The sequence below is a fragment of the Mustela nigripes genome, chromosome 1, assembly GCF_022355385.1.
Source record: "Mustela nigripes isolate SB6536 chromosome 1, MUSNIG.SB6536, whole genome shotgun sequence".
In the NCBI taxonomy this organism is placed as follows: Eukaryota; Metazoa; Chordata; class Mammalia; order Carnivora; family Mustelidae; genus Mustela; species Mustela nigripes.
Window position 1 is genome coordinate 223,910,609 of NC_081557.1, and position 288,358 is coordinate 224,198,966.

Sequence of the window (288,358 nt, forward strand, 5' to 3'; positions counted from 1 at the left end):
TCCCTGAACCCAGTGAGTATGTGACCTTACATGACAAAAGACACTTTGTTACAAGGGTCCTTTGTCATGTAAGTGGGGGAAGGCAGGAGTGTCAGAGTCAGGGAAGGATTGAAGGATGTGCTACTGGCTTTGAAAATGGAGGAAGAAATGCAGGTCATTTCAGTGGCTGGAGAAGGCAAGGTAACAGATTCTCCCCAACAGCTTTGGGAGGAACCCAGCCCTGCTAACACCTCGGTTTTAGGACTTCTGACCTCCAGAACTATAAGATCGTAATTTTGTGTTGTTTGAAGCCACTAAGTGCGATTTGTTGCAGCAAGAACAGGAAATCAATCCACCTCCTCTCAGATAAATTAGATTTATTGTATCAGCTCTGACATACGATAGTAAGTTCACATTGTTTCAATTCTCTTACCTATAATATAGGTGCTTCTACCTGTCCAGGGTCTCTCATGGGGTTTTTATAATGATCAAATAAGATAAAATGTGTAGAAGTATTTTGAAGACAACTTTTGGCTCTGGTACTGACAGGGAAAAGACCCCACAAAGCAGGGTTATTTTAAGACAAGTGTAACAGAGGAAGAGATGTGTTGGGGGAAATGTATTGCCAAGTCTTAACATTTCCTTCGGTGCAGTTGTTGTTCACTGGTGTAATGTTCCTCACTCCCTCCTCCCGTGGCCAGGAGTAGATTATATTATTGATGAAGTTGGGATCAGTGAGTGGGCATATAAAGCCAACTCCTTTCTCTGTTTCTCTTGGGATCCAACAACCCAAAGCAAGCATATATTCTGTACTGCTCCACTACACCCTGGCTTTAGAAAATCTGGAACCCACCGTATGGCAGGGGAGGTGGCTGTTCAGCGCATCACTGAGCGCATACGTTTTGAAAAACCTGTCCTTGCTGCAAAATTAAGTCACACTTCCTGAGATTAACTTTATCAGCAAGAAAGATGATATATCATCTTCATAAGCTTTCATTTGCTTAGTTTTTAATTTTATCTCTCAAGTACTCGGAACTTGGGCAGGAAGACAGGTGCTGTTCATTGGACCTCCAAGCCTTATTCACGTGGATAAGAAAGTTAAGGGTTGCAAGGAAGAAACTGTAATGATAGGTCATGGGATGTAAGCTAGAAAAGAAGAGAGATGAAGGATAACTAGGGGTTGATGATAGATACAGATAAAGAGGGGTGGGAGGATTAAAGGTAAATACAAAAAAAGAGAAAGCATTTTTGAAGGAAGGGTACTTCAGCAAGTAATTTGGGATGATGTTTGTAACCAGAATGGGATATTTGCATTTGAAATTTTGAACTTGATACCATTTTTGTTGATGCCAAGATCGAAGGCATGGTGGATAGCAGACATGGAATAGAGGAAACCATCATTGAAAATATGAGGAAGTCAAGAAACCAAGAGTCTGTGGTGTGTTGGATGAATCATCATATAAATATTGAAGTCACCAAAGAGGATGACAGAAGTAGGGGAGAAGAAGAAAACAGACTTGCAAGTTACTTTTTCTGAGAATCAGAAGGAAAGACTCCGAAGCTACTAGTTAGTAACTGTAACTTGGAGGAGGAAGAGTGGTGTGACCAGATGGTAGGAGCCTCAAAGGAGCAGAAGGAGTTTGCAAGAGGGAAGGGGGAGTAAAACTCAAATTGACATTGCCAAGTAAGCCTGGTGCTGAATCACTCTGAATGTAAGAGAAAAGAAATAATCCATTTGAGAGAAAGCAGCAAAGAAACCGTGTCCCCAAGATACAGCCTGCTTTTAGTTAAGTGAAAAGGTGAAGAGAACTTTCAGAGAAGAGGTTGGAAAATAGTTCATTCACCTCACATTGTGACTTGGAAATTCCAAGAGACAAAGGGAAACGCTTTCCCAGGGAGGGAAATAAAAAGTGGGGTGGGAATTAGGTCCAATAAAGGGAAAGTTTAGATAACTGATGACTTGAGAAGCTTGGAATTCTGATGGAGAGTGGGGTAATTAGGGATATGTGGATGGGCTGGTCCTCTCACAAGTGACTAAGCCACCAGTTTGACCACTGTGGTCCAGACCATTTCTCCTTGGTGGGGCAGCTGCTCCCTGTGGCAACCTAAGGTTGTCCTGTGCTACTTACAGTCAGCTGCCTTTGCAGACAGCAGTTGTGGTTGTCTCTGAGAGAGCACTGCACTAGTGTGGTGTCTTAGCTTTTTTTTCTTTTTTTTCCCCACCCAGTGAATTTCATTCTTCTCCCCTCTTTTGGCTTTTGCCTATTCATTGTTTCAACTCAGAGACTATTTTCTTTGCTTAGACAAAAGGATCCCTCCTTTATAAATGAAATCACTGCAAAGTATTCATGAAATATAGAAAGCAGCAAATTATCTTTAGTACACAACTTAATTTGCACCCATAGCATGTACGGTGATGAACTGACTCAGAGACAGAGAGAATGAATGAAGGAATCAATGAATGGGGATTAGAACGCCAATTGTAAGACTCTATAGGGAAAAACATGCAGGTTTTTCTCTTTTTCTCACCTTTCAAAGGACTGTGTGCCTAACCTTCAAAAGGGGCACACAATTTTTTGTGTTGTGCAACCTCCCCTAGTGTAGGAGAAAAGTGGCTGAATGATTATTTCATGTATGAGAGCCTAAAGCAAATAAGAAGGCTTGAATACATATATGGAAAGAAACATTTGGATCAGTGGACAGGCTGATAGAACCCCAACTCTGTCAGAGGTCTGATATTGCCAGGCTGGTAGCAAAGTACAAAAATAACACGTCAGTGTATGAGGAACAGGAACTTCCCTGGACAGAAGGCCAACCCTAGACTTCAGCCCCAGGATAAGGTCAGTGGACTCATCTGCTGAGTAGGAACAACTCCCTGCCTTTAAGGAATCACCAGACAACAGACATCTATTCCATGTGATGGAGATTGTTGGAAGAGACAGGAAGAGTTCCTGTACCTGTGCCAGGGAACTATGCATCTTAGTAACTCCTGTGCTAGACACAGAGGGAATAGTCAACACTTTGAAAGCAAATATTTTCACAATATCCTATATTTTTGTATATACTCTATTAACCCAGCTCCAACATTTGCTAGCTCTGCAACCTTGGCAAAATTACCTAACCTTTAAAAGCCTTAATTTTTTCATCTATAAAATGCCAGTCAGTGCCAAATAGGGCATACAGTATAAATTCCCGCTAAACACTGTTTTAGCTGCATTCCAAAAATTTCCAGATACTGTATTTTAATTTAGTTCAAATACTGTCTAATTTCTCTCTTTGATTTATTCTTTATTCATGGGTTAGTTTCAAATAGTACAAGTTTCCTATAGTTATCTTTGCTATTGATTTCTACCATAATTCCACTGTCATTGAGAATATACTTTATATGACTGGAGTTCTTTGAAATCTGTGGTGACTTGTTACCTGGCCGATAATATATTCTGTATTCATAAGAGTGCTTGAAATGAATGTGTATTTTGCTGTCTTTGGAGAAACTGTAAGACACATCAGTTAAAATCAGTGGTAAAGAGAAAAATCTAAAAAGCCCAAGAAATCCCATTCTGTGCAGAACAACAAAGTTAAGGATGGCTGTATATTACTGCTGGAAATGTGCCAAATAGAAGAGTGTGAACCAACATCTTTAAAATGCTGCAGAAAACATATTGTCAATCTAGAATTCTTTACCCAGTGAAAATATCTCTCAAAAATGAATGGGAAATGGACTCTTTTTTCACACATTGAAAAGTTGTAAATACTCTTCACCAAGTAGACATGCCTTAAAAGAAGCGGTAAAGGGAGTCTTCAAACAAGAAAAATGACACCAGAAGGAATGAAGAGCCCCAGAAATAATAATTATGTGAATAAACACAAGAACTTTTTTCTTGGGGTGCCTGGGTGGCTCAGTTGGTTAAGTGTCTGTCTTTGGCTCAGGTCATGATCCCAGAGTCCTGGAATCGAGCCTTGTATTGGGCTCCTTGCTGAGTGGGGAGCCTGCTTCTCCATCTCCCTCTACTGCTCCCCTAGCTTGTGTGCTCTTTCCCTCTCTCTCTATGTCAAATAAACAAATAAAATCTTTTTAAAAAACCTTTTTTCTTAGTATTTAAATTCATTTTAAAAATAAACCATATAGGGGCACCTGGCTGGTTCAGTTGGAAGAGCTCACGACTCTTGAACTCAGGGTCATGAGTTCAAGCCCCAGGTTGGGTGTAGAGATTAAGTAAGTCAATACATCAATAAATAAACTATAAAAAAATAAATCATGTAAAGCAAAAATAATAATAAATCTTGAGGTTTATATAGAAGTAGAAGTAAATATGTGACAATGTAGCACAACAGCAAGTAGGGTAGAAATGTGAATATACATATGTTGTAAGTTTCTGTACATGAGTGGCATGAAAACACCTTCACTTGAAGGTACACTGTGATAAGTTAAAGACTTATATAAAAACTCCTAAAGCAACCACTAGAATAAAACCACCAAGGTATAATTAATAAGCTAAAGGAGATAAGATGGAATTATAAAAACATGCAGTTCAAAAGAAGGCAGAAAAGGAAACAAAATACAGATGGAGAAAACAGAAAATAACAAAATGCTCAACCATATCAATAATTACATTAAATGTAAGATTTAAATGCAAATGTTTCAGTTAAAAAGTAGAGATTCACATATTGGATAAAAATAAACCCAATACCTAACTACATGGTCCTTATTATAAACCCATTTTAATATGAAAATATAATTAGATTAAAAGCAAAAGAATGAAAAAAATATATAGTCTGCTATCACCAATCAAAAGTAAGCTGGAGTGTCTGTATTAATATCAGACAAATAGGATTTCAGAGCAAAGATCATCACCAGGAGAAAAGATGAAGTCATCAAGAAGACATAGCAGTCCCAAACATTTATGCGCACAACAGAGTTTCTGAAGCAAAATTGATAATGCTAAGAAAAACAGACAAATCTAGGGATGCCTGGGTGGGTCAGTTGATTAAGCATCTGCCTTATGCTCAGGTCATGATCCCAGGGTCCTGGGATGGAGCTCCCTGCTCAGGAGTGATTTGCCTCTCCCTCTGTGCTCTCCCTCTCTCTCTAAGTAAATAAATAAAATCTTTTAAAAAATAATAAATGCCTTAAAAAAAGAAAAATAGACAAATCTAAAATTATAGTCAGAGATTTCAACACTCCTCTACCAATTATTTACAGAAAAAGTGGGCAGAAAATCAGTAAGGATATAAAAGAACAATGTTGTTAACCAACTTTAATCACATTTCTAGAACATTTTACCCAACAACAGCAAAATGAATTTCATTTCAAGTGCACACAGAACTCTTAGGAATACAGAATATATCTTGGGCCAGCTAACAAGTCCCCACAGATTTAAAAGGACTCCAGCGGTATAGTGTGTTCTCTGATGACAATGGAATTTTTTTTTTTTTAAAGATTTCATTTATTTCTTCGACAGAGAGAAATCACAAGTACACTGAGAGGCAGGCAGAGAGAGAGAGAAGGAAGCAGGCTCCCTGCTGAGCAGAGAGCCCGATGCGGGACTCGATCCCAGGACCCTGAGATCATGACCTGAACCGAAGGCAGCAGCTTAACCCACTGAGCCACCCAGGCGCCCCTGATGACAATGGAATTATAGTAGAAATCAATAGCACAGATATCTAGAGAAAACTTGAACTATTTGAAAACTAACACATTGCTTAAAAACCCATGAATCAAAGACTAAATCAAAGAGGGAAATTAGACATACTTGAACTAAATGAAAACACAGTATCTGGAAATTTTTAGAATGCAGATAAAACTGTGTTTGATGGGAAATACTATAGAAGTCTATATTAGAAAACTAGATTCCAAATCAAGGATCTTAGCTTCCATTAAAAAACTAGGGAAAAAAATAACAGTATTCAACCAAAAGTAGGTAGAAAAGGGGAAATAATAAAGATCACAGCAGGAATCAATGAAATAGGGAAAAAAATAGAGAAAATCAATAGAACAAAAAAGCTGCTTTGGGGGCAAGATCAATAAAATTGATAAGCCTCTATCCCAATTGATTAGGAGGAAAAGAAAGAAGTAAAAAATTACCAGAATCAAAATTGAGTGACATGCTCTAACTATAGGAAATATTATGAAAAACCTATGCCCATAAATGTGATGTCAAGCAGTTTTAGCCCTCCAACTGTTCTTTCTCAAAATTTTGACTGTTCTGGTATGTTTGCATCTTTTATTGAGGAGTTGCTCCTGGCCAAAAACCCATGCATAATTTTTTTCATAGGCAACTGCTAAGGCTTCACCTGGTAGGCCCCATGAGGGATAGCTGCCCCCCACATACCAGACTTGGTGCACAGCCAACACAGAGCAGCTTCTAAAATACATTGCATCATGGACTGGGCTCCCCTGCCTGGCCATGGTCTTCAATATAGTCTGCATTCCTAGCCCAGCTGCCTTCTCATGGAAGCCCCTTTATCAGAGGTCTTCTACAGGGACCCTCTTCAGGGGCTCTGCCAAAATCTTTTCAGGGTGCTGGGAGTAAGGAGGACCTGAAGACATTTTCTTTGCCTCTGCCTCAATACTTGGTACTCTTCCACTTCCAGCTCTTCCCTCTCTTTCCCCTCCGGGTCCCCTTCAGGAACCTTTTCTTTGGGGCTCCCTGAGCATTAACACAATAACCCACACCTCTGCCAATATACCTCACCTTCAATAGGAGTTGTTTCATGGGGACAAAATGGAAGAGGAAGGTGATCCTTTTGCCAGTTTAGCCTCTTGGTTATACTCCTGAAGTAAAAGGCTTAGTTTACACTTTCATTTTGGCTTGTTGCCTTAATCAGCTACTCTGGCACCTGGGAGTTCAGGGCACTCTCAACTCAACCCAGCTCAGTCCTTGACACCGTTGAATTATAGTTTGCCAGTTTCTACAAAAAAGGCTTCTGGGATTTTGATTGAGATTTTGTGGAATCCAAAGATCAATTTGGGTAGAATTAATATCTTAACAATATTTCTTCCATTTCATGAACATGGTATATGTCCATTTTTATAGTTCTTTTTGTTGTCAATGTATAAGTCTTACACAGCCTTTGTCCGAGCTTTCTCTAAGTTTCACATTTTGGTGCTATTATAAGCACTTTTAATTTCAATTTTTGATTGTTGCTAGCATATAAATATAATTGATTTTTATAGACTGAAACCTTGCTAAACTCATCACTAGTCCTACTGCTTTTTGTAAATTCCCTATAATTTTCCACATAAATGATAATATCTATGAATAAGAACAGTTTTACTTCTTCCTTTCCAGTGAGGATATCTTTTATTTCTTTCTCTGGCCTATGTGCAGTAGCTAAAACTACAGATAAAATGTTGAGTAGAAGTTGTGAGAGTGGACATTCCCCCCCCCCCCCCCCCCCCCACCGTTCCTAACTTTAGGAAGAAAGTATTCATTATTTCTCCATTAAGTATGGTGTTACAGAGGCGCCTGGGTGGCTCAGCGGGTTAAAGCCTCTGCCTTTGGCTTGGGTCATGATCCCAGGATCCTGGGATTGAGCCCCACATGGGGGTCTCTGCTTGGCAGGGAGCCTGCTTCCTCCTCTCTCTCTACCTGCCTCTCTGCCTACTTGTGATCTCTGTCTGTCAAATAAATAAATAAAATCTTAAAAAAAAAAAAGTATGGTGTTACAGTACGTGATTTTTTTTTTAAGATTTATTTATTTACCTGAGAGAGAGAGTGGGGTGGGGGATGTGTAGGGGGAGAGGGAGAGAGAAACTCAAGCAGACTCCACACTGAGCACAGAGCTCAATGTGGGCTCGATCCCATGATCCTAAGACCAGACCTGAGTCAAAACCAAGAGTCTGATGCTTAATCGACTTTGCCACCCAGGAGGCCCTACAGTTAAGCTTTTTAATAGATCCCTTTTGTCAGGTTGAGAAGTTACCTTCTCATCCAAGTCTACAGACAGTTTTTATTAGAAATTAATGCTGAATTTTGTAAAAATTCCTTTTTTGTATCTACTGACTTAATCATATGGTTTTGTTCTCTTAGTGTGTTAATATGGTGAATTTTGTTTAAATAATTTGACACTGTACATGTAGGCTAGCCCAGATAATTCTTGATTCTTTCTTTTTATCATTTATCAAGGCCATGGGTTGTTTCTGGATTATTCTTCAAAGTGGTCAGTTGTTTTTTAAAAATCATTATGAACATAATAGATTTAAATGTGATATCTTATGGGTTTCAATCCATTAAAATTTTTGTCATGACTGAAGCTCAAATTGCTTCATCTTTGGTCAGTGAAAGACCCTTCAAAGGGCTCCTACATCCTTCCAGCACGACTGTAGTCCTCACTGAAAGCTAGTTTGCTGCCTGTTATGACAAAGTGTTCCAGGTTCATCTGGTGCATCTTTCACCACAAACCTGAAAACAGCCAATTCTTCAGGAAGTTCTGGCATCTTTTAGTGGAACCCAATATTTCAAAGCCACAACCTGGTTGCTAGGGCCATTCATTGCTACTAGGTTAATCATCATTATCAGGTTTTTTTCAAGTGTTCAGAGGACATTTCCAATTCAAATACAGACTACAGTGTTTTTATTTTAGCTCTTCTATATTACATCTCTATCTCCTTTCTTCAACATTGATAATCATGATTCTCAAGGACACAAGAATGATAAAATATCTATAATCACTTATTTATTTTATCCAACAATTCATATTCCATAGTCTCAAAACAACAGAACTATCGCCTCAATGCAAAAGGGCTTTTAAATATCTTTGTCATGGGGCGCCTGGGTGGCTCAGTGGGTTAAGCCGCTGCCTTCGGCTCAGGTCATGATCTCAGGGTCCTGGGATCGAGTCCCACATCGGGCTCTCTGCTCAGCAGGGAGCCTGCTTCCCGCTCTCTCTCTCTCTCTCTCTGCCAGTCTCTCTACCTACCTGTGATCTCTCTCTGTCAAATAAATAAATAAATAAAATCTTTAAAAAAAAAAAAAGATTCTCTCTCTCCTTTAAAAAAAAAAATATATCTTTGTCATATATTCTCCTCATTCTAATACTATTATTTGTAGTTGCACCAAATCTACCTTGTCAGCACATGGTCAGAACATACTATACCTCTCTTCCATATAACCCATATTTAGTCTTGGCTCTACAAGCAACTATACTGAATACTCACCATCAGTACTTATGCTAGTGTCTTCCTAATCATTTTAGCTGTCTGAAGCCTTCAATTTCTAGTAGATTTCTCAAGGACTCATGGGATAATAATCCCCAAAGTCTACATGGTGATTATAGCTTGTATGCATCCTTTTTTACTTGAAAGTAAGTTTGGCTGGATATAAAATTCTTGGCTCCCATTTTATTTCCTTGAATATCATAAATATGTTACTCTCTTTTCTTCTGCCCCAAAATAAAATGATTATCTAAATCTTTTTACCTTATAAGTCACTTGCTGGTTTTGCCTCCATTTTCTAAAGGTTTTTTCTCTTTCTTTAAAGCCAAGTAATTAAATATGCCTTGATGTTGGTGGTTTTGTGTGGGTCTTCTGAGGTTCGTGTTGTGCTGTTTCAAATCTTTTGAAATATGTAATTTCAAATTTTTTTTTTAAGATTTTATTTACTTGAGAGAGAGAGTGAGGGAGAGAGCAGCAAAGCAGAGTGAGGGGCCAAGGGAGAAGCAGACTCCTCACTGAGCAGGGAGCCTGATGTGGGGCTCCATCCCAGGACCCTGGGATCATGACCTGAGTCAAAGGCAGATGCTTAACCGACCAACCCACTCAGGTTCCTTTCAAATTATTATTATTATTATTATTATTATTTCAAAAAAGCTTTCTTGAAATATAATTTTTAGTGTTCATTGTGTTTCCTTGTTTGGGTTTTTTCCTACAGGAAACCCTAGGACAGTAGGTCACCTGATATCTTGACATAGCTGTATTAAATAGGCCTTCCCATCCCCATTTTTCAACTAAGGAAAATGATGATCAGAAAAATACTTAAGTTATTCAAGTTTCCACAGCTGGTAGGGGGAGAGCTAGAACTCTAGTCTATTTATTTCTGGATCCTGAGGGCTTTCTCCCACACTACCCAGCTAGCTGCCCAGATCCTGATATCACAAAGTTGGATCTCCTCTGTCTTTATTTTACTACCTTCTTTCCAGTGGTCACTCTCCCATGTCTTAAAAACTTGCTTCTCAAAAGAAAGGTCCTTGGGCCAGCAGCATTAACATCTAATGAGCTTTGGAGCTCATTAGAACTGAGGAATATCCTTTTCTTCAGTTCTACTGAGATTTTACAAGATCTCCTGGGAATTTCTGTGCACATTAAATTTTGAGAAACAGTGGTTTAGGAGGAAAATCTGAAGGTACTGTAGGCAGTGTTTCTCAAACTTTACTGAATGTTAGAATAACTACAGAATTGGGGCGCCCGGGGGGGTCTCAGTCTTTTAAGCCTCCGCCTTTGGCTCAGGCCCCGGGATGGAGTCCCACGTCCTGCCACTCGCTCAGTCAGGAGCCTGCTTCTCCCTCTACCCTCCCCGCTCCATGCCCATGCCTGCTCTCGCTGTCTCTCTCAAGTAAATAAATAAAATCTTTAATAAAATAAAATAAAAATTAAATTCCCCAGAAGTACATGCGGGTTTGGGAACCCGAGCTTCAGGCAGTTCTCGTCAGGCTTTATGTTCCTCAGAATCACCCGGGAGCATGAAGTGACAGATGCTGACTCAGTAGGTAAAGCGAGAGCGAGTCCCAGGTGACAGATGCGGCTGGTCCCAGGAGCGTCTGGTGTAAAATGCAGGTACCTGGGAGGTTTCCTCCACCAAGCCCCGTCAGGAGGAGCAGCAGCACAGGATCCAAGTCGGCTCCTGTAAGGCCCAGTCCTGGCCGGCTTACCGCCGCGGCACCGGAAACAAGGAACTCTGGGAGAAGGGGGGCTGCCGCAGGCTCCTCCAGGTTACCGGACACCTGGCGCAGGGCTGAGCGGCCGCACGGAGCGCACGGGCCGGGCCGAGGCCTCCTGCGGCCTCAGAAGGCGGCTGGGGGCCCTGGGGGGGGGGGGGGCAGGCGCTCGGGCAAGCTCACCCCTCTCTCGGGCTGCCCGCGCCTTCACCGGCTTTCCCCGCTCTGTCCTTCCCTCCCTCCGCCCCGGGGGTCTTCCCTGGGGCACCTGCTGCGTCCCACGCATGCGCCCTTGGCCTCCGCACCAAGTCCAGACTGCAGACGCCGAGGCCGGAGCCCCCAGGCACGCGCGCGGGAGAGGGAGCGCCTGAGGCACAGCAGGACCGGACTTGACTCGGCTTCCCGCCCGGCCCGGCTCAGGATGTGCAAGATTTGGTCTGAGGACTGCAGTTTGGCGGGATTTAACACGTTCTCGCTCCAGTTTATAATCTACCTGCTTTTCTCCCCTGGCAAGAGCCCAGCTCCTGGCGGCAGCCCGCGGCGTGGGAGTCGCCGCGCGCGAGGCAGCCCCGGGTTGGGGACGCGGCGGCCCAGAATTCTGACTGGAATCCGCTCGCCTGCCGCGGAGCGGAGCGGTTGCTCGAGAAGCGAGGGCTGAGGAAGCGCTTCCCTCTGGAGGCCGGGAGGTTGAGGACTCCCCCGCCAGCTTTCACTGGCCGGGCTCCTGAGGTGGCAGAGCACCTGCCTGCAATCCCGGCGGCCAGAGCGAGCCTCGAATACCGCGCAAACTGACTCACTTTCCTCTAGGTTTGACAGAAAGAAAAGCACGATGGGGTTGGGGAGGGAAAACACGGAGACCTTAGGGTGCCCATTGCAAAGGCAGCCAAGTCAGAGATTATCTAAATGTCAGCGTCTACACTGAGATCATCCTGCGTGTTTTACTGAGGAGTCGTATGTTCACTGACATTTTTCTGAGCACTACCTACAAGGCCTTTTCCACAGGCCAGATAAAGCTAGTCATCAGGACACAACGTGTTGACCCTGTGGAATAGCTCTGTTTTATACTCCAGACTCTAGAGACTCTATTTCATTTCTTGCCAGTTTCTAAGGATTCAGAGAAAGCCACTCTGGGACCTAGAAGAGTTAATGTAGCTCAAAGGCTGAGCAGATTTTCCTCTCTGCTAGTAGCGTAATTAATCCTTACTGTTCCCGAAAAGCTGGCCAAGGGAACACTTCATTCCTCAGATGAGGTTCAAACAATCTCCCCAAAACCCTTGTCCCAGCTAGTACCCAAGGCCAGGTATCCAGCTGCAATCTGGGTTGGACCCAACCCCTCGGGATTGGCATCTGGTCTCCCATGACTAGTCTAAGTAGACATAAGCCCCTGTCTTCGCTTCCCTAACCCTAATAAACCCCCTTGGGAGCACTATTTAAATAGAGCTGTTTTGAGAGCTACAATAAAAGAAGAAATTTCCTGTTCCACAAGTAATTGACCTAATGAAATCTCACCTGTGGGGGTGGTGGCTAATTAACCGAGACAGCAGAGGAGAAAGCAGATCTCCAGAGGAGATCACCTGACAAGCAGGGAAATGTCCCAGGGTGTGGAGGTGGCTGTCTCTAGGACTGGAAGTTTTAGGGTGACCACTAAAGCCCTCTGGCAGCCTTACGCATCCAGTGAATTAGAGGAGCTCCCTAAGGGCTCTAAGACCCAGGCCTGGAACCATCTGCCCCCAAAAGTCCCAGAGTTAAGTTTCTGCTCTCACCCTGCTGGTTCTCAGTATGGTTGCTGGGAAAGAGCCTCAGCATTGCCTGGGAACTTGTTAGAAACGCACATTCTCAGACACCATTCTGGATCTACTGAGTCTGAATCCCTGCTGGTGGGATCCAGCAACCTGTGTCTGAGCAAGCCCTCTGGGGACTGCAGTGCAGGCTCAAGTTCTCGGATCAGTGCTTCTGTGAAAAACATCATTGTTTGCTTAGCCCCTTCTACATCTGGATCACCCAGAGGGACGGGGTATTTTCAGATCCATCTGCATGGTTCGGAAGATGAGCCCTGCCCCCACCTAGTCCTGTGACCTTGTACATCCTGCTTTCAGCTCTAGGATGGAGGGATTCATGCCTCTTCCTTGGGAAGTCACGAGTGTCTGTGTCTTCCCTCCGGCAATCCATCAAATAGGAAATTTACAAAACCAGACCCACCACCCCTAGAGTGAAAATCTGTGAGACAAGGAATGACCACACATGTCCAAGATGCTAAGGTTAATACATTTTTAATTAACATTTTTAAACGGCTCTAGGTTTACAAGAGTTCAGTTCAGCCTTTGAGTCCTGAGGATGAAGAATTGTTTTTAGCAGAATTATGTTTCCCCAGGCTGACTTTCATCCAAATATTTTCAAAGATTAGATTAAAACTTTCCTAAAAAGTGAAACTTAACTTCACTTATGCCTCCTCTTTTTTTCTTACGAAGAGAGGGAAAAGAACAGATCATGTGAGGCTTGATTTTCATATTTTGTATATACATAATTCAGGATTAGGTAAAGTTAAAACTGATCAAAACGATTTGAGTCTTTTCCTTCTCTCTTAGGGCAGAACGCTTTTGGCTCTATGTTGTATACTACATTGCTTTTTGTGTACATATAAAAAAGCATATCTTTAGAGCAGGAATTTTAGAAAATACAGAGAAATATGAAGAAGAAAACATGCATATCCTGCAGCTCCCAGATGATCACTGTTAATGTTTCAGTATATTTCTCTGTGTTGTTTTTCCTGCTAACAAGTATGAGTATTACTATGTGTATGTACATAAAAACTTTTTAATGGCATCGTATCCTATTGCGATCACCCTGCAGAAGGGGGATGGACTCATCCCACCCAAAATTTGGTTCCGATGTCAAAACTAGCGATGCAACACGCATACACCAAGAGGTTAGGATAAGATTTATTACTCACATTATGAGGCTTTCTGGGGGAAGGAGAGGAGTGCAGAGCAGGCTTCTAAAGAGGTCCATGAATGGCTCAAGAGAGATTGGAAAGGCAAATGGCATTGGTTTTTCTTGTGGGTAGGAGGAGAGGCTGGGATGACCAGGCCTTGGGTGGTTTGCTCCTCCCACTGGTGTAGACGGAATGGTGTCCCTGCGCTTTCTTATCAGGTTGTCCAGATGTGGGGCACAAAAGGAAAGCGGAGAGGTGAGCTCAGTAGCTGTCACCAGCAAAACACCAAAACTGCAATTGTGCATCTTTGTCCTAAATATACTATCATATGTTCTAGGCGGAGGGGTGACCAAAAGCTTCATTGTCAAACTAAATATCTTTTGACGTTGGCATCTTGTAGCAATGCCAGTTTCCCTGTAACTGATCATTTTATTCACTCATATTCCAGAGAGACTTATGGATTAAAAACAACATTGACTCTTTTCTTATAAAACAAACAAAAAAAGAGCATAGAAGAATAAAACATAGCATATATCTTGAAAGCATTGCATCACTAAGTTTCCCTTGAAAATAAATACAGCTTGCTCAGGGAAAAGAATACAGATCGTTTTCTTGTTTGTGAGTATATTTGCATTTGTAATGATCACACATATCTCTCGCTATTCTGCAAAATATGACTGCAGAATGTGTGAGTCACGTATCTAATCTGCTTTTAAATATTGGTTCTAAAGAATGTATGTACTTCTAATCCTACAGTTGGAGTCCACACCTTGTAACAACAAAAGACAACTCAAGTCAGCTTTGCAAACAGGAATCATAACTAAGCACGAGGCTATTTTTTCCCTCTGTAATAAAGAATGTTCCAACATCTTTAATGACCGAAGATAATCCTCTGTCGTCATCTGGTGCATCTAGGTTATAAAAATATATACACTGCTTTGAAGAAAGGTTCTGGTCCACTGATGTCGAGTGAAGGTCAGATTATGGAAAACTGGCATTGTTACAGTAAGAAATGAGGCCTGCTTATGTTTTCTCTTAGTATTTTGAATAAAGAGTCTCACTACATAGTTTCCAACTTGAAGATTTAATTAAGAACTTGAGGAGTGATTGATTCTAGATGCTGGTCACTGATGATGACTTGCATGTATTAGAGAAACACCTTCTATTGAAACGGATGCAGGGAACAATCTGGTTTCAGACTGAAGGCCTCCTAAAGAACATTTTGAATAGACCAGGAAGATCAGAACAAATTGGAACATCTTCTTCCAAGATAAAAAAGCACTTAAAAACAGGCAATTTGGTAGAGACATTAACCAATCCTATTTTTCCCCTTGAATGCGAAAGAACTTGTCATCTCTGAGAAATAAAGTGGGTATGCTTTTTGAACTGAAGTGTAAAGATTGGCAATACAATGTCAAAATAGTAGCTATTTGAGAGAGACATAAGACAGGAGGATGGAGGCAGGGTGAATAAATTGAGAAAGAATGTTCTCCCACAGTTTTTAATTTAGAAAAATGGGTGCTCCTCATACTTCCCCTAAGAGGTATGGCTCAGTCCATGTCAGAAATACTCCTGGAGCATACCTTCTGGTGATTGCCATCCCCAGGAAGCTTCCCGAAGCTTGTGTACCCAGTCATCTGCAAGCCAGATCAGAGCTAATCTCACACTCCTACCTCCCCGGAGCCCTGTATGTTAACCATATTGAAATGTTTAGCCACTAGGTTGGCTACTAGCCACTAGCTTTCGTTCTAAACTGCCTCTCCTGTTTTCCACCCCTAGGGAGAACTCCTTCAGTATCTTCACCAGGGATAGAAAAAAACCTGCATGAACTTGTTCACACCACCCTGGGGCTAGGGGCACTGGCCCTCTTCCCTCTCCATTGCCCAGGCTGTAACGAAGGCTTCGGTGACTGGCAGCAACAGGGCAGGAATCCCACAGTCCTTTAACCACAAGTGGTTCTCTCAGTAAAGCAGCCTAGAGGCTGTGTCTTTGTGAGCACTTTTGTGCTCCGTAGACCCAGTACAGAAAAGGCAGGGAGATTTCAGACTGTAGTATAAGCTTCTTATCTCCCAGGATCAAAATTGTCTAGTGACTGCCCAAGGCACTTGGCAGGAGCCCAGGAGCCCAGCCTGGAGCTGGCCTCACCACCCTCTTACTTCTGCAGGCTACTAGCAAAATGCCTGGGGCAGTGAATGGGCAAACCACCCAAATGCAACTTAAAGCACAAGCGAAATCTTTGTGATGGACATTCTCAAAGTTGGTCTTCTGATATACCAAGAAACATTCCCAGGGGTGCTCTGTCTGCCTCTGATTCCCCCCACCTGCAGAGCTTCTAAGGCCTCCAACTCCTGCCAAGCAAGAGTTCTGTGCGGTCATGTTAAGTCTTGACCCAGAACAGGAATTTTTGTGGTGACTCCAATCAAAAATGAGTCCCATGAATCTTCTGAAGACATAAAAGATCTTAACTCTTGATCAAAATAACATGTTTGAGTATCCTTAAATCTCTTGCATGGCAAGTTCATACTCTTTTTTTTTTTTCCCCTTCTTCTTTATTTTAAGTAGGCTCCATACTCAGCATAAAGCCCAATGCGGGGCTTGGGCTCACCACCCTGAAATCAAGACTTGACCTGAAATCACGAGTTGGCTGTTTAATGGACTGAGTGCCCCCCACGCCGGCACCCTAGCAAGTTCATGTTCTAATACTGAGCACTTTTTGAATTTGTGAAGGGAGAAGTAGTTCTCTTCCTCCAGGAACATTGGCTAGCTATTTGTAGAGAGTTAAAAACTACCTTGATATAAATTCAGGCTAAACCTCAGATTTTATTTCTCTCTGATATTAATGGGTAAGTATTGATCATGAAAATAATAATGGCCACACTTTATTAAACACCAACTTTGGGTCACAGGCCATGCTAAGTAAGCACTGTGCCTACACTTAAGAACACCTCAACACCCATTTTATCATCCCCACTTCACATATGTTAAAACTGAGGCTCTGAGGGGTGAGGGAACTTGCCCAAGGTCACACAGCCTTTAGAGGCACTTTCACACCCAGTCTGTCTTTTCTCTCTGTACCCCCTGTAGTTATTATTTTGACTTTGTATTGGTGATCTTTACAATTTGGGTAAAAAAGTTTGTGTTTCGGGGATGATACGTTCTTTTGCAGTAGAGGAGGAAAATATTTCTTCTGAATCTCTTTCTCTCTCTCTCACTCTGTTTAAAAAACTTTCACAATAAGTTCAACTTCGCCAAATTATGCATGTTGGGACTGAAGAAAACCAAAATGGCCCCTGAGAACAGTAAAAGCACCTACTTCATAGGATTGCTTGGGTTGGATTCCAATAATACAGGTGGAGCTGTCAACATGATGCCTGTCACACAGTCAGCACTGAAAATGTTGCCTCTCACCATGATAATGATGATGAGGACATGGTTATTGCCCTCGCCAAGTTCCCAGTCTAGTGGAGGAAGGCTTCAGGTAAACACGTGATCATGCTACAGTGCAGTGTGACTAATGCATGAAGGGGAACCAGGACCAGGGAGAGGAGAGCTCAAGCCAGCTCAAGGGAGGGGGCGTAACTGAGGCAGCATTCAGTCAACTCACAGACACATGGTGCCTATGTGCATGGATGACTAGAAGTGACTTAAAATGACTGACTGTGTATTCATCTGTCTGTGTAAACAGGAACACAGTTAGGTTCAGACAACTGCTACTTTATCATTTCCTTTTCCTTGTGCTACGAAGGACCAGGATCTCTAGGAGCTTTTAAAAATATCACCTTGCATGCCACTGAAGAGTATTTTGGATTCGTAGTCCAGTTACCAGAGATCTCATTATAATATAAAGGGGTAGGCGAGATGGAAAGCAAAAGAATTATGGTTATCTATGAAACTGAACATTACATTTCCTGGGATTATAGTCTCAAAGCAGAAGTTCCATGCTCACTGCAGACTTTTGTTTTTTTGTTTTTTTGTTTTTTTTTTACAGAAGTGTTTACCTGTCAAAAGATTTTGGAAAGAGTATAAACTAGGGTTCTTCTGGGTTCATGGACACTCTGGCTCAGGACTCCAGCAAGAGCCCATTTTTGTCTCTTGACCTTTCATGAATGGCTTTCCTTGACCCCGGTCACCTGAAGACACAGCCTCCTGGCTCCTGGTCATCTGGGAACATGGCTATTCTCAGCTGCCCATAAAACCAGAGTAAACGTTCAATCATTAGGCAGTTGTCAGTAAGTATCCAGTCTGCCCAAAGTGCTATGGGAGACTTTATGAGGGGCACCTGGCCTTAGCGTTAGTTAATAAGATAAAGTCTACAGTAAAAGAGAAGAAGTACCACACTGGGTTGCCATAGGAGGGGTTCAGATACTGGGTGCCACAGGACTTTGGAAGAGGGAAAGAGCTGCTTTGCTCCTTGTAGGTATTTGAGGAAGAACAAAGTACAGGTCAGTTGGTTGGATGGATGGTGGCGGGGCTGGGGGGAGGGATGGATAGATGAACACATGCATAGGTACATAAGAACAACAGTGTAACAGTGGTTTTGAAGCCAGTTGGACAAGAGCTGCTGTTCTATCACTTACTAGCTGAATGACCTCAGGAGATTCAATTAACCCCGTCAAACCCAGTTCCCTCACCTATAAAATAGAGATGATAAGACTTGCCTTGCAAACTGATTGAGGGAATCGAATGTGATAAGGTTTGTGAAGCAACTGGCACGTGGCGGGTGCTCAGCAAAGAGCCACCATGTTTATTTCCTGTGGTAATGGTCTAGAAAAGTTTTCAGGTGGACACCGAATTAAAAGCAGACCTAAGAAAAGACAGATTGAGGTGGACAGAAAGGGGAAAGGAGACAATCTGTTGGAAGAACAGCATAATGAGAACGTGTACCTAGAAAAGATGGAGGCACAGGCAGTGTCCCTCGGGGAAGCTAACTAGAGCCACAGGTTCACAGGGTCAGAAAGTCAATCTGAGAGGCCTTGAAACACCAAGGGATTCTGGCTTTTCCCTGGAGGTCCGTGAGGAATACTGAAGGTTCAAAGGGAAACAGAAAGGCTCCCTCTGGACCCGCTTTCTTCCTTTTCCTCAGTCCGACCTTGGCCACATCCGGACTTCCTTTGAACTTGGAGGCTCTCATTTTTTATAGTATTTATAGTTCGCTTTACCTCTGACAAGTAGCCTCTGGACTTCCTGTGCTCAGGACAGCTGCGGGGCAGTAACAACCAGCTCCCCCCTCCATCCCCACGGGAAGCGCGGGAAGGCTGCTGTGTCCCCAAACCCTCCCTTGACAGTTAAGAAGCAAATGATGTTTAAAGATGAGCTGGCACAAAGGGAAACGAGGCCCCTAAAGGTCTTCTGATGGGGAAAGGCTGCCCGTGAATCAGAGCAGTCAGCCGTGACTCACGCTTTCACAGGGCTGCGTGCAGAAGGCCCTCTGCCAGCAGATCTGTGGGTGCGGTTCCAGCAACCTGCCGCCCCGGGGTTGTGGGGACCTCGACAGGCTGTGCTTCACGCCACCAACCCGACCACAGGGAGGCTGACATGGGAACCTGGAAGGTGCCTGCCAGGTTTCCTTCCACAGGAGGCAGCAGAGGCAAGGCGAGCGGTTCTTGGGTCCTTCGTTTCAAGAAAGAAGGAACACTGGAGCTCGAGACAGCCCAGAGTCCAGCGCATCTGAATCATTCGTTCAGGAATCCCCTTCAGGAAGTCTATAAAGTCTGCAAAATTCGGTGGATATGTACATTTTGCGAGGAGAGGACCCATTGTTTCCATCAGCTCCTTTGGGTTCTAAGATCTCCTGCAGGTCTTGATCACGAGTAACCTCATTCTGCCCAAGGAGCACCATGGACTCCCCGCAGGTCCCTCCAAGGGTGGAGAGCAGGGAAGAGAGGAAGTAGTCTCAGAGCCCTTTCGCTGCCCTGGCCCCACGACAGAGCCTACGATAAGGGGACATTCTGTGTTGTCCTGAACATGGTCTCCAGGGACAGAAGTTAGCTGTGTCAGAAGAGTCTACTGCGGAAGTCTTTGCGCCCTCTGCCCCCTAGCACCTCTGGTCCTTCGGGTGCGCCCCTCCCCTACTGGGCCAACTTCCTGTGAGGAAGCCGCCACCCTCCCCAGGCAGCCACGTGCTACTCCTGAGGCTCCCTCACTGGTGGGGAAGTGCCTTGCTGAGGTTTTGGCCCTCTTGGCCGAATGCTCCAGGGAAGCAGCAGGTGGAGAGTGAGCAGGAAAATGGGAGACAGTCTGGGGTCTGGGAGACACTGTTGCTTCTGTTGCTGTTGTTCGTCCTTGTCCGCTGAGCAGCTGTGTCTTTGAGCTGACCTCTGCGGAAGGTCATCCTACTTGCAGTGATAAAGAGCCGCACTCCGGAGGCCAACGACGTGGGCTTGAGCTCTGGCTCCAGCACTTGTTAATGGTAGAACTTAGGGCAAGTTTCTGGACATTCTAGACCTTGGTTTTCCCCTGTGGAGGATAGCATCATCGTGTCCACCTTTGGCAGACTGGTATGTGCCAGCAATTCCCCTACAGCCAGATGGTTCTGCCCAGCTCAGCCTCCCTTGCCCTTGGGTCTGCTGTGTGATTGAATTCTCTATCAAATGGAATATTCGGGGGTGTGGGGAGCCCTGATTGTGGGCCTGGCTCCTCCACATTTTGTCTTATCCCATTGGCTGGGTGCCTGACGGGACTCAGAAGCCCTGTGGGATGATGGAGTCATCAAATGGAAGGTGTCTGGGTCCCTGAATCACCAAGTGGAAGGCCACTTGGCCAAATATAAACCCTGGACTATTACTTGAGTGAAAACAGCTTGTATTTGTTAAGATATTGAGAATCTATGATGGGTTTCTATAACAGTAGGTCTACTTCATAAAGTCTTTGCAAGAATTGAATGAATTAACATATACCTAGTTCCTGACAGTGCCTGGAACATATATAAATGTGCTATAAACATAATTGCCTTATCATGATGTTTGGATGGATGGATAGATAGTTGACAGATAGTGAGCTAGAGAAAGGGAGAGGCAGAATTATCTTTAAGGATTGCAAAGATCCTTGGCCAGAGTCTTCCGCTCCCCCCCCCACCAGTTTTATTGAGATACAGCACCGAATAGTTTAAAGACGTGCAGCATAGTGGTTTGACTTGCATATATTGTGAAGGGATCACCACAATAAGTTTAGTTAATATTCATCATTTCATACAGATACCCAAAAAAGGGGGGGGGACATCTTTTTCTTTCTTTGCAATGAGAACTCTGGGCACTGCTCTCTTAACATCTTCCAAATATATTATACAACAGAGTTCACTGTAGTCGCCATGCTGTACTTATTTATTTTAAAACTGGAAGTTTGTACTTCTTGATCACCTTCATCCAATTCCCCCTCTCCCCACTCCTACTCCTGGTAACCACAAATCCGATCTCTTTTTCTATGAGTGGTTTTTTCTTTGGTCGGTTTTATTATTGTTGCTGTTGGGGCTTTTTTAGATTCCACATATAAGTGAGGTCATACAGCATTTTCCTTTGTCTGTCTGATTTCTTCCGCTGAGTTCAGAGTTTTATTTCTTAGATTATTATTGAGATAATATTAAAAATACATTTTTACTATACGGCTGTAGAGTTTGTATTTGAGGGGCAAAAAGGGCACCGTAGAAAAATAAACCGAGGCCTTGATTAGTACATTTCTATGTTTCTTGCAGAAAAATAAAAGACAGTTGCTTTTTTCAAAGACATACTGTCTGGATGAAATCGGGGTATTTTTAGCCAAATATGGTATTTATGCATAAATTATATATTCTCTTTCCCAGTCACATCATCATTGAGAGAATTTGCTCCTACGAGGAGTTGCTATTCCTCATAGAATAGGAAGGAAGGAAGGAAGGAATTGAAGAAGGAAGGAGTGAGGGAGGGAAGGGGGGAAGGAAGAAGGAGGAAGAAGGTTGGGTGGGCGGGAGGAAGGAAGGAAGGATCCTAACTGAGCTGGCCTCGGTAGTAACCACCTCTGAGATGTTGATATTTCTCTTGCAGTCTGTCCCAGTCACAAAGACTTTACCCCCAACATCAGCATTAGTTCTCTTTCATTTTTACTCTTACAAAAACCTCCTACTAGCCCACCTGCTCCCCGTTTGCTGCTCATGCCTTCCTGCCCACTCCCAAATCCATCTAGCACAGTGTCCTCAAGATCATTGCCTCAAAATCCTTGTTCCCCTATCTCTTCTCCTCCAAACCCTACGCAGCCCTTGGTTGTTTCTCACGTAGAACCTCAAATGTGTTAGAGAAGAGCTATAATGGTAGAGAACAAACTGGTGTCATGTATTCTTTAATCATTGATTGAATTCACTCAAATAAGGTTTCTTTAAAAAATTTATTTATTTATTTAGAGAGCATATGTGAGTGGGGGTAGGGGCAAATGGAGAAAAAGAATTTCAAAGAGACTTCACACTAAGCATGGAGCCTGAGGCAGGCAGGGCTCGATCTCATGACCCCGAGATCATGACAAGAGCTAGAATCAAAAGTCGGACGTTTAACCAACTGAGCCACCAGGCATCCCTCAAATAACATTTGTAATCACCTGCTGTCAATCAGGAGATACAACAGTTAACAAAACAGACCAAAAAATCTCTGCCCTCATGGAGCTTACTCTAGAGTGTAGGAAGATAGAGAATAAATGAATAAATATGATAAATCATGGTGCATTAAATGGTGATAAACAGGAAAGAATTAATTATGGGGGAATAATAATACATATTGGGAGTGGGGTGAGGATGGCATTTTAAATAAGGTGATCAGGGAAGCACTCATGAAAAGTGGTATTTAAGCAAAGATCTAGAAAGTGAGGGAGCAAGCTATGTACAGAGCTGAGAAAGAACATTCCAGAGAACAAATTTTGGACCAAGAGGGTTGGTCCATCTTGTCTGTTTGAGGGGCAGCACAGAGTCCAGTGTGGCTGGCATGCAGTGAGTAGAAGAATCCAGATTGAATGAAGGCCAGAGGACAATCAGGGAGTTTGGCTTTTACCCTGCGTGAACTGGGAAGCCATTGGAAGATTCCAAGCAAAGACAAGTATTGAAATGATTGCTCTGGTTGCTGGGTGGCAAATGGCCTAGAGTGGGCATAGATAGAAGCCAGGAGACCAGCTAGGAGCCTAAGATAGTAAGTAATATGAGCAAGAGATGATGGATGATGGAAACTTAGACCGGGATGGTACCAGTGGAAACTCTGGCTGTAGTTTGAACATAGATCCCAGATCGTTTTCTGATTGATTAGATGTAGAGTATTAGTGTGAAAGAGTAAAAGAATCTATAATTTGAAGGCTAAAAATATAAAAGATGAGAGAGAAACTGGTTTATTGTAGAAAGATTAGGAGTTTCCTTTCTGGGTATGTTAAGTCAGATGCATATTAGACTTCCAACTGGGGATGTCAAGTATGTCATAGGAATTCAGGGGAAAGGTTCAGGCTGGGGACATAAATTTAGAAGTTGTCAGCATATAGATGGCATTTAAAGCTGTCGCTGAGATTACCACTCAGAACATGTAGAGAGTGAAGACATCAAAGGGGCAAGACCACAGGGCCCATATTCTAAGTGGTCCTGGAAATGAGAACAAGAAGCAAAAGAAACTGAAAAGGCGTGCCCACTCTTAGAGACAAGATTAGCAGAAAGTAGGTCCTAGAAGCCAAGTGAAGAGTGTTTCCAGGACAGGCTGAAAAACATCAGATTCTGCATTAGTCATATAAGCTGAAGGCAGATCATTGGATTTAGCAATTGGATTTAGCCACACGGAAGCTACTGGAGACTTGAGCAAAGAGCAAAATAGGAGCAGAATATGATAAGGCCACCCCATCAGGAAAGACTAGGAGGAAGAGAAGTAGAGGCAATAAATGTGCACACTCTTTGAATGAGTTTACCTATACAGGAAGTCAAATGAAAGGGCCACAGCTAGAGGAGAATACAGGGTCTGGGGTGGGTTTTCCTTAAGGTGGAGCAATTACATCAAAATTGTATGTTGCCAGGATTCAAGAGTTCATTGGCCTAAGGAGTCTGCCCTAAGCATAAGATTTCTTTGAAATCTTCAAGATTCACATAACTTTCTCCTTTTACTCTGACCAGTATCTGTCTTAATGTACAAGTATCTATCCTCTCTGCCTATGGTGATTTGCACTAAGAAATATATATATTTTTGTCTTTGTCCCCATTTTTGGCACAAAACTCCTGAAACCCTTGGAATATCCTAAGTGATGAGAGCAATAAAGGTGGCTTTTGGAAAGTCCCTAGGTAATCAAAGGATGAGGGCTGGTTATCAGGGGCCCCACGCATGTGCGTAGAGGGTTGGACCTTTCAGCCCTACCCCCTGCAGTGTCTATCAGGTTTCCTCCTATGGTGTGTGACAGAAGCCCAATTCAAACTTACTAAAGAAATGTGGAATTTACTCACTCACATAACATAACTGGAATGTTAGAAGAGGACAAATCTTTCTTTCTTTCTTTTTTTTTTAAGATTTTATTTATTCATTTGAAAGAGAGAGAGAGAGAGCTGGAGCAGAGGGAGTTGGGCAGAGGGAGAGGGAGAAGTAGTTTTCTGGCTGAGCAGGGAGCCGGACATAGGGCTCAATCCCAGGCCCAGGACCCTGGGATCATGACCTTAGCTAAAGGCAGATGTTTAACCAACTAAGCCACCCAGGCACCTTTTAACAGCCATTTCTAATAAAAACTTCAGGCAAAAGAGGTATGGAAACCAAGAACAAACATTCATATTGAATCATATGAAATCACCAATCTCCAGCTCTTTTGGACCTATAAAACACCAATTTTATGTAGCTTAACCTAATATTAACCTAAATGACAAATGCTAGAACCATATCCACTAAAATCAGAAACTGGAATAGAAAGCCATAATCATTACTATTATTTAACATTGTCTTGAGATTCCAAATGCATTGGGACAGGAATATGAAAGAACTGACATAAATGTAGGAAGTGTCTAAACTAACTGTTGATATGGTTATATACCTGGAAAATCCAAGATAATCTTATAAAATATTATTAGAATTAATAAAAGAAGTGAATGTTCTGTCTTCTGACAGTAAGCACTTGAAAAAAAAATGGGAAAAGTGTTTCATTCACAGTAAACTAAAAATTTTTCTAGAAATAAATTTAATAAGTAAGGACATTTAAATCAAACTATAACATCTTGTCAAAGTTTCTAAACCCAAATCTTAACAAATGGAAAAAATCCTCCACAGTCTTGGTTGAGAAGACAACATAATGTAAAAGTTCATTCTCCCAAAATTAAGATATAAATTTAATACGATTACAATTACAAGGCCAGTAGCATTGAGAAAGTGAGAATCGGATAAACTTGTATACAAAAGGATAAACGCCTGAAGATAGCTAAGAGAAAATTTTGAATAGGCAAAAAATTAATATAAGTTAAGGGGGAAAAATATTCAGTGAAAACTTTCCTCCTGTCTTTGTCCCACATCTGCCCAGGTTCATCTAACCCCCCACCATATGATATCCTTCCAGAATTTAGATAGATAGAAATAAATAGAAAATCTGGGTTTTTTCCACATTTTCTACACAAAGGGTATCATAGCATACCCTCCAAATCATGTTTTTTACTTACTAAATCTCCAAGATATTTGTAATACAAAAAGAGCTTATCTGTTCCTATTATTTAGATGCTTTACCTTCCATTGTATTGATATATGGTAATTTATTTCACTAGTTCCCTATTATTGGTTGTTCGGGTTATTTCTAATGTTTTGTTACGATAAGCACTGTTACAATGTGAGTATGTTTGTGTGTGTGTGTATCTCCACGTCTTTTCTCCTAAATATATCTTTAGAATAATTTCCCAAAAGTACCATTGCCAGAAATATGCATGTGAAATATTGCCAAATTGCCTTACATAGGGGTTATGCCGAAGGGTTATGCTTTTACCAGAAATGCATGAGAATATATTTGCCCATAACCTCACCAATGTGGTGTGTTACAAGCTTTTGAATTATTGCCAACTTAAAAGGGGAAAAATGGTATCTCAGCATAATTTTCGTCTGTACTTGTTTTTTCCTTCTAATTAGGAGTGAGATTGAGGCTCTTTAAAGAGCATTTGTATTTCCTTTTCAAAAACTCTTCATATTCTTTGCTCTTATTTCTAGTGTGTTGAAGGATAAACAAATGAATCAATGGAACAAAGCAGACAGTCCTAACCATATATTTATAGTTTCAAGTAGGACAAAAGTGATTCTTCTTGTCTAGAAAAGGCAAATTTATAGCTGTAGAAAACAGATCTGTGGTTGCCTAGGCTAGAGAGTAAACAGATACAAGAAAACTTTTTGGGGTGATGGAAATGTTCTAAAACTAGATTGTGATGGTTCTAAAACTCTATTGACTTACTCAAATTACTTAATGATGAATGGATTTTACAGTGTGTAAATTATACTTCAACAAAATTTTTTTAAGTTTTAAAAGTTTAATTCCAGTATAGTTAACATACAGTGTTATATGAGTTTCAGGTGTACAATGTAGTGATTCAACAATTTTATGCATTACTCAGTCTTCATCATGATAATGGACTCTTTAATCCCCATCACCTATTTCAACCAGACCTCCAACCATCTCCCCTCTGATAACTGAGGGTTACCATGGTTCAGAGTTCTGTAAGGTTAAGAGTCTGTTTTTTGGTTAGTTTCTCTCTCTCTCTTTTTTTTTTTTTATTTGTTCATTTATTTTGTTTCTTAAATTCCACATATCTGTGAAATCAGATAGTATGTCTATCTCTGACTTACTTGGTTTAGCATTTCATTATGCTCTCTAGCTCTATCCATGTTGTTGAAAATCAATAAAGCTGTTTTTAAAAAGTGATTTTTTCAATCCAGTGGGGAAGGATTGGGTATTAAATAAAGATGAGGAGCACCTGGGTGGCTCAGTTGATTAAGCCTCTGGCTCTTGTTTTCAGCTCAGGTCATGATCTCAGGGTCCTGGGACCAAGTCCCGCCTTGGCTCCTCTCTTACCCCATACACAAAATAAATTCTAAGTAGATTGAAGATCTAAATGTAAAAATTGAAACAACAATAATACTGGATCACCACATGTAAAATATAGGGTGGATGAGAGCTTTTTAATCAATGTTGGAAATTCAGAAGCTATAAAGTACATACATACATACTTGATGAGATAAAAATGAGAAGCCATGGCTTGGAAAAGCCACCATAAACCAAGTCAATAGATAAACACTAGCCTGGGGAGCAACCCAGAGATCAGGGGGTGAACAGCTATAATATACAAAGAACTCTTACAAAACAAGTAAGTCAGGGATAAACAGCATAACAGAAAACTGAGCCGAAGATGTGAATAGGTAATTCACAGAAAAGCAATTCCAGGTGACCAGCACATGCATGAAAAGAGGCTCAAATTCAGGGGCAATCAGGGAGATAGGAAGTAAAGTCACAACGAGACAGCAACTTCCACTGATCAGATGGGAAAATGGGGGACCAATAATCCCTATTGCTAAAGAGGATGTGTGGACTCTAGAACATTTCTGGTTGGAAGTATGTATTAATGCAATCTTTCTTGAAAGAAATGTGGCAACATCTTTTATGATTAAAAATACATACATGTCTGACTCAGAATCTGCACTCCCAGGAATCTATCCCTTAGGAGTGAAAGCTTTAAGACCTAAGGATGTATTTTCACAGGAATGCACTCCATTGTAAATGGTGATTAAACAAGCAAACAAAAAACTGAACACAAAGTAAATATTCTCTGTAGGAGAACGGTTAAAGAAACTGTAGTTCTGCTCCACTTTGTGGCTGTTCAGAAAGATAACTTAGAGCTAGCCTGAGTGAATTAAGAGGGATTCCATTAGGTGCTACAGGAAACAAACAAACAAAAAGCAAGATACAGAAAAATATAAAAAGAAGGAAACAATGATAAACATATATGTATTTATACAGATGTTCTTTGATGGTTATGGATGATGATATGAACATGGAGGAAAAGTGGCGGAAGGATAATGTCTACGTCTCCTCCAGCTGCTATAACTGAATCTCACAGACTGGTTTTCATCCACAGACATTTATTTCCGACAGTTCTGGAGGCCGACGTCCCAGTTCAAGGTGTCAGTAGATCTCGTTCTCGGTAAGGGCCCTTTTCGTGTCTTGCAGATGGCCGCCTTGATCTTCACGGGACCAGGAGAGGACATTCCCAGGTCTCTTCCTCTTCTTAGAAAGCCACTAATCCCACCATGGGGGCTCTACCCTCAGTACCTCCCAGAGGCCCCGCCTCCCTATCCCAGCACTCTGGGAGGTAGGACCTCAACATATGAATTTGGGGAAACCTAAATATCCGGTCCATAACAGATAAATAGTAGGTTGTCTACACAGGTTGCCTGGGGCACCCACCAAGGAGGCATTGAGGATGCTCCAGACCAACCAAAAAGGAAAAGGTGGGGGGGGGGGGAGAAGAAAATAAACAGGATTCATCTGTTAAAATCAAGATGTATCTTTTAGTAGCCGATTTCAGTGCACCTGACAAACACCTATTGCCTGGGAGATCTCTGTTTTCAAGTCAGAGACACCGTGGCTCAGAAAGGATTCAGCCAGCGCCCCACCCCCACCCCCACCCCCACCCCCACCCCCACCCCCACCCCAGCAAGGCAATTACTCAGCCTGAAATACCACCCAAGCCTCCTGACTTTCCCGTGGCTTGAACCGGAGGTGAGGTTATTCCCAGCTAAGTGTAAGCCGCGGGCATGGAATAGAGGAGCGAGTGTATAGATGGTAAAGGCTTGGCTTCCTGGGCGGGGGGGTTGGACGTGGCCCTGCCACCAGAGAGCTGCCCGGTGTCACCTGGCTGGGTGGAGGGAGGGCGGCTGCTTCTCTGCGTTTCCGGAAGAAGCAGAAGGGAGGGCGGCTGCAGCCGCGCGCATCAGCGCCAGGGCGAGCTCGGCGTCTGCAGCGGGTTTGTGGCCAGCAGTGCCTTTGGGGGGGGATGAACAGGGAGTAGGAGTGGACGACCAGATGCAGCAGATGAGACAGGAAATCTGTTCCTGGGTGGCTCTTGGCAAGCCGGTGGAGTTCTGGCAGAACCAGGGGGACAGACAGGGTGGCGAGGGGAGGGGCGTGATGTCTCTTTCTCCCTGTTTGATTTTGCAGGGCCTTCTGAGCGAGAATCTTCACTGCTGCGTGTCTTTGGGAAACGGCGGCTAAATTACAAAGGGAAGAGGGGGCGCGGTTGAAGTAGGAAAAGTGGACTTTTCTGGAATTCCGTGGATTAAAATTACTTCAGATGGAAGTCAGTGGTCACTTACTTTCTCATTCTGTCGACTTGTCTCTGGGGGCCCGGGGATCTAACTCCTAAAAAAGAAAACAAACAGCATTTTTTTCATCATTAAAAAGTCTGCAACTTGTGATCCCTGACGGTAGATCGTGAGCATTTACCTCCGTATCTGGGAATCTGTCTGGGGCGTGACTCCCTCCAGAGCTGATCTCCGGGGGTGCAACTCAGCCAAATGCAAGGGTTGCAAATGAGCCTGGTAGCAAGCTTGCTTGCTGCGGGGGTGGGGGTGGGGGTGGGGGTTGGAGGGGATCGGCGGGGTGTGTGTGGGGGGGGGGGAGACAGTGTCTGTCCTTCCCTGTCTGACTTTTTTTCACTGAGTCTCATGCCCTCAAGGTCCATCCATGTTGCAGAACCTTCTCCTTCCTTGACCACAGGCATCCTCTGTTTGCCTGGGCCCCACTTCACCGACACTCAGCAGGATAAACGGAGCTCTTAAATAAACGGGAAGCAAGTGGACACAGTCCAGAGGGCGAGATTTATTTTTATTTAGAAAGGTTGAAGAGGAAAAATTTAAATCCGCTTTAAATATTTACTCAAAGAGGAGATCCACAGGCGGTTGCAACATTCTAAGTCAGACTCGGGACAAGAAGCTGGACACCGCTTTTCTGAAGTAAGCCCCAGGCACCGGAGAAAGGCCTTGGTTGAAAGAAAGAGGCCTGAAGATTCAAGAGATTCATGAAATGCACTCAAGATCGAGGCGCCCAGCTCCCCGTCCCCCAGCCGCTCGAATGAATTTGCTGGGAGACAAGGGCAAGTGACTGAGATGCTCTCAGCCTTCTGGTTCTCATCTGTGATGGAGGGAGGGGAGAAAGGATCTCATGGAATTCTTATGAGATTTTAAAAAAACAAGGACTGAAAAGTGTTGGCCCAGAGGAAGTGCTTAAGGAAAGCAAGTTTGACTCTGGAAGGACAGTAGGCCTCCTAGCCCTGCAGACTCCTGGACGCTCTTCCATCAGGACTCAGCGCGTTTGAGATAAAGCCCAGGAGTCTGTATTTCCAACATGCCCCCCCGCCCCCCAAGTTTTCTACAGGACCTCTAGGTTTGGGAACCAGGTTCCCCGGAACTACATGACTGTGGCCTGGGAAGGCCCCATTCTGATTCAGTCCCTTGGCTTCAGATGCCAACAAATGCCTAACACACATGTTAAACCCAGGCAACTACTCCTGCCCGACCTCATCAGCCTCACCTCCTCACGGCATGCTCACCCCCAGATGCTCAGGCTGTGAGCTGGGATTTCTCGACCCCCTCCCCTTCACATCCATCACCAGTCCTGTCAACAGCAAGCCAAACCCAGCCCTTCCTCCTGACCTCTGCTCTGAGCTGAGCCATCGGCCCCTCCTGCTCTGCTGTGGACCGTTTTCCAGCAACAGCCCAAGAGACTCTTAAAAAGACTAAGTCTGGCCCCAGGGCCCCTCGGTCTAAGCTCACCTGGCTTCTCAGGCAGTTAGTTCTTTGTGAGGCGGCCGCCTCCTCCCTCCCTCTCACACATGCTAAGCTTGTGCCTGACTCACGGCCTTGGCGCTGGCTCTTCCCTCTGCTTGGAACATTTGCTCGCCCCATCTGCCCTCCAGCCTTCCCAGAGCTCCCGTTTTCTCCTCCAACAGTCTCTGCCTCCATGCCAGCTCCTCAGGGAGGTGTGCCCTGGCTTCCAGAACCAAGGGAGCGAGCTCTGACCTACAGCTTTTTGGGGAGCTCAGTTTCCCCATCTCTAAAACAGAGAGAATAGTAGTATTCACCTCCTGGGCCTTCTAGGAGGGTGATATGAGTTTGAATGCACCTTTTTAAAAAATTTTTTTCAAAATTTTACACTTTTTCTGGTTTTATTGAGATATAATTGACATATAACATTATATTAGTCTAAGATGTACACTGTAATGATTTATGTGTATACTGCAAAATGATAGCCACAATAAGTATAGTTAACATCCATCCCCTCACATAGTTGCAAATTTTTTTCTTATGATTGCAATTTTTAAGATCTATTCCTAGCAACTTTCAAATATACAATCCAGTGTTCTCAACTGTGGTCACCATGCTGTATGTTACTTCCCCAGGACTTGCTTCTCTGACAACTGGAAGTTTTGACCCCCTCCCCCTCCTTCCCCCATCCCCAAACCCCTGCCTCTGAAAACCACAAATTTGTTCTCTGTATTTCTGAATTCTTTTTTTTTTTTTTTTTTAAGATTCCACAAATAAGTGAGGTCATACAGTGTCTGTCCTTCCCTGACTTTTTTTCACTGAGTCTCATGCCCTCAAGGTCTATCCATGTTGCCACGAATGGCAGGATTTCCTTTTTTTTTTTTTTTTCTGGCTGAATAATGTTTCCTGTCATATAAATCCCACATTTTCTTTAGCCATGTATTCACTGATTGATAGAAAATGTATATTGTGGTAGGCCCTTAGTAAGTGCTCAATAAATGTGAAGCATTAGCTCGCATTCAGGGCAGGGCAGCCCGATCATTTGCTTCTGTGTCTACCTCTTCTGTAGACTGTGACATCGTGGGGGAACTTACTCGTCTCTATATCCAGGCTCACTGGCGGGGTATCTGGCATAAAGAAGACACCTGAACTGGGTTGAATAGTGTCTCCCCAAATTCAAAGGCACAGAGAACCTCAGAATGAGCTCTTATTTGGATGTAGAGCCTCTGCAGATGCCACTAGGGAAGACAAGATCATACTGGATTAAGACAGGCTGTAAATCTGATGACTGGCATCCTCTTAAGAGGCCACATGAAGAGACAGGACACAGAGGGAAGGAGGCTATGGGGTGACAGAGGCAGTGCTGGCACAGACACTTCACAGACATGACCCAGGGGATGCAAAGGTTGCTGGCAAGTACCCCAAGCCGGGAGAGGCAACCGAGGGTTGAACCCTAGAACTTCCGGGGAGCGCGTGGCCCTGCTGACCCCTTGCCTTTGGGCGTCCAGAACTGTGGCAGAATAAATCCCTGTTCTTCAAGCCTGGGTAGGGCAGCCCTGGGAGCTAACACAACACCCAGTGACTGGTGGGTGGGTGGGTGAGTGAGTGAATAATTCAGACACCTCCTTCCCCTAAACTCTGACTTCCACAAGAAGGCAAAAGCTTCCCTTTTTTCGCTAAAACATCGCAGGAGTTTCTTAGCGGCTTCAGCTGACAAGCCCTCCCTTGGGAAGCACAGCAGGGATACAGAGTCCTTCCCCCTCTCGAGGTAGAGGTGAAGAGCCGGGTAACCGCCCAGCCTCAGCCAAGGTCAGACCAACACAGAGGAGCCACCACTGTCTTCAAGACAATGGTCTCTGTCCAGAAAGGAGGAAGCCGTTCAGATCCCTGGGCTGGTTGGATAATCCTGAGGAGGGGCCACCCCGTGGAGGTGCGGGGCTGACTCGGAGCTCCTACCACCGCGGCTCTGCCCTCTCTTGGGAAACCTCTCACTTCCTCTCTCACATCCTGGCTATTTTTATATATGGAGCTGCCTCATTTTCCCAAGGGGGTCATTTGGGAAAGATAAAAATGCCTCAGGGAAACCACAGACCAAAATACGTTTCTGATGAGACCCGCCCACCCCTCAATGTGCCGCTCGCTTGGCGGGTGCAGACGCTTCCACCCAGAGGGAACGGCGGTCGTTTGTCCTGGCGCCTGTGGGTCCTGGACTCCCGGCATTCCCAGGTCCACCCCTACACTTTCTAGGACGGGTCATGGGTCAGAGACATCCTCACGGCTGATCTTCCTGGTGGGTTACTCTGCACCAGGCACCCTGAGCTTTGCTTAATGTCCCTTACACATCTAGGGGCAAGGATATTATTGACCCTACTTTGCGGGGGTGGGGAAACTGAGGCACTAGGAACTTGGATAACTCATCTAAAGTTACACAGTGAATAAAGGATCAATGACCAGCCGAAGCGGGATGGTGGCCATCTGGATCCGGAGCCCAGGCCCCCAGCCTGCCAACAGTGCAGCTCAAGGACGCGTCCCTGCAAGAGAAGGATCATGCGTGTGTCACGGGGGACCCCAAAATCATTCCTTACCCTCTTTGTCGTGTTTCAAAAAATATTGATTTTCTTAGCCATCATCCACTGGAAACCTTTACTGAAGCACAGAAGAATATGGAATTTGGAGTCAGTGGGACACAGATTGCATTCCTGGCTCTGCCCTACTGTGTAACCTTGAACAAGTGACTCAGCCTCTCTGGGCTCTGGTTTCTCCATCTGTAAAGTGACAGCATTTACAAATTGTCTGGCACCCAGTAGGCATTCAGCAAGTTTAGTTCTGTCGGCCTCCCTCTGCCCAAGTAGATTTTCCATGAAGTTCCACAGTTTAAGAGAGATAATGTACCCTCCTGCCTTAGACCATCTGGGCCACCATAACAAAATGCCATCGATCAGGTGCAACAGAAATGTATTGCACACAGTTCTCGAGTCTGGGGAGTCCAAGATCAAGGTGCTGACAGATTCCAGGTCTGGTGAGAGCCCCCTTCCTAGGTCACGGATGCCTGTCTACTCCCTGTGTCCTTGCATGGTGAAAGGGAAAACTCTGGTCTCTGCAGCCCCTTAGAAGGGCACTAATCCCACCCTTGAGGGCTCCACCCTCATGACCTAACCACCTCATAATAATACCACACTGGAGGTTAGGATTTCAACACATGAATTTGGTGGGTGGAGGGCACACACAGACCATCTGTAGCACCACCGAGGTCACGTCTAATTTAGGTCAGATTGTTATCAAACCAAGAAAGTTGACGCTAACTGGGACCTTCAGAAATTGAGAAGTTTGGTTACTGACTGAGTACCAGCTAAGCAATTACAAAGATGTATGGCAAACACTCAGAGTGCGGTCCTTGCTGAGCACTGACGACCTTGACTCCTGGAAGGACATAGTGTACTGGAGCAAATGCTGGACTTTGAAGCTAAAGATAAGATTTGGGCTCCTGGATCAATAGGGAATGAACACTAACACCTGCTCTGCCCAGCCGACCTGGTTGTTTTGAGGCAAAAGAAGTATGGGGTCGGGGTGCCTGGGTGTCTCAGTGGGTTAAAGCCTCTGCCTTCGGCTCAGGTCGTGATCTCAAGGTCCTGGGATTGAACCCCACATCAGGCTCTCTGCTCAGCAGGGAGCCTGCTTCCCCCTCTCTCTGCCTGCCTCTCTGCCTACTTGTGACCTCTTGTCTGTCAAATAAATAAATAAAATCTTTTAAAAAGAAGAAGAAGAAGTATGGGGTCAATGAAAAGTAATTTAGATACTGTATTATATTACAAGGAGTTCACAAGTATAAGGTGGGGTCAGATAAAGCCGCATTTGCCATGAAAGGAGTTCTTTGGCAGCAGAAATACCAATCGGAATAGTGCAGGTTAAAGGCTGCACCTCTCTCCTGGCGGGAGACAGGAGTTGGGTCTTCTTGATTTGCTCTCCCTGCTCTGTGCCCTGGGAGAAGCTTCTCTTGGGAAGCATCACATCACTGGAGATCCCCGTCCTCGGGCTGGGGCCCGGGCAAGAGAAGGAATGTGATGCTTTTGCCCTCAGCTTGTTGTCTGGCAAGTTGTCCCTGGGCAGGGCTACAGTTTTCTCCATAAGATCACACTCCTGATCACACACTCTTTTCCTCCATTCTATCTCTCACCATCTCCCACCGAGAAGGTTAACTGGATGAAATAGGGCCAGTTAGGGGCGCGGGGAAGTGGGCCGGGAAAGCGAAAGCGGCCAATCCAGGGGACATCCATGGTGCTTATGGTGAACATTGGGCTCAGACCTCTGGAAAACGATGTTGTAGAACAAGCCTCAGGGCTGTCCCGCCCGAGGGGTGAGGAGGCAGTGGTTCCCCCTTCAGCCCTCGGAGTGCTGGGACTCCTGGCCACTTACCTCTCCTCGTGGCTGCCACGCCTGCCCACACCTCCTCAAGTCTGCCTTCCCCCGACAGCTCTCTTCTCTTCCCCCTTGTGTGAGCCATCCATCTCCTGCCCTGACTGCCAGAACTGCCATGCATGTCCAGATTATTCCATCTGGATAACCAGACGTACGTAGGACACAAACCATCTACACCGGTGGCTTCCTCCTCAAGCGCCTCTCTGGTTCTCGCAGGTCCTCTCTGACTGAAGGCGCCCATGGCCCCTCATGCAGGGCAGGCCACAGTGTTGGGGTGCAGAAGCCCCTGAGAACCACCTTTGAACAAAGACTGACGGGAGCCCCAGTCACTTGCCCATCAAGTGAAATGACTCTAAAACTCATTCTACAGCTTTTCAGAGGCATGAGCAGAGACACTCACAGCGACAACGTGCTTGTCCACGCTCCCTGTGGTGGCCACCTTCCCTTCCCGCTTCCCCACACCCCTAGAGTTCTTAGGATCACCTCGCAATTAACCTGCTTGCACTTGAATCTTTGTTTCAGAATCTGCTTCTGTGGGAACTCAGCCTGAGATGCCAGATGATCATACCTTGATCTGTGACTTCACCGGATGCCTCATCCCTCCAGGCCACTCAGATGCCACCAGGGACTAACCTAAATCCCATAGCAGGGTTGCCAAGACCTTTCAGCATCAGGCCGCTGCTCACCGTCCAACCTCACCTCTCCTGCCTGACCTCCGCATACCAGTTATGCTCGGTGACCTGCAGTTCTTGGAATACAGTTCGATCCTCAGGCCTCTGGTGTCGTGCCATGCTCTCCTGTGCCAGCAACAGCCTTCCCCTCCATTCACTGGTCTATTTCCCACCTGCCTGTGAGGCTTCAGTCTTCCTCTACCGCCCCCCACAAGCAGGCACCGCAGCTGGGCAGCCTGTCCCTCTTGCATGCTCCCAGACTCCTCTGTTCTCCTATTGCCCACCTTTTCCCACTGGACTGTAAGCTCTGTGACGCACGAACCTTTTCTCACTTGTCTTCAAAGTCTGAAGCCAAGCACCCTAGCTACACGGAGGCGATTTTGAATAAATGCTTGATGAATTAATGGGAAAAAAGTAGTAAGTGGACAAAGCTTTTAATTTCGGAAATGGAATAAGACAATTAATTCCTCCAACAAAAGTAAAATAGGGTGAGCATCATGGGAAAGTGATAGCTGGGCAATGGACTTGGGAGGTTGAGGAGCAGGGAGAGGAGGCGTTCCAGAACATAATATCCTGAGGCAGGACATGTCTGAGTCAGCCTGGGAAATGAGAAATGATCTGGGCCAGCAGAGGCCGGGTACCTAGAAGAGTGTTGGGGGGCAGCAGGGAAGGCGCAGATGGGGGTGCTTCCTCTGACCACGTAGACACGGTCCCAAGGCATGTGACTTTGCTTATTGTTTGCTCTGCCGCCCCTCCCCCAGCACTGCCATCTTTCCTTCCTTCCTCGGCTTCCTCTGTTCATGGGTGAGGCTTCCTGTTAAGTCGTTCTGAGAACTGTGTCTTTCAGAGCTTCAGAGACCAGGAATGCCTGCCAACAAAGTTACCACTGAAGATCGCTATGGAGTTCCGTGAAACCATTCCTCGTGCTGCTAATGTGGGCATTCCAGAGCACGCCAAGAATCCAAGAGGATAGAGTGGGGGTGATGTTCTCTTCACTGTCAGGGTCCCATCCAGGACATAGTACCCAGTGCCACTCAGGAGAAGTAGTGTGTCACTCCACTTTTTTGTCGACAAAGCCAAATTGTAAGGAGCAGGGTGCTTGCTATTTAAAGCTGAATTCTGCCGTGAATCATTTCCAGGCCAGAGACTCTTTCGCAAAAGGGATCACCATGTTCTTTTATTTTTAAATTAATATTTTTTTTAAAAGCCTATATGAGGTAAACTTGCATTTTTTTAATCCCGAAAAATACATACACATAATAAGCTAGCGAAAGAAAGACAATCAGCATTCATAATAATGACAATAAAATGCTACAAAATCCTAGGGTGCTTGCCGAACATTAAACTACTGGCAATAATCCCTTGTCCACAATTCCAAAATTCATTTGGTAGCAAAAACTAACCTGGGCTAAGGAAAAGTTATTTATACTCATTTATCTCACTTAGAGCAAATAGTCATGCCTTTTGCTGCAAGCATATGAATGTGTTTGATGACAGGCGGTGCCCTAGTTTCTGTTTGGGGGCATTATATAATATATAGTTTATGTCACTATGATCTGTCTAGAATACAAAATATTTTGAATCCCAGAATGCATCTGACCCAAAGAGCTTCAGGTAAGGGATAATGGGCCTAAGCCTGTATAAATTCTATTCAACATTATTTTAGAGTAAGCGTTTTTTAGGGTATTCCTTTATGGAGTTGGAGTGCTGGCTATTCCCTTTTCATTGCGGGCCTTCTTCCTGTCCCCTCCTAAATCCACACTCCACCATCCTGCCCTCTGCCCAGGGAGGCCACTTAAGCAGATGAGCTCATTCTGGCTGACTCACTTGATGGCTGGTGCAAGAACAGGCTGGAGAACTGAAGGCTGCGGGAGGCTGGAGTGTTTCTTCCCACTGCCTCTGGCTTTAGTGTCCATCATTGGGCCCTTCCTGCCCAGCAGCCCAGTTCACATCCGCAGCTCCAATGCTGTGCACTGAGGAAGACTATCCCCTCTGCTTCTCCTTCAGCTCCCCAGTTCTGCAGACATCTGAATGCTCCCACTTCATGCTGTGCTCTGCACCTTGCCCACACCTTATAAGGAACCCTTTCATTAGAGTCTCTTCATTTCAACCATCCGGAGTGAACACTTGCTTCCTGCTGCACACCGGACCAATGCAGTGACAGATCAGAGTCTTCATAATGCTCTAGGATATGTCCTGATCTGAACTCAAGAGGCCCTGGTTCATGGATTGGCTAATTTGGGACCCTCTCTTCCTTCACTTTTCTGGTCCTTGGTTTTTTCCATCTGCAAAAAAGGGCTGATAATGCCTATTTTAGGGTGTGCTGTGATAATAAAATCAGTCACTGTATGTGAAAATGTCTAGGCAGCTGTAAAGAAATATAGAGTTCCAGAACTCTTAAGATACTAGAATATTCAGTTATTCCGAAAATTCTACCTAACCCCTCCCCCAACTCTTCTGGATAGAAGAGTGTTTGCTTTGTGCCTCAGCTCAGATTGTTATAACAAAAATATCACAGACTGGGTGGCTTAAACAACATTTACTTCTCCCAGTTCTAGAGGCTGGAAAGTTCCAGAGCAAAGTGTCGTCAGCAAATTCGGTATCTGGTGAGGGCCCTCTTCTTGGTTAGCAGATGACCCTCATCTTCTCCTTGCATTTTCACATCACAGAGAGAGAGCCTGTGTCTCCTCCTCTTTGTATAAAGGCTTTAGTCCTGGGGTGCCTGGGTGGCTCAGTGGGTTAAAGCCTTTGGCTCAGGTCATGATCCCAGGGTCCTGGGATCAATCTCCGCATCAGGTTCTCCGCTCAGTGGGGAACCTGCTTCCTCCTCTCTCTGCCTGCCTCTCTGCCTATTTGTGATCTCTGTCTGTCAAATAAGTAAAGTCTTTTAAAAATAAAAATAAAAATAAAAAAAATAAAGGTTTTAGTCCCATCAAGAGGGCCCCACCTTCATGACCTCATCTAACCTAAGTCCCTCCCACAAAGGCCCCCTCACCTACTATCATCCCATTGGGGTTAGGCTTTGAAAATAAGAATTTGGAGTGGGGGGAGGACAGATATGCAATCTGTAACGATTTGTTTAGAGCAAAGGATACCTATGCTCTGTGACACCAGAAGTGGCCGCAGGAGACTTGAAAGAGGAGAGCCTTTCTTCTTCTCCCTCTCTTCTTCCTAGATGTCCATTTCAGGACTCAGCGGTTCTTTGTTGCCTGAGCTTAATTTCTATCATCCACTTCAGTGAGTGTCTTGGGCAGAAGAAGTTCATGTGCTTTAGTCTTACACCAATCAATCCACTTTTCCTTTTCTATCTTCTGCTATTTTGTAATTATTTGGGGTTTCATTTTTATATTCTTCCAAGTCTTCAATATCCTATCCAGTTTTGGAGCTGCACTGTCTGCTTTAAGTCTCATGCTTCCCTAGAGTATAAAGTAATAATCTTTAGTAAGAACTCTATCGGTCATGAAAATTCTTTTTTGTCTCTAAGATTTTATCTCTACACCAAGCATGGGGTTCAAACTCAGAACCCCGAGATCAAGAGTCAACATGCTCTACTAACTGACCCTGACAGGTGCCCTAATACTCTCTTTGCCTACTTTGCCTACTTTCTTTGACTACTCTCTTGTGCCTACTTATCCCAACACTATGTCAAGCAAGAATCTTCTATAGATGGCTTTTACCAATAAAAAATTGTTGCTTTGACTTTAGAAATAATCTAGATTTGTGTGTGTGTGTGTGTGTGTGTGTGTGTGTGTGTGTGTTTAGACAAAATTCACCAGAAAGATACATAACTCTCTAATCATATAGGCTGGGCCTGATCTTTTCCTGGAGCTGGTCTTTCCAGCACTGCATGGCATGGGTGTTCCCTATAAAAGGGAACAATCAACAAGATTAAGTTACTTTGAGTTCTTAATTGATTTTCCAGAACTTCCTCTTCCTATCACAAAACAGAGCCTTCTGAGCAACACACTCAATTTAGCTTAATCTTGCCTGGAGCTCTAGTAAACAAGACTCATTCTGGAAATAAAAGTGACTTCACATGTAAATGACTAATTGATACTTTCAACCTCCCATTAACCCTTATTATTTATCTTTACTGAATCTAGTGCCAAAACAGATTCTGTCTTCATGCTACACACTTTAAAAAAAAAAAAAAAAAGACTTATTTATTTATTGAAAGAGAGAGAGAGAGAGCATGGGGTAGGGGGAGGGGCAGAGGGAGTGAAAGAATCTCAGGCAGACTCCCTGCTGAGCACGGAACCTGACTCAGGGCTCCATTTCCTGACCCTGAGATCATGACCTGCGTGTAAATCTAGAGTCTGTCACTGAACCCACTGAACCACCCAGGGGCCGCTTATGTTACACATTTTGAAAGCGGTTCAAATTCTTTTAATCCCTCGAGTTCTGTTGTACCAATGATTTGCTAGAAATAAAGAGGACATTCTTATATGATTTGGCGATACTTTGACATGCAAAGATTTGGGTCAGGCTAATCATAGTAATTGTAATTAATCACTATATCTTGGTGTAATTTTCTTTCTTGATAATATACAGTTATACTTTAAAAGAAAAATAGAGTTAATTTCTTTTAAGTAAGACATGACATGACATCTCCGTAGTATGTATGGTAACCCAAGTGCAGAAGCCTTATTATACCTTACCAGGTTCGGGGCAGGAACACCCATTACTTGCTGTAACCCACCCCTCAGGGCTTTATAGAGCAGATGAGTGCTCCCTACCTATGAGTTAAACAGAACTGAGGTTCAATTCAAAGGAGGCCTCCCCCTTTTATCAGGGGTCAGCAAATATTTTCTCTAAGGACCATGTAGTAAATACACTGGGCTTTTCAAGCCACGTAGTCTCTGATACAGTCTCTCAGTTCTGCCATTGTGGTGTGAAAGTAGTCGTAGATAATAGGGAAGCAGTTGGGCATGGCTATGTTCCAATAAAACTTTACAAAACTGGTGTTGGGCTAGCTTTTACCCAGGGTCTTATAGCTTGCCATCCCGTGCTACATTGTACTGTAATTATCTCTAACTTTTTTTCTCCATAAACCCATGCACTCTTCTACTGAAGATTCTCACTGTTAAAATATTCAAAAATAAAGTTCAGCCATGGGCAACCATCATAATAATAATGCAGGCAAGAATCCTCAATGGCTTTTGAAGCAAATGAGAGGTCTGATGAGAAATGAGATACTTCCATAGTCTCCAAATGTCTCCCTACAATCTACTTATTAAATAAAGAAGGAAAATAGCGAGTTCACAGGGGAGAAACCTGGCAGAAACCCCCCTCCATCAAGTGATCAAAGTTAATATACCTGCTCCTGGGATAAATCAACACCATATGCCTCACTTTTGTGGGATTCCTGCCAAAGACAATTAACCTGAATCTAATTGTGCGAAAACATCAGATAAACCCATGCTGAGGGACATTCTACGTAATGTTTGGCCTATTCTCTTCACAAATACTAGCCTCACAAAAGACAAAGACTGAGGAACTGGTCCAGATGAAGGAATACAAAAGAAACATGACAAGTGAATGCAAAGCATGATCTGGGATTTTCTCTTTTGCAAAAGACTTGATTGGGAAGATTGGCAAAATCTGAAAACTTTGTCATCTGTAGATTGAAGAGGCTTTTGTATCAAAGTTCATTTCCAGATTTTTTTTTAACCATACAATAGTTAGTTATGTCCTTGTTTGTAGTACATACACCCTGAGGTATTGACAGATAAGTGGGCATCATGGCTGTAGCTAGGGTGACCAGTTGTCTCAGTTTGCCTGGAGCCAAAGGAGGCAGGACTTTCCATGTAAAATCAGGAAGGTCCTGGGCAAAATGGAAGGAGTTGGTCATGTTTGCTGCAAAAGACTCTCAAAAAGTTCAGGTAAGAAATGTGTGTGGGGTATAAAACAAATGTAGTCGATGTTAACATTTGGGGGATATGTGTGACAAATCTTTGTCATATTCTCACAACTTTTCTGTGTCTGAAATTATAGCAAAATAAAACGTTGAAAGGGAAAAAGCCCAACATGGTTTGAAGAAACATCCTCCAAAGCAGATTCAGATGAGTCCCGTGGGTCCCAGCAGTGAGTGCTGTGGCCCAGTGTGGAAGCCACACTGATCAGAGTCTCTGGCTTGTCAAGTGTTCTTCAGATGATAGCTCCCAGGGAGCCTGCTGCTGGAAGCAAGGGCAAAACAAATCCCCAACAACTAACTGGTTCCTAAAACAAGAGTAGCTGGAATTTTTTTCTTTCCTGTTTGTGAGCACCTTGCTCTGACCTTGGGCGTCTGTCTCCTCTCTCAGGACAGAGGCCCATGAGGGTTCTGGGGACCAGGGATGGTTTGTGGACAGCAAGATAGCTAGGATGAAATCCCTATTATCGGGGATGACTGAAAAGTGTGCCCATTCTTCTGAGGTCCTAAAGCACCTGTCCTGACTCTGTTTTGCTTCTGTGCACCCTGAACAGAGTGGAGAATGGTGGAGTGAGGAGGGAAGCATCTACACAGACAAAAAAGGTAAGAACTGAACGTCTAACCAGATCCAGCCTCTTCAGTCCTCCGTATCTGCATCCCACACTCACACTGGTCCAAGCTGCCCGTGTTTCTCACCACGCTGACTGCAGTAGCAGCCCCCAGTCATGCTATAGCGACAGCAGATGCTATGATGAACCCACTTCTGTGCTTGTCACCTTCAGTCTGTGCCAGCACGGTAGCCAGGTCATCTTGTTAATATCTAAATCAGGCCATGCCACACTGTTGCCTCCAACGGCTCCCCATCTCACTCAGAATAAAGTCTAACCCCCTAACGATGGCTCGGGAGACCCAGCCTGGTGCAGTTCTCAGGCCGCTCTCCAACCTTATCCAATGCTAGTCCCAGCCTCGATGATGCTTCTGTTACTGTGCTGGTTTCTTGCTCTTTCTCAGGCTGCCCAAACATTTCAAGCCTCTGGGCACCTGTACTTGCCTTCCCCTCTGCCAGGAATGCTTTTCCCTCACATAGCAGCCCGACTTTCTTTCTCACCAATTTCAATGCTCTGTTCAAATGACACCTTCTCCATGAAGTCCTTTCGTGCCGCTATGTTTAAAACTGCAAACTTCATACGTGTTCTCTGCTTTACCCTTCTCCTTACCACTTACCCCCACCTCACAAACTATACATTTAACTTATTTGGTGATAGTCCTTGGCCCCATTAGACCGAAAGTTCTATCAGTACAGAGATTTATTTGTTTTTGTGGCTGAATTCTTGGTCCCCAGAACACCTCCTGTAATATCCTAGGCATGAAAATATCTGTTGACTAGTTACTAAATGAGTGGGAATGTGTCTACTCAGGTTTGTGCATGCCCTGAGCCCCAAACTGTTGCGTTTGGTGTAGGAATGCGTGGGCTCTAATATGATTCACAGCCGAGAGCACCTTTGGACTTAAGCACCGCATGTGCATAGGCACTCAGCAGGTTCCAGACTGTTTGAAGGGCCTTCAAGTACAAACTCTCTTTTCTCTTAAAGGTCCCACCTTCCATCCTAGCAGATAGAGTTAAATGCACCTATCTTCCTTTTAAACATAATTTTGACTGAGAATTTTTTAGAACACTATTGCATTTTTGCTTTTGAAATCATATGGTAATGAAGCGCTCAGTGAATTTGCAATTGGCTCTGAGTTTCATCAGGTCATCGTGTCCACTCAGAAGTTCTTTCGAAGTGAAATCAAATCTAACCTTAAAATGGTTTTCCAATGCAATGACGTTTTTATGACTAATCAATTCAACATTTAATGAAATCCGGATAATTCTGTGCTCTGTGGGCATTTACGTGAGCACGGCTGAATTCAGATTTTGAAATGCTCTTTATAAATGTGAGAGATGGTAATTGTTTCTTTGAGGGGACTCAGCCATGATTATGGAATCTCACAGTACCCCAGTCTGTGAGACCAAGAAAATCCAACAGATAAAATGGTCTTGGCAAGAATCCGGGAATCGAAAAAGGAAGTTTCCCTTCACTGCCTGAGACTCTAGGTCTTTGAGGAGCGAGGAGCGGTCCACGCGCTGCGATGGGCGTGGCTGGGAGCCCGGAAGCCAGGGCTGGGCACCCAGTGCTTGTGTTGGAGTGTCTGTCCCCATCTGCCGTTGTGCCCCAGGCTCCAGAGGAGCCATCCTTCACATGGGCGGGCCTCTGGTACACCCACTTCCCTTCCCTTGGTGACCCCCTCTCTCCACTTCCATCATCTCCTGGGCCCTGGTAGCAGACATGTTTTCAGTGCCATTTTATGACCCTTTAGCAGAATTCCGTTGACTCATGAGAGAGAAGATGGGGGATTTTCGTGCAGCAGCTGCCACGTGGGAAAACAGATCAGTGAGTCACATCATATGCCCAGCCCTGCTGTTGTCTGCGCAGAGCATTTTTTAATCGTGTAACCTTCAAAGCTGTCCCTCATTTGCAATGACATTAGCCTTGGTGATTTTTTTTTTTTCTCGCTCTCTCTTAAGCCGTCAGTTGCTGAGGTCTTCTTGTTGCTTTCTCTGGCAGAGGCACATTTATTTATCACAGGAGAGGTTGCTTCTGAAAGGATTCGTGCAAACTTTCTTCTGGAGATGAAAACATGTCATTCCACTCCTGTGCCATCTTCCGAAAACCCTTCAAAACCCAAAGCTAGTGACTGTCCTGGTGGACAGATGTCATCCCAAGCAGGCAGGGATCATTGTGTTTGTTTTTCTCGCTAACCCTGCACGACTTTGAACCCACTCTGTAAATAAAAGAGACAGGAGCACAAAACTCTTTACACTTCCTGCCTTCCTCCCAGTGTGCTGACATTTCAAAGCCCCATATGTTTCCCTCAACAAAATTTCATGAAAATACATGTTAAAAATAAAAACAAGTTTTCGGTTATTTCAACCCAAGAGAAGAAAGGTTTCCCAGGGCTGTGAAGGGCAGTTTACAGGATGATGTAATTTTCTCTCCCCCTTTAAATGACAGTAGGCACATCTGAAAAACTTAAAATGGAGATATGCCTGAAGATTTGCAACCAACGTATGCTTCTTCATTTAGCCAAGTATGTTAGAAATATTCTGCGTGAAGCCACAAGCAGGATATAGTTTTAATAAATATTTCCAATTCAAAAATGAACAACTAGGTAGAGTTTAAAACAGTTCAGACTCCTAAGGAGTTGGAGTCTGGAGCCCGGACTCCCCAGCATGGATTCTTCCCCTCCCCACCCTTTGATTTTCCTTGGGGATACACCGTTCTTCCGTTCTCGGGGTCAAGATGGCATTGACCTGGCCCCCATCTCCAGGAATGGACTATAATTGGCTCAAGCCAACCATGCATCCCATTCCTTAGGCCACGCAGACTGGTCAGGAATGAGCTTGTGATCCAATTTGGGCCAATGATTCATAGCGCTGAACACTTACATTAGGGAAAAAGAGAAAGCTCAAATAAATGACCTAACTTTACACCTCAAGGAACTAGAAGAACAAATGAAGACCAAAGTTAGCAGAAGGAAGGAAATAACGAAGGTCAGAATGGAAATTATAAATGAGATAGAGTTTTAAAAGACAATAGGGGAAAAAAAATGAGTGAAGCTACGAGCTGCTTTTTTGAAAGAATAAACAAAATCGACATACCTTTATCTGGATATACCAAGAAAAAAAGAAGGGACTCAAAGAAATAAAATCAGAAATGAAACAGGAGACATTACAAATAATACCACAGAAATACAAAGGATCATAAGAGACTAAACAATTGTATGCCAGCAAATTGGACAATCTTGAAGAAACGGACCAACACCTAAAAGCATACAGCCGACCAAGACTGAATCATGAAGAAACAGAAAATCTGAACAGATCTATTACTAGTAAAGAGATTGAATTAGTAATCAAAAACTTAAAACAAAGAAAAGTCTAGGATAAGGAGGCTTCACTGGTGAATTCTACCAAACATTGGAAGAATTAATACCCAGCCTTTTTACCTACTCTTCTAATTTGGACCAGTGACAGAAGTGACAATCACCTGACCTGTATAGAAAAATGCTACAGTTTCTCTGTCCCTGGATCATGCTGAGGGCGGTGTGAGGATGTGAGGTATGGACCGGCTGCAGCAATTTGCTCCCCTGGGGAGAGAAAGCCCAGAGTTGCCGGGAGCCTTTGTGTGGAATCTGGAGGTAAAACTGCTACCACTTTGAAAACTGGAGAGACTGTCAGAGCCAGACCCTCGGGTGGCTTAGACTTAGCTGAAGCCAGCTAGCTCTACCTCTGGATTTCTCAATTATGTAAGTCAATAGATTCTCTGTCTTTGTTAAGCCCTGTCTAATTGGATTCTCTGTCATGTGCAAACACAAGAGACCTAAATGATTCAAGGCTGCTAACTCTATTCCTGCCCACGCACCACCAGCATCTAAAGAAACTGAAATCTCGTCGTGAATGTGTTTTTGTTTTTTTGTTATTGTGGTTTCAGTTCACCAGCATCCTGCACACTCTTCCTTTTCTACGTGGAACTCCACCGTGTCTTAGAGAACCACCCTTCCCTAACTCTCACTCCCTGCCACCCTCGCTGACCCCACCTCCTGGCTCCAGCAGTGGACATGTGACCGGGGCATAACCAATCAGGGCATTCCATTCACGGTAGTGTTTGATTGGATCAAGGATAAAAAAAACTGTCCCAAAATGGCCAATGAAAATAAGATCAAGGACTTTTATTTTAACTCTTATGAAAAAGGCAGTTGAAGAATTTGCAGGGGGAAGAGAATAGAAACATTTTGGGCATATTTGCACCATCGTATTTGCAATGTGGAAGTTTATGGAGGGAGCATTCCTGAAAATGAAGCAATTTAAAAAAGAGAGAGAGAGTAAGTAAGTTTAAGAGATCCCAAGAGAAGGACCAAGTCCTGACAATTTTATCTGGGGGCTGGATTGAGCCATGCCTGAAACATGAAAAGCAGTAACATCCTTCTTGTCAAGGCAGTTTGAGCTGGGTTTTCTGTTGCTTATAGTTTACAATCTTGTATCATATGGGCCAGAATTTTTTTTCACACTGAAATAAATATTTATTTCCATTTATTATAAGATTCCTATTTTCCCCCAGTATGGAAGTACAGAAGTACTTAATGCAGAAAGTCTGAAAAACATAAAAAAATTAAAGCAAAATTCGCTTTTAGTACTACAATTCTGAAATTATGATTGTTAACCTGTAGTGTATGTTCTTTGACTCTTTTCATATGCATGTTTATGGACTTCTGTAACATAATATCCAAATCATGCAGGTGCTTTTTTTTTTTTTTAAGATTTTTATTTATTTATTTGACAGACAGAAATCACAAGTAGGCAGAGAGGCAGGTAGAGAGAGAGGAAGGGAAGCAGGCTCCCCGATGAGCAGAGAGCCCGACGCCGGGCTCGATCCCAGGACCGTGGGATCATGACCTGGGCCGAAGAAGGCAGAGGCTTAACCCACTGAGCCACCCAGGTGCCCCATGCAGGTGCTTTATAATTCATTTAATTCCTTTTTAACAGGAATCATTTTTTTCTTTCTTCTTTTTTAAAAATTTACTATTTACTATCATGAACATCTATGTTGATCATCTATGTTGATAAATCTTTGCACACATCCATGGTAATTTCCTCAGGATAAATTTACATGGTCATATGTATAATAAATTCCTTATTAGGTAGTTTCCAAATTTTTATTATAAATAATATTTATTTATTTTTTTTTTTTAAGATTTTATTTATTTATTTGACAGAGAGAAATCACAAGTGGGCAGAGAGGCAGAGAGAGAGAGGAGGAAGCAGGCTCCCTGCTGAGCAGAGAGAGCCCGATGCGGGACTCGATCCCAGGACCCCGAGATCATGACCTGAGCCGAAGGCAGCGGCTTAACCCACTGAGCCACCCAGGCGCCCCTATAAATAATATTTAAATGAACACATTTATGCATTTCTTTATATGAAATAAACTCCTAGAAGTGGAATTACTGGGTAGGAGATGTGCTTGCTTGAGGCTTTTGCTACAAGTCACCAAACTGCCCTGCAGAGGCTGTTTGAATCTGTTCCTCTGCTGTCCCACCACATGATCACATGCACTGGAAATTACTATTGTCCTAATTACACAATCAAAGTGAACATTTTTTTCCTATGTTGGTTGGCCTCTGCCTTCGGCTCAGGTCATGATCCCAGAGTCCTGGAATCGAGCCCCGCATCGGGGTCTCTGCTCAGCGGGGAGCCTGCATCCCCCTCTCTCTCTGCCTGTCTCTCTGCCTACTTGTGATCTCTGTCTGTCAAATAAATAAATAAATAACATCTTTAAAAAAAAAAGTTCTTTATATATTTTTTATATTAACCCCTTAATGGATATCATTTGCAAATATGTATCAATATATCCTATATTTTCTTGATTTACCTCTTACCATCTTAAGGTTTGGAATTGTTTTTCTTTTCTTTCAGGAGTAACTGGATAGATAAGGTAATGCCTCATTATCAGACATTCAGTTATTTTTCCAATGACATTTTCTATATGTGCAAAAAATAAAAAAATAAAAACCCTCCAGGCCCTAGTGAACGCATTTTGGTTGGAAACACCCATTGCCCATTGCTTTGAATTTTTTCTGACAATTTTCTGTATCATTGAACCGCCATGAATTAAGCAGAATGACTTGAGAGGTATTATTGTGTAGTTATACTACTTAATTAAAATGGGTTTACAGCCAGACTTTCTGGGGTCAAAACCCAGTCTTATCACTTAACAGTTGTATGACATTGGATAAACTGCTGAAAATCTCTGTGCATTTTTCTCATCTGTAAAATGGAGATAATAGTACCTATTTAATAGGGGTTTTACAGTATCATTAAGATAAGATGAGTAAAGCACTTGTAACAGGACTTCCTCATACAAGGTAAATCCTCAATAAACATTAACGGTTAGTAACGGGATATAATAATAGCTAAGCCATACAGAATGTTTACTGAGTTCTAAAGGATATAAACAACCCATTTGATCTTCATCAACTCTCTAAAGCAACTTCTTTTGTTATGTCCATTTTATAAATGAAGAAACTCAGATGCAAAGAGATTAAATAAATCAGCTACAGTGTCCTTGCTGGTGTACGGAGCTGGCACTCACACCTGTCTATATTGCCTCTGAGAGAATATAGAGGACAAATTCTTGACATTTTTAAAAAGATTTTTCATTTGAAGACCATATTTCTGTCATAAAAGGAAAATGTCATTCCTATTGTTGGTAGAACTTCACATTCTAAAAGAATCAAAGACATTTAAAGCTTGTGCTTTAAGGTTTGATTGAAGCTTTGATTCTAAAAGAATCAAAAGAAGCACTTAAAGCTTATGTCAGAGCAATTTTGTCCAACAACCTAAAACGTAGGTAACGATGACAGCCATGATGAAAAGCAAGGTATTTAAAACAAGTTGAAGCTTATACATACTAGTGCCCTTACTGTCTGCTTATAGTGCTTAAAGCTTATTTAGAAAAAAAACAACAACAACAACACATGAATGGCACTACTGCTGTGTTTTTAATTCTAGATCAGAAGACTGTTAGGATAACAGGGCTGCTACAATCCTAAATACTTCTTAATGCTCTTCAATACAGCTTAAAAAATACTCACTTTGGAAGTCATTGTTACAGTGGATGTCTACATGGATTTGTCAGGTACGCTTCATCTGGATATTCAACCACCATGACAACAAAATCCAGTAAGGCGTGGCATACTGATGTTTCAAGGTTTATAAACCTGTTGGTAGGCAGAAAAGACATTGCTGTTTCTACTTACTGAAGATTAGTGCCCGGCGTTGGGGACATGTTTATAATGGCTCTAGGTGTGGGTGGTGACGTAGATGGAGATCACAGAGTGGAGAAAGCAGCTCAGAGAGAAATGATATTAACAATAAAAGATAAGCCCTTTGGAGAACTAATAATAGTTATGAAATAGGAATGAACCTCCCAGTGGTGCAGTTCAGCCCCCTCTGGAGAAGGGGGGGTGAGGAAGTCTCCCCTTTCAAATGGGTTACATAATATTTTTTTTTCCCCCGTAGAAGATTTCACAACCTCTTTTATAAACTGTTAATGTGCTTATTCAACTGTATCGTAGGGAACAGTAACTAATTTTTAACTTTAACCAGGATAGCTTGACCTTCCCATCGTAACTCTGGTCAATCAAGACAGACAATCGCTCATAAGCACTCTCTCCACCACAAGTTCTGTCACAATAAATCACGAACAGAAAAACTGAAAATACTTTATTTGCATTTGATTAAAATAGCTTTTTTTTTTTAAAAGATTTTATTTATTTGACACAGAGAAAGAGGGAGAGCACAAGCAGGGTGAGCGGCAGGCAGAGGGAGAAGCAGGCTCCCCACTCAGCAGAGAGCCCCATGCTGGACTCCATCCCAGGACCCAGGATCCTGACTCGAGTGGAAGGCAGATGCTTAACCAACTTAATCACCCGGGTGCCCCTAAAATACTCAGCTTTAAATGTATTACTATTCAAAAGATCTCTCATCTTAGTGACTAGATCCACCATTTGGGTCAAAAACATGAGGTGGGCACCCACCTACTCACCACTACCTCCAAGCACATATTTTTGAGGATCAGACAATGCCCCTGGGCTTGGTGATGGAAAGAGGCCACTTGACATATCTGCAGGATTGCTAAAAGAAAGAACTTGTATACAATTCCTCTGAGACCTGATTTGGCAGCCAGTCTGATGTCTGTGGGTTTATGGGGTAAGATGGAAACTGCCCCATGCTACAAGTCGGAGTTCTTCAGTCCTGGTTCTTAAGAGGCAGGTGGCACCCAGGAGAATTACCATGCACTCCAAGGCTCGGGTTCCTCTTCCAGAAACGGGGCAAAGAAAATCAGCGGTCTATGTGTGTGAATGCAAGGAGTGCCCATTATGATCACTGCTCCCAAATCAACTTAATATACACCAACCAGAGATACTAATGTTGGCTTCCTAAGTGGTAGCCTCATCTGCCTTAAATGGAGGTAGTTTTATTTGTGAACTCTGGCTTGGTCTAAAGTAGACACTTCTGGCAGTTTCTCCAGAAATGCACTATGGGATGAAAAGAAACCACAGAAACACCTGCGGCGGTTCCACACAATTTTGTGGCTGTTGCTTTTTGGCTGAAATCATTGGAATCAAATGGAAACCATTTTGTCATCCCAAATCATCACTGTATTAGCCTTGGCTTAGACGGCGAACTACTTGATGGAACGACATTTTAAAAACTCCTCTTATAGAACATTGCTTCTCGAACATACAATGCCCCAGTATAAAGCATTACGGTCAAGTAATTCAAAGTGTGGATCCTGGAGCCTGACCACCTTCAGATCCTGCTTTTGCCACTTATTAGCAGAGTGACCTTGGCCAAGTTCCTTATTCTGTGTGCTTCAGTTTCCTTGTTGGTAAATAAGACAAGAAAAGTACCCACTTTACAGGATTTAGGGAGAATTTGCTTAATTAACAAATGGAAAGGACTTAGAATATTTTAAGTGCTGTGTTTAGCGTTAGCCCTTGGAACAGCATTTGGCAATTAGGCACTGAGCAAACATTAGCTTTTACATTACTGTTTTAAAGATTTTACTTATTTGAGAGAATGCATGAGGGAGCACAAGATGGGGAGAGGGGGATATGGAGAAGCAGAGAAGCAGACTCCCCGCTGAGCGGGGGGCTCCATGCAGGGCTCAATCCCAGGACCTGGAGATTGTGACCTGAGCTGAAGGGGGACACTTAACTGACTGAGCCACCCAGGTGCCCCTATGTTACCGTTTTAAATGGTATAGGCTGTGATGCAGAGGAGTGGGAAGAAAGAACAGGACAGGGAGGGAGAATAGACAAATCCATGTAGTTTATATTCCTTTGGTCATTTATACCTACAACATTTATCAAACTGATTATCTTTCTGGAGAGCTCCAGACTTGGCCTGGGCATCCACAGATGCCCAGAACTCAAGATTGGAAGGAAACGCAAAACTCAAATAACAAGTAATTAGAAGGAGCTCATTTTGAAAAATATGTTTGCTTTTTAATGGAGCTTTAAATGAGCTCCTGGGAAGGTTATTATGAAGTACATGCCCACACCAAATGCCTTAATGGGAAAAGCCTTATTGCAATTCAGTTGTTTAAACTACACAGGCCATATCTCTCCTGGGACTCTGTTCCTGCTGTGGGAGTTAAAGTTCTTTTGAATGTCCCAAGGTATTCCCAAACTTCACACAATCACATTTTAGAGCAGGAAGTTTCTTTAAAAATCATCCCCTCCTAAGTGATCTTTTTATGGCTGAAGAAACAAGCCCAAGAGGGGTTAAAGGATTTGCCTGAGGCCACTCAGCAACTGGGGAGGTAAAACCAACACCCACTTTCTTAACTCCTAGCCCAGTTCCTTTCAGGTAACACATCTGCAGTCTCACAGAGAGAGGAATATGGGGGGCGGGGGGTGCTATTTGCAGTTGGGAAATTCTCCAATTTTCCCTTCCCTTTCACAGGAGAAAGGATAAACTGATCATTTACCTGCAGAGACAATTCTCATTTAGCAGAGAAATTATCAAGGCTCAGCAGTGACTCACCAAATGTTCAAGATAAAGATTTATTAGAGACAGGTATTATTTTCTGTTTATTTTTACGTCATCAGGACTAAAACCTGTTGCTATGTTGGATCCAGGCGTCACTTGGTGATGCCCGTGGACAAAGAACGTGGCTGATTACCGGGTAGGTGGGGTTTTGCACTCCGGGAATTAATCTAGGAAGCAAGGTAGTCTTGAAAGACCCGCGGATCCCCTTACCCAAGAATTCAACTCTGCCACAGGATGCAAACAGCAAGAGGTTCTTTATTGTATCGCAGGCTCTGACATAGGGCCAGCCCAGAGTTTTCCCCTGGGACAGGATCTCAGCATGCCTATCAAGAGCTTTTGGTGATTCCTTCTGCACTCCTTCCACACTCATCAACACTGCAGGAAGCATTCACGAGCTGACTTCGAGGAACAGGGCTTCTGTGATTTGGGCCATTTCATCCAGTAATGGTTTCCCATCCCCATCCCTACCCCTAGCGTAGCCATGGTCCACAAAAGAGATTTTGGTAAGAAGTTGACCCCTAAGAGTAACACTTAATCTCACATTTGAATTTGGAGGGAAGATTTACATAACTGTTTATTCCACTTGGCAAGTGCTTGCAAATCCCCCTGCTCTGTTCCACCTATGAATAAATAATACTTACAAGGAAATGATAAACACCCGTGTTTGGCCAGCCCTTTTGAGCGTGGTGGGTCAGTGTGCCAGCGGACACTTGGCCGGAGAGTTCTCGGCTCCTGTCTTTAACTTGGCCTGGTTATCCTGTAGTCACTTGAGTTATAGGAAGAGCACATGACATCTGCCTGGGCAGAACAGATGTTTCTGTAAAACTAACTTCCACTCTACATTTGTCTAGTGTGTAGACAAAACTGAGAGATAAGAGAGAGGTCCTTGCAATGAAGTGTGGGGCCCTCATGGAACTCTCTGAGCTGTGCAGTGTTTGCATATTCCCAGGACGTTTATCCCCTCTGACCTCGGCATTTGTGTTCTATTCCTGGAGATCCCCTAACCACCAGATGACAGCTTCTGCAATTCAGACATTGCCTCAAGTTTTTGTTTGTATCTGTGACCACACAGAACCAGGACACGGATCTGCATCTGTAGCCTAAACACCCTTTAAGACCTCAGTTTTGAAAAACACAGTGACTGCCTCTGAGGTGAGATATTTCACATCTGCTGGGATCACCCTGAACCCCTGCACAGTCCCCTTCTCAAAGTGGCTGGTGCCCGGAGTTCCATCTGTGGAGACTCATCCTACCATAAAGTAATTCACCTGGACGGTCCAAGGAGGCTTCAGACCCCTGTGAACTCTTGAAATTATACCCAAAGTTTGTGTATATGTGCATCTGTCCATTTCTCACTGTGAAGAAAGGATCTTTAGATGTTTATTGGTACCCCCAAAATGTCAACAACCCCACAAAAGTGTAGGAGTGATTGCTTTTTCTGATAAGATGTTGGAAGTTACCATTAGAGGTGCATGAAAACACATAGACATATGAGCATAAATTTTATATTTCACAAAGAAGGTCAACTGCCTAAGAAGTTTTTGAGGAGAAAAAAAAAAAAAACCAAACCAATAATTTAATTAACTTTTTTCCTAGTTTTCATTCAAAAAGAAAATACCTCTACTAGTGAGAGAGATTATCACAACACATTCTGCCTTTCCATTCTTAGCTTCAAAAATAACGTCTGAGCACAGGACAGATGACGATTCTGAAACTGGTTCTGGAAATGTTGCCTCTTAGAGTAGGAGTGGTCAAACTTTTGTAAAGGGTCAAGTAATAAATATTTTTGGCTTTTCAGGCCACGTGGTCTCTGCCAAACTACACAACTCTGCTTTTGTGTGGAAAGCAGCCATAGACAATATGTAAACAAATGGGAATGGTGGTGTTTCAATAAAACTTTATTGACAAAAACAGGTGGTGGGCCAGATTTGGCCATGGCAGCAGGTTGCTCTTGCCTGTCTTTAAGTTTCAAGATGCTATGGAATAAAAATGATAAGGCTCACATATCCCAGGTATATAATGTATACCAACTTCAAGCTACTTAGCAAAAACAAAGTGTCTAATCCTGTTATTCTGTTGGTCATTTTATTGGAATGAAAGTAATTTCAACAAGTATTTCTACATGCTGGGCAATCCACGGGTGATGTTAAACACCTAGCAGTTAAAAATCAAGAATTCCACGTGTCAGATTTTTCCAGGGCATAAGACAAAAATAAAACTGGATTATTTAAAATGTGATTTGTCTTTCTGTGTAACTCAAGGAAATCAGATTTTTGGCAAATGACTACGGTAAAATAATCCTTTCACCCTAGGGCCTCACTCTGGGTGGGAAATTTCTCTCTGATCCTCCAAAGGTAGCCTTCTGTTTTTTTCTAGAAACCTGATACTTTTAGAATCACAGGCTTCTGACATTGCAAACACACACTGGCAGTCCCTTCCAGGCTTCAGGCTGCTGCTTGTCCAGCTAGGGAGAATGCTCCAGAAATCTGCGATTGCCTTCATTTCCCAGCCAAAATGGTGGAAATGCTGGTCCTCTTTTTACTTTCCACATTTGAAGCAATTAGACATTTTATCTTCTTGTTTGATACCTAGTTTCGCATGCCGCCTGATTAGAACCTTTCGTATCTGTACAGTAGCACATAGGGAGGCTTAAACAAATGGAATAAGAGAAGAGGAAAAGGCGGGATGGGCACCAGAGAAGCTAGAGGGAAGGCAGTCCAAAGGCTATGGATGAGTCCATCAAAACTGAAATCACTTCTCTGGCTTGAAATATGCTCCCCGAAGATTAGCGAGTGGTGAGTTACCTGCAGGAAAAACAATCGAAATATAATTACGGAAGTTCTGCCCATCATCCTCAAGGAGCTGAATCATGGTTGCAGACACACAGAGACAAGCAAGGAGAGATTTTCCTTGCTGGCAAACAGATTATTTTCTCCAATTTTTTAAAAATTTAATTTTTTTAATTTAAATTCAATTAATTTACAGTAGATTATCAGCTTCAGAGGTAAAGTTCAGTGATTCATCAGTTGCATGTAATAGCCGGTGTTCATCACATCACTTGCCTTCCTTAATGCCCATCACGCAGTTGCCCCATCACTTCATTCCCTCCCCTCCAGCAACCCCCAGTTTATGTCCTATTTGTATATGGCTTTTGTGATATTGAGGTACGTCCCTCAATATCACAAAAGCCATATATAAAAAGCCGACAGCGAATACCATTCTCAACAGGGAAAAACTGAGACGTTTTCCCCTAAGGTCGGGAACACGACAGGGATATCCACTAGCACCATTCTAGTTCAACATAGTACTAGAAGTCCTAACCTCAGCAGTCAGACAACCAAAAGAAATAAAAGCCATCCAGATCATGAAAGAAGAATTCAAACTCTCACTCTTCGCAGATGACTTGATACTCCACATGGAAAACCCAAAAGACTCCACCCCCCACATTGCTAGAACTCATAAAGGAATCCGCAAAGTGTCAGGATATAAAATCAATTCACAGACATCAGTTGCATTTCTCTACACTCACAATGAGACAGAAAAAAGAGAAATTAAGGAACAGATGGATTTAAATTGTCACCAGTAATCAATAAGGGTTTCTGAGTGGCTCCGTTGTTTAAGCGGATTTTGGCTCAGGTCATGATCTCAGGGTCGTGAGCTCAAGCCCTGCATTGGACTCTGTGCTGGGCATAGAGCCTGCTTAGGATTCTTTCTCCCTCCCCAAAAAGAAAAAAAGAAAGAAAAAATTGACACCAGTAATCAGACTTCCCAAATGCCAAGGTAGGAGGTGGCACAACCGAGAAATCAGGAAAGCAGTGCCCATGCAAGATTCAGGAGGGAGGAAAGATACTCTCTTTTCTTTTACAGTCAGGCTTTTGAAACAATTTATAAGCAGAAAAATCTCCTTTGTCAGTGCCAGTTTCTGTGAGTTCTGACCCATCCAGTGCTATGAAACCATCACCACAAAAAACTCCCTGGTGCCCCTTTTCTAGGCCACCTCTGTGGCCACTCCCAGCCCCTGGCAACTAACAATCTGCTTTCTGTCCCTCTAGTTTTGCCTTCTTCGGAATGGCAGATAAGTGAAATCACACAGTGGGTGGCAGGAAAAAAAATGAGATTTCTCAAGAAAGAGGAGCTTTTTTGGAGATCAAATGTCTCTAAAGCACTTTGAGAACAGATGGGGCAGTTGGTAAAGGGAGCTGGTGCCGTGACAGCTTCTGTGGACCATGGGACTTCTGCTTATAGGTTATTTCCACACAACTCTCCTTAAAGAATACCTGATCGTGTCACATCCTTACTGGAAACGTCCAGTAGTTTCTCATTGCTGGCAGGATAAAGTCCAAACCCTCTGATGTGGCTTTCCAGGCCTTGCAGGATGTGACACCCATTGCCTCCTCCAGCCCCGTCTCTCCCCATCACCCTCTATTTGTCCACTCACAGTCTGTGTGCTGGCTGCTCTGTGCACACTCTGGTTCTCCCCCCTGACCTGCCCTGTCTCACCACCAGGACTTCATACATGCCTTTCCATCTAGAGCATTTTCCCCTGACCCCAACCTCTTTGGCTTCTCACTTTGGCTTCCTCTGGAAGCACTCCCTGGCCCTCCCAGTTTGGTTTAAACATCCTTCTTGTGGGCTCTGACTCTTGTACCCCTCGTCTTGGTGCTTAGCAATCTACATTGTAATTGCCTATTTCACTGTCTGTCTCTCGAGCTATACTGTAGACTCCATGAAGCCCCAGGGGAATGGAAGTCAAGTTTGTGTTACTCACGGTTGTAATTTCAGCACCTAGCCTAGTGCCTGGGACACAGTGGTTCCTCAAAGAATATACTTTCAACTGAGCCAAAGAGACCAATACAATTTGGACCAGGACAAGTGAGAGGTTTCTTTTAGCTGGGGAGGGGTGAGAAGCCAGGGAAGAGGAGAAAAGAGAAAAGTCCAGAACGTCTTTGGGAAACACTTGGCATCAGAATTGGGCCCTTGTTCACCAGGTACTCACTTGTTGCCTCACTGTCCCACCTGCCCTGCTGTATTGTGCTCTGGAGAGGCAGGGTCAGGTGTCTGAAAATGAGATTTCCCAGACTCTCTTGCCGTCTGGGCACAGAGGGAAATCCACAGGCACCGAAGAGTCCTGCTTGGGCTCCGGGAGTGAGGAGGTGGGTTTCTGGAGTTGCAGCAGTGTGGGGTGGGAGCGGGATGAGGGGGTGGGGGATTCCAGCAGAGTGGGCCCCAGCAGAACGTCCCATTTCAGCTGCCACAGCCCGGTCCAGGCGGCAACCCTCTGGCCCATCCAGAACAGACAAGTAGCACAAGCAGCGGGTGTGGATTCAGGGCTTTTAGCCTGAGTGTGCTTAGCTGTGGCTTCTTTTATGCTCCTTCAGCATAAAAGCCCCCTTCCTCTTCCCTTTTGCTCTTCCAGCCCTTCTAGCATCTTTGAAACCGATTCCCTGCACGGAATTCCCTGTATTTGAAACTCTTAGAGTAGCCTCCTTCTCCTTCTTCTTCTTCTTTTTTTTTTTTTTTTTAAACTTGTATCCATTATTTGAGAGAGAGACACAGCACGAGTGAGAGGGAGGCAAGCAAACTCCTTGCTGAGCATGGAGTGTGACATAGGGCTTGATCCCAGGACCCCGAGATCATGACCCAAGCTGAAGCTGAAGTCAGATGCTTAACCGACCAAGCCTCCCAGGTGCTCCCCTAAAGCGGCTTCTATTCTCCTGTCCAAACGCAGACCAATTTTGCCTTGAAATCAAGAAAAGGGGTAAAGACAGAAAGGCATTCTGAAAAGGAGAACTGCCATGAGGAGAAACCCAGAGGTGAGAGAGTTTGCAGGGATATTTGAGAAATCGTCCAGTTTGTCTGGGGCAGGGTGATCAAACAGGAGAGGGGTGAGAAGAAAAGCCACGGAGGCATAGTAGGTGTATGTCATGGAAGAGCTCAAAGACTGGGTAGAAGAGTCTGCTCTGGTTTTGATTAACAGAGGAGAGTCACTGAGGCCTGCGACCAGGTGCTGGGACTAGAGCTGTGCTCCAGGAGGCTGTTCTGTTTAGTGGCGGGTGTGATGAGTAGGAAGGAGCGGAAGGATCCAAACCCTCGTAAAAATGTAGTATTTAGAGGGTTGTGGACTGGGTTGGATGAGATGAATGAGAAGGGAGAAATCAACGGTCACACCACAATTGTCCTCGTTTCGCTGAGAGAAAGGTAGGGGTATGAGGAGAAGTGGGGGAGACAGAATTAAAGTCACTTGGAAGCTGTGGCAGGTAGAGAAGAATCAGCCTCTATAGCACTATGAATCTTCACCTGTCATCTCGTTTGATTTCAATTCCAATTTTCTAGCTCTTTCCTCTACACTGCTCATTGGCATTGGTCTACAACTTGGCAAAGAATCTAGGTTTATATAACATGATTTGATAGTCATCTGCATAGAAGAGAGAACCAAAAACATAATACTGGATGAGATAACCAAGGGTGAGAGTAAGGGAAGCCAGGCCCACAAGGATGCCTGTGGGCAGGTGCGTAGGAGGACAAAGTGTTGGAGGTGAGAGAGAGAGAGAGGAGGCAGAAACGTAGCAGGCAAGTAGGTAGCAGGGGGACCAGGAGAGTTCTGAGCCTTCATGAAGACTTTGTGAAAAATGGGACTTGCCACAATAGTCACCTCCTGCAAGGTGTTAAGGAGAATAAATGTTGAAGAAAATTCCATGGGATTTGCAGACCTCAATTTCAATGATACAGTAGGGAAGAATCTAGGTTCCTAATGGCTAAAGAGTAGTTGAAGAATGAGGAAATAAGAAGGTAAGAATGACCTATTTTTCCGTCCTTTTGGCCCTGTGGGCATCCATTTCTTGTGCCTACCGCAGAACCCCTCCCTTCCCACCCCGCCAGTGATGTGTCCATGAGCTCCCCATCCCTCTTCATCCAAGTCTAGGACAGACCAGTTGTTGGGGTCGTGTGTATAGAGCTGGCCTCCTGACTGACCTGCAAGCCTGCACTTCATGTAGACCGTATCAGCCTCTTGTGCAGGCTCAAGTTACCTATCAGCGTCGGGGAGTGACGCTTAAATTTGTAGATTAACGGGGTTTACAGTTGGGCTAGGGCTTTTCCTTAACAATGTCAGCAATTATTAAATCAAGGTTAGTCGCCTTCCATAGCTTCACTAGAAACAGACAGAAGAATTATACAATCCCCCCCCTTGTTCTTCTTATTATTTTTAATAAGTATATCCTTTCTCATGTACTTGACATTCATTCAAAGTCACCAAATCACATCCATGCACACGAGGAAGTGTTGAGAACTGCATCTCTCACAAGCCCCCGGTGAACTTTGTAGACCACACTCGGCGTCATTGGCAAGAGTAAGCCACGGAGAGAGCAGGCAGGCTTCCTGTGCTCTGACGGGCTCACAGAAGCCATGGTGAAAATCTGATGACTTTGCAAGGGTTCCAAACCTTGACCTAAATCGCCTCACAGAAATCCTTTAACAAATCATTAGAGGGCACCTCTCACAGCACCAAGCAAGAGGTACTCAGCTTTCAAAATTCCGGTAAGTTCTGCTTTGGGGATAAGGTATACTTGACCAACTTAGACATTTCATAAAATACGGAACCCGCTTGGTCTAAGCCTAACTATGTTCCCGATAAAATATCAGCCTTCTCAATTACATTCTGTATGAACAAACACGCCTGTGAAACATCCAAACAACGGGGCAGTAGGTGGAAACAGATGTCATCATTTATTTTAAGATTAGTTTATTCAACAATTGAAAGGAGGAATGTTGCTTATTCTGCACAACAGCTTAGGATGTGAACAGTTTACTTGTTATTTAAAAAAATATAGGGCTGTCAAATAGTTTTCTCGATTTCTAAAGGAGCGCCTAAATGTGTAATTCGGTGTTTTTCTGCCGTACAAACAGAACAGGTTTTTCCTGAAACTTGCTGTAAAAAATTGTTTCCCTAAGATAGAATATTCTAAGGAAGCTTAAAAAATAAAACAAAAAAGGGGTGCCAGGGTGGCTCAGTCAGTTAACTGACTGACCCGGTCAGGTGGTGATCTCAAGAGCCTGGGATTCCGCCCCACCTCGGGCTCCCTGCTCTGCGGGGAGCCGGCTTCTCCCTCTCCTTCTGCTGCTCCCCCTGCTTGTGCTCCCTTGCTCTCTCAAATAAATAAATAAAATCTTTTAAAAAATAAAATAAAATAAATCCCTCTGAATTAGTCTGCAACAGCCCAGTTTTGTTTTTCCTAACCCCCAATGCCGACAGCAATAAATACTCATAATTGGGATCTTTGAGTATGATGTGCTAACAGGGGACACTAAAATCCCAGTTAATTTCCACTGCTGGACTTGAACTTTTTTTTTTTTTTTTCTAGAATGTAAAATTTTAAGCAGAGATCTTCCTCCAAGTCATGTTGCTTTACTTCTCTCTTCAGTTATAAAGCACGTGGGCAGGAGGATGCGGGAGGAACACGGATGGCGAGGTGGGTTTGAACTGCTTTTCCATCACCCTCCTTTAGGACAAAATAAATCTGAGAAAAACGAGCCTCTCCCCTCGCCGGCTGCACTTCATCACCTCCCATTCACGTCCCAGCCCACTGCCATCTGGCTTCCCTTCCACCGCTTCATTCAGACTGCTCCGATTCAGAGGTTACAGTGTTTCCCTACTTGCCGAATCCAGTGACCTATTTTTAGGCCCCTTGCCCTTGCCCTTTCTGTGGCATTGGACACAGCAGGGCAGACCCGGGTTTCTCGACTGTGTGCCTACAGTAATGGGTAAAACTGGGTCTGGTGCGGCCCTATCACGAGTGGGGGACGGGGGTGGAGATGGGGGTGGGGCATGTGCCCCTTCTAGGGGACCAGCGGCTGCTCATCTCTGGCTCCATTTTGGCCACGGAAACCTATAGACCCAGCATGGTTGAAATCTCTCGATTTGTTTTTGTTTTTTTTAAAGCTTCGTTTTTGTGAGAATGTTTCCAATTTTTAGATATTGCCTCCGATGTCCAAGATGCTTGTGGGACCAGTAAATGTCTCTGCAGATCTGCCTCCTAGTAGAAGATTCTCTAGTTCTGCTAGTTTCTGGGCCTACCTCTCTCTCTCTCCCACCTGTTCATCTCTGCCTTGCATTTGCTCCCCCCACCCACCCACCCACACACATTTCTCACGTTGGGGCTCCCTAGTCTTCCTCCTTGGCCTTCTTCTGTCTTCTCAGCCTCTTGGGGGATGTCGTGAGGCTACGGCTGGCTCCATGGGTTTGCAAGCCATGCGGTTGCCCAGGAGCCCACGCTCAGAAAGCCTCCGTGCTTGGGTTTTAATGCTGTGCAGCTGCTGTCTTGAAGTTCTCAAAATATCTTTTGAGTGTGTGTCTTGTGGGTAAAGTCTGATGGGACAACGGAGCACATCCCAGAGGCTTGGCATCTCAGTTCTGTACAATCTCTCCTTCCTCTGCCTCCCTGGGAAGGGTTCTTCGTCTCCTTCCCTTCGACCTTTTACACCCCTGGGTCCTGCCTTCTCCCTCCCCCACCCCCACCGTGCCTCCCCTACCCCTGCCCAGACTGCTTCTCTTCACCTGACCTGGATCTGAGCGAAGGTGTGAGGAGAGTTGAGGTTAACCTGTGGCACCTCGGGGAGAGGCCCAACAGTGGTGGCCGCTCTCCCTACCCACCCCCCACCAGTGTTGCCAACAGCACTACTCCTTCAGTGGACCAGTTGGATAAGGCCAGCTCCTCACCACCCTTGATCCAAATACCTAGCCCATGCTGGCACAAAGGTTGAGATACCCTTGGGGTTGCCAATCTGCTGTGGGTTGGGACAGCTGGCCTGTAGAAAGGGGAGATGCCTGATTTGACTTCCTGGCTCCCGTCTGAGGTGCGGTACAGTGGCCTGGGCACTAGTGACAGGGGGAACATAGCAGCAGTTCGGTCCAACTGCAGGATGATTTGCCAGTCCCGGGCTGGAAGCCCTGGCACCTGCTCGGCACTGAAGGCGCCCTGCAAGTATCCCCAAATCCTTTGGGACCAGACTGTGCTGCAGGGGAAACTCTTCTTCCTCCTTCTAACTTCTCTGGATCTGGCTTGTGTTCATTTCTTTTGACCAGCTTGCGTCACCTTCCAGGGTGACTCAATTTCAAGCCAAGAAATTACGTTGTGCAATTGTAGTGATTCCAAGTTAAATGTTCTGATGTTTACATTGAGAACTGGCATTGCACACTATAAAGACTCATGGCAAAATTCATTCCAACAAATTTAAATTTTTATTTATTTAGAACAACGTTGAACAGCAAGTAAAAACCTCCATGACATGTTGAGAGACTATAGATGAAAGGGAAACTCTTGCATTTTAATGCCTTCAGTATATTCCGTGACTTTCATGGAATGCTTTTCCTGCTGTTTGAACAATGGGCCCACATTTTAATTTTTCATCGGGCACCATAAATTGTGTGTCTGGGGATGTCCAGGCCCTCTCATGCTGATGGCTCCTACCCCTGTCGGCAGCCTGGACCTGCTCCTCCTCTCACCAGGCATATTTCTGAGGGTACGACAGGCCAGGGAGCTGGAGGCCATGTAGGACACTGGCAGGCAATGTGTTCACATCTGATCTCATTCCCCAAATCAGCTTCTCCCCTTCTGCTTTCCTTTTCACCTCATGAAATTTCATCTCGTCACTCTCTTGTCACAGAGTAGGTGCTAAACTGAATGAATGAATGAAATTTTGGAAACAGTTTCAATTCTCTCCCTTCCCTCAATTTCCCATATCCAATTGGTCACCAAATTCCACCTGTTCTACCAAGCATTCCAGGCCCTCCCCTCTCTCCATGCCTGCATAGGGTATGTGCTACCTGAACTACCTGTTTCCTACCTGTTCAAAACCCAGATTATATATTACTCCCTCCAAGAAGCCTTTTTGTGATTGGCCAGGCAGAATTAGTCACTCTTTCTCCTGTGATGCAACAGCCTGTTTTTACAATATTTATTATGCTGTGTTGTAATTATTTGCTTCTATGTCTGTTTTCTCCCCCCTAGGGTGTGAGCAAATCAAAGATAGAGTATATTTATTTATCTGCACGTTTTTATGCCTAACATAGTATGTTGGAGACTCTCAGTAAATGAATAAATGGTACAGGAAAAATAAGAAAGAATTTACAGGTACCAGAAAAGGCAGCTTCTTACAGAGGGTAACCCTATTTTCTAGGGATACCCGAGGCCGGGGGGGCAGAAAATGAAGGTAGACCCCCATATCTGGGTATTTAGATGTTCATTTCAATCACAGACTTGCCATAAAGAAGAAAAAGGGGGAAAGGAGAAGAAGCAGGAAAAAAAATCTTTGACACTGGCAGACACATGATGTGATAGAAATCACTGAGTTATAAAATAATTTCTCGTACTAAAAAAAATTTTTTTGGTAAGTGTTCACATGACGCTTTTCATTTTTAAAAATGTTTTAACATACACATAGCTATCCATGATTATTAGTACATATACCTAGATGGGCTTGGAAATAAGTATATACCCATGAAATCATCACCATCATTTATGCCATAAACTTATCTATCACTTCCAAAAGTTTGCTCCTGCCCTTTTATGACGCTGCTACTGCTGCTGCTGATGTGATAAAAAGGCTTAACAAAAGGTCTACCTTCTTAGCAAAGTCTTTGGTATATGACACAGTATTGTTAACCACCGCCACTATGCTGTGCAGGAGATCTCTAGGACTTACTCATCTTGCATAACTGAAACTTCATATCCTTTGACTAATAACTCCCTGCCTACCCCTCCCCCAGCCCCTGGCAACCCCCATTCTACTCTACTCTCTTATTCTAAGAGTTTGACTATTTTATGCTCACCATGTAAGTGGTATCATGACACTATTTAAAGCTTCATGCTTGGGGCGCCTGGGTGGCTCAGTGGATTAAGCCGCTGCCTTCGGCTCAGGTCATGATCTCAGGGTCCTGGGATCGAGCCCCGCATCGGGCTCTTTGCTCAGCGGGAGCCTGCTTCTCTCTCTCTCTCTCTGCCTGACTCTCCGCCTACTTGTGATCTCTCTCTCTGTCAAATAAATAAATAAATAAAATCTTTTAAAAAAAAAATAAAATAAAGCTTCATGCTTATTTAAAAAAAATACCAATGCCATGTCCAAGTAGATTCCTGTCTCCCCAAATGTTTTAGTCATGCCATACATTTGGTTGAAACTCCCCTATACTCATTATATGTTTTTCCCAGTGTCTTACGAATAACCCACCCTTCACCAAGGTTTCAGATGTAGGATTAGATACCTTGAGGAGTCAGAGAAAGGAGGGAGGTGTGGTGCCGAAGCACTCTGGTGGAAAAAAACAAAAAAGGAAAAATGTACTGACATGAGAGACCATTAATAACATAGATTACGTTGTTATCAACATTAAATATGAAATCTGGGATAAGGTCGATTGTTAACCCAAACTTTAAATATTAGTAATAGTAGAGCAGGACTTCTTTAAGGTTAAAAATGGAATCACAAAAATCCACTAAAATCAGGGTAGATATGGTCCACAACTCCCTTGAAAATGCAGGAGGTTGTTTTACATAGGTTAGTACTCTCTTTCAATTTAAGAAGTGAGGCTACCTACCCTTTTTTTTTTTTTTTTTTTTTAAGATTTTGTTTATTTATTTGACAGAGAAAGAGAGAGAGAGAGAGCACAAGCAGGGGGAGCCAAAGACAGAAGGAGAGGGAGAAGCAGCCTCCCTGCTGAGCAGGGAGCCCACACTGGGGCTCCATCCCAGGACCCTGGGATCACGATCTGAACAGAAGACAGATGCTTAACCAACTGAGCCACCCAGGAGCCTTGAGGCTATCTGCCTCTTTTTGGGCCAAGTAACAAACTTTGATAGGATCTGAGCTGGAGGCTTGGTAAAATAGAGATCGCTTTAGAAATTCCTAAATTAAGTCTTTATAGCTTGATTGCACTGTTTCGGAATGTCTGGATCAAATCATCTGGGGTGTCTATTAAAAATGCCACTAGTTAAGCCCCATTCCAGACCCACTAAATTAGACTCTTTGGAGGAAAGGCTGAGGAAACTACACTTTTAACAAGCCCTCCCTCCCATCCCAAGGGATCAGTAGGTACTCCAGATTTTAGGAAAACCCAATTTGCAATATAAATACAATAATTTTAGATGGTCAAATAAAACTTTTCATCTCTTTTTAACAACATTGGGAAAATAAGTTCTATCTAAGTGAGTTTTCTGGAAGAATTTCACATCGGTATACCCATATAAGTCCTGGAGCTTTTAATGTTTTAAACATTTTAATGAAAATCCTTCTAAACTGTGTTATATAATGCACCATCCTCTCAAAGAGAATACATTACACAAATAGGACATCATTATTGGTGACTCAGGATCATTATTACAGATATCCGTTATTATAAGAATAACTTAAAAAGTTCTGAAGCCTATTATAAAACTGTCTGATCCTCCTCTAAATGGTCCAGCTGGCTGTGTTTTTATGGTACTGCAATAGGTTTTTCATGTTCTGTTTAAATATTTTTTCTGTTTTCCTCCTTGCTGTCAGGTAGCTTTTATTAATTGTACCATTACTTTTTTTTTTTTTTTTTTAACTTTCTGCGTCTGTCTTTAATGAGCTTTGGGAAAGCATGAGGAACTCTTTATGAGTGAACTTTTTGTGTAGGTGCAAGGATCAGTTGGGATGCTTTCAGGTGTGATAAAAAGCCACAGTTCAGACTGATTTAAACAATAAGGGAATTCATTATCTCTCATAAAAAAAAGCATGCTTGTTTCACAAAGTTGAAATCAAACTGTATATACAAGTTTTATCCTGCGTTTTAAACTTATTATATCAAGCCCCTTCCTATGTCATGAAACTCTTCCTAAATACTCTTACACAAAACATTTCACCATATTAATTAACGCCACCACTACCGGTGCGGTGTTTTTCTCTATACCAAGCACAGGAAGGTGATGGAGATGAAGTGGGGAGCGGGCTGGGACACAGTGTCTGGGAGCTTTCATTCTAGCAGAAGTTTGCTGTCATTTATGTAACCATTATTCTGTTTCCGAGAAGTTCTTTTGTAATGACAAATAACATTCTGATAAACATATTGCTTAATTTGGGGTTTATTTCCACAAGAGTAATTTCTTATTTATATATTTATTTAGAACATGAACAGGGGGAGAGGCAGAGGCAGAGGAAGAAAGAAAATCTCGGGCAGACTCCCCAGGGAGCAAGGAGCCCAGTGAAGGGCTTGATCCCATCAACCTGAGATCAGGCCAAATCAAGAGTTGGATGCCCAACCAAGTGAGCCACCCAGGCACCCTGCCACAAGAGTAATTTCTAAAAGTGAATTATTGGGTCACCGTTAGGCTTTTGTTATATATATATATATTTGAGGGTTTCTATGTGGTAAGATACACATAAATTAAATCTACCAGTTTGAACTCTTTTGAAGTTTATAATTCAGTGGTATTAGATGCATTCACAATGTTGTGTAAACATCATCACTAACTATCTCCAGAGCTCTTCATCATCCCACATGGAATTTTTACCTACGAAACAGTAACTTCCCACTTCCCCATCTCCAGACCCTGGCGACTACCATTCTACTTTCTTTCTCTATGAATTTGATTTTTCTAGATACATCATCTAAATTGATTACCCAGTATTTGTCCTCTTGTTTCACATAGCAAAATGTTTTACAGTTTCACCATGTTGTAGCATGTGTCAAATTTCATTCCTTTTTAAAGCTGAATAATATTCTTTTTATGTACATACAGCATTTTTTTAAATCTCTTCATCTGTTAATGGACATTTGGAATGTTTCCATGTTTGGCTCATTGTGACTTATTCTATTTTAATTTTTGTAATTTATTTTTTATTTTACTTATTTTTCAAGATTTTATTTATTTATTTGAGAGAGAGGGAGAGCAAGCACACAGAGGAAGAGAGAGAGAGAGGGAGAAGCTGACTTCACCCTGAGCAGAGTCTTACTTGGGGCTCAATCCCAGGACCCCAAGATCATGACCCGAGCCTAAGGCAGACACTTAACTGACTTAGGCACTCAGGCACTCCATATTTTTTTTTAAAAAGATTTTATATACTTATTTTAGGGAGAGAGAGTGGTAGAAGGGAGTAGCGGAGGGAGAGGGTCAAATGGACTCTGCACTGAGTGCATAGCCTGATGCGGGACTCAATCTCATGACCCTGATATCAAGGTCATGAGAAATCATGAGTTGGTCGCTTAACAAGCTAAGCCACACAGTCACCCCTTATTCCATTTCTAAAATGGACTATACCTGGTTAGGCCTACTGGCAGTATTAAATAATTCTTTTTCACAGTTTACTTAACATCATTATATTTTCAAACTGTGTTAATAGTTGGAAAATATCTCAGCATTGTTTTAACTGGTATTTCTCTATTTATTAGACATGTATACCATTTCCAACTGTTTATATTTCCATTTTTATGAAATGTCTATTCATATTTTCACCCTTTTATATATTAGAATCTGAAGATTTTTCTTACAGTATGAGTTTGTTTTTTTTTTTTTAAATACAAGGTGATTTTCCTATTGTCAAATTTCTTGCACATGTTTTTCCCACTTTATTTTAGCCTCTTCATTTTGGTTTGGCTTCTTTTTGTATCTAAAGAACATTTTACATTTTAATGGAGTCAAATTTATCAATATGTTTGTAAATTATATCATTTATTTTAGGTTTAGAAAATTCTTTCCTCTTAAGAGCGTATTTCTCCACTGATGTTTTGCATTCAACAATTTGTCTGGAGTTAGGTATATGGTGTAAGATGACTGGCAATTTGTTTCCTTCTAAATAGCTAAACAATATTTATAGACACTTTTATAATTGCTAGTCTTATTCACTTTTCTGCGATGTTTGACATTGCTAATCATTCCTTTTGAAAGTTCGTCTATCTTTCTGTTGCTCACTCTCTCCTGGTTCTTCTTGTATGTTTTTGTTCTCGGTTTTCAGGCCCCTTCATTGTACTACCTCTTTCTCTACCTGTTCGTGAGACTGATTTCAACTTTTTATTCTCTTCATGTTGCACATTCTCTCTAAGTAATCCACCTCTTGGATCTATATGCAAATGATACCCTGCCATTTAAAAAAAAAAAAAAAATCTTTGGCAATAAACTCCTACCTGGATTCTAGATCTCTGTATTCATTCATTATTCACCAAATAGTAACTGAAAAGTAATTGAATTGAATTGAAAAGATAAAAATGCCCACTCTCATGGAACGTACATAGTTGTGGGTAAGACTGACAATACGGCAAGTACATACAATATCTATTTCTTTTTAGGTAACATAAGAGCGATGAGGCAAATGGATGCAGGCAAGGAAGTTAAAAACTGTCTGTAGGCAGATGTGGGGGTTGTAGTTTTAAACTGAGTGGCCAGGGAAAGCCCCACTGAAAAGGGGACCTTTATGCAAAGAGCTGAAGGAGACAGATGGAGCAAACGTGGTTATCTGTTGGAAGAACATTTCAGAAGGAGAAGCAAATGCAAAAGCCTTGAGGCGACGGTGTATCTGGTTTGTTCCAGGAGGAGGGAGACCCTGGGACTCTCCAGAATAAAGAAGAAAGAGAGCAATAAGATATGAGGTCAGAAATGTAACTGGAGTCAGATAACACAGGACTCTGTCGCCATTTTATGGCTTTTACTCCAAGAAAGATGGGCTGTTTGAGAAATACCATGGTCTCTGGCAGATGTGTTGAGAATAGATTTTGGAGGACATGGGCAGAATAGGGAAGCAAGTCAAGAGGCAACAGCAGTAACCCAGACAAATCAACTTGCTTGGCCCACAGCAGTAGATGTACAGGTAGTGAAAAGTGGTCAGATTATTTTTCTATTTCAAAGGTCACGAGGATTTGCTCGGGGACTAGATGTGGGGATGAGAGGAAAGGTCTCAGTCATTGACTGAGATGGGGACTATAAAGAGAAACTGGTTTTGGAGAATATATCAGAAGGATAGTTTCTGAACATGTGAATTTGAGATGTTAATTAGATATTCAAGTGGAGATGTCAATATGAGTCCAGAGTTTACAAAATAGCTCTGAGCTGGAGAAATGAGTTTGGGAGTCATCAAAAGATGATGGCATTGAAAACCATGAGAGGCATGCCTGAGTTGCTCAGTGGGTTTAGCCTCTGCCTGCGGCTTGGGTCATGGTCTCAGGGTCCTGGAATTGAGCCCCGCAACGGGCTCTCTGCTCGGGGGGAGCCTGCTTCCCCCTCTCTTTCTGCCTGCCTCTCTGCCTACTTGTGCTCTCTCTCTCTCTCTCTCTGTCAAATAAATAAATTAAAAGAAAAAAAAAAAAAAAGAAAGCCATGAGAGCAGATGAAAGTACCAGAGAGTCAGTGTAGGTAGAGGAGAGGTCTACATCCTGTGCTCTGGGAGCTCTGTCATAGATTGAAATTATTACTATATTTTTGCACCTGCATGTATCAAGGACATTTCAAGCTAACTCTCTCTCAAATTCAATTGTCTCTCCCCTTTCATTCTCTAGTTCTATGTAGAGAACCACCATTTTGATAGAACAGAGGAATTTGAAAAAGGAAAGGAGAATAAGCTGTTATATAGGTTTAAGTTCCCATATGATTATTAAAGTCACACAGCCAATTTCACTTTGAGCTTCCTGGCAACCAAAGAATTAACAGCACTTCTCAAATTCTCAGAAGCCTTGTTGCCATTGTTACTTCTTTCTCTTACTTAAAAATAATATGCTGCTAGCTTTTCTAAAGATCCCTTGCCACCCGTTTTTGCTCCTGTGTGTGTACATCACTACGTCTTTTTTCTATCCATCCAAGCACAGTGCTCATTAGGTAGAAATCTGCTTTTAGGTTTAAATCTTTCAAATTATAATAGGGTATACTCAGAGCTTTTGAAGTGGTTTGATGTTAAAATGTACAAACACACACACACACACACACACAATATAAGTCTGAGGCCATACAATGCCATGGTCTATTATTCAATTATTTATATGCTTTTGTTGAGCAAAATATAGTTATTCTTCAAAGACTGCACATTTACTCTTGTTTAAGATTTTACTTCATCCATTTAGTAAGAGTTCAGATGATATTATTTCGATTATAATTTCTCTTCCTCTTTGTCTAGTCTCTTTTTAAAAAGGTCATTTATTTATCTATTTGAGAGAGAGCACATTAGCTGGGGGAGGGGCAGAGGGAGAAACCAGCTTTCTGCTGAGCAGGGAGCCTGAAAGGGAGCTCAATCCCAGGACCCTGAGGTCATTATTGAGCCAAAGGCAGACGTTTAACTGACTGAGCCACCCAGGTGCCCCTCTAGTTAGTCTTAGATTTGGTAACAGCTTATTGTCCTTGTAACCCATCTCAATTATTATTCCTATAAGGAGTCTTCCCCAGCTCCCTGGCAGGCTGTACTTAAGGAACATTTTATTTTCACCAGTATCATCATATTTTTCTTTAAATCTTTATTCATATGTCTCCATTATTAGAAGAAAAGCTGCTTGGGAGCAGGTATTCTCCGTTTTTTAACCTCTGATGCCCTGCAGGTAGCACAGTGTCCAGCATTAATAATCAATTAATAACCGTGATTGATCAGTTGATTGATTAGTAATCACTTAGTAATTGCATTATTAGTAACACAAAGTGCTTTACTAATTAATGTCCTTTGCAAATGAAAGAGCTTTAATTAGCACACAGAAAAATTAAGATTCATTTTTGTTGGGTGGACTTTTGAATCTGTATCATGTCAACTTTAAGACCTAACTCATTTTCCAGATCTTAGGATCACCTAACACATTTTTATCTGCAACTTTTGGTTAGCTCTGAGGGTAAGTGACATTTTCATTATTTTTATAACCAATTCATGTCTGGTATCATGTTAACAGAAGGTTCTTTTAGGGATTATACTTAGATCACTATTGCTTTTTATGCCATATTTTCTGCTACTTTACATTTGGTTGCCTATCAGGTGCCAGAACTATCTCAGATATTGTATTTACTCATTTAAACTTCAAGAGAACCTTGAAATTTAGCTTTGTTATTTTAATAGGCCTTTTTATGGGCTGAAATTGTGTCCCTCCCCTTCATAAATTGAAGTCCTAACCCCCAGTTCTCCAGAATGTGATCTTATTTGGAGATAGGGTTTTTACAGAGATAATCAAGTTAAAGTGAGGTTGTTAAATTTGACTGGTGTCCTTAAAAAATGGTGACATTTTTGGAGACAGACATGCATAAGAGGGAAGACAGGGAGAAGATATCCATCTATGAGCCGAGGGGAACAGAGCCTTCTTTCACAGGCCTCAGAAAAAACCAACCCTACTTGACACCTTGACCTTGGACTTCTAGCTTCAGAATTGCATGTCAAATTTTTGTTGTTTAAGCCACCTGGTCTGTGGTACTTCGTTATGGCAGCCCTAGCAAACCAATATAGGCATATTTGTTTTTTTCAAAGGCAAAAAATGTAGACCAATACCAGGGTTGGTGGGTTTCAAAGACTTTTTTGTTTCTTTTTTGAAGTACACTCTGACATCTCAAACTTTGGGTGAGGAGTGCAAAGTGTGTAAACCTGAACTACTGAATTCCCCTTAATAAACTCATTTCGGATCACTTGATCATCAGTTGAACTACATTCCTTCTTTGGAATTGTTTAAATATTTATTTTGTTCTACTTCTATGGGTAGTGAAGTCTATATATTTGTTCCTTGCTGTGGTAAGTACTATTCCTTTTATTTGCACCTGTTTCGTGCATGAAGAACAATAGAGGAAGGATACATTTAGAGAACATGTGAATTATCCTGTGGCATTAAATCCAATCTATACATTGGTGGCTCCTAAACTGAAGTCTCCAGCGTAGGTTTTTCCTCCGGACTCCAGGATCGTATACCATACTGCTCACTGATATTTTCCCAGATGCCTAATGGCATCTCCAGTTGAACCTACCCTGAAATGAGCTTCTAAACCTCTCTCACCACTACTACCTGCCTCCAACACAGTCTCCTCCATGGGAGGTAACTCCATTCTTCCAGTTGCTTCTGGCAAAAATTTCAGCCTTATCCTTCATTTTGCTCTCCACATTGTACAATACAACATTGTATTTTGTTGGCCTATGAAGCCTGTTGATTCTACCTTTAAGGTTTACCAAGGATTCGGGGTGCCTGGGTGGCTCAGTGGGTTATGCCTCTGTCTTCGGCTCAGGTCATGATCCCAGGGTCCTGGGATCGAGCCCCGAATCTGGCTCTCTGCTTGGTGGGGAGCCTGCTTTCTCCTCTCTCTTTGCCTGCCTCTCTACCTACTTCTGATCTCTTTCTCTCTCTGTCAAATAAATAAAATCTTAAAAAAAAATTTACCAAGAATTTCAACCTCTTTAAACCATCACTTCTTTCACTCTTCTGACCCAAACTTCCATCTGTTGCAGGAGGTTCCTAACTCTTGTTCCTGTTCCCACTATGAAGCAGCTAGAGTGATGCTATATAACAAAATATGCCCATGGATGTGGGTGGGGGATGGGCTAAATAGGTGGTGGGATTAAGGAGGGCACTTTTGATGAGCACTGAATGTTGCATGGAAGCGTTGTACACCTGAAACTAATATTACACTGTATGGGAACTACCTGGAATTTAAATAAGAAGTTAAAAAAAAAAAAAGAGCAGAAAAAGAATGTCTGAAGACATTAACACTATCCAAAAGCTTCCACTGGTTTCTGAACTCATTCTGAGGAAAAAGCTAAAGTTCTTACCATGACCTGTAACACCCTCCATTTTTTGGTCCCCATGACTTCTCTTATAGCTTCTATTATTCTCTCCCTTGGTCTACTCTGGCAATGCTTACCTTCATCCTATTCCTGGAACAAGTCACACACATCATTTCCCTAAAACCTTTCTGCTTGCAGGGATCCTCTCTCCCCAGATAACCATAGAACTATTTCATTTTGTTCAAATCTTTACTCAAAAGTCACCTCCACCCTCTTTGTCTTCTTAACCCCTTTAACATTTATCAGTATTTTACACGTAACATATTTTACTTATTTATCTCACATATCATTCATCAATTTCCTCAGTAAGAAAGTAATACCATGGGACGTGTTTTCTTTTCTTTTAAATTGTGGCAGATAGTAAAGAGCCCATCAATTGGCTAAATAACACAAATTTGTTTCAGTTAGATAGACAGCTTTAAACTCTCATCATCATCTTCCTTCTGAGAACATGCCCCTCCATAGTGTGGACCTCCACATTTCCAAGCTTTCTGCTTTCCTCCCTTTCCATGTCAGAAGACTTGTCCCCACAAACTCCTGTAATTATTCCACTTCTTCACGGCAAACACATTTTGGAGCATGTTCGTGTAAATATTAAAATATTTACCAGTTCCTGGCAGGTAAATTATGGGAAGTATAAAATTATTCATAAAGTTACTTGATATTAATGTTTTGAGGCAAGAACTTTTTTTTAAAGGATTTAAAAATTTTTAAGTAATCTCTACACCCAATATGGGGCTCCAACTCAAAACCCTGAGATCAAGAGCCACCCATTGTACTGACTCAGCCAGCCAGGTATCCGAGGCAATAATTTCTTGAAACAAACCTGTTTTCTTAATGATTTAACCATATAGAGGTTGTAGAAACCGCATTTGTTGGTGACAGAAATTATTAAATAACAAAGAATGAATAAATGAATGAAATAAAGGAGTACCTTTTTATTACTGTGGTGTGACCATGAGCTCCTCAGGTCTTGGACAGAAGGTTATTTTATTTATCTTTCATCATAACACCTATTATAGTATCTGACCCCTAAAATGCCTTTAATATTTGGAAGCATGAAGGGCTTCTCTTACTTCACAGTGCCTTTTATGCCTCGGGTCTCTCATGTTTCTGCCATTATCACTCTATTGAACCCTGTTTATGTGCCTCCTTGGATTTGCTTTGCATAGTTTTCTGTTGAAAGCTACGATTACCATCTAGAACATTACTGCACTGCAACAGAATTGTCCTAGATTGCAGAAGGAATATTTCAATCTTCACTGAAGGGAGGCTTATTGAACTTGGCAGCAGCCTTGGTTGTAGTGGCCTTGATGTTGTGAGGCTGTTTGCTCCAGGTCACTCACACTGCTTTGGGATATGACTTAATAAAGTCTCACTTAATGCGGTGAATCCCCATTTTTTTTTTTTTTTTGTCGGGGCAGGGGAGTGGTGGTGCAGCGGGGAAGGGAGCTTCCCTGTAGCTCCAGAAGTGGTAGACACTGCTGAGCTGCAGGTGCACAGTTGGGAAGCACTACTGGCTCCCATTCACTTGCTAGCTCAGCTCATGCATGGATAACGCTAGTGCTGTTGAGGGATCTGGCTTTCCTGGCAGCTGCCTAGAGTAGCAGGAGGCAGGATTCAAAAGTATGGGGGTGGTGGGGTGGGGGTGGTTCATATCTCCTGCAATAACCTTTGACTGATGGGGAATAGGAAACTTTGTTCTTCCTTTTTCTGTTCCAAAACACTATGGTCCCCCAAGTCCTCTATCGAGACATCAGCTGAGATGGAACAGCCAGCATTTTCCCTTGTATAGCTGTGACCAGCTCAGTGTTTCTCATCTTCTGGGTTTTTTACTATCTCCTTCCCTACTTCTTTTCCCTTTTCCCCCTCACTCTTGCTTCCCTGGGGTTATACTCTCTAAAGAACTGCTGTCATATAAAACTTTACCTTGGGTCCTGCTTTCTTGGAAACCTGGATTAAAATATCATCACTGACTGCCCCTTCCCCAGAAATATGGTGCTGTAAAAATTTTTATGTGCCTAGTTTTATGTGCTTTTGTGGTTTTTAAAAAAGATTTTATTTATTTGACAGAGATCACAGGTAGGCAGAGAGGCAGGCAGGGGAGGGGGGGGTGGAAGCAGGCTCTCTGCTGAGCATTAAGCCCATTCAGGGCTTGATCCCAGGACCCTGAGATCATGACTGGAACCAGAGGCACAGGCTTAACCCACTGAGCCATCCAGGTGCTCTGCTTTTGTATTTTTTTATGTGTTCTTTCCACTTTCCTCTTTTGCACAATAAAACTGAAAACAAGGTCTGTCCTTAACACCCTCAAGAGTTCAGATAATAATATCTGTGTACCAGGTACCCTTACAACTGTTTTTACCTCCCAACAGCCCTGTGTGGGTATCATTATTATTGCCTTTTTACAGAAGGGGAAACTATGGCTAAGACATTCAGTAGCTTGGCCAAAGTCACACAATTGGTAAATGGTTGTGTGTACCAGACTCTTCTTTTTTTTTGGGGGGGGGGTGCAGAGGGAGAGAGAATCCCAAGCAGGCTCCATCTCATGAAACCTGATGTGGGGCCAGATCCCAAAAACCTGAGATCATGACCTGAGCTGAAATCAAGAGTTGGATGCTTAACTGACTGAGCCACCCAGATGGGCCTCCACCACACCCCACTTCCCTGCTCCTCCGACAATCAGTATTCTTAAAGACACCATAACTCAAATGTCTCCAGTAAGGACATGGCTTTCCTGGAACCAAGATACAGGAGCTCCTCCTCCCCTCACAAAAGGTTTAAATTCCAAATGGCTGTACTTATGGCCATGTTTATATATATTCAAACTTAATAAGAAGATTAATCCACAGTATCAGGATGAACTTTTCACAAAAGAGTGAGATAGGTAACACTTTACAACTTTAAAATAAATCTATTTTTCTCTTCCTTGCTCTTGTATGTTTGTTCCATGGCATCTTTTCCAAAAATGGACATGTTTTGTACACTTTGAAATTGAGGGTAGGTAATTCCCTCTTAGATAATCTCTTCAACTGTTTTAAGAACTCTTTAGCAACTTCATGCCTCATAACTCACAGATGTTATAAATATTTGGTTGGTGCTGTGGACCCATGGAACCACACTTTGCCCGAAACACATATTTTACCATTCTAAGCTTTAGTTCTAGAACACTTGGTCTTATGTGACTTAAGATTAGGTAAGTAGGCATCTGACTTAGAAGCATAGTCTCTTGCATCATACTCCAAGGTTTTTCCATTCCATCAATCACTTTTCCAGTCTCTTGCTGTCAAAAGTGTAGGCATATCATGTTTTACCTGTTGCACAATTTGCCTTCCACCTTCAGAATTAATACTATCCAAGGACTCATCTGCGTGCAAATGAGGCAGTGCTCATTTTCTCATCATTTTCCGTTATGAACCTCTCTACCTTTGTCTTCATCACAATTCGACTTCTCTTTTTAAGGGAGCATTTATCACTCCCAATGCTTTAGCACTTGTGAGATACTATATGATCAATAGTATTCGGGACACCTGGGTGGCTCAGTTGGTTAAGCAGCTGCCTTCGGCTCAGGTCATGATCCCAGCGTCCTGGGATCGAGTCCCACATCGGGCTCCTTGTTCGGCGGGGAGCCTGCTTCTCCCTCTGCCTCTGCCTGCCATTCTGTCTGCCTGTGCTCGCTCTCTCCCCCCCTCTCTCTCTGATGGATGAATAAAATCTTTTAAAAAAAATAAAAAAAATAGGGTGGCTCAGTGGGTTAAGCCGCTGCCTTCGGCTCAGGTCATGATCTCAGGGTCCTGGGATTGAGTCCTGCATCGGGCTCTCTGCTCAGCAGGGATCCTGCTTCCCTCTCTCTCTCTCTCTGCCAGCCTCTCCATCTACTTATGATTTCTGTCAAATAAATAAAATCTTAAAAAAAAATAGTATTCATGAAACACCTCAAATTAAGCAGTAATAGAGCAAACATCCTTTTAAATAATACCCCAGAAGCCTACTGATTAGTTGTGGTGGGCAAAACTTACTTGCTTTTGCTCTGTTGGATGGCTTTTAAAAAACTATGTTAATATTATGTTAATTGGTTTTGTACCCTGGATGCTGGATACCCTTTAAAAGACTTCCTTCTTCAAAGCAAGAATGCAATGACAAAGCTTACCACCTTCTCCAAACTAGCTGAGGAATATTCCCTGCCTTATTGGCTTTAAGGAGAAAGAATCTTGCTAATGAGTGATTTCCACTGTGTCACTTTTTCTTCTTAGCGCTTCAATCAACAATTTGAGGACCATATTAATTTGCAGAGGCTTCACAGTTCGAATTCTGGGGCCATCATAACATAGTATCACTTTAGAGATGTTTCTAAAGTTCTCAGGACCTCATTTCCCTTGCGAGCCTGGGTGGGGAGTTAGTGGGAAAACAGAAGGTGCTCGGCAACAGGACTTCCACCTACGGGAGCTCTTTGCATTTCTCGAAGGGGCTTCACCGTAATGAGCAGAAGCGGGGTTACGAGTGACTCCCCGTCAGGCGCCCAGGCGCCGGGATTCTGTGAAGCTCCTGTATCTTGGTTCCGGGAGAGCCATGTCCTTACTGGAGGCTTATTTGAGGTACGGTGTCTTTAACTCTTTGTTATGTTACTCTTTCATGGTAACTTTGACTCTTTTCAGACTCAAAGCCATGAAAACTGGCACATCCCTCTGTAGGCGAAACGCGGGCCAGAGAAGCTGGGTTGGCGGGCGGGACACAGGAGGAAGCCCCCCTCTCAGTTAACCGCGGACCGGAATTCCCCACCTCAGCTCCGGCTCCACGCCCACCCAAAGCCTGCCGCGCCCGCCCGCGCGGCGACGTCATCCCGCGGCAGCCGGTCGCCCGGACGCACCGCCCACGGAGTGGGAGCCGGAAGCCAGGCTAACTGCGGCGCGCGGCGTCCCGGAACCGCGGGAGCCTGAGAGCTCGCGCACCTGGGGAAAAGGCGGTGGGAGACAACGGGCATGCGCGAGGTTGCCTGGTGGCGCAGGCGCGCTGTTGGCTTCGCTCCCGGGATGAGATCCGGTTCTCCGGGTTGCGGCGGGTTGGCAGTCGTGGGCTGTCTTGGCTCCCCGGGAAAAGGGGGAGAAGAAGATGGGGACCGAGCCCGACGCTTGGGAAGGGCTGGTTTGCTTCTGGGATGGGAGGGGCCGGGTGGACGGATCTTGCGTCTGTGCTGGGCGCGCCCTACGGAGTTAGGGAATTTTTTGTCGGAAGATGAACTCAAGCGACCACGCAGGCAAAGAGCGATGAGCTCTCCCTAAATTAGGAACACGCTCAGAACACACGCCCGGAACCTGGGGCCAGTTTTCCCTGAGGGATGAAAACGTACCTGTGTGCCAGGCAGCGTGCAAAGTCAGAACCTGTTGTTATATTACTCTGTTGCAGCCACCAGCAACCCTGTGGGGCGGGCATTGTTACGTGGTCCCTAATTCTCCCCTCCGGAAACCCAAGACAGAGTACTTTTCTTACGGGTTACACAGCTGAAAAATGATGGGAGTTGCAGTTTCCACCAGGTTTCTCTCATTCTAAAGCTTAGTGATCCCCATCAAATGCTTGAAGTAGCGAATGGGTGAAAAGCAGACAATAAGGACATTCTGTAAATTAATGGATAAGGTTTGGACGTTAAGAACTAGGCTGTAGGAAGGCAGGCGGCCAGGAAGGGGCTTAACGTAGATTCTAAGGGAATTTGGCAAGAGAAAAGAAAGTTTTTTGGAAGCTAGGAAAGGGAAGGCAAAAGCTTGGAGGTGGGACAGGAAGTCAAAAGAAAGGAAGGCGATTACTCTAACGGGCACCTGGTGTTTGTTTTCGGCTTGTAAATGGAAGCCTCTGTAATTCTATAGAACCTCTTGCCTTCCAAAGCACCGGACTTTGTCTTTTCTGGATTTAGGTTTATGCTAGATGCACAGTGGTGCTATGCCTCTCTACAACAAGAGGATGCATTCTGGCCACTCTAATAGAAACATTGGCACCCACGACAGAGATGATACGAGATGAAGGATTTAGGGCTGAACTCTGACATGCTTGTGACAGGTCTCCTCAGTGTTCCCAGGTACCTCCCTATCTCCTTCTGGCTCCAGCAGTGAGAGGCATAAACAGTTAATCATAACCCCAAGTCCAGTGCGCTCTAATTGCCAACATCCTTATCTTTCAAAGAGGAGAGGTGCCTTGCTGGCTCAGTCAGTGGAGCATGGTACTCTTCATCTCAGGTAATGAGTTCAAGCCTCAGATCGGGTGTGGAGCCTATTTAAAATAAAAGGGGGGGGGGATCCTATATAATCTTTGTCTAAAGAAGTTTGGCCTCAGTGATTTGATAATTTGTTTGTGTTTTATACTGCAGTTATTGCTATAGCAATACAGCCTGCTGTACCCAATTTAGCAACTAATTAGCTACTACTTTGTTTTTGCCACTAATTATTTAATGAGTGTAAATTTTATCTCCTAAACAAGATCCTCAGATTCCCCAGGCAGGGACTGTGTGGTCTCTCATATCCCTGAGTTCTGACTTGACTTTTTTGTCTCTTATTCCTCTCGAATTCCCACTACTCATTACCCTCCCGAGTACATACTAGGCACTCAGTAAATATTGCGTGTATGACATGTTGAAGAGCAGAAAACAAGCCTGTTATTTATATTTTACTGGTCTTCTAGCAAAGTTCTCTCCTTTTGGTAGATGCTCAGCAAATGTGTGACTTCATTGCTGTGCCTTTCAGCAGGGGAAATATAATTTCCCTGTCGTCCTATTAAGAATTGCCACCTAGGAGCACCTGGGTGGCTCAGCGGGTTAAAGCCTCTGCCTTTGGCTCAGGTCGTGGTCCTACGGTTCTGGGATCAAGCCCCACATCGGGCTCTCTGCTCGGCAGGGAGCCTGCTTCCCCTTCTCTATCTGCCTGCCTCTCTGCCTACTTGTGATTTCTGCCTGTCAAATAAATACATAAAATCTTAAAAAAAAAAAAAAAAAGAATTGCCATCTAAAGCACTGTCCCCAAGAAGTCTGTCAAGAAATAATTGTTGGTCTGGGGGCCTGGGTGGCTCAGTGGGTTAAAGCCTCAGCCTTCAGCTCAGGTCATGATCCCAGGGTCCTGCAATTGAGTCCCATTCCCCCCCCAACCCTCATCAGGCTCTCTGCTCAGCAGGGAGCCTGCTTCCTCCTCTCTCTCTCTCTCTCTGCCTGCCTGTCTGCCTACTTGTGATCTGTCAAATAAATAAATAAAATCTTTAAAAAAAAAAGAGAAATAATTGTTGACAGATTGATTAGCTTCAAAGAAATTCTCAATTCTTTCCTCCCGTGCATCCACTCTTCCACAGTAAATGAGTCATGGTTATGTTGGCCAGATGGGACTGCGAAATTCTTTGGGAGACTGTGTAATTTGAGTAGCTTCTTGACTTGAGAAAACCCGCCAATACAAACTAAAATCAAACCCTGACCCAACAACAAAAAACTAATACCAAACAGGATCTTTATGCTCAGGAACCCTATCTGCAAATCTTAACTTTGTGCTCCTGGAAGAGAGAATGTCTCTGCGTGTGCTGCGTGTGCAGGGCGCTGGTGCATTGTGCTTCATTCCCTGTAGGTAAAGCCAAATCTGAACCACCATTCTGTAAACTTAAACGGACAGCAAAAAATTTTTATGCTGGGGTGGTAGCGAGGTGATGAGTTCAGGTAATGCTTGAACATAGGAAAGTTAAGATGGCAAAGCAAATCCATTTCAAATATTTGCATCCAATGGTCCTAAATCTGTCCCTGTCTCTAATTAGCTGTGGGGCCTAGAGGCAAGTTACCTACCATCTCTGCGCCTTAATTTGCTCATTTGTAAAGTGGGGTTGATAAGCGATACCAATACCTAACATTTAGAATTACAATGTGTAAATCTGCAAAGGCTTTAGAGCACCTGACGCGTGGGCTTGTACCAAGCGCTTTAAGTAAATAAAATACTGCTCTCTGCTAACCTCTACTTCCACTTTGCAGGCATCTTGTAAGCCGCACCTATATTGAAATTCTAGAGACGCCGCTGTTTTTGATTACAAGGTTTTCCTGACCCATGCAATTATTTTTGTTGTCGTCTACACGCCTATAACTTGCCCAAACAATTTGGGAAGTCTGTACTCCTTTGTCCCGCCTCTTTGGTACCCCCACCCTCCAGCTGTCTGGGCGGGTCCGTGAATGGGGGAGGGGGACATGCCGGTCTTCCTCCCCGCCTTCCAACTCCGTAGCTCCAGGAGAGCGTTAGCAGCTACCCCACGGGACTCCAGTCTTCCCGGGAACGCCCTCGGGGGCGGGGCTGTGGGGCCACGCAGGCGCAGTGCAGCAGGGCCGCGCTTGCGCCGTGGAGAGGCTGAAGGAGGCGGGGGATTGGTATGCTGCGTGCGAGTGTGTGAGGGGAGGAGGCATCGGGGCCGAGCGTGGTACTACGACGGGCGCGGGCCGAAGGGGGCGGGGGGATGCGCCGCGGCGGCGGTGGCGCGGGCGCTGGGGCTGGTGTTCAGAGGCGCCAGAGCAGCGGATCCCGGTCTCGCCGCCGCAGGAGCGCGGGTGTCGCGCGCGGCCTGAAGACGCCGTACCTTTCTGCCCCTCACCTTTTTTTTTTTTTTTTTTTTTTTTTAAATAACCGGAACCAATGAACGCAGCCGGGACCCGAGCTCCAGAGGCCGCCGGTGCGGAGGGGACCAGGCTGGCGCCCAGCAGGAGCTCGAGTCCGAGGCGGCGAGGGCGGCCCGAGAAGTCGCCCGCAGCGGCAACGGCTGCAGCGCCTGGCGGAGCGGACGAGCGGCCGGCGGCTGGGGCGCCGCCGCGCTTTCCCTTCGCTCCTCCTCCGCGCCCTCATCCCGCCGCGGCGTCCGGCCCGGCCTCGGGCTGGCTGCTGCGGCGGCGGTGGTGCTGGGCTGCGCTGCTGGTGTTCGGACTGCTGGTGGCCGGAGCGGCGGACGGATGCGAGCTGGTGTCCCGGCACCTCCGCGGGCGGCGGGCCTCAGGCTCTGCCGCGGCAGCCGTCTCCTCTCACGCTGCGGCGGCTGGCGACAGTCCGGCGCTCATGACAGGTGAGGGCCCGGGGGGCGGCGGGCGGGGCAAGGCCGGCTGCTGCGGGACTCCCATCCCCGGGAGGGGCCCGTACCCATGCTGGGTGCCCGCTAGACGACTGCCACGGACGGTGTGCGGTGCGGAGCGGGGCGCCCAGACGCCAGCGCCTTGGCCGCTGCTTGGTCGCGGTCCCCTACAGTCGGGACGCCTTTCTCCTCCCACCCCCACCCCCGACACCCCGCCCTCGACAGAGCCTCTCGACGGCACTCGCTTCTCCGCCCTACAGTCGGGCTCCCCAGTGTTCCTCGCTGAGCAATGCGGTGGTTTCTCTTCGGTGCTGCAGAAGAGCCAGCAGGGTGTGCAGGGTACTGGGCTGATTTTTTTTTTTTTTTTTTTTTTTAAAGCTGCTACAAAAAGTCAGCGCAGCACTGCGGTATTTAGTCTGCTTGTGGCGCTCCTTTTGCAAAGGCAGCTGGCAGCGAGTCTCACAGGTTCAAAGCCTCGCTGAGCACAATGTCCCAGGGGAGGCTGCTAAAGAGGATTCTTTGAGAGCCGTAATACCTAATGGTATTAGTGGTTCCGTATTAGTATGCGGAAACCTCTAAACCTAACGTGTATTTTTGGAGGGTTGGGAGGAAGGTTTTAAAGGATGGGAAGTATTTGCTGCTGGGAGCATCACTGGGGGATTAAAGGGTGCAGAAAGCTCTTCAGGTAACCAGAAATGTACCTATAATTTGTTAGGCTCAGGATATTCGTTTCGGGGCTTGTATTTGAGCAGCACAGTTCTGCTACAGCGCACCAGCACCTTTGTAGTATAGAACGTTCTCGAAATTATTTAAAACTTGCGAACATGTTTAGTAAGTTTAGAAAGAAAATTGAATCTCTTTAAAGCCTTCCAGTGTCACGTACAACTGATACGTGTGGTTTAAGTAATGATGTAGGGATCTTGAAACGATTTCTTTTGGAAAAGTAGTGGAGCCAAAGCTTATTTTTAAAATTTTTGTACTGTATTTTTAAAGGTCATCAGTAGGTTTTCTACACTGATTGCAAGACTAAAAAGAAAAAGCAAAGTGGAACAAGATGACCCATCATTGATTTAACCAAAGTGATAGTCCAGCAGGCCCCTGAAAGTTACTAACAGCTGCTCTGAGAAGTGCCCAGGAGCTGTACTCTTGGAGCAAAGCAGCTCTTCTCTGGGTTCTGTGACAGGGTGTTTACTAGTTCAGAGAGGAGGGTGTTGGTAAACTTTGTCAGGCTCTTTCAAAGTTGTGTAGAACATAATGATCAGAATCTTTACTTTACTCTGAAACATATCAAGCTCTTTTAAATGAAACTTGAAACATCAAACCTATCACTGGTTAATTTGGATAATATGATTACAGAATGATGAGTATTAGCATAGTATACTTTGAAAGGATAGGTGGAATAACTTTAAGCTTTAATAGTCTTTATTGTCCAAATACAACTGTGGCAGATAAAATGAAGAATAGTGATTATTAGGAAATTAGTAAGAAAACCAATTGCAAAGGTTAAGGAAAGTAGCAAGATAAAACTGATTCAGAAGGTTTAATGCCTCATGCAGGAAGGGAGGGAACAAATATTTGGGCTTCTAGAACATATAGGAGCATGACTCTTGGTTTCTTGAGCAGAAGGGTTCGATTAACAAATAATTGGCTAATGTTTTATCAGTAATTGGTAGGAGGGCATGCGATTTAGAAAATTCAGTACTTCCTAACTGATAACAGTACAATGTATAGTATATAGATTATAGCAAGGAAATTACTTCAGGTGGAATTTTAACTAGCTGTTTATAATCCTTTTTGAAGATTTAAATTTCTCTTATGGCATCATGGAAAAGGAAAGGTGATTGTTATTAGATAAGAAGTGTGATCACACAAAGTGAGTTTGTACTATAGTGATTTAAAATATGTTTACAAAAATAATATTAACTCTGGAATTTATTTTGAATGTTCTTATTCTTTCCCTTTGTTGGAACACTAATTTTTAACAAGTTAAACATTTCCATTTCAAATTTAAGATAATCTGACTATACAATGTGCAAGTTAAATTGTCATTTTACTAAGTTTATGTAAATACAGTCAGTAGCACTGATACTTGGGAAGTGGTAGATTGAAGTCTGTAATAAAGTTGGAGCATATTGAAAATTTCTTTGAGCTCTATATATGCTCTTCACTATAGGGCTCTTTCCCATTCTTCTGATTGTGTGAATAGTGCTTTCTTTAATGGTTTCTACTTGTATTAGGCCAAACCCCAAACATAATAAATTATGGCTATTGTACACTTCAGGAAGTAGAACCATAAACTGTACTTAAAAAATACTGCTTTATCATATTCTGGGAAGCATTAATGGAGAGAAGTGGGGTAGAGAGCATTAGTAATAAAACTAAGATACATGTGAATTTTGAAAGTGGAAAATTCTTGACAGAATTCTGAGAGAAGAATTGTATTCTGGCTCTGTATTAAAGTTGTCATTTAACTGTGAGTATTCTTAATAGCTCTGAAAGTGAGAGCCAAAATCAAATCTTTTCTTTTCCTCTACAGATTGGTATTTTTAATACTTCAGCAACATCATAAAGAGTTTGCCTCTTACAAATAAAATGTTGAAAGCATTCTTTTCCACTGGATTTTGTCTTCCAAGAGTTTTACTTTTGAGGTTTAGTGTAGTTTAAGACTAAATTGCTTTTAAGTCATCTGTCTCATGCTTAGTTTTAAGTAAGCAAGTGTTCTTACAAAGAGAGACTGAGAAATCATCAAAAGAAACAGACTCACCATTATAATGAATATTGGTTTATATTTTCCTTTTTTATATTACGTTTCCAGGATTGAGTGTGCAAATGTTTTGATAAAGTGAAACCAGTATTTATAATACTGTGTAGTAAAGGCTTAAATTACATATACATGTATATATCTTTAGGGCTCTTGCTTTGAAAGTGATTGAAATTTAAAGCAAATTAGGGCTTGGTGATGAAGTTTGTTGATTACTATCTAAGGCAGTGTTTTAATAATTCAAGCATTATTATTATTATTTGTCTGACAGATTTAGAATCTGTGAATTGATCCCAGTGAAGAGTGATTGATCTAATCCAGATATGGTCTCGAGAAATAGTTTATGAGAGGGCAGGGGAAGGTCAAAGAATACACATATGCAAATATGTCATTTGTGTATATGAATATATCACAGTTCTTTATTCTGGCAAAGTGTGCACAATACAGTTGATCATTGAACAATGGGGTCAGGAGTGCTGACCTGTGCAGTTAAAAATCTGAGTATAACTTTTGACTCCTTCAAACTTAACTACGAATAACCTACTAGTGACTAGAAGCCTAAATAGTTGATAGACATATATTTCATATTTGTATTATATACTATATTCTTAAAGTAAGTTAGAGTAAAGAAAGTGTTATTAAGAAAGTCATAAGGGAGAGAAAATATATTTACAGTACTGTACTGTATGGAAAAAATATGTATATAAGTGAACCCACAAAGTTTAAATCCATAGAGTTCAAACAAAGTTCAAGGGTCAACTGTAACTGAAACATTTAAAACATGTTTTCTTGTAGAAGTTGTTTCAGAATTTTTTTTTAAAGATTTTATTTATTTATTTGACAGAGGGAGATCACAGAGAAGCAGGCAGAGAGTGGAGGAAGCAGGCTCCCTGCTGAGCAGAGAGCCTGATGCTGGGCTCCATCCCAGGACCCTGGGATCATGACCTGAGCCGAAGGCAGAGGCTCTAACCCACTGAGCCACCCAGGCGCCCCTGTTTCAGAATTTTTTAAAACAAATTTTAGCTTCAGAAATATTTGGTTCTATCTTTTCTTAAAAATGAATTAATGCAGCCTTCTTTAGTGCCTCTGTTAAGGTTTACTATAATACTTATCATTAGTATGATATTAGAAATATAAAACTTTTTTTTTTTAAAGATTTTATTTATTTATTGGACAGACAGAGATCACAAGTAGGCAGAGAGGTAGGCAGAGAGAGGAAGGGAAGCAGGCTTCCTGCCGAGCAGAGAGCTAGATTCAGGGCTTGATCCCAGGACCCTGCCATCTTGACCTGAGCAGAAGGCAGAGGCTTTAACCTACTGAGCCACTCAGGTGCCCCTGCAATATAAAACATTTTAAGACATGTCTTTTGGAAGTATTAAAATTTCAGTGAAAACTTAAAATATTCTTAATGTGAAGTTATACCATTTAGAAAGAGCCACTCATTAGTGTTAAACACATGTATGTGATGGGGGTTTTGTTAATTTAGATGAAAATACTTCACATGAACATGATTATCACTGTAAAAAATCTCAAGGTTCATTTTTAAGCATTTTACCTTGCATACCTAACATTTACCTAGCAAATGTCACTTTTTAAAAAAATTAGTATTGGCTTGAGTGTAGTTACATATATGTTGCTTTGATGAGTATTTTACAGTGAATTTATAGTGTTGATGTTTACATTGTGACAATAGGTAAACTTATAGTGTAGTTCACATAGTATTAGAAACCATTGTTTCTCTTTTTGTGAAATTGCTCTTTCTGAGTTTAGCTTCTGATTTCCTGAAGCCACGTTTTGATGGATAGGTCTTGTGCTGTGTTCTCTTTTGGCTTCCCAGGTTAACTAGTACTGGTCCTTTTCTTCATCATTCTTTGGCCATTGTGATAAGGGGTTTTTCTTTTTCTTTCCTCTTCTTTCTTTCTTTTTTTTTTTTTTTTTGTTTTTTGTTTGTTTGTTTTGTCTTGTTCTCTTGCTAACTACAGGATTAAGTATCTACTTATATCTGTTTTGATCTAGTCTGTTTTGAACATTTCAGAATTATCTTACTGGTCTGGAGACATTGCTTTTCTTGAGAATACCATGATAGAACTGATTGGTGTCTGTTGGGAATCCCCTTACATAGGAATAACTTAGAGGGCCAGTTGGTAAAATGGGTTACGGATTTGGCTTAACTTTAGCAATAGGAGGATCCATACCAGAATTCTTTACTTTGCTTAGGGCTTGCTTTTTGGTTGGATACATGCTTATGTTTTTAGATTAATTTTGACTTCTGTGTGACTGTGTGTTTTTGGATTTTGGCTTACTCACTGATAATAATGCAGTGTAGAATACTTGTAAGATGATGCTTGAGATCTGTATCTATGTGTATGGTAGCCAAAGTATGAACTGGTTGAGCTAATGTTAAGATACACAGTTAGTAATATGAGTAGCAAGCCATTATTGATATTCACTAGAATTATGACCTTATCTTATTAAGAACTATCAGATTTTATTATCAAACCATTATTATTTTTTTTAAAGATTTATTTATTTGAGAGAGAAGGAGAGTAGTAAGACTCCCCACTCAGTGTGAAGCCCGGCACGGGACTCAATTTCATGAGCCTGAGATCATGACCTCAGCCGAAATCAAGAGTTGGACCCTTAAGTGACTGAGCCACCCAGTTCCCCTCAGCCAAACGATTATGAAACCTATGCAGAATACTATATGTACAGTAGGAATTGGAAAGAATACAAAAAGGAGTGAGACAATGAGTGTGCCTGTTGGGAATAGTATGTATATTTATTAAACTATTACTAGCTGTCAGTATTGTGCTAAGTGCCGTATATACATCACTGTTTTATTTCTGAGATTAACACTGTTGGCGATAACCCTACTGTAATCTTCTTTTAAAAGAGGAGGAAAGCCATAGAGGATGATCTTAAGTAACTCGCCCAAGGTTATACTTAGTAATTATAGTCAGAGATTGACTTGAGTTTTTCTGCTTACAAAGCTTTGATTCTTAACTTGTATGTTGTATGCATCTTAGACACAACTAAACATAATGAGACAGACTGACTAGTACCAATAAAAGACTGCAAAATATTGGGGAAGGGAAGACTATTAGGGAATAGGAGGAAGTTAGGGTTTGAGTGGGAGCTTGATGTATAAATAGGGACTTCTTGTGGAGATGAGTGAAAGAGCTTTCTGGGAGAAGGCATAATATACAAGAATAAGCGGTAAATTAATAGTTCTTTTTAGAGTTAAGTATAGGGTGTATATAAAGTAGTGGGAAATGCAAGGAGAAAGAAGATTCCATCCAAATTATCTAGAACTTTAATATTCCTTAGTTTATATGCTTTGTTTTGAAATGTCAACACATCTAACACTGGGGTACCCAGCCATGTGCATGGGAGTATGGGAATTATGATACATTTTCTTGGCGTATCCATTTTACTAACTGCGAAACAAACAAGTATTTAATCCATAGTAGTTTAAAACATTTAACAGTACTGAACTTGCATGTGTTATGGAGAATGTAAATTTACTTTTATTGTTAAGGTAAAACAAAAGCCTTAAGGAGGTATTTTGATCTTTAGTAAACTCTGTTTTCCTGCTGGGTTGGGAAAGCACTGTGTTTTTTTTTTTTTTAAAGATTTTATTTATTTATTTGACAGAGAGAGATTACAAGTAGGCAGAGAGAGAGAGAGGAGGAAGCAGGCTCCCTGCTGAGCAGAGAGCCCGATGCGGGACTCGATCCCAGGACCCTGGGATCATGACCTGAGCCGAAGGCAGTGGCTTAACCCACTGAGCCACCCAGGCGCCCAGCACTGTGGTTTTTGAACATTGAAGTGACATGAGCTCTTTGTTTAAGAAAGCACAGTCTGGGTGGATGGAAATGAGGAGATGTGAGATAAATGAAGAGGCCAGTTAGGAAGCTGTATAGAAGTAAAGGCCTTGACAGTTTTAATCATGAAATTATGGAGATGAAAATGTTTAGAGGAAATTTTATAAAATTTGCTTTATTGTTAGAAAGGAATCTAGAGGAAGTCTAAGAAGCAATAATTATTGTTTAATTTTAAACATGTAACCTTTGTAGCGTGACTTAGATTGGTGAAAGTCCTTGAAAATATCAAGAGGAAATGTATTTTTAGTATCATTATTTTATTTTGATTTAATCTTTTAAAAGATTTTATCCTTTATTTAGAGAGCACGAGTGCATGTGAGCGAGAGTGAACATGCAAGTTGGGGGAGAGGCAGAGGGGGAGAGAGAGAGAGAGAGAGAGAGAGTCTCAAGCAGACTTAGCAGAGAGTGCTGAGCTGGACACAAGGCTGGATCCCAGGACCCTGAGACCTTGACTTGAGCTGAAATCAAGAGCTAGATGCTCAACCAACTAAGCCACCCAGGTGCCCCTAGTATTCCGTATTTTTTTTTTTTTTAAAGATTTTATTTATTTATTCGACAGAGAGAGATCACAAGTAGGCAGAGAGGCAGGCAGAGAGAGAGAGAGAGAGGAGGAAGCAGGCTCCCTGCTGAGCAGAGAGCCCGATGTGGGGCTCGATCCCAGGACCCTGGGATCATGACCTAGCGGAAGGCAGCGGCTTAACCCACTGAGCCACCCAGGCGTCCCTCCGTATTTTAAAGTACAAATTTATTCCTTAACAAAGGATAACTTTCCAGGTTGACTTAATACTATATTGCATCAAAGTTGAACTTTCCCCACCCCCACCCCTTCCTTGACTGGCAGTGTCTTAGAATACTGGCATATTATTTGTTTCAAAATTAACTTCTGAATTTCACATATGAATTTCAAGCTTGATCCTTAGCTGATGATTTCAAATGACAAATCTAAATGATTTGTTCATTTCCTTATCCTTCCAGAACTTTATATTAGTAGGTATTAGATATTTAGTTCTTCTTGAATTATCTAATCCTGTCTTCAGTAACTGTTTTCCTTGACTGGTTTTATTTTTGCTAATTTTAAGGGTTGTTCTCTCCTGTCTCTGTCCTCAGTCTTGTGTTCCTCTAGCCTAGCTGAACATTTCCTCCTCACAGAACTTCATTACTAGGAAAGTTCTAAATTGGGGATAGGGAACCCCAAGCCAATGATTGATTTGACTTTTGGCTTTATTTCATTTGGCCCTTGAGGTGATACTGCACAACTATCATGGCTGCGGACCTGAGAGTAATTTTCCTTCTGCTAGGCTGCCTCAGTCATGCAGTGTAAAGTGAAACAACTTTAGGATGAAGACTAAAATTAGTTGTAGAATGTTAAATAGTGGCTATTCAGTGTTTTCTTTAGATGTTGGTAATTGGCCTTACCCCCAGAACCACAGAGTAATACCAGAACAGTTATTTGGACTAATATTCATCTCAGACCCCACGCACCTATATCTTGTCCCAGTGTTTCTTGCAAAATAAATTTGTCTTTCTTTGTGCTTATGGATCTTGGCCTCTGTTTAACTTACTTTTACCTCTACTTGTTCTCTCTTTCTCTACCTCTCTCTCTCTCTCTTTTTTTAAGATTTTATTTATTTATTTGACAGACAGAGATCACAAGTAGGCAGAGAGGCAGGCTTTCTCTACCTCTCTTTTGGCCTTCTAAACTTGCCAGTATACAGAACTTTCACACTTCAAAAATGATTTTACTGAGTTAAAAACTAGGTTTTTGACTTAAAAAATAATTGAAGTGAATATGATTTATGTGATTTAAAAATACTAAACAATCTTATCACAAACCCCTGGAGTAACAAAAATGATTTGTAGTTGTTTGTTAAATGATTCTCAGTAAGTAAAAAAGGTTTTTTTAAAACCCTTACTTGCTGGGGCGCCTGGGTGGCTCAGTGGGCTAAGCCCCTGCCTTCAGCTCAGGTCATGATCCCAGGGTTCTGGGATCCAGCCCCACATGGGGCTCTCTGCTCAGCAGGGAGCCTGCTTCCTTCTCTCTCTCTCTGTGCCTCTCTGTGCCTGCCTTTCTGCCTACTTGTGATCTGTCTGTCAAATAAATAAATAAAAATCTTAAAGAAAAAAAAACCCTTACTTGCAATTTTTATCTGCTGTTTAACATATTGGACATTTCACAGGTCCATGTTATTGTGCTTATTTTTTTTTCCTTTTTACAAATATCTGATGTTGAGTAAATAGATGATGTTAATCCTTCTTCTCTATTCCTATTTTCCAGCAAGAAACCTCTAACTTTTTTGTTAATGATAAGTATATAATTTCTCCTGTTTCCTTACTTTCATCTTTAGCAATTCTTTCTACTTTGTTACACACATTCAAACTGTGTTAATCCTTGATATTTCTTCTGTGTTTCTGGATACCAAAATTAAAAAAAAAAATCTACTTTGAATCTTTGTTCAACTGGGGGTATAGATACTCTGCTATGTTTTGAGTTTGCTTTTTAAAATAGACCTTGTGATGTGCATCCAGTGTTTGGTTCTAGGTCTGTTGAAATAGATCCTAAAAAGAAGGGTGGAGGGTAAAAGTCAGAAAGTCACACTTGGTGAGTGTGTGTGTGTGTGTCTGTACATAAAGCTTTAAACATTATTAAGGGATTGTTTAGTGCCAGATATGATGCAAGGAACTGGGGATATAAAGATGCTGAAATTTCATTGTTGCAAGAACAATATAGACTTGAAAATAATCTGAGAGTGAATTGCATAATCCAAAAAAAAAAGTAATAATATTGTATTTGTTTTTTAAAAGAAATCTACTGTGGGAGCTTATTTCGTAGCATTTCTGCATTTCTAAAAATACCTATTAGAAGTTCCTGGTTATATATTTGCAATATTGAAAACGAGCCCCCTTCCCCTTCTTTGGAACAAGTTGTGGTATTAATAAATACAATACTTTTTTGTTTACTTTATGGTATTACTTTTAGTCTTCATTAACAGGCAGACAAGCAAATAAACAAAACACTTAAGTGACTGTATGTGCCAGTCACCAAGTTAGGTGTTTGGAATTTTAAGATTAATAAGATACTGATCTTGCTTTTTATTCTAGGAGGAGATACTGACTTTTAAATGGTGATGCTACATTGTGATAGGAGGGGGGGCATAAGGGCTGTATTTAATAGAATTGCATTTTGATGTGGGGAGGTGGGGTATTTAAAACACGTTTTTTAAAAATTTCATTTTAAGTAATTTCTACACCCAACGTAGGGCTCTAACTCACAACTCTGAGGTCAAGAGTTGCATGCTCCACAAGTGAGCCAGTCACGTGCCCAACATGGGCTTTTTTTCCCTACAGAAGTATTCACTGAGAATGCATGGGAGTTTGTCACATAGGGGGGGTTGCCTAAGTGGCTTAGTTGGTTAAGTGTCTGACTCTTGGTTTTGGCTCAGGTCATGATCTCAGGACGTAGCAGAGGGAGAGGGACAAGCCCACTCCAGGCTGGGTGCTCAGCCTGGAGTCTGCTTGTCCCTCTCCCTCTGCTATGTCCCTGCCATGCCTGTCTATGCTCACTCTGTCTTTCTCTCTCACAAATAAATAAACTCCTTAAAAAAATGTTATAAAGAGTTTGTCACATGGGGCAAGGTATAGCACTGTGAGAGAAGGAAGCTGAGTGGGGAATGACATCATAGACATTGCCATTTGAGAATGCCTAGTGAAGGTTGTGAATTACTGGTGTTGCAGAGTCAATGGTCAGCCTGTTTGTAGTGTATCAACATCCGTGTCGGCATGTGGGATTCAAATTTATGCCAGGCATTTGTATGTTTTATCTTATTTAATCCTTTAGAGTCCTGCTGAGGTTATTGTCATATCTGTAGATTACTATGTATGATGGAGATTTAGGATTGGTCTCAAATAGTTTATAACCTTAAAAATCCTCCTGGGTGGTACCTGTGTGGCTCAGTCAGTTAAGTGTTTAGAGCTCTGGTCATGATCCCAGGACCCTGGGATTGAGGCCTGCATCAGGCTCCTGCTAAGCAGGGGTCTACTTTTCCCTCTCCCTCTGTGGTAGTGTGTTCTCTCTCTCTCAAGTAAATAAATAAAATCTTTAAAAAAAATCCACCAATGTGGAAATTTTTATGATAAATTAAAATTTAAAAAATTAAATTGGTAACCTCAGTAAGTGGGTAATTCCTGTTTGTGATTTGTTTTCATGAATATTCCTTAAGAATGTCAGTTTTAAGAAGCATAACATTTTACATCTTGAACTTTTTTCTGGACCGTAAGTCTGGTCCCACTTTTTGTACAGTGTGATCAGGAGCATAGCCTCTAGATTTGAGTGGAATTGCTTGAGCTTGAGTCCCAGTCTGATAGTGGTTCTGTAATCAGGGGTAGGTGATTTAATTTATTCATGTTTAAAAAGTGTTTCTGGCCCCAATTCCAGTCTGTGCGGGGGAGACTTGCCCATACCAGCAAGCAGTTCTCCGACTCCAGCGGAGAGTCTGAGAATTCAGCCCGATTCTGATGTTTTCTACCTGAGATAGAATCAGATCCCACATGTAGAGTGCTCAGTCCCACAAGACTACCTTCCATTTCAGAAGCCAGTCACAAGCCCTGGTTGTTACCTGTGCTTCTGACTGATCCTCTGTAAATCATAGGTTCCCATGAATCCCCCACCTTGGGTTTGATTAATTTGCTAGAGTGGCTCACAGAACTAAGGAAAACTCATTTACTACCAGTTTATTACAAAGGATATTAAAAGATACAGGTCAGCAGCCAGATGAAAAGTTATATCGGGCAAAATCCCAAACAGAGGAGCTTCTATCCTCCTGGAGTTTGGGGCTCTGCGTAATGGCACATGAAGCTTTCTGGTTCCCCAAGATGGAAGCTCTCTGAATTGCCCTCTTTTTGTTTTTTTATGGAGACATTGGGTTTTCATTATGTAGGCAGGACTGATGAACTCATTGGCCTTGGTGAATAATTCAACCTCTAGCCCCTCTATCCTCCCGAGAAATCAGGGTGAGACTGAAAGTTCCAGCCCTAGAGTCAAGGTTGGTTTCCCTGGCAACCAGCCCCTATCCCTTAGGTGCTTTGTAAGTCACCTTCATTAACATAAGCCTAGTTGTGGTAGAAAGGGTTTGTTATGGATAATAAGACACTCATTTCACTTTCGTGGCTCTGAAACTTTTTCAGGAATTGAGTATTAGAGCTCAAATACAACAAAGATGCTCCCTTTGCTCTTAACTCTCAGGAAATTCCGCGGATTTTGGGAGCTGTGAGCCAGGAACTGTGGGTGAAGACCAACGATAAATGAAGTTTTTATTTTGCTCTTTTCCGTGACCAAATACATGCATTTCTTATAAATTACAATGTTGTAGTACCTTAATTTCCTTAACTCTAAACTGAGTTTGAAGAATATATGACTTAATCTGTGTAAAGTGCTGAGTACAGAGTCTGGCAAATACAAGTATTCAGTTGTCGACTTTTTTTTTAAAATCTGGAGATAAAGATGTAGAATAGTTGTAGAAATGATCTGTGATGTATTGAGTATCATTGTTTAGATGTTTTACGTTGCCTTTAAAAAAAGTGTGAAGACGTAGTTTGAGTCACTTCCATGATTCAAATAATCATTAATGGTCTAAGATTAGTAAAAACTTTGTAGAAATATGAAACTAAGTGAGGAGATTGAGAGTGAGGAGTGTTACTGAATTTTTAAAAAGTTATATCATTAGCTTAAGTGATTTTATACCTTTATTATTTTATATGATTAAAAGATTTAAAACATTTTGCAATTGAGATATCAGACTTTAAGTTCCCCATGGAGCTTGCATTTCAGTTGAGAGAATAGGAAAAATAAATTGTTTTTAACTTGTGAGAAATACTATCAAGGAACAAAAGAGAGATAGAAGATAGAAAATAATATGACTTGTATGGGGACACCTAATTTAGGCTGGTTAAGAAAGGTTTCTGAGAAGGTAACATTTAGCGGAAAATCTAAAGGATCAGGAGCCAAATCTCTGAAGAGTTGGTAATAACATTCCATATCATGGTAGCAGCATGGGCGAAAGACCATGAGGCAAGAGAGAATTTGAATTATTTGAAGAAGTGAAAGTATCATTTTGACTGAGCATCTTGAGGAAGAGGGAGAACAACGTTTGATCTGGCTGTGCAAGAGGGAAGGGTCAGACAGTACATAGCCTCATAGACCCTGTTTGGGGTTTATTCAATGGGTGATAGGAAGCAATTGAAGCATTTTAAGGAGGGTAGTTACATGATTCCTTTTTTGGGGGTGGGGTTTGGTCTAGTGTTTTGGCTTGCTTCCCCCCCCCCTAAATTACTATGGAAAGAACATGTAACACAAAATTTTGTTACATTTTTTAAGTGTACTATTCAGCAGTGTTAATTATATTCATGTTGTTGTGAAACAGATTTCCAGAACGTTTTCATTTCACAAAACTAAAACTCCATTTTCCAATCAGGTAAAGAAAGGAGGCAAACTGAACAAGAAACAAAGGTGGCCTTTTATTTGGGGTCTCAGAATTGTCAATTCAGGGAATGCTGGTATTAGTAGCAACCAGGAAGGTGTCCCACTAATGTGGGGAAAGCAAGAGGTTTTTATGAGTGAGAAGAGGGTGACTTAGATAAGAGAAGAGGGGGAAGAATGTTCATTGGTGCTAACTTGTTGAGCTCCTTTTGATTATTTTCTCATCAACTACTTTATTGGTGCTACCAAACAAAACAGTTCTTGGTATGCATTAGTTAATTGTTCTGTCTTCATAAACTTCCTACCGACAGTTTTATGGTCCGAATATCAGTTGTTCTGTTGCGTTTTACTAGCACCTGCTTGTCAAACAGTTGCCCATTCTGGGTCAGCTTAAGAATTCATTACTTAAAAAGGAAAATGGAGCTTCAAAATGGAGCCTCTCACTTCAAGCCATTTAACAGCAGCTCCCTGCAGCCCCTGGGGATCTTCTGCTTTTTGTTTCCATGGATTTAACTACTTTAGATATGTCACTGTAAGTGGACTCATACAGTATTTGTTTTACTGTGGCTAGCTTCTTTGACTTAGCATAATGTCCTCAGTGTTCATTCCTCCGTGTTGTAGCATATGACAGGATTTCCTTTATTCTTAAGACTGAGTAATATTCCATTGCATGTATATACCACATTTTTTATATCCCTTTATCTGCCAATGTTGGTTCTATCTTTTGGCTATTGTGAATAGTGCTACTATAAACATGGGTGTGCAAATATCTTTTGAGACTCTGCTTTCAGTTCTTTTGTATATATATATTCAGTGGGATTGCTGGATCATATGGTAGTTCTATTTTTAATTTTTTGAAGAACCTCGTATTGTTTTCCAGGATGGTTGCCCCCTTTAATTGCCCCACCATCAGAGCACAAGGGTTTCAATTGCTCCATGATTTACATTCAAAAAATATCTTTGGCTGTTGTTCAGGGAATGAATTGTTGAGGCCAAGAGTCACCACAGGGAGATTGCACTGGAAAGTAGTTGTTAGTAGTCTCATTTAAAATTAATGGCTTGGACAGGATGATAGGAGGAGGAAGGGTTAACAAGATATTTTGGAATTAGAGTTGATTTGGTTTGCTGATGGATTGGGAAATAGCAGTGAAAGAAAGGGAAGAGTCAAGGACAGCTCTTAGATTGTTAACTTCAAGGTCCCTGATGAACTCCACAATGCTAATACAGGTAGAAAGGTCTTTCCTTGAAGCCCTTAACATATTTCTTCTCATCTCATGGGTCAGGTCTGGGTTGTTGAACAATGATTTCCGTTTTTAGAACAGTTGTGTTTCATTCTCATAGGACTGGCAGAGTGGCCCACCTTCCTGAGCACATTGCTACCCTGTTTGAACAAAATGGAGGTTCTTTTAGGAAAGAAGAGGTGTAATGAGAGATTAATAAGCTTTGTCAGCTTTGGGGGAAGTATCTTGACTTCTTTTGCTTCATTTGTAAAATGGGAGCATAACTACCTCACAGGGTTGTTATAAAGATTAAAATAATGCATTTGAAGTGCTTAGCAAGGAATAAATGCTCAATAAATAGCATTTTCTTTACCTGATTCCCTCTCCCCTTTGACTCTGTATTTCTTTTAGTGGCACCATTGTTTTTTGAATCAATTGAACACAAATTCTTTTTATTTTTTTTAAGATTTTTTTATTTTTATTTTTTATTTATTTGACAGAGAGAGAGAGATCACAAGTAGACAGAGAAACAGGCAGAGATAGAGGGGGAAGCAGGCTCCCCGTCAGAGCAGAGAGCCCGATGCGGGGCTCGATCCCAGGACCCTGGGACCATGACCTGAGCTGAAGGCAGAGGCTTAACCCACTGAGCCACCCAGGCATCCCCGAACACAAATTCTTGAAGTTAAATTTGAGTGTTTTGCCATTCTTTCTGTTTTTACTGCTACCACAATGCTTCTAAACTAAATTATTTGGGCTAGGGGAGGCAATAATCTTGTAACTCACATTGTACTCTGTTATATACTACTTTTATTAGTAAAGCTGTTACTATTTTTTATTAATACCAAATTAAATTTAAACTTGTTTTGAAGTTCATAGTGGACTCAAACTCCTGATGGTCTTCTGTATATCATAACTATATTCTAGCAAAATTAGGATACTTCTTGTTCTTTGAACATACTTTATTTTCTTCTTTATTCTGTTGCTTGCATATTTCCCTCATACTAGCATGTCCTCCCAGTCTCTCAAGACCCATTCCAAATATTTGTTCAGTCAGTAAATATTTATTGAGACTATTCTATTTCAGTGCACAGTTGTATGAGTTGGAGATACAGTGGTGGGAAGAAATTGACATGGGTCCTGCTCTCCTTGTTTCTTTTGTCATAAGGTCTTTCCAAAGTTATCTTCAGTAAGACATGATTTCTTCCACCTTGGGACTTTCTTAGGAAATTGTTTATACTCATCTTATTGCAATTCTTACTGGCAGTATCTATCTACTTATGTTGTATCACAGTGGTTGTTCTTTCTTTTTGCCCATTTGCGGTATCTATTATGATATCTTTCTCATAAGGGTTGTTCCATTAGCCTTGTAAATACTTTTCAACATGAAGGTTTGTTTTTTATTGTAATCTGTTGTAGTTGATGTTGCTTATATCTGTGGAGCGATTAATGGTTGACAAGTAGAACTTTGTGTCCACTGTGTCCAGCACCTTAAAACATGTGGGTCATCTGTAATATAGTATGATTTAACTGTTGGTGACTGTTCTCACCTAAGATGTTTTGTTGCTATTGAAAAATTTTATGAGTTAAATGTTTTTGGAAAAAACTGTAGCACATCTTTATTTGTGACTGTTAATAATTTCTAGTGGAAAATGTTACAGGATAACTTTCAGTTTTTCACTTATATAAACTGAGTAATTATGATGAATGCATTACTCAGTTGGTTTGAGTCATGAACTCCTTAGTTGATTATTTCACATCCTTTTGAAAGAGTTTAGAGAAATTAAAATGATTGTGATTTTTATTTTTATTTTTTATTTTTTTAAAGATTTTATTTATTTATTTGACAGAGAGAAATCACAAGTAGATGGAGAGGCAGGCAGAGAGAGAGAGAGGGAAGCAGGCTCTCTGCTGAGCAGAGAGCCCGATGCGGGACTCGATCCCAGGACTCTGAGATCATGACCTGAGTCGAAGGCAGCGGCTTAACCCACTGAGCCACCCAGGCGCCCCAAAATGATTGTGATTTTTAAAGTGATTATTAAAAAGGCTGGAATTTTATTCAGTTTTTAATCTTATGGACATTACAAAAATTTAAAAAGTACTGGTTCATGTGAAATTAGGAGTAGTAAAGTCAGCAGTAGGCATAGTCTGTGAGATTGCATTGTGCTTCTTAGTTGGGGAGTACATTTATTTAACACATGTTTGAATGCCTACTACTAGACACTTTTTAGGTGCTGGAGAAATAGTAGAAACTAAACAAATGAAGTCTCTGCTCTTACGATTTCACTTTTAATGTTCCAGTTATTTGTCCTGCAGTAATAATTTTGGTATATGTAATATGTGATATTTGAACAAATTGGCAGCTTCCTCATTTTGTGTTGCTGCTGATCCCAGTATTCACTGGTTTCCAGATGCCTTTGTAATTGAAGCTGAGAGCCACACTGGTTTTAGCTATTAATATTTTTACTCGCTCATAAATGAGTAAAAAACCTTTTTTACTTATTAGTTCTACAAGTCATGATAAATCTCTGTAAGTCTTATACAAATCATACTTAAATATGTGTATTTTAAAATAAACTTTAGTGCAGTGTGATAGGCCTAGAACTAGAACCCAGATTTATTAACTCAGAGTCCTGGGTTGTTTTTGTTATAGGCTCTATAATATTTCTTTATGGGATTTATTTTAAAAATGTTATAGAAACATGCAAATGTGTTGGTCCTCTGAATGTAGTCAAATTCAAGAAAATTCATAATGAGTTGTTTAAACTTGTTTATAAAATTATCTTTTATAATGTACTAAAAATTTAGTCTGACGTTTTGAAATCTTAAACTTTTTTTCACATAGCTAGCTGGTAATCATGATATATTTATCATAAACCTTGAGTATTGAACTGTTAATAGGTAGGACTTTTTTTTCATATTGAGGCTAGTAAAAGAGTAAAAAATGGTTATATTCTAAGGCCTCTGATTTAAAATGAAATAACATAAGAATAGACTCTTCTTTGAAATTAAAAGATAATAAGTCAGTTTTTTTGTTTTTTGTCTTTGGTCAGTTTTTTAAGATTAGATAAACAGCAGATGTTTTTAGTTAAGTACAAATCCAAAGCAAGACATGGTATGTTTATAGATAATTTCTTCTAATCATGATAATGATGTTTCTGAAAAGTCTTACCGTAGCAGAATTCAAAGTTGAAGAACTAAGATCTTACGGAGAAAATAGGCTTTCCAGTGAGGGATCAGTAGGAGCGCCTGGTTGGCTCAGTCAGTTAAGTGTCTGACTCTTGATTTTGGCTCAGTCATGATCTCACGGTTGTGAGATTGAGCCCTGTATCAGGCTCCATGCTGAGTGGAACCTGCCTAAGAGTCTTTCCCTTGCTCCCTCGCCCCCCATAAGAACATACCTGTGTGCATGCTTTTGTGTGCTTGCACATGTGTACTCACTCTCTCTCTCTCTCTTACGAAGGAAAAAAAAGGGATCAATAACTGTATGACAGTCTTTATTAATATTTATATTTGCTAAAAGAAAATGCCATAGTAAAGGATCATTTGCCTGTTATGAATTATAATTTAGAAAAGTTAATTTCTATTTATCATCTTTTTATTATAATGAAGCATTCAGAATTTCCACTTGTAGTTTGTGAGCTGCTTGAAAACCCATTTCAGATTGTAGTAGGCAGTATGTGCACTAAGGAGCATTATTCATATGCTACTCAGTGTTTAGTCCATTGGCAAGTTAGATAGCCTTTTGCTGTTACTTGGAATTGTGTCCACTGTATCCACTTGTGTCCAGTGTGGTTCCAGACATGCTGATTAGCTTTGATGAAAAATGGGAAAAACTTTGAGTAAATTTATTTAATGATTCTTTGAATATTCTTACTGCTGTGGCTCAGACATCTTCAATAATTCATTAGGGTATTAGTAAAATTTGAATTCTTCCTGTAGGAACCTTTTATCAGGAGACATGAGTATATTCTGACTTGCCTCTCTTTCCCCACTGTTTAAGTGTGTCTTCGGACCTCAGCACTTTCCCCGCTTTGAGACAACAGAAGGATACTCTAGAGGTAAGGTCACTTTACCTAGGTCTCCTTAACTCAAGATTGCATTTTAAAAGTCTCAACTCTGGCTCTTCTCTGCTTTATGCTTATCATTCTCTAGACCCCCCCCTCCCTAGTCATCTGTAATAAAGATTCTCATGGTAGTGAACATGATAAACCATAATTAAATTTGTAAAAGAGGGATGCCTGGCTGACTCAGATGGTGGTGTGCAGACTCTTGTCCTGGAGCCCCACAAGGTTGGGTGGAGAGATTATTTAAAATTCTCAAAAATAAATAAATAAATAAATAAATTTGTAAAAGAATTCTCACAAAGTGAAATTATCATCCCAGAGGATTTACTAAACTCATACACAATAACTGTTTTACAGCTCATAACTGAATGCTTTTATTTAATGTACTTGTTGAAAAAAAATTTTTCTTTTTTTTTTTTTTTTTTTTGGTCAGAGGGATATATTCTAAATACCTGTATTTGGTGGCTGTTGGAAGGAAACTATAATATATGTTTATTTGATTATACTTTATAATTTAGGTCTTTTTGTCCTTTTACCACCTTTTCTTCTGTTTGATCTGTTCCTGTAGTTCTTTTAATGTGGAGATGGAAATAATAGGTTATTGTATTTTTATAGATAATAGAGAGTATTTTACAGTATCTGCTAAATACATACTTTCAGTAGTTAATTGTTTCAGGCTTTATCTTTTGTTTAAACCCTTTGCTTTAACTTGTTTGATTTAAGGTAATGAGAACTTCACAATTTTAAGAGTTTTCAGAACTTCTTGGATCTGTAGTTTGTTGTCTTCCAGTAATTTTGGATAATCTCAACCATTACTTTTTTGGATGATTCTTTTGTCCTATTTTTCTTCCTTCTCTCTTTCCTTCTCTCTCCCCAATTAAGTATATGTTAGACCATTTGATACCGTCCCACAGTTGTTGGGTCTCCCCCACCCTTTTTTTTAAAACCCTTTTTTATCCTTTTTATTTCAGCTTGGATAAGCCATTGGTCTGTTTTAAGTGCACTGATAATCCTGTCAAAGGAATTTTCCAACTTCAAAATTATTTATTTATTTATTTATTTTTAGTTTTAGTGTTACCATTTGGTTCTCTTTTAGAATTTTCTTATCTATTGAGATTCCCCAGCTGTTTATACATATTGTCCAGATCCTTTAACATATTAATCCTTTCCTCAAGATCTTTTAACATTAATCATAATTATTTTAGCCACTGTGGTAGTTCTAACATCTCGGTTATCCTTTGTTTGGTTCTGTTGTTTGCTTTATCTATTGACAATGAAGCTTTTTTTCTTTTTTTCCTTTTCAAAATGTGACTTAATTTTTTTTTTAATGGCTCATTATTTCTGATTAAATGATAGCACAGTTGAGACTGAGGTAAATATTGCCTGTTTCCTTTAATGGATGTGCTGCTTCTGTCACACTATTACTGTGGTAGGTTGAGTCAGTTTTGTTAATGGTTGAGGTGGGTATGGTTTATGCTGTTACTATCATCACTTTCAGAGCACCATAGACCAGAAATTTCCCCAGCAGTGGTTTGCTGTTACTTAGTGTTTTGTGTTGCAGAGGTAGTGTTCCTTTTGCTTTGGCAGCTATCAGCAGCATGCCTGCACTGTGGAGAGGCTCTCTTTGTATACTAGGTTTGTGATGGGAGTGGAGGAGTTCTTGGTTTTGATCTACTCTAAGTTTTAGGTAGGGCTTGTGAGCTTGGGCCTTGGGAGTTGAGCCTTTTCACTCTTCTTCCTCTTTCCCCAGCAGCAGGCAAATTCTGCCTAGTATTGCGGGGTTGGGGGGGGTCGGCGGGGGGGTGAGGGGTGGGAGAAGTACTTAGGGGAGAGTTTCCTGTTCTTGCCCAGTGGTAGCCTGTTTTGTTTGGCATCCTGGACCAAGAGGGGTTCTTGTCCCTCTCCTGAAGTGGTGGGCTCTTACTTCTACCTCTTCCCTTGGAGCAATGGATCTTTGCCTGAGCCCTGGGGCGGGAGAGTTTCCTGATGATCTCCTTGTTTCTCTTGGTCTGTGCTTGTTCCTCAAATTGACTGATCATAGTTTTTGGTATATGTCTCTTTGCCAGTGATTTCATTCCAGGCTGTGGATTATGTTCTCTTAATGCTTTTACTTGTATTTCCTATCTAGCTCTTGTGTTCCTATTGATAATTCTTTGCTCCTAGACTTCCATGGTCTAACCAAATTTAGTCTTGAGCTCCCTTTGCATTGCTAGGAGGTTGAGTCATCAACCTTACTTATCAAGGTACTTAATGAAAGATCAATACGCTTTTTGATTATTTTGTGATTCAGAAGTTACCAATTATTCTAATTTATCTACATGACTCTGTGTAATACTGAGCCCTCTAGATTTTGGGTTGTTGTGTAATTTATGTCTGAAAGTTCACGGATTTCATAGTTCTTCTTAGTTGATTTCACAATCTTAACGGTTCTTAAGTTTTCAGTCTTCATTGCTCACCTGTGGTGAAGAGTGTATGCTTTTATAAAGATTGAGTCAGATGACCTGGGTATAAATTCCTGCTTCATCATTTCTTTTATCTGCCTATTTATCCATAAAACATTTGTTGACTGCCTTTTCTATTCTGGTATTGGAGTCATTATTATGACTTCTGGCAGCTTTCATATATAGAGCACAAAGTGTTTCTCATAGGTTCACATTTAATGCCCCCTGCAACTCTTTGAGCGTTGTAGGTATTATTTATAGTAATTATTTGAGGGATTATTGAGTAATTATTTTAGGAAACTGGAGCCTGGGTACTTAGTATCATATCCATTACCCCATAGATGGTAAGAGATGCAAACCTTCAATAAACATTAGTGATGTTCCATCTGATGGATACTTCATAATATATTTAACTGTGCCTTAGTACTGGAAGCACACTTTAAGTTTTAGTTTTGTAACGATTCATTCAGACTTCTAGGAGCTATACTTGATTGTTCTGGGTCTTTATCTCCCACATCCTGACCATCTGTCATAAATGCTGTGGGTTCTAACCACCCCCATATATTTTAAGTTTCTCTACTTTTCTGTTTTCATTGCTATCATTATAGTCCAGGCCAGTGTTACCCCTCACTGGGATTCCTGCAGTGGCTTCCTAACTTCTTGTTAATTCTCTCAACCTTCTATAGTCTGTTTTCTCAGAAGCCCCATAAAAATACACATAAGATCATTTCCTTCCCCCTTCAGTGGCTTCCCTTTTTAATTACAATAAAACAGACATTTCTCCTGGCCTGCAAATCCCTCCATGGTCCGGTCCCTGCCTACCTCTCCAGGTTTACCTCTTTTACCATTTTCCCTTACACTGAGTTCTTTGCTGCTGCTAGAATATGCCAAACTCTTTCCTTGTTTCTGAATTCTGGCACTTAATTTTTTTTTTTTTTTTAAAGATTCTATCCATTTATTTGACAGACAGAGATCACAATTAGAGAAGTAGGCAGAGAGAGAGGAGGAAGCAGGCCCCCCACTGAGCAGAGACTGGGATGCAGGGCTAGATCCCAGGACCCTGAGATCATGCATGACCTGAGCCGAACGAAGGCAGAGGCTTCAACCCACTGAGCCACCCAGGTGCCCTTGTTTCTTATGTTTTGACTGTTCCCCTGTTCCTTTATGCCTGGCTGACTTTAGTTTTTGGTTTTGTATCTTTCCCAGAAAGACTTATTTTGGTGACCACCTTTAGGAGCAGTCTCCTTCTTGTCTCTTCCCAAGAAACAGATAAAACACTTTTAACACTTATATATACCTAAAACTAGAAGTTATATTTTAGTAGATCTGTTAACTTGCTATCTGTACTTACCCATAGAAATCTAAGCTCTGTAAGAATTGGCCCTGTCTTTCTTGCTCGTATGTTACCTAGATAGTGTCTAGTATGTTATAAAATTAAGGTAAGCCATAAACCTTTTTGGATAGTAAATGTCTTCATTTATGCTTTTTGTGCATAAACCTTTTTCAGTATTTTGGTGTTTTTTTCCCCCGAGAGTAAAAAGTCAATTAAGCTAAGGGAAATGTCTAATGTATTTCTTAACCATTTATGCTAATTTGAACATTTCAGAAATGATCCCATTCCTCCCTGCATTTTTTAGATCTTGTGATACTTAAAATGGATGTTGTTCCTTCTTAATTTTCATTCTTCTTTTATATAAATGGTTCTTATTATGAACTTTGAATATACAGACACATGTAGCAAAGAGAATAGAATAAATTTCACTCCTCAGAACTGCTTTGGTATTGTTCTTTATATCCAGTAAGAATTATTTTATTTAGTTTCAGTTCTCTTTGATGCAGTTTTGCATCTTGCTTTTTAAAAATCTACATATTCTGAGCTTTTTCTTAACTATTAAATGAAATAGAAGATAGAAAATGAAATAGAAGGTAGTAAATGAAATAGAAGAAATTATTTACTTGTTCTTACTGTTGGAAAGATTCCCGTTGTTGAACAGATGTTTTCAGTTTTTGTATTAAAAATATTGTTACAAATATTTATGCACAGAAACCTTTCCTTCATTCTGGATTTTAAGGGTACATTCCTAAGAGCGTAGTATTAGAGTAAAAGGTATGAATATTTTAAGGTTAAAAAATAATATATTACTGGCAATATTAATAATTGCATCCTGAAAGGATTATGTTTTTGAATGCCCATTGGTGTTTTTTTTTTAAACATTTTATTTATTTATTTGACACAGAGAGAGATCACAAGTAGGCAGAGAGGCAGGCAGAGAGAGAGGGGGAAGCAGGCTCCCCGCCAGAGCAGAAAGCCCGATGCAGGGCTCAATCCCAGGACTCTGAGATCATGACCTGAGCCGAAGGCAGAGGCCCAACCCACTGAGCTACCCAGGCACCCCTGGTGTTTGTTTTTTGTTTTTTGTTTTTTTTTTTTTAAAGATTTTATTTATTTATTTGACAGACAGAGATCACAAGTGGGCAGAGAAGCAGGCAGAGAGAGAGGAAGGGAAGCAGGCCCCCTGCTGAGCAGAGAGTCCGATGTGGGACTCGATCCCAGGATCCTGAGATCATGACCTGAGCCAAGGCAGCGGCTCAACCCACTGAGCCACCCAGGCGCCACTGGTGTTTTAATTGTAAAAGAATCTTTGCTATTTTGGGTGAAATACCAAGTTTCATTTCCTTACTTATTAGAGTTTGGATGTTTTGCCCTTTGTGTATTCAGCATATTGTCCTTGTGTTCAAAGGTTGGAATGGTCCTGATGGCAGATATCTTCTTTCAAACTAATGAGAGGATCAAAACTGATTTTTTTCTTGATATTCCATTGTGGTGACTCTTATAAAAATGTGGTATCATTGAAAGGGTCGAGCTTTCTAGTAGGTAAATAGTGATTTCTTTTTCTCAATTTTCTTAATTCTGGTTTAGTTCAGAAGCCTTGTTTCTTGAATTTGTTAATTTGACTGACAACTCAGGTTTCTGAGGAGTAAGTTACCGTGAATATTAAAGATGTTGGTTGCCTTTATTTTCTATTGCAAGATTTTCTGGAATATTGACCCTTTTCTGTAAATGGTGAGGTCTGTGATAGATCCCTGATTTAGTGGATATAAAGTGTGTGTCATCTGTCACTTTAAGGCTAGTACTGTATATCCATGTGTCTCTTCCACTATGGGGACTGGTGACCAGAGAAAACTACAGAGTGAGAAAGAGTAGATTCAGAAGGAGAAGAGAGCATGGAATAGAGGAAAACGAGACGAGGTAACATAAACATGCATTTTAATTGTATACCGTTTACTAACTCCAAATTTCTGTGGCTCCCTTTCTCCCTTAGAGGAAAAGGAGCTAATAAGCTCTCTTAGGTCATAGTAGGGATTAAATTATACACGCATACACACACACACACACACACACACACACACCCATGCTAAGTAGTATATTATTTGGGGTTCAATAAATTAAGAAATTAGGGAATTGTGTTTTTTCCCTAGGGAAATTTAAAAAAAAAAAAGATTGTTGCAGTGTCTGGGAATACCATATTGTTAAACACAGGTGTGAGTAGTAATAGTATAAGCTGGGACATTGCGTAAGGTACTGAATGTGTATAATAAGTTCCATTGTGGGACGCCTGGGTGGCTCAGTTGGTTAAGCAGCTGCCTTCGGCTCAGGTCATGATCCCAGCGTCCTGGGATCGAGTCCCACATTGGGCTCCTTGCTCCACAGGGAGCCTGCTTCTCCCTCTGACTCTTCCTTCCACTCTGTCTACCTGTGCTCGCTCTCACTCACTCTCTCTCTGACAAATAAATAAATAAAATCTTTAAAAAAAAAAAGATAAGTTCCATTGTGGTGGCAAAGCAGTTCAACAGATTCATTCCTTGTGACCAAGCTGTAGTGGAAGTAGTATTATTTAATTAATTAATATGAAGTATTGAAGGTTAATTTAAAATGAAACTTCCTATTACATTTACTAATTTCTTTGAAGTAGACTTAATGATATCAAATGGTGCTCCTTTTGAAATGGAAGACAAAAGCAGCAAGTTCAGATATTGAAGTGTTTTTGTAGTTATGAGTGAGTTATGCAGATCTGCAAGATTGTGTCTTTTGATAGGACATTGTTAAGTTAATTTCCTGTTAAATGCCCATTAAAGGGATTCTCAGCATTTATCTTATTCTTGGAAAAGTTACTGTTAACAACAGGATTATCAGATTATCACTGGATTAACACCTGGCAAATAGATGAATCTTAGCAAACCAAGAAAATTATCTCAAGTGGGACTGAAATAATGGAATTAGATGCTTGAGTTCTTTATGTTCTTCTGAAGAGAAGGTACTTTCTCTCCAACTCACTCAAATGCATTTGGGCTTAAGATTTATTAATTCCCATCTTTATAATGAATTAGTCCATGGCGACCATTCCTGAGTCCCTTCTCTTTGCCACCTCTGAGAATGGGGAGTTGTAGCATCTGTAATCTAATGAGGAAGAGCAGCTATAACTACAAAACATTACAATAAGAATATATAAATAGTTGTGAGAGAATAAGGTAAAGGAAATCAGTGAACTAAAATGAGCTCAGAAGTAAGATGGACCTAGGCTGTTTTAGTTAGAGTGAACAATATACCTATTTAATAGGGTTGTTGCGAACAGTAATGGTGAATATAGGAAAATGTTTAGTGCAATGTTTGCTGCATAGTAACTTTTACAAAGGGTTGGCTGTTAGTATTTAATATTCCTATAGTTTTTCCATGGTGATGCAGTTCTCTAAATGGTTATTTATTTACTCTTTAAAACATTCAGCACAAAGAATTGAGGAAGAACCAGAGTGGGACTGAAGTGTGATTTATTTTTTTATTTTATTTTTTCAAAAGGTTTCCTTCTTTCATTCATTCATTCATTCATTCATTCAGAGTGTGTGCCGAGCAGAGGGGAGGGACAGAGGGAGAGAGAGAAAGAATATGAAGCAGACTCCACAGGGAGTGTGGAGCCTGACATGGGGCTTGATCTCACAACCCTGAGATCATGACCTGAGGTGAAATCAAGAGTCAGCGACTTAACTGATTGAGCGACTCAGGCGTCCTTGGTCTGTGATTTATTGCTACTTCAGCAACTACTTTGGGAAATTAAAATTGAAGAAAGCTAGTGGTTTGTGATCCTGCTTTGTAGAAAAAGTACAGTACAGTGCCCATCTGTCAGTTGGTTATGGTTGTTTATTTAGCATCACTGGGAGATTAAATATGCCACGTGAATGAAGAGCCAACATTGTTGAACTCTTACTATGTGTCAGGTGCTGTTCTTATGCTTTACATAAGATGACTCACTTTGTACTCACAACAGGCTTATGAGGAGGTGGGGTCGCAGAGGGCCAAAGTTATTAATTAAGTTCATGGACCTGACTAGTGATAGACACAGGATGCTCTGGACAGGATTTACATCCCTAACAAGTGTTCTTTGAACTCTTGAGTGATTTCAGCTTAATCCTTTGAATTGTGAACTCGTTTTATTTCAAACTTATTGGAAGCACTTTTTTTTTTTTTTTTTAACATTTTGTTACTTCCCTGACTGGTATTGAGCGCAATTTAACAGGCACAGTGATACTATTAGTGTGCAGGTGTGCTTCAGGGCTATTGGTTTGTGTAGAGCTCTTTGTCCTTATGCTTCATGGCCTTGAACTGCTGTAATAATTATTTCTTTATCAGCTTTTAAAGTATGATAGTACAGAGAAGGGCGCCAAGTCAGTAGATGGCATATCTTTTTCACAAAGCGAATCCTTACATATTACCAGCACCCAAATCAAGAAACATAACATCTTTACCCCTAAGGTTCCTCATGCCCTCTTATAATCACTGCCTGTTTCTGCCAGGGTTAACCACTGTCCTTACTTCAATGTCATAGAAGAGCTTTCCTGGTTTTTTTTTTTTTTAATAAGGATTTATTTATTTATTTGACAGTACACAAGCAGATGGAGCAGCAGGCAGAGAGAGAGGGAGAAGCAGGCTCTCTGCTAAGTTTAGAGCCCGATGTGGGGCTCAGTCCCAGGACCCTGGGATCATGACCTGAGCCAAAGCAGACACTTAACTGACTGAGCCACCCAGGCACCCCTAGCTTTCCTGTTTTTGAATGTAATGTAAATGTGGAGTCATTAACATATATAATTATATCACAGTTTATTGGTTGGACATCTGTAGTTTAAAAATATTTTTTGGTATCGGGGCGCCTGTGTGGCTCATTCAGTTGGACATTTTCCTTCAGCTCAGGTTATGATCCCTGCGTCCTGGGACTGAGCCCCATATTGGGCTTCCTGCTCAGTGGGGGGTCTGCTTCTCCCTCTGCCCTCACCCTACATGTGCTGTCTCTCTCTCAAAATAAAAAAATAAAATGTTAAAAAAAATTTTTTTTTTTGGGGATCTGCTATGGCTGGAAAATGGTACCAAAGCTTGAGTTGTTCTAACTCTTGGTAGTGTGAAGGATCCTCCTTTGAGTAAAGCATGTAGTGTTTTAGTGTGTGATATTTGTGATACCTTTTTCATTTCTGAGGGTTTTTTTAATTTTTTTTTTTTAGGTTTACTGTGTTTTGCTTAGGTCAAGTTAGAAGGAGCATTCAGATAAACTATTTCCTGTGCTTATCAGATTAAAGAGTTTAGGGGCAGAAAAACTTAAAATGTAAGGTCTAGTGTTATTTGCATTAGGAGAATGAAGCTAAACTTAGCCCCTTAGGCTATAGATAGGGTATACAAGCATGTAATTTATATATGCGTATACATTGTTGATTTATCCTGAGTATTGAGAAACCTCCTTATGGCTTATTGAAAAATTTATACTTAACTTTGCTTCAAATCTGATTTTTAAATCCTAGATTTTTAGAAGCTGATTACCTTGGGCTAGTTCCTCTTATTTGACAAATAAAGGAAGTTGGGATTGGAGACTCGTAATTTGTGTTTAAGTGGAAAAGAAGAAAAATAGGACAGTTAGAACATTCACTTTTATGTTTATTGCAAAACTAAATCAGGGAGTAGAGGAACTAGGAAAGTTGATCAGTTTTCATACTTAAAGCTTTTGCTGTTTAATAGCATATTCACATAATTGAGAGGATTGAAATTTGACCTTAAGGCTAAGTATTATTAGTTCAACGTGTATTTACTGAACACTTACAGTGAGTGCTCTAGGAACTGGGGAAGTGAATAAAACAATGCAGAACAACAAGCCTACATTTAAATGAGTAAGACAGGTAAACAAACAGACAAGGGGCACCTGGATGGCTCATATGGTTAAGTGTCCCAACTCTTGATTTGAGCTCAGGGCCTCAGGTCATGATCTCATTAGATGGAACTCAATGTGGGGCTCTGCACTGAGTGTGGAGCCTGCTTAAGATTCTCTCCCTCTCCTTTGCCCCTCCCCCCACCAAGCTCATCTGTGTGCATGAACTCTCTGTATCTCTCGCTCTCCCCCGCAAAACAAAACAAAACCCCTAAACAAGTAGACAAATATGTAATACGTCAGGAGGTATTTAGTACTATGAAAGAAAATTATATGGCTGAGGGCAATAGAGAATGTCAGGGCATAGTGTGTATCCACATTTGCTATTTTGTATACAGTGGTCAGAGAAAGGATAGGTGACATATGAGAAGAGGGAGGGAGGTGACAGAATGATGTGGTACCCCTTAGGTTGAGGGAACCTGGGCTGGGGGCATCATGTACAGCATCACGATAGGGAGCATGCTTGGATTTTGGAGAAACTTAAGGAGACTACTGGGTTGGTATGGAGTAAGCAGTAGAGAGGGGAATACTGGATTAAGTCAGAGAGGTAGCCACAGCCAGAATGTCCAGGGTCTCATAGACTGATGTAAGGACATTGACATTTCTCTGAGTGAGATGTGGAGCCACTGCAGGATTTTGAGAAAGTTGTGACATCATCTGACTTGTGTTTTCAAAGGTCAAGTTAGTTATTTCATTAAGATTGGATTGTGGAAGGGCTGGTCTCAGGAAGGGCATACAAGTTAGGAGGCTTTGTCCATGGAGGGGGAGAGTGATAGGGCTCTGGTATTCTCTGTGGAGATGGTGGGAGGTGGCATAGGTGATTATATACAGAGATAACCAAACACAATGAAAGGCTTTCTGTTCTGTTGTCCTGAAAGTTAGGTTTATTGTGATATAAACTTCCCTGTGATGTAAAAACAGGTTTATTGTGATATAAACTTCCCTGTGATGTAAAAACACAAGAGCTTATGCTATATAATTTAAGGAGTTAAAACATTGGAACAAATTTATTGTAGTTTTCAAATGCTGGGTGTTATGGGTGGCATAAATATCATGCCAAATAGTTAAACCTTGTTTGCTTTTCTCCATGTCCCTAGTCCCTTTAAAGCATAGAGTTTATTTTAATTTTTTCTTTTTTCTTACTTTTGGTTGATATTGCCTTCATTTTTCTTAACTTTCCCTTGTTTTTGTTTTTGATTTTTAGCCTTCCTCTTATGTGCTGATGTAATCACAAATACCTGATCTTGTTTTTGGCCATACTTTGAATTAATTTTCCTTTAGTATTTTATTAGGTTTTTTACTTTTTCCCCTGATTTTCTGTAATCTGTTATATAATTCTCAAAGTTACATCACTGTCACTTAACTTCAAGGCATTTTGCTTTATTACATAATAAGAGCTTATTTCATTTTGCAGAGTCAGTAGAGAGAGTAAATTATTATCAGCATCTAGCAAATAAATACTTAGCAAATGCTTAATTTTTTTGCTTTATTCACTTGTATTAATTTCTTGTTACTGTATTCACTTATCTGTTGTAAATTATATTTATTATGTCATGTATGCATTAAAAAATTCATACATATGCACATCTCAAGTATTATAGTCTGGTAAGTAGCCCAGCTTTGCAATCAGACCCATGTGAGTTATCATCTTGGTTCTGCTGCTTATTAGATTGGTGGGACATTCTAGGCCTCTGTTAGCTTCCTCTAAAGTGGAAAACACAGTGCCTGGCTTTCCAGGTTGTGAAGTGCCTAGTGCAGTATCTGGCAGTAGTAGTACTTGTCCCTCAAATGGTGTTTTTCATTTTTCCCTTACAAGTATTTCTGAAGGGTCTGAACTGTTAGTAGTTCTGCCTGATTTAGGTTGTTGTAGCTTTCTATTGACTTTAATCACAAGACATGGTAGTACTGAGAGTCACTGTAAGAGGTCTACTGTATTTTAGACTTACATTGTGTAATGGCAGTTCAGTCTCTTGATAATTGGGTCCAATTGCATGAGTAAGTAAAGTACCTCCCTTTGTTTCCCATTGGCACAGAGGGAGGAGGAATACAGAGTGGCCGGATGGCAGATTGAATTTGCAGTTTGATGGAATTATTGTGTCTCCCAGTGGAAGCATTCCTCTCTTTGGAAGTAAGACCTCTAGACTACCAGGGTATAAGGTCATGGGGGTAGGAAGCAAGCATTTTGCTATTGAGTTACTAGGGGAATTTTCACCCTTTGATTTCAGGATTTGTGAATTCTAACTAGGGAAGAGACAACACTATTTCTTGAATGCTGATTTAGAATATATATAGTCTCCTGGAGAACATTGCCTTAGCCCTGCAAGGTCTTGCCATCTTAACTAGCACTGTAAGTGAGTCTTCAAAAGGCCATCCCACTAATCTGTGGGCCTGTTCTTTCAGGATGATGGAGAACATAGTAAGACCACTGAATTCTATGAGCATGCATCTGTGGCCACACTTCATGTGCTGTGAAGTGAGTTCCTTGATTAGAGGCAATGCTGTGTAGAATATCATGATGGTGGATGAGCATTCTGTAAGTTAACAGATGGAGATTTGGCAGGAATATTGGATGCAGTGAAGGGTTCTGGATACTAATCTATATCTAGAAAGTCTGTCCATTAAGAACAAAACTTTTTTCCCTCTGTGATGGAAGCGTTCCAGTGTAATCAGCTTGCTGCCACATGGTTAGCTGATCACTCTGAGTAATGGTGCCCTATTGGGACCTCTGTTGATTTCCACTGCTGGCATATTGGGCACTCAGCAGTGGCTGTAGCCAGGTCAGCCAGAATGGGTAGAAATCCATGGTGCTGAGCCCATGCATAACCTTCCTCCCTCCAGTGACCACTTTGTTCAGGAGCCTATTGGGCAGTGATAGGAGTGGCTGGGGAAAGAGATTGGCATATACAGAACCAGTCATCCTGTCCACTTGATTATTAAAATTCTCTACTGAGGTGACCCTTTGGTGAACATTGACATGGGACACTGTTTTCACATTTTTTTTGTCCACTAAGGTATTTCCATATTTTTTAATCCTTTTTTTTTTGGTCTGTCTGCATATCTCTTCAGACTACCTTATAACCAGTTTCTCAGTTATGTCCTTCCAAGTTCCTGACCACCTAGAATAAACCACTGGCTACATCCTAATGCAGTGGCACCTCTGGCCATCACTTCTTCCATGCAAAATGAACAACCAGGTACACTGTTCAAAGTTCTGTCCTCTGGAAGGATTTCCGTTACTCTGTGCTGCCACCACCCACTTATGGGTGGAACCTGCATATGTAGAGAATCATTTGTAAACGAGGCCCAGCATTTCTCTTTTGCATTCAGCTGGTGGTAGGAAACTTCCCATGTGGTTGTGAGTGTGGGATGGGAGAGCGAAGATAATGTTACAGGAATGAAGGCCATGGGCATTTGGGCACTTCTTCATGTATCTTACTTGTGCCTTCAGGATCTGTGCCATCTCTATCTTGTTTGTACACCTTCCATTTCATGATAGAGTACTGGTGTGCACGTCCGCATTTATGACTTAGTGGGTCAGACAACGGAGGTCATGACAGGCAGCTCAGTTCACATGGTAACTTGGTAGTCCATCATTAAGCATCAGTCTCTACTAAGTCCTAGTAGCAAGCCAAAATCTGTTTTTTAAGAAGAGAGTATTCACTGCAGAGGATGACTGGCTTTGCTTCAAAATTCAAAGGGTCTGTACTGTGATTAACCAACTTGGGCATGCCATAGGCCCCAAGCAGCATCTCTCTCTCTGCTGACACTTCAAGTACCACTGGATATGCTGGGTCGTATGGCCCAAGTGGCAGAGCAACTTGCTTGGCAGCCTGACTAGATGTAGAGCTTTCTTTTCTTCTGGGTCATCCTAAAAACTAGTAGTTTTTTTGGATCATTTGGTGTGATGGGTAAGTTCTGTGTGTCACCTTGGCTAGGGTGTACTGCCCAGTGGTTTGGTCAAACACTAGTGTAGACCTTGGTGTGAAGGTAACTTGTAACTTGTACCTCCCTAAAGGAGATTATTATGGATAACGTGGGTGGGCCTCAAGCCAATCTTTTGAAGGCCTTAACAGCAAAAACATTTTCCAGAAGGATTGCTCTGCCCCAAGACTGTATGTTAGAAATCTTGCTGGAGTTTCAAGCATGCTGTCCTGTACTACAGATTTTGGAGTCACGACTCCAGCATTCATTTCTGACTGAGTTTCCTGCCCAAGTGGCCCGAACTGCAGATTTCAGACTTGTCAGCCTGTACAGTTGCACGAGCCAGCTCCTTATAATAAATCTCTTGCTATGTATTTCTCTGTCTCTTTTCCTGCCCCATGTGCATTTATCTATCTGTGAGTGTGTGTATTGGGGAATAGCACACCCAAATGGGGGATTGTTGCCTGTAAAATCTAAAGAGGCCCACTAGGTATTGTCTCTTTCTTGTTTGTGGGAGGGGCTAGATGCAACAACTTATCCTTTGCCTTAGAAAGGCCACCTTGACATTCCCCACACCACTGTACCCCTGGAAATTTCAGTTAGGTGAAAGGCCTCTGAATAGTTGTCCGGTTTCTTTCCTACCCTCTGACATGCAGTAGTAGCAGTAGTTGCTACTTCTTGCTGACCACATCCAGTTAGTATAATGTCATAAATGTAATGAACCAGTGTGATATCTTGTACATGGGGACAGGTATCAGGAAGTCCTGCAAATTAAATTATGCCTGGGACCATAATGTTGGAGAGTTGATAACGCCTCTGAGGTGGGATAGTGAACATATATTGCTGGACTTACCAGCTGAAAACAAGCTCCTTCTGGTAGTTTTATTAATAGATATTGTGAAAAAAAGCATTTGCAAGATCTTCATCTTCATCCGAAGTATTGTTAACGATGTGTTAATTTATTCAAGTGGTGAAACCACATCTGGTACAGCAGAGCAGTCTCATTTGGAGGCCATCACCCAGTTAAGTTTGTGATAATCTACTGTTCTCCAGAATCTATCTGTTCTCTGCACGGGTTAGATAGGTGAGTTGAATGGTGATGTGGTGGGAATCACCAACCCTGCTCTCCTTATAAGTCCTTGATGGTGGCACTGATCTGTATTTCCTCCATGAATGCACTATTGCTTTTGGCTTACTCTTTTCCTATATAGTGGCAGTTCTAATGGCCCCCCAGATGGCCTTTCTTGTCCTAATAGCCCTTACTCCACAGGTCTGGGAACCAATGTGGGGATTCTGTCAGTTGCTGAGTATGTCTGTTCCAATTACAGATTCTGGAACTGGGAAAATAAACCATAGGATGGATTTAGGGGATGCAGTGGACCCATCGTGATATGTACCTGAGCTAAAACTCCACTGATTACCTGACATTCATAAGCCCCTACTTTGACACATGGACTGCAGTGACATTTTGGGTCTTCTGAAATTAGTGTTAGTTCAGAACCAGTGTCCAATAATTCCTCAAAAGTCGAATTATTTCCTTTTCTCAGTGCATTCATCATGGTAAAAGTCTGTAGATATTTGGGGAAGTCTGGGGGAAAGATTAAATCTATGAATTTTTTGCTGTATCATAGGGTCCTTCCTCAAGGGGACCCATCTTCCCCTCTATTTCCAGGGGTTATGAGTCTATAAATTGGCTCAAGTTTGGGAAGTTTTGAGGAGCCTTAATTCAGCCTTAATTCAGGTTCACTGGACCTAGAACTGTTTCATCTACTAGAACAAGTGAGAATTTAGTAGACAACCCACCTTTTTCACTTCTAGAGGCACTGTGATCATCTAGTGTATGTCATAGGCTTCTGAGTTAGGACCATTCTGATTTTCGTTTTCATTCTGTTATCCATTGTGGTAACCATGTCTACTATGTATTTGGTGATTAAATACTGCCACATGGTTCCTGACTTCCTAGGATTCAGTTACCCCCATTGCATTTAAGGATCTCACTTCAGTGGTAACAGTTCCCACTGTAATTTCTGACCTGCAGAGTAGAGCAATGACAGAGTTCTTCAGCAAAGCTGAGACTCACCACATATATTTATATATTTATATATCACATCTCCTCTGGACCCTCGTGGGGTTGGGGAGCAGGTTTTACATCAGAAAACCATTTTAACATTCCATTCTAATTTCTCTAAACCTATGGATACTTTCTTCTTTGTTATACCAAGGCAGTTCTGGCATTTCAGCTTCATGAAATGCAGGCCACCTTTTGGTCCATGTTTGAGCTGACCAACCAACCAAAGAGATAGAGCTACAACCTCCTGAGCTACAGCATTGAATCTAGAATCTCTGTTTAGTGGGCTTACATTAATAAATTGGGCTTCATTCAATTTTTATTTTTTCATAATTACCCCACATCCTTAATATCAAATCTGACTCATATTCTCCAGGTTTCCTGTCTATATAATATAGAGTGCAAACATTTTCAGTTATAGTTTATCTTCTGGAGGATAACACTTTATACCACACTTTTTGGGACCAGCTGAGTCTTGAATCTAAATACAGGTCTAGAAGCAAAGGGTGAGAGTATAGGTACTGAGGAGAATCAGCTGTGTGTGGCAAGGTAAGTATCTCAGGTGAAGCTATTTCAGAGTCTTAATGCAAAGCAAGTTCATCTTAGTTAAGTGTTAGAAGGTCTGATTCTACTAGCAGAGAAGACCCTGCAGAATTTAGAGGTCCAGTGTCCCCTGCATCATTGAGATCTGCCCACATGTTTCCATTCCGATTTTCAGGATCTCGTTTCTTCCTAGCCAGTACCCTTTCTTTAATGGACAGTATTGCATGAAGTTGCGAATTCAATTTGTGTTTTAATTTGGCCACGCACAGGATGACACTCTGGGTTTGATTTTCAGAAATCTCAGCCCTGAGGGTTTAGTAGATAAAGATTTCAGGGCAGAAAGAGACAGGAGCTTTTAGGTCATTTATGTAGAATTTGAAGCTCTGAGCTTTATCTTTTTATTTCCCAATTTATCTAACACAGTTAGTAGTCACTACTAATGTCATTTTTGGGTAAATGTTCCAAAGTATCAGTTGCAAGTTCATCCAGAACCTTGCTTTTTAAAAGTATTTGCTTAGGAGTTACCCAGTGGTTATATTTTATGTATCTTTAGTACTGTATCCTCCCATGTTCCACCAGTGTTTTCTTTATCTTGTTACTGGAAATAGAGTCATTAGTGCCTTTTAATCTAATCAGATTAGAGACCAAATTACAGAAACCCCAGAACCAATTCAGAAAACTAATCAAGATTCTGATCCTCTAGAACTATTCTTGGTTTTTAAATCATTGTTAGGGTTTTTAAGAGAAACAGAACAAGTACGTATGTGTACACACACACACACACACCACAATTTCTTTTAAGAAATTGCTTTAATGAGATTGTAGGAACTAGCAAGTCTAAAATTTGTAGGGCAGGCTAAAAGGTCACCTTGATCCACCTTCAGGTCAAGAAATAGAAATCCACCAATATTCATAGAGACTTCCTTCTCCCATAATTCTAAATTACCACCTCTCCTCCTGCCAAAGGTAACATTAAATCTTCTGTGGTAAAGATTTTCTTTCTTTTTGCTTTTACCATTTGTGTATGTATGCTTAAACACTATCATTTATTTTTGTCTCGAACTGTATATTAGGCTCATTGTACTTTTTGTCTCTTGCTTTCACTCAGGAAAAGTGGGAGTTTTGTTCATTTTGTTGTATGTAGCTGCAGTTCGTTCACTTTACAATAATATTCCAGTTTTAAATACTCCACAGTTTAATCAGTTTTTCTGATGGACGTTTTGTTTGTTTCCAGTTTTGGCCTTTTATGAACAATGCTTCTGTGAATGTCCTAGCATTACACATCTGTGTGAGTTTCTCAAGGGTATATAACCAAGGAGGTTGCTGGGTCAGATGGTATCAACTTTACTTAGCAATGCCTAATTATTTGCCAAAGGAGATGTATCAGTTTACTTTCCCAGTATCACCAGCATTGGTATTTGTATACTTAAAAAAAAAATTCTACAGTAGGTATATAGTGGTATCTTCTTGGGAGTTTAATTTGCTCATTACTATTGAAATTGAGCATCATTTCATATTATTGGTCATTTGGATTTCTTCTTTTGGAGATTGTTTATTAAAGTTTTCTGTCCATTTTTGCATGGGGTTAGTCCTTTTTTTTCTTACAGTGTTATGGAATTCTTTATATTTCTATTCTTTGGTTACAAAATATTTTTGGAATTCTTTGTTTTTCTCCTGTGTTTATAATTGCAATATCTCACCTCAGTTTGGCTTGAGTTTTTATTTACTTTATAGTGTGTTAATGAACAGAAGTTCTTAATGCTAGTATCAAATTAATGAGGCTTTTCCTTTGTAATTAAATACTTTTTATATCTTAGTTAAATTTTTCCCCATCCTCATGATCTTATCCTACATTATTTTCTCAACACCGTATGGTTTGTATTTCAAATTTAAGTTTTTCATTTGATAGGACCTGAATTTTGTGTGTTTTGTAAGAATCAAGTCTGATTTCCATATTTTTCCTTAAATGTAGATACTCAGCCAATTCCAGAACCATTTATTTTAACAACTTACAATTTTCCCACCAATTTGCATTGCTAATTCTGTTGTATAGCCAATGTGTGTATATGTTTGGATCTGTTACTGAGCTCTTTATTTCTTCTACTTATTTCTCTGTTGCTTTGACAATACTCACAAAGTTTTTAAGTTACAGTTGTCTTCTAAGTCTTGGTATTTGGTATAGTAGGTTTTCTTGCTATCTTCTTCTCAAAACTGTCTGGCTATTTTTTCCCCTTTGTGTATTCATATACATTTTGCAGTCAGTTTGCCCCGCTCTAGGTGAAAAAGCCTATTGGGAATTTGACTGGAATCGCATAGGTTCTTTGATACTGAGTTGGAGACAGTTGACATCTTTATAACATAATCTTCCAATCTACAAACTTGGTAAAAATCTCTATTTGTTTAAGTGTCTTTCAATGGCTCTTATAAAGTTTTAATATTTTTTTCCCTAGAATTCATACATACTGTTGTATTTATTTCTAGGCACTTTATGTTTTGGTCCCCTCTTTAAAAAAATTCAATCATATTTTTAAAATGGGATTGTGTTCTCACTCTTCAGGATAGCAAGTATTTTCATAGATTCATAACTGAGTTTTTTTGTACCTCAGGAAGCGTGAACTTGTAAAAATTCCCTTCCTTTCCCTGCAGATTTTTAAGGCAAGTGTTTTGAAAACCCAGTGGTAAGGAGAAATGTGAAAAAACAGAATTTGACTTTAACCAGATCTCATTAATTTTGTCTTTATCTTGCCCTGTCATTAATGAGGGCCAAACAATCCCCAAACCATGGCAGTCTTCAGATAGTTTGTTCTTTTGAAACTTTCAGCCAGAATACGAGGGGCTAAGGTTTAGAAAAATTTTGAATAAGTAGTAGAATCTATTTTTAGTTTTATTTATTACCCCAGAGTACTTCTCTTTGTAAGCATATTTAAGAAATAATCATCAAACTCAGTGTATTAGATATCTGTATTACTACATGGTAAATTATTACAGACTCAGCTGCTTAAAATAATGTATACTTATTATCTTAAGGTTTTTGTTGGTCAGGTGTCTTGGCATGGCCTAACTGGGTTTTCTGCATGGTCTCATAAGACTGAAATCAAGGTGTTGGTTGGGGTGCATTCTCATTTGGAGCCTGGAGTGTTCTTCCAAGTTCATTCAGATTATATAACTGTCTGATTTTCACTTAGCATAATGACCTTAACATCCATTCAGATTGTTGAGTGTATCAGTAGTTTGTTCCTTTTTTACTGTTGAGTAGTATTCTATTGCATGGATGCACCGCAGTTTGTTTAGACATTCACCCATGGAAGGACATTTGGATGGTTTGCATTGGGCCAACTACAGATACCATTCAGGATTTTGTTTGAACATTTTAACAATTTCTGTAGAATTAATGCCATGGAACACAATTGATGGACCATATAGTGAGTTAGGGTACATTTAACTTTCTAAGAAACTGCCAGTCTCACTTCCCAGCGGGACTGTACCATTTTACATTCTCACCAGCAAAGTATGAGATGTGGTTTCTCTTCATCCTTGCCAGTGTTTGGCTGTGTTGGTATTTTTTTCTTTTGCCCGTTTTAATAGATAATGTGGTGATATCTCGTTATTTTAATTTGCATTTTCATAATGGTTAGCAATGTTGAACATCTTTTTATATATTTATCTTCTTCTCTCTGTCTTCTCACATCTTTGCCCATTCTTGAATTGAATTTTGATTGGTTTTTATGTGGATGTTTGCAAATAAATATAAAAGCTTAGTAGCCTAATGAACCCCTATTATGGAGCTTCAGCTGCATATTTAGCCCTTTTTTCTTTTGAATATTTCAAAGCAAATCAGATACCTAGATTTCATGATGTTTTATTTATAAATACTTAATTTGTATAAGAGAAGCATTTCTCTTACAAGGATTTTTGTAAACTATAACTACCAGGACAGTATTATACTTAGTTTAACAATAATTCCTTAATATCTACTATTAATAACTGGTAGTATTAGCATGTATTTAATAGATAGCAATAACGATATATATTAGTAACTAGTCCATACTAAATATATATTAGTAATGGATAATAGATACCTAATGTCTAATAGTCCATATTTGCATTTTTTGTTTCAAAAATGTATTTTTAAAAATGATATGTTGGAATTAGAATTCAAATAAGATCATTTATATACTCTTTTATTTGACAATATTCGCTCCTTTTTTTTCCCTCAGTTGATTTGCTGGAGAAATTGGGTCGTCTTCTAGAGTAATTTGGATTTGGCTGACTCCTTTTTCTTTGTATCATTTAACTTGTTCTTTTTTCTTTTTTTTTTTTTTTTTACATTTTATTTATTTATTTGACATAGAGAGACACAGTGAGAGAGGGAACATAGGCAGGAGGAGTGGGAGAGGGAGAAGCAAGGAGTCCGATGCGGGGCTCGATCCCAGGACCTAAGCCAAAGGCAGACACTTGATGACTGAGCCACCCAGGTGTCCCCATTTAACTTGTTCTATCCCCTTGTTTTATTTCCTAAACTGATAGGTTTAGTGTGTTGGTTAGATTAGTGTTCAGATTTTTAGAACAGAATCTTCACAGGGGTACCTTGTACTCTTTTGCATTGCATAATGTTTGATTGTTCCACTTTTCAGACTACAAGTGAGATCAGTTATTTCAGATATTGTCAGTCCTATCCCTACATTAAAAATTCTCCATTCATTTTTTTTTACCTAATGGTTATGGCTTCCATTGATGTTTGTTGCCTAGATTCAAATTTTATTTGGGGTTGTAGAATGGTGATTTCTTAGTTATTTACTCTTACATTTATTTGCTAGACTTTCTTTCTTTTATTTGCTGAACTTTTAAGAACATTTATCACCATTTTGGTTTTCATGAAATGCACTCATAAAGGAAAAGCAGGAAAAATGCGCAATTCAGCACCACCCCTTACCTCTTTATCAGTTCTCAGAGCAGTGACTTGGTGCCCAAGCAATCTACAGAAAACACCAGTGAGATGTTTTGTCCTCCATCATTTTCTCTTTGAATTTTGAATTTCTCATTTTGAATTTGTGGATTTTTAAAAAAGGTATTTAATGCTTTTCAATGACATTTTCTTTAAAACTTCACTTTCTGTTTGTAGGTGTTTAGAAATACAACTGAATTTTGTACACTGATCTTTTTAGTCCAGCAATCATGCTAAATTCTTGTTCATTTAAATTTATTTTTAGATTTTATCATCTGCAGATGGCAGTTTTTTTATTCTGCTTTTTAAATCTTTATACCTTTTGTTTCTTTTTCTTTCCTTACTGTAATAGTATAGTTCTCCAGTACAATTTTAATAGAAGTGGGATAATGCAGCCCCCTTCCTGCCCATTACCTTAGAGGCAACAACACCTCAGTATCTCACTATTAAGAATGTAGTTTGCTACATTCTTATGTAGGTTCTTTATCAGATTAAAGATGGTTCCTTATATCATTATACATTTTATCATGCATTAATGTCTCATTTTATGGACAGCTATTCTGTATCTCTTCCCATGATGATGTGAGTTTTCTACCTTTAATCTGTTAATATGAATTATATTAATTGATTTTTTTTTAATGTTAAACCAGTCTTCCATTACTGGAATAAATTCATCTTTATCTTGATGTATTACAATCCTTTTTGTAGGTTATGGAATTTAATTTGCTAATTGTGATTTTTACATTTTGTTCACAAGTGAGGCTGGCTTTATAATTTTCATTTCTAGTACTATGTTCTTGGTTTTGGTTCTAGTGTTAAACTGTCCTAATAAAACAAGTTTCGGAGACAAATTTCTTTCTACCCTCTGTTAAGAGTTTAAGAGTGGAATTCCTTTTCCTTGATTATTTCTAGAACTTACTCGTAAACCATCTGGGCTGGGAATTTTCTTTGTGGGGAAAGTTCTCAGGTGGTTTAGTTTTTAGTTCTTTGAAGAATGGTGAGGTAGAAATAATATATTCCTGTGGTAACAGGCTAGTAGTTAAAAGTGAAAAATTCATTTGCTGATTAATATTTTTTTACTATTTTGAGTTAAACTGTTTTGTCTTCAGTTTTTGAGGTATAGCCTGTATACTTTTTGTTTGTAAATAATTACATTTATTTTGAATATTATTACATTTTGAAAAATATGTTATTTCCTCTCTTTCTTTCCTTAATACAGTTTAGATTTGTGTTTTAAACTTCTTAAGTTTATAAGAATCCTGAATAACAAATCATTGAGGGCTCTTTATAGGACTTTCAGCCGGATACCTAAGTTCAGCTTCTGGCTCTGCCAGTTACTATCTTGTGTATATCTCTTACTTTCTGGACCTCATATCCCTCATTTGTAAAACAAATAGATACTTCACATAGTTTTCATGAGGATAAACTGAGAAGTGCTTTATAAACCATAAGCTGTAAAAATGAAAGGTTTTGAAGATAGTGAATATAAGTGAAGTGTTCAAACAAAGAGAGTTGGAGGAAACTTTGAGATCTGTTTAAGGCCCTCCATTTTATAGGAAGTAGAAGTGACAAGTGTATGTTCAGAGCTGAGTGCGGAGTTCAGACTTCCTGTTTCCCAAATCACTGAGCTTTTTCTATTTTTTCTTCCTGCAAATTGAAGTACGTACTTGAGAGAAACTTTTGATTTCTTTAGGTACACAGTTGAGTGTATCATTCCTAAGAGGCTAGGGGGAAAAGTACATGTGTCATTAGGGAGAAAAAGGAATTTTAAGACTTTAGTTTCTTAAGTTATCCGTAATTAAAAGTGCTGTCAAAATAGTTATTGATTTTTTTTTCCCCCTCAGAATTTAGACAAAGAGAGCCTTGTTATACTTCTCAGGGATTAAAATTCATCTAATACAGTAAGAAGTAAGGCCCTGTGTGGTTGCCACATAACTTTGTACTTGAAATTCAGTTGAAATTTTTGCTTTAAAAACTGTTTCTTCAGTATAATTTTAGTAAAATCTTACCTTAAATTTAATGTGAAAACTTTCAAACTAACTGTGTTTGCAAAAGGTGTTTCCTTGAAGTCTAACTTGTCTCCTTGATTCCTTATTCTCTCTATAGGCTTAAAAAAATAGTTTACTTCAAAGTCTTAAGTTAATACTAATAATGAGGAGGTTTGTTATTATTTGAGTTTTGAAAATTCGATATATTATGTAGTATTTATAGTGTCTAATACCCAGGAGAGACCCTCTTTCCTCCTTTATTCTCACTGTGGCAGTGTATTGGAGATAGCAGACTGTACCAAACACCTCCCCTCCTGAGCCCTCCATAAGGTGACCTTACCTCTATTTCTGCTGTCTGCTCTCATTGAAGAATTTTCTCTTTTCTTCCCTTCTTACCGTTCCTCTTCCAGAAATTCGCTTCCCTGGAAACTAGTGAGACACTAGGGACATATTGAAGGGAGGATCCCAGGTTTGATGAGGGACTTCTACAATCCGAAACATCTTTGTAGAAAATATGTGTCCCATACTTTCACTGAGTTTTTAAATATTTTATGTAAGTCATTTTGATCACATTTGTGTTTTTTTTTTTAGAGGTAATACCATCAAATGCGAGATTTGTCAGTAGTTATTTGGAATATTTGAATATTTGAATTGAAACTGTGGTTTTGGTTTTTTTTTAAGATTTTATTTATTTATTTGACAGATCACAAGTAGGCAGAGAGACAGGCAGAGAGAGAGAGGAGGAAGCAAGCTCCCTGTTGAGCAGAGAGCCCGATGTAGGGCTCCATCCCAGGACCCTGGGATCATAGCCTGAGCTAAAGGCAGAGGCTTTAACCCACAGAACGACCCAGGCGCCCTGGCTGTGTTCTTTTTGTTTAAATACTAATTTCTGTGAGATTCACTATGCATTTATGTAAAACTAATTATAATTTTGTTGTCTTAAAAGTTGGAGGTCAGATTTAATGTTAGGTTAGTTATTACAGGCTTGACTTTTTTCCCCCTGAAAAACAGGACGTTTTCTTTAAATAAAACTTGTTACCTATATCCTATATCCTATAGGGACATATTCCTATATCCTATATCCTATATAGGATATTCCTATATCCTATATAGGTTATTCCTATATCCTATATCACAAAGGTAGAACTGATACCTGACATTGAGGAGGTTTAGTTCCTTTATATAATAAATTTCTTTTTTAGGTTTAATAGATGTTGTTAGCTGCACTATGATTCTACAGGTTTTCTAGGACTGTATCATTCTTTATATTTTTTCATTGCTAGTGAGTGAGGGTGAATATTTTATGCTAATTTTGCAGCTGAGTTAGCACAGAATTGAAGATGTTAAGGGGTTTACTAAAGATTATGTAGTTAATAAGTAGTGGAATCGCGATTTGAGTTCAGGTCTGACTAGAGTTGGTGGTGGTGTGATTATTTAGGGAGAATGCTGGTTGATAGGTAGAGTTACTTGCTGCTGTAATAGTTATGCATAAACTACTGTAGGAGTGGAGAATTGGAAATATCTGTTAGGAAGGTCAGGAAGGCTTTACAGAGAGGGTGAATCCCTGGTGAAGTGATTCTTCAGAGATCAGATTGTGTCTTGTGTTTCGTGCTGTGGAGACTGGGCTTTATTCTTTGGGGGATTGGGAGGTCCTGAAGGATTTCAGCAGGAGGGGTGATGTGACCAGTGCACATTCTAAAAAGATATGGTGGCTGTAAAACAGGGCACCTCTGTAGTGTGGTGGTCCTAGAAGTAGAGGCACCATTAGAAGAAGGCTGTGGGGGGGTGATGACGTTATCTCCGATGGCAGTGGCATAGAGATGGACAATGGACTGGACAGGGCAACCAGGATTTGAACTTTTAATAGCCAGACAATATACAGATGTTGTTCTCACTCATTTCTCTTCTCTGTCAAAAATAATGAGTGAAAAGTCTGTGTTTAGAAGATCAACCCAATACTGGTTTGCAAAGGACTTTGCTCTTGTTAAGATCATTGCCATATTTCGGATAGAAATCATATCTTTTAGTGACAAAATTGTTTCCTTAGATGGAATCTAAATTTATGCCTGGATTATGGTAATAATGTAAAACTTTGCAGTATAGGAACTACACTGTGACATCATTTCAGGAAGCAAAGCTAGTATTACTTAAAATGATCAGCACCATTTTATGAATGACTTCTTTCATTGCATTCTAGATCTCTAAATCATTTCTTAGAAATATCTGATTTAGTTCTGTATGCAGAAAGAATGCAGTGATTGTCTGTCTTTTTGACAACATGTCCTTATTGGCCAATTTCTACCTATTTGATGCCACCCTGCCTCGTGTTTTTTCCTCATACCCTGAGGTGGAAGGGAGCTGTTGCAGTGTTCCAGACTGTCATGTGGTAGGTGGAGTTTTCTTGGATTATCTATAAGAACAGTCTTCCTGTTGTTATTGAGGCCAATAAATAAATAAACTAAAAGAGCTTATAATATGAGTTTAGTTTTCAATACTTAATCATTTAGAAATGTATGTATCTGGATATCTCTTTCTCTAAAATTACAAAATACAAAGAAAAAGATCATATAGCTACCTTTATGCTTGATAATGAATAAGATCTTTTCCTGTTGATGACATTTCTATTTAATGGAGGCTGCATATTGTGGTGGAAACAGTGGAGAGTTTTAGAAATTAGTAAAATTCACTTTGTAATATTTATGCAATCTGCCACATTCTCTCTCACCTTATTAGTACAGCCTTACAGTTTAGACCTCATTGCTTGAGATAAAATTACTTGATTCCCTGCCTCCAATCTGCTGTTCTTAAAACCACATTCTGTAGCTACTGCATATTCTGTACAAAACACAAATCTGACACTGTCCCAGCCATGACTCCCAGTCTCTTATTGCTAATGAGTTCTGCTAAATGAGTTGTGACATAAATATAGTGGCTCCTTGAACATTTACTTTCCATGAGCTTTTGCTAGCTCAGTATTTTACACAGATACACCCCTCACCCCAACACATAGGTGTTTGGTTTTTGTAAAATATTTCAACGAGTTTATTTCTTAATATGCTTCAAGTACCATTTTACTTTAATTACCTATAATTAGTATTTGTTAAAATACCTGATATAGATAGATGTTAATTGAGATAGGGATATAAAATTATGAAAAGATAGGACATAAGACATATAAGTGATAGTAAATGAGAGTGTTACAGATCTCTGTCAACTGTGTTCATAATTTTGAGGGCCAGATTTCGCTGAGGCTTGTAGAGAGTGCTAAGAAATAATAAAAGGCATTTTGGAATGTTATGTTCAGAAAAATAAACAAGGCAGTGATTATTTCTGATCCTTTAATGGTAACAATAGAAAGTCAAACTCTTCACCACCTGTTGGAGTCTCTCTTTTGTTAGGCAAATAATTGATTGAAAATGGTAGATAAAAGTTATTAACAGAGAGTAGAATAAGAAAGGAACTAATTGTTCTCAGTGGCCAGGATATTTTCATTCTAAGGGTTAAAAACAACTAATTATCTTATTTTCATGATGTCTGAGCTGTCACAACTGTCACCACAGTCCAAGTAACCATATAACCATAATCCCCCACAGTTTCCTCATACCCTTTGAAAGAGAAAACTGAGAGGCAGCAGTGAGTGAGGAGGAAAACAAGGATATTATGTTGTCCTGGAAACTGAAGAAAGAAGAGAATGTGATCAGCTGTGGCAGATGATCACTGATAGGCCAAGAAACAGGAGCAATGAATTGACCATTGGATTTAGTAAGGTAGAGATTACTGGTGATTTTGACCAGGGGAGTCGTGGTGGAGTGGTGAGTGCTCAAGTCTGATGGGAGTGTATTTTAAGACAGAAAGGGAGGAGAGAGATTGGAGATGGTAAGTCAGGGAGTTTTTCTGCAAAGGGGATCAATAAATGGAGTAGTAATGCAGTGGAGTTGAGAATGTTTTGCCCCCCACCTTCTTTTTAAAGAATGGGGGAGGAAAACAAAACTGTTTATATTCTGATGATAGTGATTCATTGAGAGAAAATACTAAGTGTGAATTTCTGGAGTAGTGCTCTTGAGGGGCCAAATGGGAGGAGATTTAGTACATCAATGTAGGGATTGGTATTATGTAGAAACTTGGATAATTCATCTGTGGCTACAGGCAAGAGGCCCAGTTTGAGGTATAGGTATTCGGAGGTGGTTCAGTGTGTGATGTGAGTTTACGAAGTTCTCTTCTGAATGATATTTCTTTTTCCTTTTCTTTTTCAGAGTCTTTGCTCTGAATGAGGGTGAGGGGAATGTATTGAGGGTGAGGATCAAGAAGGTGTGAAATAGAGCAGGAGTGTGAATTGACCTGGAAGTTAGAGTGTGATTGTCTGGTCAAGTTAGCGGTGCAGTTGAGACCTGTGGTTATGGGTATAAGGCATCATGCTCAGTCATGTTTAGATGCATGGGTGTAGGGACAGAGTATGTGGAGAACTAGATTTTTACCATGGTTATTGCTTTGCCAACCAAGTGTAATAGAGGAGAAATGGGCCAGGGACTTGCGTGTGTTTGCAGGGGAGCAATTATAATAAGTGACCGTGGATTTCACTGTGAAAGGAGGGGAGAGAAGACATTAAAGGATGAGAAACAGTAGTCTCCACAAGAGATGATGGTGTCTCTGAATGGGGCAGAGTCCGGATAATGTTTCCAAGGTAGAACCAACAGATTTTCTGTGGTTGGATATTATGTGTGTGAAGGTTGTAGTCAAGAATGACTTTAGGGATGTCTGAGTGACTCAGTTGGTTAAGCGTTGAACCTTGATTTTGGCCCAAGTCATGATCTCCTGGTGGTGAGATTGAGCCCTGCATCAGGCTGGGCGCTCAGCAGGGAGTCTGCTTGAGATTCTTTCCCTCTGCCCTCCCCATACTTGTGCGCTCTGGCACGCAAGTGCACACACACACTCTCTCTCGAATAAATAGATAAATCTTTAAAAAAAAAATAACGACCTTAGACTTTTTGTTTTGAGCGGTTATAAGAATGTCATTATTGCCAGCTGAAGTGCTTGGTACTTTGTCACATTCAGTGGTTTGATTATTTTTTGTTGATTATTCTATATAAAAAGGAAAATTTTTTAGTGTAATTAAGCTAAATATAATAAATATAAATAAACTTAATCTACAATCACTCATTTAGTTTCTATGTTGATTCACTCATTCAGTAAATACTTGAGTATTTGCTGTTGTTCCCAGGTGGTATTCTAGATGATGGGAATATGAACAATAAATCAGTTGCTTATACTGGTTTTTAGTTAAAATTGAGAAATGAAAATTTGGAAACTTTATGAAATAAAAGGAATTACCATATCTTAATAAGTGAAAATTTATATTATCCTCGTACTGAATTGTTAAATATCTCAGTTGACTATATTTAGGCCAGTTTTTTTCATCTTTTAATACTGTTCCTCAAGGAACTTACATTATCATGCAATTATTTTTTAGGTCACAATTATTTAAAATAATTTAAGGTATTAATGACGTATTCCAAAAAATATAAAGTAGAAGTAAGTTTGAGGGTTAATGAATTGAAATTTGACCATATGAAAAAATCTTTTTCTTTAATGGCACCTGATACATTGTTTGGAGCAGAAATGACATTCTTCTATTTGACTGAGCAGTTTCCAAAGTTTAAATCTACAGTAACTGGAAGAAAAAGTATGCCATTTTAAAGAATATGCAGAAAACACTGCACATTGTTTGGGGCTAATTCTTTTAGTTGAGTCATGAGTGCCTTGAATTTTGGGCAGTGGCAGTGTTGTTGGAAAAAGTATATATACTTTCCTAAGGGAGAAATCTCAGAATAGGAAGGTCAGTATTAATTTGTGTGCATATATATTGATATATTGATTAAATAATTTAATTACTTTCATTGTTATCTTCAGTAAACTCTGGTGTTGAGAGAGAACCTCTGAAAGTTGATTTGTTGAGGACAACACATCATTACTACTAGGGAGCTGAAGTAAACACTTTTAGAGAACAGAGGTTCCCCTGGGAGGTATTTATGTCTGCCATACTGGTTAGGAACAGTGTTGGGGTACATGTGAGGAATCTCCAGTAACTTCTGTAATTCTGAACTCACTGATTTCTACTTAACATATTTTTTCTCTTTTCTTTTTTAAAAAATTTATTTATTTGAGAGGGAGAAAGAGAGTATGAGAAGGGGGCAGGGCCAGACGAAGAAGCAAACTACCTGAGCTGGAGAAGGGACTCTATCCTGGGACTTCAGGATCATCCCCTGAGCCACAGACAGTCGCTTAACCAACTGAGCCACACAGGCTCCCCCACTTACATATTTCAAAGTGGAAATAGGTGTTAGAATTATATGGTAAGAAAAAAGAAAAAGCATGTGTAAAGGTAGATAGAAAAGACTGTATTGGAGCCTGGCATTAATTAATGATCTTTAGAATTAGCTGCTGGTTTGCTCATAAACTAATAAACAGATGCTTTGCCTGATTCTGCTTTTTGCATGAGGCCCTTTTACAAGCTCCTTAACAAATGCTCACATTTCCAGTTTCTCTCTGCTGCTTTTGGATGTCTTTGGGGGAGGGAGGAAGCTTTGAATGTCTTAAAGAGGCTCTTTTGCCTGTGAATATCTTAGCATTAGAAAAAATCAGTGGAATTCTTAGGGTATACAAAAGCAGTGAGTGAAATGGAAGGTATGGGTTATGGGCATCTGACCTGAAGGAGGAACAAAAGACACAAGCGTGGATAGAAACAAGAACAATTTTTCTGATAAAATTGATATCCCTTGATGTTGGCCTTTATTTATTTTTATCTTCTAAAAGATTTTATTTGGGATAGAGTGAGAGCAGGTGAGAGACAGAGAAAGGGACATGAGCGAGGATGGGGGAGGACCAGAAGGAGAGGGAGAGGCAAGCTCTCCACTGAGCAGGGAGCCCTCGGTGGGGCTCCATCTCAGGACCCGGGGGGTTCACAATCCCAACTTAGAAATATTTGATTTACAAATATCCTTATTATCAAGTCTCTGGTTGTGGCCTCATTTATCTCCTGTGACTGCCATCGCAAGTGCACTTCCCGTCAGGTGCTCACCTCTTTCATTGAGTGAAATATAACTTTGTAAGTCTTTCTTCCATTATTATGGAACGGTACATGGAAGGGGAATTACCCATTTTTATTGCTGAGACCAAATTGGTGGGACAATGAATTCTCCTTCCCAGTTGGAAGTGTGAATTTATTTTCACTTGGAAACAGTAAGAACTTTCTAAAATAATTGTTCGAACAAACACACTAATCCTGTAAGTACAGAGTAAAACTTATACCTAAATGAGTGTTTTTCTTTTTCAATGTAGTAATCTTTGGACATTTTATACTTACAGTAAGTACTGCTTTTAGTGGACCTGCTTTTAGAATTCTTGTTTTGGAGTTTACTTTCAGAATATTCTTTTGGGGTATTTTTAGAAATAGGGAGTCTTTTTCTTTTGACATATTATGGGAGATGGGGAGAAATAAAGTTCTTTTGAATTTCAACAAAATAGTTAACCCAGCTCTTTGACTTTGGGCATATTGCTTTGCATATGAGAATTTGGTTTGTTCATCATGGAAAGAAGCAGCATGATCCCAACATGGCAGGGTTGTAGAGAAGTTGAATTAGATAACCAAGTAAAGCACCTGGCATATGTTACCCAGTAAATGCTCTATTCCCTCTTTATCTTTTCTTCTTGCCTTTTAGGGTCTATTTGATTTTAGAATCAACTAAAAGATATTTAGAGTAAGTTTAATTTAGAAAAAATGATGTTTTTGATATATGTTAAGATAATAGTAATATAGAAAGACTAGACTTATATAGCAGGAGACTTGGTGTTGTGCTGTTGATTAGCAAAGGCCCTCACCTTTCTGGATAATAGTACTAGGTATCTGCTGAGTGTTGTCTGCTGAGTTCCATATGTGTGCCACACACTGTGTTAGGTATTTTATCTATAGATGTCTCATTTAATTCTAACATCAGCTTGGCAAAAGTTGCTCTTTGTTATTCCCATTCTATAGATCAGGGAGTTAAGGCAAAGAAGTTAAGTGACTTTGCTAAGATTGTGCAGTAATTGGCAGGATTCAAATGAATTTCCTGGGGCCTGGTTGGTGAAGTCGTTTGAAAGCTTCTGACTCTTGGTTTCTCCTCAGGTTGAATCTCTGTTTCCTGGGTTCAAGCCTTGTGTTGGGTTCTGTGCTCAGCGCCGAGTCTGCTTGAGTTCCTCACCAACTCCCTTTTCTATCTCTCTCAAACAAATCTCTAAAAAAAAAAAAAAAAGTTCTTTTCCTTTTACATACTCCTCAACCTTTCTTTCTGTAAAATTGGGGTAGTAATTTTATTTTTTGTGGTTGTTTTTAAGTTCTTCCTCTGTGAGAGAAGTGAAGCTGTGTAAGACAGTATTAATGATCTTTGCTCTCTATACCTTGTGCTTGGCTGTACCTTTTTTCTTTATTGTGTAAAATATACATGTGACATAATGTGTGACCATTTTAAGTACACAATTCAGCGTCATTAGGTACATTCACAGTGTTCTGTTTGTCACTTTGAATTACCACATTCCGTCCAAAACAATACAAAATAAATCAAAGTAAGCAAAGTTATTGCACTATTCTGTTCACATAATGCTGCTAATTCAGATGTTAGTGATTGTGGTATCCTGGGAGTAAATCAGGGCACTTGTTTACTTTTTTTTTTCTTTTTGTGCCTAGTCAACATTATTTTCCCACATATGATAGATGTAGCTAATATTATAAACAGATACATTACTGCTTTCTATGAACTTATAGAGCACAGTGGAAATAGGCAGCAGTCAATGAATGCAGAGAGATATACAGCTGCATAAGTATTACTTATTTAAATACATTGAAGGAACATATTGTTTAACCATGAATATAAATATAGATTTTTTTTGGACGAGGGATGTGTTGGTAAGTGAATTTTGTATTAAGATAGTTTCAAGGCAGAGGCATTCTCTTTTGTCTTCTACTTTTAGAGAGGCTCTTTGAGATTAGCATGGACTGTTTGAGGAGGCAAGGACAAGATGCTTTTTGTGGGTGGGGAGTAAGTGGAAGTGAAGTAGTTAGAAGATGGTAAATTGACAAATGTTCCTGGAAAGTGCGAAGGACCTCAGTGAGTGAGTTCGTATGGGATGGTCTATTTAAAACATTTGGAGGGGGTAGTTGAATAAGGCACTTTTTTATGGGACATTTTTAGCTAACAATCAGGGGAAACTTCTTTCTTTTTATAAGAGTAGAGACTAATTAATATATACTTTTTATACAAAGTCAGTGATTAAAGAGATTCAGAGCTCCAAGAGGCAGTCATCAGTCAGGAGGGGTTTAAAGTAAAGACCCTTTATTTTCTGTTCAGTGTAACACTTATGGCATAATTAGGTACATCTGCAGTGGTTTCTCAACCCTCTATTGGTAAGGTTTGTTTAACTGGTGAACTTTAATTGTAGGAGTAAATATCAGAGATTCTAGAGTCTTCCACCTGCATTTTTATAGTGTCCTGGTATAGCATTGTGTAACCAGTTACAACTTTTTCTTTCTCATTTGTTTTTCTGGCATGTAATATGCTTTTAATAAAGAGCATATTTTGAATATCTACTTTGAATATCTAGCATATTTTGAATACTATATACAAAATAATATAATAGATGATGGGTTCCAACTAACTTCTTTCTAAAAATGTATTCAGTGACCTTTATTATTTATTAGATTTTTGGAGAAACATCCATTAATCTTACTATATGCTAGGTGTTGGTGGTACGTTAGACACTGGAAATAGAAGGGGCACGAGAGACTTATCCTAAAGAGGATATCAGAAGAGAGAACACATTATTTGTTTTTATTTTGAGTTTGAATCATGTCTTTAGTTTATCGAAAAATGATACTAAGGAATTATCTCTGAAGATCTTAGAGAACATTTATTCTCAAAATATTTAGATTGGAGTATTTAATTTGATAAATGCTTGAACTATTAATGGAAGTACTAAGTACAGACAATATTATTTAAAGAATTTCTCTCAGTGGTGATAATTAAGAAAATCTTAATCACGAGATGCATAAATAGTTGCCCGTATGGTAAGCCAAGTTCTTGGCAGTATATGATATTGCACATTGTTAACAGGCTACAGTCATTGGATTGTGATTAAGAGTCGGCTGGCTCCCCTTCTTAGTTCTTTTCTGCATGAAATTTGCTGACCTTAAGGGCATTATGGGAGGGAAGCTAGCTCTAAAGACTGGATTTACTTCTTCAGCTTCAGTTATTTCTGAAGCTCTTGCTTTCTGAGGTTTCCAAACCGTATTCCCTGCATGTATCGATTGAATGAGATGTCTCCTTTGACTGCATTCGGTTGTCACTTCAGTATGACCTTTTCTTTCTGTCTTCACTGCCATGACTTATATTCTGGTTTATATTCTGTTACTTCCTGCCTGGACTGTTGGAACAGACACTCATTGGGAACAAGCATGTAAACCATAGCTGCAGTTTCTTCTCTGGATTAAAATAAAATCGACTGTATGGGAAAGCATATTTTGAACTTGAAAGCATTACACAAAATATAAGTTGTAATTTCTTTCTGTTACATTTGTCATTATGTCACAGTCCTACTTAAAAATCACTGGTTGCGGGGCGCCTGGGTGGCTCAGTGGGTTAAGCCGCTGCCTTCCGCTAGGTCATGATCCCAGGGTCCTGGGATCGAGCCCCACATCGGGCTCTCTGCTCAGCAGGGAGCCTGCTTCCTCCTCTCTCTCTGCCTGCCTCTCTGCCTGCTTGTGATCTCTCTCTGTCAAATAAATAAATAAAATCTTAAAAAAAAAAATCACTGGTTGCTTCTTTTAGGTGCCTCTTTCAGAGATTCATTGTCCTTCAATGCTGACAGCTCCAGGCTCTCTTTCCGGATTCATATCCTTCATATCCTGCTGCTTTTCCTTCCAGCAATTGCTAGTGTTCTCTTCCTTTCTTTGGGGGACTGCTGGCCTAGCTGAGGACAAGGCTGTTCTCTGCTGTGTGGGACTGAACTGAGCTTTCTAGTTGCTTGATTCTTGGGCTCCACACTCCTCTCCTGCATGTCCATAGCAGCAGTGTGGAGAGAGGTGAGTGTGAGGGGGATGGGCAGAACACTGAGTGGTACTCTCATGGAGAACCAGTCAGTTAGCCAAACTACTTTGTTGGTCCCAGAGCTCATGTTAGTTCCTGTTTGAGTTCTTGCTTTTTTTTTTTTTTTTTTCTAATCCCACTTACTAAAATCCAATTCTCTTTCCTAATGCCACCCAAAATGTAATTGCTTGCACGTAAAATTCAGGCATCATTTGTATAGCAGTGATATATCACTGCTATATATATATATATTTACCAATATATATATTGGTAATAATATATAGTAATGAAACTGGCTTAATCTTTGGTTTTGAGTAGAGGAAGACAAGTTGGAATTTAATAGTGGTGTTGGTTGCTGGCTTTAGTTAAGTTTTATTCTGTTTCAGCTGATTTCTTCTCAGTAGAAAGTTCTGTTCTTGATTTAGGAAAAAGAAAGGAATGCTCAGTATATAATGCTAAAAAGATTTATCACATCATATTGCATTTAATACAAAGTGAGGGCACCCAGCGGAGGGAATTTGTCTTAATTGTCATGTGAATGTCCAGCACCAAGCACAGGGTCTGACATATTACAGGCACCCTATATCCTATTTACTTGAACAAATGAATTCTGTTTAGATATCTGAGAAACATGTTTCTGGCTATGGAATACATGATACGTACTGGTGCATTTTGGATAGCTAAAGTAGATGTCAATGAGATGTTGGCAAAGGAGAACCATTTTGTCATTTTAGCAGTTGTCTTTGGAACCTTTACACCAGATTCATTATATGCACAGATCTTTTGTAACAGTTTGTGTATTTGAAAAGAAATTTAGGTCAGCTATTGTGAGTTAAAATGATCATTTGAGCTGAATTAACCTGGAAGGGAAACAGTTGAGAAAGAAATGAAAAAGACATTGGAACAGGTATTGGGGTTCAGAATTCTCAGTTATTCTGAGATTTCTAGTCCTTAAGTCACTGTACCAAAAAGAGATAAAATTTTATGTGGAGAAATGGATCACTCTTGCCATATCCTCAGCTCCTGTTTTTCCTTTTCTGCTGCTCCAGCTTGGCAAAACACCAAATCCCACAGCAATGTTCATCATTTCCCTCCTCCATTCCTTGGACCCATGGAGTATTGCAAGCCTATAGGATTACAGTAGCACTTCCTGACAGCTGTGCCTCTCAGCCTTGCCTCTATTCTATTTTCCTCTGTCACCAGAGTGATCTTTCTGTAATGGATCTGATTGTGTTGGGCTTCTCCTTGAAAATCCCCTATTGTTTTCAGGATAAAAATCCAAATTCCTTAGTTGGGAAAAACGACTCTTAGAGATCTGGCCCCTTCTTTCCAGTTTCTTATCTGATCTCTCTTCTTTTCTCCATTTTTTCCTCTGTATTCCAGACATATTAACTAGTGGCATTTCTCTGAATGTTCGTTTTCTTTTCATGCCACTGAACTTACGACGTTTCTTTCCTTCTTTCTTTTTTTTAAAATATTTTATTTATTTATTTGACAGAGATCACAAGTAGGCAGAGAGGCAAGCAGAGAAAGGGTGGGGGGGGAGCAGGCCCCCTGCTGAGCAGAGGAGCCCGATGCCAGGCTCAGTCCCAGGACCCTGGGATCATGACCTGAGCTGAAGGCAGAGGCTTTAACCCACTGAGCAACCCAGGCACCCCATTATAATGTTTCTTTTTCCAGGCATGCGTTTCTCTCCCTCCCTATAGTCATCAACTATAGGTCATTTAAAACTTCCCAAGGTTACCTCTAGAAAACGTTTGGCTTTTCCTTCCCAGTCTATATTGGTTCCCTTCCTCCATGCTCTCCTCGTGCCCTACAAATAGTGTTTTCAGTGGTCCCTAACCTAATGTAGTAGTCCACATGCTTCCCTTCTCACTAGACTGTGAACTTTCTTCAAATACAAGATACTCTTATAAGCTCTTTAATTCCTCATCTCTGTCACTGGTTTGCACAGTATAGAAGCCTAGAAGTTTATGGTTTAGTTAGTATATGAAGTAACAATTTATCAGAGACACAAAATTGCCTGGCTAAGTCCTGGGTATTATGATTGTGAGAAGTAGAACATGGTTCTAGCCTTGTACATAAACTTATTTGTGTGGGCAAAATGACCCATGAAACAGAGATTAATGAAGTACAACATCAAATGAGGACTTAGGTTGAATAATTTGAGAATAAAATATAATCAGATTTCAAATTCTTTGGCATTTCATATCTGTTCTTTATTTTTCTACTTAATACTTACCACTGCTAACATGCTCTGCCTTTTACTTATTTATCATGTTACACTTGCCTTCCCCAGTATGCTGCAAGTTTCATGAGGAATTTTTTTATAATTTTTTATTTTTTATTAACATAGGATGTATTATTAGCCCCAGGGGTACAGGTCTGTGAATCGCCAGGTTTACACACTTCACAGCACTCATGAGGAATTTTTATTTCTTTTTTCACTATGGTATTTCCATGCCTGACACATGGTAGATACTCAATAGAAGTTTGGTGAATGGATGGAATAGTGTTCAGGAAAGGAACTGATCCCTGAAAGATAGTACAGATACAATACAGAAACATTTCCTAGAGATGTTACAACCTGAAACAGACCTTGAAAGGTAGTGTTTTATTAAATTAGTTAATTTAATTGAAAAAATTCCAATTTTGTTTTTACATGAATTTTTTTTCAGATTGTATGTTTCTCCTAATTTTTTTTCTTTTTTTTTTTTTTAATTTTTATTTATTTGACAGGCAGAGATCACAATTAGGCAGAGAGGCAGGCAGAGAGAGAGGAAGGGAAGCAGGCTCTCTGCTCAGCAGAGAGCCCGATGCGGGGCTTGATCCCAGGAACCTGGGATCATGACCTGAGCCGAAAGCAGAGGCTTTAACCCACTGAGCCACCCAGGGGCCCCCTCCTAATTTTCTTTTAAGGCTTTATGAGTTTTTTAGAGCCCCCATCATTCACTTTACTTTTAGAATTTGACTGGATTAACAACAAAGCCTGTTTAATCAGTGACTGATGATAACTAACCCTTGTGTACTCCTTGCAATAACACTTTCACTCCATATATTTATTAGCAAAATGCGTAAAAACACAGGTTTGCTGGAGGCAATAACACATTCCATATGTTAGGATACATGTTTGTTTATCTTTTACTTCACCTCCATTCAGAATAAGTACAAATGAGTTTGAACTTCTAGGCATGTCAGGGTTCTGGTTGTTTTGTGATGTAAGAATCATAATTGACCATTGTGCCTGCAGGTTCTTTGATTTTATTAAATCTTGATTAGGGTTTTAAATACACACACATACACACGTGTCACATAACTTAGGATTGCGTTGTCTGTTGTTATAGTTTTAAACTTTTCTGTTTGCTTCTCTTCCAAGACTAAAGAAATTAAAATTAGATTTTGACTTCAAACTATTAAAAGTGTTAACTCCTCCAAACGAGTTACAACTGGAACATGCATGTAATCCAGATTTGCATTGTTCTGTTACCAAAAGAAAAAAAATTATTAATTGGTTTCCAGAAGTGGCTTCTTGACATTGTTTTCCCTAAGCACAGAATTAGATGATTTCTTAGGCCATTGTAGCTGCAGTAGATCTTAGTAAACATCTAGACTATTTTACAGGTGGGGTAACTAAGACACAAGGACAAGTGATTTGTACAGAATCGGACAGTTTATAACAGAGGAAGAATGATAAACTAGATTTTTTTTTAATTTTTTATAAACATATATTTTTATCCCCAGCGGTACAGGTATGTGAATCACCAGGTTTACACACTTCACAGCACTCACCAAAGCACATACCCTCCCCAGTGAACATAACCCCACCCCCTTCTCCCAAACCCCCTCCCCCCTGCAACCCTCAGTTTGTTTTGTAAGAGTCACTTATGGTTTGTCTCCCTCCCAATCCCATTTTGTTTCATTGATTCTTCTCCTACCCACTTAAGCCCCCATGTTGCATCACCACTTCTTCATATCAGGGAGATCATATGATAGTTGTCTTTCTCTGCTTGACTTATTTCGCTAAGCATGATACGCTCTATTCCATCCATGTTGTCGCAAATGGCAAGATTTCATTTCTTTTGATGGCTGCATAGTATTCCATTGTGTATATATACCACATCTTCTTGATCCATTCATCTGTTGATGGACATCTAGGTTCTTTCCATAGTTTGGCTATTGTGGACATTGCTGCTATAAACATTCGGGTGCACGTGCCCCTTTGGATCACTACGTTTGTATCTTTAGAGTAAATACCCAGTAGTGCAATTGCTGGGTCATAGGGCAGTTCTATTTTCAACATTTTGAGGAACCTCCATGCTGTTTTCCAGAGTGGCTGCACCAGCTTGCATTCCCACCAACAGTGTAGGAGGGTTCCCCTTTCTCCGCATCCTCGCCAGCATCTGTCATTTCCTGACTTGTTGATTTTAGCCATTCTAACTGGTGTGAGGTGATACCTCATTGTGGTTTTGATTTGTATTTCCCTGATGCCGAGTGATATGGAGCACTTTTTCATGTGTCTGGCCATCTGGATGTCTTCTTTGCAGAAATGTCTGTTCATGTCCTCTGCCCATTTCTTGATTGGATTATTTGTTCTTTGGGTGTTGAGTTTGCTAAGTTCTTTACAGATTCTGGACATTAGCTCTTTATCTGATATGTCGTTTGCAAATATCTTCTCCCATTCTGTCAGTTGTCTTTTGATTTTGTTAACTGTTTCCTTTGCTGTGCAAAAGCTTTTGATCTTGATGAAATCCCAATAGTTCATTTTTGCCCTTGCTTCCCTTGCCTTTGGTGATGTTCCTAGGAAGATGTTGCTGCGGCTGAGGTCCAAGAGGTTGCCGCCTGTGTTCTCCTCAAGGATTTTGATGGATTCCTTTTGCACATTGATGTCCTTCATCCATTTTGAGTCTATTTCCATGTGTGGTGTAAGGAAATGGTCCAATTTCATTTTTCTGCATGTGGCTGTCCAATTTTCCCAACACCATTTATTGAAGAGGCTGTCTTTTTTCCATTGGACATTCTTTCCTGCTTTGTCGAAGATTAGTTGACCATAGAGTTGAGGGTCTATTTCTGGGCTCTCTATTCTGTTCCATTGATCTATGTGTCTGTTTTTGTGCCAGTACCATGCTGTCTTGATGATGACAGCTTTGTAATAGAGCTTGAAATCCGGAATTGTGATGCCACCAACTTTGGCTTTCTTTTTCAATATCCCTTTGGCTATTCGAGGTCTTTTCTGGTTCCATATAAATTTTAGAATTATTTGTTCCATTTCTTTGAAAAAGATGGATGGTACTTTGATAGGAATTGCATTAAATGTGTAGATTGCTTTAGGTAGCATAGACATTTTCACAATATTTATTCTTCCAATCCAGGAGCATGGAACATTTTTCCATTTCTTTGTGTCTTCCTCAATTTCTTTCATGAGTACTTTATAGTTTTCTGAGTATAGATTCTGTGCCTCTTTGGTTAGGTTTATTCCTAGGTATCTTATGGTTTGGGGTGCAGTTGTAAATGGGATTGACTCCTTAATTTCTCTTTCTTCTGTCTTGTTGTTGGTGTAGAGAAATGCAACTGATTTCTGTGCATTGATTTTATATCCTGACACTTTACTGAATTCCTGTACAAGTTCTAGCAGTTTTGGAGTGGAGTCTTTTGGGTTTTCCACATACAGTATATCATCTGCGAAGAGTGATAATTTGACTTCTTCTTTGCCAGTTTGGATGCCTTTAATTTCTTTTTGTTGTCTGCTTGCTACGGCTAGGACTTCTAGTACTATGTTGAATAGCAGTGGTGATAATGGACATCCCTGCTTTGTTCCTGACCTTAGCCGAAAAGCTTTCAGTTTTTCTCCATTGAGAATGATATTTGTGGTGGGTTTTTCATAGATTGCTTTGATGATATTGAGGTATGTGCCCTCTATCCCTACACTTTGAAGAGTTTTGATCAGGAAGGGATGCTGTACTTTGTCAAATGCTTTTTCAGCATCTATTGAGAGTGTCATATGGATAAACTAGATTTTTAACTGTTGTTGAGAAGACCAAACTATGGCTAAGCCTTCTATTATTCTAGTAAATACTTTAAACTTCTAGGCCATTTCTAATTCTAGAAATACATGTGGAACTGATGGTGTTTTAAAAGGGTAATTTAGTGGGCACCTGGGTGGCTCAGTGGGTTAAGCCGCTGCCTTCGGCTCAGGTCATGATCTCAGGGTCCTGGGATCGAGCCCCGCATCGGGCTCTCTGCTCAGCGGGGAGCCTGCTTCCTCCTCTCTCTCTCTCTGTCTGCCTCTCTGTCTACTTGTGATCTCTCTCTGTCAAATAAATAAATAAAATCTTTAAAAAAAAAAAAAAAGGGTAATTTAGTGACCTGGCAGTATAATAGAAGTAAGTTCTTAGAGTTTGTCAAATTGCCAGTCAGCTGGATTGGGTGTAATTGAAGTTTTGGCAGTACATTTTCATTTTAGTGTGTAGGCTGTTTACTGTTTGAGTCAACAAGTAACTTTTACTAATCTGATTTTAAGCTTTGAAAAGCCTTAAATTATCTCTAAATTGTTAGATTAAATTTACACATTTTCCATAGGAAGAGGTTTAACCAATAAATGTATATTAAAGAAAACATGAGGAATAAGATTTTTAAAAGTTCAGTCTTTTTTTTCCCCCGTGTTTCCTTGTTAAATTTAAGAAGTGATGTATTTTAAAAGGTATTAATATGGGTGAGCCCTCATTGTTAAATAGAAACGTGAAAAAAAACCCTTTCTAAGTATCATGTAACTCTTCTGTGTATCCTTTTCTTATATTCTCTGCTGTATTTACTTGGATTCACATTTTAATTAAACTGGATTCTTCAAAAATATCACCTTGTATTCTGTGATTTTTAGGTTATTTTTTCTTTTTTTAAGGAAGGCATTCTGTTTTGGGGGGAATGATTAGTAAATATAATGTTGAATAAGAAAAAAATAGTTCAAGATGTGGAAGAATATAGAAAACCTGATGTCACTACTAGAGTTACTTCTGGTGGTAGTTGCCTAAGATCCATTAAATTGAGTTATTTATTTTTAATGAGTTGTGTCCATTTATTACACTTTCGATGACTCTGCTAGACTTTTAGAAACCCATTGGTTTGACTTAGTCTGAAATTTAATGTTTTTAAACATTGAACATGAAATGTTTTAAAATTTAGTGTTGTTTTTCTTTTCCATTGTATTCTCTTAACTTTATAGCCTATGTTTTGGTGTGGCAAGTTAGTGATTCCCTTCATTCTCTTTCAGATCCCTGCCTATCACTGAGTCCACCATGCTTCACAGAAGAAGACAGATACAGTCTGGAAGCTCTTCAGACAATACATAAACAGATGGATGATGACAAAGATGGTGGAATTGAAGTAGATGAAAGCGATGAAGTAGGTGGAAAGCTTTTCCTGTTATTCTCTTAAATTTTCCCATTATTCATCATATGTGACTCAGGTTCATCTTCATTATCTTTAGTTTTTCTCTTTGCATTCTAATTTTACCCTTTGTATTTGTACACCTTTCCTTTTTTCTTTTTTCCTTATGCATATACAAGTCTTCTAGTTTTATAATAATCCCCAGTCTCATGTTCTTGCTTTCCTCAAACATATGTCCTCTTCTGACTATATCAGTTATTATCTATTGCTGCTTTATTAATCACCACAAAGCTTAGTGGTTTAGGACACCAGTTTATCATTTCTCCTGATCCTGTGGATTGACCGGGCTCAGCTAGGTATGTTTTCTGTTCCCTTTGGTATAGTCTGAGGTCACTGTGATGCTGTGTGGTTGCATTCCGCTGGGAGCTCTGCTGGGGCTGAAATGATGACTTCTTAGTTTTCGCAGTCTTTCTTCACGTGGTCTCCCATCATGCATAATCTAGCTCAGGCTTCCTTACAGCATGGCAGCTGGCTTCCAGGGAACAGTGTTCCAAGAAAACAAGTTTCCGCATAAAAGTACTTATCATCCCTTGCTTGCCTTGCCAGTGCCTGTTAATATCAAATTGGCTTAAAGCAAGTGATCTGGTTAAGCTCACAGTCTGTGGGAGAGGATTATACAAGGGCATGAATACCAGGAGATGTGGTGTATTGGGGGGTCATTGATGTAATGATCTACTGCACCCGCTGTACAAATAAATCATGTTTTATTTCTTGAGCATTATCATCTTCCTCCTGACATCCCTCTGGCGTCCCTTTTAGTTTCTCCATAGAAGTTGTTTTCTTTGGTTGGAATCTTACTCTAGCCAAGTCCCCTGGTTGTTTTTCAGGCCTCTTCAATCTCTTATATTTGTCATAGTTGAGATGCTTCTCTTTTAGTTTATATGATACTAAATTATGTTTTTTCTACATTATAATCTAATGTTATATAACAGTCATATTCTCTAGTCACATTGTTACCTAATAATTATAGTCTCTAAAGATTAATTCTTGACTTGCTCTGCAACACTTTACCTTGTGAATGCTCATCCTTTTGTAGGCTACACTTGGTTCCTCCATCTCTAAGCCAGTGTAGATTCCTGACCTACATATGTCGCTTTCTGCCTGACATCTTTTGAGGGCTCTTACTTTTTCTTTCAAGTTAGTTTGTCTAAAACAATATCTCAGCTCTCTTCTTTGAAATCTATGACTATTCAGCGGCCCTTCTGGATCTACTTCTCCTTAGTTTAAAATTTTCCAGATCAGGTGTTGGCCGACTTTTTTTTTAAAGGCCCAAGTTATGGGTTGAAATGTGTCCCCACAAAAATACATATTTTGAAGTCTTAAATTCTAGTACCTCAGGGTGTGGCCTTATTTGGAAGTAGGGTAATTTCAGATGTAATTAGTTAAGGTAATATACTGGAGTAGTGTTGGCCCTTAGTTCAGTATGACTAGTATCTGTGTAAGAGAGGAGAACACCACGTGGTAACACAGACACTGGGGAAAAGCTGACCCTGATTGAAGTTATGGAGCCATAAGTCAAGGAATGACAGGGATTGCTGGTGACTCTAGAAGCTAAGAGAAAGGTATGGAACAGATTTCTCTGTTTTTATAGAGCTCAGTTTCCTCAGTGGTCAGAAGTGAAAGTCTTATTGCTCTAATCGCCCGGTCTTTCTGCTGACCAGTCCCATCCCAGGGTGATCTAGAGGCACCATTCTGAGTACTCTCTTAGTATGAACTCAGAGTGTGATCAGAAGGGGCAAAATACACTCTTCTGACTCAGGAAATTCAAGGGTTTTAAGAGCTCTCTGCCAGGAACCAAGGACAAAGACCAAATATATTTCTTATCCTACAATTACAGAAATATTTAAATCTGAAAAGAATAGCAAAAATTCACATTTTTTCAATCATTAAAAGTACCCTCCAAGGAAAGATCTGTTAAACTTGCATGTAATATATAGACAGGGAGGGATTAAGTAAGCTTATGCAGGTATTTGACAGCCTATTTAAATGTATCTGATTGCATAATAGTTCCTCGAATTACAAGTTATTTTAATCTTTTTAACCTCATCATCAGATATTAAATGCTCAGATGTGTGAAGTGTTATCATTTATCACTGTGCCAAACAAAGTAAACAGGCATGGCTGTATAATTTATACTTATTTGGATTCATCTTGAATTTTTAAAATTTCAGTGAAATTCCAAATATTTTATAATAGAGGTTAGAAGTAAAAACTTTATGTTAAAATGTAAAGCTTATTTAAAAAAAACTTAGAACTCTGTGAGTATGATTGGTGAGCTTTAATATTTAAAAACAGGAGATGTTATTCTTGGTATTTCTTCTGATATTAATATTCAAGAGCAAATAAGGTATGCCTCTATATTTTATTAGTACCTTACAGAGTCTAGAAATCTACTGTCCAGTATGGTAGCTACTAAGATATGTTTGGCTACTGGGCATCTAAAATTGAGATGTGTTACAAATGTAAAATGCACTTCAACTTTTGAATATGAGAAAAATAATGTAAAATACTTAAACTTTAAAATATTCATTAACTGTTGGAAATGATAATGTTATGGGCATACCAGATTACATAAAATATGATATGAAACTAATCCCGTGTGTTTCTTTTTACTTTTTATTGTGACTTCTAGAAAACTTAACATCACATATATAGATCAAATTAATTTGTATTGGAAGCACTGATGGTGTGTTGTAGGCTTTAAGGAAAGAGTTGTTAATTCTGTGGTTCTTCGACTATTTTGGTGCTTTCTGATCTGCAAAACTACATCTTGATTTATATTTCTTGGTTAAGTGTTTCTTTTTTAAAGAAGTGAATTGTAATATCATTCTGCGTTTCTAGCAGTCATCATTAGGAAACTTCATGAGTTTAATAAGAAACCTTAGTCAAAAAAATTAAAGTACTTAATTTCTTGTGATTTTGGTTTAGAATGTTAACTTTTTTAAAATTTAGAAAAATATTTAGCAATTGAAATGCTACTTGAAAACTTAATTTTTTTCTCTTTAGTGCTTCTGCTTTTGTTTTTTGTTTTTGGTCATATGAGAAAGCATTTACTCTTTTAATTTATTCATGCATTTAATATTGAGCTAATATTTGAAGGTCTGTTTACACCAGATACTCAGATCTTGGAATATATCCGGGACAGAACAGAATCTCACATTAATCTTCAAACCCTAAAGTGGACATTTTGTTGGATGCTTGTAAAAAGGTAGACTAAACAAAAAAAAAAACCAAAATAAGCAGGAAAAAGGGGGATGAGAGCAGGTAAATGGTGGGTAGCTGTAATTTTAAATAGGGTGCTTTCGGCAGGCCTCACTGGGAAGGTAACATTTAAAGAGTGTACTGTATGGAATACTGGGACAAGTAAGAGAGTAAGTATCTGGCAGTTTTTCAAAGCTGTTCTCAAATTGAAAATAGAGGACAAGAGTGTTTTAGATTAAGAACGGGCTATAAAGCTTTTGCTTTCCAGGTCATTGTCTTCTGACCCAAGATCAAAAAGATTAGATGTCAGTGTATGCTCAATCTGTGACCTGTTTAAATTGAGGTTTTGATTACAGTCAAGTTTGTCTATTCTGCCAATATTGGAGGTATTTTGGAAAGTGTAGGTACTTGATTAAGAAATACTTTTTTTAAATAAGAGAAATGAATGGTTTTGTTGATTTGAACATAGCATAGGAGGCAGTGACAATTGACATTGTTATTGTCTGCTTTGTGGACTAAACACTTTAGTATAGTTTCTAGTGTGCATGAACTTTGTTTTTACTTTTCCTCTTTTTAAAAAAAATGTAAAAATCCTTTTTTCCCTATTTTTTCTTCCTTTATATATCCATGCTTACCTTTTAGTGATAACATTTGGAATAAATAATTTTAGAGTTTATGTTATCAGTTTTTGATATTTATAATTAACTGTAAACCAATTTATGTAAAAAAAAACTGGTTGTACCTGATATTTCAGTTTTTTTTAGATTTAGCTAATCTACCTGAATAACACCTCTGTCATCTTTTATCGGTATACTTCTTAGAAAACTTAGTTAATAGCACAGATGTATGAGTGTCTGAAACAAGGAGAGTCACTATGAAAGTATGCAAAAATAGGGTTAGGAAAACCTACTAGAAAATACATTTTAAAATAGGATCAGTGAGTTTTGAATTACGTGGAGTACTGTTTCCAAAGGAATAAATGCATGTATATATTTACTGAAAATTTTAAGTTAAAATTTTAACTTATGTAAACATATCTTTTGCTATGTAACAAATTACCCCTCCCCCGGCTCCCAAATTTGGCAGCTTACAACAGTGTATGTTCATCATCTCACAGTTTGTTTGGGTCTGAAATCTAGGTGTAGCTTAGGTGGGTCTTCTGATTGTGGGTCTTTCAATAAGCTGCTATTAAAATGTCAGCTGGTATTGTGGTCTTCTCAAAGCTGGATACATGGTGGATCCACTTCAAGGCCTAATCATGTGGCTTCATGGTTGTTGGTCTTCACAGGTCTTCACTGGTTGTTGGTTGGGGATAACAGTTAACTGCCACATGGCTCTGTCCATGGGGCAGCTCTTAACATGTCAGTGAGCTTCCCTTAGAGAGCGTGGGAGGGAGCTCAGAGAGCAAGAGAAGGTCAACAACCTGGGAGTTAAAGTCTTTTTGTAAGCTAATCTTGGAATTGGAATCCCTTTACTCTTGCCAAATTTTGTTTGTTAGAAGGGAGTCACTAGGTCCAGCTGATACTCAAGGGGAGACTGTTTGACAAGGTATGGGTGTGAGAATGTTGGGGTCATTGGGAGCCATTTTAGAGACTGATTAGCACAGTTTGTTTCTATACTCTGCTCAACTACAGATATTTGATGGGAAATTCTCAAGCCATGGAATTATAAAATATAAGAACAATAAAGTTACACAACTTCCTTCAGAAGGCTTTGTGTTGGAGGAGACCCACAATAAGACTTTTCATGTTGATCTTGGTAATAGAATATGTCTAGAATTTTAAAGCATTGATACACCCGATTAAAATGATCTATTAAGTACTATTTTGCTGTTAGTAATTATGTGTAATTATATGCATAAATGGACCAGTACAACTTATTTGACCAAAGGATCACTTGGCATTCAACTGAAAGGACAAACAGAGCAAAGGTAAGGTGAGGAGAGATTAGGTGCTAAAGAGTCCTTGCCGTCTGTTAAGTTATAATTATTGAGGCATTTCCCTGCATATTGGAATTTTTATAGTTTCATAGTTCAGTTAATGTGTTATCATAAAAACAGGCTTTAAATCTTTCTGGGAAATAGTAGCAATAAGCATATAAATAGAGTAGCAGAGACTGTTAACGGGTTAACAGTTTCAGTTAAAAAAAAAAAGAAAAAAGAGTTAAATGGCCAAAATTGGGAAAATTAAGGGAATGATCTTTTAATTTTGTTACTATAGGAATTATTGAACTTACGTTTATGGATTTATATGCTAAAGTAAGAGAAAATACTGAGTGTTTACCATTTGTTTCACTCTATAAGCACTTCACATGGACTGTGGTATGGGCTCCTCATAGAAGCCCTATGAGCTACGAGTATACTCTCCATCTTATTTGCAGATGGGGAAATAGGCTTAGGGAAGTGAAACAGTCTGCACATTGCCACCAGCTTGTGGGGTGGTATGGGTGGAGTTTGAGTCCAGACTGAAGACATGTTCTTTTTATTTTATTTTATTTTATTTTATTTTATTTTATTTGTTTATTTGAGAGAGAGAGAGAGCGAGCATGAGAATAGAGAGGTCAGCAGGAGACCTGATGTGGGACTCTGTCCAGGGACTCCAGGATCATGACCTGAGGCAAAGGCAGTTGCTTAGCCAACTGAGCCACCCAGGCACCCTGAATCCATGTTCTTGATTTCCAGCGTGTGTTCCTTTCTCATGTTAATGTTTATCATCAATCTCCATTGTTATGCCCTTCCTAATATAATTTACAAATAAATAGCTATGTGTACATGGTGTACAGATATAGTAGATATACCTGTATCTATATATACATACTATTATATTAGACATATTTGATACATACATACTATTATATTGTTATGCTTTTTAAAAAATATTCACATAAATGAAAACTGAGATAAAATTAAATATAATAGAAGTTCTCGTGTTCTCTCCCTCATGAGTGGATTAGATTCTATATCTCTGTGGGGTCTGGGCAACTGAAATTGGAGATGACTACGCTAATGAATTATAAAGCAAGATCTGTTATAAGTCACATAGACTTCATTCCAGTTTTATAAGAACAGGTAACTGAGAATTTTTTAAAAATGCAAGTTCCACAGGCAGCCGGGTGGCTCATTGAGTTAGACATCTACCTTCAGCTCAGACCATGGTTCCAAGGTCTTAAGATCAAGCCCCGCATTGGGCTCTCTACTCAGTGGGGAGCCTGCTGTCCCCCGTTTGTGTTCTCTCTCTCTGTCAAATAAATAAGATATTAAAAATAAAGGCAAGTTCCAGAGACACTGCTAATGTTAATATTCTTTAATGTTCACTGTTCGCTGTATATGGGTCTCTTAACAATATAGCACATCAATTTCTGATATACTTAGGGTGACCACTCTGCTTTTCAAGATTGAAATTAGTTCTGCTGCCTCTGATACCTGGAATAAATGGTACTGTAAGAATGAAACAAAACTTACACATTTATACTAATAAAGAAAAAAAGGCAGGGGATGATTGAGGCAGAACATTTAGATATCATTTTGATAATGGAAGGCATGGTTAAAATCTACATTTTATTTCCTTTGTTTCAAAAATACTTCTATAAATTTGTCACTATAACCATTGTAGCTACAAATTTTAATTTTTATTTGAAGTGTATCTATTGATATGTAGAGATCCTAGAAGAGAAGTAGTGATTACAAACACCTATAAATAGGAGTCTATGGAAGAAATATTCTTCTGTTACCTGCGAAGAAGTCATCTCTTAGAATATGTGTACAGTTTTTTGATATTCTGCAATGCACCAAAATCTTTTAAGCATCAAATTTTGTTTTGCTGTTTCACTTACCTTTTCTCTTTTAACATTTTTTTTAATTGCAGTTTTGGCAATTCAAAATAATATGGAGGCTCTGTATGTGTTTGGAAGCAAGGTAGAAAAAAGGTTGAGACCCTTTTTGCATAAAGCTTAGAGTGAAGAAGGAAAGGCAATAAATCCTGAAGACAAAGGGGGTCAGTGCACCCAAATCTTTGGCCCTTAAGGGACAGAAGTGGATGAAAAGGAGTTGGCATAGTTCCTGAAGGTTGCTCTAAAAACCAATCAAAGTGTGTTCCCTGGACAAAGCAGCAATGTGTGGAAATGCAAATTTTCAGGACCCATCCCAGACCTACTGAATCAGAAATGTGGGAGGGGGGCCCAGAAATCTGTATTTTAACAAGTCCTTTGGTAATTCTGATGCCCGTGTTATCCTTTAATAAAATCTTATGGTTGTTTTTCTAATATATACTTTTGTAACAGTTTTTATAATCTTGGGCACAGTATTTGTATTTGGCTACTATGATGGTCTTGCAGAAGATACTGTTTCCTGACCCTGTATTTTGTGATTTTACTTTTCCCAAGTTCTACTTAAAATTTTCTTAATATGTTCTACTGGAAGTCATAAACATGTGTAACACAGTAATTATTATAGTAATATATTAATTGTTACTGGAAATCAGGGTGTGCTTGTATATTGCTGGGGAGAGAATTCTTTGCTTTTGTTAAAGTAAGATTGTTCTGTAACCTAGAATGGTTAAGAACCATTGTATAAATTATTGAAACAGGTCTTAAGAAAGTATCTTTATTATTTCATAGTTGTACTTAGGATATTTCTTAAGTTCTAAGTTTGCTGTCTTGCCTCAGCAATTTTTAGTTGAGTACCCAGGCTTTTTATGTCTTGTCATGACAATTGTAGTTGCTCTTTACTGGGCTTCCTTCTCTATCTCTTGCTTTTCCAGTTAATTTACCAGTTGCTGTTATCTTTCTTTTTATGATATTTAGTAAGAATGAATGCTCCCAGACCATTTATTTTTATTTTTTATTTAAAAAAATTTTTTTAAGTTGATTCCACGCTCAGTGTGGAGCCCAGCGTGGGGCCTGAGCTCACAACCCTGAGATTAAGACCTGAGCTGAGATCAGCCTAACCAACTGAGCCATCCAGGCACCCCTCTCCTAGACTATTTCTGTTCATGTGTCTTCTTATCCCTCAGAGCAACTACCATAGAACTTCAGAAGACTTTTTCTTACCCTACCATTGCTTGCCATCCAGAGATGGGATGTAGTGTAATGGTTACCCTCTTTTTTATGTCCTTAGTTGCCTGTCATTTGAGAAACACCATTGGTACTATCTAGTTAATATATACAGATTAAGTGGGCTTTTGTGCTGCAAAATATCAGGTACCTAAGTATCATAACAGTTTTTGTGGAAAAATGTTTTTCTTTTTCTTTTCTTTAATTTAATTTATTTATTTGACAGAGAGATCACAAGTAGGCAGAGAGGCAGGCAGGAAGCAGGCTCCCTGCTGAGCAGAGAGTCTGATGTGGGGCTCGATCCCAGGACCCTGAGACCATGACCTGAGCTGAAGGCAGAGGCTTTAACCCACTGAGCCACCCAGACATCCCAAGGAAAGATGTTTTTCAAATGGCAAATACACTCTTAAATACAACCAGTGTGTAAACTGGGAATGAATGGTCTATGGTATGAGATCTGTCTATAAGAGCCAAAAATTTCTGAAATTATTTGTGGCCTTGAGACATTTAACCCACTACCTTTGGCCTCTTTCTAGGAAGTTACCACAACCCCTGCTTCAACTAGTAAATCTTTTAGCCCCTTTTCTCAAATGATTTCCATTTTCTTTAGACAGAATATCTGGAAATTACCTGTTTTCATTAAAGAAATCTTCCCCAGGGCATCTGGGTGGCTCAGTTGGTTAAGTGGCTGCCTTTGGCTCAGGTCATAATCCCAGGGTCTTGGGGTCGAGCCCCACGTCGGGCTCCTTGCTCATGGAGGAGGCTGCTTCTTCCTCTCCCTCTGTCTGCCACTCTGCCTACTTGTGCTCTCTCTCTATCTCTCTGGCAAATAAATAAATAAAATCTTTAAAGAAAAAAAAATAAAAAAAAGAAATCTTCCCCATTCCTGTGCCATTAGTCTTTCATTTCCCTTAACACGACTTTCGTATTAAATACTGTTATACACTAGAAGGGGGCAGAGCAGCAGGGGTGTGAATCAGGATCTGTCTCTGTACTGCTTTAGTTCAGCCTGACTATATAGCCAGTCCTGCTCTTCTCCCTCCTCCCCCAGGCATTTTCAGGATCATGGCATGGCAATGCATTTATGTAATATATTTTTTGTGAGTTTAGCACACTTCGCATATCTGGCTTCTAAAACATCTGAGTTTCGGTGTACAAAACCTATTCCTGTTTCACAAGTGAATATTGTACATTTACAGTAACATTAACTCTATCGACCTTATAATTTCTGTTGTTATGGATATGGTGACATATAATTCATCATCCATACTGGAATACTTTTCAGAGTAAAAGACGGTACTATTAATAATTACACCAGGGCGACAGGTGCACATGAGGATTGTCCTAGGCAAACGGGGCCATATAATTAACTCACTATATGTCTTTCCACAGTCAGCTTTCCTCTGTAATTTCCTTTGTCTGTGTCTTGCTCACTTTACTAAGTTGTTATTAAATTGATTCAAGTATTGTGCCAAGGTTTGTGCTGTTAGCAAAGGTTGGATCTGTTTCAATTCAGTTTATCATACTGTCTTTATGCATGGGCCCCTTGTTTTCCAGTAACATGACAGAGACTTTGACATAATTCTAGTTTTTCCTAGAGCTAAGTGATTTTTTTTGTCTTTTTATTCTCTGGAAATAAAACAATGTAACAGTATTTTCCATATTAACTTAAAACTTATTGACCCTTTCTTTGATTTCTAGAATTTATTTATTTTTAAGATTTATTTATTTAGAGAGAGACATGAGTGGGGAGAGGGGCAGAGAGAGAGGGGAGGGAGAGAATCTCAAGTGGACTCCACACTGAGCACAGAGCCTGGTATAGGGCTCGGTCCCACAACCCTGAGATCATGATCTGAGCACAAGTCAAGAGTTGGAGGTTAACTGACTGAGCCACCCAGATCCTGCTACTTTTTTTTTCCTTTTGCTGTAAATTTCTGGCTTTCCCGATAATTCATCTGAAGAATTGTGTATAGTAGTCTAAATTTTCCTATTCACATACCCAGTGTTTGGCCTTACTTCTCCCAGAAGTAAGTGCTGCAGTCACTAACCCCATGGTCTTCAGAAGACTGTTTTGCTCTGGAAAGCTGATCTTGTGGCCTTAAGGTGATAAGGTGCTATGCTACATCAGGAAGCTATAAGGTAAATTGTTCTTATCCTCCTGATAACCCCACCATCTATTGATTATAACATCATGGCTCATAAAGCATTTATGGTTTCCTCACCTTATCTTCAGCAGTCTTGTTTTGGGATAGGCAAGATAGGTGGTATCCCTGTTTTAAGGCTGGGACTGCGGCTCTGATTATGTTACTTAGGTCACACAGCATAGGGGACTGGGCTGGAGCCCAACCATCTCAAGTCCCGTTCACTCTTGAACATGTTTAGGCACAATGCCAATTGTTGTTTCTTGAACTTGTGTTCAATTTTGAGCCCTGGACTCTGAAAGAACATCCCTTGCTTACATTCCTGAACTGTGTTTCTATTAATGACTTCAGTTTTAGTTGCAAACCTTTAGGCATTGATGTCAGCTCTTTCACCTGGACCGTATACCTGCTTGTTCCCTGTATTTGGTCTAAATCATATTGACTTGTGTCTTGAGTGTTACCTTAAGCATGGCTAAAGAATCTCCTTATGTCACCCTAAAGACTACTTTTCACACCACTTTTCACCCCTGTATTTCCTTTAGACTTTCTGTCTTGGCCTTGCTGGGTCTGGCCTGGCTTGACTTTGCTTATGGCCTTGACGAAGTACTGGTATTACCAAATGTTGATGACTTGCTTTTTATTACCACCCCCCCCCACCCGTGCTGACCTTTTAATAGGATTATTAGGCCCAGAAGGCTAAAACTATAAGGCTGTTGAATTCAGTTGATAAAGAGAACCTTTTTAAGATGAAGGAGTATTTTGCCTTGATCCTGAAAATGTTTCAAAAATTTGATAAAAAATATTTGAGAGCCTTTCACTTTAATTGCTAATCCTTGCCCACTGACTTTTATTTTTTGTATCTCCCAAGTTCCTAAAATTTCTTTGAAATCTTTATTAGGGAAGTATAGGAATTTTTTTGGAATTTAAAAGCCCCCCCCCTTTTTTAAATTAACTAGTTGTGTTTTTTGTTTTTATTTTCCTTTTATTTTCTTTTACTTTGTTCCTTTAAGGGCTTGGGAAATACGCCTAGGCTCCTGGCTAAGGGTGTTTTTGAGCATTCATTTAAAAAAAAAATGTTTTTAAGTTCCTATTTATATATACAACACTGTACTGAATATGGAGCAGAATGAAAAAACAAGCATAGACTTCCATATGCTTACCATCTGGTAGGGCATATGAGGCTCTATCTGTCTAATACAAGGCATGTCATGGCATAGTATGTACTAGGAATACATATGAATCATGGAAGTGCTCTTGTGTCTCAGAAGAGTGTACATTCATTTGAGGAGCATCTAGAAAAGTGTGAAGTAGGAGTCCTTGAGATGGGCCTTTGGAAGTTGGCATGGTTTTACAGTTGTAGATGATTAGGTGGATCACTTCAAGAGGAATGGTCAGGGGGCAGAAAAAAAAAAGCAAGAATATAAGGTACTAATTTATGCAGTAGCTGGTAATTCAGTCTGACTGGAGTATGGTGAGATGGGGGATAGCATTGAAAAGAACTTCCTTGGTTTTTTCTCTTTCTGCTTCTGGTTACTTCTCCTTTATTCTTCATTGTTCTTACTTTTCTTGCACCCTAAAGTGTATGTATTGTATAAGATTAAAAAAAGTTTTTTTTAAAGCAGTTTGGTTTACAAGATTGAGAAGGCAGAGAGATTTCCTATATACCCCTTACCCCCACACATGATGTATACTCTCTCTTAATGTTAGCATTACCTACCAGACTGGTTCATTTTTTACCTGCTAAAGACTAACCTACACTGACATGTCATAATCACCCAAAGTCCATAGTTGTCATTAGGGTTTGGTCTTGCAGTTGTACACTCTCTGGGTTTGGATGAATGTATAATGACATGCACTCAACATTATAATATCACAGGGTATCTTCACTGCCCTAGACCTTCTCAGTCTTTATTGTTTCAGGCATTTCTTCTGTTCCTTTCTCTGTTTCTTCTCCTGGTACTCCCATTACATGTATGTTATACCTTTTGGAGTTGTCTCACAGTCCTTGGGTACTCTGCTCTGATTGTTTTTTCAGTCCTCTCCTTGCTTTTTGGTTTTCCAGATTTCTACAGATACATCTGTCCTCTGGGGTAGAGAGGTTTTTCTCAGCAGTGCAGTCTACTAACAGGCCCATCAACGGAGTTCTTAAAGCGCTAGAACTAGTGCTCTTGATCTGTAGCATCTCTTTCTGGTTCTTTCTTTGGATATCCATCTCTTCTTACTGCTTATCTGTTCTTACTTCTGATCTGCTTTATCCACTAAAATCCTCAGGGTATCCTCTTGATTGTTTTAAATCCTTCATCAGATCAGTCCCTACTGTGTGTGTGTGTGTCTGGTTCTGATGCTTGTTCTGTCTCTTCAGATGTTGTTTTTTTGCCTTCTGGTATGCCTTGTCATTTTTTCTGGAGAGCTAAACATGGTGTATGGGATAAAAGAAATGCTGCAAATAGGCTTGTAGTAATATGATGGTGAGGTGTGGGGAGAGGGGAGGTGGTTTGTAGACCCATGATTAGGTCCCAGTCTTTTCATGAACCAGTGATTCTGGACGGTGGCCTTCACAACTGTTTCTCAGTTTTAGGTTTTTTTTTTCCCCTTTGATGGGATAAGATGGTTAGAGTGAGTTGGAGTTGGGTATTTCTCTTCTCCCACTGGAAAGCTAGAGAGCCTGGTAGAGTTGAATTGGTCCTGGTCAGTTAGGCTCTGATAATACCCCTGCAGGATAGGCTCCAGTTAACTAGTTGCCCCTGAGGGTAGACCTGATTGAGACAAACAGTGCTCTGGAGTACACATCTTTTTCTCAACTTATAATGGGATTATATCCCAATAAACTCATCATAAGTTGAAAATATTGTAAGTCAAACACACATTTAACAGACTTTAACCTACTTTAAATGTGTTAAGAACACTGACATTAGAGTTGATCACACTTGAGAACCCACCACTGTAGTCTACCATATATAGCCTAGACTTCTTAATTTGGCATTGAAAATATTTTATTGTCTGGTCATAATCTGTCCTTCTAGCCATTATCATTTACTCTGCAACTTCTTGATGCACTCTTTATTTTCCCCAAAGTGAACTGCTGAAAGACTGCTCTTTGGACATATCTGTATTCTCATGATTGGAGAGGCCTTTCACTCATCATTTCTCTCATTCTCTTCCTGTTCCATTTTGCATGTGGTTGTCTTGGGTGTCAGACTAACATTCCATAGACGGGGTGGTTTTTATATTCTATAACACAGAACATCCTAAATGGCAGTTTGCAGTCAGTCCTGCATTTAATACATCTTGAACATTTTAAATTACTTCTGTTTCTGTGTTGCTTTTGGTAAATTGTTTCCTCAAGAAAACCATTCCTTGACCTTGGCTCTCCCTGTCAGAATTTTGTACACTCTGTAATATCTTTAGTTGTAGTTGTCCAGTTTTCCTAGTAACTTTGTTAATGTGTTGTGACAGATTAAAATTTGAGTATATAGTGTATATGATACTAAATTGTGAATTAGTGGGACTTAATTGTGTAACATTGTACAACATTTGACAATAATAGTACTTGATATCCTGTCAAGGAAAATTTATCCCCAGATTTTAAGCTGGAAAATCACTGGAATAACTGCTTAGAAAAGAGTCACAAGTACATGACTATTGAGGTTTTGGTTACATACATGAAGAGTTATGTACAAATTGAAATGTCTTTGTGCTAATTCTTAGAACAGCCAATCAAATCTCAATTATGACAAAGCAAGCAAAAACCATAAAGAAATGGGTTATAGTTACAACCCTGAGTCTCACTGATGGAAGTACTTTAAACTCTTCTACCCTGAAAAACCAAAATATAATAAAAAGACTTTCACAAAGTTTAATGTATGGGAAGTTAATGTAATCTCTTAGAGTTTGGCTTAATGATTATCAGAGATGAGTAGTACATTTAGAATAAATAATATTTTTTTTAATGAATGAAATTGTGCCCATAAAAGATAATGAGTTTCTTGAAATTCTTGATGATTTAAATATTTGGGGTATATCTTACATTCAATTCAGTGCAGAATTTTGGCTATATACAGTTTCATGAATTTTGACAAATGTATATACCCATGTATCTACCACCCCAATTGTGGTATAGAACATTTTGATCCTCAGATTTTGAAACTGTTACATTCTTTTGTGGAAGACAGTGAAGAGAAATCTTTATGTTGCTATTAAAATCTATTATGTATAATTCATCAGTAATTTTCCTTTACCTTTCCATTGTCTGTTTATTTCCCATACTTTGTGGTGTGTTTAAAATCTTATCCCAGGGCCACCTGGGTAGTTCAGTGGGTTAAAGCCTCTGCCTTCAGCTCAGGTCATGATCTCAGGGTCCTGGGATCGAACCCCGCATTGGGCTCTCTGCTCAGCAGGGAGCCTGCTTCCTCCCTCTCTCTCTGTGTGCCTCTCTGCCTACTTGTGATTTCTTTCTGTCAAATAAGTAAATAAAATGTTAAAAAATAAATAAATAAAATATTATCCCAATGATGATCTTAGGATTGGGATAGGGAAGTTTTTCCTCTCTCCTTTTCAGAGGCCATATTAGGCCACTGGAGTTGCTCATCCACCTTCATTTATGGCTATAAACTATATATTCTCTCCTATTATTGTCGATTCACTGTGCCCCTTGCAAAAGTGAATTACTTCGACCTGAGCACTCCATCTCATCTCTTGTCTCCCCTTGGCAACTGCAGGACAATGCTTCAACAATTTTCCATTTTCTACTGGATCTTTCCCATCTGATGCAAATCTGCTTTTGTTTTCTCACAACAGCATAAAAACTTCTGCTGATTCTGTTTCTCCCTTTGGTTATTGCCCAATTCCTTTGTCCTTCTTTCCAACGAGTTTCCTCAAAAGGATTTGTGTACTATTTTCCTCATCTCGTTCTTTCTTGAACTCACTTAAGCTTTTGTCTCTGTTATTCCTTTAAAACTGTTCTTACTAAGCTTAGATTTCCATCTGGTATTAGTTTCCTTCTGCTTACAGGGCTTTTAAAAACATTTCTGGCAGTACAGGACTTCCTGTGATAAACTCTTAGTGTTAGTATGTACGAAAAAGTTTTTATTTTGCCTTCATTTTTAGAAGATGTTTTTGCTGGGTAAGAATTGTAGGTTAAAAGTTTTTCTTTCATACTTTAAATATGCTTCCTAAGCAGTCTCTGGATTTTTTTTTTTTTGAATCTGACAAAAATTGTGCTATCCTTCTTATCTCTGTTCCTCTGTACCTATTGTGTCTTTTTTTAAATCTCCTTTTCCCTACCCAGTTGCTTTTAGATTACCCTCTTTATCCTTGGTTTTAAGCTATTTGATTGTGATGTTTATTGGTGTAGTTTTCTTCTGGGACTCTGGGTTTATAGTTTTAATAAAATTTGAAAAAATTTTGGCCATTATATTTTCAAGTGTCTTTTTTTGTCACTCCCTCTTGGCTCCTTACGGACTCCAATTACACTTATGTTAGGCTGCTTGAAGTTGTCCCACAGCTCAGTCTCTGGTTTGGATAGTTCCTCATGCTTACTGTATTTAAGTTTGCTGATATTTTAGTCTGTCATGTTTATTATTAATTTCATTTAGTGTCTTTTTCATCTCAGTCTTTGTGGTTTTAATTTTTAGAATTTTGATTTGGGTCTGAAAAAACACTTCAATTTTACATGTCTCCATTAACATGTTCAGTATTTACTCTGGCTTTTTGAATAGAATATAGCTATAATAACTGTTTTAATGTCTTTGTTTATAGTTCTCTCATCTTTGCTCTTTTTGGATTTGTTTGACTTTTCTCCCAGTTGTGGGTTGTTTTTCTATCTTGAAGTACTTGGTAGTTTTTCTTTGGATGTCAGACATTGTGGATTTTACCTTGTTGGAAACTGAGTATTTTGTATACATAGAAGTATTCTTGAGCTTTATTCTAGGGCAGGGTTAAGTTATGGAAATAGTTTAATCCCCTTGGCTTGTATTTATAAACTTTTGAGGGGGGCAGTATCAATGTAGAGTTTAGTTGGGGGTTAGTATTTCTCAGTACTAGGGCAAAACCTTTCTTAGTCTTCCACCTGATGACCTACAGATTAGGAGATTTTCCATTCTGTCTTGTGGGAACAAGCACTATTCCCTGTCCTATGAAATCTTCAAAGGCTATTTCTTCCAAATTTTTGGTGTGTCTTTTTTCCTTGGCTTGCATGCATGGGGTGATCAGTAGTCACGAAAGACTCAAGGTACTCTTTCTAGGTAACCCAGGCTTCTCTCTCTGTGGCTCACTCTTCTCTGTTACTAAGTACTTAATCTGTACCCTCTTTAGTTCTCTGCCAGTTCTGTCTTTTCAACTCAGAGGACTGTCCTCTCTGCCTGGGTTCCCTCTTCCTGTGCTTTGTCTGGAGTTCTCTTCAGGAATTAATTTAGGGCAGTCCCAGGGCTTTCTTTGTTTTTGGTCTCCAGGGATCACTGTACTTTGTTGTCTTGATGTTCAGTGTCTTAAAAACCATCGTTTCCTATATTTTATCCAGTTTCTTATTTGTTTTGGGAGAGGGTGATAAATCTTGTGTCTGTAACCTCTTCTTAGCTGGAAATACAAATTCTGACTTAGCTCATTTTAGCCAGTAGAAAAGAGGAGATTTTTTGTTACATCTTGAAAGTTTACTTAAAGTAAAATTCACATACTGATGTTAAATCTAAATGGCTTACCTTATGTGTTACTGTTGTTACGCTTGATGGATATTTTTTGATTTATGTGATCACACACAAGTTCATGGATGGCAGAAGACATTTAAGTAGATATGTGTGTGTTCGGATTTCTGGAAACTGAAATCAAAGCCTAATGGTAGACTTTGGCCAGAAACTAGAGCCAAAACTAGACTTTGGTATATCTCTAACTTGCTACAAGAACTACTTATTTTTAATAATAATAATAAAAAATAGGGGCACCTGGGTGGTTCAGTGGGTTAAGCTGCTGCCTTCCGCTCAGGTCATGATCTCAGGGTCCTGGGGTCGAGCCCCACATCGGGCTCTCTGCTCAGCGGGGAGCCTTCTTCTTTTCCTCTCTCTCTGCCTGCCTCTCTGCCTACTTGTGATCTCTATCTCTGCCAAATAAATAAATAAAATCTTAAAAAAAATAAATAATAAATAATAGTAGTAGTAAATAAAAACAATAAATTTTCCCCATATATTTGTAAATCTGTGCTCTCTTTTTTTATATTTATAATCTAAAAAATATTTTTATCTTTTGTTTTCCAAATGAGAACACAGAAGATGAATCATTTGCTTCTGCCTTTGGACTTTTATTTTGGTGTTCTTAAGGACAGCATAATACTTTATTTATTTATTTATTTATATTTCTTTATTTTCAATTGGATTGATTGATGGAATCATCAGTAATTTTGTTAGAGATTTTGGGATTATAAAGAACAGTAATCTTGAAGACTAGTCATGATATAGGTCATGTATTGGTTCATGTAAAACAAATGACTGGCATACTTAAGCTCATAAATATGTTGTGTTTTACAGGTCTTTGTAAACTCTTTGTTTGATTGTCATCTGTCATCTCTATTAACCGATCATTTATTTGAATTAGTGTAATAAATAATGGTTAAGGTCTCCACCTAGCTCATAAAAGGCTATAGTCTAGCTTAAATGGTGTTGACAGTCATTGTGAGGCCAGTTGAATGCTGAGCTGTTCTGAGAACAGAACAGAATCCTAAGGAGGTCATTGGCGCATTTATTGTGGGTAAACTGGGGATTGACTGATGGGATTTTGTTGTTGGAAGTTTAGGGAGTGGAATTAAGGGCTGATAACATACTGTAACACTTGGGCAAAAGTGTAAAGTTATGCTTGTATTAAGGTGTAGAAACTGTCCAAATCAGCTAGAAGTTTTTTTTAGTATAGAATTTTAATGTTTAAAAAAAAATATTTGAAGTTAGGATCTCAAAAGTTTTTTCTCAGATATTAAGTGATTTACCTTTTTCATTCTTAATTCCATGAAAACATATTCCAGTTTGCCTGCGTTCTCTTATGTTTTTGTATAGATGTCATCATCCATCTTAGATGATAAGGTCAAAGTTACTAAGACAAATTTTAGCACTAGCCTGCATCTCTGCATTGTGAACAGCATTTTGTGTGGCGGGTATCAACCACGATTTGATATTACTACACTTACATCAGTGATTATCAGTAGAGTTATCGTCTGCCACTTCAAGAAATGATACAGAGTGTGCCTATCAAGGCAAAGATTTAACTCGTTATTTTATTTTATTTATTTATTTATTTATTTATTTTTTAAATGATTTTTATTTATTTATTTGACAGACAGAGATCACAAGTAGGCAGAGAGGCAGGCAGAGAGAGGAAGGGAAGCAGGCCTCCCGCCGAGCAGAGAGCCCATCCCAGGACCCTGGGATCATGACCTGAGCCCAAGGCAGAGGCTTTAACCCACTGAGCCACTCAGGTGCCCCTAACTCGTTATTTTGAAAAATAAATGATTTTGACATTGTTGAGTGGTTACTCTATACCAAACAGTTTTTTAATACTTCATGTGAAATAAGTCACTTTTGATATATGACTATAATTACATTTTGCTACTGAGAAAACTGAAGCGAAGGGAGGAAAGTAGCTTACTAATGTCATATAGCAAATAGTACATTTGAGATATTCAAGGTGTGAAGATTGAGTCTGTGCTTTCCACCACTATGCTTAGTTTTGGGATGAGGAAACATGGGCAATTCATGCAAAATTAGTATGGTATCTTTTCTAAAAATTGAGAATCAGTAAATTTTTCAGAATATCCAGGTTAGGATAGTGGTGTAAATAGTGGTGAAGGACTTAAACTTTGGAATTCTTTAAAATTCACTTCCAGTATTTGATTATCTTAAATAGCTCTATCAAGTCAAATAAATTGTCAACCCTCCCTTAGCTCTGCCTTTTTCCATCTGTACAAGCACAGATAATAGTAGTCCTTTCTGGTTATGTATTGTTTCCCCTGAGACATTATACTGAGCTATTTTAGTATTATTTTCAAGACAGGAAGACCCTGCAGTTTTTTTCCAGGAACCCATTTGCTTTAACTGACTCACGTATCAGACCTTGGACACTGTTGTTTTTTAAAGATTTTATTTATTTATTTGACAGACAGAGAGATCACAAGTAAGCAGAGAGACAGGCAGAGAGAGAGGGGGAAGCAGGCTCCCCACTGAGCAGAGAGCCTGATGTGGGTCTTGATCCCAGGACCCTGAGATCATGACCTGAGCTGAAGGCAGTGGCTTAACCCACTGAGCCACCCAGGTGCCCCTGGACACTGTTGTTTTGATGACAAGTGTCCTTTGGGAAAACCTCTTACATTGTCAATGAAAAGTTTGTGGTTTTCCTGTTCATTTCTGTGTTATGTATTTTGTTTCAGAATGGCTGAAATGGTAGTTTTAAGAGTATTTGGAAATTGTAGCTTTATAAATGTCTGATATTTTCTAAGATGTATATTAAGCTACCAGTGTAGTCAAGGTGAAACTAATTTATTCAGGCTTTAAAGCTCAACAGCAATAACAACTCAAATTGTTTTTATTGTTTAACACTTTTATATTCTAAGTATGAATTTTTAATTTACTCTTTCCATAACCATACGTGGTGGGTGATTTAATTTCCTCACTATACAAAGGAGAAATATGAGGCTAAAAAAATGCAAGCAGTGGAGTCAGATTTTGAGTGTATCTGTCACCCTAGAGTCTGGGTGCTTAACTGTGATGATAAATCACCTCTCCTTGGGTATTGAGATCTTAAAATTGTATGTTTAAAAATAAAAGGGGAAATACCTATGTATCATTCTTATGTCGTGGAAATCAGGACAAGAATTATATACCCCAGGCCTCCTGGGGAACTGAAACAGGAAGTCCTCAAGAATTGAGGCAGTTCCTGGCGCCATTTCTTTCTCTGTTCTCTTTCATTAGTTTCTGTCTCTACATTTTGGCTTCCTTTGTACGTGTGGTTCATGTGTCCATTCATAAAATGGTACCTTCAACACCAGTTTCTTTAAAATCCAGAACCATCACCAAATAACCTAGCCTTTTATGGTCTGAATTGCATTTACTTGTGAAATAGAATCCTTTCATCCTGTTCATACTCTGGATTGTTTTCTTCTGGGTCAAGTGTCCATCCTTTAGTCACACAGCTGTGCCAATGAGTGATAGGTTGAGGAGGGATGACTGAACACATTCAGAGATATACACTTATCTTGGTAGGGAAGGAGGTATGTATTGGCTGAAAAGAGCCCTCAATTGTGTCTGTACTAGCATGTATCAGATTTTATTAAGCACTGTCATAGAAATAACACAAATACAAAACACAAATATAAGTGCAGTTGGAATAAAAAGAAAAATATAGCATCAAAAATATGAAGTATAAATACAAAATACAAATAATATGTATGTTAGAGATACAAGGAACTGATACCAGTTTATCATCTAGAAGCTAAGTTCCTGAAACTGGCTATGTAAATTCCATAATGGTTTAGAAGAATGTATTTTAAAGAATCCTCTGCATAAATATTTTTGAGAAGAAATTTGAGTACTTTTGTATTTGTATTATCAATTCACCCTTTCTTATAGTAGGTATAATTAGGCACATAATTGGACATGCTTACCACTTTTTATTTGCAGTACATTATTTAAAGATTTACCTCATAGAATTTCAGATTCTATTTTCTGATTTAATTCCCAGATTTCAACAGATAAAAATTTGTCATTTTCTCATGCATTTTCAATTATTGGTGACTGCTTTTAAAATTTCTCTAGTTAGCCTGCCTCATTTCTATGATTTACAGTTTTCTGTGAAGTTTTAGAAAATTCTGAACAAACTGATTCTGTAGGAAACATACTGGAGAGGGTTAATGGAAACTGATGAGTTTTAGTGTACTTGGTTTAGTTAACATTTTTCCACCTTAGTTTCAACACAAAGTAATTCTAGTGCTTTCTACTCATATTTCTAGTGCTTTCTGCTCACATTTGTGATCAAAATGTTGAAGATGTATGAGATATAAAATACACTTCAATATTGTTTGTTATGAATTGTGTTGTCTTGGGATCATGTTTTAAAAGGGAAGTATAGGGGCGCCTGGGTGGCTCAGCGGGTTAAAGCCTCTGCCTTCGGCCCAGGTCATGATCCCAGGGTCCTGGGATAGAGCCCCGCATCGGGCTCTCTGCTCAGTGCAGAGCCTGCTTCTCTCTCTCTCTGCCTACTTGTATTCTCTATCAAATAAATAAATAAAATCTTTAAAAAAAAATAAAAGGGAAGTATATATTAATTTTTAAATGATAATTTCAGGGAAAATACAATTCTGTGCATTTATTCAGTTTTGACCCAACATTTTTGGGAGCCAAATAGTTCTTTTACATTAACTACACTATAGATAATCTTCCTGAGCTTTTTAAAAAAATTGCCTTTTTTTGATATCTTAATTCTTTTATTTTGTTAATCACATGTTTTGGCAGGTATCTATACACTCATCCTAGGCTTACTAAAATAGTTCAGTGACTAGAATGCCTCATCTTTTCTATATGGAGATTAGCTTTATTTTCTGAAGTACATTGATCCTAAAGCCACAGAACTCTACTTTTAGGTTCTTTGTGTTCATGTGGTAAAGAGAATTTCTTAGGACTTTTTCCCCCCCCTATGTATCACAGATATGAAACAGTTGCCATTTATTCCAACTGACTGGAAAATTTCCAAGGCAGGCTTCCTCCCTGCTTTTTTCATCCCCATGCTTTTCTTTCTAGAATTTCTCTCTCTCTCTCTTTTTTTTTTTTAAAGATTTATTTATTTGACAGGCAGAGATTACAAGTAGGCAGAGAAGCAGGCAGAGAGAGAGAGAGGAGGAAGCAGGCTCCCTGCTGAGCAGAGAGCCCAATGCGGGGCTCTATCCCAGGATTCTGGGACCATGACCTGAGCCGAAGGCAGAGGCTTTAACCAACTGAGCCACCCAGGCACCCCTCTCTCTAGCTCTTGAACCTTTCCCAAGCTAGGTGCAGTTTCTGAACATCTCAGTGACAGTGATTTTTCCGGGTATATCTACTGGATTCTACAAATATCAGGAAGAACAAAGAGGAATGGGCAGAAAATAGGAAATTAGAAAAATATGAAATAGAAGGAGTTGGAGCAATGAGGCAGGCCCCTTTAACTTTTTAAAAGGGTATTTGGAAAACAAAGTGAGGCACTAGTTAGAACAGCAAAATATATAAGCACTAGAATAGACCTGGGTTATTGCTTTTCAAAGTTATCTATGGTTGAAGGACCAGATTTTTCATGTCCAGTTCATTTTAAATGGGGCCTACATGGTAAGTACATTTACCACATGCTTGGGTCTTAGTCTTTGAAAATGTCTGTTACTGTGTAGGTTTCTAAATGGCTTCTTTCTGTTTCTGTACATACTGTAGACAGGTATCAGTTCCCTGACCAAAATCAGTCTCCTGACATGTTGAGTAGTGTTGATCGTAAAATGTTGTTTCTTCATTTTGTAGCTGAGGTTACTAAATCTCAGGAAAGTGAAATGATTTCTGAATATTATACAGCTATTAAAAATTTGTTTTTTTAGTTTTAGTGGAAGATGACATAAAAGCAAAATTTGGCCTTTGTCTGAAAATGTTCATTGCCAGTATATAAAAGTCAGAAAAATATGCCTCTGCGGCTGGGAGTTATTCACTTTGGGGGATATTGGTTGGGGATATTCACTTTCTGCATTATGGGTTTCTTAAATAATCTTTTGTGTGATCTTATATTTTTGAAATCAGAAAAAAATCAATAAAGATATCAATTAAAATAATACCAGAACAGGAAAAATGAGAAATGAGAGAAAAAGCTTAATAATTTAAAATATTTCTTTTATATTATTAGAGTAATGAGTTTATATGAGGATAGTGTCAAGAGATCAGGCTGAAAAGATTGTCAGGAATAGGATTGGAAAATGGTATGCAAGCCATAAAAGGTGTTTGCTTCTTCTCTTTCTCCCAAATAAAAAGCAAATGACTTTTTAACTACAGCAGGGAGCAACTGATGGATTTTCTATAATGAATACAGAGCAGGTTGGTTTTTAGCAAAGAAAATTTTAGTGCATTTTCTTTATCTATTTTAATGTAAGATTAATAGAGATCTACTTCAGCTTTATAAAATATAGTTCTGAACACTGCAGTCAAATGCCTCTCAACTATAAATAATAGCTTCACTGGTAGGAGAACACAAAAATATGAGGTAGTAATTGAGATTAGCATTTATGGTGTTTTGAAACACCCTTGTCACTACATATCTGGTAAAAATGCATGTATAAATGCATGTATATACACACACATACACACATACACACATACATACACACATGTACTGGCCATAATATAGAATATATTATACTGTTGAGCACAGTATACTTAGCTTTGCTGTTTGTTATTTTTTCAATCTTGGACAAATTATTTTATTTCTTTGGGTCTTGGTTTTCTCATCTACAAAATGAAGATACATAATATAGAATTATTATGAAGTTAAATGAGTGTGTGTGTGTGTGTGTGTGTGTGTATGTGTATGTAGAGACACAATGTAAGATAGTACCTGGGAAATAATGAGCATTAAATAAGTACTTTTATTGTTGTTATGATCAGTAGAAGACATTTTATTAAATAAATTTTATAAACATGTAAGAATAAGGTGACTATAAAATACCAAAAATGCCCCGGTTGTTATCTGAAAATTGCCACCTCTGGATTTAAAAATTTTGTTTCTGAGTCTACAGAGATTATAAAATAGTGAATTTAAGGTTACTTAGTGTTTTCTCTCTTACAGTTTATTAGAGAAGATATGAAATATAAAGATGCTACTAATAAACACAGCCATCTGCACAGAGAAGATAAGCATATAACTGTTGAGGATTTATGGAAACGGTGGAAAACTTCAGAAGGTAAGACTGTTTTAGTGAACTGAATCTGCTCTTCTGCCCTGCTTAGCCATTGTTAATTCACTAATTGCAAATGATTTTATGAAAAAAATAAAAATAACATTTCTGTGAGGGTATTTATATTTTAGTAAATAATTTTTCCATTTTTGATTTTGAAAAATGCTCTTTTATCTTATGATTAAGGGTCAGCCCGTTTTCAGCCCGTTTTACCTTATGCTAGAATAAATACGATAATGCATGTTTGAGAGCTTAAAGTTGTGGAGTATTGCTTCACTTGTTAAGTGACATCATTATAAAAGGTTTATCTAGTAAATATGAGTCCCAAAGTTTTTTGTTATTGCGAGCAGTTCCTAAAGTCTTCAGAAGACACAGAACTTTTAAGCTTTTACTGAAATAAATTTTTTATGAAGTCTTCTAAGACTTGCATGATAAAGTTCTGTGATTTATATTTTACTACTTCTCTGGTTTTAGATCCTCCAGCCATCTCATGGACAGTAATTGTTTAAGGCAGGAAAGGTGTATGACCTAAAACCTCAACTTGATTTCCTAATACTAGAAAGCTCCAAAAATTTAAAAAAAAAAAAAAAAAAAGAAAGAAAGAAAGTCCATCAAACTTACTCTTCTTCTTACTTTTATTTTATTTGAGTGACAGTGAACCAAAATGTTGTTTTCCTAATGTTTTTATGTTTCTATTCTTTTACCAAAACATTTATGATATATATATTTTCCTCTCTAAGTTTGAATAATAAAAGGAAAGGAGGAGAAAGATGGGACAGACTACTGCACAGTAGGATAAAGACACTTTATTATAAATTTACTAGACTGGTTGTGGTAACATTTGGAAATGGAAAAATTTTCTTAGAAAACTATCCCATCAATGCTCAGTATTTTTTATTAATGTACAAGGAGGTTTATAGCTTGCTTACATTTTTGTTTTCACTTTTTAAAGGAGGCATTTGTTAAAATACACTGAGAAGAAGAAAAAGAAGGAAAAAAATATCACTAACTTGATTGAAAAATACATACACTTAAAAATCTGTCTTTCCATTTCCCTGCCCCATACCATTTTTAAGTAATAGGAATTTGGGTAGTATTGCGAATGAAAGAATGTACATTTCATGGGGGAGAAAGTGCTAGAATGGTGGAAAACTCAGAAAAACTTACTCTGCTTACAGGTATGCCTTAGAGATACTGTACACACCACCATAATAAACCAAATATTGTAGTAAAGCCAGTCAAATGAGTTTTTTTGTTTTGTAGTGTGTTTAAAAGTTATGTTTATACTATACTGTATTCTGTGAAGTATGGGATAACATTATGTATAGAAAAATGTACATACCTTATTTGTAAAATACTTTATTGCTAAAAAGTGCTAATCATCCTCTGAGCTTTCAGCAAGTTTTAATTTTTCTGTTGGTGGAGGTCTTGCCTCAGTGTTGGTGGCTTCTGGCTGAACAGTATGCTGCTTGCTGAAGGGTGGTGTGGCTATGGCAAGTTCTTAACATAGGACAACAATGAGGTTTGCCACATTGATTGACTCTTCATTTCATGAACAGTTTCTCTGTAGCATACAGTACTGTTCGGTAGCATTTTACACAAAGGAGAACTTTTTTCATAATTGCAAAACCCTGCCCCTCTTTATTAAACAGGTTTATGTAATAGTCTAAATCCTTTGTTGTCATTTCAACAGTCTTTGCAGCATTTTTACCAGGAGTAGATTCCATCTCAGGAAACCTCTTTCATTTGGTCATCCACAAGAGGTGACTCCTCATCTGTTCAAATTTTATCATAAGATTGAAGCAATTCAGTCCCATCCTCATGCTCCTCATCTCATTCTAGTTCTCTTGCTGTTTCCACCCCATCTGCAGTCGCTTCCTCCACTGAAGCCTCAATGTCATCTATGAGGGTTGGAATCACCTTCTTCTACACTCCTGTTAATGTTGATATCTTGCCCTCTTCCCATGAATCATGAATTTTATTTTTTTTAAGATTTCATTTATTTATTTGACAGAGAGAGAGAGAGATCACAAGTAGGCAGAGAGGCAGGCAGAGAGAGACGGGGAAGTAGGCTCCCCGCTGAGCAGAAAGCCCGATGCGGGGCTCGATCCAAGGACCCTGAGATCATGACCTGAGCCGAAGGCAAAGGCTCAACCCACTGAGCCACCCAGGTGCCTGAATCATGAATATTCTTAATGGCATTTAGATTAGTGAATCGTTTCCATCCATCAGAGGAATCACTATCTATGGCAGCTATAGCTTTATAAAATATATTTCTTAAATAATAAAACTTGGAAGTAGAATTACTCTTGATTCATGGGCTGTTGAATGGATGTTGTGTTATCAGGCATGAAAACCGTTATCTCATTGTACATCTCCGTCAGAGCTCTTGGGTGACCAGGTACATTGCTAGTGAGCAGTAATATTTTGAAAGTCTTTCTTTTTTCTGAGCATCAGGCCTCAACAGTGGGCTTAAAATATTCAGTAAACTATGTTGTAAATAGACGTGTTGTCATCAAGGCTTTGTTTTTCCCTTTATAGAGCACATGCAGAGTAGATCTAGCATCATTCTTCAGGGCCCTAGGATTTTTCATAATGGTAAGTGAACTTTGCCTTCAACTTAAAGTCACAAGCGTCTTTAGCCCCTAACAAAAGAATCAGCCTGTTCTTTGGAGCTTTGAAGGTCACAGGCATTGATTTCTCTTTAACTGCGGAAGTCCCAGATGGCATCTTCCAATATAAGGCTGTTTCCTCTGCAGAGTATCTGTTGTTTAGTGTAGCTACCTTTGTTACTTATCTTTTGGAGAACAGCTTCTACATCAGCACTTGCTGCTTCCCCTTGCACCTTTCTTATGGAGATGGCTTCTTTTCTTAAACCTCCTGAACCAACCTCTGGTTGCACTTCTGTTAGCTTCACCTTCCTTGGGCAACTTCCTCACCTCTCAGTCTTCACAGTATTGAAGAGAGTTAGGGTTTTAATTCTAGATAAGGCTTTGGCTTAAGGGGACATGGTCGCTGGTTTGTTTTTCTATCCAGACCACTAAAACTTTCTCTGTATCAATAGGAAGACTATTCACTTTCTTACTATTTGTGTGTTAACTGGAGTAGTACTTTTAATTTCTTTCAAGAACTTTCCTTTCCGTAGACAACTTGGCTAACTGGCACAAGAAACCTAGATTTCAGCCTGTTTTGGCTTTGACATGTCTTCCTCTCTAGGCTCAGTCATTTCCAGGTTTTGATTTAAAGTGAGAGACATGTGATTCTTCCTTTCACTTGAACACTTAGAGGCTATATTGTAGGTTTATTAATTGGCCTAATTTCAGTATTGCGTCTCAGGGAATCGGCCCCGGGGACGGGTGTGGGGGATAGCCAGTTGATGGAGCCATCAGAAAACACACAACAATTTATCAATTAAGTTTGCTGTCTTAAAAAAATTAGCAGTTTCCAGGGCCTAGGGTAGAGAGAAGGATGAATAGACAGAGCACAGAGGATTTTTAGGGCAATGAAACTATTCTGTCTGAAACTATTATGGTGGATCCATGTCATTATATATTTGTCCAAACCGTAAAATAGACAAGACCAAGTGAACCCTAATGTAAACTCTGGACTTTGGATGATAACAATGTGTCAACATGGGTCCATCACCTATAAATAATGTACCACTCTGGTGTGGGATGTTGATAATTAAGGATGTCATATATGTGTGGGGTAAGGGGTGTGTGGGAAATCTCTGTACTTTCCATTCTGTTTTGCTGTGAACTTAAAACTGCTCTCAAAAACATAATCTAATAAAAAATATTTTAAAATCATAAATTAAAAGTAAAAAAATTAAGTTTGCCATCTTATACGGGTGCTGTTTGTGGAACCCCCAAATAGTGACAATAATAACATAAAGATCAGTGATCACAGATCATCATAACAAATATAATAATCATGAAAAAGTTTGAAACATTGTGAGAAGTATGCAAATGTGACACAGAGACATGAAGTGAACAAATGCTATTGGAAAAATGGCGCTAATCGACTTACTTGATGCAGGGCTGCCACAAACCTTCGATTTTTGTGGGCAGTGTCTGTGCAGTATCTGTGAAGTGCAGTGAATAGAAGTGTGGTCAAACAAGGCATGCCTGTGTATGAAATCTCTCTGCAGTATGGAGGCAACATTCAATTCTAATAAAGAATTAGAGACCCATTATAACATCTGTTGCTATGAGTATAGTTTAGATTTTGGATATGCGATAGATAAGTTAAGTGGAGCTCACTTAAATGTGCTTGAATGAGGGAAAAAGGATTTGACCACTTGTTACCACCCACAGTGCTTCCCCCCTGGTTCAGCTCCCACCTCTTGCCTGGGTAACTGCAGCAGCTGCCACAGGGGTCTCCTATAGTGTCTTTGTGCTCTGCTGCATTCTGGACTTCACTTAGCAGAGTAATCTGTTTAAAACCTAAATTAGATTTGCTCAGAGGAAAAGCTGAAGTCTTAACAAAGACCTGTATGCCTCTCCATGATCTGTTCTCCCCTCTTTCTTCTTCTCTTCCCTGTCGTGTGTAGCTGGCCTGCCTCACTCCTGGTGCTCTATCCCAGGACTGGAGATGTCCTCATGGACCCTCAGGGAGGCCCACCCTCACTATTTTAAGATCACAGATCACACTCCTCTCTCCCCACTTTTACTTTTTTTTTTTTTTGCACTCCTCTCTCTTAGCTTCACATTTTCTTTTTCCCGTATCATGTGTCATCTTCTAAGACCTCATGTAATTGACTTATACGTTATGTTGGTGTCCTTTCTTTCTCCTGCCTCTGAGAATGTCTGCCTCAGAGAACAGGGCTTCTTTGTTTATTTTGTTTATTAAATGTATCCCAAATGTATTGGGACTCTATCCTTAAACCTGGTTTTGGTTTCTGACCCTAGGGAGTTTGGTGAGATCTTTTGTGATCTGTGAGCTGTTTTGTTTTGGTTTTGTTTTGTTTTGGCTTAGGGCCTTTCCAAGTTGGGTTCTCTTTAATCTCTTTTTTTCCTTGGGTTTCACCTTAATTTCTACCCGCTAAGATTTTGCCATTATCATGGTAAGATTTCCCTGAGGCACCAAAGAGGTGGCCTAAATTATAAACCATATGGTTCTCACATCACCTTCTAGGGGAATATTATGTTTGAGGAGTAGTCTTAAGGCTCCTATTAACACAGCTGCATGGGAGGAGAGAGAATGAGCCTTGGGCCTTGAATTAAACCTCCTCTACATGCTTTAGAGTGACCTAATTGATTTTCTCAATACATATGAGACATTTATTAACGGTCATGTAAAGACAGGGTATTGTTGCTAGATGGTTTTTACATCATAGCTTGACAAACCCCAGGTATCCTGGAGATCGCTCAGGGACAGGGCATGTTGAATGTGCAGGATTCTGCTTTTATCTGGATGTCGTGTTTCTGATTAAGATTTTTCTTAGGAAACAAAAGGTGAGTCCTCTGAAAAGGTTTGGAAACTGCTGGTATAGACATGAGTATGTACTTCTAGGGATTACCTGTAAGTCATGGTTGTTAGGTGAATCTAATACACACAAGTACTGGCATCCATGCATGCCTGCTTACACGTACAAACGCTGTTGTACTGTGCCCGTTTTCATTGTGTCTCCAGTGCCTTATATACTTTGATATTCAATAAATATTTGTTGAATAAATGAATGTATCATCCCTGATGAGCACTGGCTACTCAATGACTCAGTTCATCCAATACTTTTGAGTATGGGCATTTCTGTTACAGTGAGATGTATGCATTCTTGAGAAGGTTATGTTTTGTAAACTTATGAACTGAAAAATTCCAGAGTTTATGAGAAAAATGGGTTAGAGCAGGCTACTCAAAACCTATGCAACTTTGTAACCAGTGCACTAATAGTGCTAGTAAAAATACTAGCACAAGTTTAAAAGATATGTTAAATTCCTAATCAGTTAATACAGTAGTGAGTATGGGCCTTTACCTTAAACAGATAGGTCAAGATAACTTCATGGAAGGAGGTGTTAGGATTGAGGTTGCTAAATTAGGCAGACAAAAGCAGAGCTCATGAATTTGAGAAGTGATCTACAAGCCTTGCTGAGACAGGCGGTGGCCAAATGGGACTGAGAGGAAGGAGTGTGAGCAGACGGTATGTGCACAGCCTGCTGTTTTGCCATTTTGGATACTTTGTATCCATTTGTTGTTACTTGGCAGTATAAAATGCTAACATGTGAGGAAAAGTCACTCTTGAAATGATAGACTTTTATATTTTATTGACATGATCCTTGTTTACCAGTTGCATGCAAGCTAACTCATGACGCAGAAGCACCTGGAGTAGAACAGGTTGTGTCTGTGATGTGCTCACTAGGCATTGGATGCCAGGTATTGATGATGAAGGAAATGTATCTCTGGGCTATGACGTATAAGTAGCTGAGTAGGAAAGACAAATAACTGCAATAAATGGGGATGTGTATCATAATAGGAGTAAGTGTAGGATATGGAGGCAGCTCACTGGAAGGAGTAATTCACTCTGGTAGTATTAGACATGGAAGATGGTGTTTGCGATAAGCTGTGAGGGTTGACCAAGAGTTCTGGGAAGGGATGAGGAGGCGGACCATAAATGGTGGCCCCCCACCATGGGTCTTGCAGGTACCTGAAATTTGCTAGAAGTGGAAGTGGCATGGTCTAGGAAGTATGTGGGCTTTTGAACTATACAAATTTAAATCCTAGTCCTTTTACTTAATGAGCATTAAGGCATAGGATACATTTTAAACTTCTCTTATAAAATAGAGTTTTTATGTGATTTAAATGAGTACTGTAACAAAAGTGCTTGGCATAATTTCCAGCATCATCTGGTAGGTACTTAGAAAATGTTGACTTGTCCTTGTAATGCTGAGTAAACTAAAATGTTACACTGTACTGAAAGTTTTCTCAGGTTTTTGATTCACTCTCATAATATTCATAAATAAAATAAAAAGATATACTAGGCTAAATACTTACCATTGTAGTATACAGTTTTCTGAAGGGTGAAACAGATCTAAGGTCTTTATGGAGATGTCAACTAGGGAAAAGTAAAATTGTGTTATGCAGAAATTGATCCTGATCTTACATAGAAAAATTACAGGTCATGTGACTATACTTTTTTTGCTTGTGTGGTGAATGCTTGGTCAGTTTGCACATGCCAGCAGTGCAGTGCAAATGAAAGCCATTTTAAAAACTAGTGTTGGATTTCAGATAGATTTTGATAAATTGGATAAGTTGTTAGAATTACTAAATGCGGTTAAAAAGTAGTCAGATACCTGATGAAGGGAAATGTATGTAGAAAATTATTAGTTGTATATAAGTTTTAAGCACCATAATAGATACAAACTGATTAAGTAATGTACTGTTTTTAAAAATGGTAGTTCATTGGATTAAATAGTTATTATAACATGTGACAACCATGACGTAATCTTTCTATCCTGTTTGTTTAGCATGGGTCTTATCTTACCTAAGGTCACTGTGTAATTTTGGGCTTTACAAATTGAATAGACATTTGGAAATTTAATTTTTTTATTAGAAATTTAAAGGAACTGAAATTGAGAGAAGAGAGATGTAGGCATTTAAATAATGGTTGTTTTCAAGTGTATTTAAATCCTAGCTAGAGAGAGATGATCAAGAGTATTTTCTTTCTGTTTAGGAAAGCAGAAATGTAAATAGAACATAAAAGGTTTTATTTATTTATTAAAAATATTTTATTTATTTATTTGGCAGAGAGAGAGAGAGATAGTGAGAGAGGGAATACAAGCAGGGGAAGTGGGAGAGAAGCAGGCTTCCCGGTAAGTAGAGAGCCCAGTGCCCATGCCAGGCCTGGCATCGTGACCTGAGCCAAAGGCAGATGCTTAACAACTGAGCCACCCAGGCGCCCCCCTAAAAAGATTTATAAAGGAAAAAATTCCTTATCATGGATGTTAAAGTTCTAAAAGTAAAGAGGACTATAAATATTTCCTTTATATGGAAACTTGACATTTATAAGGGTATTCTTCTGCGTATGGAAATATGAGTGGATTTCTACATGCTGATAAAAATCAACTAGTTTTTTAGGTGTATGCTGTTGGTTACAGTGAGATTGGAATGAAAAACAAAACAAAACAAAACAAAACACAAAGGTAACTGTGCATAATTGTTAAACATTACCAGAAGAGTAACTAAAGATGTAGACCTTGCACATAAAGTGTCATTATCTTTGTGGCATCCATTTACACAGTATTTATTTGTATATTTACAGTATGCATAGGAGTCACTATGGTAGAGCACCAAGTGTAAGAGAAGGCCTTTCTCCTCAAGGGGCTTTTGGTATTGTTACATGTGCACACATGAAATATTAAATAACAATTTAAGAAGTTGTGATTAAATACTAGGTAAGTCGTACTATTTTAAGAGTTTAAGGAAATGGACAGATTTGTTATGAGTAAGTCTTCATTAGGGAGATGACTCTAAAGCAGGATTTCAAAAGACAAAAATGTTCTTAGAAATGGTAAAGAAGGGGTGCCTGAGTGGCGCAATGGGTTAAGCCTCTGCCTTCAACTCAGGTCATGATCCCAGGGTCCTGGGATCGAGCCCCATATCGGGCTCTCTGATCAGCAGGGAGCCTGCTTTCCCGCCGCCCCCACCCCAACTCTGCCTGCTTCTCAGCCTACTTGTGATCTCTCTCTCTCTCTGTGAAATAAATAAATAAATAAATAAATCTTTAAAAAAAAAAGAGAGAAATGGTAAAGATAGCAGTATACAAGTTAGCACATTAAAATGAGTAAATGAATATGTATAATTCCAGACTGAAATTCTAAATCCTTCAAATAAGCACAATTTATAAATTAGAACTACAGTAATTTTTTAGTCTGTGAGAGATAAGAATAATCACTGTTTTAATATTTGTCTTTTGCTCTTAAATGCAATACTTAACTTTTTGTTTCTTCGTTTTGTCATCTGCTAAATGGTGATAAAAATTGTGTATTGCATCAGATTGTTGAGGATGAAATGAATTTGTACATCGAAAGTGCTTAGAACAGTGCCTAGCACATAGCAAGTGCTTAATGACCATCCCTTGTTACCACTAATTTTATAAGATGGATGTGAACATGATGGATGTGAACATGGTGCATGTGGGGATTTGGAGCCTGATGGAGTTGAACAGGCATCTGAGTTGGGAATAGTAGAAAATAGGTCAGTTAGAGGGAGACCAGACTGGTGAGTCTTGATGTTTAAGCCTGATGAACTGCTCCAGGGGTGGTAAGTAAGATTCCACTCATAAATCAGTGCTTACCAGTTGGTGGTGGTGCCTTTAGCAGTGTATTAAGGAAGCTTGATTTGTGTTTGGTCTCAGTAGCAAAGAAGGATGTTATTGTAGAAATTAGTGGTTAGTAACATTAACTGCGTCTGTGGGAGGTGGTAGTGTATTTTAGTGTTTTTTATCATTTACCGTTTATCACACTAAATATTAGGAGCTGTTACAGTGTCTTGTTTTGGAAAGCTTTAGAATATAGAGCAGTTAAGGAAGATAAATTCACTTAGGAAGACTAGCTTTGATTTTAATATAATGTGTAATTCTGAGATGTTTTAAAGGAACACTTGAATCAACTTTTTCCTTTTGTTCAGAATGAATTCCATTTTCTTTTTCTTCCATGTCATTTTAGAACCCATTGGGTTTGAGCAGAATCATTTAATGGGTTCGTACAGTGCACATATTTTAGTAAATGTATTTATTATGAGCAAGGCATTGTCCTAGTTATGGAAGATACAGAGATAAAGCATATGTTTTCTCTCCTCCGCCTGTCTATAGTGTGTTATTGGAGAAAGGTCTGTTAACACATGATTAAAGCATGTGATATGATCTAGCATCAAGGTATGTAGTAGGCAATGTGGGATAAGAGAATAAGAAGTATGTTCTACCAGAGAGTTGGTGAGGCCAGAGGAGTTACTTGCATGAAGGGACATTTATTTACCTTTCATCTCTTGCCACCCCTTCACTGGGAGGCACTCTGCTGGAGTAATTGCTTTCAAGATATTTGTGGTTAATACTGCACATTTTAAAAACACAGGGCTCTTAATATGCCTCAAATGCTTGTGATATTTTATTAATTCAGGTTTTTAACACTATATAACCTTCATAATGATATTTTTGGTTTCAGAAGCTGTTGTTAGCCGTCTATAGAGGTACTTAGGGTTTTCCTTGTCTATAGAAAGCAGTTTATACAAGGGAAGGCCTGTTCTTGAGGTAGAGTCTAGTTTCAAAATGACAAATGTCATTATTTGTACTACTAACAAAGACCTTTTGTAGTCATAGTTTCTTGTATGTGGAGAATAGGCAACACGAACATATTGTTCATTTACTCTGTCAGCCAAATTTTAAGTGTGCTTAACATGAATTTTTGTTAGAGGAGTAACGTGAATATTATTTGATCAGTTTGCAAAACACTGTTCTGTGTTAGTCAGAATTGATTTTTGTACTTTGCATAAATTGTATTCTTTTAAAAATAATCAAAAAGTTTTCTTTTTTGATAAAATTATCTATGTGAATTCAGAGCACTCACAATAAGTTTCTGATCTTATTTAATCATTATTTTATGTCAGCATTTCAGTTTCCCTCTTTCCTTCATTTCATATCTATTTATTGGGGCTACTTTGGTTTTTATTATTTTCATTTTCTTATTTCCTGTTTCTCTTTCTCTTTTACTCTTGGCCCTTTTCCTCTTTTACTTCAGAATATTTGACTTTTAGAGATTTAGAATCCTTGTGTATACTAAGTTGCTAAGATTAGTTATGCCTTTTAATCTGTGGAAGATTGTTCACTTTGAGACAGCTGTGTCTTTTATACTTTTTAAAAATTTTATTCTGAAATAGAGACCGCTTTTCAGAACAGGATGCAGAGACCAATCGCCTATCACATCTTTCTGTACTTTGGGTTCTAGAAATTTGACATTTTCTATTTTAGGGAACTCATGAAATAGATAGGTTGCAAGCCTCATTTTTTTCCTCGAATAACAAATTTTCCAGTAGGTAATTCATCATATGATGAAAGTTTTCTTACAATTTAAGGAAGTACAATTCTAAAATTGATTGTAAATTTGCCTTATTATGGTTTTCTGTGTACCTGAATTATTCTACATTTCTCCTCTGCTATGTTCACAGACTCAAGGGATACCTCAAGTTTGGAGTACAGTAACAGAACCTTCTGCAGAAAGTAAAAATGAGGGCTGTCCACTTTTCACCGTGATGGACTATTTAGAAAACAGTAGCTTTTCTGAAACATCTTACTGTTCTTTCTTCCTTTTCCCCAACAGTTGGGAATCGATTTTATATAGAATTTGTGTTAAGTTTTGCTTTACCATTCATTGTTTAGGGAAGTGGGGGGGTAGGATGGACTCTGGTTAGAGTTTTGTGTATTAAAATATATATTATTATAGGAGATTCATTGTATTAAATTCTACTTTAGGCGGAGCACAATTTTATTCTCATCCCTTTGGATAAGGGGTTTGTTTGTTGATGGTAGTATTCTCTTCAAAGATGGTCAGTTGTGCAAACATCTTTTTTCTTTTTTTTTTTTTTTTTGCTATTCCACTGAATGTTACTTAGCAGGTTAGAAGTAATTATAATAGAAATAATGCAAATTACAAATACAATGAAAATAAAATTTTCAGAGATATTAAAGAACTGTTTCAGTAGCATGGCTTGTTTCTGAAAACTAAACATCTTTGCAATCCTGAATCACATATGTATAATATATGTTATATTACATATATAAATATATGGCTTAAAATGAATGGTAAAAAAATAGGGTAAATCACATAGTATGTGTGTCATACTTAAATACTTTTCACTCTGTGGATGGTTATTTTATCTAAATTGAGTGCTGAGTACAAATAAAGCTTACTTTCTAACTTTTTCTCATCTGGTTAAGGTGTTCTTCAATATGAGATCCATAATAAGCATTCTTCTAACATTTGGCCAGTCTTCTGTTTCTCTTTGTGTCAGTGTGAATTCTTCCATATGTTGAAAATGGTGGGCCATTTAGATACTTTTGATTTAGAGGATTTAAAGTTAACTGGTTATGTAAGTTATTAGTTTAAAAGTAAGAGTCTAAATCACTATGACAAAATGAAATAGCAAATGTCAGTTCCAATGAAGTAAATTAAGTTTTTACTTCCATTATCAATCTTTTTCTTAGCATGTAATCAGGTAAAAAGAAAGTATTAAACAAGTGTTTATCACTAGGAGCTTCTGGTTGCTCAAGGGCTGTGTTCTTGAACAAAATTAACAACAGAGAGTTGTTACTCACTGATCAAAGGAAGGGTTTTCTTTTCTTTCTTTTTTTAAAGATTTTATTTATTTATTTGACAAAGAGAGATCACAAGTAGGCAGAGAGGCAGAGAGAGAGAAGGGGAAGCAGGCTCCCTGCTGAGCAGAGAGCTGGATGCAGGGCTCTGTCCCAGGATCCTGAGATCATGACCTGAGCTGAAGGCAGAGGCTTAACCCACTGATCACCCAGACGCCCCAAAAGAAGGGTTTTCTTAAGAACTGGTAGGTGTCACTGTGCTTAAAGAAACAGGGAAGCACCCAATTGACATTTTTAAAAGTTAAACATTTAAAAGAAGTTTCAATTCAGGAAGTACTTTGTTCAAAAAGTACTATGTATAAGGTTTGGCAATTGGGATTATACCTTATTACATCATTTAATGTCAGCCTTTATTTTCTTCATGAATACTTGTGTTGGTTTATGGATTGAAAAGATACCATTAGCCAATAAAAGGTGAATTTGAGATAAGACAGTCTTGTTGACAGAATTACTAGCTGGCACTCAATCACAGACATGTCACTAAATGTTTTCAAATCCATCATAGAATTTATTTCCTATGAAGAATTTGAATGACAATTTAAAAACAATGTCTTGAACTTTTGGGAGGGGGTTAGGGTGGGCTGGGAAAAGGGGAATTGGGAAGGTGAGTACTTAGAGAGGAGAGGCTCCAAGAAAGACCTTACCTTTTAAATTTGCTTATTTGGTTTCTGAATTATATGTTGTAAGAATATAGAATTCTAATGTTATTTTCCATGTTTTGACCAGTACCAGATATTTTCTGGCAGAATTTTAATGATAGTGCTACAGCTCTACTACTACAGTGAATAATAATAGGTTTCTGTGTACTAGCTGCATACCCACTGATCCAGAGCCTGTGACCTTAGCAAAGGTAAGCATGTCCCAGGTTGCAGTGTGAGATAGTTGAAGATTGATCTGCTTTGGTAGTTGTCTAAATTTTTCTCATCTCTTTTTTATAAGCATGCTTAGTTGCATGAATCTGACCTTGACATTAGACTGCATTCTCTTTTAGAGCTGTAATTGGAAGCTTTTGGATGTGTAATTGAAAAAAGGGGAGACTGAGTTTTAAGTTAGTGGATAGATGTTTTAGGGCTGTGTCCAGATTCTTTGAATGGTTTTCAGGAATGCCCAAAAAAGTAATCTTTCTAGTTTCCAATGGAACCTGCACTATATTAAGTAATGGAGGCTGAATTTATCATAAAACTAAATGCTTAATAAATTCCTGTGCATAACTGATTGTTCAAAATGCTTTGTTGAGTGGCTTGAAATTATAGTATATTATGTCTTTTTTTACTATAGAGCTTTATTTTGAAGTTTGATCAGTCATGTGTGTTTTAGTAAGTCTTACTTTAGTGGCAGGAGATAATTGGGAAATTTGTTGTAAGGATACTTTATCATCAATGATTTTATTAATCACAAGTGATAAAAATCACCTACATCTCCATGCATTCATTAAGTCATCAAACATATATTTAGTGCTTCCTGTGAGATGGCATTATTCCAGGTTTTGGGGATGGAGCATTGAGCAAGTTAAATATCCTACCCTCAGGAAGTTAATACTCTTTTAGGGAGAAAGATAGTAAATAAGTTTGCATGTGTGCATGTAGGTACATGCACTCATAAAAGTGCTGGAACAGATAAGTGATAGGATAAAAGTAAAGCAGGATAACACATAGTCAGTGTCCAGGTAGAGTGAGGGCTTTTAAAGTGCTGTCATTTAGGAAGAACTCTCCAGAGAAGTGATATTTGGTTATAGATGGGAGTGTTGAGAGTGAGCCAAAAGTGGGGGGGGGGGGGGGCGTCTAGGTGAAGTATATTTCAGATTTAAGGATCAGCCAGGCTAAGACCTTGAGGCTGGTGTGACCTCAAAGTATTGAAAGGATTACAAGGTAGTATAGCCAGACGGTCCTGAAGGGATGGGAGAGTAGTAGGAGACATAAGATCTGTGAGATGATAAGGGCCAGATCTCATAGGACCTTTAGGGCCTAATGAAGAATTCGGGATTGGTTTTAAGTATAATGTAGTCTTTGTGCATCTAGCTTCATTTTGGAGTTTTGAGCAAAGAAGGGACGTGATTTCCTTTTGAAAAGTTTACCATAGTAACTGTGTGGGTCTTAGACTCTTGAAGAAAAGGGGCAGGAGTAGAAGTGGAAGGCTGTGAGGCCTTGCTCTTGAAGTGACCTGGTAAGAGGGAGGTACCAGAGAGGTCTGACTGATAATGTAGTTTGAAGGAATAGCTGACAGGATTTGCCATTAGATTGGATTCAGGAAGTTGATGGGGGGGTGATGACAGGGATTAAGTTTGGCTCCTAGGTGTTATGTACCTGTGGTATTAAAATTTCTTTGAGATGGAGGCAATTAGGAGAAAAAAGTTTGAAGAGGTCCAATTAGGGGACCAATAATGGAAAAAGAAAGTTGATACAACACTGAGGTCAAGATGCAGGGAGGTGAAGGACTGAGTGCCAGGAGGCCAAGAAGCAGAAGGAGGAGCCTGGAAGAGCAGTAAGATGCGACATGAGGGGAGCCAGGAGAACTTAGGGTCTTGGAAGCCTAGGGAGGAAATGTTTTAAAAAAGTGGGGCACAGTCCATGTCAGATGCTCCAGAAGTTCAAATGAGAAGGTGACAGAACTTGGATTGGCAAAGTAGTAGTTGGTAATCTTGACAAAAGCAGTTGCCTGTAGTGGTGGAAGCGAAAGTCTGATTGGAGTGGGCAAAAGAGGAAGTGAAGACGGTAAATACTGTTGACTTTCAAACTAGACTTTGAGAAGAGAAGGTAACAGAAAAGCTTAACAGGGGTGGGTGGGTGGGGTGTGGGAGCATGTGTCCCATGATAAAAAATATAGCTACCCCTTTCAGAAATAATCTGGTATGTTCTTGATATTTGCAGTCTAAAACTTGGACTATAAATGGATTTTCTTATGAGCCTTCTTTGGTCTTACTCTGAATCTTAAGATAATTAAGTGTATCATTTCCCAAATACAGATGCTTTATTAAATTCCATTTTGGTGTTTTAATGAAATGAACCAGTGTAACTCTTAACACTGAAGTTACATAGTAAATTTTACTCCACCTCTCCCCTTTCTAGACTCTTACCAGCTATTTCAGATTTTCTGTACTTCACAGCACTTTGACAAGGTGAAATCCTTGTCACTTAGTTTACTTAGGATCACTTAGATGCTTCTGTACCTTGTAAGAGGAAATACAGTTTTTTTTTTTTTAAGATTTTATTTATTTATTTATTTGACAGACAGATCACAAGTAGGCAGAGAGGCAGGCAGAGAGAGAGAGAGAGAGAGAGAGAGAGAGAGAGAGGAGGAAGCAGGCTCCCTGCTGAGCAGAGTACCCGAGGGACTCAATCCCAGGACCCTGAGATCATGACCTGAGCCGGAAGGCAGAGGCTTTGACTCACTGATCCACCCAGGTGCCCCACTACAGGTATTTTTAAAAGCATCATTGGTGGAGCAAAAAAGTGAACTTTAGGTGGCAGAAACTAGGTCCTGTCCATTCTGAGTTACAGTGGAAATCTTGAGAAAGGGATGCTCTCCAAATACATGTAAATTCAGGAAATAGATGATTCTTGGTACATGACCTGAACACCCCCAAAAGGCAAATAGTATTCATCAACTTAAGAAATATATGAGCATATCAACTACTATTCACAACTACTATTATAAAATATACAGAGTAAGAATGTGGAAGGTTTTTGCAGTGTTGTATCTTCATGATGTCCTGGAGTTCTTATTTGAGTTACTCATTAATTTTTGCCAAATGAGGCCTTCTCAATAGGTAAAAAGAATGTAACATCAGACAGCCACTGAGTGTAAAGTTTATTAAAGTAACCAGAGAATTGATTGTCTTGTAGGATATGCTTTTATGAAATTATAAAGAGAGCTTTATTACATTATAAGTAGTTATAGGTAATATTTTATTATCAATTCTAGGAAAAGCAATACTTCTTTGTGACTTAGGCTACTATAAGAAATGGTAGTTTTGTAGCTTACAATGCTGTCTTCATTTTCCATATTTTTAAAAATTTAATTTTTTAAAAATTCAGTTAATTAACCTATAGTGTATTATTAGTTTGAGAGGTAGAGTTCGGTGATGATTCATCAGTGGCATATCATTGCTCATCACAATGTTTTTTTTTTTTTAAGGTTTTTTTTTTTTTAATGATTTTAGTTACTTACTTATTTGAGATAGAGTGGGGGGAAAAAAAAAGCACAAACAGGGCAGAGGAGCAGAGGGAAAGGGAGAAGCAGCCTCCTGCTGAGCAGGGAGTCTGATGTGGGGCTCTATCCTGGGACCCTGAGATCATGACCTAAGCTGAAGGCAGATGTTTAACTGACTGAGCCACCTAAGTGTCCCAACAAGTGCCCTTCTTAATGCCCACCCCCCCACCCCCCACCTCAGCAGCCCTCAGTGTTTCCTATAGTTAAGAGTCTCTTACAGCTTTCCTCCCTCTCTGATTTCATCTGACTTTATTTTTCCCTTCCTCCCCTTATGATCCAGATTTTTAATGAAAAACTGGTGATATTTTTTCAAAAATGAATTTTGTATCATTGTGAGTGTCTTTGCTTTTTTGTGTATTAATAGGAAACAAGGAGCAGAGTTCTCTGAAATATCAAATGTATAAAATATTTTCATTAGTATTTGTAGATCGATAGCATGTGGAAACCTACAAATAATTATGGAGTTCGTCTTCTGGAATATAAGGATTTGTTTATTTTGCAAGTAAATTGGTTAGGTGGGGAGCTAGAGGTGATCATTTATGGTTTGTCAACATTTTCATTTAAATAAAAATTATTACTCAATAGAATAAAGTATATTGTTTTCATGGAATAACAAGTATAAGAAAAGACAATTTATAATTTAAGAACTTTGAAGTTAATTATTTGGTAATAGCTTGTTGGTTTGTCACCTAACGGTTTCACTAAAATAAGCAGAATTACTTTTCTTCCCTTTTGGCACAGCTGGGGCCCAGGCGGAAAAAAAAAAGTTAAAATAGGAATGTACTTTGGGATCTGAGAAATAAGTCGATTACAAGAGAACAAGGAAATACAACTGGGAATTATTGAATAGACGATAGAAAAGGCAAAAAATTCTGAAACAGATTATTTCAATTCCAGCCCATAAAAGTGGAGAAATAGTAAAGTTTACATGTATTAGTAATTTAAACAATGTAATTATTCCTTACAAAAAAAAAAACTACTAAAATTTCAGATAATTCCTGAATGTAACGTAAGTCAAGAGAATTGGTTTTCCTTTAAAGTCTTCGTTTTCAAAAAGTATCATAAATATTTTTATAGTAGTTTATTAGTTTTTTGCAGGATAAACATCCTAAATCTGTATTAGGAGCTTTCTAATAGTGTGAATTTAGTATCTTATATCTTTTCAATCTGGTACTAAGTGAACAATGAACAACAAATAAACTTTATGGGTTCTGAGGCTACATAATTCCTGGGGCCTCTTATCTTTTAGACACTAATTTCTTGAGAAACCTTGAAGTATACCTATTCTTTTCCCGGAGAGACAGTATCCCAAAGGAGCTTGACTGCCTGTATTCAGTTCTTTATATAACACTTAGCTAGATTCGTGACCTTGGGCAAGTACCTTAATCTCCATTTTCCTAACTTTACCCATTTCTAAATGTAGTTTATTATAGTACTACTACCTTAGAGGATTGTATTGAGGATTAAATGAGTTATTGAATATATAGAGTTTAGGATAATACTTGATAGTTAATAAGGGCCTGGTGTTTACAGTTATCATTGTTAGGGTTTAAAGATTACTATACTTTATTGAAGAAAAACAGAAGCTACAAAATACTAGAGAAATCAGCAATTATTAGAACTCTACCTACATAACTAAGAAAGAGTTAGAAATACTTCTTTTTAAAATTGTAATGTCTTAACTGAAACCAGTTTTAAATTTCATGAAATTTGCTGTACCAGAACAAAGAGCTCTCACATATACTTTGTCCAGAGACCCTCATTCCAGTTTTGCCATTTGTCCTGATAATGATCTTTATAACCAAAGGATCCAAGAGTATGCATTATACCCAGTTGTCCTGTCTTCTTCAATTTGAAACAATTCCAGAGTATTTCCTGGACTTTCCTGTCTTTGGCTTGAAACTTAACATGAGTGACCTTTCACAGATTGCATCTAAATTAGAATTTGTTTTGAGGGTTTCATATGGTTAGATCTAGGTAATGCATTGTGGATTGGACTGTTACAGAAATGATCCTTCTCATTACATCTTTTTAAGTGGCATATGGAATCAATTTATTTGGTTACTGATGGTATTATCTTTGATCACTTCATTAAGATAATGTCTTTGTTTTTAACTGTAAAGTTACTTTCTTTTCTTTTGTAATTAATAAATTTTTTTGTGGAGAGAAACTTGGAGACTTTGTAAAAGCATATTCCTCATATCCCTTGCACCCACTAGTTATAGCGTCTGTTGGCAATTCTTGCCTCAGTTGATTAACTCTCATTGTAATTTTTTTGGTTTACATAATTCCTTCTATTTATTAGTTGCATTCTACTGTAAGGAAGAGATTTAAACAGTTTATTATCAAAATCTTTTCCTGTGGAGATGGTAGGGAGGAAGACAGATATATCTTGAGAGTAGAAATTGGAGAAATAGTGCATCTCAGAATCTCATGGTCTGAAGATTGATCTTCTGCACTTACTGATTTATATCCTTGTGGACTCTTGGATTTCTGCTTTATTCAGTGGGTCATAGTTTGTTGCTGTTATTATTTTGATGCTCAAATTGTATCATATTTGGCTAGTGGAAAGCCTTTCAAGCTGGCTGACTTCTACATTATTTTGTATATGTCTCCATCATTTTTTGAGCTCCTCTTTACTTTCTGGCACAAAAAAGATGTTCCAAACTCATGTTATTTCTCAGCCCTAGCCTTGGAAACAGCTATTTCCTCAAGGACTCCTGGTTATATAGAGTTGAAATTGTATTTCGAAACTGTGATTTGTGCACTAGGTATGTTTATTGGTACTGAGGTGTTGTTGCCAGGCCTTCTCAGTGAACAGGTTAGAAATACATACCTTTGTATTTATTTCTGTCTATATATTAAAAAGCCTTGAGTATCACTGATATCTGGTACCAGTTCATACTGCTACCAGTATAACATTACTGGGTCAATTCTAGCTTAATCCCTTTCCCTACTTGTACCTGCTTTTACTCATCATGAAAAGCCTAGCTGTTATGTTCAATATATTTCCTTATTTGCCAGAGCGCCCCCCCCCCCCCCCGCCTCCCTACTTAGCCACTTTCTTGACTCTGTTGGGCTGCTACCTTATTCAGGAGTCTGCCATGTATAGACTTCCACCCTCACAGAGCTACCACCCCATCCCGTGTCCCAGTTATGTATATCCTGATCACCATTTGCCTGTCTTCTCATCCTCTTAACGGAATCTAGCCACTGCTGGGTAATTGAAAGATTTTGAAATAAGCTTGAGAATTTGAAAAAACTTTGGAGAGGAGTGCTCTCCAGTGACACTCTGTCAGTGAGTCTGCCTTTATTTTTATTACTGAAGTACATTATTCACATTTTTCCTTTTTCCTAGAACTCTAGCTATTGACAAGGGTCCCTTTGAATGGGGAAGTTATTTAGTATTTTTTTAATTTTTTTTTAAAATTTTATTTGACAGACAGAGATCACAAGTAGGCAGAGAGTCAGGCTGAGAGAGAGAGGGAAGCAGGCTCCCTGCTGAGCAGAGAGCCCGATGCCGGCTTGATTCCAGGACCCTGGGATCATGACCTGAGCTGAAGGCAGAGTCTTTAACCCACTGAGCCACCCAGGCGCCCTGTTATTTAGTATTTTAATGTTTTAACCATTGTGTCAGTACTCCGAAAATGAGAACTTTTCTTAAAAGTTATTTTGTCAGTAATAACTAGTTAAACCACTACTCTTGGTTGGGAAATGTTATCTGCCAAGTAAATGCAACTAATAATATTTGGGATCTGTTAAATTACTAAACACTAAATGTACTAGAAAAAGGCATATGCAGTTGCATACTAAAATGGAAACTGCCCGAGTCTTGAAAATACTTATGTCATTGAAATTGGTGAATTTTTTTATCTAGAAGAAATTAGGATTAAAAAGTTTTGAATGTAGTGCCTTTTCCTACCTGGAGATTGTGTGACAAGCTGTGAAAACTCAATTTCTAATCCCCTTTAGAAAAAAAGTATTTATTAACTGGACTTTTCTGTTCATTTTTTGTTGAGAACTCCCTCTTAAAGTCAGTATATATATATATTTTTTGAGCTTTCTAATAGTGTTAGTGATAATATCTTGACTCTGATGTTTTATATTTATTTTATCCAGTGCCCAGTAGTAATTACTGTGAACTCAGTAAATATGTGCTGAATAATGGGGCGCCTGGGTGGCTCAGTGGGTTAAAGCCTCTGCCTTCTGCTCAGGTCATGATCTCAGGGTCCTGGGATCGAGCCCCACATTGGGCTCTCTGTTCTGCAGGGGGTCTGCTTCTCTCTTTCTCTGCCTGCCTCTCTGTCTACTTGTGATCTGTCAAATAAATAAATAAAATCTTAAAAAAAAATTTGCTGAATAAAAGAATCCCAAGTTGCATGTAGAGAAAATTCTTTTGAAGAAACTTTCAAATTCCAATAGAAAAAAATTGATCTTTTTAAATAATTTTAATAACAGAAAATTAAAGCAAGCATTTGTAAAGCTGTCATTTAAAAGTAGAATTTCTGTTAACATATTTCTTGAAAAGCAGCATCTCCATTTTATGAAACTTAGTAATACTTCTGAAAATGTTTGCTGCTTTATCTAGAAGCGCCACTAAAAGGAGTAAACAAAGGTGACATTTTCCTGGCAGCCTTGGTTGATAGAATCACTTTGTCATCTATTCACTCATCTAACAAACATTAATTGAGTTCCTAAGACATATCTGCCATTCCACATTTATGTAGTGGTAGCTATATTTTTGACATTGTACAACATGTTGGGAATGAATATAAAAATGAATGAGAAGTGTTGTCTGCCCTTAAAGAACTTACCTTCATTTTATGTGAAATGCTCTTTTTATTCTCAGTTCAGTGTTTAAAAGTAAATAAAAGAGGGCAAGATGGGCAGCCGAGGGGCTGAGTGTGACACGAAAGAATGCATAACCAGAGATGCGACCACCCTGTCCTTAAGGTGATGTCTTTAATAATGTCTTTAATACAATAGTGAGGTATTTAAGAAAACTTGATTAAACATTTAGTTTTCTTTATGGCCTCTGAGTCCACTGGTTTGTTGACTCAAGAAAGTGTATTCTTTGCATTTCTTTAATTACAAATAATTTCTGATTCATTGTTACTATTTTATTGTGATACTTATTTACATTTGTAGTTTCACACCATTGCTTAGAGGCATTTCCACATGCATTTTGTTAATCTTCAGAACAGTCATAAAATTTTAAGACTCAGTGTTTCTCCAGGCTTTTTTTTTATAGGTATGTCTTTGTTATTCCTCACCATCTTCATGAAATTACAGGCTGATACTCTATCCTGTTTAAATTAAAATAAGATGGCAGTTTACAAGAGAAAAAGTAATAAAGTCTTCCTTTAGTGTCCATTTTACCACTCTTGAGAAGAAGACACCCTGGTAACTTTTATGTTCTAAATGTTCAGACATTTGCTAGCATTTATGAAGAGTGCCTAAAAATTACATGTAATTCTTGGACGGTGAAAGTTAAGGAGCTCATGAGGGACAGTATGTGTATTTATTTGTCTTTAGTACAACTACTAATATTTGGACTTCCCAAGTTCAGGGTGTGGCTTTTAGGTGTCCAAATATAGCATGTTGCAGGAATGTAGTCCATGCTACAGAGACATGCCCCGCCAAGCAGTGTGCAAATGAGGAGCTCATATTCTGGCACCGTTCTAAAGATAAGCCTGTCTGGACCATGCAGAGCAGCTGATCATTTAGCCTCACTCAGAAGTCATACCACAAAATCTATAAACTGGCTGAGATAAGATGAAATGTGGAAAGCTTTAAACTTTTTCATCTTTTGTATTCTAAAAAGTAATTTTTAACTGTTTCTGTTGCATTTAGTTGAAGTTGCTTTTCATCAAAGCCCTGCTGTATTGTACCTTAGATTAATTGCATTTTCTTTTGGCAAGTTATGTCACTGTAAAGAGACTTTCGGAGGCTTTAGTTACTTGAAATCTCATAGTGAAATTGAATTTAGAGAAGTGGTTAATACTGGTATGCACATATATTTTAGAATACAGTACTTAATATAAATATACCAATAATTCAGTTATTTTTATAGCCACAAATATTTATCTGTAAGTTTATTCTAAAAAGATTTTTATTTTATTTATTTATTTATTCATTTGACAGAGAGAGAGAGAGAGCGAGCGAGAGAGAGCGTGCGCACAAGTAGGGAGAACAGCAGGCAGAGGCAGAGGGAAATGCAGGCTCTCCACTGAGCATGGAGCCTGATGCAGGGCTTGATCCTAGGACCCTGGGATCGTGACCTAAGCTGAAGGCAGCCACTTAACTGACTGAGCCACCCAGGTGTCCCCACAAATAGTTTCTTGCCTGTTTATCAAGAAGCTGCAAAATCTAGAACTTCTTTCAATAACTATTTTATATGGCCAACTTTAAGTGTAGTTGCTTTTGTTAACAATGTTTTAATTATGTTAAATATGTTAATATTTTGTTAATCATGTTTATTCTTTCTCCTCCCTTTTACCAAACCTTTTGGTACTTATAAAGATGTTTTCATGCTTTAATAGAAGATAGTGAGTGTGTATTGAACTGTACTGTATTTAATTCTGCAGTACTATTTTATGGTATCAGAAGTTGATTTTTTAAAAATATATTAGTTTGCCGGAAGAAACTGTTATGCCAGTTGCTTTCTTAGCATTAATACATTGCAAGTGTGTGTGTGTGTGTGTGTGTGTGTGTGTGTGTGTGTGTTTTGTTTTTAGAGAGGGAGGAAGGGGTAGAGGGAGTTGGAGAGAGAATCTTAGGCAGACTCCATGCTGGCCGTGGAACCTGATAGGCCTCCATCTTACAACCCTGAGATCATGACCTGAGCTGAAATGGAGAGTCAGTTGCTCAAACAACTGAGCCACCCAGGCACCCCAACTCGTGTGTGAGTGAGTGAGTGAGTGTGTGTGTGTGTGTTTATTTGAGAGAGAGAGTGAGTGAGCAAGCAGGGAGAGGGAGAAGCAGACTCCCTGCTGAGCAGGAAGCCCTGGGATCATGATCCAGATGCTTAACTGACTGAGCCTGTGAGGTGCCCCTTAACGAGTTTTTTTTTTTTTTTTTACCATCAATTTAGGATATTGCAGGTTTTAAAAAATAGTCGGAGAGCTATTAAGACATGAAGTATAGAATAAATGTAATGCGTGTGTTATATCCATGTTCTGACGTGGCTGATGGTGACTTGACTGTATTTTGAAATGTTTTCCTCATGCAGAGGAGGTGGGGAGGGGGCCGTATAATGGTTAGAAGTTGGGGCTTTGAAGTCAACAGGGGTAGTTTTGAATCCTCTCTCTGCTACTTCCTTGTGTGAATTTACACATACTCTGTGAGCCTCAGCTTCCTGATCTGTGGACCAGGATTATAATATTACTTGTAAAACCCATTTCATAGGGTTGTTGAAAGAATTTAATGAAATAATTCATGTAAAGCCTTTATTCTAGTTCCTGGAAATTGCCAAGTGCTCACACAATATTAGTTACTGCTATTATTAACATGTTCTATGTGCACGCTAATGCCTTATAATTAGGAATCAGTTTTTTCTCACAGTATTTAGGTGATTTTACAAATTGTCTTTGAAGGTTTTTAGGACAGCATGTACTTATATTAAATATAACAGATGAAAACTTATATGGTGGTACTTAACTAATCTGTTTTGTATTTTTAGGCTTGTAACTTAATACAGGTATATGGCTAAGTACACTGGGTGCATTGGTTTTATAAGATTGCCTTTTATAGATGAAAGGAGCAAGTAAATATGTATATCTTAATCTTCTGAAGTGTATCTTTCACACTGGTTTGTGTATATCATACTTAAGGCAGGGGTGAACTGGAAGCACATAAGTTCTCATCTCATCCTGCTGTCAAACACCCAGCTGTAAAGTGGCACCTTCTAACTTCCAGGATGTTGTAGGTCTCTGTGATTCTGATTTGGTGTCAAGGATTCTCCAGTGCAGCTTTGAAATATGATATCATGAAAACAGTATTTTTTGTCTTTTACACAACTATAGACATGGTATAGCCAGTAGACCCAATTAAATACAGCAGGTTTGGTTTTCGCCTTTAGGGAAGAAAAACACGTTACACATACAGCTGATACTTAAATGGCAACATTATGCTGGGCTGCATAGCTCCTGCCTTATGGAAGCTTATAGTATAGTAGAGACATAAGATGCAGTTAGAAAATAATGCATCACGTATAATGTATTGTTTGATAAAAATACTAAGTATCAGGGTTGGGGGAGAACACTTTCAGTTGCAGTGTTTCTTCTCCTTAAAACCAGTTTGTACAGGAGGATGTACCTATGCATGGTTCATGTGTTTCTTTTAGAAGGCTTCTTCAGCTGGGTGGCCACAGGAATGCTAGCTTCTCTCTCTGTTGCTGGCTATTTCTAGCCCTTTCTATCTTGTCATTCTCCCATTATTATAAATCCTCTTACTGTCTAAAAGCTGCTCTCCCCTTAGGTCCAGTTATCATTTTCCCTCTTTTTCAAGGCCTGATCAGAATAATTACATGGTGGCACTGAGACTTGCAAGGAGGAAGGGGAAGAGAGGGAAGCTGTTTTGGTGTAGAATCAAGAACTTCATTCCCTATTACAGAAATAGCATTGTTGAGAGCAGCAAGGGGGAGGGATAATGAAAAGGAGAATCCTTATCTTGCCTCTGTTCCTGTGAAAATCCATAAACGTGTGCCACCACACATCCTACATCTTCACACCCACTCATCTCCTGAAGATTTGGTTCTACTCACCATCCTGTCCCTGCTCTTTCCTGTTCCTCATCCCCTTCTTTGTGCCAGAGCCCTGCCCCAGCTCTGAGTCCCTTGGCTCTTAGAAAGTCTTATCATTTAGGCTTTTCTAAGTCCCAGGAGTCACCTCATGATGAAGAACTGGCATAGCTCCATTGAGCTATTGTGTTACTACTTCCAGGCCCAGGAGGCCACAATGTGTCCTTGATGTCTCTAGTGGAATCCCAAATCCATTAATGCAATTACCTATAGCAGATTGCTCATACATAATGCTTAACTCTTGTATTACTATTAGTACTATGCGTCTAGAAGGTTTGTTTCTAAGAGAAAATGTGTTTTAAGTTTTAAACAGTGAGGTATTCAAATTAGGAGACACCTATATTGGCAGTAAACTTGGATTCTGAAAATGAGAGTTCAAATTCTAGCTCTTCTAGTTCATAGACGTGTGTGACCATTTGTGTACTTATTGGCCTCTTCTGGCTAAGGTTCTCTGTATTGGCTGTAGAGAGAGTAACTGTCTCAAATGTGGTTATGGGGGCTTAATGAGAATGTAAGTGAAAGGGTATAATAAAATATAAAATCCTATGTCAAAGGAATGTGGCTTTTTGGTGTTAACAGTCACTATATTACGTTTAAAAAAAAAAAAAGTTCCTGCCTTCTAGGAACTCCTCACCCAGGGATAGATAAGACAGAAATGGGCAATTCCATGAGAGTATGTGATACATTCTGTGGCAAATATATGTACTTGTGATGAGGGACACAGAGGAGAGCAACTATAATCTGAAAATGGACATTTAGGGGAAACTTCCTGGACGTGGAACTTGCTGATCTGAGTCTTAAAGGCCAGGGAAGAAACATGCCTGGCAGAGAAAGAGGAAGAAGGGAAAGCCATTCCAGGTCGAAGGAGTGGCAGGGGGGAATGTGGTACATTCAGAAAGCTGCAGGTATGGCTTCAGGTATGACTGGAGCATAAGCTGTCTACTTGTATTGCTTAATTTGATTATTGGGACCCCTTACCTAAATCTGAAAAGGCAATTTACTGCACAGTGGTTAACAACTCTAGAAATAAACTCAGTCTGAAACCTGGTTTGATCATTTGCTAATAATCTTTTATGTCTAATTAAGAACTTCACATTCATAGACTTTTAAGTTCTGTGTGATCAAGGTGTCTGCTTCAGTGGGTTGTTGCGATGAGTATTTGAAATGTTTGCAAATCTCCTGGTGTTTAATACACACATAATAAACTTTAGCAGCAGTTTTTGTGTCTGTCTTGAAAGTTTTTAAGAGTTAGTTTCCCCCCGTCAGTATTTTATAATCTACTTTCTAGGCTAGCTAGTTAGCAATATTTTAAACACCAACTTTTGTTTGTTATAATGGAATCAGAATTTGAGTGAATTTTTAAAGGTGGTCTAGATTAATTTTATCATTCTCTGTGTTAAGAAACTGACTCATAATTAATCACCTGGCTGTCGTGTCCTAGTGAATCTGTGACACAGCTGGGACAAGAATAAGGTCTCTGTATTCCGGAGTTCTTTATTTTAGCCTTGGAATAAATGTCAAAAATCACTTGGAGACACAGTTTCTAGCAGAAAGAATATAAGTTAGCCGTATAGAAATTGGCTTTTCTATAGTTTTGCAGATGGGAAATCTAGGTTTTGAAGAAATGCAGTCTCCTTCTCGGGCTGCCCTCTGGTGGAAGTTCTGTTTAGCAACAGCACATGTGAAAGAGCCCTGAAAGGGGGTGATGAGGAACCAGGTAATAATTCTTAAATGAGTGAGTGCTTTGCCATCAAAGATTTCTTGTACAGAGTCCTATTTCTGGTTATTTGAGTCTCCTCACTAAAGTGTGGAAGTAGATTTTCACAATACCTGTTCTACTTCATTTATTCAAGAGGATCAAACAGGTAATTTTTGTTGAGCATCTTTTGTGTACCATATGCTAGGAATAGAAGGAAGAAGCAATTCATTAGTGAAGTAAACATATGTTGAAATGATCATACAATAAGTCATACAAATAAATAGCTATAATTAGTTAAATGCTGTGCCTAAAGAGTACAGAGTGATTTATGACCATTAACAATGTTTGGGAAGCCTCCCTTGAGGTACTGAAGTCTTAACTGAGATAGGGAAACTCAGTAAAGAGACAAAGATGAGTCTGAGCAATGGAGAAAAAAATCATACTGAGGAAATAGCATGTGCAAAGGCCCTGAGGAGGGACACAGTATGATCTCTCCTAAGAACTGAAAGACAGCTAGTATATTTGGATCAGAGAAAGCTCATGTAAAGTACATGCCATGGTCGTGAGAAGTGAAGGTATTTACTAGGTATTACTGAATAAACCAAAAGGCATAGGGAGAAGTGAACCTCTCCCAAAGTAAACTGTGTGCTCTGAGTTAGAATTTTGTTGTTTTAAAGATTCATTATAAAGAAAATTACTTTAGAGCCACTGTAATACTCTGTTTACAGAGTAGAGTAATGCTGGGATTTGGGCACTTTAAATATGTATTTTTATTCGATTTTTCTTCCTTTATGTGCTGGCTTATTGGGAATTGGGGGAATATTTTGATGTGCTGGAGTGTTGAGATCAGGGACTTTTGTTGATCAGTTGAACAGCAATAGAAATGACAGAATCTTATCCTTTTTTCTTAGCTGAGATTTTTGTGTGGGTGTGTGAGGTGCAGCTGCACTGTTGGTTTCTTGGCAATCAAGACAAGCAATTCTCAGTGCAGTTCATGCTGAATGGGAAGAAACTTAAAAGAAAAAAGGCTACTTTGAATATATTAATTTCAGTAGAAAGCACCGAGGGCCTGAACCTTTGGCTGGTATTCTAATTTATTTGACTAAATGGATACAGCAGCCTTGGGCATGTATCCAAGGGTATGGCAGAAACACATGAAGGAGAGATTTTTAAAATAGTCAAAGCTTTGTCTCAATAGAAAATCATCAATTACCATGTGTAATTCTTAAATGAATTTTTGCTAGTTAATTTTTCATTTGTGATTTAAGCTTTTTCTCTATTGAGCACTTAATGAAAATGCAGATTGTGAAGAATTAGCTTTGCTTGCAAAAGTGAACTCATAATTTTCTGTAGTTTATCAGAAAGATATTTCTCAAATTTATATATACACAGATGGATTCCTAGGTCTGCTTTTACTGCTCACTTATTTTCATCACTCTCTTTTGACTTTTTTGTGGCCTGTAAGCACTTTGTGTTCCCAAACCCTCAAATTAAATGCAGACAATATGGAGCTCTTAATTTTTTAAGGACACTTGGATCCTTCCCTTTGGATAATGTTGTTATTGTCCTCCATATGCTTCAAGCAGGAATGTCTAAGTCGTTCCCAATCTTTAACTGTTTGTTTATCTCTCTACTGCTATTTAGTATTAGTGCTTTAGAGTAGCATAGTCAGGTCCTACAGTCAGTTGGCCTGTAGTCCTGCTACTGACCATCTTGGTCCCCTTGACTTTTTAGTTTCTTATCTCAAAAATGGAGATAATCATATTAGTGCTTCATGAGGTTTGTTTTTAAGTAAGGCTTAGAGGAAGAAATGAATGTAACGAGCTTAATTCAAAATAAGTGTCCAAGAGAAGAGATGCTATAACTGGTCATTTTCTTGATGATTTTGGGCCATTCCCTCAATCCACTGTCCTGGGGATCTCATTCAGCATAAAGATCAACCGAATGCTGATGACTCTCAATTTTTATATCTTTGTTTCTAACCTCATTTTTCCTGAAGCGCCAGACTTGTGTAACTGACTGCTACTATAGATATACACTTAAATATCTAATAATACTTCAATAAAACATGTCTAAAAGCAACTTTTGATCTCTGTCACGCATTCCTACTTGCCTCCCCAGTCTGTTCCTTCCTAGTCTTTCCTATCACAGTTAATGGCACCGCCCTGTGTACTTTTTTTTTTTTTTAACTTTCCTGTAGCCAACAACCTTCATCCATTTTGTGAGCACATCTAGCAGCATTATCCCCAGAATATATCCTAAATCTGACCACTTGTCTGTCGCCAAATCCTCTGCTAACACTGTAGTCCCAGGCAATAACCTCTCATTTGGACAGCTATATAAATGAATGTCCTGCTTACTGCTCTTTGTTTTCCTTCTTGTCTCCTATAATCCTTTCTCCACATTGAGGGAGATAAATCCACATAAACGTAGATTTGAAAACATTGGTTATTTACCGCTTCCTTCTCTCAAATGTGGCTAGTTCAGTACAATCATAAGGCCTTTACACTAGCTTTTCCTTCTGTTAGGGATATTTTTATCCCTGATCATCAGTGTTAGCTTCTTGCAAGTTTTGGTTCTCAAATCAGATAACAGCTCCTCAGAGGCTCTCCTGACAGCTTTCCTTTCTTTCTTAATAGCTGCTCTCTGTCTGGAATTTCCCCCACTTTTCTTCCATGTCTTGTGGATTGCCCCTCCCCTCTCCCATGAGGCCAAGGACTTTATGCATCTTGTTTACTAACATATTTCCAGTGCTTAGAATGGGACCTGATATGATATTCAGAAGGTTTACAGGATTATATGGATGGATGACAAAATGAAAGAATAATTAGGTACATGTTTTATAAGTGTTTTTTACATCCAGAGAAATGATGGATTGTTTCATCCTGAATGATTTTACATAGTTGCTTATTTTAGAATTAACCATGCTAATTTTTTTCTTTTTATTTCATGTTTTCTCTGTCATAGATTATAAGCTCTTAAGTGTAGGAGGTATGTCTCCATTGTTTTCAGCTTCTGATAGAATGCCAAATATCATGTTAGTACTTATTGTCAATTGAATTGAATTGAAAATTCAATTAACATCCTCTGAAATTATAGTAATTTTATGTATGTGTGAATGTATATACATATAAATATATATGTAAATTACACAAGTTTTGAAAGCAGATGTGCTTAAAATATGCCTTCCCCTTTTATCTCTTGCAGTTCATAATTGGACCCTTGAGGATACGCTTCAGTGGTTGATAGAATTTGTTGAACTACCCCAATATGAAAAGAATTTTAGAGACAATAATGTCAAAGGAACAACGCTTCCCAGGTTAGTCTTTATTATCCAAATGTATTTTTTTTTTTTACTCAAGGAGAATTACATACTAGATGTTATTTTTAGTGCCAGATTTGTAAGTTGACTCTCTGGCTAAGGGCTCAAAGGAAATATTATAAATATATCCATTCTTTAATTTTTTTTTAGGTGTGAGTTTGCAATTTTAATCAACTTTTCTTATCTGAATAATCAAACTCTTTTTAAAATTTATTACCAAAGATAGTAATTTTGGGAAGTAGAAGATAGGCCAGCTGCATTTTTTTTTTAGATAACTTTAGAGGGCCAACCTCTGACCATGTGGTAGATATGACAAAAACATACTCATTTGATATTAATCTACCTTTATGAAAGACCTATTTGAATGGGTCATTCTTTTTTTTTTTTTTTTTTTTTTAAAAGATTTTATTTATTTATTTGACAGAGAGAGATCACAAAGCAGGCAGAGAGGCAGGCAGAGAGAGAGGAGGAAGCAGGCTCCCTGCTGAGCAGAGAGCCCGATGCGGGCCTCGATCCCAGGACCCTGAGATCATGACCTGAGCCGAAGGCAGCGGCTTAACCCACTGAGCCACCCAGGCGCCCTGAATGGGTCATTCTTAATTAGATTCTTTTAATAACAACAATAACCGCTAAGTATTAGTCACTGTAAGTTAAACCTCAAAAAAAACCAAAAAATGAGGTTTAGTAAAAACCATTTTAAAGTGTATATTACATGGAGGTACTCTGTATTACCTCATTTAAACTTCATGGTTAAAGTTAACTATGTATTATTGCATTTTAGGAATTAAAAAAAAAAAAGAGAAGTTAAATGTTTTGCCCAATTCAACATTTGAACCCAGACAGATCTTACACCAAAGTCTAGGATGCCAGTTTAATCCCTTAGGTGTCTGGAATTATTGTTACTAGTCTTATGCATTTTATTTTCTAAATCTACATTAATTAACTTAATAATTTTTCAAGTTTTTTAACTTAATAAGTTTTTAAGTTGTTTTTTTTTTTAATTTTTAAGATTTTATTTGACAGAGAGGGAGAAGGAGCCAGGGGGAGGGCAGTGGAGAGGGAGAAGTAGACTTCACACTGAGTAGGTGACCAACAAGGGTTTCATGGCTCCATCCCAGGAACTTGGGATCACAACCTGAGCAGAAGGCAGATGCTTAGCTCACTGAGCCACCCAGGTGCCCTGTTAATTTTTAAAGATTTAAATGTTGAAATTTGTAATGGTTCTACCAGAACCTGACCGTTGGAAGACTGCTTATTTTACATTCTCGCAAATGTTTCTTGTATCAAAAAAGATTAAGCCATTATTATTGTCTTATTATTATATGTGATGAGATGTGCATATTGTATTTCTAATCAGTTTACTTACATACTGTATTTGAGTGAGTGGCTTTTGTTGCTTTGGACTTTGGATTTTGGATTGAGTTGAAAAATGTGAAAATTTTCAACTCAATCCAAAATTTTCATACCTCCTGTAAATATTTTCTGAACATCAACATCAGTATTTCTGAATTTACTCTGTACATGACTATAATGATGGAATTATGGGAATAAGAGTCAATTCAACAAGTGTGTATTTAGTATCATTTATGTTGTTCATGGTGTAACTAGATGCTGGAAAGAAGACAAAGATAAGATAGATTTTTTTGTTTGTTTGCTTGCTTGCTTATTTATGAGAGAAAAGGGGTGGGAGGTGTAGGGAGAGGGGCAAAAAGAGAATCTTAAGGAGGCTTCACACTCAGCACAGAGCCTGATGTGGGGTTCGATCCCACGACCCTGAGATCATGACCTGAGCCCAAATCAAAAGTTGGATGCTTAACTGACTGAGTCACACAGGCACCCCAGTTTTTGCTTTTAAATACGAGAAGTTTCTAAGTCAAAACAGGATAGTAGAGCACTAAAATGGGATTAGGGGTTTTTGAGTTCTGTTATCCTGGTATGAGGAACTCATAGTATTTTTCTTATGTTGTCTTTTGGGAAGTTTCTTTGTGTCACAACACGAGATAGAATAGGTTGATTGGTGTTCTGGCAATAAATGTTATGGTCACTTTTTTCTTTTGGTTAAGTAAAGGTTATCAGCGATAACTCAAATCCTAGAATTGTTGAAATAACATCACATTTAATCAAGATCAATTTTTTTAAATAGTCTACATGTTGCTAGGAAAGACAAGTTATAAATACAGAAGTTCAGCTTTCAGGTAAGCCCATTGGAGCCTTTTGGAGTGGAGGAGAAAGGAAAACTGGAATGCCCTTCATCCAGCCCTTTTTCTATGGTAATGGCACTTACACTTAAAGGAACAGTATCAATTAACTTAAAGATGTGAGTTACAGAACTTTTTGTAGGGTAACTGTAGATAAAAGAGCTGTTTATAATAATGTATACGAAAATGTATTACACATCACAGATGTACATGTGCCTACAACAATTCATTATGTTTCCTTTCTGTGACATTAAAATACTGTCACATATGCAGTAGGTAGCCAAAATTATGTTAGTTTTATGTCAGTTATCATGAGCTTTTTACTGATTTTCTATACTCTGAAATTCTTATTACCAGAGCTTATACTAAGGCTCTCTTCGCCTGACACATGCCTCCTCATTCCTTTCAGACCTGTGTGAACTTCCTTGACATCCTCACCCACTCAGGTAGAATCACTTCCACCTCTGGGTTCATACTGAACTTTGTATAAAACTGTTATTTGGTATCCTTTTTACTACATCTCATTGTCTTTCTTAAATTTAGTCTATCGATATTGTTGCTATTAATTCATTCATGCATCCATCCATGCATTCATTCATGTATTATACAAGCATTTATCAAGCATCTACTTTTGCCAAGCATAGTGCTAGGTTTGGGGATACTGAGACAAGACCTAGCTTTGGCTTCAAGCAGTTTGTCACGTTAAAGGTGTAATAGCAGCATACACAGAAGGGACCTGCGGAGGTGAAGGAAAGCATTTTGTAAAGGAAATGTTAGAGTTCATTACTCTGTAAAGTGTTATGGAAGCCTACAGCAGTTATAGGAGGCTTTATAACTTCTCCATACTTAAAAGATTTTGATACCTTCCAAAATAAAATATAGTGGTTCAGAGTACAGTCGTTGGAATCACACATATTTGGATTTGAATCCCTGCCCTACCTCTTGCTAATTATGCAACCTTGGGCAAGTTACTCAATCTTTCCCTACCTTAGTTTCCTCATTTATAAAATGGGAATTTTATATATATTAGAGGTTTGCTTGAATTTTGACTAAGCCCTTGATACAGGACCCGGCATATAGTACATGCTTGTTTTTATTGTCATTGTTATTAGCAATTTTATTATTATTAGACTTTGTGTTATAAGATCTTTATTGGCATTATATTTGGTTGTTAAGATGTCTTAGTTGATGACTTTGGGCTACTTGGATTTGAAATTCAAAACAAAGTAATTTTATTTACTTATTTCACGTGTGCCTTTTCCGCTCCCTTCTCCCTACATGGTTTCTTCATTGCTGGTGAAATGGTTGAGTACTTTTTATTACCTAAATCCCTCCCTCTTCTCCATGAGGACTTCTAACTCTGACGACTTCAGTGGACTTTGTTTAATTTTTAAGCAATTTACATATAAGAATGTAAAGGTATAGGCTTTTTTAGATACTTTTAAAGAAAAGTGATACGACCTAAATTGAGAACTATATTTTAAAGTCTGCTAGTGAAGTTAAGTAAATCATGTACAATGTTCTTATCCTCTGTGAAATGATAGTAAAATGCCAGAGGTAATTAATTATTGTAAAATACTTTTACATTTGACAAATTTCAATATCCTAGTAAATCATAGCATAAAGTAACCTTAGAAAACAAAAACATCAACATCAACATAATAAATAAATAATTGACATACATAGGTGTTCGTACAGCTGAGTTTACACTGGAAGGTTTTTGGTATGTTTTGATATGTTAATAAAGTATTAAATCACATGGATGAGCTCTTATAGCAGTCATCACTGAATATTAAATGTATTGTTAAAATATTTAAGTTTACATACTTGAAATATTTTCATTTAATATGTGTGTTTTTTTAAATAAACAGGATAGCAGTACATGAGCCTTCATTTATGAGTTCTCAATTGAAAATCAGCGATCGGAGTCACAGGCAAAAACTTCAGCTCAAGGCACTGGATGTGGTTTTGTTTGGACCTCTGACACGTTAGTATTCTCTCTGAGTCTGATGCAAAAGAATCATCAGATCATATATTTATTATTTAAAGAAGGAAAAAGTAAGAAGGAACACTAAGAAAATCGTTAGGTATAAAGGAAATGTCATGTATGTTAAGATATATAGGATGAGATTTTCTGTCATTGAAATGTGGCATGTGAAATTTCCAAGCTGGTTACTGATGTAAAAAGTTGTAAAAACTATGTTCTTTGATAATTTAGAATTAAATTTCTAGATTTGGAACTTTAAATCTTTGTAACAGTTTTAATGTTGATACCATTATAGCTGGATATTCACTGAAGGATGCCTTTCAGAAATGGTACAATATAACCGTCTCCATGGCATGGAGTAATACATCCTAACTTGATTTCATTTATCACCAGGAAAAGGATTTTCTAGCTATAGATCAAAAGCAGAGATCCACTTGAAATTTTACATGGTAACAGACTATCCTGGCAGAAGTACAAGGTGGAGAATGTTACTTGATTGTGTTGAAGAACATCTAACAAATTTTTATGTCATATTTGTAAGGAAAATAAGCCTTGTATTTCTTTACTTTTGACAGGAATACTTTTTCCAGAAAGGAAATTTAATATATTTAATTTCAAATTCTAAAAAGCTTTGGGGGAAAATGTTTGAAGAGTACACATTTTAAAGGAATTATGTTCTATTTTTCAGAAGCCAAAAAGAAATAACAAAATTAATACAAGAAAAATGGCATCTTCAGATGATAAATTAGGAAACTAATATTTATTTTACCTCAATTTTTGGAGTTAGGAGACTTGCAGGTTTTGGTACTATGGTTTTGGGGGTGGCCCTACTGAAAAAGGGTTCCTGGAGCTGTTGGATGGATTCCATGACTGTACTGGTGGTTCTTTTTTGGCTCAGGCTGAGAGCAGCTGGTGAAACAGCTGGAACTCCGCTTTGTGAGAGGTGGTGGAAATGCACTGTTGTTGGAAATTACAAACCCTAGGAAGCAGAACGCTCCTGAAATGCCGGGCATTCCACACAGATGACACCCTGAGTTTCTTACTGCATCTCTTGGGGGTTGTCTTCCATGAGATTCTACTTTTTTCATCGGAGTGATTGGTGAAAATAGAATTAAGCTCTAAAACTTGCCTCTCTGTACAACTTGGTTAGGGATATTTATGTTTTATTAATCTGGAAACAAATCACCCTCTATGCCAAAACAGTATTATATTATCATTTGAAAAGAAATCAAACTAGTCTCAAAGAATGTTGAAAGCAAATGTTTTAATAAACAAACCAGTGAAGAAGTTAATGATGCATTACCTTTTTAATGTGTTTGTCTTAGAGTTATTATTCGAGTGAATGAGCCCTGCAGGTGGAATACAGGCAGTAGATTTGTCACTAACATTATAAAATGAACAAAGATATATTTTAAAGAAGTTTTTTGAAATCTTTTTCAGTTTGTGGTAATTATTTTAGAGTTTGGGACTTGTCTATTTATTGTTATTTCTGTGATTCTATTTTGGCCTGAACAGAGCTCGTATTTGAACTAGAACTCGAGCTGAACTTCTCAGTCTGAGGCAGAAATAAAAATAAATCCTTGTGAGATTTTAGTCTTCCACAGTGCATCTGTTTCACTGTAGGTGTGCGCTCTGGAAATATGCAGCCCCGAGGGTCTTTGGCTGGGAGCGTGCTGTTCATCACACCATGTAAACATACACGGACCGAGGAAGCACAGGAACTTGTCCATCTATAGAGCTCCTTATTTCATTCATCACCCATGCAACAGATATTCCTGCTGGAGGCCTGGGCAGTTAGGTCGTTTTCCACTATAAACTATATCTCTTTGGAGCAATGAATACATTATATTGTATTAGTTATCTTTGTGTATCCTTCCAGAGAGCCCTCTGAAAATTCCTGTGTATTAAGAGTCAGGGATAAACTAGGAAATTATTTGACTAGTGATTTCTGTGTTTGGTATCACTGAAGATAGTAGACCCTGGCTTCTTACTCAGTGAGTAAGTGCTAGAAATTACTGACATGCCTAATGGAAAGGAAGGTGATCTGTTCTTTCTGTCTAGTAACCCAGATACCTCTGTCAAATAGCCACCTAAAGCATGACTTGTTATCATTTAACTCCTACTTTCTCAACCTTGGTGCTTCACATTTTGGGCTGGATAATTCCTAGATGATTCTCTATTACTGGCAGATGTGAGGCTGGAAAGTGATTGTCTTGTGCGTTATTGAACATGTAGCGACATCCCTGGCCTCTCCCCACTAGACACCGGTAACAACTTCCCCATCCACTTTACGCCCTCCAATTGTGACAAGCAAAAATTGTCAAATGTCCACTCTTGGGGGGATATCACCCTTAGTTGAGAATCATTGACTAATCTTAGTTATATGACTACTTGCTTGGGAAAAATCCTCTTTTGGGGAATGATTAGGCTTCCAGTGTATGTATCAAAGCAAGACCAGTCTCTAACTGGACTGAAGGAAAGCCGTTGGTATGATAGTGGTGGTACTCTTTATGCCTCCTTCCACCCCACAGAGGACATGATTGGAGGTGCTTCATGGCTCCCCAGGACTTCTGTTACTGACAGGGCTGGCGTACATGCTTGTAGGTTTATCTGTGCCCTCTGGTAGTTCTAGTGTATCAGACTATTACAATAAGCACTTTGATTATTAGAAGAAGGAATTTTTAAAAGGCTAGAGCTGGTTTATAGGAGGGACATTTTCACATTTGTTTTTAGATACCTATTACTTTAAAAAAATTGCTTCTATGTATTGAGCTTCTGTTATCAAAGATTAATCATCTCTAATTTTCTTTATAGGCCCACCTCATAACTGGATGAAGGATTTTATTCTCACAGTTTCTATAGTAATTGGTGTCGGAGGGTGCTGGTTTGCTTACACACAGAATAAGACATCAAAAGAACATGTTGCAAAAATGATGAAGGACTTAGAGAGTCTACAAACTGCAGAGCAAAGCCTAATGGACTTACAGGAGAGGTGAGTAAGTTTAAAAAGCTACGTGAGTCTTACTATTTATGTAGGCAAATATAGTTTGTGAAAATGTAATATGGGCATTGGCTCACACTTTTATTTAGTTGTTACACACATCAGTAAGGGTCTGTCCACTTCATTTTGTATTTTTAGAAAAATTATATTGTTCTAGATTTATTTTAAAGGTATGCACTAGAGAATAAATGAGCAGGTCAGTGGAAATAAGTCAAGTATAGGTGGAATGATATGTATAGTTAAGTTTTATCTTTAACGTGATTCAGGTAATAATGAATTTCTTAAAAGTCTCTTTGCTGAAGGGTGATTCCCTGCTATCACTGTATTTTGAGCTCAGTATTACCCATATAGCTGTATAGGGGGCTACCTGCTAGTTTTGGTATTCACATGTAAGACTAATAGAAAATACTCTGATTTTGGGTGGAAACATGTATTCTCCTGCTTGATACGTATTTATTCTTTGTGAAAAAAATGAAACTTTGGAAATTTTGGTGAGGAATTTTAATTTTTATCCTTCTGTAAGGCTTGAAAAAGCACAGGAAGAAAACAGAAATGTTGCTGTAGAAAAGCAAAATCTAGAACGCAAAATGATGGATGAAATCAATTATGCAAAGGAAGAGGCCTGTCGGCTGAGAGAGCTAAGGGAAGGAGCCGAATGTGAACTGAGCAGACGGCAATACGCAGAGCAGGAATTGGAGCAGGTATTTACATCCCACGAACATATTTGTTAGGGCAGTGGTAGCGCCCCTCTGAGGAGTTGTTTTGTTTTTGTTTAGTCTTCTACATTTAGTGGCATTGTATATTCTTCCTTAGTTAATAAAAGAATTATTTGTTTTACATTGTTAGCATTGTTAGCATTGATCAAAGCCCATATAGCAAAATGACAAAGTAATAATTTAAAAATAAAGTTACTGTCATGTTCACTCACTCATGAAATCTTACCCCATGCCATGTTAATTATATCCAGTGAATTTAAGATGTTTATTTAACATCTATGATATGTTTCAGCTACCAGCTGTAACCTAGTAAAGTTTATCTAATGTTAAGCCTCTCTGCAAAGGTAAAGAATCTCTATTATACATTTGAATCCTCTTAAATGGCTTTAGAACATAATCTGCTAAAAATTCTGAAGTTGTCTACAGATGGCTTTTCAGTATCTCTTGCTACCATGCAGTTACTCAAGATGGAATGAAAGCCTTCAGGAAAGGTGGGGGGTGAGGGTGCAGAATTTAATTGTAGGCAGATCTTTTGGTTTTCTGTTCTTGCTTTAAAAAAATTACCACTAACTTTGTGACTTAAAACAACACACATTTATTATCTTGCAGTTCTTAAGACAGAGTTTAAAATAGGTTCACAGTGCTGCCTTCCTGTGGAGGCTCTAGGGAGGATCTGTTTCCTTGCCTTTTCCAGCTTCCAGAGGCTGCCTGCATTTCTTGGCTCATGGCCCCTTCCTTCCATCTTCAAAACACGTCACTCCAACCTCTGTTTCTGTGGTCTCATCTCCTTCTTTTGACTTGGACCCTTTCTTTACTGATAAACTGCAAGCGAGAAAGCGTGCCCAAGATCAGAGTGTCTCAGTTGTAAAGCAGGGCCAAGAACCTTGGTGTTCTGTCTCCCGCTTTGCTTTGTGTACTGTTGTCTTCTCAGCCAGGTGCTAAATAAGGAATAAGAATTATGTGATGAATGAGTTTCAGTTTTAACTCATGAAAAAATGTTCAGTGTGTGTTACTGTTTCCTTCAGGATTGTCATTTTTGGTAGGATTTTTCTGCCTGAACACAGCCATCTCTTCCATTCATGGCTAGCTATTGTTTCCCTCATACCCCGGCATCTTTTTTGTTGGATCTTTTCCCTGTAAGGAGTTTGTTCTCTAAAGTTAACTCCTACATGTACTTTGGGGTCAGGTCCTATTTACCTGACAAACCTTATCTGTACAGAATGTAGTAAAGAATCCAGTAGTTAACAGACAAAAAAGAAAAGAAAAGAAAAGAAAAAGGCTTAGCCAAAATTAAAGTGTGCAGGAATTAGATATTATGCTTTTTATTTCTGTGAGAACTCACTGCCTTTTCCCACCAAGACTTCTAACTCTTGGTTTGTTCCCAGTACTGGCTTGTTAGCTATTTTTCTGCACTTTATGGGTAAGAAAGAACAAATCAGAAAGCAGTAGTGGTAATTTGCCTACAGATACATAAACTTATAGCAGAATTTTACAAGTAAGTGACTGCCCCACAGCAAGGGAGAAGACACCCTACAAAAAGGATTCACAAATCACAAACATTCTAATATGAAGTTTTTGCAAAAACCGTTGCACACCTCAGTAGACCGTAGGATCTCCATGATATGTCCCAGTACAAATGTAATAATCCTAGTCAGATCCCAAGTCAGTAAGAGGTGGTTTAAAGGGGTTAAGTGGGTATTTAAAAAGAACTTTGTCCAACATGATTATAGTATTAAGAAACACAGTTTTAACAGTTGCATACTCTGTGTCAGAAGTTTATGCTATGCACATTACAAGTGGTTTGGTCATAAATTTTAATCCTCATGATAGATATTATGCTCATTTATAGATGAGATGTGCAGAGAGGTTAAATAAGTTGCCTGAATTCACATAGCTCTTAGGTGGCAAAGCCAAGATTTTTGTGTGTCTTATTCCAAAGTCCACGTTTTCCCATACTGCTATTAAAAGTTTTGTTTCTAAAAGTAAATTTCACTGGGAATAATATATGTATGTTATATAGTCTACAATTCCACATAGTTTGAAGTATTACTATAGCTTATCTGGGAGGTAGTCAACTTCTCAGAACTACAAGTCAAGAGTTTCTGGTACATGTATTGTATAGTGGCACTATTTTTCCCTAAAACAAAAACTTTCGGGTGAAGAGTTGTACCACTTCATATTTTGTATGGTTTAAATACTTTTTCATGTAAATTATTTTGTTCTTAAAGTTTCAAGAAGACCAAAGTCAGGACAAGTCATAGTATTTGCCTATTCTACATGAGACAAACCTCAGATTAGAAAGTGAAGAACTTGTGAAGGTCACAAGGGTAATAATCATAAAGTTGGGTCTAGAGCCGTGTTTTCAGATATTTAGGGTGTTTCTTTGTGTGATACCATGTTTTTACTTATTGCTGTTTTATTCCTGAGATACAAACATTGTGTAAATAATTATATTTGTAAACAATTTAATAATTCGTTTGCAAAAGCTTATAATAACTTGTTTTTTTCCGCATCCATTCCTCTGTAAATAACAGTGTAATTCAAACTGAAGGATTAGAATTTAGGTCAAATGATAAACTTATGAATAATAACAGTGAATATAGTTAAAATAGTTGCTCTTGTTGGAAGGTCAAGATTTCCAAAATTTTAAATCATTATTTGACAGTGAAAACTTTGTTCAGCTTCAGCTGTGAAATAAACCAATTTCCCAAGCCTCAGCTAGCTCTATACTAATTCTGTGTTAAATGTGTTTATTGAGTTCTTTTAGGGGAAATAAATGTATAGACATAATAAGGAAAATCTTTATGAATAAAGAGAAAAACTTGAGTGAAATTTGAAATAGATTCTCTGTTTAGCTCCTTGGCAATGGAAATTGTATGGAAATTTTAGCTTTAAGATCTTATGAGTAAGAGAGCCTGCTGACCTACACTTTATAGTGTTGTGTGGAGCTCCATGTCACAGGACCTGACCTCAGATCCTCTCTTCCTGAAAGATCAGCAGGGACACCACACAGCTTAGCCAGCTATTTTATTAAACACAGTATTGTCCCAAGCGCTTTGCACAGTTTAATGTGTCAGGCACATGTTGCTTAGGATTTGTTTTTAGTGAGTAAGTGGAGTATGTTCTCTCTTACCCTTACTTGTAATGTCTGTACTTAGTGTCCCATTGTGATTTTTTTTCTTCTGATTTTGAAGTTTTAAAAGATACTTCTCAAACATAATTTTCTTTTTGCAGTATCTGACAGCTGTTCTATTACTTTATCAGAAGAAATTTGTGTACAGTTTATTCTGGCACACAATAAAGTTTATTTAAATAAATTGAGCTTGCTCAGACCAAACATTCTTCTGCACATGAGTTTAAGAGTGGAGTTTTTAGTTACTTACTTAGCTTTGGGGGAAGTAATTTACAGCTATGGTGCTCCAGAAGCAGGATGCTCCGCGGTGCATTTGTGACTTTGTCTGAAGGTCTTGAGTGTGTTTGTGATTCCTTATATTCCACCACGCATCCTTACACATCTTTAGCTTGAACTCTTGCTAGTTTTTAAGTGAATCTTCCTTAGAATGGATTGTCTCTTTTTTCTTAGTTCTTTTCTTAGGCTTTCTTTAAGAGTTTTTCCCTTAGCATTTTATTCCAACTAATGCAGTCGGCATTTTAGTTTTCTAACTGTTTATTGTCCGGCTCCCGTAAAGGGCAGCTCGAAGGAAGACTTCGACATCCTGACAGTGAAACCTGTGCATAGTTTCTCGTGGAAAAATCAAGTAGAGTCTCACTCAGAATCTGTTTTCTTGAAATTTACACATGGTCTGCAAATGCTGATTTATCTACCTTCTTGTATGTTAGAAGCAGCAAATGAAGTAGAAGTCGGTTAAACAGACTGTAACAGACAGATGTGCTTATGATAACTGTGAGAAATAACTAACCGTAAAGCAGATGTCATGAAAACTGTAAAAAAAACCCGGTATCATTACTTTAAGAAGTGAATGTATAGTGAATAGTGAATGTATGGCTTTCGGTAGTGTCTCCTGGGAACAGTAGAAGGGGTAGTAGGGCAGGTATCCACTGTATTTTGGATACTTCTTATATTCTATACCCTAAACAAAAATACACTATAAGAAGAATGTAATCCATTTTAGTTTGGTATGTGTCTGAAATTTTCTTCTGTCCCTTGAGTCTGGCTATCATAAAATATAAAAACGAAATAATGCAACTTAAGATATATGTAAGCCCTTTCTACCCTTTGGCTTTACAACTTTGTTTAGTGGGTTAAGATGCACTTAAAAACTTCAGCTCTAGTTTTTATGTTAGGAATATATTTTTATACTTTGTGATTTTAAAAAGATGTTTACAAAGAGCATAATTAAAATTGCATTTTCTTTTAATTTTGGTAAAATCTTAATTTCTTAAGATGTATCTTAATTTAAATATTTTCTTAAAAAAATAAATTTCTTTCTCTTATTCTCTCCATCTCCATCTTCCCTCCAACCTTCTCTTCCTCTTTCTCTCCTCATCCCTTCCATTTCCTCTTCCCCCTCCTCTTTTCCTTCTCCCTCCTTTCCAGGTTCGAATGGCTCTAAAAAAGGCTGAAAAAGAATTTGAACTCCGAAGCAGCTGGTCTGTTCCAGATGCACTTCAGAAATGGCTTCAGTTAACACATGAAGTAGAAGTTCAGTACTACAATATTAAAAGACAAAATGCTGAGATGCAATTAGCTATTGCTAAGGATGAGGTACTCTATTATATTTCATAATTTAATAAATTTCTAAAGAGATTAACCAATTGGGATACAAAGATCTGAATAAAATTTTATTGTTGTAGCTTCTTTTTGTGAATTGGAACTTACTGCATAAATTGACTCTTGTAGTCATAGGCCGTAGAGTAAAATTACCTTATTTAAAGCAGTATATAACTTTTAGAATGACCTTAGTGTCGTTTAAAAATCATCCCTATTATCATTATCATAAATGTTTTATACAGAGCTTTTCTTCTCTAGGTTGCTGCATCATATCTGATTCAGGTTAGTAGTTACTAGAAATTAATGTCTGACTCTTATTAAATTGTGTGAAATGACATTAAGTTTTAATCTGATTTCTAGCAAAAAAAAAAAAAGCTCAGTTCACTCACTAACACCTCATTGCAGTAGGATATGATTAATGTTATTTTGTTAGTTTTGATAGAACATTAGGATTTTCTGAACCATCAGAATAAGAGAAAAGTTCTCCAGAATAAAGTTTTGAATTGTATTTATTCGCTTAAGAAAGCATGCTTTCTTCCTCATCTGTTTTCTTTTTTGGAAATTAGGGCTTTATTTTGGCTAATATAATTCTCCACTGATTTTATGGTTATTAATATTTTCAAAACAAACTTCATTAATATGTGTGTGTTTTTTCCAAACCTACCCTTATTTTTTTGTCTCCTTGGGTTTCTAGGCAGAGAAAATTAAAAAGAAAAGAAGCACAGTCTTTGGGACTCTGCATGTTGCACATAGCTCCTCCCTAGATGAGGTAGATCACAAAATTCTGGAAGCAAAGTAAGAATGTTATTTTAGCTATCAGTTTACCTGTATTATGTTGAAATGTGTAATTTATAAACAGTTTACATAAGTTAACTTGTCATTTAAGCATGTGTAATTACATAACCTATACTAATTTTAAGAATGGGTAATTGTCACTGTCTGTTCATGTAGTTGCCCATTAAAGATTCTTTGATGAAACAAGTAATTACTACATTGGCTTTTTCAGGAAAGCGCTCTCTGAGTTGACAACTTGTTTACGGGAACGACTTTTTCGCTGGCAGCAGATTGAGAAGATCTGTGGCTTTCAGATAGCCCATAACTCGGGACTCCCCAGCTTGACCTCTTCCCTGTATTCTGATCACAGCTGGGTGGTGATGCCCAGAGTCTCCATTCCACCCTATCCAATTGCTGGAGGAGTTGATGATTTAGATGAAGATACACCCCCAATAGTGTCACAGTTTCCTGGTAAGTGATGAGTTCAAAAAAGAGAGTTTATACAGGTTTTCAGGTAACTTTCTACCATGCGTTTTATGAATCATTGACTTTGAAACCTATGATGAAAAATTTGTTCATTCATCATTTTCTTTTTTTTCCTTTTGTGGTTAATAATTTCTCTTTACTATGTGAGAATAATCAGGTGTGTATCTATATACATGTATACATAGAGTAGTGCATCATACATGCTAAATATTGTATGAATGAAGTGCTGAGCTTTGAGGGTAAATATTCTTTCAAATGACAGCTTAATCTATAGTAGAAAGTAAAAATTAGGGGAAGATCTTGGTACCACTGACTAACCAACTGTGTGACTTTGGGCTGGTCTGTGATTTATTTGAAATTGCATTACCATTCCCAGTGGGCATGGGGTTTTCTGTTTTGCTTTTCCAGTTCTCTATCCTTTTATTTAAAGAGTTTATCCTGCTATATTTTTTACTCTTGTTGCACTGGCTCAGTTTACTTTTAAGCAGACTTAAACTGTGCTTACGTTTAGAAGAACATTTTTTTTGTTGTTGCTAGAAAATGGAATTCCTCTCAAAGGTGGTTTTAAAATGTACAGTTTTTGTATGTTGCCTTGTTTATGCTATAAACATAAAACATAAACAGAAATGTAAAATATGTAAAAACAGTATGTAAAAATAAATAAATGTAAAGCGTAACTATAAAATATGTAAAAATTAAACATAAATATTCTTTGAATTTTTACACTGCTAGGAATATGTTTTAGTAGGAAGGTTAAATTCAGATATTTTAGATTTTAATCATTTTTAGAATTTATTAATATATGGAATTTTTGCAAAGTTTTAGAGAGTTGAATTTAAAATGGTATGTTCTTATATTAGAAATCATTTGAAAAACTTTTCATCCTTGTTATTGCCTGCCTGAATAACTTTCCCAGTCTTTGTGACCTTTTGGGAACTATAGATAAAACAAGATTCCAAAGAATAGAAAGCAGACTTTAATCACTAATTGGTTGAAAACTTAAATAGAAATTCTTGTTTTAAGACAATCATGATATATGAACATTTTTCAGTTTGAATTTTTTTATCCAATTGTTACATTTTTCCTGATGTTATGATTTACAAAGGGTTCTAATTTTTAGAACAATTTTAGGAAATAAAGCCCTAAATTTACAAATAAATAGTGAATGACTATGCATTTGTGTTCATTTCTGTGGCTCTCTCTGGTTTAATGATAGAGAGGTAACGCAAGTCAACTGGGGAGGCACTAAACTCTTAACACAATAGAGAAGACAGGACAGATAATAAATGCTGTAAACCCTGGAATATGTGACCTTGCTCATCTCACTTGTTCTGTGCTGTGAAGTAGTTCCAGTGCAAAGTTATACCTGTATCTGGACCAGCTCTGCTCTTTGAATATTGTCTTGTCTTTATTTGAATTATATGCCCTTAAGCTTGCCAAATGCTACACTGATTCATAAGTGTATGATTTTGTTTGAAAACTATAGCTTTTAAAAATAACAGCTTCTCCTTAGAATCCATAATTATTCAGTATCAGTATACATGAAGATGTTTTCCCTAAGTTAACTAGTTTTTTTTTCTTTCCTTTTTTAAAACTTCTTTTCGATGGATCAAAACATCTATATATGAATAGTTGTCTTAGGTTTTCAGTGACTGTGATATACAGAGAAATTTAAAATATGAAAAAAGTATGAGTTGATTTTTAGTTTGATGATTTAGAAGTTCTGTGACCAAATTTATTATCTGTGAAAAAAACTCTTGCCCAAGATTACACTTTGAGAGCTCTGCCTCCACCCAGTGGCACAGCAGTGATACTCCACTCTGCCTAGTTATGAAAGCATAATTTCTAGAGCTAATAAATGGGAAACTCCTGGCAGTCAGACTAGAGCTTAGAGTACGATGAAGGCCTCTTTATTTTGTACCCTCTGAGAAGTTTTAAATTTGTACCGTGGGTATGTGTAAATTGTCTAAGTGTGAAATAGTGGCAAGGAAACATACCAGTGGTATATTAAGAGCAAAGTAAAAGATTGTGAAACTATACACAAAATAATATTGTCTATGTTTAATTATGTGTGAAGAAAAAAGACAGGGAAAATATTATCAAATTTAGCTCTTTATGGGTAGGAAAAGAGATCATAGTTTTTTCCTCTTACTTTTATAGTATCTGCTAAATATTCATAGTGGGAAATGTGGTACCAATTTACTTAAAATTTCTTATTATAAAGTCATTCAGATGTACTTAAAAGTACTGAAAATTAAATGCCCACCTACTAAAGATAAACGATTTTAACATTTTTGCTCTATTCATCCCTTTTTCTGAAATAAACTGCTATACATATAGCTAAAACACATGGCCTCCCCTTCCCACTCTTCTGAAGTTGTATACCATTCTAAGGCCTGTTGTACTTTTATTACTTGCAGATGTACCTATAAGTAATAGATACAGTTGTTTAAAAATTTACATAAATTATCAAACTCTAGGTAATGTTTTGCAGTTCTTTTTGCTCACATGTATGTTGTAAATTTTCCATGTTCATATACAGCTTTATTAAGAATCACTGTAACTGTTTATTATGAGTTAATGACAGTGTATCTATTCATTATAATCACAAACCACAGTTTATTAACCCATTTTTCTACTGAGGTAGGCTCTTTGTACTTTTTTGCCTTTACAATACTGCAGCGAGCATCCTTACCTTTATCTTTTTGTGCATAATTTTGAGAGTTTCTCTGAGTAGACACCTAGAAAATGGATCACTTTTAGTCCTTTGGAGGGCTGCTGTTCCTAGTCATTGCAAGGTTGCTCTCAAAATAATTGTTCATTTTTACACCCACCTTTATAATAGTGCTTGTCTGCCCATATCCTCATCAATACTTAGAATGATCTGATTTGTTTTGTAACTTGAATGGCTGTGGTATACCATAGAGTGATTAAAATTTTTATTTCCTTGATGACTACTGAGATTAATTTCCAGTTCATTTAATGGTGTTTGTATTCAGATTTCTTCCTTTCTAAGTTGTTTGTTCCTACTGTGGAATCTCTCCCAAGATTCCTTATTGATCCAGGAGAATTTGTCTTAATATTTTCCAGCTCTTTGATGGTTGCAGATAGCTTTTAGGCTTTGGCTTTTCTTTGTTACTCAGCTGTATTATTTATTTCTTTTATAACCGTAGGGGTTTTAAAAATACGTTTCCAGTGACAAATTTATGAAACTGATTTGTGCTTTTTACATCTTTTTCAGAAGATAACAGATTTGCTCTCTTAAAAGTTTCAGATTTGCTTTAATCCTTTAGTCTTTTAATCTACCTGGAAGTTATTTTTGTTTGTATTGTGAGAGAGGAATCTAAATACATCTCTGATGTATGGACAAACAGTTGTCCCAGCCTCATTCCTGGTCTGTCCCTACCGGTTTGTAATCCCACTTCTCTCCATTGGTGCACGTGTGCATCCAGGCTCTCAGTTCTGTTCCACTGGTTCCATTCTGCTTTAGTTGCTATTTTATAGTTTATAGTAAGTGTTGAGGGTTGATAGGTTTGCATTTTCCTTTATTATTCAAATTCACAATTGCTGTTTAGGCCAATATGATTCTTAGGATTCACTTATGAAGATCCATTGAGATTTTATTGGAATTTCTTTGAATTTATTGATTTGGGGACAGTTATTATTTATAAGTTTCATTTATTAGGATCTGCTTTTACATCTTTAAAATTTAAATTTTTCTCTGTACTCTTCTTGCACATCTTTTTAAAAAAGATTAACTTTTGGATACCCCATAGTGTTTTTTGTTTTGTTTTGTTATTGTTGTTTGTAGTTACACGTTACTTTTCTTTAAAAAATTTTTTTTGCTTGTTGCCGATGTAAAGGGAACTGCTATTGATTTTGCTAAGCTGATGTTACATACAGAAATACTAAATTCTCTCAGGAGTCTTTTGGATTTTTTTGTTTATGCAATAATAATAAGTTGTTTTTTTTCTCTTTTCAGTCCTAATGCCTTCTTCCCTCCCTTTTCTCTCCCTAAGACCTTCAATAAAATGTTAAGTAGAGGCACCTGGGTGGCTCAGTGGGTTAAGCCTCTGCCTTCGGCCCAGGTCATGATCCCAGGGTTCTGGGATCGAGCCCCTCATCAGGCACTCTGCTCAGCGGGGAGCCTGCTTCCCTCTCTCTCTCTCTCTGCCTGCCTCTCTGCCTACTTGTGATCTCTGTCTGTCAATAAATAAATAAAAATCTTTTTTAAAAAATGTTGAATAAAAGCCGTGATTGTAGGCAATAATGATTGCCATTTCTGATTTCAAGGAGAATACTCCCAGTATTTTATCATGAAATGTGATTTTTATTTATTAAATTATTATTTGCTCTGTGTTTTTGGTAGATTGCTTTTAAGTTAAGGAAATTTTATTCCTATTTTGCTAAGAATGATTCTTCTTTTAAATCATTGGCTGTTAAATTTTACCAAATTTTTTCCTGCTTAATTTGAGGAGATAACTTATATTATTTTTCTTTATTCTGTTATATAAAAGCAGCGCAGTGTGTGAACGTGCTTTGAGAAGTCAAGGGAAGGACAAAATAATAGTCAGTGTCAGGTGCTGGTCAAATGTCAGGGAAGAGTTGAGCTATCTGTTGAATTTAGCAACAAGGAAGTAGATTATGACTTTGTTGAGAACAGTTGCAGCAAACTATATGTGAGCACTTCCTACTTTCTTTGATGAGTGAGTTAAGGTGAAGTAGTGGAGAAAGTAACAGATAAAATTCTTCATAAAAGGGGAGAGAGGTTATGTCAATTGAAAAACAGAGTGAAGACAGAGGAGGGTTTTTTGTTGCTGCTGTTGTTTATCAGTTTGTTTTTTAGGTTTGTTGTTCAGCATTGATTTTTAAATACTATTGGGAAAGAAGTTGAATATAAAGCTAACAGAAGCCCTAATCAGTAGAGTAAGGTGCTTGAACTTGGGGTCGAGAATAGGAAAAAGTGGAAGGAGCAGAATGTGTGAACTAGAAAGGTAGAAACGTGGTCAGAATCTCAATTGTCTGTCTTGACTTACAATATCAAAAATGGAGCAGTGATCTCAAGACAGCAAGACAGACTTGAAGAGTGAGTGACGGCATAGATGTTTTGAGATGGGGGGAACCATGATGAGTTAAGGTGTCGGAAGGTCTTATTTTTAAATGAGATTGCTCAAGTTTAATGATAGGTTGGCTTGATTGGTAAGGGAATGACTGGGAAGTGATGACTGGAGTAGAGGTGGTAGATTCACACAGCTTAATAGTGTGAGTTTCAAAAGGAACACATTTTTATAAAAAGATGTAGGTATGAGGGTTTATAGAATGTTGGAGTGTGAGAAGGCCACCAGTGTGATGTTCTGGTGCTGCAGCCGAAGTTTTCTACCTGCATGGGTCTAGACTGAGACTGGTAGCAGAAACAAGATTATCTTAAGATTTCTAGTTAGCTCCATAGTAATCAGTGTTCAGGAAACAAGTTTTGGTCAGATCTTTGCCTTACTGGCTAGGAGACAGTATTTCAATGACTTGATTTAAAATTTCTTAGAGCAGGCAAACCATAAAAGACCCTTAATGATAGAGAACAAACTGGGGACTGATGGAGGGAGATGGGTAAGGAATGGGCTAAATGGGTGACGGGAATTAGGGAGTGCCCTTGTGATGAGTACTGGGTATTGTATATAAGTGATGAATCACTAAATTCTGTTATAATATGAAACCATATCACACTATATGTTAACTAACTAGAATTTATTTATTTATTCATTCAAAGATTTTATTTATTTATTTGACAGACAAAGATCACAAGCAGGCAGAGAGGCAGGCAGAGAGAGAGAGAGGAGGAAGCAGGCTCCCTGCTGAGCAGAGAGCCCGATGCGGGGCCCAATCCCAGGACCCTGGGATCATGACCTGAACCGAAGGCAGAGGCTTTAACCCACTGAGCCATCCAGGCACCCCAACTAACTAGAATTTAAATTGAAACTTGAAACATGAAAACAATAAAACTTCAAGTTCAGACAAGTCACGCTATCTCAAGAGATAATCTCAACCTATATTTTTTAACTGATAGTTTTCTTCTTTTAATGGTAAAATTCACACAAAGTTTTGCTACAGAGTACACATGCTGTATTGATTTTTAAATGTAAGGATTTATCATCATGAGCAAATTTTCAAGCCTGTGTAGTTAGTAATGTCATATGTAATGTTAGAGGCTCATGGGTTTATGTTTTCTTCTGTTTATTTTCTAGACCTGTTTTCATTTTTATTCTATTGTTTTTGTATTTCTTCACCTTCCTGGGAAGCAGTCCAGGTGGTAGAGGTGGTGACCATAGTGCAGTTACTCCAGTGATGTGACCTGTTAGTGGAGGCAGGACCCCGACATGTGTGTCTGTGCTGTGCCTCGAAGCGACACTGGTCTCATGAGCCCGTTTGTGTGTTTCTGCTTGTTTTCAGGGACCATGGCCAAGCCCGCGGGGTCGCTCGCCCGAAGCAGCAGCCTGTGCCGTTCCCGTCGCAGCATCGTGCCAGCCTCGCCGCAGTGTCCTCGTGCCCAGCTCCCCCCTCACACGCCGCACCAGGCCCACACCCGGCACCCCCACCACCCCCAGCACCCGCAGCACTCCTTGCCTTCCCCTGACCCTGATATCCTGTCAGTGTCAAGTTGTCCCGTCCTTTATCGAAATGAGGAGGAGGAGGAGGCCATTTACTTCTCTGCTGAAAAGCAATGGTATTGGCAGTGAACCAACTGCAGTATATGTTGGGTGGGGTGGATGGGAGGTGGGCCTGGGATGGGGAGGAGCGACATTTTGGATTCGGTTTCTGTTGCTGCCTCATGAATTACCATAAACTTAGTGGCTTCAAGCAACATCCCTTTATTAGCTCTTAGTTCTGCATGTCAAAGTCCAAGCTTGGTGTGGCTGGGTTTTCTGCACAGGGTCTCACAAGGCTAACATCAAGGTGTTTGCCAGGCCTTATTCTTCTCTGGAGACTGGAGGGCCACTTCAGAGCTCATTTGGTTGTGACAGAATTCAGTTCTTGTGATTATAGCCCTGAGGTCCTGTTCCCATGCTTGCTGTTAGCGGGGGTGGGGGGACTCCATCTTCAAAGCACACAACAGAAGCTATCCCTTCTGTCAAGTCCCCTCTTTCCTTGGTATCTCTGACTTGCCCTGTCTCTAATCTCTGGACCCAATTTAAAAGACTCACTTGGATAATAATTTCTGTATATTAAGATAGACTAGTTTGGGGCTCCAATTACATCTGCAGAATCCCTTCTGCAGCACCTCTATTAGTGTTTGATGGAATAACTGGAAGAATATATGTGTTTACATGAAGACTAGAGATTTAGGGACCATCTTAGCATTCTGCCCACCATAGACAGTGTAGATATCTTGACATGCAACTGCTTAGAGACCACTGCACACAACTGACTCAAGTCTCAGAACACAGAATTGTCTTACAAATAGTTTTATTATAAAACACAAAGGCATAAAGTTAAATATACACAAAGAAACATTAAATATGACTGAATTTTTAAAATATTTATTGCCACTCAGTGATTTTTTTTCTGTTATGTGCTAGTACTTACTAGCAAACAGGAAATCTCAAATGGCCAAAGATAAAAGAAAATGTAAGAATTTGTATAGAATGGGTATAGCAGCAGTTTGTTCTAGTCCAGCTTGAGGACCATCATGCTCCATGAGACCCGTTGCAACTAAGGATATCTCCTTCCAAACCACATCTCTCTTTAGGAGTGGTGGGATATAAAGTGACAGGAAAACCGATGCCAGTTTCTGACTTTGCTCACACATTGTCGCTATGCAGCTCTGAAGTCTTCCTGTCCCTACGTGAGAAACAAAATTAAAGGGAGGGGGCTCGATGCTCTCAGTGATCCTTTGTGGCTTCTCTTTATCATGTGATTCTTTTTTTTTTACATCATCATCAAATAATAATTTTCATACATGTTTGTTTTTATCTATAAGTGAAAGTAGATTTTATGAGAGAATATTCCCGAGGAGAAGGTCCAAGGTTTGTGTCCTTGTTACAGTTGGAGAATTTGGTGCAGCTTTGCTTGGGTAGCACTTTCTGATTAGCTTTTTGTATAACCTTTGCAGTATAACTATCATCACCCACAGGATGGCATTAGGGACAGAACCAATTTTGTGTGGCTTATGGAAATTAATAGGAAGACTCTAGAGTGCTGCTATCCAGTAGAATCTCTGCATTTGTGGAAATGTTTAGTTTTCATTTCAACTAATAGTGTTGGAAATTGACAGCTAGCTCATAAATAGAGAATTTAGCTGCAGAAGACTTTTCCTCATTTAGTCTCTTATATGTTTACATGATGAACCACTAGAATCCTTACAAAATAGTAATATAGTAATAGTGGTAGTAATAGTAATGGTAATGACATTTACCATTAGTAATAGTAATAACATTTACTATTTACTGATCTTTTATGTTCTATGCATTATGTGCATATACCCTCATTTAAATCTTACCTTGACTTGAGTCTTGTTATATAGGCATTAAACTGACATGAATTCACCTATACCTCACAGTGAGAAAAAAAGAAATAGAAAAATAAATAGTACACATCAGGTCCAGTATTCCAAAGAATATATGCTCTAGAAAAAATGGGACACTTTAAGAGTCAGAGATTATACTGTACCTTATACCCCAAATATCACTAGTTCTGTGGAAGTAGCAACACTTCAGATTATTATTTGTTTTGGAATAAGGATGTTAGAATGAGGAATAATTTTAGAGATTAATCAAATACTCTGACAAGAAAATTGAGACCTGGTTAATTTAAGTGATTTGCCCAAGGTTGTGCGGCTGATTAATGGCAGGACCAGTACTGGAATCTAGGAGTCCGACCTTAGATCAGTATTCTTTTCACATACTATTTAGATTTTAGAGACTGTTTTTGAAACATTTTTAACCTAGCTTAGAACTTCACACACAAAGCAGCCAAACCACATAGCAGAGTAGAAAGTAAATTTATAAAATTGTAACTTAAATCATCTTCTGGCTCTAGGACTTGGACAGCTTCAGGAACAGTGATCTATGCTATACAGTTAATGGATGCCCAACTCCAAAAGAAGCTAACAGAAAAGTCCTTACCAGTAACCAACTGCTGAGTCATTTCTTCTTACCTAAACTTCCTCTTGTCCTCTGTTAGCATCTCCATTATCATATTGTAAAAGCATTTAAAAATGATGCAGCACATGTAACTGTATTACATGAAATCATCATTTAAGTCTTTATTTGCCCAGGGGATTTGGTACCTTCTGAGAGCTTGAAGTGTAATAGAAACAATCTGCCTATACATGTGTGAGTGAAGTACAGAGAAGTGATTAAATACTTTGAGTAAGATACAGATCTAAAATGGGGTATTAACATGAAATGCAAATCAGAAGTAATATCACTGCGTGAGTAATGATAGTAATCACAGGTCATCTGAGGTGAGAGATCATTCAGTTCATTTATTCTATAAATATGAACTTAGGTCCTTGCTGTATGCTGTGCACTTGCTAATAACAAGTGAGACAAGGTTCTGGCCTCGTTCTGGCTGGTGGATTATGATCATATGTGTCCTTGCCTTTTTCTTCGGTCTTCAGCTCTCTTCCTTCTCCTACCGTGTTTCTTCTGCCAGTTACTTTTTATCTTAACTCTACTTTTTATTTCTTAATCATTTCTTTCATAGAGTGAACAGTATTTGAATCCCATGTGGTACATACAAAAATAAGTAAGACATGATCTCTATTATCCAAGGTCTTTTCTCTTTTTCTTTGCTTTCATCTGTTTCATTCATTCATTCGTTCATCACATACTCATTAAATACCCACTGTGAACCTGCCTCTCACCATTCCAGTGCAGAGAATACAGAAGTTAGTAAGATTTCCTGTCCTCATTTTCTTTCTTCTGGAGAAAGTGACTATAACAAGTTAATATAAAATACCTTTTGAAGTAGTGGGATATTCTGGGATGCTAACTAAAGTCCGATAAAAAGAGAATACTGTTTTGACAGAGTGCCAAGGGATTTATCTCTGGAGAGAGAGCAGTTGAGCAGTGACCTGAATGACCTGGGGCATTAAGCCCTGTAGAGATGGAGGGAAGGAAAATAGGCAGAGGGAACAGCAAGTGCGTAGCCCCGTGGGAGTCATGGGATTGGCATCTTGGGGAGAACAAAGAGGGAGGCATAGTGTAATAAGACAGAGTGCTGGGGCCTGCAGCTGGAGCCATAGCCGTGGTCCTGATTGTACTGGGCTCTGTGGACTTGGGCACAGTTTTTGGATTTTTAGCCTGACTAGGGGAGGAAGCATTGGAAAGGTTTGAGCAAGTAAATGAATGATGCACTCGGTTTTTAAAAACCCCTTTGCATCTGTGTAGAGCAGTAGCTAAGAAGGAGGAACAAGAAGGGAAGCAGGGAGATCAGTCAGGAAGCCCTTGCAGTCACTGAGGTGACTTCACAGTAGTTCAGGAATAGGGATGGTAGCAGTGGGGGAGTGACAAGTGTTGGATTTGAGGGATATTTTGCAGGAATGGCTAATAGTATCTACTGTTTTTTGGCCTTGAGGTTGTGAACTTTATTATCCTTCTTATTTTTCTTCTCTCTTTACGTGGAGAAGGGGGGAATCAAAAGGAAATAAACTTGTGAGCATATATTGACTGTCTACTTCTTAAAAAATCAGGTAACATCACTGACTTTTGCCTCCCTTCACTCCCACTCCCCTGCCCCCAGTTGTACGTCAGCTTCCTTCTCCTGTTTCTAAACTTGGGAGATCTTACATTTTAGCTTAACTATATTCCTCTTTTCCTTCCTCAGGAAGCTAAATTTCATCAGTTCAATAACTAAGTAGGAAAAGGAGAGACCATGACTAAAGTTCATCTTTTAAAATATGTAATGTCAGCTATGATTTAGAAAGAAAAATACTCGGTGTTGAAACAAAACACCAAAGTAGCTGAGATTTAAAAAAAAAAACTGTGAACTTTAAACATTTTCATTTCTCTGACAATTGAAGAAAGATGTAGCATGAGTTATGTTTCTTAAATTGAAAGATTTCATTGTTATAGTGTATGTTACATATTAAACATTGAGTTTTGCTAAGTTTATTATTTAAAATAGTAATCTAATTTTGTCAGCATATGTATGGACTTTTAGTATTTTTCCCTTTTTACATTTTGATGGATTAAAAATAGAAGTTGTTTTAGTTAGAATTAGTTAGCATGTCTGCTGGTAGTGTTAGAAAATACTGATTTAAAATGTTACCTTTGTCTCTGTCTCATCCAGGGAAGTGCCAGACACGGCCTCAGAATGTGACTCCTTAAATTCTTCCATTGGAAGGAAACAGTCTCCTCCTTCAAGCCTTGAGATATACCAAACATTGTCTCCTCGAAAGATATCAAGAGATGAGCTCTCTCTAGAGGATTCATCCCGAGGAGATTCACCCATAACTGCAGATATCTCTCGGGGTTCTCCAGATTGTGTAGGTCTGACAGAAACGAAGAGTATGATCTTCAGTCCTGCCAGCAAAGTGTACAATGGCATCTTGGAGAAGTCCTGTAGCATGAACCAGCTTTGTAGTGGCATCCCGGTGCCTAAACCTCGCCACACGTCCTGTTCCTCTGCTGGCAACGACAGTAAGCCAGTTCAGGAAGCCCCACATGTTGCCAGGATAAGCAGCATCCCGCACGATCTTTGTCATAATGGAGAGAAAAGCAAAAAGCCATCAAAAATTAAAAGCCTTTTTAAGAAGAAATCTAAGTGAACTGGCTGACTTGATGGAATTTATTGAAGTGGCATCTTTAAACTCTTTATCTCCCGTCCTCCACTCCCCCCCTTATTTTTTTTTTTTTTTAATTTTAGGAATGTAACGCCATTGGGGCTTTCCAGACTGGATGTCATAGTGGACTGTCCCAGGGGCAACTGTCTACTGTCTGCCTATTTAAATGACTATATAATCAATTTGTCAAGCCAGTTATACTGAAAAATCATTAAGAGATGAGACAGTTTACAGTCATTTCTGCCTATTTATTTCTGCTTTGTTATTAGTGATGTATATACAACATTTTGTTGAAAGCCACTATGGACTTACAAGCTTTAATGGACTAGTAAGCCAGCATGGGCTTGCAAAAATTTCTTGTTTACCACACCATCTTCTTATCTTTCCACAGAGCTATTTACATCCTGGACTAAATGACTTAAAGTAAAACTAATTGCACTACCATTTTCCAGACTGGAAAAAAAAAAAAAAAATCTCTGCAAGTGAAACTGTATAGAGTTTATAAAATGACTATGGATAGGGGACTGTTTTCACTTTTAGATCAAAATGGATTTTTAAGTAGAACCTAGGGTTTCTAATTGACTTGATTTCTGGAAATGAAAACCCACGCTTTTATTATGGGAAGCTTCTATAAATGCATTTAATATTATAAAGTTTCAAGTCCTGCTGTAAAGATCATGTTGTTTTGTTTTTCCCAGGGCTTTCACTGTGATTTACTGCATTGCAGGCTGTATGATAAAATATAAATAATTTAAGGAGAGAAGGCTTGACACATGTGGAAGAGTTAAGATTTGATTGAAGGACTGACATTCACAAGCTTAAACTGAGGTTGGGGACGTGGGAATTCAAGCACTTGTTTACAGACTTTGAATAACCGCAAAGAAGTTTGGTTTGTGAAGAATTTGTACTGTGGAAAAGATAATAAATTGGAGATATTATTGTGTGGGACTGTGTTGATTTTTGTTGATAACACTCCACTAAAAACACTATACTGTTTCTGGAGAGCTAAGTGAGCTGTTGTGTTGCTTAATTGCACTATAAGAAATAGTGATGTTTTAGAAGTTGTCAACAAATTTCTTTCCATTTTATATTGTTTGTCATATTTTTATGTAGTTTGAAATGTTTAAATGTTCTAATATCAAGATTAACAAATATAAATTTATGGTGCATTTAGATTGTGTTGTATTAATTTATAAAGTTTGGGGTTCGTTAAATCTCTAGGTTATTTAAGGGTAGCTTTTACTGTGAAGATCATCACATAGAGCGGCAAAAAAAAAATTACCAATAACGTCTGGGAGTTTTCGCCTAAACTACTTCTAAAAATTCAGGCATAAATGATTGGTTAATGCAGTATGGATGGACATTGGGATGAACAGTGGATACATATTAGCTAGAATGGCTTTTCAGCAGTATGGCTAAAACGTAGTGTCCAACCCAGTCCTGCTTAGAGGAAAATGCCAACTGATCAGAAGTTTATGTGAGATGTGCTCCTAGAAATACTTTTATCAAGAATACGAAGGGTTTCCTGAAGTGTCCAAAAGTTGTGGTAGTTTATTCTCTTTAGTACTGTTCTTAAAAACATAAGGTGTTGAATGATATATATATTCAATATATGATACATTCAATATATATGTTATATACACACACAGATAGTTATATATTCAAGAGACAGTGCTGTAAAGGCAAAAAAATTGATTAACTGAAATAAACACAGTGTTTTGGTCTAATCAGAAGGTATGATCTCCTGAAAGGTCAAGAGTTGAGGAACAATGGCACTAAAGCTGTTGGGAAGTGGGGGTAATGTGCGTAAAGCATTGAAAAGCATTCTGGAACGTTTCTTCCAAGTGAAGAAATATTTTTATCTTCTTTCTCCTTCTTACAACCAGACAGTAGTTCTTTCCTCTGAAAATTGCACAAGGTATGAGAACTTTTATAGTTTGTTAGATAGAAAAGGTAAAAGACCGATGGGGCAGGGAGTTGGGTGGGAGGAGGAAAGAAGGGCTCCAAGGGGCTCCCAGCAAGGCCCGCTGCCTGTTGGGTGTTAGAAGGGAATTCTGGATCCGAACCATTGGACGCCGGCACATGGGGGCTGGGGTGCAAGAGGCTGGCCTAAGTATAGTGTGGGCAGTCTAAGGGAATGCATGGTTTGTATGAAATTTCATGTTCTTGTGTATAAACAAATTCCACTAAAGGGTTTTTACTGCTTTATGTTGGTAGTACTTACTTGGCGTTAGTACCGTGTTCTATATTTGTAAATTCAACAGAGAATAATTAAGCTGTAGAAAGCCACAATAATTTCTGTGTTGCTTCATTTCCATGTGTAGAGTTGGGCATTAATATAAGTTTTTAAATTATCCATTCGTTACCTTACTAATTGTATAAGACTGGTGTTTTCTGATTTTAAAAGTAATACCCTCCTTATTATAGAAAATGACTCATGATAGAAAAGTATAAAGAAGAAAAAGAACAGCAAGCAGGTTAAATTCTACTACCCCAAATAACTATTTTTAATGTTTTGGTTCATTTTCTGTCAGATTATTTTCTCTATATTGATATATATTTACATAATTGAAAACATACCATATATGTATTTAATTTTACATCATGTTTTTCACTTAATATAAGCATTTCTCCAACATCATTAAAAACTTCATGAGCATTTTAGTAACTATAATATGCCATTATATTGATTTACCATAACCTTTTTAATTATTCTTTTATTAATCATTAGGCTATTCCTGATCTCTGATATGCAAAATACTAGGATTTAATATTTATTGAGCACTCAGTGTACTAGGTGCAGTTCTAAACTCAAATATATATTCTCATATAATCTTTATACCTACCTTGTAAGGTAGGTACTGGCTTTTGTGGGGGTTTTTTGTTTGCTTTTTTTTTTTTTTTTAATAATCATTTTACTGATGAGGAAACTGAGCCAGAAAATTAATAATGTGCTCAATGTTACATAGCTGGTAAATGGTAGTGTCAGCTTCTGAGTCATACCACAAATTCTGATGAACATTTTGATTCCTGAGAATATATATTTTGAGAAGTAAATAGAAAAGCCTAAAGAAAATATATATGTATGTATATCTAAACATCCATAGTTTTACATATAAAACTATACCTTGTTTATACCTTGAGTATAACTTTTTAAGGTTTCTTATATAGCTGTGTTTATAACCGCCCCCCCAATACCAGAGTGTTTCACACTGTAACTTTCTGAATTACCATTTGGTTAAAACTGCTAATTTAATTGGTAAATAATGTCTAGTATTGTTGGAAAGTTTCTTCATGTTATGTATTTTTCATTTCAGTTAATTGTCTATTCATGTCTTTTGCCCATTATGTTCCTGGGGTCCTAGTGTTTTTTGTCTTTCAAATGTAGCTATTCTTGTATTCTTCATTTACCAACTAAAACAGTGATTTTTTAAAAATTATATTCGTATTTCCATGTTTATTTTTAAAAGTAAGCAAAAGAGAACCTACATATGTTTTAGCCTTAATGATCTCCTATTTATAGGTCTTAAATGGTATTTCCCAAAAAACTTAACAGATAAGAGACAATATTAGAATCTTATTCAACAAATATTTAATAGCCTATCACATACCAAGCATCACAATCATCAGCTCTGTGGGTATAGAGACTAATGTGACCAGTACCTCCCCTAAAGGAACTCCTCAGTATCTAATAGGGGAGACAGATCCAACAAAAATCCTTGTAATAAGGACAGTGATAGAATATAAACCAAACGTCGGGGAGATGGGAGCTAATAGGAAGAGGATTTCTCTGCAGCTCAAAACTAATAAATCAAGGACAATTAAATGGTGCTAATTTGCTGAGGACGTGGAGAAATTTGCTAGAACTGTAACAGGCCCCAGAGCAAGTTAGTTTTAGGGTTTCTACCAACTAGTAGTCTAGTTCCAGCAAATGAACTTGCAGTTACTGAGGCCCAGCAGAACAGCTTGTAATAGCTGGGAGGGTGTGCATGGTGGTTATGTTATCAGAGGGAAATAGCATTTGAGCAATCTCGAAGTCCTGATAGTACAGATAAGACTTCGCTCCGCACATCCCAGGCCTAAAACAGGGTAGCCTCTGTTGAAAAGATGACCCACCTCAGACTTACCTGGGTAGGCCTGATCCTATCTTGAATCTCTTGGCTTCATGCTAGCCTTCAGGATTCTACCCCAGTCCCATGATTGAGCTTTCGGGAGGTTATCTGCAAGTGTCTGCAGTGGCCCTTACAGGAACCTGTCTCCGGCAGGTTGGATGGGACATTGGGAGGGAGGCCTCAGTCCAGATCTTGATTTCTTACCATGTGAAGGGAGTGAGACAATGCCCAAGATCCTTGCCTGAGTTAAAGAATTTAATCTACCAGATTCTCCATTGTTCCAATGGTCCAGTTTTTACCAGATGTTCTAGGATGTCTTCATCAGCCTCCAAAAGTGACAGCAACAGGTTCAAGGTATGGCAGACAGTTTGCAGTTGTGCCCCAGGGAGAGACAGTCACGCAGCCATTCCAGACCTTCAGTTCTTAAAACAGCAGCAAAGCATCTGTTTCTGCTTCCCTTGCTCCTCTGGCTTTGCCCTGCTAGATTCTAGTTCCTTGTAAAATTCAGACTCTCGTAAGTTTCTTAACTGGGTCAAAATGGTTCCTTGTCTGTAGCTTCAGATTGTAACATTTTAGAGGCTTTTTTTTTATGAGTATAATTTTTTAAATGTATAATTGTCCTACAATATCCTGTTAGTTTCAGGTGTATGTGATAGTGATTCAATATTTTTGCACATTATAAGCCCCATGATAAATATAGTTGCCATCTGTCATATGAAGTTATTATGGTATTATTAACTATTTTCTCTATGCTATCTATTACATCCCATGACTTACTTTATAACTAGAGTTTTTACCTCTTTTTTTTTTATTAAATTGATTTATTTATTTTCAGAAAAACAGTATTCATTATTTTTTCACCACACCCAGTGCTCCATGCAATCCGTGCCCTCTATCATACCCACCACCTGTTACCCCAACCTCCCACCCCTCCGCCACTTCAAACCCCTCAGATTGTTTTTCAGAGTCCATAGTCTCTCATGATTCACCTCCCCTTCCAATTTACCCCAACTCCCTTCTCCTCTCTAACACCCCTTGTCCTCCATGCTATTTGTTATGCTCCACAAATAAGTGAAACCATATGATAATTGACTCTGTGAGTTTTTACCTCTTAATCCTCTTCACCAATTTGGCCTACCTCCTAAATCCTCTTTGCTATGATAACAGTTTGTTTCCTGGATCTGTGAATCTGTTTCTGTTTTGTTTGTTCATTTGCTTTTTTAGATTCCACATATAAATCATACGTTACTTGTCTTTCTGGCTTATTTCACTTAACATAATACCCAGTAGGTTCATTCATGTTGCAAAAGGAGAGATTACATTCTTTTTTTATGGCTGAGTAATATTTCACTGTATATATATGTTTACCACATCTTTCTTTATCTTTCAATGGACACTGGGGTTGCTTCCATATCTTGACTTTTGTAAATAATGCTGCAGTGACCATAGGAGTGCATACATCTTTTTGAATTATGGGTTGTTTTCTTTGGAAATACCCAGAAGTGGAATTGCTGGATTGAACGATCTAATTTTAATTTTTTGGAGGAATTTTCACCAATTTCCATTCCCATTAACAATGTTATGGGGGTTCCCCTTTTTCCACATCCCTGCCAACACATGTTATGTCTTGTCTTTCTGACAATACTTAGTCTGACAGGTATGAGGTGATAGCTCTTTGCAGTTTTAATTTGCATTTCTCTGATGATTTAGTGAAGCATCTCTTTGTAGAACTGTTGGCCCTCTGTGTGTCTTCTTTAGGTAAAATGCCTATTCAGCCTATTTTTTAATTGGGTTATTTGTTTAATATTGTGTAAGTTCCTGACATAGGTTGGATATTAACCTCTTATGGGATATATGATTTGCAAATATCTTCTCCCACTTCCGTTTTGCTCATGGTTTCCTTTGCTGTCCTAAAGCTTTCACATTTTGCTTTCAAGTAGTTGTGTGACATAGCAGCCATCCTAGTGTTGTAGTTCTGTTAAGATTATCGTGTTTGTTTATTTTTTTTAAAGATTTTATTTATTTATTTGTCAGAGAGAGAGAGCAAGAGCGAGCATAGGCAGAGTGGCAGGCAGAGTCAGAGGGAGAAGCAGGCTCTCTGGGGAGCAAGGAGCCCGATGTGGGACTCGATCCCAGGATGCTGGGATCATGACCTGAGCCGAAGGCAGCTGCTTAACCAACTGAGCCACCCAGGCGTCCCCGTGTGTTTATTTTTAAAGTACAGCTTCTTTAACTGAAGCGTCATGGTTCTAAAATTTCCATGTGAGCCAATTCCCCACGTGTGAGAATGTTATCTGCTGAAATACCCTTAAGACCTCTGGTCCCTGAGATGGGGTCACGCCAGATTCTGTGGAGATCGAAGGGCACCACCCCTTAGGAACTGGAAGAGGTTTCTAGGGGAAGAATGTGGCTTGTTTTGTTTTGTTTTTGAAATACCAGCTGTTCAAGTTTGATTCTCCTTGAAAAGGCTTTCTATTAACTCTCAAGATGTGTATATCTGTAACCAAAAAGTAGAATGATAAGAAATTACAAGAAAGGGAGATTGGATTGGAAAGGATAAAATAAGCCTGGGTGCAACCAGAGGTTACATTTGAACTTTAAAACTCAGAAAATGAACCTGGAAATAGGACTGAGCATAGGACCTTGGGAAAGGAGGGGACATAAGGAGGGAAAGGATGCCTGTATTGGCAAATCACCAGCTCTTTTTCATTTAATCCCTGAATATCTCTGCTAATGCCCCTCTCTACTCCCCTGGGGCCTTCCTTCTTCATTTCTAATTTTATTAACTTCCACAAGCTAACTGAACCAGCCTCACCCTCTTTCATCTTCCTGTTGGTGAGCTAAGCCACACGATGGATTTTCTCTGATTAAAATCTTTCTATGCCTTTCCATTGCCTATAGGAGAAAATACAAACTTAACAGAAACTAGTGAAAGACCTTGATGTTCTGGACCCTGCTAATTCTGCCAGCCTCAGGGCTCGCCAGTTCAGCAGAACTTCTTACAGCTTCCCTGCCCGCCTCCCTGACCATGCAGCGGCTGGTGCTTTTGCCTAAATGTCCTCTTTTTGGGCTGTTAACTCTGAGCCTTTAATTCAGCTCGGGCATCTCCGGGAAGTCTCCCCTACATATCCTCAGTGTGGATGATATCCCACTTCTGTGAAGGTCCAGAGCTTTACTGTGGCACTAGTCACATCATATTGCCACCACCTAACTGGTTTGCCCAATAAACCAAGCTGCTTAAATGCAGGGAGTTGGCTTTCTCCAGCTTCGAATTCCCAAGGACTGGCCCTGTAGGTGCTAAATACTTTCTATACCCGCTGAATGAATAAATGACGAACATTATTGCTGCTTTCAAGCTTCAGACTGCTAAGGGTATTCATACATGTAGTGATGAGAAAAACAGTTCCAGACCATTTCCCAACATGATTCAGCAATGTGTGCTGTATTTCCATTGTCTTCTACGGAGATTCTAAGGAAGGAAGAGATCAGAAATGGCATGGAGTAACTAGTACGCTCTCTTTGCAAAACATATTTATCCAGCTGGGCCCTGAATGATGAGTGAGGTCTGAAGACGCCTAATAGGAGAAACAGATGCTTTTCCTTCCAGGCTCTGCTTAGGTGTGTGCTTTGTGTAGTTAGCCTGTCCTATATGGAGCTTGGCCCCTCTCCTGAGCCCAGCATGTAATGGCTGTGCTGCCTAGCTGGTAATTAACGTGATTTCTGCTATTGTTAGGTCTTACTCTTTCAGTAATTGTAGAGTGAGCGTCCATCATGTGCTGAGTGCTGGGCGTACGGCAATAAGTAAGATAAACATAGTCCTTACCTTGTTGAACAAACCCATAAATGTTTACATTACTGTGTTTGTTATTAGTGCTATGAAGGAACAGGTCATGGGGCTATGTGATTATTTAATGAGGGTCAGAAAGGGCAGCGCTGAGGAAATGACATTTACACTTTCCCCTGCAGATTCTGTAGGAAACAGACAAGGAGGAGAACACGTTTCTGAGTGGTGGTGGCGGTACCAGCATGTGTAGAAGGACTTCAGGAGGGAAAGAATCGGGTGTGTTCTGGAAGCAGAAAGATTAGTATGGCTGGACTGTAGCAAGGGAGCAAGAGAACAAATAATACAGCATATGTTAATTAAAAAATTAATAAAAAAAAGAGAAAGGGGCAAGATCCTGCAGGGCCTTGCAGGCTGTATTTAAGATTTTAGACTTCCTCCTGAGATCAGTGGGAAGTCATTGAAAGGGTTAAGCCTGGGGGAAAATCCAGCTCTTGTATTTATTTTATCTCAGGTGCTTCCAGATAGTTTGAAGGGTAAACACACTGGTTGATACAGCCTTAAATTCCCTCTGAGCACCTGCTGCTAAATTAGATCCTCAGGTAAATATTTAGCAATTTGGTTTCCAGATGGAGGGAGACAAGTTTAAGGGTGAGAGTGAGTAGAGTATTTCAGGAGATGAGGAAGGACTCTTGACAGAACATGGGGAGCAGTGGGAAGTGCTAGTTTAGCATAGTGGTCACCCTCTTCAGGTAGAGGCTCTACAGGAGCCAGCTACAGGGGCTGAAACAGCAGCTGCTGATTTTCTCAGTTTTGGAGCCTAAAAGTCCAAGATCAAGGTACCAGAAAGGTGGGTTCTTTTTTTTTTTTTTTTTTTTAATATTTTATTTATTTATTTGACAGAGAGAGAGATCACAAGTAGGCAGAGAGGCAGGCAGAGAGAGAGGTGGAAGCAGGCTCCTGCCGAGCAGAGAGTCCGATGTGGGGCTCGATCCCAGGACTCCGGGATCATGACCTGAGCCGAAGGCAGAGGCTTTAACCCACTGAGCCACCCAGGCGCCCCAGAAAGGTGGGTTCTGATAAGAGTCCTCTTCTTAGTCTGAGGACAGCTGCCTCCTTGCCGTATCTTCACACGCGGCACATGTGCACATACGTACCCACACACACCCAGAAAACATGCCTGTCCTATCGGATTAGGATGCTGCCCTTATGACCTAACTTTTGCTTATTTACTTCCTTGTCGGTTCTGTCTCCAAATATAGTGATATTAGGAGTCAGACCTTCAACATATGAGTTGTGGGGGGCATAATTAAATGTGCAACGGATTTTGTAATGTGAGACCACTGAAGCAGGGATTGTCAGCCAGGGTGTAAGTCAGTAGAACTGGAGCTTTCTCATACTTGAGATATTTAAGGAACTGGTGTTGGGAGTTTGTTTTGTTTAGTATGAAGCTAGAGACTCAGAGTCTTCATTTTTTGAAAATCTCTCTGAGACGATGCCGATTATATCAGGGAACTCTTACTGTATCTTTCATTTTATTCCTCGCCTATAAACCAAGGGACTTCTCTCATCTCCTCCACATTTGGGAAATATCCCATTCCCTCTTTCCACTTTCTCTGAGACTTCCTCAACCCTCCCTCCCACCCCCAATTAGAGAAACTCGAGAGAACCCAACATTTCCAGGCTCACACAGGAAAAAAAGCTTTTCATTTTCTTGTACTCCATACTATTTGTCCTGCCGTGACTGACAGGGCTGCTAAGCCAGCCACTATCTTCCATGTGGTTGGCTGCCAAGCCCATTTCCTTTTCCTACAAGTGGATTACAAGGCCTCGATTTGAAGGAAGGGAAAGTGGGAAGCACAATTTTAATCTCAGAAGTCTGAAGAGGATTGCATTCAGTTCCAAGTGACAGAAAACCCAGCTAACCAACAGTGGCTCATAAAATGAGGGGTTTAGTTTTCCTCATACAACCGGATGTCCTGGGGTAGCCCACTGGCTCAGAGACTGGGCTCGTCCACTCCTCGTGCACTCCTGGAGTCACTTCATGGCCCAAGATGACCATGTTGCCTCTGGTGTCACCTTCACGTGCCAGGCAGGAAGAAGGGCAACAGCAAGCTGGGGGTGCCTGTTGTCAACACCCGCCTTGTGAAGAGCTTCTCAGGAAGACTTCCCAGCAATTACCTTTTTTTTTTTTTTTTGTTAAAGATTTTATTTATTCATTTGACAGAGAGAGATCACAAACAGGCAGAGAGGCAGGCAGAGAGAGGGGAGGAAGCAGGCTCCCTGCTGAGCAGAGAGCCCGATGCGGGGCTCCATCCCAGGACCCCGGGATAATGACCTGAGCCGAAGGCAGCTGCTTAACGCACTGAGCCACCCAGGCGCCCCAGCAATTACCTTTTTTAACTCCTTGGCCAGAGCTATGCCATTTGGACATCCTCAGCCAGAGAAACTGGGAAATGAGTGATTCTGCATTTATATATGCATACGTGCTGCTGCCCTCAAACCCAGTTGGGGTTCCACTGATAAGAAGGAGGAAGTGGATTTTGAGCAGGGAAGGGACATGGTGAATTCTCATGTCTAACTCTTCTCTAGGCGGAGGTGTGTGTGGAGGCGGGGGTGGGAGGGGTCACTGATTACTTGCCTGACCCTGAGAGAAATATTAAAATATTTTGAGTTTCTGCCATGTACCGGAAGCCATTCTGGGTGCTGGGAATACAGCGGGAAACAAAACAGGCAAAAAGCCCCCTCCCTGGGGCTTATGCTGTAGTGAGGGGTACAACCAACAGAGGAAATGTGTAGCACATTGGACGGAGGTAATGATTAATGTCTGGGCAGTGGTGGTTGAGGGGGTGGGTCGCCGTGTTCAGGTGAGTGTTCAGGGGAGATCACCGCAAGCGAGCTGGCATTCCAGTAATGACATAGGCGAGGTGAGGGATGGAGTCGGACAAGCACTTCTGAACCCGCATCTGAAACAGGGCAGTCGGGTGCAGCAGATACAAAGGCTCTGGGTTCTTTGCTGTACTTCTAAGGTTTGTTTTATGGATTCTAATATTTGTATCTTAATTTCTTTATACAGACATCAGTATGTGTGGTTTTGCTGCCTGTGAAAGGGCAACTCTGTAGGGGTGCCAGGGGCTTTCCTCCCTCTTTGGAAAAAAACAAAGTGCCTGAATGTCCATCTGGAGAAATTAAGTGCCTTTTCCCTCATCTCTCCAGCTCCTGAGTCCTGTTTTCTTACTTCTTTACTCTGGGAGACTATAAGCTGCTGTACTTTAGAAAATGGACTTCGGATTCTTGATAGCTCTGAGTATGAGCCCGATGTTTTCTCTCTTTGATATTGGGTAAATAACTTATCCCCAGAGCCTGTTTGGCGGTGAAGTTGGGATGCAAATGCCTCCATCCTATTGTGAGAATTAGATGATGTGTGTGGAGGGCTCGCTCTCAGTGTCTCTGCCCCTGTCCCTTTCCTTGTGATCTCCAGCCCCCAGGCACATGGCGCATCTGGGGAAGGTCAAGGCTGTCCCTATGAGAAAGGACTTATTCTCCTAGCATGTGACAGCCTAGTGTCGCATTTATTTTCCTTCAGGAAGTCACACTTACCAGCCTGTCCCTGAGCCCCACTCCAAACTCTTTTGAGAGGTAGAAATGAGACTCCTAATTACCTGAATGCCAGAAAGTAGTGCTGCAGACACTGTGAAATCTTGTCATTATTAGGGGCAGTCCACTTGGGGACTCCATCCCTGCCCTCTCCCTGTGTCTCTCTTGTGCTGGCTCCTTGTCACAGAGCCTCATCTCTGGTACCATGCCCTTCTCTATGGTCATCAACCACATCCTGGCTTTCTTCCTGTGTTCTCCTCCCAGAATGTCACAACACATCTCGGCAATTGCATGGGACATGCTCCCACATGTCCCTGATTTCCTCACCAGAAGTCCCACATAGAGATTAGCAGAGCTGCCTCACTCCCTTGTCAGCTCTGACTTCCAGGTTGTTGCAAACAGGCCCCCTTTCCCACTTCTACCTGTGCTCTCTCAAGTCCTGACGCTGCCTTCACCCCACCCACCATGCCACCAAGCTCTCAGGTAACCCATGGCTTAGTTGGTATGAACATCTTCAACGGCTTGTCCCCGAGCCTGTAAGATTATGTATGTATACAACTCTCCCTTCCTCCTTTCTCCCCCATCAGAGGGAATGTTTGTTATTTTTCTATCCAAGAGTCATCCAGCCATTCCTGTTTCTGAATTTTGTGCTTACCTGCCTTTCTTGGGATTGACTCATTGTCTCTTCTTTACTGTATCTACTATCTCTCTTGCCATGGCATTTTTAAAAATTGTGAAACAGGCTCAAATCTTTGTTATCTTAAGAGGAAAAAAAAAAACCCATAACTCTTTCTAGCTTTCACATGTATCTTACCCAAGCATCTAGGAAGGTAGTCAATGATTATATACCTAATTTTTAAAATGGATCTATGTCAAAGATTTATTAAACAAATTAATGAAGGATTCAGGAGAATGGTGAAGTTATTTCAAAGAAAATTGAAAAGACTAGGTATATAAAGTAATGAAAAGCATGCTAAAAGTAGATTGCTAAATTACATATAAAATAAACTATAACTTCTGGGTTATAATATTTTCATTTGTATCTCTCATTTTCTTTCACGTTGAACAAAAATAACATACATGTCTTTCCATGTTTTATGAGTTAGCATTTATCCTTACAGAGTTAAAAAAGATCCTAAATAGTAAATAAAAGTGCACAGTCCTAGAGAATCAGAATAAGTCTGGACAGGCCTGCTAGACACTGTTCAACACAACACTGAAATGACAGGCAGAAATCTCTTTGCCCACTTCCAGGTTTTGGACAATTTTTCTAACAACCATTCCTTGTGATCATAAATAACCCCTGAGGGTTATTATGGGTCACTAATGCTAGTCTGATTTTACTTTGTTCTGATTCATTAACTCATTAACATTGGTGCAGCAAGACGTGTTAATATAGACATAAATTTCTTTGAAGTATGGTCAACAAATCCAGTGCTCTGTGGTATTAAATAATCACTGTGGCCAGGAAAATCACCTTCTGTTTGATGTCATGGAATCCTGTATCGTATTTTCAATTGGTTCTATTATTCCAGAGAAATTTTTATTGCTCTTATTTGCACTCATGTTCTGTGGCTAGAAAATCAAACCCAAGGAATTTATGTCTACCAGTTTTGCCTGGAGTGAGTACCTGCAGTCTGCTTTTACAAAGTTGATGCTTCTGGACTTAGTGTCCTGGAAATCAAGACTCCAGCTCCTGCCATATTTGGCAGTTGTCCAAGCAGTGTCCACTTAGAAGTTTGTATCTATCCCAATGTTCATAGCAGCAATGGCCATAGTCATCAAACTGTGGAAAGAACCAAGACACCCTTTAACGAATGAATGGATAAAGAAGATATGGTCCACAGAGTCAATGGAGTATAAGAAAGGACGAATCAGAAAGGATGAATACCTAAGTTTGTATCAACCTGGATGGGACTGGAAGAGATTATGCTGAGTGAAATGAGTCAAGCAGAAAGAGTCAATTATCATATGGTTTCACTTACTTGTGGAGCATAAGGATAACATGGAGGACATTAGGAGGTGGAGAGGAGAAGTGAGTTGGGGGAAATCGGAGGGGGAGACAAACCATGAGAGACTGTGGACTCTGAGAAACAAACTGAGGGTTTCGGAGGGGAGGAGGGTGAAAGGATGGGTGAGTCTAGTGGTGGGTGTTAATGAGGGCATGTATTGCAGGGAGCACTAGGTGTGATGCATAAACACTTTTGGAACACTGAAAAAATTTTAAGACTGTACCTATGAATCCATTATTAAGAGGTGAGAGTAACTTGTCCTTGAGGCTCTGAGGATGTGTGTCTTTGTTAAACACCTACTTTTAGCCTGTAGTTTATAACAAAGTCTTCAGGGATCATGACAGGAAAGCCAGAAGTTGACAAGATTGTGTGGTGGTGGCTTTATTTATTTATTTATTTATCTGTCTATTTATTTATTTATTTAATAGTCATCAACAGTATGAGAATGGAGGAGAGAAAAATCATCTGTAAAGGTGAGGTTGTGAATGACTATTTTATAAGATTTGGATCAATGTTTCCCAACTGAGGATAAGAACATGTTCTAGACAGTGAGGACATTGACTCTGGGACATTCCTGAAGTGTACAGTCTTGAAGACAAAAATTGGCTTCTGTAAGGCTGAGCTTCTCCTTTCACTTGACAGATCTTTCCATTTTAGCTCTCAGGCAGCTCTTACCTTCATTTTTCCCCCTTGACTCAATCCTTTGCCCTTTTATCCATTGTATGTTTTCTCTGAGAAATGTCCTCTCTTTTGGTTTGGTATCAAGTGTCCTAAATTAACAAATAGTATTTTGGCAAATCTTGCCCATTCTCATCATCTGCCCCCGGACATCTTCTCTTGTATGTCTCAGAATTATTGAAAAGGGAATTCAATATGTTTAAATTGCAACTTATCAGAACTTCTAATCTGACCCTGATGGAGTAATTTATCTTCCATAAACAATGTAAAGCAAGTCAATATATATGAGGAAGTTAGTTTCAGGCATTAAAAAACAAATAATGTCAGACTGTTCTTTGAGAGAAGTGGAACCTATCAAGTGAACCACACAGCCAGCCAGCTCTCTTCCTGGGCCACTTTTTGGATGTAGTGTAGTATAATGGTGTATAGGGGCTTCTTTTGGGTTCTTGGGTGAGAGCTGGGTTGTACATATACAGGGTGAGGCTTCATTAAGGCTTAAGAAAATGTGGCTACTGATGGGCCAGCAGTTGTGCAGTGCTGTGAGACATTGAATGTTGGCCAGGCCAGAATGGAATGTGTTCAGTGAACACTGGGCATTCAGTTGAGATCTCATAAAGGCCACATTTGGGAGTAGGAAATGTACCCTAGATCAGGGGTTGGGAAGTTATGGCCATATCTGGCCTGGGCCTGTTTTTGTGTAGCCCATGAGATAAGAATGTTTTGTTTTTTACATTTTTAAAAAGGTTGTTAATAAGCAGCAGCAGGAGGAGAATAAAATAGAAGAAGAGGAGAAGGAGGAAGAAAAGAAAGAGAAGAAAAAGGAGACAGAGACCATAAATTGCTCACGAGGCTGAAATATTTATTACCTGATCTTTTATAGACATGCTCCCCCGTAATAAAGATCTCATCCTGTGATGAAGAATAAATTTGAAATAGAAGCCCCCCAATGAGAAAAAAAAGTCAGGAGATTTGCCAATAATTAGTGCTTTGCAGAACAAAGCTAAGCTTTTTTTTTTTTTTTTTTTTTTTTTTAAAGAAAACAACATAATCCAGACTCCTTATATCACTCATGATGTTTAGCATACAAAGAAACATTGCCAGACACATGAGAAATTTCCTTGACCAGAGGTCAAGGAAACAATAACTAGTCAATTGAAGCAGACTATGATAGGATCCAGACATTGTACTTAGTAGATAGGGCCTTAAAACTGCCATTGTATATATGTTCAGAAACTAAAAGGAAAAGATGTACACAATAAGTCCACAGATGGGAGACCTCAGGGAAGAAATGGGCATTATAAAAAGGAACCAAGTTGAATTTCTAGAACTAAGTTACAATATTAGAAATGAAAAGTAACAGTAAAGTGGAGACTCAAAGAATAGGATAAGAAGCTTGAAGAGAGAGCAATAGAATTGCTCTGAGGAAAAATGTACACCTTACAATAGAATTGCTCTGAGGAAAAAAAGATAAAAAGACAAAAATAAGAAACAGACTCCTCAGTGGCCTATGGGAGATTGTTAGACTGTCTGTGAAGAGTCCAAGAAAGAGAAGGAGTAGGGTAGAAAAATACTCGAGGAAATAATATCTGACAATTTCCCAAGTTTGGTAGAAAAACAATTACTCATCTAAGAGCTCAGTAATCCTAAGCAAGTATAAAGAAAACTACACTTAAACTCATCATTGTTATCCTTCTAAAAACCAAAGATAAAGAGAAAATCTTAAAGGCAGCCAGGGGGAAAAGACCCAGTATTTACAGAGGAATAGTCATATATCTGACAGATAATTCTCACAGAAAACAATGAAGGCCAGAAGACAATGGAGCAACAGCTTTAACATTTTGGAAGAAGGGGGAAAAAAACCTGTCAATCAAGAATTCTCTATCTAGCATGAGTATCTTTCAAAAATTAGGATGAAATTAAGAGATTTTCAGATAAATAAAACCAGAAAATTTATGGCAAGCAGACCACTACAAGAAATGCTAAAGGAGTTTTTTTTAGCCTAACAAATAATGATATGGGTGGAAACTCAACATACAGAAAGTAATGAAAACTCTAGAAATGGTTAATAAACAGGAAAATATAAACTACTTTCTTTAAAAACCACATAATGCTTTAAAGGAAAGGTAACGTTATGTTTTGGAATTGATAACATGTGAAATAAAATACATGACACTAGTAGCACAGAGCACAAGACTGGAATTATACTTCTGAAAAACACCTTACATGTCATGTGAAGTGGCTGGTTATTAACTCCATGTGGTATGTGATAAGTAAGGATGAATATTGTAATCCCTAGAGCAACCATTACAAAGAATAAGATATAGCTAAAACCTCAATGGAAGTGATAAATATTATACATGGAGTTTGATTAATTCAAATAATATATAATATATGTTATATATATGTAATATTATATAATATAATTATATAATAAAACAAAGAGAAATGGAGGAATAATGAAAACAAGAAAGATGGGGAAAGTAGAGAACAAATACTAAGATAACAGAATTAAACACAATCATATTAATTACTTAATGTGAATTGGTTAATCTCTTTATTTAAGAGGCAGAGATCATCTGGATAAAAATGTACAGTCCAACAATAAGCTATTTATAAGCTTATTTATTTATCATCATTTATAAATGATGCAATTTAAGTGCATCTAAATATAAGTATACATGTATTTTGAACGAAAGGAAGGAAAATGATATACAATGAAATAGTAAGCATAAGAAAGCTTCTGTACCTCTATCAATTTCACACAAAGTAGACTTTAAGATGAAGGTTGTTATTACATATAAATAGGGACATTTCATAATGATGAGTTAATTCACCAAGAAGTTTCAGAAACCCCAATTATGTATGCATGCACATGATAATAGAGCTTTAAAGTACATGAAGCACAGGGCAGCTGGCTGGCTCAGTCATAGGAGCATGTGACTCCTGGCTTCAGGGTCATGAGTTCAAGTCCCATGTTGGGTGTAGACTTACCAAAAAAAGTAATTTTATTTGCAATATTATTTTTATTCAAAAGAATTCTAATTTTTTTGAATAAAGTAAAAAAATAACATATCTATGCATGATATATATATATATATGTGTATATATATGTATACATGACACACACACACACACACACACATATATATATATATATACACACACACCTGCAGTACATGAAACAAAAACTCACACAACTAAGAACTAAAAAAAATCCACAATTACAATTGGTTTTAATGTCTTATTTTCACAAGTCGGTGGAACAAAAAGACAAAAACAGATCAGTAGAAAAAGAGAAGTTGCGCCCCTTCACCTACACTCATCACTTAAGCTTCTAGTCTCTTGTACACACATTTGAGATGTCCATCCTTTACTTCTCTGTTTATCAAAAGTATGTGAAATCATCTAAATACATTTTGGAGCAAACGTCAAGGTTCTCTTTGTTCTGGGATAGTGTAGGTCTGCGATGATTTCATCAAGAGGGAAGGCACAGCACAGTCAGTACCTCGGTCCAACTCAGCTGAAGAGTGCAAATCACAGCAGTGTCCCAACCCACCAGTATTGTGATCACTCCCTGCAAACCTGTGTTTGCTCAACAGAGACACACAGAGCTCGCCATCACTTTGGGGTTTTCCAGTTTGCTTGTTTTAGTCTTCTGTGATGTGACGTTGTGGCCATATGGCTGATTTTTAACTTGCTTATTGCAGTTATTTGAAAACAATACCAGAACAAAAGCTCCTGTTTTCTTTGGCAGTTTCTGCCGTTGGCACTTTTTTCCTAAGCATTCTGCTCCTTCCTTTTTTCCCCCTCGGTCTTCCATTCCCTGTTCACAGTTCCTGGGGATTTCCCAGCTGTAACCCAGGCTAGGAGAAAGGAGTGGCCTAATACACTCATGAGTCAGGATTACGGGCACTTTTATCTGTGTGAGGAGGTGGGAAAGTAGCTAATTGCATTTGTACATGAAGACTGTGAATATATCATTAAGTTCTATATCACAGAAGTCTATGAATTACAGAGCTGGAAAACTAAAGCTAGTGTTATGTTAGAATCCTGGCTTCCCACCTGACTGGCGTTTCCAGGTATGGTGCAAAACCTCACTTGATACATTTCCAAGCTCGTAACAACCCTGCGGGCTCTCTCTTCCTTGCTCATTGGCTTAGTAGTCACCAACAGTATTTTTCCTTTCCTTCCAAGTGCCACATACTGGCTGCTCTTTGAGCCAGAGTTGGTCCTCAGACATGTTTTATTCAGACTGCAGAGATCATTTTCTGAAATTTCCCAAATAAAGTATCTGGAGGTCTCACAAACAAATGCAGATTTTTTAGCTTTCCTTAAACTAACAAGAACAAAAAAGGAAGACCAGGCATGACTGAGCCTGGGCCTGCTCACTCCTTCAGGCAGCCCTCTGAGCCCATCACTCTTCTTCCTGGTCAGCAGTCCCACAACCCTCCTCAACCTCCCCAGTATCCTAGGGTTTGAAGAAGTAAAAAGTTTGGAGAGCTCTGATTTAAGGCACGGATGTGAAGTTCAGAGCAAGTCTTCCCAAGATGTGTCATTTTGGCATATAGACTATTTTGAACTGAAGGCAACTGAGACCTGGTGAACTGAAAGAAACTTTCCCCCCTCCTTTATCTACCTAGCAGAATCTAAACTGGGGTCCTTTCCAGAGTTAGCATTATTAGCAGAGATGAATTTTATTTGAGTGGCCCATCTGTATTGCAAGGCAAATATGTAATTATGATGCATCTTCTCTTATTGTCCCATGAATTATCCTCATCCACGCTGAAGCTCCAGAACCCCATCCCATTCTTTAGCTCAGGATGGCATATAGACATCAGTTTACCTTTCTGCTTTGAAACTCTCATGTATGTGGGGTTCCTGTACATACAAAATATATTTGATTTTCTTCTGCCCATCTGTCTCATGCCAACTTAATTCTTAGGCCATATAGAAGAACCTTTGAAGGGTAAATAAAAACTTCTCCTCCCCAACAGTTTGACAAACCAGTTGGGAGACCTCACTCGGATGCGTACTGCTTACCGCAAGGCTGCTGCAGTAGAACAAACCTGGGACCTCTGAGAAGAGCTGGCCAGAGGTAAGAGCTCTTACCACGTCAGACTCTAGAATCCCTATCTGCAGATTACAGTGGCAGCAGATAGTGAAATTCCCTCTTTTCCTTTTTGAAGTTTTGAAAAATCAGTGGGCACAGGTTGAGAGATATTAGTTTGACTCTGAGAGACTCAAGGCTCAGCCAAAGCTCTTACCTACATATCAGAAAACCAAAGGAGTTTTTCTTTCATCTCGTTCTGTGATCTGAGAGCTTGGTTTTGTGATCAATGAAAAGATTCTCTGTGTTCTCTACCATCCAAAAGGTGCACTTGCAGAAGGACAGCTTGGAGGCCAGATCACACTGGAGTTCCAAGCAGCAGTGTCTTTGGCCATGCCTATCCTCTGGGGAGTTTGTCACAAGGGGTCCCAGTCCAGAAGGGGCCCTTGTTGTTTCAACCTTCCTTGCTTTGTTAGTGCTGGAAAACTCCCATTCCTGCAGCTCTTACTTGATGTCTCAGATTAGCAGGCTTGTGACTGGTGGCATCTCTTATTGCTGTAGGAAGCTATACTACACCATCTTTACCATCTATCCAACGGAGGCCTTGGTTTTCTTAGACTGTCCTTGAAAGTGAGCTTTCTGGATCTAGGGAGGGCTGCGTATTTTGCAGTCTCTTATGGGATGTCTCTTGTGTTTTTGATTAAGCCTTAAAGGGCCTACTGGTTTGAGTCACTGTTGAGAGAGATCTTACTTGTCAATGGCCACAGGCCCAATCCTTTGAATTGGCTATATTTGAGAAGAAAATAAATTTAGAGAATTATCATCCTAAATGATTTATTTGTACCTATGGAGAGACCAAATTAAAAAGAGGACACACAAAAATATAATGACTAGCCTGAAGGATGCCCATAAGATTAAAAAAAAAACAGAAATTAGAATAAAAATTAAATCCAAAGGAAATTCCTCTTCTCAAATCTGGCCCCATTTGCCAATTTTAGCTTCCAATTTTTCCTATAAGATTTACAGAGAACACTCTAGCCTAATATCTTAGGCATAGGGTATACGGGTTTCCCCTATAAATACTGAAAGTCAGAAAGTGAATTTTGCAGAGAACCCTGGGACAGGCCGTGGAGCTTGCCTTCCTGGGCTCTGTAATCAGGCTCTGCCAGCTACAAGCCTTCCTATGCAATGTCCCTTGCAGACATATCTTAGACCCTCTCTAAAGGAATTCATGTCCCATGGACAGCAGCATAACTTTTCAGAAGATTCTACCAAATTTAGAGAAGAATTAGAATAGTGGCCATTCATAAATCTGACACCATCCACCCACTCCATAGAGGAAACGGATGACCAGAATTTCTGCTGCGCCCTCCCCCAAATTATGAGCTGAAAATTATTGTTCAGAGACTGATAGAAAAGGAAAATAAAATTTCATGTTGCCCTTTCTTTTCCAAATCCAGACCCATTGGTTACTGATCTGTTCTGTCCTGGGATAGATACGGCCTTCCTGCTCATCTCACTTTGCCTACCTGGGACATGAAGGCTCTCCATTCTTTCTTCGATCTATCTTTGGGAGTGACTGGATCTTGGAAAGGTAGTATCCTTTGTGCCCTCAGTGAGGACCCCTCTTTAAAGGGGGGATATTTAATATTGCCAGAAATATTTAATATTTGTTCTGGCTGAAAATGGAGAAGAAATTTAAAAGAAAAAAAATTTTTTTTGAGTGGGCCTACAATCAAAAGTTGGCCATATTTGAAGCTAATATTTAGAGCATAATAGAATACTTAATTTTTAAAGAAGATTTTACTTACTTATTAGAGCATGAGTCGGGGGAGCAAAGGGACAGGGAGAGAGAATCTCAAGCAGACTCCATGCTGAATGGAGCCTGACACAGGGCTTGATCCAATGACCCTGAGATTATGACCTGAGTCAAAATCAAGAGTCAGACACTTAACCAACTGAGCTAACCAGGCACCCTGAGCATAACAGAAGTTTTAAAAGATTTATTCCAAATTAGAATAAAACTATGTACCCAGAGGGAAAGAAACACATCCCCAATTCCTTGAGGGATTAAAAATAACTGTCCTTATTTTACAAATCTTTGGAGAACTAGAAATATGGTCCTGAAAAAATTCAATGTCAATCCCAAAACCTCCCCTTTTTATCTTAAAAGGTGTATTAGTATTGTCCTTAGAAACAGTCCTTCTCAGAGACTAACTGCATACTTTCTCTGTGACTTTGTGATAAAGATTTTCCATCCCCATCTTCTCTGGGAACTAAGAGCCATTATTTGAAATGCAAACCATAGGGAGAGGTTTCTTATCAGAAGGAAAAAAACAGGAGAGAGGAAGTATATTTGGAATTTGGACAAAAGAAAAATCTTCTCTACAAATATTAGGAAATGTAAGACCTCTGCATCTGCTCAGGGATGTCTATATATATATATGTTGTAGATGTGTGATAGTTTTCTATCTCCAGATGGTATTGCCAAAATTAATTTGTAAAGACTTTTATTTAGTTGGTTGGAAAAAGCAAGTACTTAAAAGGATTGGCTGTTTAAAAACTCTCAGAAATATGAAAACTAACTGAAACAATTTTCAGGTTCATGTAATCTAGGATTAATCTTTGATAAATAAAAACTAATTGAAGTTTGTTGGTTTAATTAAAATAGTCATGTCTTTAGAGTTATCAGCATTAAATCTAATACCTTGATTCTACCTAGGCTTACTAAAAGTCAAATAAGCTCCTGTTATCTCTGTTACAGACTTTGCCAGCAAGAAAGAGAACCTAAGACGATGGCTAGCTGTTATTAAATTTTTGTGACTAATCCAAGCATAATTATTAAAAACAAATGAACTTAGGATATGTAAGATAAACATTTGTAAGTGAACTTTTGGGTAGTATATTTATGTTTTATGAATGGTATGTCTACTTAATAATTCCTCAAATCTCTTTGGTAACTTCTATCCTAAATGATTAAAATTCTTTGTATGTCTAGGTCATTCCCAAATAAGAAAAAATATTGAAACATTAATAACATTAATTGCTAAGGACATCTAAGTTTGCCAAACTTTGTCTTCTTTTATGGAGAAGATGAAGATAAATTTGGGTCTATTGGTAAATATGTTTTAAGCTTTATTGAAAGTACTGTGAGAAAGCACACATTTCTAGAAATTATGAAATGTATTCATAAATTTGCCAGTCTAAAGAATGTTGGTGTAACAGTTCATAATTACTTACTTGTTGGTTTCCACTAGAAATAAAGATTTTCAGAAGTTAAGAATTCTTTTATTTTTTTTTTTTTAAGATTTTATTTATTTATTTGACAGACAGAGATCACAAGCAGGCAGAGAGGCAGGCAGAGAGAGAGAGTGGAGGAAGCAGGCTCCCCACTGAGCAGAGAGCCCAATGCGGGGCTCCATCCCAGGACCCTGAGGCTATGACCCCAGCCGAAGGCAGAGGCTTTAACCCACTGAGCCATCCAGGCGCCCCAGAAGCTAAGAATTCTAACTAATGTTTGTTATTAAAGCTACTAGAAATAACAAGGGAAACAACCCTGTAGGGTGGAAAAGTAAGTTGCAGTTTTTTGTTTTGTTTTGTTTTTACAAAAGGAGGTAAGGAATGGAGATACATTTTTGTTTAGGGAAACAAAAGTAATTTTATCTCATAGTTGATGGTTTCAAAATGACAAAGAGAAGCAGGGATGAACCAGAGTTGTAGAAGGCTTATGAAAAAGGAGTCTTGGGAAAGGAATTTGATGTGTGATCAAACTGGGAAAGAATGAATGGGTCTGTTACAAGGGTTTTAAAAATAAGCTTTAATATCAGTAGTGTTCTTATGTAAAACCAGGAATAAATTTTCTTTCTTTTAAGATTTTATTTGTCAGAGAGAGAGAGACAAAGCATAAGCTGGGGGAGCAGCAGGCAGAGGGAGAAGCAGGCTCCCCAGTGAGCAAGGCGCCTGGTACAGGGCTGGATCCCAGGACCCTGGGATTATGACTAGAGCCAAAGGCAGCTGCTTAACCTACTGAGCCACGCAGGAGTTAATTTTCTTTCACCTGTTAAAAAGACACGGTTTTCTAGAACTATTGGTCTTCTCTTGATATGATTGTAAAAGACATTTTGCATTTTAAAGTTATCCACCTAAAAAACAAAGATTCTGTGTTTTGCTAGAATAATTTCCTGTGTTTATCAGGTTTTTGTTTATGTAAGAAAACTGAATCCTCTTAATATTAAAAGAGCTAAATTTTGCTAACAACTATGTAAGCTTATTTGCTTTTAAAATCTTTTAAGGTCACTTTGGTTTAATAGATAACTAAGTATTAACCAGGACTTATAAACCTATTTGACCAAGTGCTTTAAAATCTTTAAAAAGAAAATTTTTTTGACAAACTTCCTCAAATCTAATTCTTTTTTTTTTTTTAAAGATTTTATTTATTTATTTGACAGAGAGAGATCACAAGTAGGCAGAGAGGCAGGCAGAGAGAGAGGAGGAAGCAGGCTCCCCGCTGAGCAGAGAGCCCGATGTGGGACTCGATCCCAGGACCCTGAGATCATGACCTGAGCCGAAGGCAGCGGCTTAACCCACTGAGCCACCCAGGCGCCCCCCTCAAATCTAATTCTAAATAAAGTCTTTTGACCTATAAGAAACATTTGAGATTTTTCCAGAAAGGTGCCCGAAAGGTTCCAAAGATTTTGTTAAACTAATTAGGTTTATTTGAGATGTTAAATTACATGGAGAACATTGTCAAGTAAGAAATAATACCAAGCCTTCTTTATGTTGTATTTGTGTAAGTATAAGTGTTCTAGAAATTTTATAAAATTCTTGAACTTCTGATATGTCCTGGTATTTTGTCTATCACTTATAATTCAAATTATTAAAATGTATGTGTCACAGACATAACCAAATTTCCCAGTCAATTCCATTATGATGACTTCTCATCAGATCTCTAACGATGGACATTTTTAAAAAGATATTTATTTATTTATTTATTTTAGAGAGAGTGAGAGAGAGCGCAGGAGAGTGGGGTAAGAGGCAGAGGGAGAAGCAGATGTCCCACTCGTGTGGGGTTTGATCCCGGACCTCCAGGATCATGACCTGAGCCGAAGGCAGACACTTAACCAACTGAACCACCCAGGTGTCCCTAATGGTGGACATTTCTTTTTTTTTTTTTAATTTTTTATTTTTTATAAACATATATTTTTATCCCCAGGGGTACAGGTCTGTGAATCGCCAGGTTTACACACTTTACAGCACTCACCAAAGCACATACCCTCCCCAATGATGGTGGACATTTCTTAAAAAGTCTTTGTCGTGTACAATTATTGTTTTAACTGAGGTGCTTTTACACAGTGTCTTTGCAGACATTCTTCATCTTCAGAGAGTTTCATGGAAAGGTCTCTTGACAAACACAGCTTTCTGTTAACCTTAAGATCACAAAACTGAACTGGGTAAGTATTTCTGAATTAGTAAGAAAACTGGATTTAAACAGAACAAGAATTAAGAACACGGGACTAAATGAATTGAGGAGGTTAATTATAATTTTCATGACTCTTGTATGAAACATTGATGGTTCTCTAATGTCTAATGTTCCAGATTTAAGGAAACTTCTCTTCAGTTGTTTATGACTTAGACAACTGGTGAAATATACCTTTGTAAGCAAATATGAAACATTTATCTTTTTCTCCTACCCAATCCCTCCGGAATTCAAAAACTCTCAGTGAGTATTCTTATTTTCATGGCGGTATAGTTATTTCAGTAAGTTCAATAGTTCAATAAGAATCTGTTTTTCTTGTAACAAGGCATAATTAGAAACATTGTTTATATTACCAAGGCTTTGACTGGAATGTCATATTTCATATTTGAGAGACACGTAGACTCTTTGCCCATCCAGAGTCTGGCAGACCAGAGAACTTTACTCAAAAAAAGACCAGAGAACTTTATTTGTTTTTAAATATTTTATTTATGTATTTGAGAAAAGAGGAAGAGAAGCAGACAGAGCACAGAGAGAGGAGAAGCAGACTCCCCACTGAGCAGGGAGCCCCTTGCAGGACTCGATCCCAGGATCCCAAGATCATGGCCTGAGCCGAAGGCAGATGCTTGGCCGACTGAGGCCCCGGTGCCCCAAGACCAGGGAGCTTTAAAGAACTAAGGTCAACTCTATTGAGCAATAGATCTCCTTAGAGAAGCAGCCTGGTACCTTCTTAATAGGGTTCCCGGCAGCCTACATAAGGAAGGGGCAGGAATCTCAGGATATTTTGGGTCCTTCAGAAGAGGAATTCACCCAAAATATAGGTTATTGCTGGTGAAATCTGATGGCAACTCCTTGGCTTGGCTTTCCTGGCCCCAAAAGGCCTTTGAAGGTTCAATCTCAAATTCTTTATGAGAAATGGTAACAAATCAGATTCAAAGGAGCCTGTAGGGTTTAATCACTCTTCTTGAGGCACTTCTAGAATCAGGCCAAGTTTGTTGAAACACAGCTTATTTTACAAACAAATTAGTCTTCCCTTGGCTATCTTTTTGGAGAGAAAAATTATGTTTTAGTCACACTTTTGTGGATTCTAGTTCTTCCGAACTTTCCTCGAGAATTTGTCTTCTACCTACAACCAGGACTGGATCCTGAATTCTGGTTGCTTCAAATACCTTGACTACATGACTCTCCAAGCTAATGTTTCTCATTTTCTCCCATATTTCTGATTGGGAATCACTGAGAGCAAGGCTGTCCTTTTTCCTTAAGCTGTGTAAGCTAAATCTGGACAACTTGAATAGAAACTTCAGAGAAGTCGCCCCGACAGTCTGTCTCTTTACACAGTCTTTGTGCTTATTGCTGTCTTGGCCCCTCTGAAGGTTCACCAGATACTCACACTGCAAACCATGACTCACTACTGTCTACCCTCACTCTGTCTGAAGGCACTTCAAGCCTCGTGTCTAGAAATCTTCTTGTCAGCAGCATCCAGAACTTAGACACTGGGTTTAGAATTTGTTCCAACTATTGACCTTTGTTTTTCAGTAGTTTCCCTAAAAATGCCGCTTATTAATGACCTGCTTGCCATCATGACATAGACTTAACTTTGGGAGCCTATCTGAAAGACCCCCTCCTGAAATGAGACAGCTCTTCATCTGAACTGACTTCTACTTGGGACCAGATCTTTGAGAAACGGAGCAATCCACCACCGTAGTTTCTGGATCGTGAAATCTCTTTCAACCTTCAAAGGCAGGACAGAAGGGGTTCAGTGTACATGTTCCCAAAATGTGCCACCTTGGCAAGTGACAATGCATGAGCTGAAGGCAATTAAGACCCCATAGGTCAAAGAGAAGCTGTGCACCTCCCTTAACTACCTACCTAGAAGAGTCTAAATTGGGTGTCTTTTCCAGAATGAAAGTTATTAGCGGAGATAAATTGTATTAGAGCGACCCATCTATATGGCAGGACAAATATGTAATTATGAAGCATCTTCTCTTCTTATTGTCCCGTGAATTATTCTCTTCCACTTTGAAGCTCCAGACCCCGATCCCATGGCATATATCTATTATTTTACCTTTCTGTCCTTGAAGGTCTCCTGTGTGTAGGGTTCTGGTACATGCAATATTAAATTTGATTTTCTCCTGTTACTCTGTCTCATGTCAATTTAATTGTTAGACCAGTTGGAAGAACTTACGAAGGACAAACATTTCTCCTCCCCCACGTAAGAATAGTAAGGATCTCATTATTTAGCAAGCCAAGTCTTCTTTTCCTATCATTATCAGATAGACCAGCAAACCCCTTTATTTTGTTTATTTTACAGGCCCGAGGGGGGGAAATCAATCAGAAAAATAAAAAGGCTGCAGCTTCTCATAGTTTCCACTAGATGGCAGTATTGTACAGGTATTACCGTAGCTCATTCTTGAAGCCGTCAACATGTGAGTTATATAATTTTTCAGGGGGAATAATTCCTGTTTCTAAATTTATTACAGTATTTTTTCAATGATGTGAAATTTATCAGGAAGCAGGTAGAGTCCAGAAGCTGCATTATTTTAAAAGAACAAAACGAACATCCTTTTTTTTTCCCCTACCCCCTTCCCAGAGCTTCCTGACTTAATTATTTGAAACAGAACATATTGCAACGGATAATTGTTACGATTATGCGGCTGTTCATTTCGAGTTTGTGTGTGCATACGCATTCAGCGGCCACATCTGCAGTGCGTGCCAGAAAAATAGCCCTGTCCCTGTATACTTTGAAACAGCAAATGTTTCCCATTTGGAGCAATTTCTTTATTTTGTTTTGTGGATAATGAGTGTTACCCACAAATGTGGGAGGCAAGGAAGCAGAAAATGGTCTGTACTATAAGGGGATGCTCTTAGAGATACACATACACATAAGTAGACAAATGTGAGCTGTGCGCTGGCCTCATACATAAATAAGACAAGTGCTGTGAAGGAGAAGTTGTGTGTGTTAATTAGATTAATGGTTGGAGAACAAATCCATTTCCAAGCAGCTAATTAAATATTTCATTTTGAGTTATTTTGTGTAATTTGCTTTGGTATGTGGCAGATCAGTATGAAGCATTCAGTTTTACCTTCAGGCACAACCCACTAATATTTCATTGACTTAATTCCTTGGTTTGGGTGCTTCGGGTTTTGAAAGTGCTACCTTTTTAGTTCTGGTTAATCCACTTGACAGCCGAGTCTGAGACAGGGACTCTGCATTTCCCTCTCCTACAATCTTGGTCTGGCATCTTGGACCAAGGTAATAGGATGGAAGCTTCCTTGTTATCACCTTGATTAGGTCCTAAAATGTTAGGTTTGGAGCAACTCCATGAGCACCCCTGTCGCCCAGGGTTCAAGGGGTACAATTTTTTTTGACAGATTGCTCCTCCAGTCCCTGTCTGAGCGCCTTGGGGCTGGGATGTCAGGGGTGGCATTGCCTCAGTAGTGGCTCCTGTAAGGGACAGAGCTGACCATACATGTCTCCTCTCACCAAGCCAAGAGGAGAGCTGGGGCCGGGAGGAAAATTGCAGGCAGACAGGTGAGAGGATTCCTGCCTGGAGAGCTCTGGAGGTGACCGCGAGGACCTGGGGTCCCCGACACAGCCCTCTAGGCAGTGCCGCGGAACCCGTCTGCCTTTCCAGGCTCATCCAAACCACAGAGCATCCTCTGTGACCCAGCCCTGCTCTGATGAAAGAGACAGCCTGACTTCTATGGTCCAGACTTTTTCCCACCCTTGAACCAAATGCTTTCAATCTTAGATCAAAGTGATGGATTTTTACAATGGTTTTTACCATTGTTCTGCTACTGGCATTCCCCTTTTCCACATCCTGCTTGGAGTCTGGCTTTTGGGTCCAGCTTTGCTGCACCAAGTAAGATGTCTAGAAAAATGTCATCATTAGCTTTTGCTCTCAGGCGTCTCTCCTGTTCGCACGAGGTGGGTGTTACCCTGTAAAATCAGAGCATCAGCCCAACCACGTCTCGTGCAGCTCTTACCCTGGCCGACCAGGATCTGTACTGATCGATGACATTCCTTGTCCTCCTAAACACCCTCCCTGCCTTCTCTCCACCTGTTCCTTCTGTGTGGGTCAGGACCTACGTGAGGACCACGCATCCCTTGCCTTCCCAGACTCACCTCTGTCCGCACACCAGAATCTTCTCTCTCTACATGCTTCCAGATCCTCAATCCTCCTACTCTGAGGTAGTTGCAAAGATTCCCCCAGACAGGTTGGGGCCTGGCTATCTCTACGTCCTGGTTTTCAGCGGTTCTAACCCCTGGGTCAAAGAAATCGGAACGAGGGAGAATAAATAGCCACCTGCTCTGGAGCGTCTCAAAATCTAACAATCTTTCTAGTTTCAGGAAAACTTTCAAGACAAGTCACCTTTTATGCACAGCATGTATTTTCAACGCGATAGCCTTCGGCTAATGGGACCTTGTTAGAGGAAGTGTGAGGTCTGCATTGCCACCTTGGGAGTGACTCATCTCGCCTCGGGTCTGGAAGTCCTGTGTGACACCCAGCTCTCCTGTCAAAATGCTCACGGTGTACTTGACAGCATCGGCAGAGGCTAAATGGCTTGAAGGAGCAGGAAGCGAAGGGCTGGGCCAAGGGGCAGCTCCGGCGGGCAGGCACCCCGACTCCTGACTTAGTCTTGAAGGAAGAACAGGTGTTTTCTGAGTGGATGATGTGAAGAGCGGCATTCCAGGTAGAGAGGTGGGGTGTACAGGGCCCTGGACACCTGAAAGAGCTCTGGCATACCCTTCACTCTGAGACTCGGCTAACTCGCTGCCTTCTTCAGAAAGGATGACCTCAGGCCATGGTGCCGGTCCCTGTCCTTGCCTTTCTCATCCTTACAGAACGAGACTGGAAGCCCCAGGTGACTGATCCCATCCTTTTCTAAATCCACCCAGTCCCCAGGACTGTGCTCCATCACTGCCCGGGGACCTACATCATGCCCGGGGAGTCCTGGGTGGGCAAAATAAGAATTTCCAGGTTGCCAGCCTCTCACTGATCCCACAACCAAGGAGGAGATCCTCCTGTAGGGAATGTGAAAGGTACAAGGAACACGGGGGTTTCTCTTCGTGGAAACCACAGGGCCATGTGGAGGTGAGACTCTCTCTGCCTTGACAGGATGTACAGTGTAGTTTCTCTGCAAGGTGAAGTTTTTAACATCTGGTAAGTTTTTGAGAACCCCGCCCGGTAGCAACTCCAGATTTGGGGCTCAATTCAAAGGCTTGTAGAAATATTTCTAAGAGAGGGCCCCGTGAAAGCACCCAATTTCCCAACTGGTGCGTTTCCATGATTTCCACGTCGTTCTTCAGAAGAGCTCTTCTCTCTCCACATTTTCCCAGGCCCTCATGCTGGCCTTTTACACACCAGAAATCAGGCCAGTTTGGATTCCTCCAGGAGCAACAACAGTAAAGCCGCCCTCACTCCTGAATGAAACCTGAAACTGTCTCCCCACCGCGCAGCTGCTGCGGCTGTGTGTCTTACTCCATCATGATCAGTGGTGGATGGCAAGGGGGCGGTGGGGGATGCTGTCTGGGGATGTCGAGTCTGGGCGTGCTAAGGAGGGCTTATGCCATGCCACCGCCTGTCGTTTTGGGAACTGTGAAGGTCCACCAACCTGGCCGCTGCTTAACGACAGGACAGAGTTGATTTGGTTGACCTGTCTCCAGGCATATCTCATGATGCCTTCAGTGCAGAAGGCTGGAGAGGTCTGAACTTGCTGAGAAAAATCACGGTTTTTCATTTGTGGACAATTCTTTTTTTTTTTTTTTTTTAGATTTCATTTATTTATTTAAGACTCACATGGAGAGAGCACACAAGCAAAGGGAGCAACAGGCAGAGGGAGAAACAGGCTCCCCGCTGAGCAGGGAGCCCCATGCGTGGCTTCATCCCAGGACCCTGGGATCATGACCTGAGCCTAAGGCAGACACTTAACCCACTGAGCCACCCAGGTACCTCCTGTGGATAATTCTTTAAAGAAAATATTTCTGATGTGTGTGTGTGTGTGTGTGTGTGTGTGTGTGAGAAGCCCTTTCTGTCACCTTACCACCCTGGGTGCCCTCATCGTGGCTCACAGTGTTCCCATGCGTGTTGCTCATGGGAGCACATCTTCAGTCTGTTTAGTTCTGTCTCCCTGGTCAAATGTGAGCAGAGCTCTGCAGATGGACAGCTGCTGCTTCCTGCTCTTTCTGCCTCTCTTTCTTACACTGGAGAGGAGTCACCTTGCTCTGGCGTGATATCCTTCTGGCTGGCCTTGCTCCCCGCCCCCCCCCCCCACTCCAGCTTGGTGAGGAAACGTGTGAGGCGGGGGCTGGCTCAGAATTCTAACACGCTTTCCATCCCCAGAGTCAGGACTGTTTAATTAAGCCATACCACATTGGTGAGGGAGGGGAGACAGTGAATAATGATCTTTGATTTGCCCAAAGTGTACTTGACTCACAATAAAATGCGGCTGAAGGGGCATTGTCTTTCTCCAAGAGCATAGCATTATGGAAATATTCTGCTAGCAGGACTCACAGCAGGGGGATGTTTGAAAACTTGCTTCCGGTTTTGCTCCAGCCGGTCACAGCGATGGGTTGATGGATGATTTAGTTGCCCAGCTCGTCTTTCCCGTGGCACGCCTGTGGATGAGGTGCGTGGTGGTGACACAGACCTGGTAATAGACTATTTTGGTAAAGAGCTAGAATTTCTCTTTGCTTCTTGTAGAATCTTCTCTTTTATCCATTATTTCCAAATAGGTCAGGAGAAATGGGGTCCTCCCTGGTGTACGTGTTAACTCGTTATCTGCCAGTTGCAATTTCTCAGCGGTCTGCTTTTACTCTCAACTTTTTACTCTCAACTTTTACTAACTTAACATGTGGACTGATGTTGGCAGTCGCTCAGCAATCTACCCAAAGCAGGCAAATCCTTCACCAACGTCACATGTTTACTCTCTCTGAGGTACTTTCTTAGGTATTTATATCCCCTTTGGTAGAGGTTCGTTTCATTGCCATTTATCATCCTCTGATCTTTTTAAACATGGAGTGAGCTTCTTGTGTGGTAAACCTCTGGAAGACTGCCCTCTAAAATACGGTTGTGCTGATTTGATAAATACTTTGTAAATATTTGAAATGATAGGATTTGATGACAAACCACTGGTCTCTGACTCCCTGGTGAGTGTGCATATGCAAATAAATTATGATTCCTGTCTTATCGCCCACTTCCCTGGTCCTCCAAGGCTGTGCCTCTTATTTCTATCTTTGTTACCTTTGTCAGTCAATATAGAGTCTCCTTCTCTGTTTTTAAAAAAATTGTTCATGGTCAATTTAAAGGGCTTGTTGTCCCTAATTTTTAGATGAAGCAGCCTATCACCTACGTCAGATGCATTTGTCTGAGCAAGATGGGAACTCAGGGGAGAACATCGGACAGGAGATAAAAGAGTTAACATGTAATGTAGTGATCCGAAGGGGCATGTACACCTGAATGTTTATAGCAGCAAAGTCCACAATAGCCAAACTATGGAAAGAACCTAGATGTCCATCAATAGATGAATGGATAAAGAAGATGCAGTACACACACACACACACACACACACACACACGCACGCACGCACACAATGGAATACTATGTATCCATCAAAAGAAACAAAATCTTGCCATTTGCAATGACGTGGATGGAACTAGAGGGTATCATGCTTAGCGAAATAAGTCAATCGGAGAAAGACAATTATCATATGATCTCCCTGATATGAGGAAGTAGAGATGTAATGGGGGGGGTGGTTAAGGCGGTAGGAAAAGAATAAATGAAACAAGATGGGATCGGGAGGGAGACAAACCAAAAGAGACTCTTAATGTCACAAAACAAACTGAGCGTGGCCAGGGGGAGTGGGGAAGGGAGAGGATGGTTGGGTTATAGATAGTGGGGAGGGTATGTGCTGTGATGAGTGCTGTGAAGTGTGTAAACCTGGCGATTCACGGACCTGTATCCCTGGGGCTAATAATACATTATATGTTTATAAAAAAATAAAAAAAAACAACAAAACAAAACGAAACAAAAACAAACAAACTAAAAGAGCTAACATGTACTGACAGTGGATGCTGTGCTGCGTGTGTTACGGAGGTCATTTCATTTCTTTCTCAGGATAACCCTGTAACACAGATAACCGATGCCAGCAATGGCGCTCAGAAGGGAAATTTCTCAGTCGGGGCCACGCGGGAGTAGAGAGGAGATGCGAACCAGCCAACTAGGGCTTTGGAATGTAGTGAAGAGGATTTAGTAGGTGAGGACAGATGGGAGGGAGAAGGATGGGTGGCCGATGATAAATTCCACTCAGTAATGAGCAATTAGTTAAAACCCAGGTATGGGGATACATTCACCTGTCACACATAGACATGCAAGATCAATCCCGGTGGGGGGGGGACCTTGGAACAAAAAAGGAAGTACTGTAGCCCACGATGGGAGAAGGTATGAAGGTGTGCTGGTGTCCTTCCCCAGGAACCACTTGGTTGGAGCCAGTAGCCTACAGTCCCCAAGCAGGATCCCACACTCTCTCCCAGGCGGCTGAGGCTCTCCCGCAGCGTGCCACGATCTGGACACGTGGGCGAAGCCACTTCTGTCCCGCGAAAGGCAACTTCACCACCACGGCCTCTTTTCTTGGCGACCTGGGGTATCTGCGTCTACAGGGAAGTCTTATTAGATTGTTCCCTAGGACAGAGTTCTGCTTTGCAGCTGTATCTGTCAGCAAGAGGACTGATACCATACCAGGCAGAGCCAGCATGGCCCACAGGCCTGAAGGGATGGGAGAGGGTCCAGGAAAATCAATTCGTTGGATGTCCTGTTGGAGGCTTCCTGCTCTGGGGACCTCCCTCCAGAGCCTCAGAATGGGGAATTCCGTGAAGTAAGTGATTAATAAATATTTGATGAAAGACAGAAGGAAGGATGGAAGGGAGGAAGGAAGGAAGGAAAGAAAGAAAGAGAAGGAAAGGAACAAAGGGAAGGAAGGAACACAGGAAGGAGAAGAATTCCTATCAGTTAGTGTCATGTTCACTGTATGATACCCAAAGAGTATTTCTCAAAGTTCCAAACAAGACAAAGCTTTCTTCCACTACAGTGACCTTGGAAGTGACACACTTCAGCACCCCTTAGTGGCTCCTAGTTCTTTATGTCTTTTTTTTTTTTTTTTAAAGATTTTATTTATCTAGTTCTTTATGTCTTCCAAAGTGTCTCTTCTCCCTCGCCAGCAGCGCCCGCCGCTGGGTGGTCTGGCTTTGAAGACTGGCCTTGGCTCTTGCTGCCTCATCACTGGGATATTTATTTGACAGTTTCTGGGGAGTTTTTAAAGTACAATGTAGCTCTTCTTTTGATTTGTTAGGTTGTGGCTTCCCCATACAAAGCCAAACCCACTCTGCTGGGGTGAGCTGGATATGTGCAAACACACATACTTAGGGTAGACACCCTTTAGACAATAAACTGGAAAGAATGCCTGAAAGGAATTGCAAAGACTCTTCGGTTGTTTGTAAGTTTTTCCGAGAATTTGCTCGGCTGCAAAGGAAAGTGGACTCCGGTTTACTGAGTGTTGCTGTAAGCGCCTTCTGTTTAGAAAAGCGAATCAGCATTGATCTCCTAGTTGGATGTTGCTGGGAAAATACAAGTGCTGGGAGAGGCAGCGGCCGCTCTACTCCTCCTGCCCCAGCCCTGGCACCGTTCACACTACGGGAGCCGATCTGGCATCCTCTTTGGGCTGGGGGAGCACACGCCCTCCCAGAGTCAGCCCCGTGTCTGAATTGAGTGCAAAAGTCATGCACTTAGAACAACCTGTTCCGGGATACCTACATCCCAGATGCTAAAACAGTGCCCCTCAATATCCAGACCGAAAACAGGACAGTAAGAACGGAAACCCCCATGACATGGAACAGAACAGCAAGATCCTCGCGTTTGATCTGAAAAACTCAGCCCTTTCTGAAATGGCCAGAGCCCTGGCCAGAGGAGCACCCAAAGGACTGTGGGAGAGGTAGGCATGCTGGACCGGGAGAGCAGAGGAGCTGGGAATGTGTCCAGTGAGTTTGACAACGTGGTGACCTTGGGCGGAAGCTTAATGTCACTTTGTCTCCCTTCGCCCATTTCACACATCTGTCAAAGACGCGTAATAACCCGGCCTCATCTCATGTGGGGGCTGAGGATTAATTAATAAGTGATTGTAAATTACTTGGCACTCCTCTGAGGAAAGGCATTGGGAAGCGCCAAGCACTGTAATTATCAAGCAATCCGCAAGCTCCAAAGCCCGAATGGCCTCAGGGAAGCTGCTGGGTTGCTTGTGGTGGCCCCTCTGGTTGGGAAACCAAAGGTGGAGGGTCTGTGGAGCACTTTGTTTCTCCTGTCAGCCCCCCCCCCCCAACACAGGGCACTCTCCCCCACCATGATGAATACCCCATTGGTAGCATTTCGTGCCCTACATGATGAAAGCACCCATCTCCCTTGATCCTGGCTGGGAAATCACACTGAGGCAGAGTGGTGTTTCCCAAGGATGATTCCCAGAGCACCTGCCAAGCATGTTGCACGAACCCCGAAGGGCTTTGTGGGGGAACACCACATGTTACCCTCTGCCTAGAGATAGACAATCCACTTGAATATATTAAAGTCCTGCAAGGGGATTGCAAGAGCGTGTTTAAATTTTATTTGCCTCCCTTCTTCCCCAAATTACTTGATGTCCTGTGATGTTTGTAGGAAGTGCACATTGTGCTCTGTGGATGGACCCCTGTCCCCCACTGGAATGTGAATTCATTTGCTCCTCTCCTCACAGATGGGTCTCTTTCTTGACACATTAAATCTGGACAGGCTTTGTGACTTGCCTTGGCCAACAGAAAGTGGCTGGGATGACCTTGTACCAGTTCTGAGCCTGGGCATCAAAAAGTTTGAAGCTTCTCCTCACCCTCTGGGAACCCAACCAGCCTCTGTAGGAGCACTCGTGGGCTAATCTGCTGGAGGGCGAGACTCACTCGCCCTCACTCACTCCCCAGCCAACAATCAGCCAACATCCTGCTCCCCAGCATCACCACCTGACTTGGAAGGAAGTCGACCACAGACATATGCAAGAGACCAGACACGTGTGTACCCCACATTGTTGACCCGGAGAATTATGAGCCACAGAAGTGGTTAATTGTTTTTAACTGCTAAGTCTTGGGTGGTGTGTTATGCAGCAATAGATGAAGAGTACAATGATGACATTAATTTAAACAATTCTTTTTAATAGTCATAGACCTATAGTCATAGGTATATAAATTGGGCTTAGAAATTTGGCCATGCACCGACTGTTCAGCATTTTGGCTGGACTGGCTGTGGTCAGCTCAGCCTCTCTGCTGTGCCTTGGTGCATTCTCTTCTGCACTGTGGGAAGAAGCAGGAACACATTTACATGTCCCACAGTTCCTGTTCTCATATGGCTCTGGCTTCTCTTCAGCTAGAGGCATGGGAGTAAGATTCGGAAGGCAGACGAGAAGGCGAAATTACCGTCCTCCAGGGTAACTGTGGGTAGAAGCGTGGACGGACGCAGGCATGAGGTCTGCAGCAGCTTCTGGGCGAACTCTTAGAAATCACCCTCCATGGGGCTGCCCGTAGCTTCACCACAGCCTTGGCGCCTCCTGGGTTTCTGAAACTTTGCCTTCCTAGGCCTTCCAAGAGCGTGCAAACCTCTGGTGAGATTTCCAATTACATCAGAAACCAGACCGTGATGCCTGATAATAAGAGAATGTGACTGCTGACTCTCAGCGCCAGACTCCCGTTGGGAACTTCACTTTGCTACATTTTTTGGAATGTTTTCTGATGCATTGTAGGGGATACTCTCTAGCACCAGCCAAATGCAGGGAGAGATGCGTAAGGACAGGTATGGGAGCAGGTACCGGGTTTCTGCCTTCCTTGAGTGGAGCGGCCTCTTAGCACCCGGATGTGCCCAGCCCCCTGCAAGCCCTGCCTGACTACCTTTTAGCTCCGAGACTTAGGGAGGTTCCTTGCCTCAGTTTGCTCGTGTGTAAAATGGGAATAGCAATTCTCACCCCAACCGGTTGTTGGGAGGAAGGGGTTAGTGCCTTAAGTACTGGGTTTGTCCCGCATTGTCCCTGTATATGACATCTAGGAGTTCCTCTGGGTGAGGAGCCTGAAATAGCCAGAAAGAGAAGATACACGTGTGCAAATTTCAAGAGACTGGCATCTGGATGATCGGGTTGTCCTCTCCCAAACGGCTGCGCTTTGCTCCCTTCGCTTTCTTTCAAATTGGACACATTAGCGTATCTCCAGAAATGATCAGCAGCTTTCAGAGCTTCCCTGTTTGGTTCCTCTCATCCTGGATCTCCACATCTTGTGCGCACCTTGCTCCTGTTGCAAAGGCTGCTTTCTAATAAGCAAAAACATTTTACTCAGGCGAATGTGAGCACGATTTCAGCGGTATTTCCCAGGGATTGCCTTGGAAATCAACAAACAAATCAAAACGTCTCATTGCCCTGTAAGGATCTCAGTAGGATTATATCAGAATTCAAAGGTGGGGGGGAGGGAAAGACAGGGATGAAAAAACCCAATCATCTACCTTCATTTCCACAGTAGTTGTGGTGTTGAGAGAGTCCCACAAGGAATCAAGAGTGTATTAAAAACACAAAATCAAAAAGCTTTATCTAATGTCTCGCTGTTCTTAGCTTGTTTGCTTATTTGTGGGGAGGCAGCAGGTGAGTGTTGGGCTTCTTGAAGTATTATTACAGGGAAATCTTCCACTGTCACCAAGAGGAAACCCGTCTTCCCAGAGATCTTCCCAGACCAAAAGTATGACCTTCACTTGATCATAACAATGCATATTCATTTTTTCCTATCCTTCATGTTTATTTTAATATGGAAACAATAGTTCCCCCTGGCTCTTTCTAGATTACAGGTGCTCAAAGAGGACGGGTGCACAGCTTTGTTCCTGGAAGGTAATATTAGAAAGAGAAGGGGCTCAGGAGTCGAATTCTGACTTTCCCATTCGGTAGCTGTGTGACCTTGGGACATGAATTAATTTCTCTGAGCCCGTTATCGCATTTGAAAAAAAAAAGATAATATTTTTCCGGCAGGGTTGTTGTGAAGATGATAATTCTGTGAGATAATGTATGTGCTTAGCAGAGTGGTAATGTGTTCCCAGGAAACTGTTGCTGTGATTTATATTGTCCCTTATTCTGAGAAGGAGGAAAGTGAAGGGATGTTTTGACCTTCCTGATGCTGGAAGACTACTCCTCTTTATTCGGTCCTCACCCACGTTGAGACCTCCAGTTGGCCCCTTGGCCCCTGTGAGACTTGTGCTGATGTGGGATTGGGTGAGGAGCCCGAAATAGGCAGAAAGAGAAGACACACATGTACAAAGAACGGGCTCCAGGCAAGCAGACCCTCTGGTTTTCTTCAGCCAGGGTCTTCCAGTGAGCTGTTCCCAAAAGACTTGCTCCCTAATACGTTGACTGGGTCCAAATGTTTGCTCAGATGGTCCTGTGCTTAGAGCGGAGGCGTGTGGAGGGCACAGGGCTCTGGCTCTCCTCATTTATTCTGGCTCATCTTGTCTGCTTGATTCCTTTGTCCAAACAGATGGATTTCAGACATCCAAAATGCTTTGTTGAGTACATATGGTAGGATAAAATTAGAAGGTAATAACCAAGGTTTTTCTTTCTACTTCTTCTGTTTGTTTGTTTCTGTTGTGTTTTTTGCCCCAGAGCAGTCATGGCCTCCCAGGGAGGAGACAGATGAAGGGGAGCATTGAAGGCAGCTCTGAACAGTTTTCAAACCATTTTTGGAATGGAATTTGAAAGAGTAGACACTCTTGTCTCAAGAGCCCAGGCTTTTTCCTGCAAAAGCTTTGTTTTTTGTTTTTTGTTTTTGACAAAAGGTATTTTGAGGACAGAATTTGCCTTAGAGGGACGTGGTGGTTTGAAGACCATATCCTTAAATGGGAATATGGCAAATTAGAAGCAGTAGAATAGAATCGGGCAGAAATGATGACACGTCGCTCTGAGAACAGAGAATAGTAACAGTGGTTTTCCTTGTGGGAGCCGCTCTCACTCTGTCTTGGACTGTGGGCTCTGGAGATGCCGGCTGCCATGCCATGAGGTGGTCCTGTGGAGAGGCCCAAGCATTGGAGTTGGGAACTGGTCTGCCACATCCACGTGGGGGAGCTTGGAAGCAGATCTGTCCCAGTCCAGCCTTGAGATGACCGCAGACTGGGCGTCACTTGGTGGCCTGAATCTCAGGAGAGGCCTTGAGGCAGAGCCACCCAGCTAGTCACAGCCTGTTCCTGCCCCATCAAAACTGAAATAATAAATGCTTGGTTTGCTGAGCTGCTAGGTGTTGGGGTAATCTGTTATTCACCAGGAGATAACTGAGGTACGTGGCCGGGGCATGATGATATCAAATCAGTCTGAGGAAGTGATAAGGGTCTGATGGACTGTTGGATGTGGAGGACAAGCAGAGAGAAGGTCACCAGGGCCAGGGCAGTGATGGATCTCCATCTTGGGACATGGACAAATGCCCCACCTTCCTAGAGGGGATGGACACCCCGGGTAAGTTTGGGGGCTTTTGCAAAGTCGTGATGATGTCCATCCTGAGGAGGAAGCAAACTTCCTGTAGAAGAGACTATTGACTTCACTGAGATCACAGGAAGTAGAGGTAACAGCCAACTCGTCTAGGGCAGAGGCTGGCAACCTTCTGTGAAGAGTCGGATAATAAGTACTCTTGCTTATGGGCCCTATCATGTCTGTCACAGCTACTAACTCTGCCTTTGTGGAGTAAAAACAACCACGGACAAGATGTAGATGAAAGGGCATGAACATGCTCCAACAAAACTTGATTTATAAAAACAGGCAGCGTCCCAGATTCCTGGGAGGTAGTCTGTCCCTCCCTGGTGTAGGTCCAGAGGATTCAAGTCAAACCCCTGGGTCTCCAGCAGTTCCAGGAGAGCTGAAGAGGCTGAGGCTGGCTTTTGGACCTGGAAGGCCTTCCTGGGGGGCATGAAGAAATTGCAGAAGGAGCGATGTGGACTGGGGCATTTCAGCTCGGTCTGTCTGGGCTTAAGGACAGAAGACCACAGAATATAGGAGATTTTATGTGTTAAGGAGTTGGCATTGCTTCCTGGATTTTAATGTCTCCTGGGGGAAGCGTGTGTGTGTGTGTGTGTGTGTGTGTGTGTGTGTGTCTATGTGTGGTGAGACTGTGGTTCTGGGGCAGGGGAGGGGGGAACTGGTGGCAAGGGAGTTAGCAGGGACAGTATCCTGAATTAGCTGAGCTCAAAAGCAAAGTCACAGGGTTTTCTTGAATTGGCGATTTTTTTTTAAATTGGCAAAATTTTTATACTCCATCAGTGGTAAATGGACTGTTGAGAACTAAGTTTGTATCAGTTCTGGAGTAATGAAGAAGGTGACATTTTTGTAGACCTGGGCACTGTGATTATGTAACATTTGTGTTTGCTATATGCATATAAATAAGAAATAATATCAGAGAGATCCAGATTTTGGAGCTGGGAAAAAGCCAAAAATTCAGAGCACGTGAGTAGAAATATCATTTCCTGCGGCTCTTGGCTGATTCTAGAACTGGGCCAACTACATGATTTGCAAGGCCCGGTGCAAAATGCAAATGCTGATCTTTCCTTTTGAAAGAGCAGGAAAAAAGTGCTGTTAAAGGTAGTATAGTACAAGGCTTTTTCCTTTCTTCCATGGTCTCTTTTTTGACTTTTCATGGAGTTTCCTCTTTGCTCTCTAATGTTGTTTTAAGTACGGAAAAATTAAAAATATAATTATTAATATGAATTTTACTGTTCATCTTTATATACATATCTATATGTATATAAAGATTTTATTTATTTATTTGACAGAGAGACACACAGCAATTAGAGGGAACACAGCAGAGGGAGTGGGAGAGGGAGCTGAGCAGGGAGCCCCATCCGGGACCTGATACCAGGTCCGACCTAAAGGCGGACGTTTAAGGACTGAGCTGCCCAGGGGCCCCTGTTCATCTTTATATAGTGCAAGGCCTCTTTTGAATGCAAATATAAAAGCATTTAACTCATGCAATTGGCAGAATCACCTCACTCCTGTTTTGTGGCTCGTACACGTGTGTACACTTTGCTCCTAGCGGAACTGCAGGAGGCGGCATGAAAACTAACTAGACTATTTTAAATTTCACCTCCCAAGGTGTGCGCATCCTACGGACATGTCTCTTTGGCTTCTGCTGAGCGCAGAAAGACAGAAAGGAAAAGGGAGTATGAGTTGCACTATCTTTCTGTTCCTTCCCTCCCCTGTCCTCATTCTGCATGCACTGTTGAGCAGCAAAGGGAGGCAGGTTGGGGGCCAGAGGGGGGCCTTGGATTGACTTGTTGGGGGTGCTTGGACACAGTACTGCCTGCCTAGGGGCTGAAACAGCAGAAAGGGATTGCCTTACAGTTGTGAAAGGAGAAGTCCGAGATCATGGTGTTGGCAGGACCATTGGGGCTCTGATGAAGGCTCTGGGGCAAGATCTTCCAGGCCTTTCACCTGGGTTCTTGGCCTTCTGTGGCTTGAGGCAGCTGGCCTACAGTTTCCACTTGCTGTTTCCTGGCTCACACTTGGTGTCCAAATTTCCCCTGTTCATAAAGATACCAGTCCTATTGGATGAGGGGCCCATCCTACTCCAGCAGGACCTCATTTTAACTAATTACAACTGTGACGACCCTATTTCCAAATAAGGTCACAGTCTGAGGTGCTAGGAGTGAATTGGGGGCAGGGGGAGCACAACTGAACCCATACCAGATTCCTTGATTGTGTTGCTTAGAGCTCATTGCTTTCTTTCTATAGTTGAAAAAGGTTCTGGTTTGAACAGAAAGCGTGACCCCCTGGGGATGTCAGTGTCCCCCTACCCAGTTGTGGATCTGGGGACCCACATCGTGGGTCCACTGGCATTGTGTGCTCATGGGGAGCCAGGAACACTATATGTGAACATGGCAGCCAGGAACAGAGGGAACAGAGGTGTCCTGTATATCTCCTCTGCTCACATATGTGCGCCATTGTCCCTTTGGACTTCACTCACAAAATCCAAGTTCAAATTATTAGGGTACCTGGGTGGTTCAGTTGGTTGAGTGTCCAACTCTATTTCAGCTCAGGTCGTGATCTCAGGGTCGTGGGATCGAGCCCCAAGTCAGGCTCCTCAGTCAGTGGGGAGTCTGCTTGGGATTTTCTCTCCCACTCTCCCTCTGTTGTTGCTCATGCCTGTGCTCTCTCTAAAAATAAATAAATAAATAAATCTTAAAAAAAAAAAAAGGATAAAATTACTAAGAATGTCAAGATGGCAATAGTTGAGCATTAGAGCACATGTGGGGCTCTTCTGAGCCTGGGGCCCTGTGCGGTGGCCTGGGTCACCCACCCACAAGATGGGGTCCAGAACCACAGCCCACCTCTTGTACCTGAGCTTTGTACTCTGTGCTACAGATCCCTAGTGACCTACTGGTGACCCAGTCCAATCTCTGTAGACCAGGGGTCCAGGGAGATGAAATGCCTATCCCAAGATTCCCAGTGGGAAGAGACAGAACTGAAGGCCTGGTGGCCAGAGCCCTGGTCCAGCCATAGCTTACTGTACCCCACCACCTTGCCACTGGCTCCCTTAGCTGCTCCATCTGCTAAGAGTTGGCTCAGTGTGAATGCCCACTGCACAGACACTTCTTTATGGTCAGTTATCACGAGGTATTGGGGGACACTCCTTAGATGTGTGTGTGTGTAGGGGACAGACCTGCCTTGCCTTCTCAGTGACACCTGAGGCAAGCGGTCACATGGCAGCAGTTTTCCTTCTCAACTGAATCTTAGGATTAAATTCAGAGTGATGGGACAAAGAGCAGGGCTGTGATGTTAAAAGGATCAGAGCTTTCCTGTTCTCAGCTAGGTGAAAAGATGAGGAATGGGGTAGGAAAAGGGTTGGAAAAGCCGAAGGGAGCCTTATCACACAGTAGGGCCACGATACCTAGATCTGACCTGAGGCAAAGTGTCCCAAGCATGGGTTGACTTTCAGGGTTCTCCTGACATTTCTGGTCTCCCTCCTGTCTCAGCAAACTTTTGCTATGTAACAAACCCCCCTTAACTTAGTGGCTTCAAATAATAGTCCATTCTCTGCCCTCGCCTCACCCCCCACTCCAATGTAGCTCATGATTCTGTGGGTAATGAGGAGTGGGCTCAGCGGGACAGTTCTGCTCTGGCCCATCTTTTTCAGCCCTGAAAAAGCTGTAGCTGGCTGGCTTAGGGAGGATTCGAGCAGCTCTCGACTGGGGCTTCTTCCTGTGGTCCCTCATCTGCCAGCAGGCTAGCTGGACTCTTTCTCAGGGTGACAGCAGGGTTCCAAGAACAGCAAAAAGGGAAGCTGTCTGGCCTGTGGAGACCTAGGATTAGAGCTTGCAACACTCTCTCTTTGACTACAGTCTACGGATCACCACAGGTCACAGACCAGCTCAGCTTCAAGAGGTGGGAAAAGATATGCCACTCCTTGGGGGAAGAGCTAAAAAGCACTGTGGCCATTTTGCAATCTATGACATCACCTCTGGGCATGGCTAAGCATCTCACGTCTTCCATCCAGTGCTCCTGAAACTTTCTTGTCCTGGTGTCAGAGCTTTTCCGTCTTCCCCCTTGTTATTCCAGGGCTGTCTTTTCAGGATCCTTTATGAGAAGGAGCCAGCTTATTTTAGGATAATTTGTGCCAGATGACAGATAACAGAACGTGGGGAGACATCGTAACAATAGGCAGTACTCACGGGTCACTCCGGGAGCTTCCGGGTAGTAGAAGTTCTGAGCTTTGGGAAAAAGCCATGCCTTAAATCAGGTCTGTCTAAACATCCATGACTGGAAGGATTATCAGGGGAGTTTGTTGACACTACAGATTCCTGAATCCGTGATGGAGGTACTAGTTCTGTGTTTTCTGGGAGGAGCCTGGGTGTCTGTGCATCGTCAAGCTTCCCGGCTGGTACTTTTGATTAACTGGATGTGGACGCCACAACCGTATCTTAAAAGCATAAGAAGCATCTTGGCGGGGGATGCAGGGAAAGCAGGGGGAGGCAGGAAAGGTGTTTGACTCGTGAGCTCCTGGAGGGATAGCCTGTGTCTTCTTTCTTTCCCTGTGCCCACTGCGACTGGTGCCCACAGGTATTTGAGATTCTTGCCATGTTTAATGGAGTTGAGTGGGGCCATGTTTCTCTTGTGTGGTTTGTGTTCTACCAGCATCTCTTTCTTGGGATCATGTGAGGAATGCAAATTCCTGGGCCCCATTCCAAGCCCGTCTGAACCAGACTCTGGGGTGGGGGCCCACAGTCTACTTTAATGAGCCTTCCAGGTGAGTCTGATGCCTGCTCATGTCTGAGAACCACTGGGTCAGGGCTAGGCACACCTGGGAGGAGGAGCTCCTGAACAGCAGCCCATGTGAGTGAGGTGAGACCACCGGGGGCCCTGGGGGCGTGACTGTGTCCCAATCAGCCTCAAACCCCATGTCCTCTGGCAGGGTCCTCCTGGGGCTCCTAGCTCTCTGAGTATGCTCCTCTAACACACTTGCTGTGTTTCTTTTCTTTTTTTTTTTTTTTTTTTTGCTGCAATTCTTTCTTCTGCATTTTGGACTGGCAAGGTTTCTGGGTTGATAACAAAATGATGGTTCCTGCTGGGTGAATCAAGCTTTTAAATTGGTGTCAAGATCTTTCCCCCTTTCCTGAGTGGCTTTTAAAACCCTGCGCCTGAGGTGGAGAACTGAGGATTTAAGAATTAAACAGGAACTGGCATGAGGGAGGTCCACCATTCCTGCAGAGTTTCAGCTGCGCACTTAATTATTAAAGTGGGTATACCCAGCGCATGCGTGGACACACACACACACACACACACACACACACACACACACAGAGTGGCCCGGGACAAAGTACCTAGATGTCATGTTGTATTTTCGCTGTGGTTGCCTGGACAACACTGGGAAAGAAGGAGTGTGTAAGTCCTCCTCAGCCACACTGGCCCCAGGAGATTAAGTTCCTTGGGCCAGAAGTCTCCTGAGCAAAGAAGGAGACTTAAAAAGCGAGAGGACGTTGGCCTGAGTGTCACAAGTCCGGCATTCTAGCTTCGGGTACACCACAAATTCTTGGACCCATTGCTTCGTCTCCCTGAGGCGCAGCTCCTTATGTGCCAATGGCACATGTCTTGAGATGCTTTCCCTTCCCCTAAAACATTCTTGAAGGTACTTATGAATGCATGCAAAACAATAGTTAGTAAGACATAAACAGAAATTAGGAATTCTATAGGAGGACTGAAGAGATTAGTGGAAGCTAGAATCTGAGAATCTGAACATTAAATTTGATTTTGAGGGCTTGGAAAGCCAGGGGAGGCATGGAAGAGGTAGGGTAGAAAGTTTCTCTTGAGCTATCAAGTAAGAGAAGGAAGTAGATGGGCACGGGGAGTTGCGGGGCATGGCGTGGGCAGGCAGGGCTTGGGTTTGCCCGTGAGACAAGGAAGCAGGAGCCATGTGACAACTCCTCCTCTCCAGTCCCCATCCTGGCTGGTAGTTCACCTGACATCTGAGATTGCCTGGAGTTATCTGCTCTGTGGATTTCCTTGGCTTTGTGCAGCTTATGTTTATTGGGGGGCATGCAGCAGTTACAAAACCATTCCTCCCTTTCACACACTTGTGCTCACTAACGTGGTCAGGCGATGTTTAATTACAACAACGCAATTGTCCTGGGAATGCAATTCTGCTAATAGGGGTCTGATTTCAGATGAGGCTTCGAAGGGGTAGCAAATCTTTCAGCCTGAAGAAGTACCAAACATCCCACCCTTTGCTGAATGTGCAAACAAAAAGGTGAAGGACGGCCTTTTTGGGTTAGAATAAAACAAGCAGCCAGTGTTGCGTGGACTGTGTGGAAGGAACCGCATGGGAGGGGTGTCTCCACTTGCTGATAGACAACTCGGAAGAGGAAAAACAAGGCTCGGGACTCTCCCTACCAGCTCCCAAGACAGACTGTGAAGCTCTAGGAAAGACAATATGGTACTGACACAGGCAAATAGATTCCTGGAAAAGGACTGAGAAATTGGGCCACTCTATCAGTTTTGTTTAGGATGTGGAATAATGGGATTTTTTTAATCCAGTGAGGTTGGAAATAAAAATAGGCACAGCCACTTAGGAGAAAAATTTGGTACCTTCCAGTAAGATGAAGATACAGACTCACTATTACTCAGAATTATACTTCTAGATATATCTCCTAGATGAATTCATATATACATATATATGCATCCATATGTATATACACATTTGCATCTCTATATGCACACATGTGTATGTCAGGAACTATGAACAATAGCAATCACAGAAGTATCCTTTGTAGGTAAAATATTGGAAACATCCCAAACTCCATTTGGAGGAGAAATGAATTGTTGTATCTGTAATGGAATTCCACATAACAGTGAAAAGAAATCAACTAGAAATACATGAATCAATATGGATTAATTCTGCAAATATATTATTGATCAAAAGAAAGCAATTTGCTAATGAATATTTGCAGTATGGTATCCTCATGCAACAGTTCTATAAATTGAATAGGGATATAGATGTGGAGAGGAAAAAGAAATGCAATTAAAGGGATAAACCTCTAAAATCAGGACAGAGGTTCCGCCTGGGTTGACAGAAGGAACAAGGAGGTCCTAAACGGGGAATTTCACTATGTTGAAAGTGAATTATTTTTAGAGCTGGTGAGAGTCGCCATTCTTCACGCTGTTTTACGTGTCTCAAATGTTAATAAGAAGTTGCAGCACTTTTAGTTACAGACCCAACCATGTGTCTTTCCTCAGGGGATGGATCAAGATTGATCCAATCCAGGAATGGAGATCCCATTTCCTTTTGTGGTATGATCACTTTGGGTATATAACCTATTTTTCTAAGGCTTAAGAGAAAGTCAGCTGGTGGTGGTGGTGGGGTATATGGTTCTGGAAAACCTATTTTCTGATAAAGAATCCCATTGACCTTTGACTCTTTTTCTTCTTGAGACTGTAGATGGCAATATGATGTCTGTATCTTTGGCAGCCACCATCACCAGCTGACAAAGAGCAGAGTAGAAGGCCAACACTCCAAGGATGGTAGAGAAGGGACATGGTCGGATGTGGACACAACTGAGCTGCAGAATGAACTCTGGAACCATCGAGAGCCCACAGTTTGTTTATTTTATTAAAGAAACAGTAATTATCTTAATGGCTCAAGATACAGGTGGTCTACCTTTCTGTTACTTGTGGGAAAAACTTCTTGATACAGAACTCAATAAATCATTTTCCTTTTAACCTTATAGTTGGGCTTGCCTTTCCATGAAAACACTAAGCACTTTCTCTCCTTTAAATCTCTACTCTTTCCTTCATGTATAGGGCCCCTTCTTTCTTGATGAACACCTCAACGATAAAAGCTCTTCTGAAATAGGTCCTCTATAACACTTTCCCAGAGATCCCAAGTTACCAGCACTCTTTTTTCTCCAGGACTCCCAATACCCTCTCTCTCCATTACAGCCCTTTCCACGTTAACAGCATGTTCCACCATGAGTCCCTTTGAGGCAGGACCAGGGTGTCTTCATTTCTGTGTCTCCTGTGGTTGATACAGCTCCAGGCACATCATAGGGACCCAAGAGAAACCGGGTAGAATGAAAGATGCCTGCCTCATATCTATACCTCAGACAGAAAGCAAGTCAAGTACCAAACTGGCTAACTGAGGAGGAGACGTGTGGAGGAAGAGAAATTTGGGTGACCATAAAGGCACACTGCAAAGTCAACCTTTTTCTTAACAGCTCCAGATGCAATATTCCATCAGTCACTTCACATTGGCTAATGTTTGTGTTTTGGACAGAATCATGTTTAAGCTCACAGGTCTATTTAAATCCTGGTTTCCTTTCATTTTTCCATCATAATCAGGTTTAAGTGATGATTGCTTAAGCTCTTATTTTCTAGGAGATAAATGATTGCACAGGTGATGTTGGGCACTTACAAAGTGATTACTTTTCCCAGAACTTGAACTACGAAAAGCGTGGGCAACCTTTATTATCAGACCGAGAGCCCTGTGTGCTTGGGAATACAGAGACACGAGTAGTGCATTATTTAATTTTAATGGGCTTGAACGTTTACTCCAGGGCACTTGTATGAGTAATCATGAGAATAGAACAGGGTTTACATTAAATATTTTTTATGTCGTGTGTGTGTGTGTGTGTGTGTGTGTGTGTGTGTGAATGTGGAGGGGAGTCAGAAATAAATGAAAGGAGCATCAATATGTAGATTAACGTTGAGACAGAAATTCATTGAAATATTACCAGCAGCTTTTTATGTAGTCAGGGTGCTGGACCATGAATTGGTGCATATGTAGAGGAGAGCAGGCTTTAGTTGAGAGAAGATTCCAGCTGCAACAGGAGTAGACTGAGATAGATATTTTGAAGCAGATCTTCATTTAGCAGAAGGTCCTTTGAAAAACCTTTTTCATGCAAATGTAGGTGAATGACACTTTACATGTGTTATCTCGTTTATATTCACAAAGTCCAATGAAGTCATACTATTGCTATTTTTATTTTATAGAAAACAGACTTAGAAAACTTGTCTAGGGATCACAGAATGCAAAGAAGTTCCCATCTTCCTGGGAATAAGGTATAGCTGTTGTTTTGTGGATTTGGTAAATGTTGTCTCTGCCTTCGAGTTCTTGGATGGTAGGGACCTATCTGGATTAGGAACCCAGGAGCATTTAGGGAATAAAAGACCCTACACCTCAACTTATGAAGAACAAAAGTTGACATCAAGGCAGGGTGATTCCAGTGAATGCCCGGGGCAATGAGTCCTTGGAAGATTTACCATCAGACTGGAGTTATGGGACAAATGGACTGACCCGGTACCTGGTCAGAAAGGCAGCCGTTTGTGTCTTGGTCCTGGATTGTGGTTCTTGGAACATGGCCTAGAATTTTTATGGCACTTCCAAGCATCTTCTATTTTCTCACTGGAATGGTAAGAAAGTAAATTTTCCCCCTCTAAAAACAGAAACTTGGCCACATGTAATCAAGGAGGTTGCAAACTATAAAGCTCTTCTGACACCATCTTCTTTCTCTAGAGTGGGGGCAGCACTAGCCCCACTCACAGGCTTTCAGGGAGAACCGAATGAAGAGATGTACAAAATCAGCAAGCAGTGTCAGCTACTGCCATGTTTCTTCGTGACAGCGATGCTGTCCAGATCCCATAGGTTAAGGGCTCAGTCCAACAAGACTGCCTCCCCTCCCCCACTACCCCCCCACATTCAGATGCCAGTCTCAAGTCCAGGTTGTCACTCCTGCATCTGACTCATCAGCTGGAGATTGGAGGTGCCAATGACCCCTCCTAGGGTTCAATTAATTTGCTAGAGTGACTCACAGAATTTAGAAAACAGTTTGCTTAGCAGATTACCAGGTCATCAGATCATTATAAAAGGGTATAACTCAGGAATAGCCAATGGAAGAGCTGCACAGGATAGATATGGGGGAAGGCTGTGGAGTTTCTGTGCCCTCTCAAGCATGCTACTCTCCCCAATTTCCACGTGTTCACTTCCCCAGAAGCTTTTTGAACTCCATCTTTTTGTGTTTTTATGGAGGCTTTAGTATCTATGCATGATTGATGAAATCATTGGCTATTGGCAACTGATTCAACTTCACCTCCTGTCTCCTTACTGGAGGTCAGGTGTGGGACTGAAAATTCCAACCGTCTAATCAGATGGTTGGTTCTCCTGGCAACCAGCCCCCTGTTCTTTCTAAAGTCAGCTCATGATCATAACAAAAACACCTCATGGTTCTCAGCACTCCTGTTGTCAGGAGTTTTAGGTACTCTGTACCAGGAATGAGACAAAGGCCAAATAAATATCTCTTACAAATAATAACATCACAGTCACCAAGAGTCAAGATTCAGGGTCCCAGGAGGAGGACTTGGGCATTCTTCTCCACTACCATCAGGACTCAAGACTGGGGAGGTTGGGAAAGAGATCATAAACTTCCCAAAGCAGTTTTGATGAAGTTCTAGAACCTAGGTGAGGTTCAGTGGGCTGAGGTCCGGCGCCGATGACCAAGAAAGAATTCTTGAGACATATTTGGTGCAAAATGGTGGTTTATTAAAGCACGGGGACAGGACCCGTGGGCAGGAAGAGCTGCTGCCCCAGGTTGAGAGGGATGGCAGGTGATATACCTTGTGGTTGGGGGAAGGTGAGGAGAAGGCATGGGAGGTTTCAACAGAGTTTTCACATGTTAAGGAGGGCCTACAAGGTGCTGGGGGGAGGCCTTGCCCTTATGGCTTGATCAATGTCGTCTTTAGGTCAGGCATTAACATCAAGATAGTTGGGAGATTCTTGGTGGGGTATTATGATCCTGCTATCATTTACATTCCCTTCTACCTCAGCCTCCTCCAGTTTATGGTGGGGAGGGAGACATTAGGGCTTCAGGAACTGAGAGTTATTTGCCTCTGGAAATTTGTGCTTTTGATAAAAGTAACCTCCCTGTTTAGGTCTCTAGGACATCTGTAGAGCAAGGGAGATTCCTGTTCTGCAGGACTGTGATCCCTGCAAGTTGACTATTTATCATTTTATGGCGGTCAGGGCTGCCTGAGGGATGCCACACATATGGAGGGGAGCGGGTGGAGAGGGGGTGCAAGGCGCCAGCTTTTGCTCTGTCCTCAGCCAGCCTCCTGCTCCCTCATCAGTTTTCCTGAATCACTGGGCATTCCAGAACTGTATGGGGATCAGGATTAGAAGTCTCATCCTGTTCCCCCTGAAGGGTTTGTTCATCTTTGTCTTTATAAACAAAAGAACACAACTGTTCTGTGAAAGAAGTAATGAGAAAACAGTCTTATGAAATATTCTTTCAACTGGCTTTTGTTCTGTCAAAACATACATTACCATTTGTAAATAATGAGTCTTACTTTATACCATCAATTAGCAATGGTTGAAATGCTATTCCCTGAGCACTTACTATATCCCAGACTGGTTTCAGAGGGAATGACTCTGTGATTTTTTCACTTCTACATTCTGGTTTGTTTGGATGAGTTTGTTTGCCTTTCCCTGGACCTCTGCCTTGACTCTCTGCAATTGCCCCCTCTTTTGGTTTTACTTACTGGTGAGTGTAGAGAGGGTGCAAATAAGAGCACTGAAGGAGAGCAGAATTTGCCACCTCAAACATGCCTCTTTGACATATGGATTATTTTAGGCTGATTCTTTTTAAGAAATAGCAGACATAGAAAAAAACTCTGAAAACTGAGTTTAAGTTATCCTTTTGTAAGAGATCTTTCCACGTATAAGGGAAACCTCCATTTGTAAGAATGTTTCCCTGCTTTTATCAGGAAGACAAAGGTAATTACAAATCTTTAGAGACTCTTATCAATGGAGAAAGCAAGGACTTAAATCTGCATAACACCCTCACCCTTGTTTACTGTGCTTTCCCCTGTAACCTCCCCAAAATTGGCCTCTCCATTCCCCCAACATCTTTTGTCTTTAGCTGGAGTTATTATTTAAGGTGGTAGTTTAGATCATTTTGGAGAGTTATTCAGTTTTTTCTGTTTTTTCCCCCATGTATACAGGCGGTATACATGTTATTAAACTTCTGTTTGTTGTTCTCCTGTCAATCTGTCTTTTATTACAAGGGGATCTCAGACATGAATCTAGAAAGAGGGAGGGAAATTTATTTTTCTTTCCCTAGAGCACTACCGGGACTTGGGAGAGCTAACTTCCTACCTGGATTTTTTTCCTGGCTGATAGTGAGATGGGCATTCCCCTGGAGGCTTGGCTTACCATCAGGCCAGTGAGCCCATTGACTTAGATTATTGATACTGTTGGGGAGGAAAAATTTTTAGTCTACTCTTCGAGATTCTTCTAGCTACCCTAAGAGTTAGATTGACAAGAGACAGATTAAAGGGGAAAAACCCAAAGTTTAATTTTATGCACATAGAGGCCTTAAAATAAAATTGAGACCTAAAGAAATGACCAAGTCATGCATCTTTTATATGTTTTGCACAAAGAGACATAAATATGTGAGGAATTGACCGGACAAGAAAACTTATGTTCAGGAACTTTAATTAGTAAGGAATTCTAAATAGAATTTGGGCTGGTGTAGTACATTAGTCAAAGTAACAAGGTTTGTTCTATAGCCTTTTCAGCTCTGAATTCCCTGTCTCCTATGATAAGGATGTCTCTTCGCATCCTGGATTTGTCCAGTCAGAAGCAGGGAAAACACCACACGAGAGAAGGAAGAAGCAGCTGTGGGAGCGGCTGCATGTGTGTCCCTGAGATGAGAGGTGGAGCAATGATGCTGATGACTTCCCAGTTCCTCTTCCTGAACCCTCTGAAGCCTGGTCATATTCCTATCCTCCAGACACTGTCCTAAAGCTCTGGTAAGTTTGCATCACATTCATACAAAAGGGCCATTTCCAGGAGACTACTTAGGTACAGGCTGAAGGCCTATGCTGAAAAATAACATTTCTTCCTACGTTATTGTGCACTTCCTCACTTGTCTGTTTATTTGTTTACTCATTCATTCATGCATTCATTCGTTTGTTTGTTCATTCTTTCAATAAGCATATATTGAACTTTGCCATTTGCTGGGTACTGTGGTCTACTCTCTGTGAGACTGCGGAGTAATACAGACGCAGTGCCTGGTCTCCTGGAGCTTATAGTCTGTTCCTGTGGCTGCCATAACAAATTACCATAAACTTGCTGGCTTAAAACAACAGAAATTTATTCTTTCACAATTCTGGAGGCTTTACATTTGAAATCCAGGTGTCAGCAGGTTGTACTCTCTCCAAAGGCTCTAGGGGAAATCCTTTTTTACTTCTTCCAGCTTGTGGAGTCTCTAGATATTCCTTGACCTATGGCTGTGTCATTCAGATCTCTGCCTCTGACTTTACCATGGCTTTTTCTTCATCTCCCTGTGTCTCTTCTCTGGATGTCTCTTATAAGGACACTTGTCATAGAGTTTAGGGTCCACCTGGGTGATCCAGGACCTCATCTCAAGTTCCTTAAGTTAATTATATCTGCAAGGATCCTTCTTCCAAATAAGGTCACATTCATAGATTCTGGACGTTGGGACATGGTCATATCTTCTTAGGGACCACCATTCAACCTATTACAGATGGTGAGCAATTATAAGAAATGTGGAGAGGGGTTACAAAGGGGACAGGTGGGGTGCTTAAGAAAATGTTACAAAAACCTCTTTTTGGGAGTTAGGGTGAGGCACTTAAGAAAATGGTACAACAACCTCTTTTTGGGAGTTAGGGAGGGCTTGTTGGAGGAAGTCACATTATCTGAAACCAGGAGGAAGAGCATTACAGAGGTGGGGATATTATAAAGGAAAGAAGACCAAGATTTAAGAGAGGAGGCACCCACCAGGGAAAGAAGAGGCAAGCAGAGCTGGGACAGTCGTGTGCGGAAGCAAGGGGAGGGGCAGAGCATGGAGCAATGGTCTGGTGAGACAAGTGGGTTCCCCAGGCACATCCATGCTGCCTTCTGCTTTTAGGTGGCCTACAGTGATCTGATTTGCATTTTGAAAAGATCTCTTTAGCTGTCCTTTTCTCCCCTCAAGCCTAGAACTCTATAATTTTCTGATGCTTGCCAACAATATTGTCAGTGGGAAATCCCTGACAATCCTTGAAGGCTTAGGTGAGGGAGGGTACTTAGCGTGGAACGTGTCAGAAGCCCCCATATTAGCATCTAATTCACACTAGCCCCGCACCCCATCCACATCTGCCTTCATTTTGCTTTTGCAAAATGTAAATCAGTAAAATACTACCTTAAGGCCTTCAGATACCAAAGGCAATTTAATATTGTGAAAAATAAGAGGCGTCTTTGCTGTTCTGACATTTATTCTTGCCGGACTCGTTACTTTACCTAATGAACGTTTCTTTCTCTCCTTCCGCTTATCGGTTTTAACACATGCCATTTACCACCTCCGACCTGCTGATTAGGGGGCCGGGCACAGGCTTACATCACTGTCAGAGAAGGAGAGGAAAAATTGCAAAGTAAATGGCAAGATGTGGCTGTGATAGCGAGCGGGGAAATCTGCAGTGTTCAGGAGAATGCGGGGACCCAAATGAAATCCCCCAGCTCTGGGGGTGCGGGTGCGGCTGAGCCACTGGCGGGGGGGGGGGGGGGCGCTGGGCACCACGTGGCTGATTATTCAAATGAGCCAGTGATTAACCCCGTTTATATTATTGATGGAAATAATCCTGCCGGAGCCGGCAATGGCTAATGCATTTTGGAACTGTGGTTTTCCATTGATAGCACAAAGTAGTGCAGAGGAAAGCCATTTTCGTAATATTAATAATGGAACTACAAAATCAGGTCACTTAAAGGAAAGGGCGCTGAGTCAGCGAAAGCAGCGTCAACTTGAATGTGAAGATTAATACCGAGAACGCGAAGGAAACACAAACCTGCAGCGATCTATGGCATAAAACACACGCCCCTTGCCGTTTTCTTTTCAGAAGAGAATGCGCTTTAGAAATGGCTCGAGATTCTAGATGAATTTATGGCAGAGAAAAACACTGTCCGGCCTGCCTAGAGGGTCCCTGCTCAGGTATCTCTTTTCTTTTTCTTTGATTAAATATCGGGTTTAACTTCCTTACCCACGCCCTGGTTTCATGTCCAAGTCCTGGAAGAGTATCTGTAAATGCCTCTGAGCCAATGATTAAAAATTACAAGTGGAGATCAAAGAGGAGTGAATGCGTTGGCCAATGCAGGCAAGCGGGTGTGGAGATCCACCGGTCTTGTGGTCCTCAAGACAAGCTCATAGGTAACTTCCCTTGCTACCTTACACCTGCCACCGACCACTCTGGGGTGGCCTGCTTCTTTCTTTGGTTTCTTCCCCCACCACCCCCATGTACAGGGCCAGTTTTAGATTTCACCCCAAAGTTTCAGACCAACATGGAGTGGGCTGCTTTCTCCTCTCTGTGAATGGGGCTATGATATGCATCTTTCTTCGCTCAGTCAACACATCTTCACTGAGTATCTCCTAGAGGCCAGGCTTTGTGCTAGGGGCGGTACTCCTGAACATGAATGTGGAGAGGAAGTTGTATTTACGCCAGGCTGAATTCTCTATAAAGACGTGCCTTCCAGCAGAGGAAGTGGAGAATCCTATAACCTCCCAGACTGTCTGATATCAAGGCAGAGGGAATGGAGTAGGTGAAGGAATCATCAGAAGGTTAAAAGGGGATAATCAACCTCCTGGAAATATTCCTTTTGGTGTCCTACCCCAGAGGGACAATTTGACATGAGGAATGCTTTTATTTTTTTTTAAAAAACCATCGGAATCTTTCTTTCTCCTTCATTTTCAGGATCTGTGGTCGCTTTGCCCTTGTTAAGGTGCTTATGGAGGGCCCCGAAGCCACACTTCTGAGGGTGCTCCTGGAGACAACCTTGGAAGGGACTTGGTTCCCAAGCAGCTTTGCCAACACAAGCCTAACCATCTTCTAGAAAATGGAAACAGTGGACTCCTTATTTTTAGCAACCAGAGCGGAATGCAGTAAGCAAAGGGTGATGAATCTCCTTTTATACCAATGTTTCACAATAATGAAAAAGCAACCTCTGTCTTAAAATGGCCATTGTTTTCACTGTAATTTTTCTCCCCCAGGCAGACAAATTGGCGGAGCTGGGGTGGGCAGACATAGCTTTCATCAGCCCTGGATAGATTTCACAGGGGCTCGCCCAATGGGGCGTGCACAATCTCTGGCTGTAGTCTTCTGGTCACATTTATCAGGAAGCAGGCATGGGGAATGTGGCTGGCGGGAAGCAGCTCAGGAGAAGGCATTCACCTTTGTGAGGAAACAATTCTCAGCCCGGGAACAGGTGGGATGTAATACCAAAGTCCCCTCCAGTGATCTCCACGGCTGCTTTACTTACACTGGAGTATGGGCATTTTGGGGGAATAGCACCTCTCATTATGATGAAGGAGAGGCCCCAGGTTGGGGTCTCAGGTGGTGCTGCGCTAGAGATTTTGCAGGCTGGGCTGCTGGCCTGGCTGTTGGCCATCATGCTAGGGCCTGGGAGGGTTTGGGGAAGGACACGTGTGTGTGTGTGTGTGTGTGTGTGTGTGTGTGTGTTTGCTTGGGGGAGCTTTTTATTCTTCTGTGCAGGGATGATTGTATTTGCCTGGCTGACATTTTAACTGATTCTTATTCTAATAGGTAAAGCCACTGTTTTCATTCCAAGGGAATTTCAGGGCAAGTGCCTTTCTTTTTTTAAAAAATTTTTAAATTAATAGACTTATTTCTCAGAGTAGAGTTAGGTTTATAGAAAAATTGCAAAGAAAGTACAGAGAGTTCTCATGGGCTTCCCACACCCCCCAACATTTCCCCTATGATTAACATCTCGCATTAGAGCGGTACATTTGTTGATAAACCGATATTGGTATTTCTTTTTTTTTTTTTTTTAGATTATTTATTTATTTATTTGACAGAGAGATCACATGTAGGCAGAGAGGCAGGCAGAGAGAGAGAGAGGAGGAATCAGGCTCCCTGCTGAGCAGAGAACCCGATGTGGGACTCGATCCCAGGACTCTGGGATCATGACCTGAGCCGAAGGCAGTGGCTTAAACCACTGAGCCACCCAGGCACCCAACGATATTGGTATTTCTTAAAACTCAAGTTTATAGTCTACTTTGGGGTTCACTGTGTTGTCCATTCTGTAGGTTTGGTCAAAGGCATAATGTCCTTTATCCACCATCAGCATATCATAGGGATGTGAGCCCCTTTTTTCCGTGTGGTTGTGCCTTCCTGGGGTGCCCTGCACCTCCTCCAAGCAGTGCCCAGGCTCTGACAGGAGCCCTTGTAGGCTGGGTGAAGGGGACAGAGTGCCAAGCTGTCTGAGAACAGTGTCATTGGTGCCTGTCCAACAGAGAAAGAAGAGCTGGTCTTAGAAAGAGAGGTGTCACTAAGACACAAGTGACCTGAGACAGATCACTCAGAGAGGTGTCAGGTTCCTTCTGAAGCAGGGGAGGAGGCTTCCTGCACCCCCATCTCTCAGGTAGATGTTACTGCCCTTCAGCCTTTGGGTTCATGTTTTTTGGGCTACTGGGAGGGGTGTATGTATTCACATGGGGGCAGGTGGAGGATGTCAGACATCCTGGGGTGAGGCTAGGTGTCTAACTGGCTGGGCAGTCGGTGGCGGAGTCACTGGCCCTCTCCTGAACAGGTCCTGTAGACACAGTAATCATTGTGAGTGGTGAGGATGGACGTTCCATGTGGCCCCTGGGCCTTTGACACTGAGCCTTCCTCTGCTGTGGTTCTTCTCTGGGTGCCTTCACTCAGTCGGAGGCCCCTCTTTGTTCTTGGGCAATGTTCTTTTTTTTTTTTTAATTTTTAAAAATTTTTATTTTTTATAAACATATATTTTTATCCCCAGGGGTACAGGTCTGTGAATCACCAGGTTTACACACTTCACAGCACTCACCAAAGCATATACCCTCCCCAATGTCCATAATCCCACCCCCTTCTCACAAACCCCCTCTCCCCAGCAACCCTCAGTTTGTTTTGTGAGATTAAGAGTCACTTATGGTTTGTCTCCCTCCCAATCCCATCTTGTTTCATTGATTCTTCTCTTACCCACTTAAGCCCCCATGTTGCATCACCACTTCCTCATATCAGGGAGATCATATGACAGTTGTCTTTCTCTGCTTGACTTATTTCGCTAAGCATGATACGCTCTAGTTCCATCCGTGTTGTCGCAAATGGCAAGATTTCATTTCTTTTGATGGCTGCATAGTATTCCATTGTGTATATATACCACATCTTCTTGATCCACTTGGGCAATGTTCTTAACATCAGCTGCCGAGGTGTGCTGTCGGCTGATCACTGCCACATATCTTAGAGCTCTCGGGGAGCCTGTTCCTGCGACCTCCTTGTCCCTTTGTCCTTCCAGAAGCTCTATCCCCTTTATTTGCTATCTCAGCAGAAACCGCAAGAAGTCCAGTGGACTTTGGGAGTGAAAACATTTGATAGTCCCATTTGAAGCCGGCCTTCTTAATACTGAGACTTCTTAATGTTTAGTTCAGGCCTTCGGTCAAGACTCACCAGACCTCATGGCCTGTATGTTACCTGTGCCTGGTGGAAAAGTAGGAAGGGTTGATTCCGCTGCTTGGAGCACCGCAGAAAGAACAGAGGAAAGTGGTTTGAAGAAAGTTCCAACAGGACAGCAAGAGGTGAGCAGAAGAGATGCAGACCCAGAGGTCAAGAGTGCCCACAGGCAGCACTTGTAAAGCTCCAAACAGCTCTTGGAAACATGAAGAGGCGAGAAGCCCATAAAGTCCCAGCGTAGGGGTTCTGACTGCTTTAGATGCGAATCAAAGTGTGATCCCTGAAGCCTGCAGAGCACATCTGTGCCCACTTCCCTGATGGGAAAGCTGGGCTTCAGGGATTCTAAGAAAACAAGTAAGGACACATACTGCTCACACCAGGGACTGGGATCTGAACCCAGGTCTGTGGACTCCCAAGCCTCCGGCGATTCCATGGCATTGTGACGGCTTCTTGTGGCTGGCTGGCAGAGGAGGCTGGGTGCTCCTCAAGTTTTAAAAAAGGGCTTAATCAAATGAGCCAAGATACCCAGGCTGGACATAGTTGAAGAGCCAGTATTGGCTGAGCACGTATTATGTGCTAGGAGAAGCACTCTCCCTGGATTGACTTATTTATTTATTAAAGATTTTATTTATTTATTTGTGAGAGAGATACAGAGAGCACAAGCAGCCCCCCACCCCCGCCCCGAGCAGGGAGCTGGATGCAGGAACTCCATCCCAGAAATCCTCAGAAATGACTATATTTTTATGATTATCATCCCTATTGTAAGGTGAAATAACTCAGTTTCAGGGAAGTTAAGTAGTTTGCCCAGGTGAGCAGAGAGCCCAATGCTAAGGTCCTGGAAGTCTGGTCTGCACTGAAGTTCTAACAACACAAGTTAATGTTGATCGGGCCGGTGAACATGGGGCTCTGTGGCAAGCACCTGCAAACACTCTGAAAAATGAGAGTCTCCCCACCTGTGGGAGGGAAGGCAGATGAAGAACGGGAGGCTCAGGAGGTCAGACAGCTAATGCGTGGGCCGAAGCTAACGATGGCAGAGCTGCGGCCGGAGCCCAGATCGGTCTGAGTGGACAGCATGAACTCCTTCTCATGTGCTGGGGGCTTTCCTACCTGAAGGCACACCTGAATAACCTAGAGGAACATTTATAAAATACCGATTCCTGAGCCCCACTCCTGGAGACAGATTCAGAAGCTTGGGGCAGGCCTGGGAATGTGCATTTTATACAGGCCTCAGGATGCATTGCAACCCATCCCCCTGCCCCCCTCCGGCTGTCCTTGGCCACAGCTCGGGTTGTCAAGTGCAATCCTCTGGCGGTGGTGGAGGGTGGACGTCCTCAGTAGCATCGTGCTCTGGGCTGGGGCGCGGGCCACTCTGTACTATTGCTTTGTGGCCCATTTCAGATTATGAGATTACTCTGATAATGCGAGTCTACCTGGAGGTCTGAATCCCTTGGTGAATCACTTACATGGGAAGCCAATCCAGAATCAGAAGCCATTTATTGACTTACCACAGGGGTCCGGGGAGGGACCTCCATGACACCTGTACTCTCATCCCTTCTGGATGGCCAGCATCTGCAGTCCACCTCCCTGGAGGACCCCAAGGGAACCTGTCACCAGGCAGAGGGGGCCTTGTTGGAGCTGGAGTCTGGGCAAAGACAGCTCTCTCGGTCAGTGTTTCTCAACGGGGGCTGCACATTAGGTTGTTTCGGGGTGACTTTTGAAGGAAGACTAATGCCTGCTCCATTCCAAATCAATCAGTCGGGGCCCTCGGGAGGCAGATGGGAAATGGCCACTGAAGACAAGCTCCATAGGAGGGGATTCTGATGCAGGGGCTGCTGGGGCGGCAAACTCCGTGAGGCTGAGGTTTACTTGCCTCTCCTGCTATTTATAGTTCCTTTGGGTCTTCTTTGATTTACCAGATGCTGTGGTATTAATTAATACAAATAACTAAATTAACAAATTAATTAATAAAAATTATTTTATTAATAAACCTCATGTTTTGGTACAGAGAGCTCCCCCTTCCTCCACGTATTTACAGCGTCCCCCATCAAATGGCTGTTTTCATACCAATTTGCGTGACTTGAAATGACCAAAGGAGGACTCTGAGATTTCCGCTCCTGGAAAGATTCTCCGTAAAGTTGCTCATGCACAAACCTAGTGTTGGCAGGTTTCCCGGCACCTGGTTGAACCCTAGCTTCTCTGTGGCCCCAGGTCCTGGCCGCGCTGTCCGCTCCTGGGGCCTGGCTGCGAGCAGGCTGGCAGGATTTCTCTGTGGGTGAAACTGTCCCGCCTTGGGGAGTAGTCTGCAAGGCACTCGTGTGAGTGAGCATAGAGAGAAGGGTTTACAAAGAGATTTGAAAAGAATCAAGTTCAAATCCCCTCGAAACCAAGGAACAATCCCCTCCACCCCTAGTTTTGTCCCCATTTCTTTCTAAAAATCTCTCCAGCTCTCAAAAAATCTTGTTTTCCACTCTTCTCAGCTTCAATATAAAAACATGTCACTAGGGGGCACTTGAAGACTGAGTAAGAAAAAAAACAAACCCCAGCAATTCAGTAACAATAGGCTGCACTTCATCATTAACTAGGTAAACCGTTCTGCACAAAACAAAATATAAAAAATACATAAGGAATTAAATATGTATTTAGCTGAAACTGTGATTCAATTTCTGAGGGTGGTTTTCTTGAAACTGGACACGGGAGGAAAGTCACATCCTTGGATTTACTGGCAATTTTGACTTGAGATTTAATAATAATGATGATAATGGTAACAATAGCTGTCTTTTCATCTGATTTAAGATGGACACTTTGCTTACTTCAGTGCTTTAGTGAAAGTGGGTGTTTGAAGCTTTTACTAAAATTTATGTTGAAGAAGCGTCTTTTTTCTCAACCCCAATGATAGCATTAATGTGATTGCTAGCAAGTCCCAGCTGCACAATTAATGAAGGATTTTTTAGGGAGGCGAGGAGAGGCTCTGCGGGTGCATCCGGGACCTGAGTTCTAGATCTGATCTCTTTTTATCTAGTGGCATGACCATGGGCAAGTCACTGTCTCTCTTTGGACCTCAGTATTCTCACTTGTAAAATGATAGTATGGACTAGGAGATATTTATGACCTTCTTCCAACCTAACAGGCGATAAGAATTTCTCCAGCTGTCTCCTTGTGGTTGAACTGTTCACCTAGCATCTCTCTGGGACTTTGGCATAAAGAGTTACACCAAAGGCTACTGGGGGGAGAAAGACAGAAAGAGGATGTGAGTGTGAGTTCTGGTTCTGCACTTGCTGGCCACCTTTGGGAGGAGAATGGGTTAAACATCGTTTCTCTAGAAGAGGTTGTTAAAGTCCTAACCCCCAGCACCTGGGAACGTAACCCTATTTGGAAATAGGGTCTATGTAGGGAATCAAGTAAAGATGGGGCCCTTAGGTTGGGTTTTAATCCAGCATGACTGTTGTCTTTATGAAAAGACTTAGCAGAACACTTAGCAGAAACAGACAGGAGAATGCCATGTGAAGACGCAGGCAGCGAAGCGGTGACGCTTTTTCCAGACAGGGAGCATCAGAGAATCCTAGCAAACCACCAGAAACTGGGGGAGAGGCCTCCCTCACAACCTCAGAAGGAACCGACCCCGCCACCACCTTGATCTCTGACCTCTCCCCTGCAGAACTGTATTTAATTGTGATACTGTTAAAGTTTACTTTAACAGTAAATACATTTCTACTGAAGCCAGCCAGTCTGTGACCCTTTGTTATGGCAACAGCCCTAGCGAATTAATACAGAAGGACATGTAATCAGTAAGGATGAGATGAAACGAGACAGCGTGGGGGAAAGGCTCTAGCACGGAGGGCCTCGCATCTCCTGGGAGCTCCTCTGACACTAGTTATTATAAAGAAGGCATAAAGGAGGGAGGAAGGGAAGGATGTCGGGAGGAAGAAGGAAACTCCTGGTGTGAAGCACGTGTTAGGTGCTGGGAACTTTACATATTTCTCTTCAGTTCTTGCTAACAACTATCCTGCTGCTGAGGGAACGGGGGCTCCTAGAGGTGAAGTCATTTGCTGACGGCCGCACGCGAGAAGTGGTGACAGCACGACCTGTGTTCTTGATGCCCTGTTCCGCTCATTGTTAGGACCAGGGGTTACTGATGCTGGCATGGTCAACCTCATTCACTCGTTCGCTCATTCATTCATTCACTCTTCTGCTTAGGAGACAGAAAGAGGCAGAGCTGGGTCCATTCCAGTGAGCCGATGCGAGACTCGGCTCCATGGAGGCATGTATTTTCTGGAATGATTGATGTTCATTGCCCAGAAGATTATTCCCTGCAGCAGGCCAGAGTGAGGCTGTCTGGGGGGGAAAAGCAAATCTCAGGAGCTGAACCGTGAGTCCCTGGGAGTAAAGTACTCAAATTCACATTTCTCCAGCTTCTTCCCTAAATAAAGTTGCCCACGCTGTTCTAAAGGGCATTGACAGATGACTCAGAACCAGACTCACTCCAGACAAAATCCCTGACGAGCCTAAATCCATCCTGATTTCGTAGTTCCTCTCTCTGGGTCCTGCACATTCCAATCCTTATCTTTCTCTCCTTGCCCAACCCATCCCATCCCTACCCCTGTTCAGTTAGACATTGACCTGGGATTTATCTTCTGCCAGGCCCTGGGCACATAAAAGTGGCTGGAGAGGGGGGGCTCACAGCTATGCTAATCGTTGCGATGTCGGGAACAGGCCCAAGATGACAAGGGTGTGAAGCAAGACACTCGGACGGCAGCTCTTCAGGAAAGCTTTCCTAGAGGAGATGACAAGCAACGTTCTTGGAGAGTGATGAAAGGGCAGGGGTCTCAGGCTCAGGGAAATCATGTGCAGAAGTCTGGAGTCCTGAATTAGCAAGGCAAGTGGAGACAACTGGAAATGATTTGGGATGATTGGTCCTATGTGTGGGGAGAGGGGAGTGAGAAGAGGCTGGAGGGCTGGCAGGGGCCAGGTCGCCAAGTCCTCCTGGCGTTTCAGAGCCATCCTAAGAAGTTCTCATTCAGCTCATCATTTCTAGAAGGTCAATTCCAGAAGTTTCCTCAATTATGCTCCCCATCGCTCCCCGGCTCCCCTCAGGTTCACTGTCTGGGGTCCAGGTGGGCTCCTCTCTTCCCTCTGCTGCTACTAAAGCATGCACTGTCTTGGTTGTTCAGTCCATCAACAAATATCTAAGGCTTTCCTACTCTCTACTGGGTCCCACTCCAGCTGCCAGGATCCAGTTGTAAACAATCAGGCCAGTAATGGGGAGTGCTTTATGTCCTCCTTCTTCTTAGGCAAGGTACTGAAAAAATAAGCCAAGGATTTAGGTAGGTCAGAGGGGGACGGATTGGGGACAGCGAGCCATCCTTCCCCTTGGAGCCATATGATGTAATATGGCCGTCCGGGCACCTAGTAGTTCTGCTCCCTCCGTGGGCAGTTGACTCCCTCTTCTTGTCTTACTCTCTCTGTTGCCTTGATAACGCTCTCGCACATGCCTTGTTATAGGTGACACCGCCCAGACATTTCAGATGGACAGGTGTGCCCTGGCCATATCCTTTCCAGGTAGGATTTTGCTCACTTCAGTGCTTCTGTGTCTGGAAGCCTCTTTGGGACCAGCTGTGAATATCTCTGTTCTTGCAATGGGGCCGGTACCATGGGATTTCTCTCTCTTATTCCTGAGCTACCCCCTTGTATCCTTGGGTCTGTTCGTTTCCAGGGGCTGCTGTGGAAATCGCCATGAAGTAGGTGAATTAAAAAAGCCAGAAATATATTTTCTCTTAGTTCTGGAGGCTAGAAGTCTGGCATCAAGATGTGGGCAGGACCTTGATTTCTCTAAGGCTCCAGGGGAAAATCCTTCCTTGTCTCTTCCGGCTTCTGGTAGCTCCCACCATCCTGGCGTTCTTTGGCTGGGGGCAGCATCATGACAACTCTGCTTCACTCTTCACGTGGCCTCTTCCCCCAGGTGTCCACGCAGGCAATGAATCTTTCTGTCCTTATAAGGACACGGATCATTGGATTAAAGCCTACACCACCCAGGATGGCTACGTTAACTGGCAGATGACATCTGCAGATTAGGTCCCATCCACAAGTACCAGGGGTTAAGACTCCAACGTGTTTTTGGGGGACCCAAGTCAACTCCTAAGTTGACCCTCACAGAGGGTCAGCAAGAGCATGAGAGAGAACATAAGCAGAACGTCAGACTTCAGATGTCTCCAGGCTTTGATCAGCAGGGAATTCTCTGAGAGGACAGGAGTCTAGGCAGGAACAGAGGCAGAGAAGGCTAGAGAACCCCAGGAGATGGCTAGTGGGGGAGGATGAGTCTGTCTCTCCATGCTGCTCATGCTCCTTGTGTAGGCCTCTCTGCTCAGTTTGCTGGGCAGCTAGTGGGTGAGGTGGGCTGCCCCGTGCTGGGTTTAAGTACACTTTTGTGATCCTTCCTGAGTGTGCGGCTCTGCTTGCTGCACCTAACCACCCCCCCCCCCCCCCCCCCCCCCCCCCCCGGTTTGTTTCCAAGTGGCTCTGAAGGATGAAAAGTGAGCAAGAGACCCAGGGTAAGGTGATAATGTCTGCTGGGACGGACCGCAGATCAGCCAAGGGAAAGCCCAGAGTTCTCTGCACGGACTTGCGACCCAAAGCAAACCCAACAGCTCAAGAAGACAGCCTCTCCGACTCACCGCCCGCTGCCCCGAGGTCTAGGAAAGCCCTGACTCACATTGTTGGGTGCAGTCCTTCTAGAAATGTCTAGGAGAAGGCTGGGGGTGTATTAGAGGTCTGGAGCAAAAAAAAAAAAAAAAAAAAAAAAAAAAAGTACTTTTGCTTCTCTGTTTATCAGATCACCCCACCCCAAGTCGTTCTGCATTCAGTTCTGCAAACATCAGCGGCTCCTCCGGGCTGGGCTCCTGAGCACCGCGAGCCCCTACAAGGTGAAGGCGGAGGCGGTGGGTGGGGAAACTTTGACTCTCACTGGCCCCAGCAGCCCGCGAGCCCCGTTGCTCCTAGGAAAGCGACTCTCTGCGCCGCTCTGAGGCCCCTCCTCCCCCGCGGCCCGCGGGTCCCCTCCCCGCCCGGCTCAGGCTGCGCGCGGAGATGTTAAGTACCGAGGGTGGCAGGGTATTTTTGTTGCTGCGCTCGGCAAAGCCGGCCGCTTTTTACAAACACATTAAACATTAATATCTACAGAATGGGCAGTTTTATAGTGCACAGGCCCGAGCTTCCTGGACACGGATTTATTTATTTTTTATTAATGTAACCTTAGCACGCCACGTATTTCTTGCGGAGCTCCTGATCTGAAAGGCCTTGGCTGGGCGCAATGAATACTTTATGATTCCATTTAAGACCAAGGGAGCCAATAAACTCACCCCAATTTACATTTCAGTGGAGTCTTATAAGTAATGCATGCCGCTCGCCTCTCCGCAGGCTCCCCGACTGCCTGGCACATCTCATCACAGACGTGGCCTTTTCACGAGGCACAGAGCAAAGACGTTTTCTCTTCGAACTGTTTTCTTTTCCTTTCTGCGGCTACCTGATCTCCTCTCCTCGAGGGGCTGGCCGCCGGTCTGTACTGGGATCTGAGAGAGAGACCTCCCCGCCTAGGTGTGTGCCGCTGAGCCCGCCTTCCAGAAGGGCGCGCAGACCCCCCGCGCGCCTCTAGCTCTGGCCCTGACTTTCCCACGGCTTGGATTCAAGGGCGCTGAACGGTTGTCCTTCTAGACCTGACTTTCCTGATCCTGGGAGCTGCTCACTCAGGGCAACACTTCTTCAGTGTCCTCACTCCCGCCGCGGCTAGTGCGGTCTTCATATGGCCCAAGTCAGATCAAGCCACCCTGTTCAGAATCTTTCAGCGGCTTCCAGGGTTTTTAACTCCTGCGGGAGCTGCCAGCTCCCGGCTGCCCTGTGGATTTCAGACTTGCTACCTCTCCCAAGGGCTCATGCTGATTCTTTTTTTTTTTTAATTAATTTATTTATTTTCAGCATAACAGTAGTCATTATTTTTTCACCACACCCAGTGCTCCATGCAATCCATGCCCTCTATAATACCCACCACCTCGTACCCCCCCCCCCCCCCCACTTCAAAACCCTCAGATTGTTTTTCAGAGTCCATAGTCTCTCATGGTTCACCTCCCCTTCCAATTTCCCCCAACTCCCTTGTCTTCTCTAACACCCCTTGTCCTCCATGCTAT

General features: G+C 40.3%; 1 protein-coding gene across 2 annotated transcripts; it reads left to right on the forward strand.

Annotated features, from left to right (window-relative positions):
* Positions 1-81,346: 81,346 nt before the first annotated feature.
* On the forward strand, positions 81,347-225,894 carry STIM2 (stromal interaction molecule 2). Of its 2 annotated transcripts, XM_059382100.1 has the most exons (13): positions 81,347-81,967; positions 141,900-142,030; positions 166,282-166,396; positions 196,667-196,778; positions 200,851-200,966; positions 203,781-203,958; positions 204,491-204,668; positions 209,242-209,409; positions 209,674-209,697; positions 210,110-210,210; positions 210,422-210,660; positions 217,120-217,393; positions 221,962-225,894. In XM_059382100.1, exons 1-13 carry the CDS (start codon positions 81,547-81,549, stop codon positions 222,437-222,439), a joined length of 2,535 nt encoding a protein of 844 aa, XP_059238083.1. In that variant the 5' UTR covers positions 81,347-81,546; the 3' UTR covers positions 222,440-225,894. The 2 variants fall into 2 exon arrangements, with proteins under 2 accessions (XP_059238083.1, XP_059238093.1); XM_059382110.1 differs by lacking the exon at positions 209,674-209,697.
* Positions 225,895-288,358: the final 62,464 nt, after the last annotated feature.

Excerpts from the sequence above, each read along its gene's own strand:
- STIM2 (XM_059382100.1), top strand. The coding sequence starts at position 81,547 with ATGAACGCAGCCGGGACCCGAGCTCCAGAGGCCGCCGGTGCGGAGGGG. Across the intron at positions 142,031-166,281 it reads AAGTAGATGAAAGCGATGAA|TTTATTAGAGAAGATATGAA; the intron begins GTAGGTGGAAAG and ends TCTCTCTTACAG. Across the intron at positions 204,669-209,241 it reads CAGAGCAGGAATTGGAGCAG|GTTCGAATGGCTCTAAAAAA; the intron begins GTATTTACATCC and ends CCTCCTTTCCAG.